At 38.3% G+C, this 288,358-nt stretch overlaps 15 protein-coding genes, 9 long non-coding RNA genes and 1 pseudogene across 46 annotated transcripts; 8 read left to right on the top strand and 17 right to left on the bottom strand.

The window, feature by feature from the left end:
* Positions 1-165: 165 nt before the first annotated feature.
* On the top strand, positions 166-8,988 carry LOC112185403. 9 transcript variants are annotated; one of them, XR_005805705.1, is made up of 12 exons: positions 166-230; positions 552-669; positions 761-923; positions 997-1,153; positions 2,968-3,078; positions 5,144-5,248; positions 5,502-5,725; positions 5,811-5,875; positions 6,701-7,043; positions 7,566-7,716; positions 8,222-8,346; positions 8,568-8,988. It is a non-coding gene; the product is annotated as an uncharacterized LOC112185403 (long non-coding RNA). The 9 variants fall into 9 exon arrangements; XR_005805708.1 differs by lacking the exon at positions 166-230 and adding an exon at positions 1,687-1,975 and having other exon boundaries at positions 340-669; XR_005805706.1 differs by lacking the exon at positions 166-230 and adding an exon at positions 345-551 and having other exon boundaries at positions 652-669.
* A 5,298-nt stretch (positions 8,989-14,286) lies between these two features.
* On the top strand, positions 14,287-18,187 carry LOC121051895. Its single transcript, XR_005807400.1, has 3 exons — positions 14,287-15,976; positions 16,139-16,244; positions 17,118-18,187. It is a non-coding gene; the product is annotated as an uncharacterized LOC121051895 (long non-coding RNA).
* A 2,720-nt stretch (positions 18,188-20,907) lies between these two features.
* On the top strand, positions 20,908-24,146 carry LOC112184503. Of its 4 annotated transcripts, none has more exons than XR_002930066.2 (6): positions 20,908-21,403; positions 21,536-21,615; positions 22,359-22,452; positions 22,631-22,728; positions 23,332-23,497; positions 23,757-24,146. It is a non-coding gene; the product is annotated as an uncharacterized LOC112184503 (long non-coding RNA). The 4 variants fall into 4 exon arrangements; XR_005805448.1 differs by having other exon boundaries at positions 20,909-21,403; positions 22,359-22,439; positions 23,329-23,497; XR_002930064.2 differs by having other exon boundaries at positions 20,909-21,403; positions 23,329-23,497.
* Positions 24,147-28,392: 4,246 nt separating this feature from the next.
* LOC112185271 (RNA exonuclease 4) lies at positions 28,393-46,642 on the top strand. 2 transcript variants are annotated; one of them, XR_005807488.1, is made up of 10 exons: positions 28,393-28,496; positions 28,597-28,748; positions 28,864-28,991; positions 29,101-29,324; positions 29,446-29,652; positions 29,765-29,845; positions 30,002-30,202; positions 45,253-45,297; positions 45,387-45,434; positions 46,611-46,642. XR_005807488.1 is itself a non-coding variant. In XM_024323517.2 (7 exons), exons 1-7 carry the CDS (start codon positions 28,459-28,461, stop codon positions 30,243-30,245), a joined length of 1,074 nt encoding a protein of 357 aa, XP_024179285.1. In that variant the 5' UTR covers positions 28,393-28,458; the 3' UTR covers positions 30,246-30,486. The 2 variants fall into 2 exon arrangements, 1 of the variants encoding a protein (XP_024179285.1); XM_024323517.2 differs by lacking the exons at positions 45,253-45,297; positions 45,387-45,434; positions 46,611-46,642 and having other exon boundaries at positions 30,002-30,486.
* Positions 46,643-60,822: 14,180 nt separating this feature from the next.
* Positions 60,823-63,203, bottom strand: LOC112186062 (2-methylene-furan-3-one reductase). Of its 2 annotated transcripts, none has more exons than XM_024324409.2 (4): positions 62,665-63,203; positions 61,805-62,182; positions 61,542-61,701; positions 60,823-61,268 (listed from the first exon to the last, which is right to left on the bottom strand). In XM_024324409.2, the coding sequence occupies exons 1-4, from the start codon at positions 62,887-62,889 to the stop codon at positions 61,000-61,002; spliced, it is 1,032 nt and encodes a 343-aa protein (XP_024180177.1). In that variant the 5' UTR covers positions 62,890-63,203; the 3' UTR covers positions 60,823-60,999. The 2 variants fall into 2 exon arrangements, with proteins under 2 accessions (XP_024180177.1, XP_040370316.1); XM_040514382.1 differs by lacking the exon at positions 62,665-63,203 and adding an exon at positions 62,303-62,512.
* Positions 63,204-63,524: 321 nt separating this feature from the next.
* LOC112186063 (2-methylene-furan-3-one reductase) lies at positions 63,525-65,743 on the bottom strand. Its single transcript, XM_024324410.2, has 4 exons — positions 65,402-65,743; positions 64,485-64,808; positions 64,217-64,376; positions 63,525-63,938 (listed from the first exon to the last, which is right to left on the bottom strand). Exons 1-4 carry the CDS (start codon positions 65,618-65,620, stop codon positions 63,673-63,675), a joined length of 969 nt encoding a protein of 322 aa, XP_024180178.1. The 5' UTR covers positions 65,621-65,743; the 3' UTR covers positions 63,525-63,672.
* A 5,392-nt stretch (positions 65,744-71,135) lies between these two features.
* Positions 71,136-73,708, bottom strand: LOC112186065 (2-methylene-furan-3-one reductase). Its single transcript, XM_024324411.2, has 4 exons — positions 73,439-73,708; positions 72,446-72,769; positions 71,829-71,988; positions 71,136-71,547 (listed from the first exon to the last, which is right to left on the bottom strand). Exons 1-4 carry the CDS (start codon positions 73,655-73,657, stop codon positions 71,282-71,284), a joined length of 969 nt encoding a protein of 322 aa, XP_024180179.1. The 5' UTR covers positions 73,658-73,708; the 3' UTR covers positions 71,136-71,281.
* A 2,667-nt stretch (positions 73,709-76,375) lies between these two features.
* Positions 76,376-79,030, bottom strand: LOC112186066 (CASP-like protein 4A1). The gene is made up of 3 exons (XM_024324412.2): positions 78,219-79,030; positions 77,393-77,528; positions 76,376-76,682 (listed from the first exon to the last, which is right to left on the bottom strand). Exons 1-3 carry the CDS (start codon positions 78,731-78,733, stop codon positions 76,488-76,490), a joined length of 846 nt encoding a protein of 281 aa, XP_024180180.1. The 5' UTR covers positions 78,734-79,030; the 3' UTR covers positions 76,376-76,487.
* Positions 79,031-79,595: 565 nt separating this feature from the next.
* On the bottom strand, positions 79,596-84,878 carry LOC112190127 (protein farnesyltransferase subunit beta). Of its 2 annotated transcripts, none has more exons than XM_024329546.2 (14): positions 84,571-84,878; positions 84,355-84,441; positions 84,130-84,238; positions 83,960-83,995; positions 83,666-83,748; positions 83,515-83,568; positions 83,303-83,354; positions 82,730-82,794; positions 82,250-82,306; positions 81,650-81,722; positions 81,380-81,466; positions 81,096-81,282; positions 80,817-80,941; positions 79,596-80,083 (listed from the first exon to the last, which is right to left on the bottom strand). In XM_024329546.2, the coding sequence occupies exons 1-14, from the start codon at positions 84,681-84,683 to the stop codon at positions 79,820-79,822; spliced, it is 1,392 nt and encodes a 463-aa protein (XP_024185314.1). In that variant the 5' UTR covers positions 84,684-84,878; the 3' UTR covers positions 79,596-79,819. The 2 variants fall into 2 exon arrangements, with proteins under 2 accessions (XP_024185314.1, XP_024185315.1); XM_024329547.2 differs by having other exon boundaries at positions 84,130-84,235; positions 84,571-84,857.
* Positions 84,879-87,422: 2,544 nt separating this feature from the next.
* LOC112186654 (formate dehydrogenase, mitochondrial) lies at positions 87,423-90,313 on the top strand. Its single transcript, XM_024325149.2, has 6 exons — positions 87,423-87,613; positions 87,723-87,894; positions 88,101-88,641; positions 89,064-89,188; positions 89,681-89,793; positions 89,895-90,313. Exons 1-6 carry the CDS (start codon positions 87,521-87,523, stop codon positions 90,006-90,008), a joined length of 1,158 nt encoding a protein of 385 aa, XP_024180917.1. The 5' UTR covers positions 87,423-87,520; the 3' UTR covers positions 90,009-90,313.
* A 144-nt stretch (positions 90,314-90,457) lies between these two features.
* On the top strand, positions 90,458-91,928 carry LOC112186656 (uncharacterized protein At4g28440). Of its 2 annotated transcripts, none has more exons than XM_040515476.1 (3): positions 90,458-90,864; positions 91,046-91,279; positions 91,447-91,928. In XM_040515476.1, the coding sequence occupies exons 2-3, from the start codon at positions 91,057-91,059 to the stop codon at positions 91,635-91,637; spliced, it is 414 nt and encodes a 137-aa protein (XP_040371410.1). In that variant the 5' UTR covers positions 90,458-90,864; positions 91,046-91,056; the 3' UTR covers positions 91,638-91,928. The 2 variants fall into 2 exon arrangements, with proteins under 2 accessions (XP_040371410.1, XP_024180919.1); XM_024325151.2 differs by having other exon boundaries at positions 90,458-90,765; positions 91,447-91,921.
* A 117-nt stretch (positions 91,929-92,045) lies between these two features.
* Positions 92,046-93,370, bottom strand: LOC112186655 (photosystem I assembly factor PSA3, chloroplastic). The gene is made up of 3 exons (XM_024325150.2): positions 92,933-93,370; positions 92,655-92,819; positions 92,046-92,509 (listed from the first exon to the last, which is right to left on the bottom strand). The coding sequence occupies exons 1-3, from the start codon at positions 93,353-93,355 to the stop codon at positions 92,186-92,188; spliced, it is 912 nt and encodes a 303-aa protein (XP_024180918.1). The 5' UTR covers positions 93,356-93,370; the 3' UTR covers positions 92,046-92,185.
* An 801-nt stretch (positions 93,371-94,171) lies between these two features.
* LOC112187735 (deoxynucleoside triphosphate triphosphohydrolase SAMHD1 homolog) lies at positions 94,172-98,752 on the top strand. Of its 2 annotated transcripts, XM_024326639.2 has the most exons (21): positions 94,172-94,444; positions 94,546-94,558; positions 94,650-94,774; positions 94,960-94,997; positions 95,125-95,147; positions 95,441-95,547; positions 95,646-95,697; positions 95,774-95,858; positions 96,059-96,149; positions 96,333-96,368; positions 96,474-96,541; positions 96,657-96,719; positions 96,867-96,922; positions 97,002-97,075; positions 97,223-97,315; positions 97,406-97,507; positions 97,591-97,671; positions 97,767-97,858; positions 97,957-97,972; positions 98,155-98,265; positions 98,353-98,752. In XM_024326639.2, exons 3-21 carry the CDS (start codon positions 94,652-94,654, stop codon positions 98,458-98,460), a joined length of 1,419 nt encoding a protein of 472 aa, XP_024182407.1. In that variant the 5' UTR covers positions 94,172-94,444; positions 94,546-94,558; positions 94,650-94,651; the 3' UTR covers positions 98,461-98,752. The 2 variants fall into 2 exon arrangements, with proteins under 2 accessions (XP_024182407.1, XP_040371405.1); XM_040515471.1 differs by having other exon boundaries at positions 94,176-94,558.
* Positions 98,753-100,292: 1,540 nt separating this feature from the next.
* On the top strand, positions 100,293-104,579 carry LOC112187839 (serine/threonine-protein kinase STY13). The gene is made up of 6 exons (XM_024326793.2): positions 100,293-101,062; positions 102,170-102,291; positions 102,616-102,812; positions 102,942-103,116; positions 103,767-103,901; positions 104,065-104,579. The coding sequence occupies exons 1-6, from the start codon at positions 100,750-100,752 to the stop codon at positions 104,269-104,271; spliced, it is 1,149 nt and encodes a 382-aa protein (XP_024182561.1). The 5' UTR covers positions 100,293-100,749; the 3' UTR covers positions 104,272-104,579.
* Positions 104,580-104,841: 262 nt separating this feature from the next.
* On the bottom strand, positions 104,842-108,201 carry LOC112187838 (peptidyl-prolyl cis-trans isomerase CYP38, chloroplastic). 2 transcript variants are annotated; one of them, XM_024326792.2, is made up of 7 exons: positions 107,926-108,197; positions 107,109-107,399; positions 106,820-107,019; positions 106,000-106,235; positions 105,746-105,888; positions 105,430-105,501; positions 104,844-105,342 (listed from the first exon to the last, which is right to left on the bottom strand). In XM_024326792.2, the coding sequence occupies exons 1-7, from the start codon at positions 108,058-108,060 to the stop codon at positions 105,115-105,117; spliced, it is 1,305 nt and encodes a 434-aa protein (XP_024182560.1). In that variant the 5' UTR covers positions 108,061-108,197; the 3' UTR covers positions 104,844-105,114. The 2 variants fall into 2 exon arrangements, with proteins under 2 accessions (XP_040371407.1, XP_024182560.1); XM_040515473.1 differs by lacking the exon at positions 105,430-105,501 and having other exon boundaries at positions 104,842-105,342; positions 107,926-108,201.
* Positions 108,202-109,900: 1,699 nt separating this feature from the next.
* LOC112185270 lies at positions 109,901-222,019 on the bottom strand (annotated as a pseudogene).
* Positions 120,382-126,652, bottom strand: LOC112187843. The gene is made up of 8 exons (XR_005807374.1): positions 126,580-126,652; positions 124,400-126,452; positions 123,949-124,030; positions 123,672-123,806; positions 123,335-123,589; positions 122,636-122,976; positions 120,613-120,911; positions 120,382-120,523 (listed from the first exon to the last, which is right to left on the bottom strand). It is a non-coding gene; the product is annotated as an uncharacterized LOC112187843 (long non-coding RNA).
* Positions 134,357-136,763, bottom strand: LOC121051885. Its single transcript, XR_005807371.1, has 4 exons — positions 136,368-136,763; positions 136,194-136,286; positions 135,458-135,530; positions 134,357-134,562 (listed from the first exon to the last, which is right to left on the bottom strand). It is a non-coding gene; the product is annotated as an uncharacterized LOC121051885 (long non-coding RNA).
* Positions 138,570-140,318, bottom strand: LOC112187840 (RING-H2 finger protein ATL13). Of its 2 annotated transcripts, none has more exons than XM_040515474.1 (2): positions 140,131-140,318; positions 138,570-139,574 (listed from the first exon to the last, which is right to left on the bottom strand). In XM_040515474.1, exon 2 carries the CDS (start codon positions 139,524-139,526, stop codon positions 138,741-138,743), a length of 786 nt encoding a protein of 261 aa, XP_040371408.1. In that variant the 5' UTR covers positions 139,527-139,574; positions 140,131-140,318; the 3' UTR covers positions 138,570-138,740. The 2 variants fall into 2 exon arrangements, with proteins under 2 accessions (XP_040371408.1, XP_024182562.1); XM_024326794.2 differs by having other exon boundaries at positions 138,570-139,536.
* On the bottom strand, positions 171,553-173,856 carry LOC112187841. Its single transcript, XR_002931237.2, has 3 exons — positions 173,302-173,856; positions 172,121-172,184; positions 171,553-172,039 (listed from the first exon to the last, which is right to left on the bottom strand). It is a non-coding gene; the product is annotated as an uncharacterized LOC112187841 (long non-coding RNA).
* Positions 179,791-183,635, bottom strand: LOC112187842. Of its 2 annotated transcripts, XR_005807372.1 has the most exons (5): positions 183,351-183,635; positions 183,091-183,136; positions 182,009-182,105; positions 180,170-180,274; positions 179,791-180,084 (listed from the first exon to the last, which is right to left on the bottom strand). It is a non-coding gene; the product is annotated as an uncharacterized LOC112187842 (long non-coding RNA). The 2 variants fall into 2 exon arrangements; XR_005807373.1 differs by lacking the exon at positions 183,091-183,136 and having other exon boundaries at positions 182,009-182,100.
* LOC121051886 lies at positions 200,587-201,995 on the bottom strand. The gene is made up of 3 exons (XR_005807375.1): positions 201,831-201,995; positions 201,470-201,735; positions 200,587-201,318 (listed from the first exon to the last, which is right to left on the bottom strand). It is a non-coding gene; the product is annotated as an uncharacterized LOC121051886 (long non-coding RNA).
* Positions 222,020-236,815: 14,796 nt separating the features above from the next.
* On the bottom strand, positions 236,816-238,558 carry LOC112188290 (RING-H2 finger protein ATL13). 2 transcript variants are annotated; one of them, XM_040515011.1, is made up of 2 exons: positions 238,394-238,558; positions 236,816-237,826 (listed from the first exon to the last, which is right to left on the bottom strand). In XM_040515011.1, the coding sequence occupies exon 2, from the start codon at positions 237,776-237,778 to the stop codon at positions 236,993-236,995; it is 786 nt and encodes a 261-aa protein (XP_040370945.1). In that variant the 5' UTR covers positions 237,779-237,826; positions 238,394-238,558; the 3' UTR covers positions 236,816-236,992. The 2 variants fall into 2 exon arrangements, with proteins under 2 accessions (XP_040370945.1, XP_024183153.1); XM_024327385.2 differs by having other exon boundaries at positions 236,816-237,788.
* A 39,021-nt stretch (positions 238,559-277,579) lies between these two features.
* Positions 277,580-278,834, bottom strand: LOC112190757. Of its 2 annotated transcripts, XR_005806510.1 has the most exons (4): positions 278,778-278,834; positions 278,541-278,706; positions 278,010-278,062; positions 277,580-277,925 (listed from the first exon to the last, which is right to left on the bottom strand). It is a non-coding gene; the product is annotated as an uncharacterized LOC112190757 (long non-coding RNA). The 2 variants fall into 2 exon arrangements; XR_005806509.1 differs by lacking the exon at positions 278,778-278,834 and having other exon boundaries at positions 278,541-278,769.
* A 3,392-nt stretch (positions 278,835-282,226) lies between these two features.
* LOC112189025 lies at positions 282,227-286,260 on the bottom strand. 2 transcript variants are annotated; one of them, XM_024328287.2, is made up of 3 exons: positions 286,121-286,260; positions 282,342-283,214; positions 282,227-282,242 (listed from the first exon to the last, which is right to left on the bottom strand). In XM_024328287.2, coding segments are annotated over exons 2-3 (864 nt in total). In that variant the 5' UTR covers positions 283,205-283,214; positions 286,121-286,260; the 3' UTR covers positions 282,227-282,241. The 2 variants fall into 2 exon arrangements, with proteins under 2 accessions (XP_024184055.1, XP_024184054.1); XM_024328286.2 differs by lacking the exon at positions 282,227-282,242 and having other exon boundaries at positions 282,275-283,214.
* Between the last annotated feature and the right edge of the window lie 2,098 nt (positions 286,261-288,358).

The following is a 288,358-nucleotide window of genomic DNA, read 5'->3' as shown; positions in this document are numbered from 1 at the left end:
AAAGACTGTGCTTGCCTTTTGTGAACCAAATTCTTAATCAGTTCCTGATTTATTGCTCCATATTTAGACATTGAACAAATTAATTGAATGGAGAGCTTTATGAGAGCAGAGACGTCTTATCTGTTGACTGCTATTTTCTTTTTCAGGAATATATACAGGATGGCATTGATTGTACAAGAGAGTTGAATTTGAAGGCAACCAGGAATAGGATTGCCTTGGTCTTTTTGAAGGTGTCAATATATGATCGGCTTAAGTATATGTATTTCATCGTTTTTACTGTACGCGTGTACAGTAACTTGTTAACTACGTGATTGTATAAAAGTTATATTTGGTACTTGATAATCGCTTGTGGTCCTACAAGTTTGACAATTTATGTGTTCATAGTTGTTCATGATATTTATAAGCTAGGTATTGCACTGGAAGGAAGTAATTGATCTACATGTTGAAAGATAACATACATAATAATCAAGATCTTCGCGCATGCATGGTTGAAGATTTGATAGTGCAGAAAGCTAGCTAGCTAGATTCCTAATAAATTCTCCATATGTAAGGTACTGTGAATATGCGTGCATATCCAATTTGCTAGTCAAGTACTTGTTGAAGCATAACCTGATGAGCATCGATCTCTTCTTATTTTGCTGGTTTGTGAAGCCTGTACGCGCGTTTATGGTTAGTTATTCCTCGTCGGTCTATGGTTGTCTCTCTTTTAACAATGAGGTCTCTAGCATTTCTCTGAACCTTGTAACAATATAAAATGCAGAGACCGGTGGGGATTACTCAGTAGTCAGTCCCTCTTAGATGAAAGAGTCCACTTTCTCCAAATGGTAGCGATTTTACCTTCGCCAGCTCTGAGATACAGGCGTGGCGAGGCCATCAAGCTGTCCGATAGAAGCGAAGCGTAGCATCAGACGCGAGTAGGAGAGGTTGGTTTTCTATGCTTACATATTTGCCAGATTTGAGATTTTCAATTTTCGATTTGATGTCATCGTTTCGTAGGTAGGTTGCTGGGGTGGGAGGGAATAGAAGATTGTGCTGGACTTCAGGGGGAGGGTTTTGGGTTTGTTTCCGGAGAGGTGGTTATTCAATTTCTGCTTTGAGTATAAAACTGTGCATCGATCGAGTTAGAATTGCGCTGCCTCTTCTTAATATCCAGGTAACCTTCAGATTCCATCAAACTTTTTCTGTATCACCCATTACTGTTTGAAATCTGCAAATGATTTGGTGGCTGGTATTGGAACAATGCTACTCCTTAGCTTTACTCATCTCAGGATTTGGTTGTCATCTCATTATTTCATTTCTGATCAAGCTGTTTTCTTTCCGAATCTTCCATTAGGCATTGAAATCGTGTGCTCTATGGTGTCATGTTCTGAAAAATTGCAGTCTTGGTCTTAAGCATAGAGTTTCAAACCAAATGCATATGGCTTAATGTTATGGAAGAAGCAGGAAGAGGAGTGTAAAGATTCCTCCTTTTGGTTGGTGTTGGCCTTGACCGAGAAGATCATAGTTACGTTGGGGTTGAAGAATAGGGGACTTGATCAGGGTCTATCTATGCTGGCATTTGTTCCAATTTTATGGAGTTTGTCTGTCTTTAATTCAGGGTTTAGTACTCTACATTCGTGATAGTATTACAAGTGATGACTAAAAGTTGGAATAGTGATTCTATATCTCTTTTGGTGTTTGAGGTAGAGGTGTGGATGTAGGAATCAAACTTCAAATATGGACCGGCCTTGCTCGCCTCTACGACAAAGGGGTCTCAGTAAACTCTACACCTTGAAAACCCTACTTCTCTTAACTGTGAATGAGGAGACATTCTGCTTATTCTTTGCTTTGGAGTTGGGGTAGGATAGAGTGAATGCAGAAAAGCATGTACAACAACTGTGGTTTCTGTTAATGCATGACCTGCTACTGCTGTCCAAAGATTGCAGCAGAATCCTTGGTACAGTGTCCATAGAAATAATTTGTCCTCCTTTTCTATGTAAGTATTGCGTTATTAGATACCTCCAAAATAAAGTGAAAACTTATTTGGTTTCGGAAAAAATCATTGGAGTAATATTAGTGACGCAGTCGGATTGATAACTAGGTTTACCAGCAATAAACCTAAGCAAAAGATTCTGGAGTCCACCAGAGATAAAAGAGAAAATCTCTATTTTATTGATTAAAAGATGAAAGATCCTTCTGCAGCCGCTTGCGGCTGCATAAATAAGAGAAAAGTACCCTAGGGCGACTAACAACGAAACCCTAAGGCCCATGGATAAAAACGAAAACAATCCAAAAATAACTAAGAAAACCAAAAACGGGTAAAATAGAAAAATGCCGTTTTGAGGCCCTAAACGATCCCGAAAGCCCGAAAAATGCTACAGCTCATGGCAAAGCCATGAGTCTTGTTTCTGGCGCAATTCCCTTTCCGGAAAGGTAAGGCACGTCCCAATCGGACACCGAGCTGTTTCCTGTCTACTAGTCACTTTTCGTTTTCCTCCTTTAGCACGGTCTAACTGTTGTTCAAATTGAGCCGCCATCCTCTCTGCATCAATTAGAATACAGGTTTATGTTTGAGATCGTGCTGCAGCAAATGTGTGTATATATATATATTCCACAGCGTGTTTTTTTCTCTTATTTTTTCATCTATTTGTGCAGCTTAGTGATGTGGTGAAACTTGTCTGAGCTGGCATCTCTCTTATTAGATATTGTTTGAATCAATTGATTGTTTATTAGTTGAGACAATGATAGAGGAAAACAGGACATAAATTATAATGCCCGCTTAAAGTCATTATGTGAACCCTATATTGTCAATCAAGGGTTCCGTGATAAGTTGTGAAAAGGATTCTGTGTGTGCACCGGAACATATAATATATATATATATATATATATATATATTATATAATTAAGAGATCCAGAAAATCATGTAAATAAAGTGGAAAAGGGGCCTAACTTATGTTACTTAATGCAATAAATATGTTCTTTTTTCAGACAACACTAGCATGGGCATGCAGACTTACTGGAAGGATATGCACTGAGCATCAAGGGAAGAGCATTAGAAAGGGGTAGGGTTGAAGGAGCTTTTGGTCTATTCTGCATCTGGTAACAACTCTCACTTTATAATCTTATGTTTTGGGACTGTTCTTCTTAAACTGTAGGTTGTGGTGATTAGATATGGGTTGTTTGGCTTTTTTCTTTCTGTCTGATTTCCCTTTAGTATAACATCTATCTTGATTTTTTTGTTTTGTGTGCACATTATCAAAATAAACTTAGCTCATCAAAACACAGTTTTCAAAAGGCTTCCTAAAACTGATGCATCTACCTTTTGAAGGTAAGTAAAACTCTGAAGACAATTACATTACATTCGTAGAAGTTAGCTGCACTCTCTTTAGATCAATCACTGTATTTGTTCCCGTATCATTTACTATTGGCTTCAGTGTTAACATTATTGTTCATTAGTGGATTGCTCTGTTTCAAATTTAGTGTGGCTGTGAATATGAGAAGGTCAAAGTATAAATAAATATGAAATTGGATTAACTGCTAAATCAGAATCCTATTGCACCAAGTTAGTTTCCAATATGAGAATCCTATTAGCAGCTAAATGAAAACCCTATTATCCTCAATTAATCCCCCAAAAAAAAAAAAAATCATTTAAACCTTCAGATGTAACCTTAACCTGAGACCTGTTTTTGCTGTATCTTTTGTTGTTTTCAAATTTTTCTGGTTAGGTGGCTCTTTATCAGTTATTTTGCTCTATGGAGGTTTATATTTCAATCTATTTCACTTTATGTCATGTTTTTGTTTCTGTCAATATCAATCAGCTTACAAATGAAAAAAAATTGAATAACAATTGATGTCAATTTGGAAAAAAAAAAAACTGGCATTAAAATTTGCTACAAGTGCTATATGATCTGAATTATATGATTTTCTTTCTAACAAAGCCTTTCTTTATCTACAGCTATACTGCATAATATCTTGCTGACTTGATACAGCTTAAAATATGTTTCTTGACTTTCTTCTGTTAATCGAAAACTATACTTCAAACTCTTAAATATTTGTTTGTATTTTGGACCACTGTATCCACTTCTCTTTATACTTTATAGCTTTTACACTGTTTTGTTTTCGTTTTCTCTTTTGGAAAACTACACCTCCTATATTTTGATTGTTAATCCACCAATAGTTTGTTCAAGTTGAATTTGATCTAATGTTCAACATTCTGTATCACTTTGGTTCAAATGCTCATGTTATTCTTTATAGCTTTCAACTGTAGTTGTGCGAGTGACCTTTAACCATGTTCATCAATTTTTTTGAATCTGTGAATTTTGGATTTTGTTTTCTTTAAAAACAAAACATATTAAAACTACGTATTGGTCTTAAAATCAACACAATTAGAAAACTACATGTAGCATCAATTAAAAAGTTTCTATAGTTCAATGAATCATCAAATTATTAAACCTTGGTTCTGCTATTTACATTTTTGTTCAATATCAGTTTTTTTTTTTTTTTTTTTTTTTCTCTGTCTCTCTGTAAACACTTTTGTTCAATATCAGTATTCAACATCAATATTTTGCATTTACATTAAAATAGTAGAGGTTAGTTCCACTGTTTTTGAATGCATTACTAATTTGATTCCAGAATAATGTATTCTTCACTTCAGTTTTTATATCACTATTAAATTATTAATTAGTGGATTGCTGAATTTCCACTTTTATGTGGTTATGGATATCAGAAGTCTAACATATATGTACATATAAGATTACATTAGGACTTCATTTCACAATCACTTATACTTGCTTTATTTTGCTTAAAAAGAAAAAGAAAAAGAAAAAAGAAAAAAGAAAAAAGGTTCTTTAGATCTAACCTTGATCTGAGATATGTTTTTCATGTACATATTGTTATTATTAAGTTTTTGTTTTGAATACTTGCCAATTAGTTTTTTTTCGCTTCATAAACTTTTTGAATCCATTTGACTTCATTTTTTCTTCATGTCTCTGTAAATGTGAATCAGCTTACAAATAAACAAAGAGCAAACAGCAATTAATATAAATGAGTTGCATTTGTTCTCTGATTGAAAAATTAAACTTCAAATGAGTGAAGTAATGACAAAAAGAGAGCAAATAAAGAAGGTCATGATGTTTGATTTGTATAATTGGTTTTTACCATGCAGGGAGCTCCAAGGGGAAGGACACTACAATCAGAGACCAAGTTTCAGTGCTATGAACCTGCAACCATGAAATACTTTGGATATTACCATGCATTGACACCTGATGAGGTTAGTTTGTTGTGTACATTTGGACTTGGGGTTGGGGATTGGTGTACTGAACGTGTAGTAAGCTATTATAGTCTTTGCTAACTTCTAAATGAATAGGTTCATTTGATGATGTTAAGGTGATGAAATTGATTTAGTTCTCATTTTGTGCCTGATTTGATATGTACTCTTAGAGTTTAGATGGTAGCTAGAAGAGATGGAACTCATTATATTATCCCAACTATTGGGAAATTCATGGTGTAAATCTTTATTTCAGGTCAAGGAGCCTGTAGCACTAGCAAGGAAGGCACAAAAAACATCGGCAAAGATCAAGCAAAGACGCATGTTTCTTCGGAATACTCTCTAAGTATATAATAGAACACCCATACCTTATATGTGAGTTCAGGTACGGTACATCTGAAAGAGAGAGAGAGAGGTTGTTTGCCTGGCAGAAAGAGAGACAGAGAGGTTGTTCCCTCAATAGACATTGATTTTGCTCAGGTACGGTACATCTGTTTTTCAGATAATTTCTTCAAACTCATTCTGAAGCTTTGCATGTCACTGATTTTGGGTTTGGGTGGTGCAGGCATTGCTGAGATTGATATTGATTTTGGGGCATTTGGATTTTCAATCAGGATGCGATTGTATGAGGTATGTTGATCCGGGTAGTTGTTTTTCATTTGCTGGGATTTGTTTGGGTGTATCAGTTGTGTTAAACTCTGGGTTAAAGAATTATTGGAGTATTGGAGGCTGTAAACTCCTTAATCTCTGTTTGTTTTCTGTTTCTCTTTTTTTGTTTAGTCTCTGTGTGGCTTGGTGCATGTATCGTATATATGTGGTTTGTGCGGAGAAATGTTGTGAATTGCTATAGAAATCATGCGATGATGCATGAAGTTTGTGCATGATTCCTAATAGTAACTTTTCAACCGTCTAAAAATCTCATATTGGTTTTGGATTTAGGAAAACTAAAGACTTCCCTGCTACCATGAAATTACAGTAGAGATTAGAAGTTATTGTGTTTACTTTGCAGCTGAAGGGATTGTTGAATACGTTTAAAGTAACCTCTTGCTTAAGGAACCATCTGCATGCAAGGCAGTTTATAAAACAAATGAAGTTCGGTTTATGAAATTCATAAACTATGACCCAGAATAGTTCAATTATAAATTCTGGGAGCCAGGAAAGAGTTCCATATATTTTTAGTGGCAGAACTCCATATAATTTCACATTGATTATAAAATATCATATATAAATACTGATATACTGGTATTCATTATCCAAAGTCCAAACACATAGCTCGATAGAAAAGTGCATAATTTGTTCAAGAGCAGAATGACAGTAAGCCAACCTCGACCTTTATTGTGTGTTTTTCTTTTCTGGTCTATTAATTTCCTCACTAATTACAACATCTATCATACTTTGGTCAAAAATATCAAACTTTGATTTGAGTACATACTAATTGGATTATGGATCATGCAGACGATAGAGATGAGAGTGCATATGGACTGCCCCGGATGCGAGAGCAAGGCTAGAAGTACACTTCAGAAGCTAAAAGATACGTCAATTCTGGTTATCTGATTAAGGAATATCACAACCTAGCTAATAATTAAGTTCGACTGACCCGATCAGAGTACGGAAAACATGATCATGCCTCCAATCCATTTGGTGAATTACAGATCGATTGTTTGTATGTTGTTTTGGTTTAGGTATCGACAACGTTGAGATAGACATGGCCCTGCAGAAGGTCACAGTGACCAGGTGGGCACGGGCAAGAGGGTTGTCTTTTTGAAGCAGCTTTCTTCTGGCTTGCTTTTGGTCACTGGTATGTTTTCTTTTTCGTAACTGAGTGAGAAATTGTTTTTGCTTTTGGTTACCAAAGTAGTGCCTTTTCTGTTCATGTCCCTGTGATCAATGTACATTTAGTTCGTTTTGTTTGTGTGTCATTGTGCTGCTGGTTAATTTTGTTTTGGGAACTATCAGAACCTGTGGTATTAAAGTGATTAGGAGAACTTGATATTAAGTTCAAGAGAACTATTCAGCTAATAACCTGCTCATATGTGTGTTTCGTACAAAGTTAATTGTTTAACATGTAGGATTAAAGTGATTAACTTTTGTTAGAGTGCTTGATATCAAGTTCTAGAGAACTGATTAGCTGTCGGTCAAAAATCTGCTCATGTCTTTTTTAAAAGCTAATTGGAGTAATATCTGTTGGTGTGCCTGACAACTTTTCATCAACATGTTCATGCCTTATCACTATTTTTTTTTCCAGTATTGTGTCTCAATATTTTACTTACTGTGTTTCTGCCCATCCAGGGCCATTTAAGATTAATGGTGTTCCTCTTAGACAGGTGAACCAATCTTATGTTATTGGAACTTCAACCAAGGTTGACAGCTCTGGTGTTAACATGGAGAAGTTTGATGACAAGTACTTTGCCAAGGAGGGTCAAAAGAAGAAAAAGAAGGGAGAAGGAAAGTTCTTTGAAGTGGAGAAGGAGGTGCTTTAATTCTTAAAACTTTAAAAGTGCCTTATTTACTGTTAGTATTCTTAATAATTCATACTCTACTATCTTCAATAGAACTGCATATCTAGGGTGCCAAAATGAAAACCAACTCTGACCCTTCACAAATTATTTGGAAACTGGCATGTCTTTCTTCTCGATCAATTTAGTACGTATAAAATTCAGGAAGCAAAGAAACCGCAGCATCGCGCAGGCCTTTTTGCTGGTTAGAACTGGAGTTGATGAACTGTACTAGTATTGGATGTGTTCTGATGTGTGCAAAATTTCTTTCTAAATAAGACCCACATTGAACTTTCCCTTGATTTTGATATTTCTCAGCATTTGTGTTCAATGAAGTGAAAGAAATCTGTAGATTGTAAGGACTGTTCATAATATATTGTTCAGTTAGTAACATTAGAAATTGTGCAGAAGTTGTTTGTACTATGTAGCTAAGACGCACACATTCGTGTAGTCTCATATATACCCTTGTCATTGACACCAGCTGAGCTCTTCCTGAGGAATTGGATTTCTGCAGTGTTGAAGAGGACATGGTGGAGGATTCCCTTATGAAGTTTGATGGAGATTCTTCTACTCCATTGTTGTTTGAATAAGCTCACTTGCACTTGGGTAGTGAAGTTATCTTCTCTGTGCTGATACTTTTCTTATCAACAAATTAATAGCTAATTAGAACAATTCTAAGATAATAGAGGTGCATGTAGATTTGTCTTGTATTCATACTGAAACAATCAAATGTACAGGTTAATGTGATTGTAACCTAATGATTTGCCGCGAATTGATGAATTGGACTAGAGATTGATATGATGTATTGTATTTGCAAAACAAAACAGGGCAGACTGACAAGACGGTGAAGGTGGTGAGGGAAGGTGGAAAGGTGGTCACAATAGTAGGTCCAGTAATGCCTCCGGCGTTCAGATTTGTGCTCACCCCTACAGGTTCTATCTTGGAGAAACTGAAGCCGTACTCGGGGAGCAGGAAGGTGAAGCCAGTGCTTGATCCCACAGGTCCATATCACTTTTATAAAGTTGTTGAAGCACTTGGTTACCTTGAGACTTCAAGAGCTACAGGAAAGGTTGTTGTGTACCCCATCCCATGAGATCGAGACTCGCTGTCTATAATCTAGGATTTCTATTACAGATTTAGTCGATTTTTACTGTATGTGTGCAGCAGTTACTTGGAAGACTTGTAGTACGGGGATGTAAGAGATGCTTGTTATATATCTAGAATCAGAGCTTCCTGTTTGCTTTGTTCCTACTTCCTACTCAACCGATAGTTATGTTTTTGGTATTTGCTGCATGATATTTGCTTGAGGATTCTCAGTCGGAAATTAAAATTGACCAGTTTTTGGAAGACATTGTTGGTACAGTAAATGAGAATATATTATAGTCCAAATAGTTTTTGGTACACTTGTCATTTAGCTATTGGGCACAAATAAGTAATTGAAAGGAAAGGAAATAAACTCGCAATAATTCATCATTCATTGATATATGCCTCTCTTTTTTTTTTTTCTTTTTTTGAGAAAAACCGAAATGAATCATACAATGGAGGGGACATAAACCACAACCCCACACAACCGCAGTTAGTAGTCAGTTACAGATACCATCAGGCCAAAGGGCCCAAACTCTAACCGCCAGACGCCCATTTTCAGGGCTACCTTAAAACATATGACCCCGAAAGTTCCAGTAAACCTTGTAATCAACCGCAAATAAGACAGCGTCCTCTTCAACACCGTGTCCACAGGTACCAGACCACGTGTAAAGAATCGCATGCCAGCGAATCGACAACAAAGGTAAACCAGAATAGAACCAAACCGTCCTTGTCCTCGGGAATGACACCATTTACATGGTATACCACCTAGACCTAATCCTAGCTCAAAAGAGTAGGAACTCAACCCTAACTCAGAGAAGTAGGGACTTATTAACACAACACAAACCATCAAAACAATAACTGAACAGAAATAACTAAATCCTGAAACAATGGAAACAAAACAGCACCAGCAAGGCCCAAAAGCAAAAGCCTGGCCCAACCGCCGCTTCCCCCAACAGAGAGCATGCGCAATCGACACCCATTCTCGCCGCCGGCGAGCTCCATCGACACAACTTCTCAACCTTGCCTCACCACGCCGCCTCGCCGCATCCCTAAATCGCCACTCAGCCTGGCCAAGTTGCAGACAGTCACAAAACCCAGTTGACATCCTCAGCCAGATCCAAACCCAGGACTGAACCAGATCCCAAAGGGGACACCTAGCTGTTGAGGAGGGAAGAAACCGTAGAAATGGATCTCACCAGAAATGGACTCGAACACTGAAAAATGATCTTATAGGAACCTTGAGTCTGGGCAAGCCTGGAGACCAAAGCAGCAGCCTTGACCTCTGTCTCGGGCTTCGAATTTTCCGGAACGATCACAGAGACGCCATCCACCATCTCTCCCAGGTGGTTCCGGACGATGGCCACCACTCCGGCACCTATTCTCATGAGACTTAATCACGTTCAAATAAGTTTTCATGTTTCAAAAGTTTAGAACACTATAAAAACTCATGTTTGCCCATGTTTATATCAACAAGGAGCATGTGAAGACAAATTATTAAACGACAAGTCATTTGTTTTGGGACTTCCTTATCAATTATTTGAACACTAATTGAATATCTTATTTAAGTTTTCTATGCAGTAACAATTCATATAAGAGGTGATTGTCGGGTTGTTTATAGGAGAAATGTATTTCGATGTGCTTTATAGAACAAATGAGTTCGAGGTATTAAGCCATTTCAAACTTCATTGTTCTTGAACAAAAAAAAAAAAAACTTCATCGTTCTTCATTATTTTTCCAATGACTCGTTCTAAACTATCCTACAACTTCAACTTCAGCTATGGACGGTACAAAGACAGACTTTGTTAACTGAGCTGAATTGTTGGCATAAGAGATAACTAGTTCCGCTCTATTGAGTTCTTTTGCTTCTCAAGTGAGTCTGGTCAGTTTATAATTTTCTATTTTTTTCAAGCATTGATATTAATTTTCATGTATCTCCGATGTTTTGGTTTTAGTCTATATATTTTTAGTTGATCATACAGTTTTTATCCAAAATTTCAGTATAATTTTCATCGATATCAGATATTTTCTCGATATTTCCATCAATTTTTCTTTCTTTCTTTCAAATTATCGATTTTTGCATGACTTTCGTTATTTTGGTCATTATTCTCAACTAAAATGCAAATTAGTACTCTTGGATGACAACTGAATCCAATTTTTCTCAAGAGTACTTTGATCACGGGGAGAAGATGAGATGAAAGTGAACTTTCATGTGATCTGGGATGGTCCGAGAAGAGGTGCCGGAGTGGCGGCCATTGTCCGGAACCACTGGGGAGAGATGATGGATGGCGTCTCTACGTTCGTTCAGACAAATTCGAAGCTCGAGGCAGAGGCCAAGGCTGCTGCCTTGGTCTCCAAGCTTGCCCAGACTCAAGGTTCCTACAAGATCATTTTTCAGTGTTCGAGTCTATTTCCACGGTTTCTTCCCTCCTCGACAGCTGGGTGTTCAAGGCAGATTTTCTTGAAGCGATCAACAATTGCAAAAATCTGGAGGGATTTAAGTGAAAGCTGGCCAATGTGGAAGACAACTATGTGGCCATCGAGATTGTGAAGACTTTGATTCGTCAATGACACAGTTGCAATGAGCTAGATTATTAAGCCGCCGGCTGAATGGGTGATAAATACACCTGAGAAACAAAAATCAATTACATTACTATACTCGATTACAGCCTTAAGAAATAAATTAGTAAATTTGAGAAAGAAACAAACCTCACTGTCCTCGCACCGTGATCCGAGCCTTGGGAAAGTTGCTCCACCATCAAAAATCACATATCTAAAATCAGCACTTCATCATCACAAGAAATCGCAAAGCATAAATCCAAGAAAGAAAACTAAATCGCAATTTTATATAAAACCCGAAATAGTTTACATAGCAAAACCGAAAACAAAAGATGGCGTCCATGGTTACACTTTTTGATCTTCAAGGATGCAAGAAGCTTCAAAAGGTGGTGGAATGGATGAGGATCACGGCAAGGGTGCTTGAATGGAGAGGATGGTGCTTCACGGCCTTGAACTTGGATTTCCTTGAGATTGCCGAAACTTGGAAGAGAAGGGGAAGTGTTTGTGACTTTTGATTCTGAATTTTGTGGTGTGTTTAAGAGCTTCACAAACCTCCTTTATATAGTGAACGGCAAGGGCTAGGGTTTCCTAGAGTTTCTCCTCTTGTGACATCATTCAACCAATAAGAAAATTCCTTGAGAAGTAGAGAACAAGTCACCTTTGTATTTGCCGAATTCTTCCATGTATTTAGACCATATTTCGGCCTCCTTGTATGTAGAGTAATAATTCAATACTTATTCCTCTATTTTCTCTCTAAAAATTCCCTAGAAATCCGAAAATATCCCATTTAGATAATTGCCGAAATCTTATAGTATTTTCCTTTATTTTTCACGGCATAAGCAAACCTAATGGGCCAAGAACTCCTCCAAGACGGCAAGAAGGATCTAGAGCATCATGTGCAAGTCACATGCTTCAAACTTTGGGCCAAACTCTCCCAAAATGGGCCAATTCGAAATCCATCTCATGTATTGCCGAAATTCCTTCATTTTTCTAGAACAATCTTGAACTATCTTGAGTCATCTTCAAGACACAGCATCTCCTAGTCTCACCAGGTCTCCTAGCAGCATCAGGACTCCTAGTCCAACTGGGACTCTGTCATTTCTTCATTTCCGAACATCATTTTTCTGAGCTCTTTCCTAGTTGCATTAGGATAATCCTACTTCAACTGGGATTCCTTTTCCTAATAGAACTGGGAAACTCCTTTTCTCCATCTCTTCTCATCTCTGCGCCAAATAACTCATTGTCTTCCATTTCCAGACTCAAAACTACCTGAAAACACAAAACAAGTTTGAAATGACAGTGTTAAGGAAATGACATTGTTAAAAAAAGAAAGAAAAATTGTTGGAAAAATTGTATACGGCTTTGGGTTTTATTTGATGAGTTTTTGAGGACTTTTGTATTTTTACATGATGGATTTGAAGTCTAGAATGAAGCAGAGGCCCGACAAGATGATATTAGGCCCTTTTATTCAACCTCTATGGGCTATGACGTTGATGATGCCTTGGTGACTACAAGAAGATGTTTTCAAGAGTTCTACTTTGTTTTTAGTATACTTTGAGATTTCCTTATCCCTTTCTTTCTTTTAACTTAAACCTTGGCCCCATTACAACCCTTTTATAAGACCTTTTTTATCCTTAAGATGGGGTAGCCTTTGATCTGTGGAGATGAGTTATAACTGTTGAACTTATGGCTTGGGTTCATTTGTGCATGTGATTGATATATTTCATGAGATCTTTTGAAAAAAAATTGATATATGTGCTTTTCCTTTGTGATATGTGAGCTACTTGTTTGGAAAAATATATATATCATCTCTCACATATACTTGAGTTAATAAAAAACTTTTAAGCATGAACCTTGAATTATGAGAGAAGAAAGAGTGTATATCCATTGTGAGGTGATTCATTACTTGTATATTATGCTAAGCTCCATCCACTCACCATTGTTGCTTTTAAGTCCTACATGTTTATATGTTGTGTATATCTTTTATTTAATTCTAAAAAAATACATGATTAATTCTTGGTTGAGTGTTATTCTTGGTGACTTGTAAGTAAGAGATTTATGAGACATTATGTTGAAGGGCACTAGAGGTGTTTTGAGTCTTTTGTACTTGTTAATTTCGTTGTTTTTTAATTCGTTGGTTTTAGGATTTTCATACATAGTTGTTTTTGTCAGTTTTTATGTCTTGTGATTTTCGTTTGTTTTTGTTGAGTCTTAGTTAGTCAATTTTTGTTTTGCTTTGTGTGATCTTTGCTAAGGGACTAACAAATGCTAAGTGTGGTCTGATTTCAGCCGCCTTGGGTTAAAATCAGATTTAAACGGTAACCAACACTGGGTTATTTTTAATCCCAAAATGAAAACCTGGAACTTCTTCAGATGTGAAGAACACTCCCTCAAAATGAAAAAAGACTGGATCTTTTTCAAACCATACCCAACACTGGGTTGTTTTTAATCCCAAAAAAGGAAAAGAAAAACGAATTGGAACATGAATTGAACACAGAAAAACAAGCCTGCCAGAGAAAAGGACTAGTTCCCACAATTGCCTCTTCAGAGCCTTCCTCCTCACAATGAATTCTGTGAGCAATGCTACACATTATTCTTGTTTTTCTTGTTCTGAATCTGAATACTACAACAAAGATTCAATCTTTGAAAGTCAGAGAAAGAGAGACTGAACCCCCAAATTAAGTAATGATTGGAGCAATATATATAAGGAATTTTGGAGATACCAAATTACCAAAACAGCCCCCAACTTTATATCATCCACCGTTCAAAGTGGCTCAGAATAACCATCCGATGTTTGACACGTCGCAACCTAAATCAGAATGACGAAAATAGATAGTTCCATACTTCCATATGTTCATATTTTATTTTTCTCGCTCGCTCTGGATTTTTCAGTTTCAGAAAACAGCCTCTGAAGAAAGAAAAGCTTCAACCTTTGGTCGAACAAAATTGAAAAAAGATCAAAGCTTCAATCTTTCGTCTGTAATTTGAAGACTCTGGCCGAGCATAGCATCTTGAATGCGGATTTTTATGGATTCTTTTAGGCTTCTTCAACTTCAACTCTGTAAGTTGAGAACATTTTTATTGTTCGATCTTGTATTGAATTGAATTGGATCGAATCGAAACGAGTAATGCCGGTCTTGATCTTAGTCAATTTATCTAGCATTTGACTCTCATGTTGGTTAAGGGCTCTGAACACTATTACATATTATACAGATTGTGCTAAAGCATCTATTGACTGTACAAATCACATGATAGTAGTAATGCATGTGTCCCGGCTAAGAAGCCCTTTACAGCAAGTTTTAAATTGATATCCCTCATTTTGTTCATTCAATAATGGTGCAAGCAACATGAATCAGATGTCCATTTATAGTCCTTAGAAGAGTATAAAAGGGTTTCAGACCAGATGATGGAATGGGGTCATTTGGTTGTCAAGGATCATCCTCTACCTACAGTTAATGGCTGGATTTTACTGATTTGGGGACTTTATCAGTTTGACTACATGAATGTTCAAGTGCATGCTGAGGATCAAACTTGAGGTTTTAGACGTCATGATATCTCAAATTCAGTTTTGTTAATGTCCCAAAACTGAACATCTTTGCTATACATCTTGGGATCACAAGGTTTTTTTAATCAGTGCCTTACAGCAATCTAAGTATGAAAAGAGTCAACAAAGAACAGCGGAAGTGGATGCACCATCAACGATTCACCCACTCTATTTATCGGTGCATCTTATATGCTTGTTTTTGATGGGAGCCTCAACAGTTGGTGTAAATGATGAATACACTAGTATGGATGATAAAGTAGCAACAATTCATGGTTCACTTAGGATCACTACTGTTTATGCCAGTCTTCAAGAATGGAGATACTGTGATCTGTCAAGCATATGGGACTGTTAAAGTAAGGGAAGAGGCCCTTCTTTGGCAATATTTGAATGCATAAAAAAAAACTGCTTGGTGTTCAGCATGATTTGCCACTTTTCCTTTATTTCTGAGGGTGATTTATTTTCTATTTAGTGAGCATTGCTATAATTCCATAGTGGACCCTAGAAGATGACAAGGTGTTGAGTCTTTATGTCATAGTGGTGAAAATGGGATCCGTCAGTAAAATTTCAGATCCCAAGCCATATGAGTGAGAATGACTTGGTTTATTAAAAGTAATGTTTGGAAAATCTGGAGGGAGGGCTAATGCTCATTCTCATGTAAATTTGTATCTTATGGTTATAAGTCATGGGAAAGAGTTTAAAGTGGGTCTGTGTCAATATTGGTAGTGACTAGTCTTCCAATTTCTGGAATTCTAAGGACCTTCCTCCACATTGTATTGCAACAAGGCTTTTACCTTTGTCTTCACGATCGCATAGCTAATGGGATATAAAGGAGCTAACATCTAATCCGTATTAAGATATCTTCCTTGCAAGAATGAAGTTGTGCAAAAGGATACTGTTTCGCCATGATGGAGACAGAATATAGACGGTAGAGCAACAAGTTTGTACTCAGGCAAAGTATGATGGGTAGAATTGAGATTGCTGCTTTTGTCAAAGTTGCTGGGGTGGCTCGTATGAGTAGTTAACATTTCATGGGATCAATCTTTGCTGTAGGTGGAGCTCTCTCTTCCAGAACTCTATCTTTATGCACTAAGTATCAATATTTTGCTTAAACTAATTGATATTGGTTCATCTAGAAAACTATTAATTTATATTGGTCCTTGATATGTTTCAAATATGAGTCTCAAGTTTTTCCTGTGGTTTTTCTTTGACTAGGAAACCCTTTTTATGAACCATATGATGCCGTCCTCTTTGATGTTGCAGCTAGCTATCCTGAAGCATAAACAACACAGGCTGTTGAAGTGAAACCAGCCATCTCAAGGTCTGGTTCATTCTCTATTATATCTTATTTTCTTTTCCGGAAAAGAAAAAAAATTTCGGGGACTAGCTGTGATTAGTGTTATTTTTGTTTGGCTTTTATATATTCTGTATAATCAACGTGCATTTATGTATAGGGAATTTAGATAACTGGAAGCATATACAGTTCTTATTTTATTATCGATCTGTTCATAATTCAAACCTAATTATGGCTCCTCCTTTTCTAATTTTTGTTTGTACACAATATGGTAGTATTCCCTCGAAATCGAACTGCTTCCTTCCATCCTGGTACAGCTTAACCCTTTTTAAACCCTGGAGGTGGTGGAAAATAATTAGTTGCTGTCTCCGGCCTTGTTTTCACTGGTGGATATAAAGTTTATATATCACATTATATCCACCGTGCTTATACTTATCCAGTTGCTTGTAATGTTTTGAGACGACAGTTTGGTGTTCTTTAATTAGTCTGCTTCTGCTAAAGAAATTCTCTTTTTCTAAAGCAAGAAAGTGTTTCCCAAATGGTAACTTATTATACTGACAATGTTAATGTTTTCAGAATATGCCTGTGTTATACCTCTTTGTTCATGTTCCTGTGAACTTTTGCCCAAACCTTTTGACTACACTGCCTTGATCTCATCTATTAGACTTTCTGAAGTTCCTTTGATGCAAGTCTTATGCTGCGTCTACATGTTAGACTTTTGTGATGTGTCATAGGGTACTTCTAGAATTGTCTTTTGATTCTTATGTGATAAATCCATCTGCAAATTGTGTGATACTATGATACTAGAATTTGATGGATAACTGGTTTATGAAATATCTAATGATTCAAGTGTTAATAACACGTTGTAAGAAAATGGTCCTTCTTTTCATTTGTCTGCAGAAATCTGTTGGAAATTAAGGTAAGAAACCTTCTCTTTTGCACTGTCTCTCAGCCCCCGTCCCCGTAAAATGCTGATTTACTGTTCTTTGCTTGGAATGGATGAATTTCAGTACTCCATCCGGGGCATCCTGAAGAACTTGTTTACTCACTTTTGTGCCACATTTCCAGTCACTCGTTTTATTTACTATCAGTACCTGCTTTTGCATGAATTGGAGAGGGTGAACACTAACCAAATGCCATCTTTGAATGGACAGAGTCAATAAGACTCGATTGGGAAAGCTAAAACCTCACACCATTGTTGTCCTAGTCATGTCATGAAATCTCACCATCTTCAGTCAAAGGGAATGATAGATCCTGTGAAGATGCATGTATTCAGCTCTCAATCAATGCTGAAAATGTATGCATTTCAAGAAATTCCAGTGGGTTGAAAGAGAAGTTTTCGCCATAGTAGCTGTTATCCTATGGAGGGTAAGATCAGTCAGAAGAGGAAAGGAAAATACAAAAGTAGGGATAACGTTAGTATATCATTCACGTATATCCCTGTTCTTTCCTGCTTCAGGACTTTCACATATTTTCTCACTGGTGTTGTTAAATCCTTTGAAAACCAAATACAGCTGAAGAAAAAGAGGCTGAGATGAAGCCATTTGCATGTCTGGATCCGGAAGGACACTAATTAGAAATGAAATGCATGGATCCTATATCAGGTTCAACTAGTGTTAGAGTCAGCATTAAGGGTATTAATAGATCTGGACCTATTGCTGCAGTCAATTAGAGATGTGGAGTTGATAGATGTGTTTGTGTTGAAAAGGCGGGGAAATTATGTTGTGCACAACTCAGAGGCTCCAAGTTCTGGATTTAACCTTGGTACTATTAATGTAAGAGATGTGATGGTATCAGCACAATCAAGTGGATCTCCTAGTCACATAACATGGACAACAGTAGAGTACTATAGTTACTAGAAAGTATGCCCGCGCTTTGCGGCGGGATTTAGCAGATTGTTGAAGAAGGTAATTGCTTGTGTAGACAATAATATTGCTGATTTTATAATATTACATAGCAGAATGTTGATGTAAACCAAGCAGCAAAAAACTGAACAGCAATGGTGTGAATAAGAGACAAAGTGATATGAATAAAAAGGACTTATTTCTCGATCAAAGTGATAAAATAAGAGAGAAGTTTTCTTCCTATAAAATTGTTTTGAGTTTACAAAGCAATGAAGATCAGTCATATATAATGCAGTGATCGATATTGGCATTTTGTTGATTACTCCTGCCTATAAAATTGTTTGAGTTTACAAAGCACTGCCAATCCGTCTACATTTTCATATCCAAAACTTACAAATCTTCTGGTTCTTCACCATTCAAATCCTAGAAAGTATGACACACTGAAAAACAAATGGGGAAATATATCATGACCTTCTACATAGTAGGGAAGCAGGGACCAATATATTGAAGAAGCCAAGGTATTCATAAAGACACTGCAGAAATTATGCAATTGCCAATAGCCAATGCAATTCGGCAACAGTATCAAGTCCCCTGCTTGTGATCAGGTTACCATCAATTACTACTTTGGTTTGGTTCACCAACTCATTGTAGGTTTGCTCGCAATGGAAGGATGGGCAGTGGCTTTCTTACCCTATATTTGACAAAGGAAGCATAATAAATTTATAAGCTAAGGAAAAAAAAAAAAGATCTCAATCCTTCCCTCAAAAAGAAAAAGAAAGCTAGAGAAAACATAATTTCATGTTACCTTCTTAAGCCCTGTTTAAGATAATATGGATAACCATAGCTGCAGCCTTTACTATTTCTGTGCTCGAGTTTATGTGCTAACTGATAAATACAAAACTGAGAATCAAATCCAATGAACACTTACTATACAAAGGAAATGAGATGATGAAACAACTTTTTGGCAATATAAAAAATTTCAAACTTACCTCAACAGCATCAGGACCACTTGTTCGATCAACTCCACCTGCATGTAATGCGGCGACCAACAAACGCCAGACCAAAGCCACCACTGCCCAGCTTACTTTCCACCTTATTTTGTGGTGATCGTGCTACTTGAACCTTCGAAAGTTGAACCAAGTTGATATATCAGTTATCATTATAAGCTAAAAGATAATCTCTTTCTCGTTATTATGATAAATACACATCAGTTCTAGTAACCCAAAGCATTCTATAAGTAACTATTGGCCTATTGCATTCAAAACCTGTATCCAAATATAATGTACAGCAATCAATAAAATTAAACAAAATCAAGATTTCGTACCAACATTCAAACCCACATCAAGGCAGATACAGTAAGTATACATAGAAGTTCTGAAACAGGAAGAACAAATAGATATCAGAACTAGCTATAACACTAATTATTGTAAGTGAATTTACACTTCTTTCCTCTGTTACTTAAGCTAAAGTTTGGTAGGGTAGTTACCATCTGATATATGATTTGGATGGCTCACCTAAATCAGAATGCAAGCTTGAACACAATGTACTAATCCCATGCATAATACCACTCGACATAAGTATGGCAATATGTGGCATCGTTACACAAAAGCTATCCAATGGGGCTGAATCACATGCCTTGCGTGATGTTGACTACCACGATACCCCTATCGGGCTATCGCTGATAGGCTTATATTGGAGTCCTTTGAATCTGAGATGGTCAAGTTTGTTCCCGCAACTAGATCAGCAATAGAGAGTTTGCACAAAGTGAGACTTGATAGTTTGGAAGAGGCTACTATCAAACAGAAACCAACATTACTACATGTAAGGATGAATTTGCCAAAGGCGGAGTTGATCAACTGATTATCCCTTTGCCTTGCATTGTTCAATGGCTGGAGATGAGTCACATGTGCCCTTTGTGTCGACACGTACCCCCGCCAACTTTGGAAAAGGGTGGCGAGCCTTCAAATTTTTTCCCGAGTTTGGAAGTCGCCGAGCCATCATATTCTTTGCCGAGTGTTGTAGAGGGTGAGCCATCATATCCTTAACGGCGGCGGTGAAAAAACAAACATATCTCTAGAGAGGCATATGTTCATCAAAATTGTTTATGTAATTGTTTCAATAATCTTTTCAGGCACTTGCATCATGCATGTTATGTTACTAAATGAATGTTTCGGCCCTTCTAATATTTAGTTTTTAGCAAAGAAAAAAGAGCCACGACGGTAGACGATTTCTAATAATGAACCGAATATGCATGCGGGCCTTCCCATTTGAAGCTTAGTAATTACACTACATATTAACCTACATGGTTAACTGGTTTATATATTGATGTTAGAAACTACACGCTATCAGAAACAAAATCTCTAAGGGCATGCAAAACAAGCTCACTAGCTTGGATTTCTGGCTGATGGGTCGGATTCAATTTTTCATAAGAACTCTTACTGCAAAACCCAAATCTATCTCCTCAGATTCCACCTACTCTGTAATATGCAAACGATCTTGAAAACCCACTTTAATTGAGCATGTCCACTACTACAAATTTCCCCATTAGCACCCTTTTTTTAGCCACCAAAAAGTCATCAGTCCCAAAATGAATAGTATAACACTGATATAAAACATCAGTGAATTTTTTTTCCCTCTCACTGATCATCAGTGTGTAATTGTGTACAGTACATACAAATAATTACTTGTTTAATCCATATGTCACTGTTAATGGTGTGATTTGCAATACTACTACGAAAATGGCCAAAAGAGCCCCTGATGAGAAGCAACTGTTTACCAACAAAGACAAGAAGTGGGCAACTGATTATCAAAGCCTTATCCTTTCTTTCTTTTTTTCTTTTTTTTATGAGAAAGAGGATAAGGCTTCCTCTTGGACGAGAGCAGCCACACAATTCGTCTCTCACTCCTCTCCTTTTTTCTTTTTTGGCAAGGCTCTCTTCTTCCCCTTTCAACAAAGATTCAAAGTGGGGTTTCACCCTCTCTGCCTTATGAAACCTCAAACAAGCATACCCACCATCTAGGTGCGATTTGCTCGTTTTGAGATCAAGACCTTATCTCTGATTCTCTTCCTTCTCCACCAACAGCTTTGAATTGGTGTCACCTCCCAAAACCATTTGTTCTGGATCCATCGATGATCAAGTCCTCTCTTCATGCTCTTCCCCTTCAATTTCCCTGTTCTTGGTTTGAAGAGATTTTTTTCGAATCGGACCGGCGGTCTATTGAGATCAAGGAGGCTTTGGTGGTCTATTAGTGGTGGAGTGGCGTATCTGGATTTGTTGTATCATTCTCCGATGCCGACGGTTGTTTGGATATACTTGGTGGTGCATGCAGATGTTAGTAAAGGTATATGACAACGAAGATACTGAGTAGCTATATGCCTATATCAGCATTTTCTGCAGTCTAGATACTAAGTTGTTTTTTTATCTTGTGGGTCTTGACAATATTGTAGCTGATATGTGTTCCCAAATTTCATAGATCTGCAGATCTGTAAAACCTTACTTGTGGGTCGAAAGCAAATCTGTCCAAGTCCTGCACGGGCTCTTCGTCTTCCACTGGTATGCAAATTAGTTAGGGTTTAGCTTCTGTTTCCACCAACTTGTTGATCTTGTCTCGATGTTTTTAAAGCTTCAGTCTTTAAGCTTGCATGTTGCAGATCTTGAATTTTTAACTCTGATGGAATTTTGTTTATGCGTTTTTGAGAAACCTGGGTGTTATATGATTTGGGATTAGCGTAAATTGAAGTTTTGATATACTTGATTTTGGAGGAGAAAGCAACATGGGCTCTTTTTATAGTATTGTTTTTCAGTCTTTAAGTATTGTTTTTCCAAACCAGTCATTGTTTATGGACCACTCGTGCTGCTAGTTTGGTCTTTTGAGAGAACTCTATTTGGTCTTAGGTTGCAGGTCATTAAGTTTAGTGTTGTGTTTGTACGTTGCTCATCCTTATTAATGGGTACAAAGGTGAAATATTGGTTCATTTGATTAATTGGATTGGTCTGCTAGTGCAAAGAATGCTTTTGTAGCTCGGGTGAATATCACCCTCCCATGTTGATCATGCCATTTAAGTTATATGGTTAAACATAATTAGAGATGATATTTTTCGTTAATTTTACTTCTTTTTGTTATAGTTGGAGTTTTGTTAGAAAAGACTAAAGAGGAGGACAAGGAAGACTGTTTTTTGAAATTCAGTTCTCTAGAAACCTCATTCAAGGGTTCCTGAAGGTTGTGTTTTGTAGGAACACTAACTCAGTTCCTGCTCTGTTATTTTCTTATTCCATTCCTATTTCATTCTTTTCAGGGCTACTAAAGCTAAATTGGGACAGGGTTATGTCTCTATTCATGGCCTATATTTGACTCAATAGTGGTACTAAGTGTTCGAGTCAGTAATAATGGTACAAGTCATTACATTTTTTTAACTCTGGTTATTATATAGTTTGATTTGATTTTAGCAATCCTTCAGCAAAGGGAATTCTAGATTAGTGTGCAATCTAATTGGTACTAAATAGTGCTTTTTTTTTCCCTTCCCTGTAAAGAGGTATAATGACTTTATTTTCAATTGGTTATGAGCAGATGGCACCATGTCTAGGCATTTCAAACACTAGAGCTGGAAATTTTGGGATTCACTTGCAATACTTGCATATTTTGTGAAACTCTTCGTCTGCTACACTGTAAGTGCAATGCTTATTGTATTTGCTATGCCATTCTAGCTCCATGTCATTCTCTATGATTACTATATGGTACCATACTTGTACTTATACGGTACTACCTGTTGAAATAATGTTTTATGTTCCTCCTTGCCATTCTATAGTTTTCACAATCATTTTGAAGTTTTTCTCCTAATAGTATTTGCTGTGCCTTTTTCCAGATAACTTCCAAAATGAATGAAATTCAAGTTTTGCAGGGGACTGCATTCTAGATGGTCCGGACCATGAGATTTGCCTTTACACTTATAATTCTTAATCCATTTAAACAGTACAGTCCACCTGATAAAATTTTACTTATTTATAAAATGGTTGATCTGATGGTGTGGTATAGTTTTGTTACGTTACTATCTGCTAGTGTCAATAATCCATATTTGATACTGCCATTTTCTTTTTAGATGATGGACTATTGTTATAAATGAATACTTGAAGAATGTCTTTCCATATTTACTTTTGACTTAATTGCTTTTCATGAAGTGTAATGTCAATAATGATATGATTTCATTATGTGTACTAATGCTTTCATTAAATTAAATGTATATCTTAATCTATTCTTTCTTATTTCAGCAGGTTCTACACTTCATCCCCCAAGTTCCCTGATGCCTTCTCTCTAGACGATTGTGTTCCTCCCATATTTCTCAATTATGACATCTCTACCTTCAGTGGCTGTCAGTGGCAATATCAAGTCTGACCAAGAATTCTAAAGCCACTCCACAAATTTTATTCTTCCAAAAAGGTATTATTAGTCTAGGCTTTATTTCATTTCACTTCTGTCAATTAATTCTGTCTTGTGTCAGTTTACATATCTTATTAAAGACAATATCTTCAGTTTTTTGCATCGAATTTAAGTATGGGTACTTCTTTAAGCTAAATCAATGCAATATTTGCTATTTTCAAATCTTGAAATTAGTATTTTACAGTGAAGTAGAAGAGATATTTCAATTTCAGTACTAACATCCAGGATATTAAACTAGAATCTAATTTTTGTATCTCAGGGTGGGATTGCAACATTCTCAGAAAAGTTACGAGATTGACAGAAACCATAGAAAACTTGCTGGAGGTAAGCAGAGATGCAGCCATGGAGAGTAACATGAAGATATTTAAGTGTTTTGATGTTGTATTTTATTTGAAATTGTATATGAATTGTACGATACATTTTTGAGATATGTGGTTGTAGCTAGATCAAATTGTTATTTTTTATATATATACTCCCAATTTTGCCACTGATATTGGTGGCATTGATAATACACTAATTCAGTAACAGTGGGAAAGAAAAATGTATCTTGCTGCATTGGGTTTTGGGATGCCACGGATGTTTTATCAGTATGGATTGTCCCAATAGCACCTGCAATAGAGGGGACTGTTAGCTCATTAGTGGCTGCATAGTGGGTAATGTCTTTAGCCACTGTTATCAGTGTGCTTTGTCCCAATAGGGACTAATTCAAATCAGTGTGCTTTGGAGAAATTTGTAGTAGGGGTCGCAATCCCAGAAGCTTTCCGCAAGCAATTCATTTTATCAAATGATTCATAATTTTAGACACAAAGTGTACGTGAAACAAGCGAAGAGTGATTAATCAATCTTTTATGATTTAAAATTGTAATATGGGTTTTGTTGAGGCTAGCTATGAAGATTTCCTTATTAGCTCACAACTCTCCAACAAAACAAATTAAAAAAATTAAAAATTAAAAGGAAAAATCAAAATGATATCGAAAATGTGTGAATAGAATTGTTCTGCATGCATTTTTACGTGTCCACGTGTGATGTGACAGAAAATAATTGGACAGAAAGCATGTATGTATATTCCTTCTTTGGTCAGAGGATTCAGAAGAAAAGCATTCAATCAATTCATCTTTAGCTTTACCAAAGCAAGCTTCATCGATCTCCTTTTGGCTGGCTTGGATCGGATCGGGTTTGACTATGTTCTGAAATAAAGTGGATGCATTAATTGCGTTATATATACTATATAGATACATGAATAAACAGCAAGTTGGTCGACCTCTATGTTATCAGTTATGGCCTAATATCATGCATGATCATATCTCTCTAGGTCTGTTTATGTATATAAATCCGCTCGCTCCTGTCTAGCTATGATCCTCATCCCACGAATGATCAAGTGAAACCAAATCAAATTGACGATTTCTTTCACGTATCATTTTCGCCAAAATTAGCTAGCCAAATCGTAAAAAATTAACGACTAAACGTTCATCATCATAAAAATATTTCAGTTTCATCCGACGTCATTTTCTCAGTTTGCTCTAGTTTTTGCATGAATAGAACCCTAATCAATGTAGTTGCTGGTTTTGAATAATTGAATAACTTTATTATGTCGTCATTTTCATAAAACCTGCAGAATGGATATACTTTGAAGCTTGTTGCTCGTATGCAACAATTACAATTTGGCAGTCACGGGTTTGTTTCAATGGTTTGACATTCGAATTAAAGATGGAGAGAGAAATGGGCAAGAGAGAATCGGGTCGTGGTGGGTATGGTGCTATTTTTCAGAGTTATAAAGGTCATGTTCTTAGTGCCTTGACGATGATCAAAGATTTATTGAAATACTTTGGGTTAGAGATTGGAAGCATGTTGGCCGTTGACTCCTCTTATTCTTGATTTTATTCAGTCTTCTACTTTAGTGCCTTGGCAATGACAACTCCGGGTTCAATGGAATAACTGATGCAGAACAGATGGCAGTCCAATTTGAAGAACAATTGGATCGTGCTAAAGGAGAAAAAAGAAAAGTGACTAGTGGACGTGAAATGGGCTTCCGGAGTCCGATGGGGACGCACCTTACCTTTCCGGAAAGGGAATCGCGCCAGAAACAAGAGTCGTAGCTTTGTCATGAGCTGTAGCATTTTTCGGGCTTTCGAGGTCGTTTAGGGCCTCAAAACTGCATTTTTCTATTTTATCCGTTTTTGGTTTTCCTAGTTATTTTTGGGTTGTTTTCGTTTTTATCCATGGGCTTTAGGGTTTCGATGTTAGTCGCTCTAGGGTATTTTTCTCTTATTTATGCGGCTGCATAACGCATCTTTTATCTTTTAATCAATAAAATAGAGATTTTCTCTTTTATTTCTGGTGGACTCCAAAATCTTTTGCTTAGGTTTATTGCTGGTAAACCTAGTTATCAATCGGACTGCGTCATATAAAGGTCATGTTCTTGTTGGAGAGGAAAGATCCCACATTGGAAAAGTGATAAATAAAATATAACTTATAAGTGGGTGGATCTCACCCAATTGTACCGAGGCCTTTTGTGATTAAAACCCAACACCTATTGGGTGGTTAAGTTGGGACAGTATCGGTACAATGGTGGGCCACGGGCCACGGGCCACGCTTGTCGCTGTTTAACATGGTATCAGAGCAGGTCTCTCTCCAATTGCTTCGTCATCATGGACCTGGATATGAGTTCATTCATTAATTGATTCACCAATCTTCTCTCCAATCATGGACCTAGTTTGGGTTCATTAAATTGGCCATCAGAAGTTTCCGATTGGATTATTGCCAAGTGTCCGATGTGGGCCTTGGATTGTTATGTGATTGGTCAAGTCTCAAATGTGGGACTTGTGACCCTATTTCCAATGTGGAATCGGGTTTGTCAATTAATTCCACGTGCATACCTAGAGCTAGGTTGCACGTGAGGGGGCGTGTTGGAGAGGAAAGATCCCACATTGGAAAAGTGATAAATAAAATATAACTTATAAGTGGGTGGATCTCACCAAATTGTACCAAGGCCTTTTGTGATTAAAACCCAACACTTATTGGGTGGTTAAGTTGGGACAGTATCGGTACAATGGTGGGACACGGGCCACGCTTGTCGCTGTTTAACAGTTCTTAGTGCCTTGACGATGATCAAAGATTTATTGAAATACTTTGGGTTAGAGATTGGAAGCATGTTGGCCGTTGACTCCTCTTATTCTTGATTTTATTCAGTCTTCTACTTTAGTGCCTTGGCAATGACAACTCCGGGTTCAATGGAATAATTGTTTGTTTCGTATTTCTCAAATACATTTCCGCTCCTCTCATTTCATGAAGGGAATCATGTTGCTGATGTGTTGGCTAACTATGGAACGTTGACTATTGGTTTCGTGCATGTGGTGGAAATAGCTCACTTTTTCATTGCTTCACTTTGTGATTAGGACCGTTTTGGTCTTCTGAAATTTCAATTTTTTCTTTCTAGTTTCTAGCTATTCTGTTTCTTTAGTTTTGTCAGGTCTTGGCTTACTTCCCCTGCCTTGTAATTTTCCTCTTTTTAAATAAATTTTGAGGTGCTAGGGAGTTCATCCCTCATCCCGTTTCAGCAAAACAAAGCCGTACGTTTCAGCAAAATAATAATAATAATAAATAAATAAATGGCGAGAGAGAGAGAGACGTAAGTGCCTGATCACCTGATGGTAGGTGATGGTCAAGGAATTCCATGCAAGCATTAATTAGAATGCTATCTGCATTTTGGATCGATCAGTGGACCAGATCGAATCTCTCCCAGATTTTAAATAGTGATGACATCTTTTAGTCTTTGGGGAATCTTCAAAGCACGAATGAAGAATCTAGTGGGGACTCTTTCCTGGTCAAAAGAGAGTCTTTTGCAGACATTCGCCCAGGTTCCTAATAAAGTCAATAACCTCTGCATGCACTAGCTAGTCTAGTACCATGAGAACAAAAATAAAGCACAAAAAAAAAAAACCTAAATTATAAACCACAAGTCTCTCGCCCTAGACTTTAAACCCTAAAATTTCTAGATGCTTTATTATGACTTGTAACTCAAACCTCTAAACTCCAAATTAAAGTATGCATGTATATACATAATAACATTGGGGTTGCTAGATTATTACACAACACCCAGCTGCACTACTGCAGGTCGAAAACCTTATCTGCAGCTACGGACGTTAATGAACCATTCTTTTGCCGAAAGTAAAAAAGATTAACCTTGTCTTATCAGGCCACTTCGCACTTTATATGACAGAAAAAGTTCCCACTGACGGACATTATCTATTTACCAATATCTCAACTTGTACGACCTCTCGATCAGTTCTAACAGATGCAAAGGAAACCCGACAAACATAACCTAGTTGACTGGAATATATATACGAAGAGATGAAATGTGAAAGGTTAATCTGATCTGATTGATGATGCTCGACCTTACTGCATAAATGAGGCATTTTTATCACTTTCCTGTAAATATTACCTCAATGGTTTCATGGGTGAAAACTTCATCACTACAAAAGGGTAAATATGCCTTGGGATTTATTTTTCCCATTGTACGCATTTCTAGTAGAATATTTTCTCCAAATGGTAGCGCCATTCTGAAAGCTCTGAGGTGAACCACAGGGGGAGCATGGTAGCAATTCTTTTTTTTTTTTTGTCAACTTGCATGGTAGCAATTCTAGCTGGAGAAATATTCTGGTTTGAATATGGCGGGCCCCAAGCTAGCTTTTGGATTACTACGAATGTACTTAAATCTTAAGGAAGGTAAAAAAAGCTAGAAAACTTAGTACTCTTCCAAAACAAAACAAGGCTACTACATTATATAATTACCTTTTACTGATTAAGGAATCATCCCTACACGTACTCAACTCGCGGAAGCTGTTCTCTTTTACGCCTATAAATACCTTCCAGGCTTCCACCTCCAGTCCTCACTCCTCACTACTCATAGCTAGCTTTCCTTTTGAGTAACACAAGAAGTTAATTACTACTGTCCAACCAACATGGACTATAGCAGACCTGAATCATCTGAAACTCTGAGGTTGATTCTCAATTATTAGTCTCTTTTCTAGAGTATGATCCGATCACTAATCGGATTCTAGAATCGCCATATGCTAAACTATGTTGCAATTGATTTTCAGGAACAAGTGTGCTGCATGCTTCAGGCAGTTCAACAAGATCGAGCACCTGGTGGAGCACATGAGAACCTCATACCACTCTTCTCATGAACCGTCGTGCGGAATCTGTAAGAAGCACTGCAGATCCTTTGAATCTCTCAGGGAACATGTCATAGGTATACAAAGTTTTCTCTAATTACAAACTTTATAGATAAACACTTGGTATTAACTGGACTGTGAGATTAATCAGTATATTAACTATTGGTTTTTTTATTTTATTTTTTAAACTAGGGCCATTGCCAAAACAAGAATGCAAGAACATATTTAGCAGCAGAGGGTGCAAATTCTGCTTATCTGTCTTTGATAGCCCTTATACTCTCAGGCTTCACCAGGACAGATGCCAGCTCTCCGGCGTCACTGTACGTGTTAATTAGTCCTCATCCCATCAACTTAGCTAGCTTAAGTGTGAGATACAATTTCTTTCTATTAATTAACAGTATAACAATTAAATTTGTTACATATATGCAGGGATTAATTGGTCGGTTTAGTAACTTGGGCATTCGTGACAATCTGGATCATGGTAACTACACAAGAGGCAGTAGTGGTCAAACTGTTGCCCTTGCTTGCAAGATGGTTGGTGGGGGAAGTGATGGCTCCCTAGATCTCTGCGGTAGGGTTTGTCTCACTGATGAATATGATAACATCATCTTCCACACTTATGTCAAGCCACCAATGCCAGTCACAAACTATAGGTATTCGTATGGAACAGATCATACTCACAACTTCTAATACATATACATGCCAGTATACCTAGCAAGAAATGCTCTCAACCATCCCTATTGATAGTTAATTTTGTTCTACTTAAAAATTCAGGTATGAAACAACTGGGATTCGTCCTGAATACTTGAGGGACGCAATGCCACAGAGGCAAGTGCAAAAGAAGCTACAAGACTTTTTGTGCAATGGGGAACCAATGTGGAAGATTCGACCTAGAGCCGGAAAAGCTAGAATTCTTGTGGGTCATGGTTTGGATCATGATCTCGACTCTCTGCAAATTGAATACCCAGCACTCATGATCAGGTAGGTATTTTAGGATAATTTCGTTTGAGGCTATCTAATGTAGAATAATTTCCAATAATATTTCAATGTGTTTTAATTAATTAATATTCCAATTTTATGTGACTATATATAGGGATACTGCAAAATATCCTCCACTGATGAAAACAAGCAAGCTCAGCAACTCACTCAAGTATCTAACACAAGCATATCTCGGGTACTAATGGAGTTTCAATTTTTTATTATTTTATTATTATTATTATTATTATTATTATTATTATTATTATTATTATTATTATTATTATTATTATTATTTTTTGTATGAGTAGTTAAGTAATGGAATTAATTTTTACATAATACATCATACATGTAGGTATGACATTCAAAGTGGGATTCAAGACCCTTTTGAGGATTGTGTTGCAACAATGAAGCTTTACATGCGAATGAGATCCCAAGTTCACAAGATAGAGCCCTATCCACTTGCTACTGATCCGCAAAACCGAAATAATTTTGCATCGTGGCGGCAAAACGAGCTTGAAAGGATGAGCCCTGAACAAATGTTGGACATTTCCAGGTCTGATTTCTACTGCTGGTGCTTGGACCGCCGGGATACATAATCCCCGTGCCTCAAATTAAGGGGCGGTGCATAATAAAATTAAGGATACTAGTACTGTACACACTATTTTGTTGCACCTATATAGCCACCTACTTCTCTGATGATTAATTACGGTAGATTTGAAATAACTTCCAAGATTGATGGACTTCGATCTCATCCTACTTTATGAGCTAGGCACATGGGGTTAATCATACTCTTGGACTATTTGTATGCATTAATGTATAATGCTTGATTAATCAGGGATTTCGACCCCCTCTACGTACATGTAAACCAAATTCCTCTATTATCATGAGGAACAAATAATTTCTATTATATATGAAATGAATTTAGAAACAGAAATTTGCACAAGGTGGGGATGTCACTTACCTCTATGCATGGCTACATATATTGTATAATGATACATATGTAGTCCATTGGATAATCTAAAACGATAGTGATTGTAATTAATCCAGTGGGAAACAATATTGTTGGAGATGACTTTCTGTAAGAATGACTAAATTCTCGAAAAGAAGCTGGTGTAATATATATATATATATATATATATATATATATATATATATAGTTCTGATTATTTAGGTAGAGTGGATTGCATATATGCACGCCAATTAAGGAGAGGAGGTTCTCACCTTTCCTAATTAAATTCAAATGATGTTCTCTTTAAAAGCTGTTCTACATATTAATTAGGGGCCGTGACCACTTACCCAATTTTAACCTAAAAATTGCCCACTTGCTCCACTAAGAGTTTTTTGACCCCATTTACCCAATCTAACTTCTACTGACATAATTACCCTCATTTTAATCTCTCTCTCTCTCTCTCCCCCTCACCGATTCTCTCTCTCTCTCTCTCTCTCCCCCTTCCCCCCCCCCAGCCGGACTGCCAGATGTTGAGCCACGACGCCTTCAGCACCATCTTCTCCGAGATCGGTGCCGGCAAGCATGTCCCAGGCGTAATCTTCGCCGAACTCGAGCCCACCGTCAAAGCCCACCATCTTCTTCTCCGAGATCGGTGCCGGCAAGCATATCCCAGGCGTAATCTTCGCCGACCTCGAGCCCACACTCAAAGCCCACCATCTTATTCTCCGAGATCGATGCCGGCAAGCATGTCCTAGGCGTAATCTTCGCCGACCTCAAGCCCATCGTCCCAGTCGCTGCTACTCGTGCTTGAAGCACCCGGAGGCGCTGGTCCCGATGTGGGAATTCGGGTCGGGTTTGTTTGATGGTCTACTGGGGGGCAGTAGACACATTATTGGCCCCCAGTAGACTTTGATACGAGGGACATGGATCACTATAGTGTGGTGTTTTGATAAGTTACATGTTGTTTTCTGTGTATTAAAGTCAAATTATCTGTGAATCCTACAAAAAGGTGCATTTTTGGTGGTCTATTGGGAGGCAGTAGAAACATTAGACTTTGTATTGGGGGGCAATAATATGATTACTGGGGGGCAGTAATATGATTATAAATTGATCAATTGTTCCTGTAGTGTATTCATTTTGGTTTTGGGAGTTCATACAATTCACTGGGCGTCAATAATATGATTTTTCGAAGGCAATAATATGATTACTGGGGGGCAGTAATATGATTACTGGGGGGCAATAATAGCCGGATTCTGGAATCCGGTCACCGGTCGTCGGAATCCGATCACCGTTCGTCGGAGTCCAGTCATCGTTGGCCTGAGTCCGGTCACCGGTTGCCGGAGTCTGGTCGCCGGCCACTAGTCACCGTAGCACAGCAAGGTGGAAGGTGAGTTCTCCCTCTAAGTGAGAAAGAAGGAGAGGGCAAAAAAGTCTCAAAAAAAAAAGAAAAAAGAATTAATTGGGTAAAGGGGAAATAATCTCTTAGAGTGTTTTGGGTAAATGGGGTTAAAAAACAGTTGGTGGAGCAAGTGGGCAATTTTTAGCCTAAAATCGGGTAAATGATCATTTTCCCTATTAATTAACAAAATATTGCATTAACGAAAAGGAAATGAGCAGCTAACATATTAAAAGTTGTGGTAAGTCTTGGCACGTACGAACTTGCAACCCCCCGCTTGCTTCAACTTTTATATATATAAATATAGAAGTAGAACTATTCAGTTTTATCTTTTTTTTTTTTTTATGGTAATAGGTCAGCCCTTTCATTAATATTCAGCAAGCAGTACAAAAACGAAACACCCCTATGGGGTCGACAGAAAGAATCGTTCCTTAGAACCTCATGCAGACACCGAAGAACTAGAGGGGGGCTGGGTTGAGCTGCAGCCCACCTCATGTTTGTGGAAAAAGTATTTTAAGTACATGTTTTATATAGAGTGTAGCCTTTATACTGTCAAAAATCTCCTCCCATCCTCTTATTTTAATTAGTCTCTGTCTCCATTTTTCAGTTTCTAATTTTTATCTAACTTCAATTAAGAAAATGGCTCTAAATTAAAAAACTTCGGTTTAAATTTTAATAGCAGTTTTCATGTAAAATTAACTTCAATTTGCAGCCCATACGGTTTTTCAATTCTAGTTCCGTCTCTGACCTCATGAACCATATTCTAGCAGAATAAAATCCCAGAAATCCCTAGTACACCCACCTTTTGGTAAATTCACGCACTTTTATTCTAACAAAAACCTAGATACACCTCGAAGCTTACATAAAATTCCAACTAAGGCACTGGTTTTTGCGACCCAAACAAAAATTAAACGGCACTATGGGCCATAGAGACCCACAACATCCAATCCCTAGCAGAAAGAGTCCAAGCCGGCAGGTGTAGGACCCAGCCCACCCACTTCCAGCCATACCACAAACCTTCCAAACAGCCCCAGGCCCAGCTGGCCCAATAGGGCGAAATTGCTAAGGGAACCCCAAGCACTCCGTCACAGCCGTCCAAGCCGCCGCCGCCGCCCCCATGGATCGCCACCCTATAGGGATCAGATTCCGAACAGAAACCATCGCCGCCTCCAGCCAAAGTATCACCTCCACCATCGAAGACCTGATACTCCGCCGTCTTGAAGCAAAGGCAGCCCACTGCTCCATTACCAACGTCGGAAGAGAACGAGAAACTGGAGCAGAAAATGAAGCCAGCAGCTCGCCTAGATTCCTCATTTGGATGTACACAGCCCTGCCACCAAGCCTTACCACCTCCAAACGAATCAAGTTGGTCGTCGCTTTGGACGCTACCACCACCATCAATCGACGGATCAAGACCAGATCCATCATCAGTGTCAACGGGACCATCGAACCAGATCTAATAGTGATCAAGGGTAGATACCTCATCACCACCAAACCAGATCTCCCCAACGTCACTCGGCCCCGATTGAGACAGCCGGTCGACTGACGCGCTCTTGGGAAGCGCATAATTTAACCCTGAAATATCGTTAGTAGTATAAGTAAGTAGGGATCGTTCTATCCGGGGATTGAGGGTACACTTGTAATTGTGAAACAAATAAAGAAAAGTATTATTTACAAAAATAAAATAAAGAATATAAATATATACAATTGTATAAACAAATAAAGAATTAAAATAATAAAGTATTATTTACAAAAATAAAATAAAGAATAGAAATATATACAAGTAACAAATAAAAAGGGAGGGGGGTTTGAGAATTATAGAATTGAAAATTAAGATAAATAAAATAAAGAAAATGTAAAAACATATATACAAGGGTGGATCGCAAGGAACAAAGATCAAAACCACATCCATATGCAAGAAATCCAATTACAATTCCTATAGTTGATTTTAAATGTCATGAGAGAGGAGTTGATCATGTGAAACATTCGAAAGCAAATGATTTCCCATATTTTACTTTTCAATGCTAATTAACCTAAGCGAAAGCACCTAGATTAATCCTATCAAACATGCAATCAAGCCCTAGAAAGCTAGTCAATCTTGACATGTTCAACGCATTAGACATAGAGAAAGGCTATCAACTCAAGTGTACAATTTAGTATGGAAAAGTCCACCTAATTGCAATCCTCTTTAATTAAATTCGGTCTTTGCACAAAACCTTTACTACTTTGATTCAAGTTTACACAAAACGAAAAGTCGATTTCATGTTCTTAAACCTAGCACCAATTATATCAAAACCCTAAGTGTTTGCAACCACATAAGATTAAAATACAAAAGTTTTCTATCATGCAAATTTAATTAAACAAACCCACATAAGCAACATAAAAATCAACATATAGAAATCACAACTTTATCTCAAAACATATAAACGGGCTTTAAACTTTGCCCTTAACATTATTTGTTAACTAGAATTCATAGTTCTACAAATCTAAACAAAGAAAACCAAAAGAAATTACAAGGAAAAAGATAGAATTACACCATGAAGGGAGTGGATGATGAAGAGCTTGAGACGTTGATCTTGAATCTTTAAAGCAAGACTTCACTATCACGGCACAAGGTGGATGATGACGGCTAGGAGGCTTCATGGCTTCTTCTTCTCTTCTTCTCTTTGCTTAAAAATGCAGAAACTTAAAACTAGAGTATGAAGAGAAAAATGGAAAGGAAATGGAGAGACAAAGAAGATGAGGTGGATGAAGGAAGATGTGTTAGAATGAGAGGAGAAGGTGTTTATATAGGGAAGAAAAAGAAGAGTGAAATGATGAGTGGAAGAAAAATAATGAAAGTGGAGTATGAAAGTGATTTGTAGAATATGGAAAAGAAAGAGAAATGATGATTACACCCTAAAACATGGAATGTTTTTGGGTGATGATGATGGTGGATTAGTGTGAGAAATGATGGAGAAAACATGATGATTACACCCTAAAACATGGAATGTTTTTGGGTGATGATGATGGTGGATTAGTGTGAGAAATGATGGAGAAAACATGATGATTACACCCTAAAACATGGAATATTTTTGGGTGATGATGATGATGGATTTCCTACTCATTTACTTCAATTTTATCTCCACCATTTGTAGGTAAGTGTGGACATAATGCTCATTTCACCATCATTTACTCCAATGTACCTAAGAAAATAGAAATTGAGTTAAAAATCGATTCGTTAAGGAATTAACTAAGCAAAATGTGAGGAATTAACTATTAAAATATCACATTAAAATGCTCCTATCAAATTCCCCCACACTTAGCTTTTGCTAGTCCCATAGCAAAACAAAACAAAAAAATCCAAAACAAAACAAAGACTTGACAAAAAGCAAGTAAATGACTCTATTGCTCCTAACTGTTGTCTCAGAGACTCCAAACTCATGGCTTTCACGTTAAACACTTAATCAAAATCACAAAGATAATTCCATGGTTAATAAACCTGTGACATTCATATGACTAAGCAAGATATGGAGAACTTAAGTTATACAGTGAATGATAGCATGTTTCGAACAAGTCCAATCCAAACTCACAGGGCATACTCTCGATTTTTCTCTCAGAAATGGCTATGCTTAAAAGCTTCACACTCAAGTATATGCAAGAGAACAAATTGTAAGGCAACAAACAGCTTGCATATTTCATCAATAAACACATTTTGTGAAGAATTTTTAAAGACCTCATGAAATGACTAAGTGCACAAATGGACCTAAACCATAAGCTCGACTGCGTAACTGACTCCACTAACCAAAGACTGCCCATCTCAAGGATCAATCAGCACTTAAAACAGGTTGTAATGGGGCTAAGCTAGGGTTTTCGAAATGAAGATTAAGGATACAAAAATCCTAAGGACCTAGCAGAGCATATATGGACCACCTTATGTCACCATTTTTATGGGCCAATTATCATTGTTTTGGGCCCAGTTTCACTCTAACAAACATGGGAATGGACAAAGGCTTAATTTTTCAACTTTGAGCCTTCTACAAATTTGAAAGTCCAAAACCACACTTCAACAATTTCCCAAGAGTTTTCATTTCAATTTTTCTTTTCTTTTGCCGCTTTTTCTTTTCAAGGCAAAATTTTTTTTTTTCTTGGATTTTTCCCACCCCATACTTGTCTTTCATCGTCACCCCTACATACTATGTCATGCTCTACTAAGTCCTTAAGACCAGGGTAGAGATATCCTGTACTAAGCTCATGGTAGGGTAGTGAGGGTGATGAAACAAAGGTTTTCAACGTAGGCTCAAAGGGGTTCATTCTAAGGAGTCCCACGACGGGCACAATTGGGGACACATGCTTGTTTGGCTTTGGTGGTTACCCTAATGCCTTCTATCCTATCCAGGATCAGTGCATATTATGGCATACAAGTTTTGACAGTCACAACAGCCGAGTTCTAGTACTCTCTAGTCCATTAAAATCTATGGCACATGATCATTGGATTTCCAAAGAATGATGAGGTTTTGCAAATACAGCCACGAAATTCTAGAATTATCAATAAGCACTCGAAAAGAAAGTATTTTAGCACAAAAACTCACTTTGGGTCAAATGAATCAGACTTAATCCTAGCATGCTTAATGAACCAAGTTACAATCCTATCTCAAATCTTCATACAAGCATCACAATGTCGATTAACCACAGAATTCAATTAAGTCCTATTTTGATTGTGAAAACCTTCAGCCATGAATTCGGAGACATGTTCATCCTAGACGTTAGGAGCATCCTAAGACTCAAACACACAAACAAAAACACTCTAAAACCAACAATTTTTTTTTTTTTTTTTTTTTTTTTACAATTTAATTTAATTTCAACACTTAGGTACGGGAACAGGGAGTCTCGATGTGCAATGGGACTAAAACAGCTACCCTTTTTCAAGACTATGTTTAATCCAATATACCTTAGTGTATCACAACATCAATTAAAAACACAAAAAACACAATCCAACATCAACTATTTTTCATTTTTTTTTTTTATATACTAACTACTAAAAACACAATAAAGCAATAACCCTTCCCCCATACTTAATTCATGCATTGTCCTCAATGTATAAACAAATATAAATCATGCAAAGCATAAATCAAGCATAGAAGAGAAAATGAATACAACGAAACCTAAAACAACTTAAAATTTAAGAAAATAAAATAGAAGGAAGAGTTCAAGAAAGCAAATCTGCGTTTGATGGCTCCTCCACAGATACGGTTGAAATGGGTTGCCTCCCATGCAGCGCTTAATGTTTAAAGTCTTTCAGCCTAGACTTGTACCTCCATTTACTCCTTTGGAGGAGCGGTATGCTGGCGAGTGACAGCCCTTTTGCTGGTTTCAGCCTCCTGAGGAGGGTTCTCATGGTGTGATGCAGTAGTGTCCTTGCGAGGAAACCCAGGAGGATAACTCTGCAAGTTATTGACTTCCTGAGCAAGCTTGTTTATTGCAGTGTGACAGCGGATCAAAGAGCAGTTCATCTCAGAGATGTAATCGATCATGCAATTGACTCTCCAATCTGTCACCATAATACCATCGCGGAGAGAGGAACGCAAATCATCAATCGAATCCGACAAGCTTTCCAGGGTGGCCATAGGCCGAGGAGCACGAGCAGCTGGTGAGGAAGAAGACTCTCCGGGATGCAGTCTGGGAGAGCGACGAGGCAGAGGAGGGGGACTGCGGGTACGCTCACGGATAGGACGATGGTCCCATGGACGAGTAAGCCCAGCTCTAGTGGCCGCTTGACGACCTTCTTCCTCCAAAGAGAGAACACAGCGTTGATTGACGCCCCTGCGAGGGGTAACCTTGGTTCGAGCCATGAGGAAGTAGAAGGAATTTGAAACTGCACGTTTAGACAAACCTTAGTAAAATCTGGAGGAGAAAAAAAAGGATGTATATATGAAGCACAAAATAGGGTAGAAATCTCAACAAGCACAGGGTTTTAACAAAGCTTCTCCGGGAAGGAGAAGAGTTATGACAGTTCACGGCCCAAGAAACACGTATGCACATGAAAAACTCCCCCACGCGTAAATATTCCTTTCTTTTCCGTGATTTACGGCAATTAGGTCTGCTTTCGGCTGTAGCTTGTCTGTCACAACTCCTCGAAAACCGTTTGGTTCCCCCACGCGTCCTTTCTTTTCCTTGATTCACGGCAATTAAACCTGCTTTCTGCTGTAGCTTGTCTGTCACAGCTCCTCGAGATTCGTTTGGTTCCCTCACGTGTCCTCCACGCGCCAACAGCTTTTCCGTGTTTTCGGGTGACTTTAATCCAACGCGTAGATTTAATCTCAGAGATCGTCCATCCAACGGTGGAGATCCGCTCACTCGTTCTATAAATAGGTGCATTATGAGGGAGCGACTATTCACTCCAAAAGAAAATTCTTCCGAGTTCCAGCCTTTCTCTCTCAACCCTTCAGCCTTTCTTTCGAAACTCAAATCCTTTCTTCATCAACATGGAACCACGAACTCTGCAACTAATGGAGCAACAGACCCAGCAACAAATCGAGGATGGAGGAAACAACCAAGCAGCCGGGACTAATAACCGGTGGGCTCCCACACCGCCTCAACTAAGAATCCTCAAGGGCCTTTACTATGATAAGGGTTTTAAGTACCCAACTCCAGAGCAGATTCAAGAGATCTGCCTTCATCTGAAACAGTATGGGCAGATCGAGGACAAAAACGTCTTCTTTTGGTTCCAGAACCTCAAGGCTCGTGAGAGGCAGAAGTTGAAGGAATTTCGGAACGTTCCGGTTGGTGGATCTCTCGATCTCAATTTTGGATCCACTGGTTCTACTAGTACTGACAGATCCATTGATCTAAACTTTGGGTCACGTGTCGGCTATGGTGCTGATGGATCGATCATGGAACAACGAGGAGAATATCACCAGGAGATTGAAACCCTTCCACTATTCCCCATGCATGGTGAGGACATCTTTGGCAACATGAAGACTACTTCCGAGGGAGGTAGCGGTTATGGCGGTGGCTCTCGCATTTCCCTTGAGCTCAGTCTCAACTCCTACAGAGATACAGACATGGCTTAGTATTATTATTATTATTATTATTATTATTATATATATATATATATATTTTTTTTTTTGTTTTTTTTTTTTTTTGTAAATAGCTGAATTTAATAAGACTGAATGAATGCAAATTTTTTTTTTTATATATTTTTTTTTATATAAAGGACTCAAAAATAAAAGACAAATATATATATAGGACTCAAAATGAAAGACAAAAATATAAATCCCTTCCCCCACACTTAAATATTGCATTATCCTCAATGTAATCAATTAAAAGCATGCAATGAAATAAGTAAGCATAGATAGAAGACATTTACGAAAACAAATCCTAAAATAAAAACTAAAGAGAAAAATTGAAAAAAATAAAAAGAAATAGGGAAAGAGAAAGCAAATCTGATTATATTCTGAATTGGGTTGCCTCCCAAGTAGCGCTTGTATTTTACGTCTTGCAGCCAGACGGTACCTACATTAAATAAAGTTAGTAACTATAATTAACAAACAAATACAAAATAAAAACAAGTATAACTATTAATTACAAACTACAAGTAAAATTAACAAGTATATTGTACATAAGACACAAGTTAAGTACTCAAGTGAGTATAAAACGTGAAAAGTATTTTTACAAGTTTAAAGTGTGAAACAACAAAATAATTTACACGTATAGAGTATTCACAAGTATTTCTTTTATTATAAACATTATTGATATCGAATCAAATTCCAAGCGGTAAATCAAGTGGACGTGCGGCCCAAGTATAGTCGCCTAGACACAAACTCCCTTTCAAATCGTTTGGGCAACCTTACTGAAATGGCCAGGTGGGGGAGGGCGAACACGAGAGGAAAAATCCATTTTGGCATGAGCTACTCCCACATTGTGGTTTATGCCCATTTGCAAGCACTTCTGGATTCAAAAACCCGTCATGAACATTGTCCCCTTCCTAGACACCATTTCACATAGGCTTTCTTACTAAGATGAAAAAGTTCATAAGTGTGAAGACAGTTCAACAAGTGTTAATAAAGGCCGCCCTCAACCTTAAGGGACCTGAGCTAGGTACCAATAAGGGGTTTAGGCCAATATTAACAAAAGAGACTTCACATATTCCTCTCAATTTACAACCTACAATTAAAATTCATGTTCAATAATATAAATAACATCCTAGCTAATTTAAACTAAGTTTCAAACAATTTTTAAACAACAAATATATACAATAAATGACACAATTTAGCAAGTGATTTTTCAATCCTCGGCAACGGCGCCAAAAATTGACGCGCTCTTGGGAAGCGCATAATTTAACCCTGAAATATCGTTAGTAGTATAAGTAAGTAGGGATCGTTCTATCCGGGGATTGAGGGTACACTTGTAATTGTGAAACAAATAAAGAAAAGTATTATTTACAAAAATAAAATAAAGAATATAAATATATACAATTGTATAAACAAATAAAGAATTAAAATAATAAAGTATTATTTACAAAAATAAAATAAAGAATAGAAATATATACAAGTAACAAAATAAAAAGGGAGGGGGGTTTGAGAATTATAGAATTGAAAATTAAGATAAATAAAATAAAGAAAATGTAAAAACATATATACAAGGGTGGATCGCAAGGAACAAAGATCAAAACCACATCCATATGCAAGAAATCCAATTACAATTCCTATAGTTGATTTTAAATGTCATGAGAGAGGAGTTGATCATGTGAAACATTCGAAAGCAAATGATTTCCCATATTTTACTTTTCAATGCTAATTAACCTAAGCGAAAGCACCTAGATTAATCCTATCAAACATGCAATCAAGCCCTAGAAAGCTAGTCAATCTTGACATGTTCAACGCATTAGACATAGAGAAAGGCTATCAACTCAAGTGTACAATTTAGTATGGAAAAGTCCACCTAATTGCAATCCTCTTTAATTAAATTCGGTCTTTGCACAAAACCTTTACTACTTTGATTCAAGTTTACACAAAACGAAAAGTCGATTTCATGTTCTTAAACCTAGCACCAATTATATCAAAACCCTAAGTGTTTGCAACCACATAAGATTAAAATACAAAAGTTTTCTATCATGCAAATTTAATTAAACAAACCCACATAAGCAACATAAAAATCAACATATAGAAATCACAACTTTATCTCAAAACATATAAACGGGCTTTAAACTTTGCCCTTAACATTATTTGTTAACTAGAATTCATAGTTCTACAAATCTAAACAAAGAAAACCAAAAGAAATTACAAGGAAAAAGATAGAATTACACCATGAAGGGAGTGGATGATGAAGAGCTTGAGACGTTGATCTTGAATCTTTAAAGCAAGACTTCACTATCACGGCACAAGGTGGATGATGACGGCTAGGAGGCTTCATGGCTTCTTCTTCTCTTCTTCTCTTTGCTTAAAAATGCAGAAACTTAAAACTAGAGTATGAAGAGAAAAATGGAAAGGAAATGGAGAGACAAAGAAGATGAGGTGGATGAAGGAAGATGTGTTAGAATGAGAGGAGAAGGTGTTTATATAGGGAAGAAAAAGAAGAGTGAAATGATGAGTGGAAGAAAAATAATGAAAGTGGAGTATGAAAGTGATTTGTAGAATATGGAAAAGAAAGAGAAATGATGATTACACCCTAAAACATGGAATGTTTTTGGGTGATGATGATGGTGGATTAGTGTGAGAAATGATGGAGAAAACATGATGATTACACCCTAAAACATGGAATGTTTTTGGGTGATGATGATGGTGGATTAGTGTGAGAAATGATGGAGAAAACATGATGATTACACCCTAAAACATGGAATATTTTTGGGTGATGATGATGATGGATTTCCTACTCATTTACTTCAATTTTATCTCCACCATTTGTAGGTAAGTGTGGACATAATGCTCATTTCACCATCATTTACTCCAATGTACCTAAGAAAATAGAAATTGAGTTAAAAATCGATTCGTTAAGGAATTAACTAAGCAAAATGTGAGGAATTAACTATTAAAATATCACATTAAAATGCTCCTATCATCGACCAACCAAGAAAAGTCAACAAGATCGACATCACCCTCGCCACCCAAACTCGAACCTACCACAGGAACATCGTCACCAAAAGCAACGAAGAAGAGAAGAATCAGCCAGAGAATGGCCATAGCCTCTATTGGCAAGCAATAAAGGAAAATCGGAGAAACCGCCGCCGTAAAGGAGAGGTTTCTCAACCCTAGCAGAGAGACGGCTAGGTCAATATGAGTCTATGCTTAATTGTCGTGGTTATAACTTCAAACCTTTAATTATGAAAGAATTCTTTATTCAATTTTATCTTAAATCCATTCTTGCATACTTAAATCCTACATTAGATTATAGGTTAATTCTTTTCCTTGAAAGAGCCAAAAATAATTTGATACCTTAAAGGGGAAATGATCATTTATCCAATTTCAGTTTAAAAATTGTCCACTTGCTCTACTAATAGTTTTTTAACCTCGTTTATCCAAAACACTCTAAGGGATTATTTCCCTAATACCCAATTAATTCTTTTTTTATTCTTTTTATTTATTTTTAGGACTTTTTTGCCCTCTCCTTCTTTCTCACTTAGAGAGAGAAGTCATCCTCCACCTTGTTGTGCTCCGGTGATCAGTGGCAGGCCCCGCCGCCGCGGTCTCCTGCGACCGATGACCGGAATCTGACAACCAGTCACCGGAATCCCTAATCCAACTGCTGGACTGGTGACCGGATTTCGGCGTCTGATTTTATTACCCCCCCCCCCCCCCAATAATCATATTATTGCCCTCCAATAATCATATTATGACCCCTTAATAAACCTAATTATTTTGGTTAATGAATCTAGTAGCATTTTGTTGAAATGACCTGTAATAAATGGACCACAGTTAAGACATTATTGCGGGGCAAAGGCAATAACTTGAAATGACCTGTCTATTGCCTCCCAATAGACCACCCCAAAAATCACAAGTTTCTATCATTGACAGATTATTGTACTTTAATAAACTCAAAACAACATAAGACTTATCAAAACTCTAATTTCAGTGATTAATTAACCACAGTTAAGAAATTATTGAGGGGCAATAATCTGTCTATTGCCCCCAATAGACCACAGTTTTGACGTCGTCTGAGACCTGCAAACGAAGCCTGGACCCGATTCAGGCGTGGAGAGTTTCCTGGACATCTGACGAACAAAACTGGCGAAGCCCAGAGGGGTTGAGATCGTGGAGTTGGATGGCGTCATCCTCTAGTGGTCTGACGATGGGACATAGCGGCGGCGGTGGAGGCCGTCATCGATGGTGGAGTGGTGGGCTTGGTGGCTTAGAGAGAGAGAGAGAGAGAGAGAGCCTGAGACGAGGTTAGAGAAAGAGAGAGATAGAGAGAGAGAAATCGATGAGGCGGAGGAGAGAGAGATATGAGTGTAATTTGTTAATTAAAATGAGGGCAATACTATCAAACACTGTTAGATTAGGTAAATGGGATTAAAAAACTCTTGGTGGAGTAAGTGGGCAATTTTTGGGCTAAAATTGGGTAAGTGGTCACGACCCCTATCTTAAATCCATTTGATTATCTTAAATCCCTTCTTGCTTACTACTTTGTACCAAGGTTCAAAAAATCGCTAGGCGCTAGTCGGGCGGTGGCTAGAGGACTAGCGCCCAGGCGCCTAGGCGGGTGTCTAGACGGTGCCTAGGCGGTTTTACTTTTTTTAATTTTTTAATTTATTTTTATAACATATGAAATATAAATAAGAGTTTATAACTTTATATAGAGTTAAAAAAATATATAAAGGCATGTTATAATTTTTAAATAAGAATATAAGAGCAAGCCCTAGCCCATGAATCCATCATCCAAAATAAATCAAGCCGTCCAACTTTCTTTCTCTCTAAACCCCCTAATTCATAAACTCAGCCGCTCTCTCCCCCTTTCTCTCTGCAACTCCGTAACTCTCTCTCATCTCTCTTGAGTAGTTTGCTTCTGATTTTGAAGAAAAAAGATCAATGTCTCGTACTATTCACAAGTTTACAGGAGGCAAGCCTCCAAGGAAGCAATTATTTGAGGCTGGCAGCAGATTTGTTGAAGACGAAGCTCTTGATTTTGGGATCAAAACGTCGGAGTCAAAGTGGTCAGATGCAGAAGATGAGGAGGAGGAGAGGGAAATTGAGTAGAGTTCAGATTGGGTAAGGAAGTAAAGGTCCGACGTTTGGGGAGAGCAGAGGCTGCGGGTTATTTTTCTAGTTTGGGGATCGAATGGGTTTAGGTTTGGCTGATGTCCGGCGAAAAAAAAAAGAGGCGAAAATCGCCTAGCCGCCTAGAGTGCTCAGACGGACGCCCAAGCCGCCTAAAACCCAGCAGCCTAAGGCCTCCGATTATACATTAATCTCCTCGGTCTGCTGCCGCCCAGCGCCTAGGCGTCCTGGGCGGCCGTTTTTTAGAACACTGCTATGTACTGTTAGGCTTTCATCAGTTCAGTCCCTTGGATTCTAATTTTTCAGAAAGGTCTCTGCACTCTCAATTCTCACTCAATACGTCGATATGTTTTGTCAAATTTTGGCGTTAACTCACCCAAAATAAGTCCGCTTGCCACATCAACAAGTTAACAACAAAATTTGACGGAGGATTGACGGAATTGACCTATTGGGTGAGAAATAAGAATGCAGGGACTTTTCTGATGAAATTAGAAGCCGAGATACTAAACTAATAAAACCCTAAAAGTAAAGGGTGGTAAGCAAAATTTAGTCATTTTGCTTTGCTTCTTTCCTTTTCTCAAGGCATTCGCTCTACTTAAATAGAACTGAACTTACATATGCAAGTTTTCTTTTTGGCCAATTCGAGCATTATCTTTTGACACCTTACAATTCTCGGTCCTACACTAATTACTTCAATTCGAAACGCTTGCAAATGCTTCTTCTTTCTATTAGGTCCATTTAAGCTAATTTTGATTATAGGGTTCAGTGCACGCCATGTGATATCCACATGCATCTATATGACTAGAAACAAAACCACTTATAGTGCGCGCTTATGCAAAAAAATACTTAATATTTCTAACAATTTAGCTGCGACAGTGTACAAATTAAATGGTCTTCAGGACTGTGCTCTTCCTCTTCTTCGCCACTATCTTAGTTACCACAAGGGTAACTCATATATTAGTTATTTTCATGTGTACACAAATGGACACGTACGTGCACTTTCTCTATATATAGTACTTTCACTTCATATATCCAGTAATATTTCGATGGCATCCTTGTCTCCGTAGGTTTCAGCTGATGAGTTTGAGAATGAAAAGGCCATGAAGCCGAAGGTACATTTTTATATATACGATCGTATATAACTTTTAATTAGAGCTGGTGATACTAAATGAGTTTTAAACATCTATGTGTGTGATTTCAGACTCCAATTCCCGGCGACTTACACACTCCACCACTTCCAGTAGACAAGGTAGCAACTACTACATTACCATATAAGACATGTATTCATGTACACATATATTCTAATCGATTTTTGCTAATGCCATTGTTTTATTGTTGTTGTTCTCATATTCTTATTATTATTAGTTTCAATTAATTCCATATATATATATAGACACACACACAATCCTTCTTGGCTAAGGATGTCCTTACCTTAGCTTAGGAACGGATTTCAAGTTTTTGACCACTTTTTGATTACATATTCACATCTTAACCATTCAGTTTTTAGGTTCTAATGTATAGATCATCTCTAAAAAATTTCAGCCAAATTGATGATCGTTAAGGCATTCAAAATTGCAATTTACAATAATAAACACAAACGGTTCTAGTTTGACAGATTCGATGTGTTCATTGGTTTAATCTAGTTCGATACCTTAACGATCATCAATTTGGCTGAAAATTTGCATAAGTGATTTATACATTAGGACCTAAAAAATGAATGGTTAAGATGTGAACATGTGATCGAAATGTGGTCAAAAACTGAAAATCCGTTCCTAAGGCTAAGGTAAGGATATCCTTACACACACACACACACACACACACACACACACACACACATATATATATATATATATATATATATATATCCATCAATTTCGTTGAAATTTTGCAGAGATGATCTATACATTAGTGCCTAAAAATTGAACGGTTGAGATGTAAATATGAGACGGAAAAGTGGCCCTAAACCCTAACCTCGCTCTGAAATTTCAAAGCGAGTCCTCACTCTGGATAGGATCTGTATATATATATATATACACACACACACACACACACACACTCTGGACATCCTGAACCAGTTTGTAGTTGGGTGGACTCGCCGGCTACCACTTTCCAGTCGACCTTGATTGGACTACCATTTTGCAATCAACCACTCTGCCCAGACCTCCGACCTCGATCTCTTGGTCTTCATCTTCACTGCAAACTGGTCTGGGATGCCCTTAGCCTCCGTCCTGTAAGAGGCGAGCCGCGGTTGGAGATTGATCGTGGAGAAATTCCGGACGTCCGCACTTTTTCTGGGTTGCTGACATCCTCTTTGGAACAGATGTTGAGTCACAAATTACTTATGCAATTGTGCCCCATAATTATGAAAATTGATTTGTCTTCCATGCTATTTTACCCTTTTTAATCCATTTCCTTTTATTTGTAGAAAACCTTTCATTAAGAATAAAATGACCATTTGAGGCTTGAAATGCGGAGATTTGAAGCTAGGGGAAGAAGACACAGAGATTGGAAGAAAATTGCAAATCGACTTTTTTGAAGATTTTTCAAGCAAACTTTTCTGGCGAGCTGCCACTCATGGAGGGTCTTTTCTCCAACAAAGGAGGACCATGGTTGTGAGAATCTCCTATCAGTTGAAATTCAAATATCTCCCTACACCTTGTCATTTTGTCACTTTGCCAATTTGGGACCATTTGGGGGACAATGGTGTAAGAGCACCTCTTGCACCAAAGAGGACACACATAGTTGATCAAAGAGAGGCCAAAGACTAATTCTTCAGCATTCTTGACTCCATTCAATCATCTTCATCCTATCCAAGATCCATTTTTCTCTCTAGAGAAGACACCACCATTTCCACTACTAAAACCACCATTTCCACTACTAAAACCACCATTTCCACCACTACAACCTCCATTTCCTCCACCACTCAACACCACAACTCACCTTAGAGATCTCAAATTTCACTATTCTTACCAATATCAAGAGCTTGGAGCAAGGAGAATGAGATCACTACCACCACATCATGTTCTTGGAGACCCATCTCCACCATCTCTTCCGGCATCATCAATAGTCACCCTTTACTCTCTATCTCTTTATGTATTTGATGTTTAGTAGAATGTTGAAGCTTGTGTATCTAGCTATGTGTGAGTAGTGAACTAGTTGGGGCTAGGGTTGAAAGCCCTAGCCAAACTTGCTTGTATTGATGCTTTTGTTTATAAATTGATGCAAATTCATGTTGTCATTCTCACATGCTAAGTCAATAGTTGAATGCATTACTTGGGCCTAATCAATTTGAGTTATGTGTTTGCCATGACATGAAGTTTTTCCTAGAGATTGATTACCTTTAGGGAAAAAGGGAGCATGAAAGCACACCATGTGTGCATGTGAGGGTAGTGAGCTAAAATCACCTAGAGATAGGATTGGTTTGCTTGCTTGGTTACCTAAACTCTAAGCTTTATGCATTTAAGGCAAAGGATTGAGACCTATCCGGTAATTGAATTTGTCTCTAGGTAGTTAGCTCTACACTTATCTGGTTAGAGTTAATAAAATGAAAGGGGTTTAAGCCTTGGTAGTCATATCCGGATGCTAAGAGGGTAGTTGGACAATTAGCTTTACATCATTCATATTCAATTGCTTTAATGCTTGCAAGGGAGGCAAAAGGTGAAACCCGATGCTCTAACTCCCATCCATTTGATAACAACTTTTTTAGTTTAGCTTAGTTTATATTACTTGCTTTCATTGTTTCAATTTGAGTAGAAACCAATCTCAAAATCAAAATCAAATCTCTACACAACATCTTGCACATACTCACCATGAACTTTGGTTCACTTGTAAGCCTTTGTTTGTGATTGTATATTTACATATTCTTCTAGTTTTTCCTTAGGTTTTCCCTAGCTAGGAAAGGATTTACTAATCCTCGTGGGTTCGACATCCTTACTTAATCCCCTATTCTATAACTTGTACCCACTACAACAATGATAGTCATTTCCAAGGGTGCGATTTGGTCGGAAAAGCCACTTTTCTCGTCAGAAAAAGCTATTTCTGACAGCTAGGTGCCCTCAGTGGTCCTCGGAAAAAATATCATCGAAAATAGTCCTTTTCCAATAACCCTCAGAAAAAGATATATTTCCGACAGCCAGATGTGGTCGTAAATAATTTTTCAGGCGGAACCTTCCAATTAGCATGATTGATCGATCAAGTCTTACATAAATTCAAAACACATACGTATTATGTATATATAACTATGAGACTTATAATATATATATATATATGTAATATGTATATGTATATGTGTATATATATATATATATATATATATATTATGAGATTTATCCGATCTTACTTTATAACCAATATATAATAAAATTGTTTTTTTTATATGCAGCAATTCTAATAAACTAATAATATACTCATCAATTAACCTATGGAAAAATGGTAAAGTTAATTTTGAAAGTTAGAGATCCTATGCTCAATTCTCTTCTTTGACATAATATTTTTATAAAAATAATACAATTTAGGGAAATATTTCCAAGGGCCACTAGCCGTCGGAAATACTTTGTTCATTACCGAGGGTACTTTGTTGCCCTTGAAATTAAGAAATCATTTATGACAAAGTCAACTGCCTCTCAGAAATAGGTCTATCATTACCGATAACACAAAATCTTGTCAAAAATAATACTGGCACCAAAAGGTCCCGCAATTTTTTTGTTTTTCCTACGAAATTGGAACTCTTTTCCTATAGCATATTGTCCCTCGGAAATAAAATATATTTTGACAAAACATTTATGACGACCATTTTTTATGGTTGAAAAAGGAGTTTTTTTTTGCGAGGGCAATTCTGTGCTGTCGGAAATCTTCGTCGGAAATGAGGACTTTTGTTGTAGTGACCTCTTGCACTTGAGGGTGGCTTCAATGCTAACAACGGCTCCATGTATGTATATATATATATGGCCCTTCCACTAAGGGATCCCTTGTGGGATCCACTTTTTGATTGTGTTTTGGTATCTCGACCGTTCAGTTTTTAGGTTTTAATGTGTAGATCATTATTTCTACAAATTTTCAGCCAAAGATGATCTTTAAGGTATTGAAATCAATGGACAAACTGAACCTATCCAACTTGAACGGTTCGTGTTCATAATTGTATATCGCAGTTATAAATGCCTTAATGATTATCAATTTGGCTAAAAATTTGCATAGATGATCTACTCATATATACCTAAAAACTGAACAGTTAAGATGTGAATATGTAATCAAAATGCGGGTCTAATGAGTGATCTCTTAAAATGACAAAAAAAAATGATCCCTCACTAGTGTGTGTGTGTGTGTGTATGAATATACTGTAAACCTACAAAGAAAACGATATCAATGAACCCCAAACTGATATATATATATATATATATATATATATATATAAGTTTGGGGTTGGTAGGGATGACAAAAATCCCCAGCGGGGCGGAGCTCCATTGGATATTAGCCCCTAATGGGGGGAGAATTCGGGGACAAATGGGGATGGGGCGGGGATGGTATTGTGATCCTCATCCCCAAACCCGCCCTAATAATATATACATATATTTAACTTATATATATATATATATATATTTTTTTTTTTTAATTTTTTTTTTATAATATAAATCACAAATATATACATTTACTACTTTACTTGAATGGCTACACAATTACTTTAATGGTGTTTTGACTTTTGCACTAACTGAATTATGATTTATGAATTTAATCATATTTTAAATTCATTTGTTGTAGATTTTGATTTTAAAAAAGGCAATCTGAGAAAAAATTTATTTTATTTATTAAATTCTTATTGGGGATTTGGGGCGGGTTTGGAGGTTTAGTCCCCAATGGGGATGGGGACGGGGAATATCCAATATATTTTTATTGGGGATTGGGGCGGGGATGGGGGTAGAAAATGACCCCGGGGATGGGGATGATATTGTGATCCCCATCCCCAACCCGCCCCATTGCCATCCCTAGGGGTAGGGGCATAGGGCTGCCACTTGGTTTGGTAATTACCAAACTAACCCAATACCAACTGATACTTTAGGTTTGGTAAACTGACTTTTTGGTAACCGAGACCGATAAAACAGAAATCGAAAATTACAGAAAAAGTTGGTTTGGTTTTGGTAAATACCGAATCTACCGATTATCTAAATATTAGCTTTATATACTATGATTTTCAATACACATACATGTATATTAAAAAATAAACATAAAAGTTTTCATAATACTACATTAATTAATAGTACATGTATTTTGAGTAACCTAGTCCAAGATGGTTAAATAACCTAGTTTTATTGAAAATGGCTAAAATTTGATGTCATATATACAAAAGAAAGCTATGATTAGTAGATGAATACAAAGTTTACGGTTATAAAATTGAAAAACCTAATTTTTTTATAACAAAGAATTATCTGTTCTAAAGTTGGTAATACCGAATTTGGTAGATATGATTAAAAACCGAAAATTTTGGTTGGTAATTGGTAGCTCAATTTTGAAAGCAAAAACTTTAGTTTTGAAGTTGGTAATACCTACAACCAATTCGAACCGACCGAGTGACAGCCCTAGTTTGGGGTTCATTGATATCGTTTTCTTTGTAGGTTTACAATGACCAGAAACAAGGCCTAGAGTATTTAGCCCGGTTGTTGGCGTTAATCGCCAAAAAAGAAGCCGGAGAAAAGGCTAAAGAGGCAGCCAAAGAAAAGGCTAAGAAGCGGGGGTACGGATTTAAACAGTATTAATTCTCTTTATCATAAAGATTGATAGTAACTGATATAATAATAAATCAGTTAAACACTTCTTTGGTCTATTGTTCTTTATTTTTTTTTCCCCTAATCAACTCTCAATAACGGCTTCTAACATTTGAATTGGGAAAAATGCACCAATAGTGTCCGGACACTGTCAGGACTGTCAAAATGATACCTGAACTTACAAAGTTATCAATGTGATACCTGGACTCATTTTTTCGTATCAACATCGTACCTACGACCAAATTCCGTTACGGAATCGTTAAATTTTGCACGTGCCACGCACGTGAGTTACTTAATGAAGACAAAAAGACCGATTTACCCTCAAAAGTTTTTTTTTCTCTTTCTTTATTTCATTCTTTCTTTCTTTCTTTATTTCTTTCTTTCTTCTTTCTTTCTTTCTTCTTTATTTATTTATTCCTTCTTTCTTTATTTCTTTCTTTCTTCTTCTTCTTTTTTGGTTTCTTCTTCGGAGTTCCTCCCCTGATTTGAATCATCAAGATTCAAATCATCTCAGTAGCGGGCCATTTCGACTATGTCATGGCCTTGAAGAACACCGGCGCCGCCGTAAGCAATTACGGCCACGGTGAATCACAGCAGGCACCTCCTCACCCTGCTCGTCCAAGTTCACCCCCGCCGCTGCCGACGGCTTAGCCACCACCACTCTTGTTCTCTCCTCCGACCCCCTTGTATACACCATTGATCAGAAACTCAGACCCCGCCAGCCCTCCACTCTCAAATCACAGCTCCAATCCCACCCCACCATTCTCTCCGTCACTCCCGACCTGCAACACCACCTCCATACCATCAACAACCACATGAACAACCTCTCCGTCATTCCCGACATCAACAACCACACATAAAGAAACTCAACAACCCCTCCATCAAATTATAAGATCCAATTCAAACTCTAATCACCCATAAAACTCATCAAACGAAACACAACACACAAAAGTGATCCATACCAATCTCAAACCCATTGGGCAAGCATATATTCAATAATTTCCAATCAATTTGAGTACCTTCTGGAGCTGATTGTAGTTGACGTCGTCGCAATGCTTGGACCAAAACCCATTGGGCGAAGAGAGTGTGTGAATGGGTGAAGCCCCATAACTGAATTGGTCGTCCCTCTGAGCTAAGCCGGGGATTTTGGGTTTAATCAGAGGCAATTGTAGGCCAGCGAATTGAGAGTGAAGTCAAAGGCCGACGATGTCGACGAAGGTCTGGAAAACGAGGATGCAGGGGGTTAGGTTGCCCGGCCCATTGCTGAAAAGGACAAGGGTGAAGAAGAATAGGACCATGAGGAAGAAGAAGGGTTTCGCTGGAGATCGAGAAAGGGAATGGGCTCGATGGGTGCGGCGGTGGTGTTGGTTGAACTGATCGACTGGTGTGGTCTGGTGTTGGCGAGGAGAGAAGGAGAGTGAGAGGAGAGAGAGAGGAAATAAAAAAATTTCTTATGTTTTTTTTTTTTAAATAAAAATTTGTAATAAGACAATTTTACCCTTAAATTTAACGATTCTGTGACGGAATTTGGTCGTAGGTATGATGTTGATACGAAAAAATGAGTCCAGGTATCACATTGATAACTTTGTAAGTTTAGGTATCATTTTGACAGTCCTCACAGTGTCTGGACACTGTTGGTGCATTTTTCCCTAAAGATTGATAGTAACTGATGCAGTAATAAATCAGTTAAACTCTTCTTTGGTCTATTGTTCTTTATTTTTTTTTTCCCCTAATCAACTCTCAATAACGGCTTCTAACATTTGAATTGGTGTATACAAAGACTAAATTAATTTTTCATGTTACAATTAAATTGGTGGAATTAAAAGTGGTTTAACATTTTATACTACATTCGGCTAGGTCATTCGGCTTTCAAAAAAAATGCAATTGAGAGCATCAGCGGTGATGACGATCACAGTACATAATTCCATCGCTTTAACCTAGTCTCCACAACTAATAAAAGTATCGTGACTCAAATAATAAGATTGAGAATAATTAAGTCATTATAAATTATTGTAGAAAATGTCATGTAACTTTAATATTTATGTCTGATTAGTATAGTAGATTTACATATGCATGCTTGCTTGTTTTTCTTTTAATAAATATATAATAATTTATATTTGGGTGTATCGTTTTGATACTGGTTCCAAGATACAATATTTGGCTGAGCTTTTTCGATCAATAAATAAATAAATATATAATTAAGATATACTAACTCGTATATGTTACAGGATAAAGTTATGACTTCCGAGATTCGTTATACCGGGTTTGAGACATCATTTTAATGTGAAATCTGTTTCAGAGAAACTGAAGAGTGAATTGGTGAGTCTTCTTCTCATATTGAGGGGGTTTATATAGGGTTACAAAGTAGTGTAAATTTGCCCTACATACATTAGTATATTTGCTACACAATTTCTCTACCTCTCAATGTGCAATCCATACAAACCACACATTCTCCACTTCTTAAGTGCATACTCCATGATATAGACATTTTACCTATTTACTACAACACTCCCCCTTGGATATATCATGTCAGTAGTATTGTCTTGGAGGTGCGCTTCTAATTTGCCTCGTTAAAAACCTTGCCAAGTAATAAAACCCTGTGGGAAAAACAACCTTGGTCGAAGGAGAAAAAGAGCACAACGCGCGTTGAGTGTGGAGTTTGTTTCTGGATAACATGGTGCTTCTCTTGTTGCCTCATTAAAAACCTTGCCGAGTAACAAAAACCCAGTGGGATAAAAATAACCTCGGTCGAAAGGGAAAAAGAGCACAACACACCCTTCACGCTTTTGAGACGAACATGTAGACATCTCCCCCTGATGTCTGTGCCTCCCCCTGATGACAACGATCATGGGAGTTCAGATAATTTCCGCAAGCCAATTCTTGCCACATGTTTCTCGAACGTGGATTTGGGCAATGACTTAGTGAACAAGTCTGCCACATTGTCCTCAGATCGAACCTGGTTCACCTTGATCTTGAGGAGCTTCTGTTGTTGCTGATTGTAGAAGAATTTGGGCGATATGTGCTTGGTGTTGTCGCCTTTGATGTAACCTTGCTTCATTTGTTCAATGCAAGCAGCATTATCTTCATAAATGCTCGTTGGCTCATCTGTGGTAGACTTCAAACCACAATTGCTTCGAACATGCGTAACTATGGATCGAAGCCATATACATTCACGAACTGCTTCGTGAAGAGCAATAATCTCTGCATGATTTGAAGAGGTAGCGACTAGGGTCTGCTTTGTAGACCTCCAAGATATCGCGGTTTTTCCCATGGTGAAAACATAACCAGTTTGGGAGCGACCTTTGTGTGGGTCAGAGAGGTACCCAGCATCAGCAAAACCTTCCAAAACACTTATATCGTTTTGGGATGGGGAGAGGGAACGCAATCCACCATGTGTGGCGTTCCTGACACTTGATGGGTCCGAATCCATCTTCTTTCTGTAGGGATAGAACAAGCCCATATCGATCGTACTACTTAGGTATCGAAAGATATCTTTAACACCAGTCCAATGGCGTCGTGTTGGCGCAGAGCTATATCTAGCTAGCAAGTTCACAGCGAATGAGATGTCTGGTCTCGTGCATTGTGCTAAGTACAATAATGCACCTATTGCACTTAGGTAGGGCACTTCTGCCTCTAGCACTTCTTCATCGTCATCTTTTGGACGAAATGGATCCTTCTTTGGATCAAGACTACGGACGACCATTGGGGTGCTTGAAGGCTTAATTTTGTCAGTGTTGAAACGCCTAAGCATCTTTTGGGTATAAGCTGATTGATGAATCAGGATACCATCTCTACGGTGCTCAAGTTCTAAACCGAGACAAAACCGTGTTTTCCCAAGATCTTTCATCTCAAACTCGGATTTCAAGTGTTCAGCGGTTTCCCTTAACTCTTTAAGGGTGCCAATTATGTTCATGTCATCGACATAAACCGCTACTATTGAAAATCCGGAACTTGTCCTTTTTATGAACACACATGGGCATAGTTCGTTATTGACATATCCCTTACCAATCAAGTAGTCACTTAGACGGTTATACCACATCCGTCCGGATTGTTTTAATCCATATAGTGAGCGTTTCAATCTAATTGCAAACGCGCTCCGTGGATTAGAGCCACTTGATTTGGGTAGTTGAATTCCATCTGGAATATTCATGTATATCTCTGTATCTAGATCCCCATATAGATATGCAGTAACCACATCCATAAGCTGCATGTTCAGTTTTTCGGAAACTACCAAACTGACAAGGTAGCGGAACGTAATAACGTCCATTACGGGAGAGTAGGTCTCCTCGTAGTCGATTCCAGGGCGTTGTGAGAAGCCTTGCGCCACGAGACGAGCTTTGTATCTTACAATCTCGTTTTTCTCATTACGCTTTCTAACGAATACCCATTTGTGACCAACTGGTTTGGTGTTGGGTGGTATTGGTACAATTTTGCCAAATACCTTTCTTTTCGTTAGAGAATCAAGTTCTGCCTGGATCGCATCTTTCCATTTTGGCCAATCAGCTCTACGTTGACATTCATCAACGGAGCGTGGTTCGATGTCATCGGTCTCAATAATCTCACGCGCCACTGAATACGCGAATACATCATCAATGATGATGGAGTTTCTTTCCCACGTCCCATGTACACTAGTGTAATTTACAGAGATCTCTATGTTCTCATGGATAGGTTCTGACACTGAGGCGTCCCCCAATGATGTCTCTTGGACATAACCATAATCCTGAACATTCTCATGGGACGGATTTTGAGTATCGATGATCAAAGGATTTATTTGTGCCTCATTCGCTCTTTTTCTAGGGCGAGTATCCTTCGAACCAATCGGTCTACCGCGCTTCCTTGCGGGACCTGCAGCCATAGATGCCACATTATTGCCATGTTGAGCAATGGTGCCATCTCCTAGCGTTATAGGAGTGGCGTTATGTCCATTATTCGGGACATCAATCCTTGCAGGCACGTTTGCAGCAGGTATGTGTGATCTCGTCACTTTAGCAATATCAGAAAACGCATCAGGCAGAGTGTCTGCTACGTTCTGGAGCTCGATTATTCTTCGCACTTCAAGTTCGGACTGTGCGGTATGGGGATCGAGATGAGACATAGTGGGGACAGACCACGACAATTCCTGTCGTTCCTGTTGAACATTTGTGTTCTTATCTCCCCCTAATGATGGGAAGACTGTCTCATCAAAGTGACAATCCGCAAATCTAGCGGTAAAGAGATCGCCTGTCAAGGGTTCAAGATAGCGGACGATAGTTGGAGATTCATATCCAACATAAATGCTTATTCGTCGTTGTGGACCCATCTTAGTACGCTGTGGCGGCGTAATAGGCACATAAATAGTACACCCAAAAATGCGTAAGTGCGAGATATTAGGCTCGTACCCAGTCACTAGCTGTAACGCAGAGTAAGATTGGGTTGCAGTGGGTCGTAGACGAATTAGCGTCGCTGCATGTAATATTGCATATCCCCAAGCAGAAACAGGGAGATTAGTGTGCATTACCAATGTCCGTGCTATCATTTGTAGTCGTTTGATAGCCGCTTCTGCGAGACCATTTTGGGTATGAACATGGGGAACTGGATGTTCTACATCAATCCCCAGTGACATGCAATAGTCATCGAATGTTTTCGATGTAAACTCCCCAGCATTATCAAGTCGAATTGACTTAATTGGATGGTCAGGGTAGTGAGCCCGTAGACGGATAATCTGGGCGAGGAGTTTAGCATAAGCAGCATTTCGAGTGGACAACAGCGCGACATGTGACCAGCGTGTCGACGCATCAACCAATACCATAAAGTATTTGAAAGGTCCGCATGATGGTTGAATTGGTCCACAGATATCCCCTTGGATTCTCTGTAAGAACGGAATGAGTATTTTAGGATCCTTTGCGTAGGATGGTCTCGGTCCTAATTTCCCGAAGGAACAGGCTTTGCAAAATGAGCGAGGGGCCTTAGAAGCAACCAATGAGGATTTTGGTTGGGCCTGAGCGTCTGTAGCGCTATTAGAAGCAAAATGTGTGACTACATCTCCTTCTATGGCATTGTAGCTATTTGGAGGAACAATCATGGCGTTATGCTCATGGTTGGTGTCATCACATGGGACTTGGCCAGCCTTATGGCGCCCCAAGACGGCTGCAGCACCAGATGCTGCAATTGTTGCGGTCTTGTTAAGTCCAGGAATCAATTCTCGATTCTTGCTTCTTCTCACTCTGAAGAATGGATGTCCGTGTGAAGTCTTTAGTATACGGAGCATCATATCACGACCAGGGTGCCCTAGTCGGTCATGCCAAAGCCAATATGTGTCAGAATCCAAGAGATCTTCTCTTATGACATTATTGGATTCAATTGGTCGAATTGTAGTGACATAAAGTCCACTAGATTGACACATAAGTTTCTCTAAGATGCGCTTTCGTCCGCAATCATTAGAAGTAATGCAAAGGAACTCTTTTCCGTTCTCAGTATGCGTTTCCGCATGGAATCCGTTGGCTCTTAAATCTTTAAAGCTCAATAAGGTTCGATTTGCCTTAGGAGCATAGAGAGCTTCAGCGACTTTAATCAAGGTGCCATTTGGCAATAGGAATTGGGCCATTCCATGTCCTTGAACTAAACCTGATGGCCCAGCCATCGTAGTCATAGTGGAATATGTAGGCAACATCTCCAAGAATAATTGCCTATGTCGTAGAATGGTGTGCGTAGTCGCACTATCTGCGAGACATTGTAGTTCATCCATTCCTTAAGAGAAAAGCTCGTAATTAAAAAGGAGTCATAAAGGAAAGAACTCAACTTTTATTAATAAGCCAAACGGAATTACATCATCATTTATTTCATCAAAGAAAGCGTAATCCAATAAACTTAGTTAATGCAAAGCAATGGTAGTCGTCTAACTTCTTTCGGTAATTCCAATGCAAAGGTGACCAGGTGAGTAGAGAGATGTTGGTGGAGCAAAGGCTCGCTTAAGTACCAATTATCTCAAAACCTTCCTAGACATCACAATTACATTGAGTACGCCTACTTTTGAAGAAAGATTAATCCCATTGGCATCTACTATAGGATAATGTGGCGATTGCCTACATCTCTTGGAAAATGAAAAGACTTAATCAAAATCGCCAGTTTCTGGGTTTTGATTTTTGTCGTCTTCCACCCTTAGATCGAGATTGCCATCTTGATCTTCTTGTTCCATGTAATTTGCCTCCCTTGCTTCACGATACATTTTGTACGCGTTTGCAACATTCTGGGATGCTTTACATGCCCTTGCCCAATGTCCAGGTAGTCCACATCGGAGACAAGCATCATTATGGTCAGGTTCCCTTGATCGAGGTGCTTTAGGAGCACTTTGAAAACGGTTGTTTCCATTGGTGGTGTTACCACCATAACCGGAGGCTTGGCCTCGCTCTCTCTTCACACGTTTACCTCCACGGTTCCGTGCACGCCTATCTTGGCGGTTTCCTTCCTCTTTAGGGCGAGAATATGGACCTGAACGTCCATAATTATCCCTTCTTTTAGGGTTTCGCTCCTTGCGTCCTCCCTTGGAGGTGCGACTATAATTAGACTCCGGAATTGACTTGGTTCCCACGGGTCTAGAGTTATAGTTCTTCACAAGTATGTTGTCGTGCTTTTCAGCTACGTTCATGACACCAATTAGCTCATGAAATCTTGTGATGCGTCTAGCATTGATATCAATTCGATAGTTTTTAGCTATCATTAATGCAGAGACAGGGAAGGTAGAGAGAGTTTTCTCGATCAACATCGTATCAGTGATTTGATGTCCACAGAATTCCATCATAGACTTGATACGAAGTGCTTCCGAATTGTAGTCAAGAACTGTCTTGAAATCACAGAAGCGGAGGCTTTGCCATCTCTCTTCTAAGTCGGGAAGCAGGGAATCACGGACGTTGCCAAAACGCTGCTCGAGTTCTACCCATAGCTTTCTTGGGTCTTCCTCATTGAGGTACTCATTTTGGAGCGCGTCATTCATGTGCCTTGTCATGAGAATGATGGCTTTTGCTTCATTAGCCTCTCTCTTTGCTCTATTTGCTTCAAAAGCAAGAGCTTGTTGAGGAGTAAGCACGTCCTGACTCGGCTCTTGGATCGTACTCAGGATCCCATCAGCCTTAAGATGCTGGCGCATATCACGGATCCACCTGTGGTATCCTGCGCCTGTTGTCCCTAGTGGGTTGAAGCTCAACTTGTTCAGGTTACTCATCCTGAAGAACAACAAGAAAATAGGGTTAGTTTCGGAGCGAAAAAGGCTACCACGAAAAACTATAAACTTTCTGAGCGTAATCGCTTTCAAGAAATTAGGGATTTTCTGAGCGTAGTCGCTTCCAAGAAAATCTTGATTCCAAGAGGGGTTTTGGATTAAATCGAAACAATGATGTATGTGGTCGATTGTTTTCTTCTCAACAAATTCTAAGTTTGGAGGACTCTACAAGCTCCAAGCTTGGAGTGAGCACGAACCCCCACAGTTCGGCATTTTTGGTCTCCCCTATGAAGAAGAAAGGGGGGTAGAATAAGGGATGTTGGAAGTCCCCGTGAAAAGAAGAGAAAAGTAATAAAAACTTCAAAAACGGGAACTTTTAGAAAAGTTTACCTTAAGAATTGACCGGAAAAAGTGTCCCGAAAGTCGCCGGAAAAGTGTCCGAAAGTCGCCGGAAAAGTGTTCCGAAAGTCGCCGGAAAAGTGTCCCGAAAGTCGCCGGAAAAGTGTCCGAAAAGTCGCCGGAAAAGTGTCCGGAAAGTCGCCGGAAAAGTGTCCGGAAAGTCGCCGGAAAAGTGTCCGGAAAGTCGCCGGAAAAGTCGCCGGAAAGTTGTCGGAAAGTCGCCGGAAAGTTGTCGGAAAGTCGCTCGACAGATGTGTCGACAGCTGCTCGGCAGCAGCTCGGCAGCTGCTGCGCAGGTGCTAGGCAGGCTGCTCGGCAGGTGCTCGGCAGGTGCTCGGCAGCTGCTGCGCAGGGCCTCGGCAGATGCTCGGCAGCTGCTGCGCAGGGGGTAGGCAGGGGGTAGGCAGGGGCTCGGCAGATACTCGGCAGCTGCTGCGCAGGGGGTCTGCAGGGGGTAGGCAGGGGCTGTCGGCAGCACTTCGGCAGGGGCTCGGCAGCACTTCGGCAGGGGCTCGGCAGCACTCGGCAGGGGCTCGGCAGCACACTGACAGCGGTTCAGAACTTCCGGCAGCCGGTTCGGCAGGTTTCCGGCCGGTTCTGGGGGTTCTGAAACCGGTTCTGAGCTTCTGGGATCAAGGGCTTTGATATGTGATAGGATTTGGGGGTTTCTTGTAAGGTTGGTAAAATGACCTAGTTCGGATCAAGAACTTTCACTACTCTAATCGATTTCGATTCTAATTCTAGAGCGATTTCGTGCTGATAACGTGTTTCAGAGAAACTGAAGAGTGAATTGGTGAGTCTTCTTCTCATATTGAGGGGGTTTATATAGGGTTACAAAGTAGTGTAAATTTGCCCTACATACATTAGTATATTTGCTACACAATTTCTCTACCTCTCAATGTGCAATCCATACAAACCACACATTCTCCACTTCTTAAGTGCATACTCCATGATATAGACATTTTACCTATTTACTACAACAAAATCATATTTTTTTCATGTGCTATAGCCTCACTTGCATCGATATGTCCATATTAGCCCCACTTGCATGGATAAGGTCCCTGGCCTGGCATATATATTTTGTTTAAGGTTTCAATTTTTTTGTTTTTAGGCCGAAGTGGTCCTACGTTTCGATTTTGAGTGTTTTGACAATGCATCTAGACACCTTAGCTCCTGAAGTTAAATCATTTAGTGTACCAACATGTCTTCCAAAAACTTATCAAATTTGATTTCCGACTGAGGATCCTCTAGCAAGTATCATACAGCAAATACAAAACAATAACTATAGGTTTAGTAGGAACAAAGCAAACAGCAAAGAAAGTAAAGAAGCTCTTATTCTACATATTAAACAAGCATCTCCTACATCCCCGTATTACAAGTCTTCAAGCAACTGCTGCATACACAGTAAAAATGGACTCAATCTTTAATAGAATCCTAGATTAATATAGACACAGCAAGTCTCAATCTCATGGGATAGGGTACACAACCACCTTTCCTGTAGCTCTAGAAGTCTCACGGTAACCAAGTGCTTCAACAACTTTAGAAAAGGGATATGGACCTGTGGGATCAAGTACTGGCTTCACCTTCCCGCTCTCCAAGTAAGGCTTCAGTTTCTCCAAGATAGACCCTGTAGGGGTGAGCACAAATCTGAACGCCGGAGGAGTTACTGGACCTATGACTATTGTCACTACCTTCCCACCTTCCTTCACCGCCTTCACTGCCTTGTCAGTCTGCCCTGTTTTGTTTTGCAAATACAATATATCATATCAGTCACCATAGTCCAATTCATTCATTCCGGGCAAATCATTAGGTGATAACCCCATTGACTAGTACATTTGATTGTTTCAGTATGAATACAAGATAAATCTACACCTCTATCATCTTAGAACTGTTCTAATCAGCTATTTGTTGACAATCAAATTATCAAAATATCAGCACAGAAAAGATGACTAAAATAGCTCCGTGCAAGCGAGCTTATTCAAACAACAATGGAGTAGAAGAATCTTACCAACTGCATCATAGACTACATCAAATTTCTCTGGCAGGTCTTCGATGTTTTCCTTGGTGTAATCAATAGCCAAATCCGCACCCAAGCTTCTTAACAAATCCAGTTTTTTAGTGCTTGCAGTAGCTGCTACTTTGGATGCCCCAAAAACATGTTTAGCTAGCTGTCTCACATAAAAGTATATATTCTCAATTACTCTGAAGCCAAAATTAGTATTGGACACTGAAACTGTAACAAAGTTCAAGCATCATGAAATCGGAATGTACCTGAATCACATGTGTTCCAACACCCCCAGAGCCTCCCAAAACAAGGACGGATTTACCAGCCGAAAGCTCCGTTCTTTCAAGCGCTCCATACGCAGTCTCAATAGCTAAGGGAAGGCCAGCAGCTTCAATAAAGCTCAGATTTTTGGGTTTGAGAGCCAACATGGTTTCTCCTGCAGCAGTGTACTCTGCCAAAGACCCCAGCCTGTTTGGTTTCACCAATGCTTTCTCATTGAGATCCCCATGGCTATTCTTAGCATGATATTGGGGAATCTCATTGCTATTACTCAAACAAGCATACACTTCATCCCCCACTTTAAACTTCTGCACTTGGCTTCCTACCTTCACCACCACACCAGCCACATCATACCCTGGAATTGTCTGCAAACCAAATTGAAAATGAACAAATAAACAAAGGTAACTTCTTCTGTTGTAGTAGAAAAATCTCAAGGTAAAAAAAAATCTCCCACAGAAAAAAAGTTTAATGAAATGTGATCATACCCTGGAATCATCTGCAAACCAATTGAGTGAAAATTTGACAAGCATACAAACAAAAGTAACTTCTTTTGATACACTAGAGAAAAGTCAAAGGTAACAGAAGTTCAATAACATGCCTAAAGTAATTTCTTTTCTACTTTCTGATGTCTTTTTTATTCATAGGTATAACAATGAGATATGATCTTTTATGAAAACAGACAACTACATAGAGACAACAACATCTCACCCTGCAAGAAAGAGAATGATACCATCTTCTGCTTTAATTTCCTAAATGATTAAAAATACGAAATTTTACCCCAAAAAGAAAAAAAAGAAAAGAAAAGTAAGCATTGGAAAATGAGAGGAGAAAGATTAGGGTGACTCACAGGTAAGGTAGTATCACCCTCTATGTCCTTGTAGAGACCAAGAGCCCTTCTGGAATCCAGTGGGTTAAGAGAAGCAGCAACCACCTTGATCAGCACCTGGTCCTCTTTAATTTCAGGAACAGCCACATTTGGATCAAATTTCAGAACATTTGCAGTTTTTCCATACTCTGAATAGACCCAAGCCCCATATACAGAGGGTATGTACTCACTTGGAGCTGCAGCCATTGATGATTGATGTAGGGCAAAAAGTAAAGCTTGCAGTGGCAGACGTTTCCAGAGTGCGCTTTATAGAACTAATAGGGTGAAAGTTAAGAAAAATGTGTAAGCTGCCATCTTATCATGGGAGGTATGCATCTAGATGGATCATTGTCCAAATTCAAAATTGTTGTATGAACGTAAGCAGTGACAATTGTGAAAAAACGAAATGAACGTAAGCCGTGACCATATCATCCAAGGTTTGAATGATCTGTCTTCGGTTTGATGTATGAATTTTCATGCCAATTGTGACTGTGCATTAAGAATTTTAGTCACACTATCTCTTGAAGTTAATTATAAAGAAGTACGAATTTCTAGGGTCCAATTATGTGTACCAAAAACTTTTTTTTTTTTTTTTTTTTTTTTTTTTTTGACTTTGTCAAGGGGAACCCAAAGGCTTCCTAGGCCCAAGATAAACCCCTTCGGCGCATGTGAAATGCTCCAACTGTGCATTGCAGCACAGTGCCTGGCCACTTTGACAGCTTCGGGATTCGAACCTAGGTTGGGGAGCACACCCAACTAGGCAAGAACCACTAGGCCACTTGCAGTGGTTATGTGTACCAAAAACTTAAATCACTGACTGAGAATCCTCTAGCAACTAGTCATGAAGCAAACGCTACAAAATGACAATTTATTGAGCACTCATTGTTACAAGTCTTCAAGATTAAAACATACTGCTGCAGACATACAAGGACGGAAATAGAGTCGATTTGCATTTAGAGTCATAGATCATCTACACATACAGTATCAACCTCATGGGATGGGATATACAACCACCTTTCCTGTAGCTCTGGAACTCTCAAGGTAACCAAATGCTTCCACAACTTTAGAAAAGGGATATGGACCTGTGGGATCAAGCACTGGCTTCACCTTCCCACCCTCCAAGTAAGGCTTCAGTTTCTCCAAGATAGACCCTCTAGAGGTAAGCACAAATATGATAGCTGGTGGCGTTGCTGGACCTACTATTGTTACTATCTTCCCGCCTTCTTTCACCGCCTTTACAGCCTTGTCAGTCTCCCCTGTTTTCGTTTTGCAATTACAATATATAACATCAGTCACTAAAGTGTTCTAATTCATTCATTGCTACTAAACCATATTAGATTATCTCCACATTTAAATGTTTGATCAATTTCAGTACTTGACAGGTGCCTGTTTATCCTTGATAAATCTTCGCTCTCTATCAACAGTTGTTATATTTAGGTTTCCATTGATATACGAAAGATCAGCACAGAAAAGATAACTATACTCGCAAAAAAAAAAAAAAATCTGAGACAACAAGGGAATAGAAGATTCTTACCAACTGCATCATACACTACATCAAATTTCTCTGGCAGGTCTTCAATGTTCACCTTGGTGTAATCGATAGGCAAATCAGCACCCAAGCTTCTCAACAAATCCAGTTTCCTAGTGCTTGCAGTAGCTGCCACTTTGGAAGCACCAAACACATGCTTTGCCAGCTGCATCACATAAAAGTATACATTCTTATTTATAATTGTTTGAATCCAAAATTATTATTACAAGCTGAAATTGTAACAAAGTCCGAACATGATGAAATCAGAATGTACCTGAATAATATGTGTTCCCACACCCCCAGCGCCTCCCAAAACAAGGATGGATTTACCAGCAGAAAGTTCGGCTCTTTCAAGCCCTTCATAGGCAGTCTCAATGGCTAAGGGAAGGCTAGCAGCTTCAATAAAGCTCAGGTTTTTGGGTTTGTGAGCCAATATTCTTTCTTCTGCAGCAGTGTACTGTGCCAAAGACCCAAACCTTTTTGGGTTCACCAATGCTGTCTCATTGAGATCCCCATATACTTCATCCCCCACCTTAAACTTCGTTACTTGGCTTCCTACCTTCACCACCACACCAGCCACATCATACCCTGGAACTGTCTGCAAACCAAATTAAAAATTAATAAATAAACAAACACACTTAACAAAGTTAGCTTCTTTGTTACAATAGAAAATGACAAGCTAAACAAATTTCCTATACAGAAAGAAAGGAAAAAAAAAAAAAAAAAAGACGAAATTTGATCATACCCCGGAACTGTCTGCAAATTGCAAACCAAATTAGACTAAACAGAAGCATACTAACTAACAGAAGTAGCTTCTTGCCCATACAGTAGAAAAATGCCTAAGGTCATAAAAGTTCCTTAAAAAAACATGCCTAAGGTAACTTCTTTCATACTTTCTGATGTCTTTGTTTCTTAAACAATGGAGGATATCATGGGTGATAGTGATATATCAGGCCTTGGGTTCCCATTCTACCAAAAGAAAAATAAACAATAAGATATGGTCATTTATAACAAAAAAGACCAACCATATTGAAAGATCAAACAGCACCAGACAATATTTCACACTGCCTGAAATAGAAAGATAACATCTTTGGATAGAAGTCCCAAAGGTTTGACAATATATATAAATCTTAATCCAAATAACAAAGCAAGGCAATTGAGGAAGATGAAAGGGGAAACAGGGTGACTCACAGGTAGGGGAGAGTCAGTGTCCTTGAAGTAACCAAGAGCCCTTTTGAAATCAACTGGGTTAAGAGAGGCAGCAACCACCTTGATCAGCACCTGATCCTCTTTAATTTCAGGAACAGCCACACTTGGATCAAACTTCAGAACATCAGAAGTTTTTCCATACTCTGAATAGACCCAAGCCCCCATTAGAGAGGGTATGGAGTCACTTGGAGCTGCAGCCATTGATGAATGGTGTAGTGCAAAACGTAAAGCTTCTAGGGGAAGAGGTTTCCAGAGAGGGACTAAATTAGTGAGTGCACTTTATAGAGTTGGGTGGTTGGTAATTGAGAAGCATGTGGTTGCTTGCCTATTTATGACAAACTTGAAAGTGCATCTAGATGGATTATTATCCAAACAAACTAGTGAAACTGCATTTGGATAGATTTTCAACTTTAGATTCATTGAAACAGTGCGTAGTACAGTATGCAAGATATGAAATTCTGGGCCTACCGTTCTGTGAGTTGAGTGAGCCATGTGAAGTTGTTAAGCTGAACAAGCCCATTGGGCCACTGGCAACTCATATCCAACATGCCTAGACCATACTTTTTTTTTCCCCTTTTTTTCCTCTTTCAGACCAAGATTGCTTCTGTTGAGACAGCCCACCACCTTTTTTTTTAGTACTCTTTCTCTATGAAGGTCTGGTCCGCAATTTTATCTTGGTTTAAGACTTTTTCCTGGATATATCTGCTTTCTTCTCTTACCCACTACAACATGATTTTGGTGCTCAATTGCAATTGCTTTGGTGGGAAATGATGGGAGCTGGCTTCTACTCTCTTTGGAATGCTAGAAATTCTATTCGTTTTGATGAGCGTCGTTTAACGGTTGATTATTTGATTCACTCTATCAAGCTGCAAATTCGAGAGGTTGACTCTTGGGGTTTTGGAATTATGCGTAACTCAGTAGATGAGCTTTGTATTTTTAGTGCTCTTGGAATCAGTGGTAGAGCCTTAAGAACACATCAAATTCATGAAGTAAATTGGCTTGCTCCTTGTGCTTTTCAATTAAAGGTTAATACTGATGGTGCTGCTCGTGGGACGCCAGGGCTTGCTGGCTATGGAGGTATTTTTCGTGATCACTTGGGCAATTGTATGGGTTGTTTTGCTGGTTCCATGGGTATTGCTACTGCCCTAGAAACAAAGCTTCAAGCTATTATTCATGCAGTTACAATAGCATCAAGAAAATGATGGAATTCTCTCTAGATTGACTGTGATTCAGCGGTAGCAATTCACTTTCTTGCCAATAATAATTGCTCAGTCCCTTGGCGTCTATCTGTTGATTGGGTCAATTGTTGTACCATTCTCTCCTCTATGCAGATATGTTTTTCACATATTTATCGAGAATGGAATCAAGTAGTTGACTGCTTAGCTAACTATGGGGTGGATCATGAGGGGCATTATTGGTGGGACTCTTGCCCTCCTTGTGCTTCGGCTGCCTTTGTTCACAATCTGCAAGGTTTACCGAATTTCCGTATTAGCTAATTTTGTGGTGCTTGATCGACTTCATGAAAAGGTGGGTTTGGGTTATGTGATTTCTGCTGCATGATTGCTGATGAATTATAAGTGTGTTCCATCTATGTGGTTGCTGTGTGGTCACATATATTTGCATGGTTACTGCATGTCCTTCTTTCCATCAGTTTGTAACTATTGCTTACTGCTCACTTTGAGTACTTTACTTCATTTTGTTCTCAGAGAGGTTTTGGTTCATGTCCTCCTCTCTCTTCTTGTATTTTCTTTTCTTTTATTAAAAACATAAAATAGAGGGATGGGCGGTGGGTTCCCGGTTGCGATGGCCCCCTTTCATTTGAGATTGTGGGTGGGTGCCAGTCACCCTAAATCGGCTATCGCAGAGGAACTAATATCGCCTAATCCTCTATTTAATTTAAAAAACAAAAAAAAGATTGCTTCTAGATTCATCAATCGAATGATTAATTTGGAACCTCTATGAATGAGGCACTACCTCTAACCAAACATTACAGAGGCATAACACAATTCGTGTTAAGATATGATATCATCTCTCTAAACATTAATAAGCGCCTAATTTTCATCATTACACTTGAGTGATCGAACAAGTCTTTCTGAATAGTTTCAACTAATTAAAGACATACTTCAATCCCAAAGCTTAATCCCTGCTTTAGTTTCAATGCCTAGGTTATGTACAAGGGGTTAAGTCTAAGAATTTGAGTGCTAAATAAACATTCAGGAAAGTCAGCCCTCTTACTGTTATCTCTCAAACACTTCAGTGTAAATCATCCATAAAATATGATCTAACATAAACGTACATAAGTTTGTATGATACGAAACAATTCTTAGAATAAAGTGAAATGATTCATAGTTCAACAAAATTGGAATATAAAATGATCGTACATTACAAAATTTATGAATACAGAGTTAAAGGTTAACCGTGGAATGTAGACATTGAACTACATAGATTTTAGTGTACAAAGGGTGTAACCAGAGATGAGAGAGCTAGAGGCAAATGCAAAGAATGCAAGGAAGGATAGTGCCACCGATGCTCGTGCCATATCAGGGAACTTGTCTTTGCCCCAATTCAACTCCCAATCTTCAACCCGAGTCGCTGCTGATGAAGATGTCGATATCACAAGGTAGGTCATTATCTGCCAAATTTTCATATATTACAAATGTAATCAGAATAGAGGATGCTAGTAGGCCTTCTCAAATAGCAACAAACCTTACTTCAAACTTTTGGGTATTGTCCTTTTGATGATCAAGATCAAGATTTTGGGAAAAATAATCATGTTCTACATGAAAAGAAGATTATTTCTTGAGTAAACTACTCAAAAATTGTTATTAATTATAAGAAGATCTTCGAATTTTGAAAAAAAAAAAGATCTTAAGGTCAAATTAAGAAAGCAATTACACTAAAGTTGTTATGTACATAGTAATTCCAAATGAGTCATTTTCTTCCAAAACGAATGGACACTAATTTCAAGAGAAGTATATTTGGGGGGGGGGGGGGGGGGGGAATATAAAATTAAAAACACATTACTCCATTGAATAGGGAGGAAAAGAAGTATATACTCAACCAATAAGCATTGATCAATTACACTGGTGAAGAACCTGCTTCATGATTGTGGACCCTTTGACAAGAGAATATATAGAGTAGAGATAAGGACTTGTGGTGTGTCCATGGCGCTAAGGTTAGGTGAGATGATTGATAATAGAATTAATATCGCATTAAGATAAGAGGTTGCCTTTTGTTAATTTACTCAGACAAAGATCAGTCGTGACTTGCCTGATCCATCAAGAAATTGCAGTAATATCGGAGATGGTGCTGCACTACATGTTTTCATGTGGTGAAGTAATAGACTAAATCATAGGTCTGAATCCCTGAATACACAAATCCTAGCACATTCACTGCCAAGCAGTACCTACGCGCGCAGCACAATTTGATTCACATCAGAATTACAAATCCCGGCCATCACAAATGCCAAATACAAAGAATCCACCTTGGTTATATATGGTGGTGAAGTGAAGGTAAGTGATTCACGTTGTTGTTTATATAGTAAACAAAGTTGTTGTTTATATAGTAAACAAAAACTCTTAGCAACACTCTTAGATTGATCATCCTTAGTTTAATTACTGTTGAAAATCAGAATAGGTCAATAATAGTTACATGAGTAAATTTCACTTTTTTTTGTTTTGAATAAACGGACGAGTAACTATAGGCATCTGGCTAAATTTATGTTGATATTTTAATTAGAGTAAATTTTACTTTTTAAGTGAATGACTCCATAACTTTTAATAAATAAAAAATTTGATAAAACTTGCATTAAAAGAAAATTTTCACACATGAAAGAAGTTTGACAAGAATTAGCCACACCTTCATCCCACTTGCATTCTTCAGAAATTGTAAACCACAAAAAAATCAATCATTTTGGTGATTTTTGGCCTTAGTAATTTGTTAATAACCACACAACATTTTATCCAAAAGTAATTTAAGAGTACTTTCTAGTGACATAGGATAAAGCTCTAACTTCCATGCAACCTGCAATGATTGATCACTGTAACCATTTACTTTTCTGGAAAAACAGACTCTGATCAAGTAACTGACAAACCTGAACTCCTTGTATTTAGAGAATGAATCTGAAGCCCAACCCTGCTTCTTATCGGCCGCCATAACCGAGAAAGAGATCAAATAAAACAAAAACAAAGTATATATTCTCAAATACTATTGTCTGAAGCCGAAATTAATATTGGACATTGAAGCTGTAACAAAGTTCAAGCATCATGAAATCGGAATGTACCTGAATCACATGTGTTCCAACACCCCCAGCGCCTCCCAAAACAAGGACGGATTTACCAGCCGAAAGCTCCGCTCTCTCAATAGCCAAGGGAAGGCTAGCATGCTTCAATAAAGCTCAGATTTTTGGGTTTGAGAGCCAACATGGTTTCTCCTGCAGCAGTGTACTCTGCCAAAGACCCCAGCCTGTTTGGTTTCACCAATGCTTTCTCATTGAGATCCCCATGGCTATTCTTAGCATGATATTGGGGAATCTCAATGCTATTACTCAAACAAGCATATACTTCATCCCCCACCTTAAACTTCTGCACTTGGCTTCCTACCTTCACCACCACACCAGCCACATCATACCTGGAATTGTCTGCAAACCAAATTGAAAATGAACAAATAAACAAAGGTAGCTTCTTCTGACGTAGTAGAAAAATCTAAAGGTAAAAAAAAGCTCCCACAGAAAAAAAGTTAATGAAATGTATCATCTGCAAACCAAATTGAGAAAAAATTTGACAAGCATACTAACAAAAGTAACTTCTTTTGATACACTAGAGAAAAGTAAAAGGTAACAAACATGCCTACAGTAATTTCTTTTCTACCTCCTGATGTCTTTTTTTTTTTCATAGGTAAAAATGAGATATGATCTTTTATGAAAATAGACAACTACATAGACCCTGCAAGAAAGAAAATGATACCTTTTGCTTTAATTTCCTAAATGATTAAAAATATGAAATTTTACCCCCAAAAAAAAAAAGCATTGGAAAATGAAAGGAGAAAGGTGACCCACAGGTAAGGGACTATCACCCTCTATGTCCTTGAAGAAACTAAGAGCTCTCATGAAATCAATTGGGTTAAGAGAAGCAGCAACTACCTTGATCAGCACCTGGGCCTCTTTAATTTCAGGAACAGCTACATTTGGATCAAATTTCAGAACATCTGCAGTTTTTCCATACTCTGAATAGACCCAAGCCCCATATACAGAGGGTATGGAATCACTTGGAGCTGCAGCCATTGATAATTGATGTAGAGCAAAAAGTAAAGCTTGCACTGGCAGACGTTTCCAGAGTGCACTTTATACAACTTACAAGGTGAAGGTTGAGAAAAATGTTGTATGAAAGTAAGCAGTGGCAATTGTGAAAAAATGAAATAAAACGTAAGCTGTGACCATATCAACCAAGGTTTGTATAAAAATTGTTGTATATGAACGTAAGCTGTGACAATTGTGAAAAAAGGAAATAAAATGTAAGCTGTGACCATATCATCTTAGATTTGAATAATCTGTCTTCGGTTAGATTTCGAGTCTGATGAATTTTCAAACCTACTTTGACTCTGCATCTAGACACATTATCTCTTTAATTCATTATAAAGAAGTACGAATTTCTAGGGTCCAATTATGTGTACCAAAAACTTGATCACTGACTTGAGAATCCTCTAGCAACTAGTCATGGAGCAGAAGCTACACAATTACAATTTATTGAGCAGTCATTATTACAAGTCTTCAAGATTAAAACATACTGATGCACACATACAAGGAGGGAAATGGAGTCGATCTGCATTTAGAGTTATAGATCATCTACACATACAGTCTCAACCTCATGGGATGGGATACACAACCACCTTTCCTGTAGCTCTGAAAGTCTCAAGGTAACCAAATGCTTCCACAACTTTAGAAAAGGGATATGGACCTGTGGGATCAAGCACTGGCTTCACCTTCCCACTTTCCAAGTAAGGCTTCAGTTTCTCCAAGATAGACCCTTTAGAGGTAAGCAAAAATAAGATAGCTGGTGGCGTTGCTGGACCTACTATTGTTACTACCTTCCCGCCTTCTTTCACCGCCTTCACAGCCTTGTCAGTCTCTCCTGTTTTCGTTTTTCAAATACAATATCTAATGTCAGCCACAACATTCTTCCAATGCATTCATTGCTACTAAACCATTAGATTATCTCCATATTTAAATGTTCGATCAATCTGAGTACTTGATAGGTGCTTGTATATACATGATAAATCTACGCTCTCTCCATTATCAGTTGTTCTATTTAGGTTTCCATTGACATACGAAAGATCAGCACAGAAAAGTAACTATACTCGCAAAAAAAAAAAAAAAACTGATTCAGACAACGAGGGAGTAGAAGATTCTTACCAACTGCATCATACACTACATCAAATTTCTCTGGCAGGTCTTCGATGTTCACCTTGGTGTAATCGATAGGCAAATCAGCACCCAAGCTTCTCAACAAATCCTGTTTCTTAGTGCTTGCAGTAGCTGCCACTTTGGAAGCACCAAAAACATGCTTTGCTAGCTGCATCACATTAAAGTACACATATTTGGAAAATTCTATATACATACCCATATATCATACACATATTTACAAATGTAACAACAAGTTTGTTGTCAAAGTGGTAACTTGAGTCATATTTTGTGTAATTTTAGTTCTATTAATGGTAATTACACCACCTACAACGTTGTTATAAGTTTTTGAACAAATTCATTGTTAATGTTGTAATTTTGTTTTAATTATATGTAAATAGTGTAAATGAATATGGTAACTTTGTTCTCAATGTTGTAATTTTGATTCATAAAAATTGTAATTTTTGTTCAAATAAATATAAAATGAGTGTATGATAGTTACACATCACAATGCCATAGCTTGTGAGCCTTGTCTCCATATATTTTATTACAATTGTTTGAAGCCAAAATTAGTATTCCACGCTGAAATTGTAACAAAGTCATCAGAACATGATGAAATCAGAATGTACCTGGATAACATGCGTTCCGACACCCCCAGCGCCTCCCAAAACAAGGATGGATTTACCAGCAGAAAGTTCGGCTGTTTCAAGCCCATCATAGGCAGTCTCAATGGCTAAGGGAAGGCTGGAAGCTTCAATAAAGCTCAGGTTTTTGGGTTTGTGAGCCAATACTCTTTCTTCTGCAGCAGTGTACTCTGCCAAAGACCCAAACCTTGTTGGGTTCACCACTGCTGTTTCATCGATATCCCCATATACTTCATCCCCCACCTTAAACTTTGTTACCTGGCTTCCTACCTTCACCACCACACCAGCCATATCATACCCTGGCACTGTCTGCAAACCAAATTGAAAATTAATAAATAATTAAACACACTAACAAAGTTAACTTCTTTGTTACAATAGAAAAATGCCAAGCTAAACAAAGTTCCTACAGAAAGAAAGGAAAGGAAAAAGAAAAAAAAAAAAAACATGAAATTTGATCATACCCTGGAACTGTCTGCAAATTGCAAACCCAATTATAGACTAAACAAATAAGCATACTAACTAACAGAAGTAGCTTCTTTCCATACAGTAGAAAAATGCCAAAGGTCGTAAAAGTTCCAAGAAAAAACATGCCCAAGGTAACTTCTTTCATACTTTCTGATGTCTTTGTTTATTAAACAATGGAGGATTTAATTAATAAACAATGGAGGATTTTATTAAACAATGTCTTTGTTTATTAAACAATGGAGTATATATATATCATATATACTGATATATGATCAGGCCTTGGGTCCCCATTCTACCAAAAGAAAAATAAACAATAAGATATGATCATTTATAATAAAAAAGACCAACTATATTGAAAGATCAAACAGTACCAAACAATATTTCACACTGCCTAAAGTAGCAAGATAACATATTTGGATAGAAGTCCCAAAGGTTTAACAATATATATAAATCTTAATCCAAATAGCCAAGAAAGGCCTTGGGGAAAATGAAAGGAGAAAGAGGGTGACTCACAGGTAGGGGAGAGTCAGTGTCCTTGAAGTAACCAAGAGCCCTTTTGAAATCAACTGGGTTAAGAGAAGCAGCAACCACCTTGATCAGCACCTGATCCTCTTTAGTTTCAGGAACAGCCACACTAGGATCAAACTTGAGAACGTCAGAAGTTTTTCCATACTCTGAATAGACCCAAGCCCCCATTAGAAAGGGTATGGAGTCACTTGGAGCTGCAGCCATTGATGAATGGTGTAGTGCAAAAAGTAAATCTTGCAGGGGAAGAGGTTTATAGAAAGGGTCCAAATTAATGAGTGACTCAATTAGTGAGTGCAATTTATAGAGTTGGGAGGCTGATGATTGAGAAGTATGTGGAAGCTTGCCTATTTATGAGTTATGGCAAACTTGGAAGTACATGTAGATGGATTATTATCCAAACAAACTAGTGAACTGCATTTGGCGGTTAGATATTCAACAGTTCATTGTAACCACTTCAGTGTGTATCTGAAACAGTATGACACTAATAAAAATCTTCGGTGGGTTATTTTTTGTTGTCCCTGTTAACAGTGGGCCAGTGGGGACTGAATTTTTACCTAAGAAAAGAAAAACAAACTGGGTAAAATAAATAATAGAATATTCATTTTTATTGCTTAAGACTCGGTTTACAGTGAGAACTCTATCTCATGTGTTCAAAATTCAAATGTATCTGCACTGTGTGGGTTCTGGTTCGATTTTGTCTTCCTTTTTTTTTTTTTTTACTGGTTAATTGAAGAGCAATGCTCTAGTTTCCTTACAATTTCAAACATTCTTTCTTTTGATGAAGCTGCAAGGTTACTACTTGGGGATGCACCCAATGCATTCATAATTACTTACTGTTTTTGATTTTTTTTTTTTTTGGAAGCTTGGTTTTTGATTATGGTATTCAAGATATTGCATCCATGAAGTGTCCAAGGTTTCATAAGTTTGTTTTACAAGTCTTAATTTACAATTATGTTCTTTTTTTTTTGTCTGTCGATTATTTGAAAATGTGGATGTTGCTTCTATTCACTAAATATGTGTTGTTTCTTCTCATGTATGACAAATGATGCTTAGTTCTTTCCTTAGGTGAATTGGTCCAAGCTACTACCAAGGTAAATACAAAATGGAAAGGACTGCTAAAGTATTACCTATCAGACATCGATGAAGATGTTTGGATTTTAGTCCTTTTAACTAATACTTGCATGCACTTATTTAACCAATATAATTCTTTTTTGCATCACTGAACTTGGTTAACTGTAAAATGTCCCTCCTTTCTCAGCTTTTTTTTAGAGGCACAGCTTTGCTTGGACATGCTTCATTTTTTTAATTTACTTTACAAACCTTTGAGAGAACTTGTAGTTTAAGAGATACATCAAGTGACAATTTAACCAAAGTCGATTCATTTTGCAAGCTTTAAGGACAGTCTCTCTGTGCAGTTATCTATCAGTGTTTTCATTTAACTTGTACCCGGAGTGTGCCAAATTTACTTTCCATCTCTGGTCTTTTCACTAGGTATTTATCCACATATGAATTAATGTTATATTGAGTGTTAATAGTTTTCTTGGTCTGGAGTTAGGATAGTCTTAAAGTTAGTATAATGCTGGAAACCTAGACCCAACTTTTTTCACGGTTGCTAATGTAATGCTTATTGTTGTTAATACTTTGTGATGATTTAATTTTTGTTACTTTACAGTTAGAAGTAATAATGAAATCTGAAGATATGTGTTTGGAGTATGCTAAGGAGTTCTCCCATGTGTTTGATAAGGTACGCTTGCCTACATAGTTTTGGATCATCGTAAATTATAATCCACGTTAGTATGAAAAGATCAGAGCGATGCAATCATTTAAAATTTCATCACTTTTTATCTCCCTGGATGAATGTGGATTTGCTTCTATTTAGTGCTTTGCCAGCCTTTGGTTCTTGAGCAATGAGTTAAAAGAGTTGCGCTTGTAGGTCAAGAAGCCGCAAAAGGACTGTCTAAGGAACCCTGTGAATCACTGACGAAGCTTACAAGAGTATCACTTCTAGTTATGGATGTATTTTTAACTTGTAAATTTATTATATAATACATTTAAAATACAATACAAGATCATATATGCACCAATTATTTGGTGTTTTTTTTTAATATAGCCTACCAATTTTGCCATTGTTATCAGTGTGACAACAAAGACCCACCAATTCCATAACAGTGTGAAGAGCTGCATTGGTTTCTGTGTTCACAATGTTTTTTTTTTTTATGGTGGCCTTTGTACCAATAGCACCTGCAATAAAGGGGACTGATCTCCAATTAGCCACCAAAACTAGTGTGTATTGGACCAAAAGCCACTTTTACAAATTGGTCCCCATTGGGGAAAATTCTAGTAGTGAACAGTGTGCAGTAGTACAGTATGAAAGATATGAAATGTTCTTTGAGTTGAGTGAGCCTTGTGAAGTTGTGAAGCTGAACAAGCTGTCAAGCTCATTGGGCCATTGGCAACTCATATCCAACATGCTTGGAGTATGCTTTTTTTTCTTTCTATTTTTTTTTTTTTTTTTTTTTGCTCTTTCAGACCAAGAATGCTTCTAGATTCATCAATCGGAATGATTAGTTTGGAACCTCTGTAAGAATGAGGCACTACCTTTAACCAAATATTATAGAGACTTATAACACAATTCATATTAAGTCACGATATGCTATCATCTCTTTGAATACTAATAAGTGCCCGCTTTTCATCATTATACTCGAGTGATCGAACAAGTCTTTCTCAATAGTTTCAGCTAAAAGACATCCTTCAAGTTTAGTTTCAATGCCTAGGGTTACGTACAAGGGGTTAAGTCTAAGAGTCTGAGTGCTGACTAAGACACAAGGAAAGCCCTCTGACTGTTATCTCTCAAACACTTCAGTGTAAATCATCCATAAAATATGATCTAACATAAACACAAGTTTGTATAATATGAAACAATTCTTAGAATCATTTCACTTTATTCATAAGTCATCAAAATTGAAAGAAAAAATGATGGTAGATTACAAAATTTATGAATACAAAGTTAAAGGTTAAGTATGTAGACAATGAACTACATAGATTTTAGAGTACATAGGGCGTAACCAGAGATGAGAGAGCTAGAGGCAAATGCAAAGAAGGCAAGGAAGGATAGTGCCACAGATGCTCGTGCCATATCAGGGAACTTGTCTTTGCCCCAATTCGACTCCCAATCTTCAACCCGAGTCGCTGCTGATGAAGATGCCGATATCACAAGGTAGGTCAAAATCTGCCAAATTTTCATACATCACAAACGTGATCAGAATAGATATTGTTTGTAGGCCTTTGCTATTAGCAATTTGGGGGCCCCCAAACCTTACTTTAAACTTTTGGGTATTGTCCTTTATAATCAAGATCAAGATTTTAGGAAAAATAATCATATTCTACATGAAAAGATGATTATTTCTTGAGTAGTGTACTCAAAAATTGTTATTAATTATCAGAAGATCTTTGAATTTTGGAATGAAAAAAAAAATGATCTTGATTACTAAAACATGATCACTCAAATGTAATGTAGACTTAATGTTGTATTAAGGTATAACTAAGTAAGCAATTACACTAAACTTGTTATGTAATAATTCCAAATGAGTCATTTTCTTCTGAAACGAATGGACACTAAAATTTCAAGAGAAGTATATTAGGGGGAAATCTATAAAATTAAAAACAGACATTAGTGTAAAAGAAGTATATTAGGGAGGAAAAGAAGTACTCAACCAATAAGCAATGACCAATTATAGTGGTGAAGATCCAGCTTCATAGATTGTGGACCCTTTGACAAGAGAATTTATAGAGTAGAGACAAGGACTTGAGGTGGGTCCATGGGGCTAAGGTTAGGTGAGATGATTGATAATATAATCAATACAGCATTAAGATAAGAGGTTGCCTGATCCATCAAGAAATCGAATCAATATACTCAGACAAAGACTAGTTGTGACTTGCCTGATCCATCAAGAAATCGAAGTAATATCGGAGATGGTGCTGCACTACATGTTTTCCGGTGGTGAAGTAATAGACTAAATCATAGGTCTGGATCCCTGAATACACAAACCCTAGCACATTCACTGCCAAGCAGTACCTACGCAACACAATTTGATTCACATTAGAAATGCCAAATGTAAACAATCCATCTTAGTTATATATGGTGGTGAAGTGAAGTTAAGTGATTCAAGTGGTTTATATAGTAAATGTACAAAAACTCTTAGCAACACTCTTAGATTGAGCATCATTAGTTTAATTGCAGTTGAAAATAAGAATAGGTCAATAAACGAGTTACACGAGTAAATTTTACATTTTTTTGTTGTTGTTTTGAATAAAAGGTAGAATAACCATAAGCATCTGACTAAATTTTCATATTTTAGCTGGAATATATTTTACTTTCTAAGTCGATGACTCGATGACTTTTAATGAAAAATAAATAATCATTCATAAAACTTGTATTAAAAGAAAATTTTCACAAATAGAAAGAAGTTTGACAAAAATTAGCCACACCTTCATCCCACTTGCATTCTTCAGAAGTTGTAAAGCTCTAACATTATGGTGCGTTTTGGCCCTAGTAATTTGTTAATAACCACACAACATTTTACCCAAAAGTGACTTGAGAGTACTTTCTAGTGACATAGGATAAAGCTCTAACTTCTATGCAACCTGCAATGATTGATCACTGAAACATAGGACAATACAACAGTAACCATTTACTTTTCTGAGAAGCAGAGACTCTAACTTCTATGCAACAGCAATGATTGAGCTAATTAAGTAACTGACATACCTGAACTCCTTGTAGTTAGAGAAAGAATCTGAAGCCCAACCCTGATTCTTGTCGGCCGCCATAACCGAGAAAGAGATCAAACAAAACAAAAACTCAGAAATCCTTAACCCCAACATAGCCCTCCTCACCACGCTTTGCCTTCTCGCCCTCTTCAATATAGACAAATAGGGTCTCATAGTTCTCCTATTCTCTCCTCCCTCTTGAGCCTCTCCTGGCGCAGCAAACCCTTCTTGGGCTTTGGTTTGGGCCTCCACGGGCGGTGGCGGCGCAGACTTAGAGTGGTGGGGGGTCTGATTCTCCGGTGGTGTGAGTCTGAACTCATTGGTGTGGTAGATTTCTTCAGCTGGAGAAGAATCATGTAGTGGTGATGGAGACGGAGATGGAGATGGGGACTTGTTATGGTTTTGGGGGAATATTAGAGGACTGAGAGGAGGTGAATATGACTTTTCTGAGATGCCTTGCTTTTCTTCTCCATCTTTGTCTTTTGATGATTCTTGTTGGGTTTCTCTTTTCATTTTCTAGCCGGTCTGGGTTTAAGGTCATGTGATGATGGAGAAGAAGTTGAAGAATGGGATGCTAGAGTTCGACTGTTTTTCATTTCTTAAGTAGTTCAACTTTGGAACCTCCATAGCAATGAGAATAAAGATTTCGCATAAGATAAAACCTACTTGTTGCGTCCGTCGTTGTCGTCCCAAACTTTGTTTTTGTCAAGGTCTTGAGGGTAGTAGAATAAGGCTCCAGGGCGGTGGCCAGTTGGCAAGAAAATGCAAGTTTAATTGAGAAATTAAGGGTCTAAATCATATTTATGCCTTTGTCATTTATGAGAAAACCAAAGTTGGTATTTGCTGAAGGTTCATTAATCCTAGTTTAGAGGCCTTAATTGGCCGGTTGGCATTCGTGCGTCAAAGTTCTGGACTAATTGGATCATCTGCTTGGATGAGTTCAATGGTGTGAGAGCAAAACAAGGGATTCGTACTGTGAACCGATAAATTTTGAATTGTAATACACGATTAGATTGTCCAATTCATATATCCAAGCAACAAAGTGTTTTTTCTTGAGCTTGTCTACACTTTGTGTCCGCTCGATCTTGTCAACACTTAGTGTTCGCTTCCCACGGGCCAAATCAGCGGAATTGACATTTGTCACGTGTTGCTAAAATTGCTGAATCCGAACGAGTTAAGCAAAATTGCTGCATTTTAATCGAGCCTGATGATTCTTACGCTCAGAGACTGGCTAATGATGGGCACGCCCAAGCAAGTGCCCAGACTCACGTCCATGCGAGGCTAACGATGCCCAAGGCAATGCCCTTACTTGGGGGGGGGGGGCGGGGGGCGCAATGGACTACTGGGTTTGGATTAGCTGAATGCTTGGTTTTAAGTTGTAAAAATTCAATATAATACGATGGAACACCACCACTGAAGATAAGGATCCTACCAACTTATACTACATATTTCACAGTACAGATTTGAAACTAAATAGATATTACAGGTACACTGGAACACCTATAATCGATCCAATTCCATGTACCAAAGGCCTGGAATTATTAACTGATACATTGCACACAACATGCATTTTTTTTTTTTTTTGAATAACACAACAAGTTAATGGAGAACCTCAGAGTTGAATGGTGCCCGGTGTGTAGTGAAGAATTCCCGCGCTTCATGATACTGATCTAAGACGACGTTGAAGAGGGGATGAATCGGTTCCAACAGATTGGAATAGGGGCCCGAAACTGCTCTGGGCAAAACTGGAGAGTCAGCATCTGAGCAGATATGTTGACATATAGAGAGACCACTTAGGCAATAACATGTGTGATAAAAATCTCTAGATTTGCCAGGTTTGTCTATCAGTCCACCATTCTCTGCCTGTATTCACCAAATCGATTTAGAATATTAATATCAAGGAAGTAACAAATCTATAAGATGATAGATGAAACTCCACATTAATTGTTAACAATGGAAAATATCACCACTGTTTTCAACTATTGAAGCAAATTATTAAGTTTAATGTTCAATCTGCCAAGCATCTACATGTGCAGATCACGGTGCATAAGAACCGATAATCCAATAATTTGAAATTCCAGTATCAGTTCATCAATCAAAAGTTTCTAAAACTTTAGAATTTGGTTTTAGTATAATTTTTTTCTGTAGATATGTACCATACAGATACAATGGAATACAGCTATATTACCTATATATAGCTGTAATTGTTCAGAAGTAGATTAGATATGAAGGACCGAGTCATGGAGGTATGCAGCGGTTGAGATGCTTGTCATTACAACTTAACATACAATATATATGATTGGAGATTTCAGAAATAAGTACTCCTTTAGACCTTATTCAGAAGTAATTAAGTTTTTAGGGTTCAAGTTCTAGGACCGAAGATTTGCTACAACCATTATGCTTGACACAGTCCTAATCCAAGTGGCAATACATGCCATCTAATCATGGCAAATGCCTGAACAACAATTTAAAAAAAGCTGGCTTCTCTCCCTATACAAAGTTAGTAGTACAGCAGAAAACCATAGAACTGAACAAATTAATCAGGCAAATGAGACTTCCATCAGTAATCAGTGGAAGTTCATATTCGTAAACTAACCTGTGTGCATAAAAGTATGTACCGCTGCAATGCAATGGCATGGAAAAGGGGCTTCATTTCTACACTTCTGTTGATAAAATCATATCCAATATCATTGTAATTCACTGGAAAGGGAACCTTCAACCCTGCATAAAATAAAAGGGAAAACTAATATTAAACCTCATAGCAGGTAAAACTAGAAACATATAAACAAACATGGCTATAAAAACCAATTTGTTACAGTATCAAACATATATAGGCACATAGCCAAACATCTAAAACTTGTCTAACTCAGCCTACCTTCCTGCCTAAAACCTCCGGTGTCATCAACCTGAGATGAAGTACCTTCAGAACTGTTGCCCACTTCAGATATACGAGATGTTGTAGAAGTGTGTGAGGTATCCAAAGTGCAGTGTCCCACATCCGGTAGCACAATTTGCTCCTCACTAACTGAAGGTATTCTTTGCAATAATGCAAATGCACCTCCCTGGTCACTTATCTTAGTTAACTCAACTATGATGCAGAAAATCCGTAGGTTCAAGAATAAAAAAGAAAAAAGAAAAGAAAATAATAAAGAAAATCACCTGCCAGAAAGAGTAGCAACCATCAACTAACTTATTAGTCCTCCCCTGAAATCCACATTCCTTCCCTTGTCGAAATACCAACCAATCCTAATACAAGAAAAAGTTATATTTAAGAAATTACCATGATCATAGAAACCATTACCAGAGGAATGCAACAGTGAAATTATACACAGCAGAGTAAAAGCAAATAAAAAAAACAGATTTTATATCTATATGTATATTATACAGTTAGTTATCATCCAAACCACACAAAGAAGAAAAAAATCTTACAATTAGTCTAGGCAAGTCCAAACAATTGACCTCATTGATCAGAATCATTGTTGCCAGCCCACAAAAGGTGTACCTGATGAAAATATTGTCAGATCTATGTAAATACATTGCTACAGGAATCCACAATGGGCACACATGACACATCCATCTTGACAGGTGAGCAGATGGGGGAAGGAAGCCAAAATACATTTCTCTCAAAGTCCACAAAGATAATTCATAATTGACCTTAGTAAGTTTGTCATTTCACATATAGAATCTTCTCAACTAATTTTCCAAAGACGTGAAAAAAGGCAGAAGACAATTTGACATGTGAGTGAATGGAAGACAGGAAGCCAACAAGACATAGATATTCAACTTTGTCAGAGGATACCACCCTAAGAGTTTACAAAGATAATTCTATTAGTAAGTGTTTATTCATGATAAGGTACATCTGATGTCGCATTATTACACAGGAACAATAATGCTCAAGGACTTTTAAACTCATGATCTCCACTTCAACTGAAGTCACCTAACTCATCAACATTATCAAACAGAGGCAAAGTGAACATTCATGCAAATCGTCATTTACAGTTTTTAAACAGATAGGAGTCTGAAACATACCCACCATGAGCTTCAGAACCAGGTTCCCCAGATATACCACCTTCATAAGTCTGACAACTGCAAAGAAGAACAAATTTCAGTCAGCAACTCGATGATGTCAAATACAATAAGAAGAAAGTTACTAATACAGACCAACAAAAACTGGAAAATATGAGGACTGAGAACCAGGGACATTTAAAAAGCCATCAGCAATACGGCAGCAGCAACAGAATGCAAGAGTAATTCAAGTATGTCTATATATCTCAACCTAGGATGAACTAACTACACCAAGTGTATGGCAGTATAAAACAGAAGGGAAAAAAAAATGTCAACTCAGTAAACTCTGGTGCCAGTAAAGATTCATGACTCGGAAGGCAACCTTAAGATGTAACTACCAACACTAACTACACCAAGTGTATGACAGTATAAAACTGAAGAGAAAAAAAAATGTCAACTCAGTAAACTCTCGTGCCAGTGAAGATTCATGACTCAGAAGCCAACCTTAAGATGTAACTTCCAACATTATCAACCAGTTCGTGATCCAAAATGTTCAAAACACTTGCTACCTGCAAAAATGAGTTAAGTGCGCATGTAAATAACTTATAAATATGTTAGTAAATAAAGAATATAATAGTGATAATACAAGCATACGTTCAGAAGGAACTCCAATTTCAGAACTACTTCTAAGGATGGTACTAGCTAAAGGCTTAGACAGTCCCATAAGATTTTGGGAATAGATAGAGGAAGTCTTTGGTCGTACAGTCGGACCTTGTGAGTGAACGTGAGGTCGAAAAGTCTAACAACAGATGAACATGCACTTGAGAAAGATGCTATTACCAAAGTCAAAAAATTTGCCTAGTAGTCTTTAGAACTATGCTCAGAAACAGAACTCTTATAAATTATGCAGAATATAGAGCATCCAATCCAAAACCAATTGGCGATGCCCGACATTCTATATTGTTAAGCAATGCTTTATTTTCCAAATGCAAGTTTCACTCTTAGGCCTTAAAAAAATGGGTATGGAGTTATGAACACTGTGTTGAGAGGGGAAGAGAAAGAGAAAGAGAGACTAACAGAAATGGCAGTGTAGCAAGCCCGAACATCAATTTCTCCAGCATCATGCATCCTGAGGAAAAGTAATAAACGAAAATGCTGAGAATCACATTGTACAAATATATGTCCTCAACTCCCCATTGAATAAATAAGCACCAGTACGTTGTTTGCTAAACTCGCAGGGTATACATAAAAAATGCAGAGAGAGAGAGAGAGAGAGAGAGATATTTCACCTGAAGCCCCCGCTTGGTTGTTTCATTCGCCGCAGAAAGGTGTACAGTTCACGTCTGAGTAAAACCAATCATGTTAAAGCACTTCCCATAGGTTTTAAATTGCAGTACAGTTAAACTGTAAGTTTATTTTAAAGCAGCATCAACTAACCACCTATTAATTGATGAAAGAGCTTTATGACCACCCAGAGTAATCAGTGAATTGACTGCAGCATAAGTTGTTGCAAGATGTGGCATCTGATCAAACAGTGAACATAACAACTGTAAGTAAAAGAGATAACTAACAGACACTCCAAGTAATGGTATCTCAAATCTAGTGTTCAATCGAATCAATTTCAAGGTGGGATAAAAGCTGGTCTATTAAAGCAAATAAAAAATAACACCATTAGAGGCTCAACAAAGATCAAACATCAACTAAGCGACTCAGGCAAATAGCAGGACTAGTTACCTGTCCAGGTCCGCCACCATATCCACCATTTGGGTCCTGCAAGGAGAGACAACTCCATGTGAGAATTAACTTCAAACATATCATTCTAACGACGATACCAAAAACTAGTTTTAGCTTTAAGCACCGTCCTTTGATTATGTTCAATTTAAGTAATGTGGGTTTCTGATTACCTGACACCGGCTAAGGAAGTCAATGGTGTTATTTTCCAGTTCATCGTCAACCAACTCTCCCAGTAAAGCCAATGAGTGCAAAATCCAGTAACACATCCATGGTCGACTGCTAAATCAAGAAACCCAATTCAACAAGTCATAAAAATTAAAACTTTGATCCAATTTTATGAATAACCGACTCGATTTCAGCTCCGAATCATCAAATCTAGAGAGAGAGTTACTTACTTGGCATCCAAAACTGAAAACGAAGCAGGCAGACCTCTCAGACCTCTCATCAAGTACTCTATGTGCTCATCCCGCCGAAGTTCCAGCCTTACAAATCAAATACCCAACGAAAAAAAAAATTCAATCAAATCCATGAAAGTGAAAAAATTGATTGAAATTGAGGAACCCTAGAATTGATTTTAGGGTTTTGAATTGGGGGTTTTTGATTTTACTTACATTAGGGTTTGGGCGTGGTGGGGGAGGTCCTCGAAGAGATTGTATTTCCGGAAGACCAGATTCTCGACCGTCCATTGCTCGTGTTGAGTCTTCGTTGCGACTGGGAACTCCATCTTCGTCTACCTCTGAGCTTCTACCAAAACGCACCGTTTTGCAGGGTGGAGTGAACTTGTTGCTCGTATAAGAAAAGCGGCGCCAATTGCAGTTGGAAATTGGTGCATAAATAGTGAAATTCATGTGGTTTGGGCCCCTTTTTTATGTGTCCAATAGTCCAATTGGTGAGGTTTGTACTCAACTATTAGGCCCAAATTGTTTACTTGCTTTGTGTATCCCATTTTCTTCGAATTTCAAATTATGAAACTTTGTTTTTTGGTTACAAAGAGGGCTAAAAAGTCTGAAAATCTAACAAAGCAAGAACATGTATCGGTCTCAGTAAACCCTCTCTCTTAATACAATCAGGCGGTTTCTCAAAAAAGTGTTGTCCCAATGAATGGGGTTGTAGGATGATTAAGATAGTGCGACCTACTTAGACCAAATGTACTGGGACTTTTTTTTTTTTTTTTAAAAACAAATTTATTTAAAAAAATAACTAATATTTAAATTAGGAGTTGTTTTTAGGGAACTTTGGAAATTATGCACAAACCATACTCAACACTATAAGGGGCCATAAATATTGTTTTCTTCTAAAGTCAATCTTCATATGGAAAAAAATCTTAATACATTAGAAGCCTTTATGAGTGGTAGTATCTCTTCATATTTAAGCGCTCCTAGTGATTTTCTTATTTTAGGAGTATGTTGGAGCTTTATTTTTATTTTTTTAGTTTCTTCTTAAATTTTGTCTAAGAAGCCCAAATAAAGAATTTATTGCGGATGTTCTTATAAAATATTGACAGTTGAGTAATAGAAAGCTTTTACTTTAAAAAAAAAATTATTCATATGACACTTTTTCGCAAGTTAAATGTACAACTCTATGATCAAACAGACCGATTAATGACCTTCTTAATAAGTGATTTTTGATATTTTAGTCATTTGCTCCACTAATCATGGAGAATACTCCTCTTAACACAAGATTGTCATGATAAAAGAACAATAACAAAAATGGCGCCGGCACCTCCCCGAGATAAAGAGTTCACTGGCATGAGGTGTTATAGTGGTGATGAACTATTTGGAATTTGCTTTAATAATTCAAATTCAAGTTGAAATGAAATAGTTAGTGTATAAATAGGACCAGGTCACCCACTTGGGATGTACGTGTCGGGTAAAGCGGCTTGTTTCTTGACCTAATCCAAAATGTATTAACAAAGAGCCTTCATCAAGGTAGTTGGGGTCCCCACCACGGGTCAGGCGGCTCAATGCACTCAAAAACAGAATCATGATCAACAAATCCAATTTGGCTAAGGATAGCCCACCAAAAAAATCACAAAATCAATTTTTTTATGGGCTAAATACAAGTTATTACCCAATGATTTAGATTCAAAATCAATTCAGTCCCTAAACTTTTAATTTCATCAAAAACACCTCTGCACTTTCAATTTTGATCTAATAGGTCCAATTCGTTAAAATTCTGTTATGAGTTCACGTTATAGTTAGATTATTTGTTAAAAAAACTATTTATTTTGTAGTAGGACTATGCAGGCCACCTCGACACCGCATCATAAAACATATGTCATATATGAGCCACGTTAACAAGTTAAATAACTTCAATTATTGAAAAACTAACAAATTGGACCTATTATATCAAAATTGAAAGTGCAGGGGTGTTTTTGATGAAATTAGAAGTTCAGGGACTGAATTGATTTTGGACCCAAACTACAGGGTAGTATTCAGTATTGATTTTACACTAATTTTTCAAAATAATAGATATGAAAGAAATGAATATTCATATATTCAGGTGACTTTATTAAGCCACTATCAAGAAAATACATGCATCAAGATCAATTTCCTGCAATAATAAACTGCTATATCTACTCGGCCTAAACAAAGTACAGAGTCCTACTAAGTAAATTTTATTAAAGAATTTATTGCACACTAATTCAAAGTGACTACTACGAAAACTTAAAACTAAAGATCTTGAACTAATTGATATTACATGACCCAATCAATAAACTAGTACATCTAAGATCGCATTTGGAGTACATCAATACTAGTTACCGGACTGAGCCTATTACACATATATCATCAAAAAGTCCAAAAAAGGTACCAAAGAAAGAAACAAAACAAAAATGAATTATAACATGAAACCAAGAGCCTAAAATCCAAACTCATTCTCTCTATCACTTAATTTTGGACCAAACAAGAGAAAACAGGTCCAATGGATACTAATTGGATCAACCCACAATCTCTATTATCATTACACTAATTAGATCTTTATAAAAAGTTAAAGGCAAGAGGTGTTTCTGTTCATAATAAAAATATAAACCTTGGTTGTTATGATGTATAATCATACAGTAACACATTAGTGCTTCCAAAAGGAAATTTCTTTAACCATGCTTATAATAAGAAAAAACTTTACATTACATCTCATATGAACTATTTTTATATCCCTTTCAAAAAAACCATAAAAAAAAAAAAGAACTATTTTTATATCCAAGATATATGTACTTACATGTCTTATTCATGTGTAATAATGGCAGAAAGTTTTTCTGGAAGTTGCCAAAAGAGGAAGAAGCTTTTCACACTGCACACTCTACACTCTACACGTGCTTACCATGCACAGAGAAAAAAAGCCATCAATCGCGACAAAAAGGACCAGAAGGGAAGAACTTGGTTGAGGAGGACCTTTTCGTCAATTCTCAGAGTTCTTACTTCTTTAGACTAACAGACTGAGCTAAATTGTGGCCTATAAAAAGCCGAGGACTTTGATTCATACACAACACAGAGCCTTCTTAGTTCTTATCTCTCTGGTTTCACTTTCACACTAGTATTCCTAAATCCCTGGTCTGTTACAAATATGGCGACGAAGGGTGCGATTGTCTCTGCTGCTAAGGCTCTTGCCTCACCACGCAGCTCTTCCGCTTCCACTTTTTTCTCCAGGCAGCTCCACGTAATTAGAGCTTTTTCAAATTTTTTTTTTTTCTTACTTATATATAGTTGGTGATTTATGAGATCGTTTTTGTTTTTGTGTTGTATATGGTTTTGCCACTATGACACAGGCAACTCCGGGGAGCAAGAAGATTGTTGGGGTGTTTTATAAGGCTAATGAGTATGCCAAACTCAACCCCAATTTTTTGGGTTGTGAGGAAAACGCTTTGGGTATAAGGGAGTGGCTTGAATCACAGGGACACAAGTATATTGTTACTGATGACAAGGAGGGACCAAATTGTGGTTAGTGTCTGTAAATTCAGTACCTTTGTATAATGTGATCAGATTTTCTAATTGCATTTAGACTCATAATTCTGTTTATGACAATGAATTTGTCTAATTGCTAACTTCAAGCTTGTTAATTTAACCGATTTAGTTGTCCCAATTGCTTAGGATGAGGTTTGCTTCAACTAAATTTGTGATTGTTTGTTGTAATGTTGTTAATACAGAGCTTGAGAAACACATTGAGGATATGCATGTTCTGATCACAACCCCTTTCCACCCTGCCTATGTCACGGCGGAGAGGATTAAAAAGGCCAAGAATTTGCAGCTTCTTTTGACTGCCGGAATTGGCTCTGATCACATTGACCTCAAGGCTGCCGCGGCGGCTGGACTGACGGTTGCTGAGGTCACCGGAAGCAATACTGTTTCGGTTGCGGAAGATGAGCTGATGAGGATCCTCATTCTTGTGAGGAACTTTGTTCCGGGGTATCAGCAGGTTGTTAATGGGGAGTGGAAGGTTGCAGCCATTTCCCACAGGGCTTATGATTTGGAAGGAAAGACAGTTGGTACTGTTGGAGCTGGAAGAATTGGCAAGCTTTTGATGCAAAGATTGAGGCCTTTCAACTGTAATATCCTCTATCATGACAGAATTAAGGCTGATGACGAATTTGAAAAAGAGACGGGGGCTAAGTTTGAGGAGGATCTTGATAAGATGCTTCCGAAATGTGATGTTGTTGTTGTCAACACCCCACTAACAGAAAAGACAAGGTACTAATGTCCTGGCTAATCTTAATTATGAGTTTTGAATATGATTGAGTGTCTAGAGAGATTTTTAATCAGTTCTTTAGTAGGTTCTCTTTTATGTGCAAGTAGTTATCTACTGTTTAATATTTTATTTGTCTTGGATAGATATCAAGCTTATCTTGATATCCTACTGTTGACATGTGTTCAACGTTTTGGATTATTAATATTGTGACTCAGAGGCATGTTGGTCAACGTTTTGGATTATTAATATTGTGACTCAGAGGCATGTTGGATAAGATGAGGTTGGACTGTGATAATGAGTGTAAACTTGATAAAAGACTGATGTTTTGACCCAGAGGCATGTGTGACGATGCAAAATTATAATAATCTTGATCAGCATGTATTTGATTCAAACTTAATTAATACTGTCTTTAATTTTGACTCAGGGGGATGTTTGATAAAGAGAGAATTTCCAAGCTCAAGAAGGGAGTCCTGATCGTGAACAATGCCCGTGGGGCAATCATGGACACGCAAGCAGTTGTCGATGCTTGCAACAGTGGACACATAGCAGGTATTACAGAATTTAATGAATTTCAAGAATGGAGAAACCTGCTGGTGATACAGAATTTAAAGTTCTTTTTAACATAGCATCTTTCTGGTGGATCTATTGTCTTTTTTTAACAAAAATTTTGGTATCTGAATAACTTGAGATGATGATGTGGAAGAAATTAATCTTCTAATGTATATGATGATTCTAAAGTTTTAAGAATTCTTCTTCTCTGTTCTCAGTATCAATTAATTATATTTAAAAAAAAACAATTTGTCATGAGGTGCATAGCTTAGATATCCTTACTGTTAAGGGAAGAGAACTCTGTCAATTCTCTCTTTTTTGGATTTTAGCTAGTGGTTTCAGTTTCGTTCTAAAATGTTGTGATGAGTTGCATAAGAAGAATGCATGGGTATAAATGTATAATGTTACTGAATGGAAGATAAAAGTCTTTACAGAATGCCTTCTTTTTTTATCTTTGGCTCATGGTTTTATGTTGATTATGTAATTCTCCAGGATACAGTGGTGATGTTTGGAACCCCCAACCAGCTCCCAAAGACCATCCATGGCGTTACATGCCAAACCATGCCATGACCCCTCATACATCTGGCACCACAATTGATGGACAGGTACATAAAAATGATCCTTACAAAATGTTTATCTCCTGTATATGCTTCTGATATCACTTCATCCGTTCCTACAACTCACACTGTAAATGAAATCTGTGCAGTTGCGTTATGCTGCTGGTACCAAGGACATGCTCGACAGGTACTTCAAAGGCGAAGACTTTCCTGCTGAAAACTACATTGTCAAGGAGGGCAAGCTAGCAAGCCAGTACCAGTGACGAGAGTAGGTTCTTCAGAATAATGTTGTGAAAAGCTTTCTTGAGGAATAACAATGTTACTAATGTAATGATCTTGGCCTTTCTTGAGGAAAAATAATGTTACTAATGTAATGATCTTAGCCTCCTGAGGGTCTGTGCACCCAGTGTTTTCCTTTCTCTCTTTCTTTTTCTTCTTTTGATTAAGGCACCCGGTTTGATCCAAGCAGGCTGTACTGTCTGTATGTGAGTCTTGTAACTTGTAAGTGTAGTGCTGCCTGGTAAACCTTCCCTGTCAATAATAAGAATGGTTACCTCTTTTGCATCAAGCCAAAGCGTTTTGAGATTGGATTAAGTTTATGCATATTATGGAGTCTTTCAGTCGAACTTGGAGGTCCTCACTTGCAAAGAAGAGACTACGTCACAGTCGTCACTAAACAAAATGGCCGTGAGCACCTAAATTTCAAGTTAAAAATGAATAAAAGCTGGAGGATAAATTTCAAGTCATGACTTTTAATATACTTGATAGAAAACGCAAATCCGGACCGGACGTCCACTTGTTTTGGGGAGGTGTAGGGATGAGATTTGTTCATAAAATGTGGAAGATCAACGGCCGTTCGTCCATTAAATTTTCGTTTCAAAAGGCGAGTTCGTCGGTCACCAAATTCTCATCACATTCCACCAGTGTTAGTGTAAAACAAACAAAGGCCACAACCAAAAATTAGCATCCATTTCTCTCTGAATTTGCAATAACAATTTCTCATCTCTCTCTCGGTAAAATGTAAGTCCGAAGCTGTATCCTATCTAGTTTACCTTATTCTGTAAATTTTGGTTCCAAGAAGTATTCTAAGCTCTTTTTTGAAGGATCAGATAATAGAATGTACGTAAGAACAAGTTTCTGAAAAAGAAATGGTCTTGGCTTTGCTTGTTTAGCTTCTACTTTTTTTTCTTTGATTTGTTCATCATCATTCGTCACCATCAACGTTCTAAATGAGACCATGTCAAGGGTGATCTGATATTGCATTTGTTTACGTGTTTGTATTTTGTTGTGTATGTAACAGCTTTGTTAGAAATGGAGGACACAAAACCAGCAAAGAGGAAACCTGTGTTCAAAAAGGTTATTGAGCTTCAGCCGGACACCAAGGGACACACTCTGATTGTAAAAGTGGTTAGTTCGAAGATGGTATTGCAGAAGGGCCGTCCTGATGGGATCCAAGTTCGTCAGATGAAGATTGCTGAATGCTTGGTTGGAGACGAAACCGGAACCATCATTTTCACCGCTAGAAATGAACAAGGTAGCTTCATTTTTTTTTTTTTGCATTGATCATGGATATATAAATTGCTAGAGAAATTGTTGATGCTATTTGGTTTCTTAAATCCCAAGCAACCTTTTGAGGTTAGAATGCATAGATCTTTTGGATGAGTTTTGTTCTTACTATGTCATGAACTTTGTTATGGACAGTGGACTTGATGAAACCTGGTGCTACTCTGATTCTGAGGAATGCTAAAATTGACATGTTCAAGGGATCTATGAGGCTTGCTGTCGACAAATGGGGTCGAGTAGAAGTGACTGAACCAGCTAGCTTCACTGTCAGGGAAGATAACAACATGTCGCTGGTCGAATATGAACTGGTTAGTGTTGTTGAAAAGTAGCAACGTTTAGATCAAGGTGCCTTCGCATATCTTGCAAGTTGCAATTCTTGGAAAAGATTTGAAAACATTAAAGATACAATTTTCTGGATTGGTAAAATGATGCCTAAGAACATGTATTGCTTAGCAGAAATGTTGAAGCTATTTTTAGGGGAATCTAATTTACAAAGAAGCTAGGCTGCTTATGCTGCTGGCTTGGTTGTTTTAACTCCGGCGTGCTGCTCAGCTAGTATGCCAGTCACGTAATGTAAGAGGAACTTGCTTGGTTATTTGACTTGTATTAGAATTCCCATTGTAATGAGATAATCTAATGCTTACAGCTTATATGCAAGTGAGTTTCTGCTCTTTTCTTATTGCTTATTATCTAGCTTTGCATCACTTTGGTTCAAATATACAAACAAAACAGGCAAATCCATAATCAAGAGCACTCTTTGTTTCGTTCCAACATGGATAATACAATTTCTGGAGACCAGTTTCGTTCTATTTTAGTGACATTCTGTAGCGAAAATGCTGCAGTTTCTCATTCTTGAATTCGCTTACAAGAACTCCATTCAGTTATTGTCTCTATTTTGTTGGAGGAACTCGAGGTCCTTCATTTGCATCTTAACTGCTTCTTTCGATAAGGGCTTTGGCTCCGGGGATCTGCCATCATCACCACCATCAGCTACCTTCTGTGCCTTTTCCCTGATAATCCGCTGTATCTCGGACTTCTCAACAGATGGAAACACAGCCCTAAGCATCACATTTAGAAGATTCTCATCTTGTTCTTCTACCGGATCCCTCCCAAAGCAACATATGTAAATCGCTTCAAGCGCCTTCTCAACCCGACTCTCCATTGGAATGACTTGTGTATCAGCCTTTATCTTTGCCCTTCTCTACATACATTACACATCAAATTCAGTAACAACAACTAAACCTTTTAGCCCTATTAGCCAACGTGATAACAAGCACCTCATCTCATGCAGCTATACTCAATACAAATGCATTATGCATATACAAAGAAAATTTGAGGCAACTAACCTCTTTTGCCTCATTCATCAAGGCAATGAAATTCTGCTCTTCAAACTCAATGTCATTCGAAACCCTCAGCCTCGCGGCCCCTTCTAAAATCTCTTCAGACTTAAGAAGACCAGCACCAACCGCAGCTACATAGCAGCACATTAGCACATACAGAGGATCCCCTGCCTGAGCAGAACACAATTCAAACTCAAAGTTTAGTCCAAACTTCACATTTTCATTTTCATTTTCATTTTCATACAATATAAGTATAACAAAGCATACGAACTCTTCATCCTTACCCGGCCTCGTCGTTCTTGGAACTCATAAAAGGCTCGGGAATCAGTAATAGTACATTTCTTCCCCACCCTTCTCCGAAACTCAGCGAAATCGATAATCTCACCACCAACGCCTCCCTCATCGCTCAGAATGCGAGCTATTAATCCCACGACGGGGAGAGAACCGATGACTTTGCTGGCGAAGCTGGAGATGGAGTTTGGGTTGTCTACGTAAGCTTTGACGGAGAAGAACCCAGTTGAGTTTGGGAGTTTGGACCTGTTGGGTTTACTAGTGTCGCCATAGATTTGGCCAATGTAAAGCAGAGAAGGTGAGGTGGGTTTGCCGGTGGTGTTGCAGAGATGGCTTTTGGTGACGAAGATTTGGGGAGTGGGATTGGGTTTGAGTTTGAGAGATGAAGAAGGGAGAGTGGATGCCACAACCTCCATGGTTGTGCTGCTAAAAGTGGAAGGTAATCTCGTTGATCATTGATTGGCCTATCGTTTATATACGTTATCTTATCCAGCTTGGGGATGGCCCAATGGAAATATGGGCCGATCCCTTTGTAAAGGCCGGTCCTTTTGCCCTTTGAGCCCGAAAGGAAAATTCGTGCAAAGGCCCATCCTTTTGTATGACACAATACGTCATACGTGTATGATTACAGAGGTTAAAATGACACAAGCTCGATTGAACGCAACATAACATGAGCACGAGCAATGATATGATACTGATTGGCCATATTTCTTGCATGAGCAAGAGCATAAAAACAATACAGGCTTGAACTGAGGACTGTTAATTCAATGGTTCGAGGTTGTGCCTCCTTGGCTCATGAGGGTTGTTTCTCACAACCTAACTCTAACCAATGTTATTAATAGGGATATGCGTGGGCCAATTCATTACTCGCTCCATAATTGAGGATGTTGCTACATCAAGTCACACCCGTACTCTCTTCTTCTAAGTAAATAAATAAAAAGATTGCTACTTATTAAAAAAAAAAAAAAACTGTGTCGAAAATATCCAAACTAGACACAACACAAGCACAATAGGATATTGTTTGGCCATATTACTAGCATGAGCACAAGCATAACATAACATAAACACGACATAAACTAAACATATATGAACATGTCAAGAATTATATAAAATGCCGGCTTAAATTGAGTCGAAAAGATCCAAACCAAACATAATTTTTCTGTTTACCCAAAAATGGTTGTATGACAGAAGAATCTTGTGTGTAACGTCAGATACATCAATCACATATTCAATGAATTTTCTGCTAAATCGTAGCGAAAAGAAAATTAATAAAATCAATGTAACAATTTAGGGGTTTTGAATCTAGAATTTGTTCGCTTGTTCTCTTATGATAAAGATACGTCACGATCTCATCAAACACTCAAAGTGCACGACACGATGATAGTACACAGCAAATAAAAACCCACATTACCCCTTTGACTCTCCATCTCTCTCTGTCTCTCAATCTCTCCTGCTTCACTGGAACAACTGGTGTCAAAGGAGAAACGAGCCCCAGAGGACCATTGGTAATAAATTTAATATATCAAATAAAAATTGTTATTATTCCCTCTCATCAATTTGACAACCTCCCTCTGCTTTTGGCGGCACAACTCTTCTGTCTTTCCAGTTTCTTGGAACCGGTGAGTTCTCTCTGCCAATCTTAATCGCTGTCTTCCCATTATAACTACTGTCTCTGTTCATCTCTGACCTTATTCTCTGTTCGCCCACCAGCAATGGGGGCTTACAGCAACGACGGCGTTTTGTTGTCTCCGATATACAGTTTGAGTTCCGGCCAAGACCTCCGTTCCTCCAAGCACGTCTACGACAATGTCCACGGCAACATTTACCTCGATCCGGTACTCTTTCTACTGACCCCATTTTGAGATTTTTCAACAAAGTTTATGGCTTTTGTTAATTAGGATATGGTTCTTTTTATATGCTATGGTTTTTGACTAAGTAGGTCAGGAAAAGATTGAAAATTTGGAATTTTTAATGTTTGACAATAGTCAATGTTAAGTACTTTTCTTTTTTGTGGGTGCAGCTTTCTTTGAAGTTTATTGATACTGAGGAGTTTCAGAGGTAAGTTGAGTTTTTGTATCAATAAAGATGGGTTCTTTTTGGATTGGTTGAATGACATTGTTTTGGTGGTGTTTTGCCCTTAGCTAATGGTTTCAATTTTCTGTTCGTTTTGTGTTCGATTTTGCAGGCTTAGAGACCTGAAACAACTCGGTCAGTTTGTGCCCTTTCCTTGGTCCATTATCATACATGTCTTGTTTCTATGTGTTTTGGATGAATTGTGAATGCTTTTAGTAGTTAATGTCTGCAAGTTTTGTTCACTGGCGTTCTTGTTGTTGTTCCAAGTCTGCCCAATATGCACGATTGTGATGTGAATGTGGCTTTGGGAGTTCTAGATTAGGATTGTTACCGAATATAGTGTGTTCGCTTTATGTGATTATTGAAGTTTTCTGTGCCATTGCATTGAACTTGCTATATGCTTACGTGTATGTTTTGACGTGTCTCAGGAGTGACAAACTCAGTTTTTCCTGGGGCTGTGCATTCCAGGTTTGAGCATTCGCTTGGTGTCTATTGGCTTGCTGGTGAAGCTGTTCAGAGGCTCAAAAATTATCAGGTGTGAAGCTGTAGTCTATGTTACTTGGGTACTGAGAAGTGAGAATTAGAAAATGCCAGAACTTTTTGATGGTCTTATATACGATTGCATGTTTACAGGGTCTCGAACTTGATATTGACCGCTTTGATCTCCAGACAGTAAAAATTGCAGGTGAATATATTTGTTTTTCAAATGTTGCCTCCTCGGTATTTAGTCATCTGATAACTCTTGTTCAATGAAATTATAGGTCTATTGCATGATGTTGGCCATGGGCCTTTCAGTCACTTGTTTGAACGGGAGTTTCTTCCACGGGTTGAGAGTGGTTCCCATTGGTATGTTATACATTTTCATCCTTAAATATAGCACAGTTTTCTTTATATGGGAAATGTCTATTGTGCTGTTTCTCATCATAAAAGGACAGGAGGTTAAATACCCTGTCGTTGGAACGCGCTTTAGCATTTTATGTCTTTGTGATTTTTTGAAACAAATTTGTATATGTTTAATGTCATACATGTACTTTCTGTCGTTCTAGGTCTCATGAGGATATGTCAGTTAAGATGATTGACCACATTGTTAATCAGCATCATATTGATATTGACCCTGAGATGATTAAAAGAGTTAAGGTAAGTAATTGAATGCCCCGAGACTGAGGAATCATTAATGATTAAATATATTATTGGAGATTTTTTATGAGTTTAGAATCTGTTACACCAAATATGTTTTATTGATAGTCTGCTAATGACTCTATAACAAGGAAACTTAGATTTACTTTTCCAGAATCAATGATTTTTGTTTTCCCTCTGCAGGAGATGATACTTGCTTCTGAAAATGCCAATGCAAAAGTAAGATGCGTTGAAATGAGCATTAGTGTAATTTTGTTCATTTGATGCAACTTTTTGTCATCATATCTGTAACATTTGTTTTTATTTATTTAATTGTTTATGTAGAGCTCCAGGGAGAAGCCTTTTCTGTATGAAATTGTGGCAAATGGCCGTAATGGTATTGATGTGGACAAGTAAGTAACTTTTGAAGGTTTCATCATTTGTATCGCTCATCTGAACTCTATTTTATGTCTATTTATGTGCCTTTCTTCACATACTCTAATGCTATGGATATATTAATGATCACAGGTTTGATTATATTGTCCGTGACAGCCGAGCTTGTGGGCTGGGATGTAATTTTGAGTTTCGAAGGTTGTATGAACTAAAGTTAAATTTATCTATTATTGGTTCATTGTAGCTAAAGTTAAATGTAATATTATTGAGTTGGTGTATTATCAACTGAATGAAAATAAATAAGGACAATCTTCTGTGGCTTCATATACTTTTCTGCTCTTGCAGATTAATGGAAACAATGCGGGTTTTGGATGATGAGATCTGCTACCGTGCTAAAGACTGTTAGTATTTTGCCTAATTAATCACATTTCTATTTGATTTCTCTTTTTGTGCTTCTGATGGTTGCCTAATATTATATAGATCTCACCGTCCACAAATTATTTGTCACTCGGGCGGATTTGTATCGAACAGTTTATACACATCCAAAAGTAAAGGTATAAAACAGAGCTGTTCACTCATACCTTTCTCTTTAGCATCACATACATACATCTCCCTTTTTTGTTTGTGCAGTCTTTGTCTTTCATTGTCCCAGCTTGATGTCAGTAGGATTTCAAAATTTTCTGACATTTTACCATTTGTAGGCCATAGAGCTTATGGTGGTGGATGCCCTGGTGAAAGCAAATGATTATCTACAAATATCATCTCACATTGAGGATCCAGCTGAATATTGGAAGGTTTCAAGAGTTCTATACTAAGTTTTATTTCACATATAGTTTAGTGCTTTCATTCATAGTGAGTTCTATCTTGGAATTGTTCAAATGCAGTTAGATGACTCAATAATCAGAACTATTGAGACAGCTCCGAATGAAGAGCTAAAGGAGGCTAGGGACTTAATCCTGCGCATTAGGAGGAGAAATCTCTATCAGGTAAGCTGATTAAGATTCTCTGCCTGTACACTGAGAAATCATAGGGTCTTAACTTACTGTGGTTTGACATTTTTTTGTGGCAGTTCTGCAATGAGTATGCTGTACCCAAGGAGCAAGTGGAACATTTCAAAAACGTCACTGCTCAAGATATTGTTTGTTCTCAGGTCCCAACTTAAGCTTGCTTGAATACGACTGGTCACTATTGTTTCGTTGCTGTATGATCCTTTATTTCCTCTTACTCCTCTTACTTCTGTAACAGACAAATGGAGGTGTTATATTGAAAGAGGAGGATGTTGCTGTTACCAACATCAGGATTGATTTGACTCGCGGAAGTCAAAATCCCCTTCAAAGGTAACCTGAGTATGTTCTTTTAACAGGCTATTTCTTCTGCATTTTTGATGTTCATCATTTAATTCTTCTTCCCTCCTGTTTCTGCATGTATCTTCCAGCATCAACTTTTTCCAGGTACCCCACTTAACTTCTGAGTTTTATTTTTTTGTACTAAAGAATGTGTTTTACCTTTACTGAGTCAAGAATAACTACTACCGAGTGTTGTGAAACTAATAGCTGTAGGATGCAAATAGGTGGTAATTTGAGTAAGTTGTATGTTTCTTTGCATCATCAAATCAAGTTTGATTTCTGTTCAGGACTATGAGAGTAAGGAGAAATTCCCAATACGTGATGATCGCATTAGTCACTTGCTGCCTACATCGTATCAAGATTTGATAGTGAGGGTCTATTCAAAAAAGCCTGAGCTGGTCTGTCAATTTATATGTTGCCCCAATTTGATCAATTTCTCTTCGTTATCGTTTCTTTCCAGTAACAAATCTCAATATAATGTACAGGTTGGGCCAATCTCTGAGGCTTTCGAAAATTTCCAGGTAAAAACATATGGGGTCAAGGCACAAGTACATCCCACACCAGAGAAAAAGAAACGCCCTCGTGGTTTCTAACCATAGACGCATCGTCAGTAGGATGGTATTTCTGTTCTTACAACTTATCAAGTCGGAATCATGACAAACATTTCTCGACCAGATTAGATATATATATCTATATTTTGTATAGGTGATGACCAGTCCCCAACTTGGAATATGGGATTATACCCCAAAGGCGCAGGTGTTTTTTGGTTACAAGGCGCAATTTTGTAAACTTATTTGTGTGCCACAATATAGTAGTGAAACTTGTTTATATGCCACAGTATAGTAATGAAACGGCTTTTGGTCCCTGTTATTGGGGATTTGGATCCCTCTATTTCCTGGACAAACATTTTCATGTCGGCATGAAATGTGGTCCGAAAATGGTTGTAACTCACAGTGGCCATAGGGTAAAGATGAATTTGGACCTGGAATCACGGGTCATTCAATCTCTAATCCCTATTTTGCCTCCTCGTGACTATATTACCAGTGACCTCTCCTTTTGATGCTGAATTAAGTCAAAAAGTGCAGGGCGTCACATGCATGGTGGTGTTATGTTCAACAAAAACAACCAGCTACTGATCCATTGGAAAGCTAACACTGAACTGTATTACAGTTACCGAAAGAAAGATATTTTGTTACAAGGAAAATTCCAAACTTCCTTGTTCATACTTTGAAAGTGCTTCATTTCGTTAAACCTGACCAAGTATTGCGGTTTATCAAGCGCATTGTCGATGTTCAGTTCAAGATATTGAAATATTGAAAGATGCTACTCGAACGCAATTACGGATCAAATCCAACTCAGGACGAACTAAATCAAGCATTGTGAATTGTCTTGATGCCCATTGTATGTAGCTTTACTAACTTCTGGGGCCAATCACACAGATTGGTCTACAGCAAAGAAGCTAAAACCTAGAGGGTACATGTTTTCTTTGTTAGATTGAAAGTACCACACCCAAAACTGGAACCTTTCGTATATAAGCCACGTATGTTGCTCAATAATGAAACCGAACATACCCAAATTGGCATAGACAAGCCTTGACCACTCGACCCAGGTTCTCTTTTCTTCCACACCAACGATAGTTTCCACTTTTAATCATAAAAATATCTGCCAACCGTAACTGATTTACCAGTTGGGACTTGGGAGGTGATATTTTAATTTTGGAAATGGGGATTCCACACTTTTATTGTCTAAGCTTTTTGTATAAAAATGGAGAAGCAGATTAAGTAGTTGCAGTTTCTGAAAAAATGTCAGTGTGGCATTACATCCACCATGTGACTTGTATGTTGAGAAAAAAAGGGTAAAAAAATGTAGTCTATTATTCAGACGTGTATACTTCATCATTTATTATAATTGAGAAAACAAAATAAAATATTAACATTCAGGTGAAAGAACATAAAAATAGCACATGTCAGTTCAACTGAGAATACCATCATATCGATAGAAGCAGCAACAATTTTTGGCGAAGCCTTTCCCTAACAAACTAAACTCATCTTCTATCAAAATATTGTGCTCTTTCACCAAAATAACCGATTTTTGCTTTATAATTTTTTTTTAGAGAAATGATCTTTAAACATTTTTTGAATGGGGAAGAGTGACTTGTTATCTTGGTTACGTTATCGAGTTAGTACTATATCCACTCACTCAGTTATTAATCACTTAGTATTCAGACTAGATCTATAAGAATATTCTAATAAAACCAAACTAATCTCCTGTTACAGGCACATAAATTTGAATGTCTCTCAAAATTGCTGGCCAAAAAATAAGTGAGAGTTTAGACTCAAATACAAAAATATGAGAGTTTCATGATAGACCGCTCGACTAACTTTATTAATTTAGAATTTAATCTTTAAACAATTTTGATCATATAGGTAGAAAATGAGAGAAATCCTTAAATCCGTTTCTATGTATGAATAATAACAGAAAAAATAAATAAAGAAAGCAAGGGCATGTTGACTGTGAAAATAATAATCATGAGAGAGAGAGAAAGAGAAAGAGAGGACTCGGAGGAGAGAGTGAGGTGGGTCAGAAACACACGTCGTCTTCAGGCAAAATCCATGTGCCCACATGGATGATAGCGAGAGAAACAGAGCAGCAGAGTGGTAGTATTAGTACTTCTTCTACTAGTCCTGCTTCCTTTGTCTGGGTGACACCATTAATAGAGAGAGTCAGAGAGCACAAGCACGACACGAGCACACAGAGACACCTCTCTGTCTATAGTTTCCACACACAGACATAAGCAAAACAACCCAAAACAGAAACCCTTTAACCCTCCTTGCCTGCCCTGTTCTGGGTCTCTCTGTACTTGAATATTAATAGCCTGAAAAATGAAGGAGAAGAACGACACCGGCGGCGGCGGTGCGTATGTGAGGGCGGACCAGATAGATCTGAAGAGCTTGGACGAGCAGCTTCAGAAGCATCTGAGCAGGGCATGGACTATGGAGAAGAACAAGAACAGAGACCAGCAGGAGCAACAAGAAGCGGAAGCGGAAGCGGAAGCAGCAGCAGCTAGGGTGGTGGGGCCCACCAGGAGGCAAGAGTGGGAGATTGATCCTTCCAAGCTCATAGTCAAGGGTGCTATTGCCAGAGGAACCTTCGGCACCGTCCACCGTGGCATTTACGACGGCATAGACGTCGCCGGTAATTTTGACTATCTTCCACTCGTTTGCTCTGTTTCGTTGCACAAGGCTCTCATTATTTGGAGGGTAAAGCAGAAACTGTTGCTACCCATTTTCTCAAAAATTCGATCTTTCTTGCAAAAGATGGCTGGTCTTGGATAGTTAATGATTTACATGCATATATCAGACTGGTTTCTAGAGGTGTAATTGTGATCAAGTTCTAAGCTTTCTAGATGACTGACCGAAATTTCTTGTTTTGTCTAATAACTTGTTTTCTCTAGTTGTGGAAGGAATTAGGAAGTTTATTGTTTTTAGGGTGGCAAATGACGTAAAAGTCCTCCTAAATTGGGTCTTTTTAGTCTCTTTCTTGATTGTTGACGCTGGCTAAGGGCTATTATTTGGTAATTATATAAGCTTCAAGGTTCGTTGGTGAAGGATTGGAGTACTTTTACTTACTGCTAGTTCCTCAAATTTTCTGTCCATTATCTCCATTGTTCCTGATGTGTGAAGTCAAGTTTTGAACACTTGAAAAGATTCTTTCTTCCTTTTTTTCTTCATATGTCTGACTTTAATTGTCTATAACTAAAAGGGAAAATGTTCTTTTTGAACTCTTCTTATGTGCTTTTGTTCTCATCAGAGTGGCTGGCTTGTGATAGACCCTTTGCCTCACCAGGTCCGTGATTCACGGATTGGGAGCAGTGGGCAGTTGGCTGTAATAATTGCACTGTGAAAAAGAAAGAAAGAAACCATTTGTACGTCTAATTAGTGATAGATGTGCACCTGGTATACACCACTCTCTGTGGAGACAAAAAGTTGGAGAATTTAACCAGTTCATATAGAAAATTTTGACTTACCCTAGTGTCTCTTACTCAACTGTCAAATCATTTTCACCTTTACAACTCAGGAAACTTTTGTTTCAAGTGATTCTACCCAAAAACACCAGTTAATAGTCCAGGTCTACTGGGAAAGCTATATTATAACTATGTTTGCATGAATGGTTGATTTTATATGGTAAATGTCACATCAGCTTCAGCGTTATGCACCATATTTTATTTATTGCTTGTTGAAATGCTGCTGTTTTAGAAACTGAGCTGTGCTGTTGTTGAAATTCTGTATTCCAAAATCTCAGTTAAACTTCTAGATTGGGGAGAAGAGGGCCATAGAACTGACGCTGAAATAGCTTCTTTAAGAGCAGCTTTTACTCAAGAAGTTGCTGTGTGGCATAAGCTTGACCATCCTAATGTAACCAAGGTAATGTTTCCCTGTCTTCACTCTCGGACAGTGCATGCTCTCATGCTACACTCAATTGAAAAAACATAATTGAAACATTTTCATTAGTTATTGTTGTTCACACTTAGTTAGGCCTCTGTATCAATAAATTTTATTTTCCTGTTGGAGTTCTACATAAATATAAGATGGCTAATGGTGTGTTGAAACAAAATGAACTTTAAATGTGGATCTCAGTTCTCAAAATGGGGTCCAGCACCTACAAACTTGCGGGAATTGGATTCTTATTATACAAATTGGGATGCTTATGCTGACATTGCTAGTGTATTCATGCCCAATCATTTGCAGTTTATAGGGGCGACAATGGGAACATCAGAGCTGAACATACAAACAGATAATGGCCAGGTTGGCATGCCAAGTAATGTTTGTTGCGTTGTTGTCGAGTATTGTCCTGGTGGTGCACTGAAATCTTACCTCATAAAGAACCGCAGAAAGAAGCTGGCTTTCAAAGTAGTTGTCCAATTGGCACTAGATCTTGCACGAGGGTATATTCGCCCACTCTATCTTTATTTTATATTTTTCTTTCTCTGACTTTTGGTGTACTTAGAACATTGACTGCTGCATATTAATTACCATTATATATACTAATTCGGCCATTCTTTCTATTTCTGCAGTTTATGCTATCTCCATTCACAGAAGATTGTTCACAGAGATGTTAAAACAGAAAACATGCTTCTGGACAAGACACGTACTGTAAAAATAGCTGACTTTGGGGTTGCTCGTGTGGAGGCCTCAAATCCTCATGACATGACAGGGGAGACTGGAACCCTTGGTTACATGGCTCCAGAGGTATATACTTTAGATTAACGTTAATTTGAAATCTTCCATGAACCTGATCACTCTCTCATGCATCTCATGTGCATACATGCTAAATTGTGTGGGGAGTATGCTCCACTTAAATTACGTCTCCTGGTTTATACTAGAAGGGTGTCTATCTTACTTACCTTACTGCATTGTCTTTGAACCACCATCTGTAATATAATATAATATATATATATATATATATATTTAAAAAAAATCTGATAAAAGTGGACTGTTTCTCTCTGTAACTTTGATATTGTGCCCACATATGGACTGTATTTGACATTTTGCTTATGCTCTGGGCTTCCTAACAAATTAGTTGGTGATAAAAACTCCACCTGCTGATTGACTATTTAATTGATGAAAGTAGACTCTCAAAATGTTCCAAATATCATGATTTTTGCAAATCCATAGTTATGGATAGCATGTGACAAAGCATTTGGCAATTGGCTTGCTGCAACTTTTCAGGTTCTTGGCTCTTCATTCCAAAAATCATAGTTGCTTGTTTCAGTGCTTGAACATTAATTTATTGATCAACAAGCTCATTTGCAGATAATAGGTCATATTAGAAAAAGAGTCCTTCCATTTCCTCAGTACTTCTGTTTCTGATTTGTGGTCAATGACTTGGGTTGGGACAGGTTCTCAACGGCAATCCATATAACAGGAAATGTGATGTGTACAGTTTTGGCATATGCTTGTGGGAAATATACTGCTGTGACATGCCGTATCCCGATCTTAGTTTCTCAGAGGTGACATCAGCTGTTGTCCGTCAGGTAGATACTTTATACTTGTTGAATTAACTGATGCATGGAAACTTTGACCACCTTACATTAAATGATTATCTACTCAATGCTGCTTATAGTAACATCATTTATATCACTCATCATCATAAGTTTAAAGCTAAAAGAGATATCAAACTTCTATATGGAACTACAGAATCTGAGGCCCGAGATACCTCGTTGTTGCCCAAGTTCTCTTGCAAATGTTATGAAGCGGTGTTGGGATGCTAACCCCGATAAGCGGCCTGAGATGGATGAGGTGGTGGCCATGTTGGAGGCTGTCGACACAACTAAAGGCGGAGGTATGCTCCCTCATGATCATCCTCAGGGTTGTCTCTGCTTCCGTAGGTATCGAGGACCTTGAAAGATCTCCTTCATTTGATGCAAAAGAGGTTGTGAGGAATGGAATTATTCTGCATATTATTGAATTGGATAGATCTGAGTATTAAGAAGAGTGGAGTGAACACAAATTTGTGGAGGCTGTAGGCTTAGAGGAGCTCTGCACTATCTGTTACTTTGTTGGACTAGATTTGTAAAGCTTTTCTTTCTTTTTGTTAAGTTATCTCCTATCTATGAAAATCCATGTAATTTCACAACCTGGTTACTTAGAGTAAATGGACCGAATATCAGAGCTTTCATACATGAATTAATATGATCATTAGGATGTTCTTCCGATAATGACCAAGAGGTTTACATGTCTGGCACTTGCGCAACGCACCAATCCCCACCTGTGGAGTTTTATCTCATTTGAAGGATGACTTCCTCTTCTTAATAATTCTAGTTATGTGGGCCTAATTAGATGGATAACACTAAAGATGAACTTTGAACCAGAGGCTAACAGATACATAATTCAGTCACTAAATTGCATTGGAAGTGACCGCACGTGAGATCCCTTTCGGTAGGGCATTGTGTGAGGGAAAACAGAGAGGATGGGTGTAATCAATGAAAATTATTTCTGCTGATAAAATGTTTTAGGTAATGATACAATGCTGTTAAATATAGGCATAACCTGGACTTGAATTCGGTCGATGAATACATTCTCTAAATGATACAATTCTCTAGAAATGAAAGACTTACAAATGGTTGCCGTGTATTAACTCACACTTAAAATGGAAGACATGAACAGAAGGAGCCTCGAAGAAATTCGTTGAAAATGGCCTTATAAACACGTATAAGGGGTATCACCAAAGTAGACAAAGGTTTTTGTCTAGCCAGCAATCTTGTAGCTTGGATTCGCTAGATTTTCCAGGCCAGAAACAACTTGGATAGACTCGATAACATCACCAACCTTGACATCTGCCAAAAAGTCCTCATTTTCTGTAATGTATCCGAACACTGCATACCGACCATCCAATATATTGGCGTTACTGGGAGTTAGTTCACTTTCCTTTAGTAACCAAAATATCTGGCTTGAAGCAGAATTGTTCTCAAATTCCTGTCAACAGAATCAATGGGAATCTCTCGGTTAGCCATCAAATTGATCCAAGAAAAAATACACTTGAAGAAGAGAAATGTTTCTCACATCTCGGGCCATTGCCATTGTTCCAAATGCGTTAAATGGAAGCTTTGTCTGAGCCTTGTATAGCCCCAGTTCCTGGCCAAACACATCAATGTCAAAGCCACTATGAGATCATTTCCAGTTATACTGCTTAATACAGTCACAGACTCACAGACAATTAGGTGATGTCTTCTCTTTTTACTTTTAGGTCTTTTATATTAGGTTTAGGTCTTATTGTTTTAGCCTTCATCCATCACATATGCAACTAATCAACAGAAACACACACACATCATTTACATACAAAGGGAGAGAGGGAGTGACAAGGGAGGAGGAATCTTACTTCCAAAGTTGCTCCATAAAAGGGTGCTTTCTCTCCAACTACAGAGATTTCTAAAGGTATTGTCCTGGTCTTCTCAGTACTTGGATCAATGAAACCCTCTGCAGGTCCTTCAGGATCACCAGTTTGTACAACAAATCCGTCCGCTGCAATATAAACCATGAGAATCTATAAGTCTTGTTGAGTCTCATGAACCAGTAAATACTAAGAAAAGACACTCAAACTGATATCATATAAATTCTTGCTGTGAAATTTACCTCTTTGGATTTCCATGCCATCATAAAAGTGTCTTTCCACCAAGTCCACAAAGTTTCCAGAAGTTACAGGAGCATTGTAACCATCGAGGACAATACGAAAGACACAGTCAGTAAGGTTAGGATTATCCTTAACCTTGACCTTCATATCCACAGTTGCTCTCCCCTTCAATAGAGGCATGCTTTGGTATTCTTCGGGCACTTCATAAGGGAATCCATCCACCATGTCCTCTTCAACACTGCAGAAATCCAATTCCCCAGGAAGAGCTCAGCTGCAGTCAATGACAAGGGTATATATGAGACTACACATGTTATAACTACAATCTCATGCACTTCAACATCTTTTGAGCTAATCATCATCGGGGCTTATGTGGTGCTTCTCCTAATAGTTAACAAAACCAACTTCTAAGCCTGAGTATCACTAATCTTTTTATATCACTCATATTACTAACATTTACTCATAAGCAGTAAAGTCTTGTGGTAACACTACCAGACCTACAGACTAGTTTGTGACGTAAACTTTTTTGAACTCAAGACATCTGATATAAGAAATGGTAGGTGCTTAATATTTTGACAGTGAATGCACAATTTGGAAATTCTCTCTATGACGTGTATGCAAGTGAGATAGTGAAATATGCTAACACCCCACAATCAATTACATAGTTTGAACCAGACATGCATAAAGTTTGCAAGTTCTTTTCACATAGATTGAGCTTCTTTGGAGATCATTTATTTATCTTTCTTTAGCTTATTAGGTTCACCTAATGAAATAAGAAAGTAAACCTTCACCGTGCCAAAAGTAATGCTTCTACCATATACTCACCCTCCAACATAGAGTAGTAGTTCTTTCTGTTTCTTAGCAATGCCATCTCTATTTTTATCCTCCACAATCTGTTGGAGCTCATCCATTCCTACTTCCAGCTTGCCAAGCAATTCAGCACCATGATCCTTCTTCGACTCAGCTAATCCAGATACAATTAAAGGCTTCCCCTGCTTCAGTGCTCGAGACGCCTGCCTCAAATTCTACATACAAAGTAAAGTCTTGGTTATCATTTAATTCCTTCAACAAAACCAAAAACAAACACAAAGACAGATCAAGTTTGATGTATTACCCTCTCAGTAGAATCTAGTGCCTTGACTCCAGCTATCTTGAGACTCTCTGTGATATCTTCAAGCGGCTTTTGTACCTCCCTGATAGCCTTGTTATCAATAGGCAGAGCATATCTCAACAATGCCCCAGGGTCCTTTATTGGCGGTCCAGAGATTAGTACAGACAGATCAGGCAGTACTGGGGTAGCTGCATAAGCATTGTTGGACAATTCCAATGCAGGAACTCCTGTTATTAGCCCCACCGTCAAAGCTATTGAAATGGCACACTCCTTTACTGAAAAAGAACTCCCTTTCTGCTGAAACAAGTGCAAATGATTAATGTGTGTGTCTTAGCTACATAGTACATACAACTTCTGCACAATTTAGAACACACCCAATACAAGTAAAGACAACAGTTCATGAACTCATCCATTTTTCTAATGTTACTAATTGAACAATATGTTATGAACAGTCCATACATTCTACAAATTTCTTTCATTTCATTGAAAACAACTGCTGAATATACATCAAAATCAAGGGAAAGTTCAATGTGGATTTTATCTACAAACAAATTTTGCACAAATTAGAACACACCCCAAGCTACTAAACACTACAGTTAATGAACTCCACTCCTAATTTTGTGAGCTGAACATTACATTATATTATGAACAAGTCCACACATTCTACAGATTTCTTAAATTCCCAGAATTTGATTGGACAAAATGCAGAGCATACATCAACATTAAAATCAAAATCAAGGATATCCAAATCACATATACATTTCAAGATTGCCAATAAAAAGATTAGAACTTGAAGAAGAGCAGAACCCAAAATTAGCACCTGTTTGTTGTTCTGGATCCGACATTGAATAGAAGTTGGGGAAGAATGGTTGCGGGAAACTGGGAAGCGAGTGCCAACATTAAAGGGTATGCTGGGTCCTAAGAATTTGGAGTGGCAGGAGATAATGGCTGCCATTGGAGTCCTTACGCTACTGAAACAAGAGGGTCTGTTTTTGTGTATAGAAGGAGGATAAGGAAATGAGAAGTAGGATAGCACACAGATAAGGTGAAGAATAGTCAGTCAGTTGGGGTTGGTCACTTGTTACAAAATAGTGGCAGCCTGGCACATGGGTCATCATCACCTCAGTCCTCTTGATCTGGATAAGATTTTAGACTATTGGTGCAACTCTTACTCGTGTTCTACCACCCTCTTTCTGTGTTTTTTTTTTTAGAATAGACTATTGGTGCAACTCTCTCGTGTTCTACCACTCTCTTTATATATATATTAGTTTTCCTCTGCACATACAGGTGTTTCTTAAAAAGTTTTTTTTTTTTCAGAAAGAAAAAAAGATAATTGATTAAAACAGTTATGGTAGAGAGACGTTAGTGGGAGACAAAAGTGGGTTGTGAGATTTTTTTTGTTTATTTTTTTAATAAAAATATAATTTGTAATTATCATAATTGCCCTTGTGATTTAATTAATTCTCAAAGTTTTTTAATGTTTCAGGGTCATTTCTGTCAAATTTTTTAGTTTTGGCTAACAAAGCCTCTTCTCTTAATAATATTATATATATAGGGCTTCCACTAAGGGATCCATTTTTTTGATCTTTTATAGAGATAGGCATTAGACCAATTTTTAGATCATATTTTCACATCTTAACCATTCAGTTTTTAGGTCCTAGTGTATAGATCACTTCTGCAAATTTTCAGCTAAATTGGTGATCGTTAAGGCATCCAAAACTGCAATTTACACGAACGGACCGAATCTGTTGAACCGGAACCGTTCGTGTTTATAATGGTAAATTGCAGTTTTGGATGCCTTAACGATCATCAAATTAGCTGAAAATTTGCATAAGTGATCTATACATTAGGACCTAAAAACTGAACGGTTAAGATGTGAAAATATGATCGAAAAGTTGGTATAATGCCTATCCCTATAAAAGACAAAAAAAATGGATCCCTCACTAGAAGGGTCCTGTATATATATATAGTCCGGTTCCGAAAAGGAAGTGTGGACGTCGACGCAGCTGAGGCGTTCCAGGCGGCGACGACGGCGTGAGGCTTGTAGGAGGGAGGCCGGAGGCATCCCAGACGGTTCTGGGCAGCGTTCGAGGTCGGAGGAGGTCGGGGTCGCAGGTTCTGGGCAGCAACCCGACCTGCAACTGTAGTTTTTTTGCAGCATGCTGCAACCCCGTCGTTGGCGACTCCACCGACTGCAGACCGCTCCATCTGCCCCCTACCGTCCATTCGCTAAGCTCCGCCGCTCCGTCGAACCCCGAGCAAAGCTGCAACGACGACGTTCACACTTTAGCAACAGTGCGAACGTCCTCTTCAGAACATTTTCGTGTGTATATATATATATATATATATTTTTTTTTGTACATGAACGCTCATTTACTTTTTGGAATACACTTCTATTAAAACCGGTTCAAATTTGTCAATAACTTAATATTGTATCAAGATCAAGGTTTCAAATTTCAGTTTCGATTTCGATTTCGATACTTCAAATTTAAGGAAATTTAGGAGAGTTTCGATTTCGGTGGAAATTTCAGTACTTCAAACATTTTTTTTTGTGACAATTGGAAAGACGAAAACGCCCAGCATGTGAGGTCAAGTTAACTAAGAAATTGGATGGAATAGCTAGAGAGCCATTAATCTTGTGCATATTCATGACCAAAAAAGGAGTAAGCACATTAATACAAGAAGACAAATGCCAGCAGCAAGGCCAAGCTTCAGTCAACCAGATGCTAGTCAAATACCAAAAGACAAACAAGAAATGATTAATGAGTAGAGGAAATACGATTTACTACGCCTACTCACACATCACATACGGAAACAGCCTTCATATCTTCCTTCAAAATCTCTTCAAGATCAACCATCCACTGCCTTCCTTCAACAAATTCGCTTTCACACAACAGGGATGAAAAGTAGGAGGCCACTACATTGCCCTTCTTCACACAATGGGACCAGGAATTACCAGCAGTGAGCTCTCCTAAACTAAGCTTTATATCATCCACTAACCTTCTTGCAGTCCACTTTGAATCCAGAAGCGTTCTTCCAACAACTTGGTTAGTCAATAATTCACTTCCACCTTCGAACTCGATCTTCAAACTCTTATAATCCAAGGCAACAGAACAACCAAGCTTCGCAGCCTTCACTTCTGCATCGAATGGAAATCCTGCTACCACCTTGGTAGCCAAACCATCCATAAGCTCTCCATGATCATTCCGAACCAGAGAACAGAGTCCACCAATTCCTACACCACTTCTTTTAGAAAATGCAGAGTGAAAATTGATCTTGATAGATCCTTTAGCAAGGGGTTGCTAAAGGATAAAAAATGAACAAGAAAACCACAATCAATATTTATAAACAAATAAAAATTAAACAAAGCGGAGAAAATACAAGAAGTGTTTTACTCACCTCAATTCGGAAGAAACAGCAGCATAAAGTACAACAGTACTAGAATCAACATCAACATCCTGGTCTGATATACTACAAGTCTGATATACTAAGAAAGAACTTCATTCTCAATCATTCATAGATAATAGTAAGCCTATTTTTCCAATTTTCATCCAATTTCTCCTCACAGGCAAGCAGGGCAATCCTTGAAGCAGTTCGATTCTCAAACCTTTCGCACTTACTCCATTGAATATTCTCCTGGTGGTACCGGGTGATTAACGTAGCCACCGACGGTGCCAAGGATGCGCCAAAATCTTCGAACGTCGTGAAGGGCATTCGGAAAAAACGAGACTCAAGCACAAAGATTTGAAAACGTCTATCAAAGATTTTTATTATTTTATTATTATTATTATTTTGTTTTTTTATAAATATATCAAAGTTTTCTCTATGCCCAAAGAGGTTGGTTATCTATCATCTCTCTTTCTTATTTCTTCTCATCTTTCATGATATCAATATTTTTTGATACCCAACATTTTCATTGTAGTTGTTGAATGTGAATTTTTTTTTTGTTCAATTGTGATACTTGAAACCCTATAATAGGAGTAATAGCAACAAAAAATGATTTATGAAACCCTAAGACCCAAATATTGCGGTCTACCCCTAAAACCTTGAATAGTGTTGCTATGAAATATTGGCTTTTGTCTTATTAATTATTCTCATCGATTTGAATTTATAGATCAATATTTCGATTTAAACTTGAACAATTGAATTTCGATTGATTGATTATAGATCAATATTTTTATGATATATGTTAATAGGTGAATACAAATTTGATGAGAAAAATTAACCATAAACATCAAGTGATCTATATTGTATCTTTAAGTTGATTAGGAGATTAGAAATGAGAACAAACAAACAAACAAGCTAGACAGAGTAATAATCATTCATTTGAGTCAAGTTCTACTAGAAGATACTTGACAATTGAAGAGGCAACAAGTTATTATCTTGCTTTGCTTTGCATTTGGACTGCATTGGTTGTGTTTTTATTTATTTATTTTTATTTATTTACTAGAAAATCTATAGAAGTCATTCATAATAAAGTATATAGATTTTCAAGAATCAATAAAAAGTCTGTTGCTAAAACCAATGGTTTTAAGAAATCAATAGCAGTCTATTAACTTTTTAAATAGTCTATGACTTTCCAAAAAGTCTGTCATTTAAAAAAAGTCTACATAAATCCAAATACAATACACCCCCCTTATGTGTATTTCCACTTGCATATTTGTTTAGTTTAGAAACCAAATGTGTATTACAGAAACACAAATGTACTCTTTAACAAAATTTACAGGTCGTTTGCACCTCTCCAAATTTTATTTGTTTTCACAACTTTTCCCTATCCAAATTTTATTTGATTCCAACCTATCCATACCCTCTCTTACATTATTTATGATGTGATGGTTTTCAAATCCTCCTACCTCTCCATAGATTTGCTAAGAGCCTCATTTGTTGACATATATTTGGTTTAGTTTAGAAACCAAATGTGTATCACAAAAACACAAAAGTACCCTCTCTTTCAACAGTCGGACGACTGAATCAATGATCTCTTGCAATCGAATCAATGATATCCTGATAGTCAACATTACTCACTTATCTCACACTCACTGATGAGTGATGACTAATCGATCTCGATCTAATAACCAACTCGTCATTTTTTTCATCATACAACCACACAATAGGTTTCTGGATGATCAGACGTTCATATAAGGAGCGAGTTTGCCTGGAAGCTCCTGTATTGGTAGTTGATACAGCCCTACAGGCTACAGGTCGTCTTGTTAACCCTTATTGCTCAGAAATTTGTCCCTATTTATTTATTTAATTAATTTTTTAAGATAGTTGCAAAACTTGAGGAGAGCGAGAAACATGTGAATGCCAGGGTGATCATAAAATAGCATTTAATTGGAAAAAGAATGAAATGAACATCGCCAAAAAAGCATGAAATTCTCAATATCAATACGTGTAGCTCAATTACTTGACTGCATAAAGCAAATTCATATTTACACATACTTTCAAAACCAGAAAAATTGATCCCAAAAAGATAAAGAAAAGCTAAATAGTACTTGTTTAATATGAAAACTAAACAAAAGCAAAAACTTTCAAAGCAATTAGATGGATCGGCAATAATTAGACATTAGTAGAAAGTTGCACTGCATTAGTAGGCTTGCTAGAAAGGTCTTCTTTTGGTGTAGTTCTATAGTATATTGCATACACGATCAATTAAATTGGACCAGTAATTGCACCGAGACCTTTGCTAATCTACATTATTAATTAAATAAACATATCTTAAATAATAAAGTTAATCAGAATGTCAAAAGTGATCATTGAGTGAAACAATTACCAAAATGTAGTCCCGTTTCCAATAAGTGCGTATGCAGTCCAGCAACAACCGTTCAGAGAATTGGCCAATGAGAGAAGGAATGGCATGTATTTCACACACTTAGTTTTGATGACTTTTCTCTGTTAAAAGTTAAAATCAAGACGGTAAGTTAATAAAGTGTGAGTAACTATATAATAGTGTTGTAGAGAAACTGAATTTGGGAGAAAATTTCTATGTATTCTCATTGATAATAGGGGCTCTTTATATAGAGGATTACAATGCATAGAATCTCAATCATACAAGGACAGTAATTCTACATTGATTAGGATTCTAGATCATTCTAATTAAATCCTATTACCACTAGGTCAAGTAACCTAGAGTTTGGGCTAAACACAAATTAGGTTTTCCTTCAACACTCCCCCTTGTGTTGCCCAAACGCGGTGCTTCTCTCGTTGCCTCGTTAAAAACCTTGCCGAGTAACAAAAATCCAATGGGACAAAAATAACCTCGGTCGAAGGGGAAAAAGAGCACAACACACCCTTCATGATTCGAGACGAACATGTAGACATCTCCCCCTGATGTCTGCACCTCCCCCTGATGACTACGATCATGGGAGTTCAGATAATTTCCGCAAGCCAATTCTTGCCACATGTTTCTCGAACGTGGTATTGGGCAATGACTTGGTAAACAAGTCTGCCTCACTATCCTCAGATCGAACCTAGTTCACTTTGATCTCGAGGAGTGTCTGTTGTTGCTGATTATGCTTGGTGTTGTTGCTGTTGATGTAGTCTTGCCTCATTTGTTCAAAACAAGTAGCATTATCCTAAATGCTCGTAGGCTCATCTGTGGTAGACTTCAAACCACAATTGTTCGAACATGCGTAATTATGGATCCAATCCATATACATTCACGAACCACTTCGTGAAGAGCAATGATCTCTGCATTGTTCGAAGATATAGCGACTAGGGTCTAATATGTAGACCTCCAAGATGTCACGGTCTTTTCCCATGGTGAACACTTAACCGGATTGGGAATGACCATTGTGTGGGTCAGATAGATACCCAACATCAGCAAAACCTCCCAAAACACACGTCGTTTTGGAATGGGGATAGAGAACGCAGGCCAGTGTTGGCGGCGTACCTGGTGTGTGATGGGTCCGAATCCATCATCTCTTTGTAGGGATAGAACAAACCCATATCAATCGTACATCTCAAATATCGAAAGATATCTTTTACACCAATCCAATGGCGTCGCGTTGGTGCAGAGCTATATCTAGCTAACAAGTTTACAACATATGAGATGTCCGGTCTTGTGCATTGAGATAAGTACAATAATGCGCCTATTGTACTAAGTAAGGCACTTTTGCCTCTAGCACATCTTCGTCATCATCCTTTCGACGAAGAGGATCCTTTTCAGGATCAAGACTACGAATGATCATGGGGGTGCTTGAAGGCTTGACCTTGTCAAAATGCCTAAGCATCTATCGACACGATGCTCAAGTTCCAAACTGAGACATAATCGTGTTCTCCCAAAATCCTTCATCTCAAATTCAGATTTCAAGTGTTCAGCGGTTTCCCTTAACTCTTTAAGGGCTTCTAATGAAGATCATGTCCAACATGAACCGCGATGGAATCCGAAACTTGTTATAGAAACGCATGGGCATATCCCTTCCCAATCAAGTAGTCACTTTAGTGAGCGTTTCAACCTTATTGTAAACGCGCTCCATGGTCTAGAGCTACTTGACTTGGGTAAATGAAGTTCGCCATAAACCTTCATGTATATTCCGTATCTAGATCCCTATAGAGATACGTAGTGACCATATTTGTAAGCTGCATGTTCAGTTATTCGGAAACTACCAAACTGACAGGGTAGTGGACTGCAATGACATCCATTACGAGAGAATATGTCTCATCGTAGTCGATTCCAGGGCGTTTTGTGAGAAGCCTTGCGCCATAAGGCGAGATTACCATCTCTTTTTCTCATCACGCTTTCTAACGAAGACCCATTAGTCAACAGGTTTTATGTTAGGAGGTGTTGACATCTCTAGCTCGAAAACCTTCCTCTTCGTTAGAGAATCCATCTTAACCTGAATCGCATCTTTCCATTTAGGCCAAAAACTCTCTACGTTGGCATTCATTCATCAACGGAGCGTGGTTCGACGTCATCGGACTCAGCAAACTCATGCGCAAAAAAATGCGTAACTGCATCATCAATTATGATGGAGTTTCTATCCCACATCTCATGTACACTAGTGTAAGTTTCATAGAGCTCTATATTCTCAGGAATAGGGTTTGACGTTGAGGCGTCCCCCAACGATAACCATAACCCGGAAGATACTCATGAGACGGATTTTGAGTCTTGATGATTAAAGGATTGGAATGTGCCAAAGTATCCTTCGAACCCACGGGCCTCCCACGCATCCTAGCTGGGGCCATGGCCTGTAACGCCAGAGTGCCACTCTCTTTGGCATTGGCGCCATGCCTACCTCCGTGTATGGTGGCGCTACGTCTTCTCGTAGGGACGTCCTTCCTTGCAGGCATGTTTGCAGCATATTTGTGTGATCTCGTCACTTTAATAGGGATCAAGATGAGACATAGTGGGGACAGACCACGACAATTCCTGTCATTCCTGTTGAACATTCGTGTTCTTATCTCCCCCTAACGACGGGAAGACTGTCTCATCAAAGTGACATCCGCAAATCTAGCGGTAAGGAGATCGCCTAGCAAGGGCATTTAAGTGTCGGACGATTGTTGGAAGCTCAAATCCAACGTAGTTGCCCATTCGTCTTGTAAGGACCCATCATAGAGCGCTGTGGCTGCGCAATTGGCACGTAAATGACTCACTCAAATGTGCGTAAGTACAAAAGACGTGTACCCAGTCACTAGCTGTAACGCAGAGGTACATTGAGTGGTGATAGGTCGTAGACGAATTAGCACAGCTGCATGCAATATTGCATCACCCCAAGCGGATGTAAGAAGATTGGTGCGCATTTCCAATGTTCGGACTACCATTGTAGTCGTTTCCGCGAGACCAATTGGGTGTGTACATGGGAATGTGATGTCCAACATCAAAACCCATTGCAATATCCATCGAAAGTCTTTCGATGTAAACTCTCTAGCATAGTCAAATCCAATTGACTGAATAGGATGATTCGGGGAGTGAGCCCGTTGTCACATGATATGTGCTAGGAGTGTAGCATAAGTAGCATTTATAGGTGGACAATGGCACAACACGTGACCGGCGTGTTTGCGTGTCAACCAACATCATGAAATATTTAAGCGTCCGCAAGTTGGTTGAATCAATCCACAAAATCCCTACGGATTCTTTGTAAGAACAGAATGAGTATTGTCATATCCTTTGCATAGGACGGTCTCAGTCCTAATTTCCCTAAGGAATGGGCTTTGTAAAACGAGCGAGAGGCCATAGAAGCAACCAATGAGGGTTTTGGTTAGGCCTAAGCGTCTGAAACGCTATTTTGAAGCAAGCGTTGGTGATTGCAGACTTAGTCTAAGAATCAATTATTGATTCATGCTTCATTTCGCTCGAGAGAAAAGATGTCCGTGTGAAGTCTTTTTGTAGACGGATCATCATATCATGACTAGGATGATCTAACCTGTAGTGACAAAGCCAATATGTGTCTAAATCCAAGAGATCTTCTCTCATAACTTTATTGGATTTAATAGCTCGAATAGTGACATAAAGTCCACTAGAGAGACACATAAACTTCTCTAAGATGCGTCATTGTTCGCAATCATTAGAGGTAATGCAAATGAACTCATTTCCGTTCTCTACATGCATTTTCGCATGGAATTCGTTGGCTATTCATAGGGTACTATTTGCCCTAAGAGCGTAGAGAGTTTATGTGACAACTGTAATCAAGGTGCCATTTGGCAAGTGGAACTTTGGCTATTCCATGTCCTTAAATTAATATTGATGGTCTAGCCATCGTAGTCACAAAGTCATATGCTTAGAATCAAAATTGAGTCATAATGAAAAGAACTCGAAATTTTATTCATAAGCCAACGAAATACATCATTGTTTCTATGATTAAAGAAAATCTAATCCAATAAAAAGTAATATGGCAATTGCCTACATCACTTGGAAAATAAAGACTTAAACATAATTGGCGATCTATGGATCCCAGCCAGATTTGTAGTCTTCAACCCTTCACTCTAAATCATCTTCTTGATCTTCTTGTTCCACATAGTGAGCTTCTCTTGCTTCACAATATGCTTTGTAGGCGGTGACAAGTTCTTCACGAGCTCTACAAATGTGTGCCCAATGCTCAGACACTCCACATCGAGAACAGACATCTCTTTGCTCAAACTCCATTGATTGAGGTGCTTTGAAAGCGTCATTTAGATGGCTCTTAGTGTTGGTGGCGCCACCAACATGGCCAGAGGCATTGCCTCCCTCTCTCTTTCCACGTTCACCTCTTCGGTTCCGTGTTCGCCTATTTTGGCCGTTACCTTCCCAAGTAGAGCGATTATATGGATCAGAATGTCCAGAAGTATACCTAAGATTAGGGTTTCGCTCTTGGCGCCCTCTCTTAGAGGTGCGACTATAATTGGATTCCGGAATATGCTCTGTTTCCACGGATCTCGAATTATAGTTCTTCACAAGGATATTGTCATGTTTTTCAGTGACATTCATAGCTCCAATGAGCTCATGAAACCTTGTGATCCATCTTGCATTTACATCTATTCGATAGTTCTTAGCGAGCATCAATGCAGAGACGGGGAAGGTAGAGAGAGTCTTCTCAATCAACATCGCATCTGTGATCTCTTTACCACAGAATTCCATTAAGGATTTAATGCGAAGTGCTTCCGAGTTATAGTCAAGAACTGACTTAAAATCACAGAAGTGGAGGCTATGCCATCTCACTTCTAGGTCAGGAAGCAAGGAGTCATGGACGTTGCCAAATCTTTCTTCGAGTGAGACCCACAGCCTTCTGGGGTCTTCTTCATTCATATACTCGTACTGGAGCGAATTATCCATATGACGAGTCATTAGGATGATGGCTTTCGCCTTATTTGCCTCTAAGGCTGCTCTATTTGCTTCCAAAGCTTGAGCTTGCTCAACAGTTAGCACGTCCTGGCTAGGCTCGAGAATCATATCCAGGATTCTATCAGCCTTGAGATGCTGGCGGATATCACGAACCCACCTGTGATATCCAGAGCCAGTTGTTCCCAATGGAGCAAAGTCCAAGTTGTTCAGGTTACTCATCCTGAAAGAGAACAAGAAATTAGGGTTAGTTTAGAAGCGAAATAGGCTACCACGAAAACATATGAAATTTCTGAGCGTAATCGCTTCCAAGAAATTAGGAATTTCCTAGCGTAGTCGCTTCCAAGAAATTCGATTCCAAGAGATATTGGATTAGATCGAAACAATAATGTAAGTGGTCGATCATAACTTCTCAACAAACTGTAAGTTTGGAGGACTCTACAAGCTCTAAGCTTGGAGTGAGCACGAACCTCCACAGTTCGGCTTTTGGTCTCCCATATGAAGAAGAAAGGGGGGTAGAAGAAGAGATTTTGGAAGTCCCCGAGAAAAGAAGAAGAAATTGAAGGAAAAAACTTCAAAAACGGGAACTTTTAGAAAAGTTTACCTTAAAAGATGGCCGGGGAAAAATGTCACCGAAAAGCACTGTAGCAATTTACTGTATCTGCGGAAAGTTACTGTAGCTGACCGAAAAGTTGTCCAGAAAAGTCGCCGGAAGTCGTCCGGAAAGGGTTCGAAAAAGTTGCCGGTACTGTAGCAAATACTGTAGCGACGGGAGCACTGTAGCAATTTACTGTAGCTGCGGAGGTTTCTGGGATTTGAGGGCTACGATTATAGGGTTTCAGGGTTAGGGCTCGTGCTGATAACGTGTTGTAGAGAAACTGAATTTGGGAGAAAATTTCTATGTATTCTCATTGATAATAGGGGCTCTTTATATAGAGGATTACAATGCATAGAATCTCAATCATACAAGGACAGTAATTCTACATTGATTAGGATTCTAGATCATTCTAATTAAATCCTATTACCACTAGGTCAAGTAACCTAGAGTTTGGGCTAAACACAAATTAGGTTTTCCTTCAACAAATAGCAAAATAAATTTACAAAAAGAAGTATTACATACCACAATGAACAGAGGAGAGCTATACATGATAACATTGAAAATATCACAGATAATACCGCTGAGGTCGATTCATCACCATCCAATATATTGGCGTTACTGGGAGTTAGTTCACTTTCCTTTAGTAACCAAAATATCTGGCTCGAAGCAGAATTGTTCTCAAATTCCTGTCAACAGAATCAATGGGAATCTCTCGGTTAGCCATCAAATTGATCCAAGAAAAAATATACAGTTGAAGAAGAGAAATGTTTCTCACATCTCGGGCCATTGCCATTGTTCCAAATGCGTTAAATGGAAGCTTTGCCTGAGCCTTGTATAGCCCCAGTTCCTGGCCAAACACATCAACGTCAAAACCACTATGAGATCATTTCCAGTTATACTGCTTAATACAGTCACAGAGACACAGACAATTAGGTGATGTCTTCTCTTTTTACTTTTAGGTCTTTTATTAGGTTTAGGTCTTATTGTTTTCAGCCTTCATCCATCACATATGCAACTAATCAACAGAAACACACACACACATCATATACATACAAAGGGAGAGATGGAGTGACAAGGGAGGAGGTATCTTACTTCCAAAGTTGCTCCATAAAAGGGTGCTTTCTCTCCAACTACAGAGATTTCTAAAGGTATTGTCCTGGTTTTCTCGGTACTTGGATCAATGAAACCCTCTGCAGGTCTTTCAGGATCACCAGTTTGTACAAAAAATCCGTCCGCTGCAATATAAACCATGAGAATCTATAAGTCTTGTTGAGTCAGATGAGTCAGTAGATACTAAGAAAAGACGCTCAAACTGATATCATATAAATTCGTGCTGTGAAATTTACCTCTTTGGATTTCCATGCCATCATAAAATTTACCTCTTTGAGCTAATCATCATCAGGGCATGGTGGTGCTTCTCCTAATAGTTAACAATACCAGCTCCTAAGCCTGAGTATCACTGATCTTTTTATATCACTCATATTACTAACATTTACTCATCAGCAGTAAAGTCTTGTCGTAACAGTATCAAACTTACAAAATCGTTTGTGACGTAAACATTTTGGAACTCAAGACATCTGATATAAGAAATGGTAGGTGCTTAATATTTTGACAGTGAATGCACAATTTGGAAATTCTCTCTATGACATTTATGTAAGTGAGATAGTGAAATATGCTAAAACCCCACAATCAATTACATAGTTGGAACCGGACATGCAGAAAGTTTGCAAGTTCTTCTTTTCACATAGATTGAGCTTCTTTGGAGGTCATTTATTTATCTTTCTTTAGCCTATTAGGTTCACCTAATGAAATAAGAAAGTAAACCTTCACCGTGCCAAAAGTAATGCTTCTACCATATACTCAACCTCCAACATAGAGTAGTAGTTCTTTCTGTTTCTTAGCAATTTCATCTCTATTTTTATCCTCCACAATCTGTTGGAGCTCATCCATTCCTACTTCCAGCTTGCCAAGCATTTCAGCACCATGATCCTTCTTCGATTCAGCTAATCCAGTCACAATTAAAGACTTCCCCTGCTTCAGTGCTCGAGACGCCTGCCTCAAATTCTGCATACAAAGTAGAGTCTCTGTTATCATCTAATTCCTTCAACAAAACCAAAAACAAACACAAAGAAAGATCTAGTTTGATGTATTACCCTCTCAGTTGAATCTAGTGCCTTGACTCCAGCTATCTTGAGACTCTCTGTGATATCTTCAAGTGGCTTTTGTACCTCCCTGATAGCCTTGTTAGAATGTTATCAATAGGCAGAGCATATCTCAACAATGCCCCAGGGTCCTTTATTGGCGATCTGGAGATCAGTACAGCCAGATCAGGCAGCACTCGGGTAGCTGCATACGCATTGTTGGACAATTCCAATGCAGGAACTCCTGTTATTAGCCCCACCGTCAAAGCTATTGAAATCGTACACTCCTTTATCGAAAAAGAACTCCCTTTCTGCTGAAACAAGTGAAAATGATCAATGTGTGTGTCTTAGCTACATAGTACAAACAACTTCTGCACAATTTAGAACACACCCAATACAAGTAAAGACAGTTCATGAACTCATCCATTTTTCTCATGTTACTAATTGAACAATATATTATGAACATTCCATACATTCTACAAATTTCTTTCATTTCATTGAAAACAAATGCTGAATATACATCAAAATCAAGGGAAAGTTCAATGTGGGTCTTATCTACAAACAAATTTTGCACAAATTAGAACACACCCCAAGCTACTAAACACTACAGTTCATGAACTCCACTCCTAATTTTGTGAGCTGAACATTACATTATATTATGAACAAGTCCACACATTCTACAGATTTCTTAAATTCCCAGAATTTGATTGGACAAAATGCAGAGCATATATCAACATTAAAATCAAAATCAAGGATATCCAAATCACATATACATTTCAAGATTGCCAATAAAAAGATTAGAACTTGAAGAAGAGCAGAACCCAAAATTAGCACCTGTTTGTTGTTCTGGATCCGACATTAAAGGGTATGCTGGGTCCTAAGAATTTGGAGTGGCAGGAGATAATGGCTGCCATTGGAGTCCTTGCACTACTGAAACAAGAGGGTCTGTTTTTGTGTATAGAAGGAGGATAAGGAAATGAGAAGTAGGATGGCGCACAAATAAGGTGAAGAATAGTCAGTCAGTTGGGGTTGGTCACTTGTTGGAATACACTTCCATCAAAACTGGTTTGGACACAATTCCGTTCGTACTATTATATTTGCCAATCACGTAATGTTGTATCATATCTCAAATTTAATATGTTATGATAATTTCACATTATTTAATAACAATGCCAGATTTGCAAACATGGTGATCCACAATTAAGCACATTTGTGTGTGCATATTGAGATTTACCAAACCTCGAAAGCATCTATAGAAGCAGGGGTTGGGAAATTGTTAGCTACATAATGTGGAATGAAATGTCACTTATAGGGTAGATGTTTATCATTGTCTGTATGAGGCTGACACTGGAGGTTGCACTCTAGCCTGCACATATCACAAAGGAAAGTGTGCAATATTTGATTCATGGAATATTAGAAGTTGAATACTCTCTTGTCTTGGTGTCAAATAAACACTAGAATGAAATATGATGACATGATACAAGATATATTCCAATTAACCCTAATCTCTGTTGGTTTGTAGCTTTGGTAAATCTTGGTACAAAACAATAGTAGTATTATATACTATCTTTTTTTTTTTTTTTTTTTTTTTTTTTTTTTTTTTTTTTTTAAAAAAAAAAACCCCACCCCATCCCCACCCTTGATGGGGCTCGAACTCCTGACCTCTTATATATGAGACCAAAGCCTTACCACCCCACCAAACACACACACAGTAGTATTATATACTATACTATCAACTTTCCACAGAATTTTATGAAGTTCTTCCAAGTCACTCAGGAGCACTTATCACGACACCTCAATGCATGTTACTATCAACTTTCCACAGAATTTTATGAAGTTCTTCCAAGTCACTCAGGAGCACTTATCACGACACCTCAATGCATGTTATCATAATTGTAACACCATGTCACCCAACATTTTCACTTCTTGACATCTCTAAAAGAGTATTATATGAAGAAGTCAATTCTCTATTTTCTTTTTCTGTCCAAAAACATAAAACTTACGAACATTAACCAGAACCAGAACAAAATCAGACCTGGATACACTTTCACAGGCAGGTCATATATCCACTAAACTCATTGATACTTGTTGTGCTTCCTTCTTTACTTTTCACCCCTATATCCATCACCAGAAACTAAAAGGATCATCCTCATAAGACAAGATTGTGGTTTTTCTTTTTGAGGATAGTTCATAGTCTCCAGAATTCCATCATGCAAGTTTCCACCTTCCTCATTAGTTCGAGTCAGAAGCTGCTTGAGAATTTCCCATTTGAGGTGATATATAGTTAATGTTTAGAATACCGATAATGCCTGATTTCCTTTTACCTGAGTGGGTAGCCTCTTTCGTGATTCCTTGATCTCATGTTCTTGGAATCACCTGGACATATAAGCAGACAAGAAGTTTCAGCCATAAATTAGGAATCAAGACATGCAACCTTACTATATAAGAACTAATCGGCAAAGAAGATAAGCCATGCAAGGGTATGATCGGGGCCTTTCTCAAACTCAAAAACATCAAATTCTTCTTAAATATCCAGAGAGAATAATGGAGCAGGGTACTGGGACTTTTCACCAATTTTTTTTTTTTTTTTCGGTAACTGCAAGGTGATCAATCGAACTATTTAACACAACAGAGAATAATAGAGAAGTGTTCCATCATGACGATTCTTGAGAACAGTAACTATACTAGGTACGTCACAAATCTGTAGGACACATCTTACAAACTGAAGTCTTACCTGCAGTAACACTCGTTCCTTTTCCATTATTTTCCGGCAACACATTTTGTTTCTGTCATACCTCAAAAGCAATATGCCAGATGCATTCATGGCAGAGAAGTCTGGTAGGTTATACATTGCTTCAGCCACTACAATTTCAAGCCATGGCTAGTTTCATGCTTTCATTTCCGTGGTTCCTTGTATCTTCATGTAGCATTGATAAGTTTAACATTATCATACCCCACTAGTGACTTGAAGCAAAATATTTTCCATATCCTGATAGATTACATCTCGACTTATACAGAAAACAGAAAAAAAGTAGAAGTTAATAATGACCATAAAAGGAAATTTTACTTACATCAAGCATGAAGCCCAAAGTATTCAGCAAATGATATTAATTGTTGCAATTGTCAATGTCAAAATCCACAAGCAAAAGCCTTGCTCTTTCTGCAGCACAGTTTTGTGTGTCTCCAGGACTTTTTGAAACTAAACTCTACAATAACATGTGATATGCGAAACAATACGCATTAGCATCACAATAATGTCATTTATATATTGAGAGAAATTATGCCAAAAGTTGGGTCAGAGCAATATCGAATAAAAACAAGTGACATGGCAATAGACATGGCGCATACTTTGAATTCTAAAGTGTACACCTGTTCAACTTCCAACTTCCAAGGCCTCTCATTCTCTCAAGTGCTCACAAAGTGAACAAATCTACAAGGGAGCTCCTTGTATTAGTACAGAATATCAGTTTCCTAGGGAGAGAATTATCATTGTAACACAATATATTGAACAGTAAAGCTCTCTACACAGTCACAACTTTGTATAACAAAGTGTTTAGCCTATGAAATCATATGCACACTTTTCTCACATTAAAAAGAAGACGAGTATAGGGTTGAGTTTTGTGTTTAAAGTTTAAACTCAGGAACTGATTCCAAATTACAATTCATACATGTTAGTGTCAGGTGTGTCTAAGCTAAGCATCAAACTTATGCACTCTTCAGACTTGTGGAAAATACTTTATCTATATATATATATATATAGAGAGAGAGAGAGAGAGATGCATTCAATTCCATTACTGACCTTTCAACTGTTGTCTCTGTAGAGAGAGATTCAACAAAACAGAAGTTATTTACTCCGTCTTCCCATTTGCAGATATAACGAGGTCACACCGGTCAAGACAGATGGGAAATCAAATAAAAATGAGGAAACTGGTATGATTGATACTTTTACAGTTATATACTTTACCATAATAAAGTCCACAGTAACACAAGAAATTAACAAATTCTGCTTGCCATACAATTCAAGAAGAAATGATCAAACACTCGTACACCACCTATATAACCCCAAAAGATCCAATATCAAAGTATAAATGACACTCTGATCACTTAAGGAACAATACCAAAGATCGATGGATATGTTGCAGATATAGAATCGAAAGTTAAATCCTGACCTGAAATTAGACTTTAGATATAAAGAGAAACTATATAACAACATGAAAGCCGTGACCAAACTCACTGATAATGTGTTAACCTATTCCTTCTCCTCATAAGCCTTGTAATGTCCAACTGAATAGCCCAAATTTCATGTGAAAGATATTATCATTGAACAAGAGATAGAGAGGAATTGAGAGAAAATCACATGAATGTAATCATATAAGGTGTCCAGTAGCACTTGAATCACGAAAATAGCCTGATTTTGTTCAAGTTTCAAACCATCTCCTACACTATTGGAGTATAGGAGGGTGCAGTTCTTGTAATGTTTCTTGTTCTCCAGATCACAAGGGGATAAGAACCTCAATCAGTGCGTCGAAAAAGATACTTCAATAATCACTCCCTCTCTGCACCATTGTTGTAGACCCTTAAGACCTAAGAGAATGCTCATCCCACATAATTTAGCAAGTATTACTTTAGAATAACAGAAACTTGCAACTATAGAAACTCAAAAAGAATTGCATCATAGACAGTATAATCATAAATAGCTGGATACTGGCCTTAAGATGGAAGCTCAAATTTAATGACCAATCCAGCAGAACTAAATCAAATTGCCGAGAAATTGTTCTTAAGGACAACTTAAGGCATTACTACAGGTACTCAAAATTCCAAAAAAAATTAATAACCTCACATCTACGTACAGCATAATCAGACACTAAAGCTAGCAGTGGTACTGAATGAACAGCATGACAAAAGTTCCAAATGACATACTGTATGTAATCACATCCACATTTGGCACACCCATAGATAGATTATATATGTTATGTAATTGAAAACAGCAAACATCGCCATAACAATGCATATGACTCCAACAATATCTCTTTGCCAATTAATAGCATATTAGTAGGAAAGATAAAGTAAAAACAAAACAAAAAATGACCTCATTCAATAGCAAACCACGACAACATCTCAACTGTCTGCTAAGTTGAAGATACACTCCATACCATCTGTCATGGATCCATCTCTTCCAACTGCTTCTCAGCACTAACATCCTTCTCAATTTCAGTGGCAGGCTCTACCTCAAATTTTACAAAAATAGTTATCGTGTCACATCCTCAGCCCCAAACCTTTGAAAAAAGATTTTTAGCAGAATCTTGTGAAGTCTGCTGTTTCAGCAGCTACTTGTCTGTGGACTGTTTCTCTTTCATTTGAACAAAGAGCCCTTGCAATACACCTAGAATCTCCTATGACCAATGCACTTTTGTATCGTATGAGTAAACTTTACATAATGATCTATTCAGACATCGTCTAGGATTGCTTATAATTGTTAAAAATTCAGGCCTTATCTACAAAATGTGGATAACACATATTTTTCCCCATGTATATATATTAGATTACAGCAATGTAAAGAAAGCAGACTGATTTGAATTTCACAAAGGACATGAAGAAACTATGCATAATTGATCCACATATGATCGGTTAGATCTCTAATGGCTGCAGGGAGGGGAAAAAAAGAAAATTGAGAAAACTTTGGCATCAACTAACCTTTTCAAAGCTAAAGCCTTGAGTTCCACGTGGAGAGTTTAGTAACAAACCAGCCCTGATGATGGTGTAAGGGATTCCTGAGGCCATCAGTATTGACTCATCTTCTTCGGCTAATTTTCTTTCATTGCTTTTCACGAGAGCTTGAATGCCACCGGCACCTTTGTAAACAGACAACTGCTACCTTATTAATCACAGTAAAAAAAACATTTCCTTTCTTACAGTGGTGATGTTTCTAACACACACACAGAGAGAGAGAGAGAGAGAGAGAGAGAGAGAGAGAGGTACTTGAGATAAGAGAATGACATGGCTTACACCTCTTTCAAGCTCCCAACAGCAGATAAGAAACCTTCCTGACAAAAGAAAAAACATTCAAATGACATTTTTAAGGTTCCAGTTTCAAAAGAGGTATGTGATGTTAAAAAGATTGCCACAACTAAGAAACTAAATGGCTTTGCAACGATAGATATAGATTACAATATCACGCTCATAGCAAAATTACAATCTAAGAATATGAAAGGCAGAGTGATATAAAGTTGGCGAAATGGGATCTATGTATAATTTATAGAGCATGCTTTACATGTTAATATAGGAGGACAAGATTAAGTCGGTAAGTTCCAGGTGTAGACATTGCATACATTTGGGCATATTACTGTGGAAAATTGTCACGCCCCGAATTTCGAAAACACGTATTCCAAATTCGAAACATGAAATTATTACAAATACAAATACCAGTCTATTTTTTTTTCTTTCAGAGTAACACACAGTGACACCACACTCCACTCAATATTACAAAACCCAACTCCGCAATTCTTAATACAACACGCTCTCACAAAAACCAAATTACAAGGCACAAATGAGCTTAACTCACCTCACTATTACAATTGCTGTAAAATTATAACAAAAACTCTAACCCGCACGATCACCGTCCTGATTCTCCTGACCTACAGGATTACCCGCTACACAATATAAATCGTGTACCGGGAATGCAACAACACCAAACCCGGTAAGCCATGACAGCCCGTATGAGTAAACAAGAAGGAACTGTTGATTTATTAAATTATAATTCTTACAAGTCAAGTAAAAATCCAACAGTAATACGTCTGCAAAGAGACATCAAACCACTCATGGAAAGCCACAAGGAATACATTTTCACAATCCTCAAATCACAATACACTACACTGGTCCTACAACACCCAACTCCCATACCACCACTTCGGTCCATCTTGACCATACGTTAGAGCTCTAACTATATCGCTACCTGTCACCTTGGCCTAGGCTTAAGTAATGCGATGTACTGCCGTTAATAATAAACCGTCGCTCTTCGGAAACCCCAGTCCTCAGAACACAAACACTCAGGTTAATAAATAACCGTTGCTCTTCGGACATCCCCGTCCTCAGAACCCTACATTCTCCACTCTATACTTCCTCCAATATAAATCATGAATATCAACAAGAACTCATCAATCAAGTTCATCAAATATAAATATGGTACGTCACATCTCAATTTCACATTCTTCAATGTCACACCAATTTCGTATATAATCAAGTAAATATATATATACGTAATCACCCACTCAGAAGTGACTACTAATACCAACTATAGTTCACACAAGAAAATCGGGGAAATTCATTTTGTATAAATAAATCATTTTACTTACCTATGGACCGTAGGTGATCAAGTCCATATGCTTTAAAACAAATATTTATTCCATAAATATTTTCACACAATTACCACAGAAAATAAATTAATTGAAGGTACTCGAATCATAATAAGATCCACGTGAGGTTTACTCACCTCTTATCCCGCTGCGTCTTCACTTTCACAATCACACCAAAACTCGCTCGCCCAAGTAAAAACCGTTAATCACCTAATCATAAGTGACTTGAGTTTAGCCAACAACTCACAAAATAAAACAAATGACAATCCAACGGTCGGATTGAATTTATACGATGATCCAACGGTCAGATCCTCACGGATCGCCCTTTGGATCATCCTCCCGAAATTATCTCGAAGATCCAACGGTCGGATCTTCCTGAATCGCCTTTACTAACATCTCCTCAGATTTATAAGAAAATCCGACGGTCGGATTCTCACGAATCAACTTCCAAAACACCATTTCACCATTATACGAAGATCCAACGGTCGGATCTTCGCCCGTGACCATACAAAGTCATCAGGACAATCATACGATCAATATATTTAAATTTCAAGTCCATCAAACGGTCTGATCTTCACAGATCATAAATCGAACGATCGAAATCGATCGAAATCGTAAAATTCATAACTAAATCGTACGATATCGAAAAATTGCGTATAATATCTCAAAATGATCGTATCGAAGTATAGAATCTAAAAATGTACAGAAACTATCCTTGTGACCCCCGGAAATGGCCGCCGGAGTTAGTGGCAGAGCCGCCGCCGACCACCACCAATGGTGTCGGGGCCACGCTGCTCTGCTTCGTCTCATCAATCCAAATGACTTTCCTAACTAGCATGTAAGCTGAAAATGACCGGAAGGGATAGAAAATACCTCAAACCAGTCGGTTTGGCCGAAAAAAAAAACCAGAAACCGGCGAGCTCCAAGTTCGACGTAAAAACTGCAACCTCAGGCCTCGATTCCTTCTGGAAAGTTGTTAAGAACATCAAGGTGAACTCACTGGTTCAAGAATTAATCAAAACCAAGCTCTACAACTCGAGATATACCTAATCGAAGTTTTCGGTGTAACCGGGTTCGAGTTCCAGCCGCTTCTAGAGGCAGCGCCGCCGTGCAAGGGAGGTTCTGGGAGCTTCAGTAGGTCAAGGCGAACCTGTGGGTGAAGTTTGGGAAGGTTTCGTGGCCGGTAGCTCGAGTTATCAAGCTTGGAACAAAAACGGGTTTTTTCGGCCTCCGCCGTCGTCTCCGGTGGTTCTGTGGCGCAAGGCCGCCTCCTGCAGCTGCGTACGATCGACTTGAAGGTGTGAGAGGTGATGGGATGCTGCCTGGTGGCCGGTGAAACGAGAGAGAAGAGGGAGAGCCGATGCTCTGTTTTTCGGTTGCAACGGAGGAAGTGAGAGAGTGAGACGTAGAGCATGCTAATCATGCTTGAAACAGGAGCAACCAACCCGTGTTTTAATCCCTAAAAACCGAAAGTTATGTCTGCCACAATGATTGAAAAGACAGAATCCAATACCAACAGTAATTCCATTATGAAGAAAAGGAACGGTTATTACAATCTACCCCCCTAAAAAGAATTTCGTCCCGAAATTCAGGCACCAAAATTTTCAAAAAGCTGCGGATACTTCACTCTCATATCTGACTCCAATTCCCATGATGCATTGCCCTCGTCATGATGGCTCCACTGCACCTTCACAAGATCTACCTCCTTCCTACGAAGTTTCTTTGTAGACCTATCTATGATACGAACAGGTTCAACCACAAAGGTTACATCCGTGTTTACCTCAATCGTACCATGATCAATTACATGGGACTCATCTCGGATGTACTTCCTGAGCATAGACACATGAAAGACATTGTGTACACCAGACATGCTAACAGGTAAGGCGAGGCGATATGCCAAGTTCCCCACCCTTTCCAGAATCTCAAAGGGTCCAACAAATCTCGGTGCGAGTTTTCCCTTCTTACCAAATCTCACCACACCTTTCATAGGTGAAACCTTCAAGAACACTTGATCCCCTACATCAAACTCAACTGGCCTTCTCTTCAAGTCGGCATAACTCTTCTGTCTACTTTGTGCGGTCCGGATCCTGTCTCGAATAGTAGTGATCTTCCCAGTGGTTTCCAGAACAATTGCAGGACCCAAGAGTCCCTTCTCTCCTACTTCTACCCAACATACAGGTGTCCTACATGGCCTACCATAAAGAGCCTCATATGGGGCCATACCGATACTGGAGTGATAACTGTTGTTGTAGGCAAACTCTACCAGTGGCAGATGATCCGCCCAACTTCCTTTAAGATCCAGAACACAAGCTCTAAGCATATCCTCCATCACCTGATTCACTCTCTCAGTCTGCCCATCTGTTTGTGGATGAAATGCAGTGCTCATAGCTAATGATGTGCCAAAAGCTTTATGGAATCTGCGCCAGAACTCCGATGTAAAACGAGTATCCCGATCAGAAACAATCTTAACAGGCACACCATGAAGCCTCACTATCTCCTTCACGTACAACTTACACAATGCATCACCTGAGTAAGTTTTCGCCACAGGAAGAAAGTGTGCAGACTTAGTCAATCGGTCCACAATCACCCAAATCGAGTCATAACCTTGCCTGGACCTAGGCAATCCAGTCACAAAATCCATAGAGATATCTTCCCATTTCCATACAGGAATCGGTAACGGTTTCAGCATCCCTGCGGGCCTCTGATGTTCAGCCTTCACTTGCTGACACGTAAGGCACTTCGACACATGCTCTGCCACATACCGCTTCATTCCATACCACCAAAACTGTCTTCGCAGATCCATATACATTTTGGTACTCCCCGGATGTATAGTGTACCGAGACCTATGTGCTTCCCGCATGACTTCCTCTTTGAGGTTATCAACACTTGGGACATACAATCTCCCACGAAATCTCAATCCTCCGTTTATCCCAATGGCCCACTCAGAAGGACCCTCCACATTCGGATCCGCTGACATCTCAGCAATCCTTGCCTGAGCAAACTCATCAATTGTCTGACCCTGAATGATCCTAGAGTTCAAGGTAGACAGTAAGGTCATACTACCAAGAAAGATTTCATGTCCACCTCTCATGGGTATAAGATCAAATTCCGATGCAGCTTCCAACATGAGCCACTCCTGCACCATAAGCGATGCCATGATTACCCGGGGTTTCCTACTCAAAGCATCTGCCACCACGTTGCCCTTTCCAGGATGATACTCCAAAGTGAAATCATAGTCCTTGATGAGCTCCATCCATCTCCTCTGCCTCATGTTCAACTCTTTCTGGGAGAATAGGTACTTCAAACTCTTATGATCAGAAAAGAGTTCAAATTTCTCACCATACAGATAGTGTCTCCAAATCTTCAAGGCGAATACTACTGCAGCTAGCTCTAGATCATGAGTGGGGTAGTTCCGCTCATGAATTTTCAATTGTCTAGAACCATAAGCGACAACTCTACCATTTTGCATCAACACACACCCCAAACCCTGATGAGATGCATCGCTGTAGATAACTAAACCACCACCACTAGTAGGGATAGTTAACACTGGAGCTGTAGTCAATCTTGTTTTCAGTTTGTTGAAAGCCTTCTCACACTCATCCGTCCATACAAACTGAGTGTCCTTCCTTGTCAACTTGGTCAAAGCCGAAGCAATTCTAGAAAACCCCTCAATGAATCGCCTGTAATACCCTGCCAATCCGAGGAAGCTTCGGATTTCAGTAACAGTGGTAGGGCGACTCCAACTCATCACTGCATCAACCTTCGAAGGATCCACCGAAACTCCATCCTTCGAAACTACATGGCCAAGGAACTTGACCTCCTTTTGCCAAAATTCGCATTTCTCGAGTTTGGCGTACAACTCCTTCTCTTTTAATGTTTGCAGAACAATCCGCAAATGCTTCTCATGTTCATCAGACGACTTTGAATAAATCAAGATGTCATCGACGAACACCACCACAAACTGATCTAAATAAGGACTGAATGTACGGTTCATCAAGTCCATGAATGCCGCAGGTGCATTAGTTAAACCAAAAGGCATGACAAGGAACTCAAAATGTCCATACCTGGTCCTGAATGCCGTTTTTGGAATATCCTCATCCTTCACTCTTAACTGGTGATATCCAGATCTCAAATCAATCTTTGAGAAAACAGTAGCCTCTCTAAGTTGATCGAACAAGTCATCAATCCTAGGTAAAGGGTACCTGTTCTTGATGGTCACCTTATTCAGCTGCCGATAATCCACGCATAAACGAAGTGAATTATCCTTCTTCTTCACAAACAGAACTGGTGCACCCCAAGGAGATACACTAGCCTGTATGAATCCTTGGGCAAGTAATCCATCAATCTGAACCTTCAACTCCTGAAGTTCAGCTGGAGCCATCCGATAGGGTGCTTTCGATACAGGGGCAGTACCTGGTATTATGTCAATGGAGAAGTCCATTACCCTTTTTGGAGGTAACCCTGGTATCTCCTGAAACACATCCGCATACTCCGAAACTACAGGAATCCCTGAAATCTCTGAGGTACTATTCCCTGACTCAATATGAGCCAAAATCCCTGCCCTCATGGCCATATCGGATCTCAGACAACGGTAATGAAACACTGGTTGTCCAGGAATACAGAAGGACACAATCATCCTAAAGCAGTCAATCAATGCATGGTTCGGGCTCAACCAATCCATACCCAAAATCACATCATATGTGTAATCTGGTATCACAATCAATGATGCAGAGAACTCTCTGCCACCAATCCCAATAGGGCAATCATTGCAAAACATATCCAGTTCAAGAGATACACCGAGAGGCGATGTAACACATAATGATCTAGTAAGAGGCAAGGAAATCAAACCCAACACATCCACAACTGAACTAGATATAAAAGAGTGGGAGGCTCCCGTATCAAACAATACTCTAGCAAGGTAGTTATAAACAGATAAGGTACCTTCCACCCCAGTGCCTCTCTGACCGATTGCGAAGACTCTAGCTGGTACTGGAGGTAAGAGCCTTTGCTGGTTACCCTGTCCTTCAACCCGAGGTTGAGCACAATCCCTGGCAAGGTGTCCAGTCTGTCCGCATCGGAAACATCCCTTAGCCCTGGGTTTAGTGCAAGCCCTAGAAAGATGCCCCAACTCGTTGCAGTTATAACATCTTACTGGTGCTGCAGGTGCAGCTCGTCTGACAGGTACGGCCCGAATAGGAGGAAGAGGAACTGCCGCTGCTCTAGCTGGGGCCTGATGGTGGAACTGAGTCTTTTGTCTCTTCCAGTATCCACCACAAAAGTCTCTGGATCCACTGTTACCAACCACTGCCTTTCCCTTTCCCCGAAAATCCCTCTCAGCTGTTTCCTTCTCCTTATGAATCAGGTTCTGCTGCTCAATGATCAAAGCCTTAGCTAGAATTTCCTTCATAACCTTCAGTTCCAAAATGGCCACATCACGCTCGATGGATGCGTTCAACCCCCGCTGAAACTTCTTGGCCAAATCCTCAGCATCCATTGGTTTCACAAACCTATAAAGCCTGGAGAACTCTGTCTCATATTCCGTCACCGTCAACTTCCCCTGAGTTAGTGAGAGGAACTCTCGTTCCAATCTTTCTCTCACTGAAGCTGGAAAGTACTTCTCTCGGAATAGTCTCACAAAACCATCCCAAGTCAGGGTGGTCACATCGACAGTCTTTTGTGTACAATTCCACCACACCCTAGCCTCACCCTTTAGCATGAAAGTAGCTAGCTTCCTCTTTTCGATCTCATTGCAGTCCATCATCTCAAAATAATTCTCCATATCCTCAACCCATTGGTCAGCCACCATGTAATCCATGCTTCCATGAAACTTGGCTGCACCCAAACGATTAATGTCTCTAGCCAATTTCAACAGACGACCAGGGTCAACCATTTCACCTATGGGCGGAGTAGGTTGTACACCAATGGAAGATTCTACCTCATCATCATAAAGCTCCTCCAAAGGACGGAACCTGTCCCTACCACCAGTTCTGCCTTCTCTTCCGCCCCCACGATGAAATCTAGGCCCACCCCTCGGAACCTCCATTACCTAAGTAGCATCGAACGCTGGGTTAATACATGTATAACACTCAACATAGTAGAGGTCAATTACAAGTCCATATTAACCCAATTAATACTACAAGGAAGGTATTCACGTTCCTAAATGACTTAGTGGCCTAACAACTCCCAACACTCACACATACCCAATGACTTAGCCAATACCGAAGAGCACACGATGGGGATCCGCTGCAGACGGGCCATCACTCGGAAGGTATTGACACATCACCGAATATGCACCTTACGCTCTGATACCAAACTGTCACGCCCCGAATTTCGAAAACACGTATTCCAAATTCGAAACATGAAATTATTACAAATACAAATACCAGTCTATTTTTTTTTCTTTCAGAGTAACACACAGTGACACCACACTCCACTCAATATTACAAAACCCAACTCCGCAATTCTTAATACAACACGCTCTCACAAAAACCAAATTACAAGGCACAAATGAGCTTAACTCACCTCACTATTACAATTGCTGTAAAATTATAACAAAAACTCTAACCCGCACGATCACCGTCCTGATTCTCCTGACCTACAGGATTACCCGCTACACAATATAAATCGTGTACCGGGAATGCAACAACACCAAACCCGGTAAGCCATGACAGCCCGTATGAGTAAACAAGAAGGAACTGTTGATTTATTAAATTATAATTCTTACAAGTCAAGTAAAAATCCAACAGTAATACGTCTGCAAAGAGACATCAAACCACTCATGGAAAGCCACAAGGAATACATTTTCACAATCCTCAAATCACAATACACTACACTGGTCCTACAACACCCAACTCCCATACCACCACTTCGGTCCATCTTGACCATACGTTAGAGCTCTAACTATATCGCTACCTGTCACCTTGGCCTAGGCTTAAGTAATGCGATGTACTGCGGTTAATAATAAACCGTCGCTCTTCGGAAACCCCAGTCCTCAGAACCAAATACTGCGGTTAATAATAAACCGTCGCTCTTCGGAAACCCCAGTCCTCAGAACACAAACACTCAGGTTAATAAATAACCGTTGCTCTTTGGACATCCCCGTCCTCAGAACCCTACATTCTCCACTCTATACTTCCTCCAATATAAATCATGAATATCAACAAGAACTCATCAATCAAGTTCATCAAATATAAATATGGTACGTCACATCTCAATTTCACATTCTTCAATGTCACACCAATTTCGTATATAATCAAGTAAATATATATATACGTAATCACCCACTCAGAAGTGACTACTAATACCAACTATAGTTCACACAAGAAAATCGGGGAAATTCATTTTGTATAAATAAATCATTTTACTTACCTATGGACCGTAGGTGATCAAGTCCATATGCTTTAAAACAAATATTTATTCCATAAATATTTTCACACAATTACCACAGAAAATAAATTAATTGAAGGTACTCGAATCATAATAAGATCCACGTGAGGTTTACTCACCTCTTATCCCGCTGCGTCTTCACTTTCACAATCACACCAAAACTCGCTCGCCCAAGTAAAAACCGTTAATCACCTAATCATAAGTGACTTGAGTTTAGCCAACAACTCACAAAATAAAACAAATGACAATCCAACGGTCGGATTGAATTTATACGATGATCCAACGGTCAGATCCTCACGGATCGCCCTTTGGATCATCCTCCCGAAATTATCTCGAAGATCCAACGGTCGGATCTTCCTGAATCGCCTTTACTAACATCTCCTCAGATTTATAAGAAAATCCGACGGTCGGATTCTCACGAATCAACTTCCAAAACACCATTTCACCATTATACGAAGATCCAACGGTCGGATCTTCGCCCGTGACCATACAAAGTCATCAGGACAATCATACGATCAATATATTTAAATTTCAAGTCCATCTAACGGTCTGATCTTCACAGATCATAAATCGAACGATCGAAATCGATCGAAATCGTAAAATTCATAACTAAATCGTACGATATCGAAAAATTGCGTATAATATCTCAAAATGATCGTATCGAAGTATAGAATCTAAAAATGTACAGAAACTATCCTTGTGACCCCCGGAAATGGCCGCCGGAGTTAGTGGCAGAGCCGCCGCCGACCACCACCAAAGGTGTCGGGGCCACGCTGCTCTGCTTCGTCTCATCAATCCAAATGACTTTCCTAACTAGCATGTAAGCTGAAAATGACCGGAAGGGATAGAAAATACCTCAAACCAGTCGGTTTGGCCGGAAAAAAAAAACCAGAAACCGGCGAGCTCCAAGTTCGACGTAAAAACTGCAACCTCAGGCCTCGATTCCTTCTGGAAAGTTGTTAAGAACATCAAGGTGAACTCACTGGTTCAAGAATTAATCAAAACCAAGCTCTACAACTCGAGATATACCTAATCGAAGTTTTCGGTGTAACCGGGTTCGAGTTCCAGCCGCTTCTAGAGGCAGCGCCGCCGTGCAAGGGAGGTTCTGGGAGCTTCAACAGGTCAAGGCGAACCTGTGGGTGAAGTTTGGGAAGGTTTCGTGGCCGGTAGCTCGAGTTATCAAGCTTGGAACAAAAACGGGTTTTTTCGGCCTCCGCCGTCGTCTCCGGTGGTTCTGTGGCACAAGGCCGCCTCCTGCAGCTGCGTACGATCGACTTGAAGGTGTGAGAGGTGATGGGATGCTGCCTGGTGGCCGGTGAAACGAGAGAGAAGAGGGAGAGCCGATGCTCTGTTTTTCGGTTGCAACGGAGGAAGTGAGAGAGTGAGACGTAGAGCATGCTAATCATGCTTGAAACAGGAGCAACCAACCCGTGTTTTAATCCCTAAAAACCGAAATTTATGTCTGCCACAATGATTGAAAAGACAAAATCCAATACCAACAGTAATTCCATTATGAAGAAAAGGAACGGTTATTACAAAAATCCTCTCAGAGCTCTCCTTAGGAATGGCTTGTCCCTTCAATCTCCAATCAATGACTTCGTAAACAAAAACCACAACCATGTAATGAGTGTATAAAGTACAATGACAAAGAAATATGAATAAAGCAACCAGAAAGACTAACAGAATATCCTTATTTCCCTCTCAGAAGAGGTAAATTTATAGCAACTAGTTCCCACCTACACAACCTTATTGGTGATACAAAGCCCCATTTACCACAGTCAATGAAAGTAAAGTATTAAACTTTCAATTTACTTCTCCTTTCGGGAAAAAAAAAAAAAGAGTATCAAACATTCATATAGCATCAAAGACAAAATCCTGAGATTGTGAGAAACTGATATTGCCAGCAATAGCAAACCTGAGGAGCTGATGTTGCCAAGAATTGTCAGATGCAGGTAGCCAATAAATCCAAACAGCCATGAATATCATTATTTTGTTTTCAGAGAAAAAAAGGAAGGAGAAGAAGTGCAAAGATCGGCGACGTGCAAATCCTAATTTCATCTGCGGAGGTACTCTTCTCTCTTCATGCATCATGCAGACGAGGGAAACAAACGTCCTTTTTCAGAACCACCCGGCGCACGACGCTGGTAACACCTGTCTCCGGGGCAACCGCGCAAAATATCAGAACAAATGCAGGGTAAAACCGTCAGTTCACTATTCATTTCGCTAAAAGACAAGCTAAATGAACAGTGATTTTGAGGTTAGGTTTAGTATACGTATAATTTTCTGTTAAATTTTCACTGTAGCTCGTGGAGGAGGAGAAGAAATGCTGCTCCTCTCTGGTAGTGTTCGCTCGGTTTGGCCATGTCTGTCTGTCTGATCGTGCCATTTCCAAAGCTGCTATCAAGTAATTCATTCTGAATTTTACTATTACCTCTGTTTACCATTTACTTGAGGTAATTTCTGGTACACAGAGGTAATAGTAAAAGTCAGAATGAATTACTTGATATTATAGGCCCATGTGGGGCTGGGTTCATATGGAGCTCAAGGATAACAAAGGGATTAAGAACAGGTTCATGAATTGGTATATAATTCAATTTCTCTAACTCTTCTCCCGTCAAAATTAATGTGTGTTTGGTGGTAATCTGTTGCTCGATTTTTTTTTTTTGTTAGTATGATTTATCACTGCGAAAGGACGTAAACTATCCTATGGAGATTTAACTCCAGATAAAGTTCACTGCTTGTAGCTCACAACATCAGCACAACTAATGTCATATATGAATTGGGGCTCTAGGTGTTAGTTGTATCCGGATTGCCTGAACCTAAGTAGCAGCAAGGAGTTGAATTGCTTGGCAAGCTAGTAAATGGTAGTTACAGAACAAATGAAGTTTATATATTTGGACATCTTCAGTGTCTAAGCTCAACGGAGACCATAACAAAATCAAGTCCCATGGAACTATAGCTTGCATCTATTGAAATACCTTCCCTTGGGATGAGATATATTTCGAATGGTTTTCCAATCTCCCACTTCAGCGGAGACCATATCAAAATCAAGTCCCATGGAACTATAGTTTGCTTCTATTGAAATACCTTTCCTCTGGGATGAGATAAATTTTGAATGGTTTTCCAATCTCCCACTTCATATTGCACCTCCGGAAATTAAATTGTTGAAGACTTTGTAAGATGAAAAAATAGTTTAGAAACCAAATGCGCATCAACACACACTCCTTTTTCTTTCAGCAAATCAGAAGGATTTTATTCCAAACAAGAACCCAAAATTAGGGACTGCTGCTACGCAAATCTTATTTGATAAAAAGAAAAACAAACAAGTACGAAATTATATTACTATAAAATACATTCGGAAGGATCAGCTCTCCCATCATACTTGAGATTCCGACAGCCCTGTTAGGGATTTGATGGCTCGACTGCGTCCCCGTCCCCGTCCCAGTCCATACTCGCAGGTGGCATTTGGTATCGGCACAAGGGACAAGTGTGATCTCTCTTCAGCCACTGGACAATGCAATCTACATGATAGTGGTGGGCGCAGGGTAAACTAGTAATCAGTTCATCAACACATTCTACAAAGTCTTTGATACAAATGGCACATGTTGGAGTCTCTCGGATAACATCTTCTTCCAAAGTATCAAATCTCACTTTCTTCAAACCTTCAATCGAGGATCTAGATGTAGGAATAGTAAGAAGTGACATATATGTTCCTAGCACGGACACTGTAGGAGCATGTGCAGTAGGAGTGATAGGAGTAGGGGAAGCACGTACATTAACATTGATCGGTTCTCTTGCAACCAAATCAATGATATCCTGATAGTCAACACTACCTAAAGAGCAAACACGGGTGTGTACTATTACCACAAAAATAGGCAGCTCGGGGACAGCCACTTGAGCAAACTGAATTATTTTCTCAAGAATAGGTGGCTGTTCTTCTAGTGGGACACCTCCCGCAAAAAGTATCCAGCGCATGTCTCTTCCGGTTAAGAACTCGGGAGTGATCCAATCTGCTCTTCGACGTACCAAGCTATGTCTATCATGAGTGAAGTTTGCAAGATCATCATGCCAGACGCGGCTTTGCCTGAAGAGACATAGGTTGATCTGAATTTGACCCTCCGGGATTGGTCGCGGTGGTCTATCTGATTGAAATATTTTGCTCCTATATATATTCCTCTCTTCGGACATGGTTGAAGAACTGATATTAGATGAAAAAATGGCGATTTAATCAGTAACCTGTAGTAGTAGGAGCAGTAGAAATCCTCCTTTAATCAATCTGTCAGGTTAAAGGAGTATCTTGAAGAATTGATGTTAATGGTGAATAAATCGATGGATGAGTATGTTCTACTAGTTAAAGATGAAGAGGAATATATATAGCTAGCTATCCCTAAATCAAAGAGGAGTAAAACCCTATTTTCGACCAGGATTAGGAAAAGCTGCCTCCCTAAATCACCAAGGAGTAAAAAGAAGAATTTGTTTTAAACAGATAAACACGTTCACGACGCAAATTGAAATATTGTATCCAAAGTCAGTCTTTAGTTACTTTGGGAAGCGTCTGTCGGGGCCCAAATTTAACAATAAAAATAAAATAATATTTAAGTTCATCCTCTGCAATACTGATAAAAAGAGTAAAAACTAAACACACAGATACAAAGAAAACATATAGCGAACCGGAGCCAACTTCCAGTTAGCCTGAATTCCTGAACCAGACCGAAGATGGTGATTGACCGCCGATCAAAATACCAAAAACATGGAATTCGGAAAACCAACAAACCCAACTATCAAATCTTACCTATTTCGAATTCAACGGCGAGGCAGATATTCTACTCCCAAAGATCTGCACTCAAAACATTAAAAGTTAAGTGGAAAATAAACAAAATACATGGATGAAGAACTCTGCACCTTGTAAGATCGAGCGACCTATCGCCGGCAGTTGATGGAGTTCCCCACGTGCCAGTCCTTAAATCCAGGTGTTATGCGGGTCCAATAGTGACTTGCCGGCCATTAAATAAAGGTTTTAAACGGGCCCGACAGTCAGGCCCATTACACTAGCCCCTTTCTCACTTTCCCCAAATCCCTGCGCCACAACAACCATGTCAGCTGGTACATAGTGGTCTCGAACCCTGCGATGTTTAATTCGGGTTGTGAATTGTGACGCCACACAACCTTTCCAATAACCGCTACTATCTTTCCAGTAGATAGTATCGAGCCCTTATTATGCATCATTGATCGGAAAGACGTTACCATGACCCGCAACCAAGTCCCAAGTTTCTGATCGGCTGATTGCTATCATCAGTACCAGTAGTAGTAGATGTTAGAGTTTGAATAGAAATCGGTTTCTATTGAGGAGGATTAGATTTGTCTCAAAGAGATCTCTCTAAGATTTTCTTCCTCACTCGGATCCATCTCAAGGGGATATTACCTCTCTAAGATTGTCTTCCTCACTCGGATCCATCTCAAGGGGATTTTCACCTCACTTGGATCTTCCTCAATGAGATTTCCAAACGGTGGTGGAATAGAATTCAGTTTTTGAACGGTTGAATTCAAAAGTACAAGTCTGATCAACTTACCTTTTGAATTTGAACTAAAGAGGTTATTGAAAGGCAACTTACCTCTTCAATTTAAACTGAAGTGGTGTCTCAAACATTATATAAACCCACCAGGTCTTCCTCTCCAAAATACACAGATATATTTTTCCTTCCTTTCCTTCAGAGAGAAAAACACTTAGTACGTTCGCTAGAATCCAAGGTCTGGTGCTAGGCTCTTGGATTATCGATAGTTGTATCCTGGTGGACAGAAGCCTAACGAACTACAAGCACTGCGTAGGGGTGAAATTCTGTCTAAAGGACATTGCCAATCTGCAAGCCTCTATCGAATCACAAGTCAGTTTCTCTTGCAATTACAATTCATTTATCTCAGATACATATTGAGTATTGTAATCCATATATTATTGTATAAATTATTGCTGTAATTACTTATATATTGTAGAAGCATATTTTCAATTCATTGATACAAATCCAACAATCTTTAGACAGAATTCATGGATCAAGTATCAGTGAATGGTGTGAAAACTCATGTTGAGAAACCAGAAAAATTCAAGGGCGTGGACTTTAAACGCTGGCAACAAAAAATGTTGTTTTATCTAACAACATTGAACCTTGCTCATGTCGTGAAGGAAGAAGTTCCAAAGGCAGAAGGAGATGATGTGACTGCAGAACAATTGAATGCAATTGATGCCTGGAAACATTGTGAGTTTCTCTGCAGGAACTATATTCTCAATGGTCTGGATGATACTTTGTATGATGTATATAGGTCATACACCACTGCAAAGGAACTCTGGAATTCTTTGGAGAAAAAATACAAAGTTGATGACGCAGGTTCAAAGAAGTTCATTATTGGAAAATTTTTGAACTATAAGATGGTGGATAGCAAGACTGTTGTTAGTCAAGTTGATGAACTCCAGGTGATTATTCATGAACTTCATGCTGAAGGTATGGTGATTAATGAAAGCTTTCAAGTTGGTTCTGTTATAGAAAAATTACCACCTTCTTGGAAGGATTTCAAAGTGCATTTGAAGCACAAGAAGAGTGAAATGACCATGGAGGATCTGGTTTTGAAACTACGAGTTCAAGAAGACCACCTGAAAAGTGAGAAGCAACCCGATGGATTTGTCATCGAAGCCAAAGCAAATATGGTTGAGGGAGAAACTTCCAAACCAAAATTCAAAGGTCAGAAATTCAAAGGCAATAAACATGATGTCAAATATGCAACAAAGACCAAGAATTTCAAGAAAATTAAAGGTAGTTGCTGGGTGTGTGGAAAGCCTGGACACAAGGCACAAGAATGTCGCCACAAGAAAGATGCACCTGTTGCCTTTAGGAACAACAACAACAATAACAACCAAGCAAATGTGGCTGTGGCTATGGAGGATTTTGTGGCTGTTGTTTCTGAAGTTAACTTGGTGAATGACAATAAGGACTGGTGGATTGATACTGGTGCGACAAGGCACATTTGTGGAGATAGAAATCTGTTTACCACCTATCAACCACTTAATGGTGAGGAGCAATTGTTCATGGGAAATGCATCTGCATCAAGTGTTGCTGGAAAGGGTAATGTGGTTTTGACATTCACTTCTGGGAAAAAACTCACTCTAACTGAGGTGCTACATGTTCCTGAAATTAGGAAGAATCTTGTGTCTGGTCCTTTGTTGAGCAACAAAGGATTTAAACTTGTTTTTGAATCTGACAAGTTCGTTCTCACTAAGGGAGGAACTTTTGTAGGAAAGGGTTACCTGGCAGAGGGGCTCTTCAAACTCAATCTGTATGTATATGATGTTGCTAATAATAATATAGATAATGCTTCTACTTACTTGCTTGAGTCTTCTAATTTATGGCATGCTAGATTGGGACATGTCAACTTTCGTTCTTTACAAAGAATGATTAATCTTGGTTTGCTACCAAAATGCACTATAGATGCTGCACATAAATGTGAAACTTGCACAGAATCAAAATTTGCAAGGCAAACTTTTAGATCAATTTTTGGTAGATCAAATGAGGTGTTGGGATTGATTCATAGTGACTTATGTGACTTTAAATCCACACCAACTCGTGGGGGAAAGAACTATTATGTTACTTTCATAGACGATTGCAGTAAGTACTGCTATGTGTATCTAATACATAGCAAAGATGAAACTTTGAATATGTTTAAGACATATAAGGCTGAAGTTGAGAATCAACTTGATAAGAAAATTAAAATCCTAAAGTCAGATAGAGGAGGTGAATATGAATCTAATGCATTTGCAGAATTTTGCTCTTTACATGGCATCATTCATCAAACTACTGCACCATATTCCCCACAACAAAATGGAGTTGCTGAAAGAAAGAACAGAACATTTAAAGATATGATAAACTCCATGTTAAATAGCTCTGGACTTCCTCACAATTTGTGGGGTGAAGCATTACTTACTGCTAATGCAATCTTGAATAAAATTCCACACAAGGGAACTAACAAGTCTCCATATGAAATACGGAAAGGAAGAATGCCTTCGTATAAAACATTAAAAGTGTGGGGGTGCCTTGCTAAGGTTCAAATTCCTTTACCAAAGAGGAGCAAATTAGGACCAAAAACAATTGACTGTGTGTTTATTGGATTTGCCAATAATAGTGCAGCATATAGATTCTTAGTATTTAAATCAGAAGTGATTGATATACATGTAAATACTATTATAGAATCTGTGGATGCAGAATTTTTTGAAGATATATTTCCATACAAAACTAGAGTATCTTCAAATAAAAGGAAATATGATTCAAGTCATATTGATGATGCTACATCATCTGGTGTACAAGGAAATGATATGGAACCAAATACTATCAATAATGACGATCAAGAATCAGACTTGGAACCAAGAAGGAGTAAGAGAAATAAAATTGCCAAGGACTTTGGACCCGAATTTCTTACTTATATAGTTGAGTCAGAACCACAAACATACAAAGATGCAATGACATCTCCAGATGCTCCTTTTTGGAAGGAAGCAATCAATAGTGAAGTTGAATCCATTTTGCAAAACCACACTTGGAAATTGGTTGACTTACCTCCTGGTAATAAACCAATTGGATATAAATGGATTTTCAAAAAGAAATTGAAACCAGATGGTACCATAGATAAGTATAAAGCTCGTCTAGTTGCAAAAGGATATCGTCAAAAAGAAGGGTTGGATTTCTTTGACACTTATTCACCGGTCACAAGAATTACATCTATAAGGATGCTAATTGCAATTGCATCGGTGTATAATCTGGAAATTCACCAAATGGATGTGAAGACTGCATTTTTAAATGGTGAATTAGATGAAGAAATATATATGGAACAACCGGAAGGGTTTGTGGTAAAAGGTCAAGAAAAGAAGGTTTGTAGACTTGTTAAATCCTTGTATGGACTTAAACAAGCTCCCAAATAATGGCATGAAAAGTTTGATCACACAATGACCACACATGGTTTTAAGATCAATGAATGTGACAAATGTGTTTACATAAAGAATTTTAAAAATTCTTGTGTCATTATATGTTTATATGTAGATGACATGCTTATCTTCGGATCCAACTTAGATGTCATAAACTCCACAAAGAAAATGTTGAACTCTAAGTTTGATATGAAAGATATGGGAAGAGCTGATGTGATTCTTGGCATTCGCATTCAAAGGAGTGCAAATGGATATGGTTTAACTCAATCCCACTATGTGGAAAAAGTACTCAAGAAATTTGGTCACATTGATAGCAATCCTGCCGTAACTCCTTTTGATGCCAACAGCAAGTTAAAGAAAAATGTTGGTGAAGGTGTATCACAATTGGAGTACTCTCAGGTAATCGGATGTTTAATGTACATTATGAATAGTACTAGGCCGGATATAGCTTATTCCATAAGTAGACTTAGTAGATACACCAACAATCCTGGAAAAGATCATTGGGAGGCTTTAATAAGAGTACTAAGGTACTTAAAGTATACCATTGATTATGGATTGCACTACACAAGATACCCTTCTGTACTGGAAGGCTATACTGATGCTAATTGGATTTCAGATTGCAATGAATCTAAATCCACAAGTGGATATGTCTTCACTCTTGGAGGTACAGCAGTATCTTGGAAATCATCAAAGCAAACGTGTATAGCGCGATCAACAATGGAATCTGAATTTATAGCCTTAGATAAAGCTGGAGAAGAAGCAGAATGGCTTCGCAATTTCTTAGATGACATTCCATTGTGGCCTAAGCCTCTTACAGCTATTTGCATACATTGTGACTGCATGTCAGCAATAGCTAGAGCAAAAAGCCATATATATAATGGGAAATCGAGGCACATAAGACGTAGGCATAATACAATCAAGGAAATGCTCAAAAATGGAACTATTTCCATTGACTATGTTAAATCAAAAGAGAATATTGCAGATCCTCTTACAAAAGGTATACCTAGAGAGCAAGTAAAGTATACATCGAGGGGAATGGGTTTAAAGCCAATTCAATGAATCAAACTTGGCGGAAACCTAACCTAGTTGATTGGAGATCCCATGGTCTAGGTTCAATAGGCAAACTAGTTGAGTAAGATTCAAAACTTTGAACACACTACATAACTCATTCCTAAGATGGGAAAAGTGTGTTACCTGTGACGAAGTGAAAGGTTGAATTCAATATTCTTAATGACACTAATCTCTTACATTTCAAGAGGAATATAGCAGGATATTCATAAATTAGGTGTCACCTATACGAGAGTAAATGTGGGGTCGCATTTATGAGAATTACATGGCTAAGTTCTCTAAAGCTCTCATGAATCCGGGATTTGTTCAGGACCAAAATGAACACAAACGTATGAACTGAAAAGTGTCGGAAGTGATACGTGTGATGCTTGTTGTCTTGGCCTACTACAACGGTGAACAGTTCAAGATTTTATATCCACTGCGTCACCAAGTACGTCCGATAAGTATTCACTAAGGTAGGTTCAAGTCCAAAAGACACCTCTCCTGATGCGTATCAATTCCAAATTTCTCTCGAAATGTTTCATCATTAGTACAATTCTGCCATAGTTCCTTATATTCATCTTTCTATTCAAATGTGGGGGACTGTTAGAGTTTGAATAGAAATCGGTTTCTATTGAGGAGGATTAGATTTGTCTCAAAGAGATCTCTCTAAGATTTTCTTCCTCACTCGGATCCATCTCAAGGGGATATTACCTCTCTAAGATTGTCTTCCTCACTCGGATCCATCTCAAGGGGATTTTCACCTCACTTGGATCTTCCTCAATGAGATTTCCAAACGGTGGTGGAATAGAATTCAGTTTTTGAACGGTTGAATTCAAAAGTACAAGTCTGATCAACTTACCTTTTGAATTTGAACTAAAGAGGTTATTGAAAGGCAACTTACCTCTTCAATTTAAACTGAAGTGGTGTCTCAAACATTATATAAACCCACCAGGTCTTCCTCTCCAAAATACACAGATTTATTTTTCCTTCCTTTCCTTCAGAGAGAAAAACACTTAGTACGTTCGCTAGAATCCAAGGTCTGGTGCTAGGCTCTTGGATTATCGATAGTTGTATCCTGGTGGACAGAAGCCTAACGAACTACAAGCACTGAGTAGGGGTGAAATTCTGTCTAAAGGACATTGCCAATCTGCAAGCCTCTATCGAATCACAAGTCAGTTTCTCTTGCAATTACAATTCCTTTATCTCAGATACATATTGAGTATTGTAATCCATATATTATTGTATAAATTATTGCTGTAATTACTTATATATTGTAGAAGCATATTTTCAATTCATTGATACAAATCCAACAGTAGATGGAGTTTTTTTGTGAATCCCTCTCACAGTAGAACTATTACAAAACCCGCGGCCAGAATCTAATTAAAAGTGGAGTGTTACTTCCACCAGAACTGTACTGAAAAAAGAAAGTTTCAACTGAGACAATTTGATTAACAGTAAGCTTCTTTTCATTGTACTGTCTGCAATTTTCTATCTCCAGATGCTCTGACAAAGGTCGGACTGATCCTTTTCAATAAGAGCATTCTGTAATTGTTACCAATTAAACCCAACAGAAAATGTTTTTGATAGTTAAGATTGTATTTAGTTCAGAATAGGCATCTTGCCACGTGCATGCAAAAACTCCTTTAGTGAACAATTTTGAGACGAATCCATTGGCTGAAAAAAAAAAAAGGACAAAATACTGTTTACTCCCTATACTTATAGGGTCTCGACGTTTTAGTCCCTGACGTTTTAATTTCACCTAAAAAGTCCATGAACTTTCCAATTTCATCTAAAAAGTCTCTGCCGTCAATTTTCCGTTAAAAAGTCTGTTATCTTGCTGACGTGGCACTATTTCAATAGTAAAATGACTATTTTACCCTTACTGACAAAAACAAATTTACTCTCTTTTCTCTTTATTAACTCTTTTTTCTCTATTTTTTTATTTTGTTCTTTTTTATTCCTACTTTTTTTTTAACTCTTTTTTCTCTATTTTTAAAATTTATTCTTTTTTATTCCTACTTTTTTTTTTACCCTTTTTTCTCTATTTTTAATTTGTTCTTTTTTTTTCCCTACTCTTTTTTCTCTATTTTTTTAATTGGTTCTTTTTTATTCCTACTTTTTTTAAACTCTTTTTTCTCTATTTTTTTAATTTGTTCTCTCTTTTTTATTCCTACTTTTTTTAAACTCTTTTTTCTCTATTTTTTTTCCTCCTCTCTGCTCTTCGGCCTTATTTTCCTCCTCCCTGATCGCAGCTCCAGTTTTCAGCCACGCTTGGAAGCCGAAATGGTTGGGTTCTCTTCCCTTCAGATTCCAGCCTCTTCGTGGTGTCGGAGCTATATCAGAAGCTTTCTCTCGACGTCAATAACGTTTCTTTGGTGTTGGTTTGCTGAGATGATGAGCCAATAGAGATTCGAAGAGGATAAGATATTTGAGTTTTCCTGCGAGTTTCCATATTTTGGTCTATTTGGCTATTTCTGATCGTAACTTTAGAGAGAAATGTTTGAACTATTTTGGCACCGAAGAAAGGGAGGTGGAACGTGAATTGATTTGATTTGGGTGTGCTCCGATTTGGTTTGGAACCGCTATATGGAGAGTGGTGATTAGGAGAGGTGGTGATGCTTGCTGGCATGACGGGGATGGTGGATGGATGGTGGAATGGCCAGCACTTGCTTGGAGCGGCGGGCACGCCAACGGTGATTAGGAGAGGTGGTGATGCTCGCCGAAAACTGGAGCTGCGATCAGGGAGGAGGAAAAGAAGGCCAAAGAGCAGAGAGGAGGAAGAGGAAGAAGAGGTAAACAGAAAAGAGAAAGAAATAAAAAACAAAAACAAAAGAGAGAGAGAACAAATAAAAAAAAAGAGGAAATTTTTTTTTTAAAAAAAAGAGAAAAAAGAGTAGGAAAAAAAGAGAGAAAAGTGGGTTAAAAAAAGAGAGAGAACAAATAAATAAATAAATAAAAAGAGAAAAGAGAGTTAAAAAAAAAAGAGAAAAAAGAGTAAAAAAATAGAGTAGGAAAACAAAAAAGATAACAAATTAAAAAAATAGAGAAAAAAGAGTTAAAAAAAAAAAGTAGGAATGAAAAAGAATAAATTCAAAAAATAGAGAAAAAAGAGTTAAAAAAAAGTAGGAATAAAAAAGAACAAATTAAAAAAATAGAGAAAAAAGAGTAATTTTTTTTTTGGGGTCAATAAGGGTAAAATAGTCATTTTACTGTTGAAATAGTGCCACGTCAGCAAAATAACAGATTTTTTAACGGAAAATTGACGGCATGGACTTTTTAGATGAAATTGGAAAGTTTAGGGACTTTTTAGGTGAAATTGAAACGTCAGGGACTGAAACATCGAGACCCTATAAGTATAGGGAGTAAACAGTATTTTGTCCAAAAAAAAATGAAATGCTGATTTCCTTGAGTCTCATTTGTAGAATATTTTGTAAATATTTACTTACTGTTAAAGTAAAATGCCAATTGGAATTGGTCTACTCATTTCATTTCATAACCCCTTTATATAGGGAGAGAATTACAATGGAAAAAACAATTACAATGATGACATTAACTACTGATTGGTTCGTAATCCATGCTGACTGATGTTAATCGGTAATTGCTTGATTCCCTCTCCGTCAATCACTTTGACGAAGGCACACAATATGTTTTTCCTTTAACACTCCCCCTTGTGCCAAGTCAAAGACGAAATGGTGCATGAGTTGTTGCCTCACTAAAAACTTTTCCAAGTAATAATAAAAACCCTGTGGGACAAAAATAAAACTTGGTCGAAGGAAAAGAGCACAACGCACCTTCTACATTTGAGAATGACATGTGTGTGTTAGACTCCCCCTGACGTCTACATCTCCCCCTGATCATTACATTAATCAAGTGAGCTTGAAAAGTCTTCGCATTCCTATGCTTTTCACATGTTTCTCAAGTGTGGCCTTAGGCAGTGATTTGGTGAACAAATCTGCCACATTCTCCTCAGACCTTACTTGATTCACTTGAATCTTGAGGAGGGTCTGTTGTTGCTGATTGTAGAACAACTTTGGCGATATGTGTTTTGTGTTATCACCCTTAATACAACCTAGCTTCATCTATTCGATGCAAGCTGCATTGTGTTCATAATGCAAGTAGACTCTTTAGTGGTAGAACTCAAATCACTAATCCTTCGAATATGTGCAATGATAGTTCTTAACCATACACACTCACGAACCGCCTCATGTACAACAATGATCTCTGAGTGGTTCGAGGAGGTAGCCACAAGGGTTTGCTTGGTTGATCTCCAAGATATCGCCGTGTTCCCATTGGTAAATACATAACCAGTTTGGGAACGACGTTTATGTGGGTCAGAGAGATACCCTGCATCAGCAAAACCAACCAAAACATCATTTGGCGTTTCGGTGTAGTGAGTGGCACCTTCGCCATCAATATTTTCTTCAGAGATTGCAGTTCCATCTGCGGTCCCTCTTGTCTCGCTGTAGGGAAAGAACAGTCTCAAGTCAATGGTTCCTTTTAGGTATCGAAGATGTTCTTGATACCATTCCAGTGACGCTGCGTTGGCGCTGAGCTAAATCTAGCTAACAAGTTCACTGAGAATGCAATGTTTGGTCGAGTAAATTGGGCTAAGTACAATAATGCGCCTATTGCACTTAGATAGGGAATTTCAACTCCCAACACTTGTTCGTCATCTTCCTTTGGACGAAATGGATCTTTCCTTGCATCCAAACTTCGACCGATCATGGGAGTGCTAGCAGGATGTGCTTTGTCCATGTTATATTGCCTGACGTTTGAACATATGCAGACTGGTGGATTAATATTTCACAAACTCGGTGTTCTAGTTCAAGGCCTAGATAGAATTGAGTTTTCCCAAAATCCTTCATCTCAAATTCGGATTTCAAGTAGCTCGCGGTTTCTCTTATTTCATCAAGAGTACCAGTTATGACATATACTACTACAATTGCAAATCCGGAACTTGTTTTCTTTATGAATACGCAGGGCATAATTCATCGTTCTTATATCCCTTCCCAATCAAGTAGTCACTTAGACGAGTATACCACATCCGTTTGGATTGTTTCAATCCGTAAAGTGAGCATTTCAACTTAATTGCAAACGTACTCTGTGGTTTAGAGTCACTTGACTTGGGTAATGTAAGGCCATTAGGCACTTTTCATATATATCTCTGAATCTAGATCCCCATAGAGATATGCAGTAACCACATCCATGAGCTGCATTTCCAGTCATTCGGAAATTACTAAGCTAACTAAGTAGCGGAACGTTATAACGTCCATTACGGGAGAGTATGTCTCCTCGTAGTCAATTCCAGGGCGTTGTGAGAAACCTTGCGCCACAAGGCAAACCTTGTACCTCAGGACTTCATTCTTCTCATTACGCTTTCTGACAAAGACTAATTTATGTCCTACAAGCTTTACACTTGGTGGGGTTAGCACTACCTGACAAAATACCTGTCTTTTTGTCAGAGAATCTAATTCTACCTAGATTGATTCTTTCCATTTAGGCCAATCTGCTCTTTGTTGACATTTTTCAACAGAGCGTGGTTCGATATCATGGTGCTCTATGATTCCTTGAGCAACAGTATATATCATCAATGTGTATGGAAGATATTTCTATCAACTCATACGCACTCTCGTAATCCTTTGAGATTTCTTTGTTCTCTGGAATCATTTCAAACATCGAAGCGTCCTTCAGTAGTGATTCATGGACATAACTATAATCAGAGATAATCTCATGAGAGGGATTCTATACATTGATGATTGGTTTGTGCCTTACTCGCCCTCTTCTTCCTTGGGTGAGTGTCAATCGAACTAAGTGACCTCCCCCTCTTCCTTGGGGAGCCACGGCCTTAACCACACCTCCACTAAGTGAGGTTACAGTGCCTCTATCTGCGGCACCGTGCCCCTTGTTGGGGACTTCTAACCTTGCAGGCACATTTGCAGCTGGTATATGTGATCTTGTCACTTTTGCGATATTAGTAAAAGCATCAGGCATCGAATCTGCTACGTTCTGAAGATCGATTATTCTTTTCACTTCACTTTCACATTGTGAAGTGCGGGGATCAAAATGAGACAGAGTGGGAACAAACCACAACAATTCCTGTCGTTCCCTTGGAAAATCCTTTTTTCTATCTCCCCCTAACGACGGGAAGACTGTCTCATCAAAGTGACAATCCGCAAATCTAGCGGTAGAGAGATCGCCTGTCAAGGGTTCCAAATAGCGGATAATTGTTGGGGATTCGTATTCAACATTAATACTTAATCGTCTCTGAGGACCCATTTTGGTGCGCTGTGGGGTCGCAATAGGCACATATACTGCTCAACCAAATATGCGTAAGTGTGAAGTGTTAGGCTCATATCCAGTTACCAACTAGTACGTAGAAAATGGTTGGCTAGCTGTGGGTCTTAAACGAATAAGTAAAGCTGCGTGCAATATTGCATAACCCCATGCAGATATAGGCAAGTTGGTGCGCATAACCGATGCCCTAGCCACAATCTGTAGCCTTTTGATGGTGGCTTCTGCGAGACCATTTTGTGTATGAACATGGGGTACAGGATGCTCTACATCGATCCAAATAGATATGCAATAATCATCAAATGCTTTTGATGTAAACTCTCCAGCATTATCAAGCCTTTATAGACTTGATAGGGTGATCAGGGTGGTGAGCCCTTAAACTTATAATCTGTGCTAGGACTATTGCAGTATTTCTGGTGGACAATAAAATGACATGTGACCATATTGTCGAAGCATCCACCAGAACCATAAAGTACTTGAATGGTCCACAGATATTTCTTTGTATCCTTTGTAAGAATGGAATGTTTTGTTTTGTATCTTTAGCATAGGAAGGTCTCGATCCTGTTTTTGCTAAAGAGCAGGCTTTGCAAAACGAGTGATGTGCCTTTGAAATAGTCAATGAGGCATAATGGGAGGGAGGTAGAGTGATGTGCCTTTGAAATAGTCAATGAGGCATAATGGGAGGGAGGTAGTGCTTCTGGTACTTCAGAAGGCAATGATTGCATTTGAGCAATACTAGAACCGACCCATTGCAGTGTGGCGGATTTTTCTCCTATTTTTCACTCGAAAGAAGAGATGTCCGTGTGAGTTCTCTAAAAATACGGATCATCATGTCATGACCTCGGTGCCAAAGGCGGTCATGCAAAAGCCTGTATGAGTCAGTGTCCCACATTTCATTGTTGGTGACAATATAGAATTCAATGATCCGAATCGTAGTGAGGTACATTCCACTAAATTGACTCATAAGTTTCTCTAAGATGTCTTTCCTTCCACAGTCATTAGATGTAATATCAAGGTATTCATTTCCATTCTCACAGTGTGTTTTTTCATGATAATCGTTGGCACAAATTTTTTTGAAACATTAACAAGGTTCGATTAGCTCTTGGTGCGTATAGAGCGTCTGTGACTTGAAATGTTGCGCCACTAGGCAGCAAAAATTTGGCAGTTCCTCGCCATTTTGTAAGTTTTGATAATCCAATCATCGTAGTCACAGAGGAATTTATAGGCTATTAGTTCAATGAATAATTGCCTATTTCTTAATATTGTGTGGGTAGTCCCACTATCATCTAAGCACTCATGTTCTCCTCTATTCATTCCTACAAATAAATGGGAGGTATTTAGAAAATATAACTCATATTCTTTAGAGTATTTCAATTTGCGTAGAATGGTATTCTTTTCATTCTAATAATTTTTCTTTTTTCTAGATGTATTTCTTTACATCTTTATAGTGCTATTTCGAACCATGTAAATATGTGTATAGAAATAAATTTGAATAAATTCACTGCTTCAGAATAAAATTCAAAATTTATTAATAAGCCAACGATAAGCAAATCAAAGGTCTTTGTTCAGAAATATAATTCATCTTTGGAAATTAGGCATTATGCCTTCACAACTATCTTTGGAAAATAAAATGAATAAAGCAGATCAGTCAAGATTGAGAGCATCCATTGACTTAGCAAGTTCCTCTTTGCCATTGAAGTCTGCAATTGTAAGGTTGACGTCTAGGTCATGACCTCCTTCTTCCATATAGTGAGCCTCTTGTTCTTTAGACTCTCTATACCTCTTGTAATTGGCTACTACTCTGTTGTTTGCTTGGCAGTTCTTGTACCAATGCCCAATGAATCCACACCTATAGCATGGTTCATTGTCAACTCTTTCCTTTTTCATCTTGTTTCCATGATCCTCATGTCCCTTTCCACGTGGTGTATGGTTGTCACGTGGGTAGGGATCAGCACGTCTAAATCCCCTTGCATTGGAGTTATTTCCACCTTTCATTTTTCCATAATTAGCCTCAGGAATTTTCTTTGTCTCAGTAGGCCTGGCATTGTTATTCAAGAGAATCTTATTTTGTCTCTCAGCCACTTGCAGTAGGCTTATCAACTTATTGAAGGTTGTGATTCTTTTGTTGTCATAATCCAACTGATACTGGTTCGCTAGTATAAAAGTTGAATTGGGAAAGGTGGTAAGAGTCTTGTAGATCATATCATCTTCTGTGATTTCCCTTCCACAGAAATTGAGACGTGCCTTTAAGCGCAACATGTCCTTGTTGAAGTCATTGACCTTTTTATAGTCAAGCAAGCGGATTCCATTCCACGGAACAGCCAGTCCTGGGAGCAAAGTATCATGAATGTTCCCAAAACGTCCTTTAAGGGCATCCCACAGTGCTTTGGGTGTCTTCAACTGAAGGTACTCCCAGCGTAGGCTAGGATCAATATGCCGCTTCAGAAAAATTAAGGCATCTGCTTTCACCTTATTAGATAGTTCATCATCTTCGGGATCAGTAATGGTGGCAGTGTAGTCTTTTGCCACAAAGGCAGTTTCCATATCGGAAACCCAACGATGGTACTCAAGTCATTCTGAGTTCAAGATGTCAAACTCAGGTCGAGTTGGAACAGCCATCTACATGAAACAAGAGAGAAGATACAAATTACGCAGTCATAAAGACATCCACGTAAATTATTTTCCAAAAATATGAATTAGATTTCAAGACCAAGATTCGTAATGGTCACATTTTTTTTTTCCTGATACTATGTGAAAATACTTTATCACAGTAAGTGAATGTATAATGCGCATGAATTTTCATTATCATGGCCAAACGGTACTGATATGTTGCATTCAAAATAATCATAGTACATTTAAATATATAGATCATATAAAAATAAGCTACATTGCATGCTCAAATTTCACAAATATACAACAAATTATATACTACACATAATAATAGCAATAATATATCATGCGTATAATAAAAGATAAATAATAGCATAATATAAAGACATGCGTATGAATAATTATATAAGAGTAAATAAAATTCATAAAACATGCTCACAATTGCATAAATAATATATAACAAGATATATATGGCATGTTCAAAAATAAAGTATAAACTATAGCATAATTAAAACATGCTTAAACATAATTATGTAAAACATAAATAACACAACATGCTTAAAAAGATCAAAATTATCTAAATAAACATGCTCAAAAGTTCTAATTATAAATAATGAAAATTTGTCATAGTATGAAAATAAATAAAAGAGAACATACTTGGTCGTGATAAAATAAAACAATCCTGGCGCACGCGCGTGTTGATGCAGGCGTGCGTAGCGATGTTTTTTTTTGCATGAGAAAAACTTGGCTGCTTCCTTTTTTTTCAGTAGTGGGCCTTGTTTTTTTTTTTTCTGGGCTGCAAGCGTTTTTTCTTTTTTTTCTCTGGGCCGCTAAGCCGGTTTTTTTTTTTTGTGGGCTGCAGGGCCTACTTAATTTGCTTTTTTTTTTCTTTTTCTTTTGGGCCGGGTCTTTTCTTTGGGCCCGGTTAACACTTTTTTTTCTTTTTTGTTTCTTTTCTTTTCTCTTTTCTTCCTTTGTTTTCTCTTCTTTTCTGCGTCTTCTGGGTTACAGATGTGATTTAGCAGGTGGAGGCTGCGCGGGCCAGCAGGAAGGCGGAGGTCATTGCAGGCGAGCTGCTGGAGGCGGGGCTAGGCCCGTATGGGCTGATGCAGGCGCGGGCGCTGGGCAGGATCTGCTGTAAGCCTGTGAAGGGCAGGTGCGGATGTCGGGGCTACGCCGCGTTGGGATGGGGAGCAACAACAATGGGGTCGAGGGCCCTGACCGAGGCTGGAGGCGTGCGGGCTGTGCTGGCAGCTTGTTGCAGGAGGCTTGCGTGTTGTGCGCAGGGGAGGAGGCCTGTGAGGTGAGGCCGGTGGTGTGTTGCAGGCTGCAGAAGGAAGAGGCCGGGAAGGGAGCTAAGGCCGGTATGAGATTAGGTGGAGATCTGAAGATGCAGGTCGGTGAAGGGGAGAGGACCGGTGAAGGCTGGCGGCTCGAGTTCGATCTGGACTGAATTTTTTATTTTATTTTAGGGTGGCGGCAGAAAAAGAAAATTTCTAGGGTTTGTTTTTTTTTCGATAGAAAGAAAACTAGAAAATTAGGATTTTTTCTATTAGCTATTTGCTCTGAGTGTGCTGATAACGTGTTAAAGTAAAATGCCAATTGGAATTGGTCTACTCATTTCATTTCATTTCATAACCCCTTTATATAGGGAGAGAATTACAATGGAAAGAAAAATTACAATGATGGCATTAATTACTGATTGGTTACTAATCCATGCTGATTGATGTTAATCGGTAATTGCTTAATTCCCTCTCCGTCAATCACATTGACGAAGGCACACAATATGTTTTTCCTTTAACACTTACCTTGTATGTATAGATTATGTATTTTATATAATTGTAGGAGATGCTTTCCTATTAGGATTACTCTTGTATCTCTTTATAAGTTATAACCCTCCTATTTGGAGATGAATAATATTGAAACATAGAGGTGGCAAACGGGCCACAAAGCAAGAGCACGGCACGGGCCCGGCACACTTAAAAGCGGCCCGGCACGGGCCAAGCCCGTTAGTGGCTTGGCACTACCCGAGCACGTTAGAATAACGGGTCGGGCTGGGCCTAAGAATATTGGCCCATTGGCCCGGCACGGTCCGAGCACGACATATTGTGGGTCGGCCCGTTACAAACACAAAATTTCATTTTAAAAAAAAAAATTATGAAAAAACTATAATGATGAGATTTGAATATGAGACATTTTTATTTAAAAGCTCATGACAATTCCACCAATACTTTCTTTTATATTGTCCAAATAATGAAACAAAACATTATATCCTTGTTTTGACATAAGTATTTTTTTCTAATATTTATTAATAAAGACTAATCTCATAATAATACAATTATAGAATGAAGGAAAGAATAATAGATACTAAATCTTCATTATATTAATAAAGATTAATCTCACAATAATATACTAAAAACAATATATTTTGAGTTTTTTTTTCTTCTTTCTTTCTTATAGTGAAATATAAAAAATTATTAGAAATCTAATCTTAAAAAGCTAAGATTAAGAAAAACGTTGTAGAACTTAATTTATTTTAATTTTCTAAATAGTTAAATAAAATTAATTTCTATTTGTTTAAATTAAGATTTTAAAATCGTGCTTTATAGTGGGTAGGCACGAGTACGGCCCGTTATTGACCCGGCACGAGCACGGCCAGGCACGATATGGGCTCGGGCCATGGGCGGGGCCGAGCTTAATGTTTAAGTAAATGGGCCGGCACGAGCCCGGCACTATAATAAATGGGCCGGCCCAAGCACGGCACGAAGCACGACTAGGCCCGCTTAAAATAGGTCGGGCCGGTCCGTTTGCCACCTCTATTGAAACATTCCAAACATATAGAAATCTTAGTTTCTACTAGGTATCAGAACAGGTTCTATCGTTGTACTGTATTCCTTTGAAACCCCAATCTCGAAGAACCTAGAGAACCACATAAACTTGACCAATTTAGATTTGTTTTTTCCACATACTACCCATCACTGCAAGTCCATCTTGAAGAAATTATTTTTTACATTGAAAGCTGCAGCATAGCAGCATCACGTGGACCACATCACAACATACCTTTATTAAAGTCAAACCGACAAGCCTCTTGTAGGAAAAGAAATAACAGCCTCCTGCACCCTTGTTTGGTTACGTGCAGATTGTCACTTTCTGCTCAATGGACGACCCTGCAACCCTTGCACTCCACAACATGCCTCCAATGATCAACCATTATCATACCACTGCTCAAGATAACTCAGCATTTCCAACCAGTGTTGCCTTGAATGAATCCAATTACACCATATGGGCACCTCTTATGAAGATGAGGATTGGAGCACGAGGAAAAGTCGACTACCTCATCGGAGCAAGAGCTGCACCAGATGAGAACTCTCCTGAAGTTGAAGTTTGAGCCACAGACAACGAAAAAGTGAAGAGTTGGCTAATCTATTCCATGGAGCCATCACTCATGAATCAGTATATCCGACTCCCAACAGCTAAATATGTTTGGGAAGCTATTGATAAGACATTTTATAATGATTCTGATGAAGCCAGAATTTTTGAATTGAACAAGAAATGATTTTGGAGCGAAACAGAATGGTCGAACTCATCCTACCTACTACAATGAATTGGTGGGAATGTTTTAGGAGATTGAATAGCGTGTGGCCTCTCAAAATAACACAGTGGTTGCAGTTGTTCAAGAGACTACTGCCATGGAACGAATGCGAGTTCATATGTTTCTTAGTGGACTCTATTCAGAGTATGATCACGTCCGTGGTGAGATTCTGCGCAAAGACCCGAAATTCGACTTGGAGTAAAGCTATGCCTATGTTCGAAATGTGCATTCTAATAGGCAGGTGATGGGACACGCCTTTGAGTACTCTGTCATGGTTGTCCAACGCAAGCAGGGTCCTCCCCCAGGCTTCTCAACTCCTCTACCACGTTGCCCTCAGAGTAAAACAAATCCATATGCAAATACAAAGTGTCCAGTCTGTGGAGATGTGGGTCATAGCAAGCAACGGTGCTATGAAGTAATTGGTTATCCTGATTGGTGGGATTTCACCAAGAATTCATGAAGAACCTTGGTAAAGCTGTCGTGGCTACTACAGAGGAAAAGCAACCATCTAAGGCCTCCGCTAATGTAGCACAGTCAGGTATGAAGGGTAAGGTATCTAGGAATAGTTTGTGGATAATTGATACAGGTGCATCTGACCATATGACTAATTATCCCAGCCTCTTGAAAAAGCGGAAACCCTCCTCTCAAAATATTGTTTCTACTGCCGATGGTACCCCAACTCCGGCTACCGGAGAAGGCTCTGTTGTTCTATCTGTCATATTAACTCTTGACTCTGCATTGGTTGTCTCTTCATTAGCATATAATCTTCTATCTGTTGGTCAGACTATTCTAGCACTAGCATGTATTGTGACTTTTTATCCCTCTTTTTGTGTGTTTTAGGACATTCTGACTCGGCTGGTTCTTGGTTATGGTGTTAGAAGGGGGAAAATCTACTACTTCAATCTGACAGAAAGTAGAGAGCAACCGCTGTTAGGACAAGTGAATCAGGTCAATGGAGTAGAGAATTCTAAGGAAATAGTATGGCTATGGCACAGTCGTTTTGGTCATCTGTCTTTTAGTTATCTTAAGAAACTGCAACCACAGTAGTTAGTGATTCAGATTTTCGTTATGATGTATGTGAACTGGCTAAAAGTCATCGGACTTCATATTCACCTAGTCTTAATGAAAGCCCATTCCATTTATGAAAATTCATTCTGATGTTTGGGGCCCTGCCAAGATCCCTTCTCTTTCTAGATCTCGATATTATATGACTTTTATTAATGATTGAACCCATATGACTTGGGTGACTTTATTGAAGAGCAAGAGCGATTTGTGTTCTAGGCCGGTTCAAAGAGTTTCACAAAATGGTGCCTACACAATATCAACAGACTATTCGAGTTTTCCAATATGACAATAGCGGAGAATATGTTAATGGCCTTATGCAGCAGTTTATGCAATCTCATGGAATTCGACATCAGACGTCGAATTCGTATACTCCTCAACAGAATGGTTTGGCTGAAAGAAAGAATCGACAGTTGCTTGAAGTTGTCCGTGCCTCCTTGTTTGGCATGCATGTACCTCGTTAATATTGGGGAGAAGCAGTGAAATCTACCGCCTACCTTATTAATTGTACTCCTTCTTGAGTGATTGAATTTCAAAACCCTCGACAGCTGCTTCAGCAACTTCTTTCACTTCCATCGTTACCTAACCTAGAGCCCCGTGTGTTTGGGTGCATCGCCTATGTTCATATTCCTAAGCCTCAACGCAGCAAGCTTGATCGTCGTGCCCATAATTGTATATTTGTTGGTTATAGTGAATTCTAGAAGGGGTATCGATGTTATGATCCTCTTACTGACACTATACAAGTCTCTCTTGATACTGTTTTTCGTGACTTCGAGCCTTATTATTCATGGGGAGTTTTGGAGTCTTCCCTTCAGGGGGAGAGAAATTGTTAAGGAAATCCTCGAGATCCTCGAGATTCATCTACATTTGAAGAATTTGAGGCCTCAGAATCAAGATTTGGGGTTGGAAATTCATTTACACTATTTGAAAACGAAACTGGGGCAATAGTACACAGAAAAGAAACAGACATTGAACTAATTGAAACGGAGAAGAAACAGAAATTGGGATAATTGGCGATGCACCAGTGGTCGTGAGGTCCCCATCCAGCCAACACCATGACAGAAACGAAAAAGAAACTGAATCTGGGATGTTTGGTGAAAAAATAAAAGCTAAGATGATTGGTGCTGGACCCGTGACCTTTGGGTCCCCACCTAGCCAACAACATGACCGGTTGAACAAGAAAGATGCATCCCAATGTGGCCTTGTCCCATCCAACCGAAATCATGACAAGTCAAATATGACAGATGCATCCCAAAGTGATCTGGACAAGTCAAACAGGGAAGACACTGCTTCAATACGTCCTGGAATATTTGACGCACCCAATAAAGAGGATATAATTCAAAGTTCTCATTTATCAGAGTTTTTACCCCTCTCTACATCATCAACTGAAGAATCCGTTGCGAATGTCCCTCCTCAGATACCTTTAATTCTAAATGAATCATCAGTGGTAGATAATATAAAGTCTAGGAAATCACAAAGGGTTACTAAGGATATTACTAAGAAAGAATATGAACCAGACATCAAAGCCAAAACTAAATATCTTATAGCTAATTACATATCTAACCACAGATTATCTAGGTCACATGCACTTGTTGTTAATCAATTATCTACTGTATCTATTCTTAGTAGTGTGCAGGATGCACTAGGGGATCCTAAGTGGACTCAAGCGATGAATGAAGAAGTAGAGGCTGTTCAGAAAAACTTGACTTGGAATATTGTGACTATGCTTGCTGGAAAGAAGACTTTTGGATGTCGTTGGGCATTTACAATAAAACTTAAAGCTTATGGGAGCATTGACAAGTTCAAAGCCAGATTAGTTGCCAAATGATACACCCAGCCCTCTGGAATTGATTAGGAAGAGACGTTTGCCCCTGTGGCAAAGATCAACACTGTTCGAATCTTAATTTCACTTGCAACAGCTAAAGATTGGCCTCTACATCAGTTTGATGTGAAGAATGTTTTCCTCAATGGAAACATAGAGGAAGCAGTGTATATGGATATGCCACCAGGAGTCAAAAATATGCCTTGTGATACTGACAAGGTTTGTAAATTGAAGAAGTCTTTCTATGGTTTGAAGCAGTCTCCTAGAGCCTGGTTTGGAAGGTTCTCTAAGTCTATGAGGATGTTTGGTTATAGACAGAGCAACTCTAATCACACATTGTTCATCAAGCGTAGCCAAGGTAAGATTATCGCACTGATAGTATATGTTGATGATATGATTGTCACAGTGGATAATCTAAAAAAGATGGAGGCTCTACAGAAGTATCTTTCTAAGGAGTTTGAGATGAAGGATCTTGGGCAATTGAAGTACTTTCTTGGAATTGAAGTTGCAAGGTCTAAGAAGAGGATTTCTTTATCCCAACGTAAGTACGTACTTGGCTTGTTAGCTGAGACCGCAATGCTTAACTGTGGACCTATTGAGACACCGATTGAGATGAACCACAATCTCGCCATCTATCTAGATCAGGTTGCAATTGATAAAGGAAGGTACCAACATCTAGTGGGGAGGCTTATTTATCTTTCTCATACTATACTTGATATTGCTTATGCTGTGATTGTGGTTAGTCAATTTATGCATTGTCCTAGTGAAGTGCATATAGATGCAGTGTATTATATTCTAAGGTATCTTAAAACGGCACCTGGAAGAGGTTTGTTGTTCAAAATGAATGATGAATTGGAAGTTGTTGGGTATGCAAATGCAGACTAGGGTGATGATAAGACAGACAGACGGTCTACATCTGGGTATTTTACATTTGTTGGAGGAAACCTTGTGACTTGGAACGACAAGAAACAGAAGGTTGTTGCTAGATCTAGTGCTGAGCTAAGCTTCGATGTTGTGGATTCATAATGAGCTGAAAGATTTGAGTTTTAAACTTAAGAAACCTATGGACTTGCATTGTGATAGCACGTCTGCTATTGAGATTGCTCATAATCTTGTTCAGCATGATCGGATTATGCATGTGGAGGTATATCGACACTTTATTAAGGAAAACCTGGACAGAAAGATTATTCGTTTATCCTTCGTGCATACAAAATATCAATTAGCAGATATTCTTACGAAATGAGTGTCAAGGAAAGTGTTTGACAACTCAATTGGCAAGTTGGGCATGATCGACATTTATGCACCAACTTGCAGGGGAGTATAGAATATTTTATAAATATTTACTTTTTTTGTATGTATAAATTATGTGTTCTGTATAATTGTAGGAGATGCTTCCTTATTAGGGTTACTTTTGTATCTCTTTAACACCCTCATATTTGGAGATGAATAATATTGAAGCATTCCAAACATATTGAATTCTTAGTTTCTACTTCCTTTATATGGAAAGATGTGAAAGTGGGAATTGAATATGAGTTTCCAGTGTAAGTACCTTATATACTGTATGATTTCATTAGGAAACAAAATTATTTCTCAAGTTCAATAAAGCGGAATGCTTAGAAAATCAATTCCAAATCTCCTTTGAAATCCGTCCACATGAACCTATTATTATTTTATTGTTAAAGGAAAAACATATTGTGTGCCTTCGTCAAAGCAACTGACGGAGAGGGAATCAAGAAATCAGTGATTACCATCAATCAGCATTCAATGTATTTAATGTAATTAATATTTCCGTTGTAACTCTATCCCTATATAAAGGGACTATGAAATGAAATGAGTAGACAAATTTCAATTGTCATTTTACTTTAACACGTTATCAGCACGCTCAGAGCAAATAAGCAAAGAGAAGAAAATTTTAGCTTCGAAAAAAAACCCAAAACCCTAGAGAAATTTGTTTTTTTTTTCTCTTCTGCCTCCACCAATAATAAAAAATAAAAATAAAAAAAATCCCTAGGCCGGTCTCCAGCCTAGCGGCCCAGTCACAACAGCATCTCCACCGGCGATGCCGCACTGGTCCTCTACCCTTCACCAGCCTTCATCTACTGCCAGCAACCCTTCGCCTCAGACCGGCCTCCTGCATCTGCATTCAGACCGATGAACCTTCAACGCCGCATCCCAGGGACCCCGACATCATTATCTCAGACCCGACGTCTTCTCCCAGATTGAATCGCCGGCAGATCCAAAGGCTTCAAGCCAGATTCAACCTGCCCAGATTTGCCAGAATTTCAGCCCACTCGTCCCCCATCCCCACCAGCCCACACGGGCTTCACCCCGTCTGCAGCAGTCTGTGCATCTGAGAGCAGCAGTCCCGCGCGCTGCAGCACTTCCGGTCTCACGCCCAGCAGCCCCTTGCAGCAGCACACACTACCCCAGTCCTTCACCGGCCGCAGATCCCGGCACGCACCTAGCCTAGCCGCTGCACATCTGTAAACCAGAAACAAGAACGCAGCAGAAAACCAGAAGGAGAAGACGCGAGGAAGAAAAAAAAAAAAAAAAAAACAGGCCTTGTGGCCCAGCAAAAAGAGGAACATAAAAAGAAAACAAGGCCCCTGCGGCCCAGGAAAAAAAAAAGAACAAACAGGCCCTGTGACCCAGAAAAGAAGACAAAAAAAAAGGGCCCAAAGAGACCCGGCCTACAAAAAAAAAAAAACAAAACAAACGAAAAAAATAAGGCCCACTGCTGAAAAGATAAAGGAAGCGGCCCAGTTTTTTTCTCAAAGCACAAAAACATCGCACGCACGCCTGCATCAACACGCGCGTGCGCTAGGATTGTTTTATCGAAATCAAGTATGTTTTCTTTATTTTATTTTTTTATTTTAACAAAGCATGCTTTATACTTTATTGTTTATGCTTTTATTATATTTTGTTATTATGCATGTTTTGTTCGATAATATTAATCCTCTTACAGCATGCCTTGTTATTTATGTTTTAAATAATTATGTTTAAGCATTCTTTATATTTTGTTGTTTATGGTTTATTATGAAATTTTAAGCATGTTTTTATTTTTATTTACGCTTATATAAATTATGCCTACGCATGCTTTGTATTATGCTATTGTTTATATTTTATTTTACGCATGCTATATTATTGCTATTATTATGTGTAGTATGTAATTTGTTGTATATTTGTGAAATTTGAGCATGCCATGTAGTTTATTTTTATATGCTATATTTAAATGTGCTATGATTATTCTTAATGCAACATATCAATACCGTTTGGCATGATAATGAAAATTCATGCGGATTATACACATATTTACTCTGATAAAGTATTTTCATATAGCAACGGAAAAAAATGTGACCATTACGAATCTTGGTCTTGAAATCAAATTCATACGTTTGGAAAATAATTTACGTGGTTGTCTTTATGACTGCGTAATTTATATCTTCTCTCTTGTTTTATGTAGATGGCTGTTCCAACTCGACCTGAGTTTGACATTTTGGACTCAGAAGGACTTGAGTACCATCGTTGGGTTTCTGATATGGAAATTGCATTTGTGGCAAAAGATTACACTGCCACCATTACTGACCCCAAAGATGATAAACTATCTAATAAGGTGAAATCAGATGCCTTAATTTTTCTAAGGCGACATATTGATCCTAGCCTACGCTGGGAGTACCTTCAGTTGAAGACACCCAAAACACTGTGGGATGCCCTTAAAAAAAAGTTTTGGGAACATTCACTATACTTTGCTCCCAGAACTGGCTGTTCAGTGGAATGGAATCCGCTTGCTTGACTATAAAAAGGTCAATGACTTCAACAAGGAAATGTTGCGCTTAAAGGCACGTCTCAATTTCTGTGGAAGGGAAATCACAGAAGATGATATGATCTACAAGACTCTTACCACCTTTCCTAATTCAGCTTTTATATTAGCGAACCAGTATCAGTTGGATTATGACAACAAAAGAATCACAAACTTCAATAAATTGATAAGCCTACTGTAAGTGGCTGAGAGACAAAATGAGATTCTCTTGAATAACAATGTCAGGCCCACTGGGACAAAGAAAATTCCCGAGGCTAATTATGGCAAAATGAAAGGTAGAAATAACTCCAATGCAAGGGGGTTTAGACGTGCTGATCCCTACCCACAAGGCAACAATGCACCAAGTGGAAAGGGACATGGGGATCGTGGAAACAAGATTCAAAAGGAAAGAGTTGACAATGAACCATGCTATAGGTGTGGATTCATTGGGCATTGGTACAAGAACTGCCAAGTAAACAACAGAGTAGCAGCAAATTACAAGTGGTATAGAGAGTCTAAAGAACAAGAGGCTCACTATATGGAATAAGGAGGTCATGACCTAGACGTCAACCTTATAATTGCAGACTTCAATGGCAAAGAGGAATTTGCTAAGTCAATGGATGCTCTCAATCTTGACTGATCTATTTTTATTTTCCAAAGACAGTTGTGAAAGCATAATGCCTCACTTTTAATTAGACTATTGTTTGGCCTTAAAGTTTATTTTCAATCATGGATTGATGAATAAGATTTCTGAACAAGACTTTGATTTGACTATCGTTGGCTTATTAATAAATTTTGAATTTTATTCTGAAGTACTGAATTTATTCAAATTTATTTACTATACACATATTTACATGGTTCGACATAGCACTATAAAGATGTAAAGAAATACATCTAGAGAAAAATTATTAGAATGAAAAGAATATCATTCTACGCAAATAGAAATACTCTAACGAATATGAGTTATATTTTCTAAATACCTCCCATTTATTTGTAGGAATGAATGGAGGAGAACTTGAGTGCTTAGATGATAGTGGGACTACCCACACAATATTATCTCAGTGCTCCGTATTTTTAATGAACTTACACGGACATCCCTTCTTTCGAGTTAAAAATGGGAGAAAAATCCGCCACACTGCAAGGTGTCGGTTCTAGTATTGCTCAAATGCAGTCATTGCCTTCTGAAGTACCAGAAGCACTACCTCCCTCCCATTATGCCTCATTGACTATTTCAAAGGCACATAACTCGTTTTGCAAAGCCTGCTCTTTAGCAAAAACAGGATCGAGACCTTCCTATGCTAAAGATACAAAACAAAACATTCCATTCTTACAAAGGATACAAAGAGATATCTGTGGACCTATCCATCCAGAATGCGGACCATTCAAGTACTTTATGGTTATGGTGGATGCTTCGACAATCTGGTTACATGTTGTTTTATTGTCCACAAGAAATGTTGCAATACTCCTAGCACAGATTATACGTATAATGGCTCACCACCCTGATCACCCTATCAAGTCTATAAGGCTTGATAATACTGGAGAGTTTACATCAAAAGCATTTGATGATTACTGCATATCTATTTGGATTGATGTAGAGCATCCTATACCCCATGTGCATACACAAAATGGTCTCGTAGAAGCCACCATCGAAAGGCTACAGATGGTGCCTAGGGCATTGGTTATGCGCACCAACCTCCCTATATCTGCCTGGGGTTATGCAATATTGCACACAACTTTACTTATTCATTTTAGACCCACTGCTAGCCAACCATTTTCTGCGTACCTGCTGGTAACGGGTTATGAGCCTGACATTTCACACTTACGGATACTTGACTGCGCAGTATATGTGCCTATTGCGCCCCCACAGGGCACTAAAATGGGTCCTCAAAGACGATTAAGTATTTATGTTGGATACGAATCTCTAACAATTACCCGCTTTTTGGAACCCTTGACAGGCTATCTCTTTACCGCTAGATTTGCGGATTGTCACTTTGATGAGACAGTCCTCCCGTCGTTAGGGGGAGATAGGAAAAAGAATTTCCAAGGGAACGACAGGAATTGTCGTGGGTTTTCCCCACTCTGTCTCATTTTGATCCCCGCACTTCACAAAGTGAAAGTGAAAAGAATAATCGATCTTCAGAACGTAGCAGATTCGATGCCTGATGCGTTTACTGATATCGCAAAAGTGAAGAGATCACATATACGAGCTGCGAATGTGCCTGTAGGGTTAGAAGTCCCCAACAAGGGGCACGGTGCCGCAGATAGAGGCACTGCAATCACACTTAGTGGAGGTGTGGTTGTGGCCGTGGCTCCCCAAAGGAAGAAGGGGAGGCCACTTGGTTTGATTGACATTCACCCAAGGACAAAGAGCGTGAGTAAGGCACAAATCAATCATCAATGTATAGAATCCCTCTCATGAGATTGTCTCTGATTATAGTTATGTCCATGAATCAATACTAGAGGACGCTCCGATGTTAAAAATGATTCCAGAGAACAATGAAATCTCAGACGATTATGAGAGTGTGTATGAGTTGATAGAAAGATCTTCCATACACATTGATGATATATACTGTTGCTCAAGGAATCATAGAGCACCATGATATCGAACCACGCTCTGTTGAAAAATGTCAAGAAAGAGCAGATTGGCCTAAATGGAAAGAATCAATCCAGGTAGAATTAGATTCTCTGACAAAGAGACAGGTATTTGGTCAGGTAGTGCTAACCCCAACAAGTGTAAATCCTGTAGGACATAAATGAGTCTTTGTCAGAAAGCGTAATGAGAAGAATGAAGTCCTGAGGTACAAGGCTCACCTTGTGGAGCAAGGTTTCTCACAACTCCCTGGAATTGACTACGAGGAGACATACTCTCCCATAATGGACGTTATAACATTCCGCTACTTAGTCAGCTTAGTAATTTCCGAAGGACTGGAAATGCAGCTCATGGATGTGGTTACTACATATTTCTATGGGGATCTAGATTCAGAGATATATATGAAAAGTGCCTGATGGCCTTGCATTACCCAAGTCAAGTGACTCTAAACCGCAGAGTGCGTTTGCAATTAAGTTGAAACGCTCACTTTACGGATTGAAACAATCCAGGCGGATGTGGTAAACCCGTCTAAGTGACTACTTGATTAGAAAGGGATATAAGAACAATGAAGTATGCCCCTGCGTATTCATAAAGAAAACAAGTTCCGGATTTGCTATTGTAGCTGTATATGTCAATGATATGAACATAATAGGTACTCTTGATGAAATAAGAGAAACCGTGAGCTACTTGAAATCCGAATTTGAGATGAAAGATCTTGCGAAAACTCGATTCTCTCTCGACCTTGAACTAGAACAACGAGTTTGTGGAATACTAATCCACCAGTCTGCGTATGTCCAAAAGTCAGGTGAAATAACATGGACAAAGCGCATCCTGCTAGCACTCCCATAATCGGTCGAAGTTTAGATGCAAGGAAAGATCCATTTCGTCCAAAGGAAGATGACGAAAAGGTGTTGGGAGCTGAAATTCCATATCTAAGTGCAATAAGCGCATTATTGTACTTAGCCCAATTTACTCGGCCAGACATTGCATTCTCAGTGAATTTGTTAGCTAGATTTAGCTCAGCGCCAACGCAACGTCACTAGAATGGTATCAAGTACATCTTTGATACCTAAAAGGGGCCATTGACTTGGGACTGTTCTTTCCCTACAGAGAGACAAGATGGACCGCATATGGAACTGCAATCCCTAAAGGAAATGTTGATAGCCCCACTCACTACACTGAAACACCAAATGACGTTTTGGTTGGTTTTACTGATCCTGGGTACCTCTATGACCCACATAAAGGTCGTTCCCAAAATGGTTATGTACTCACTATTGGGAACACGGCGATATCTTGGAGATCAACCAAGCAAGCCCTTGTGGCTACCTCCTCGAACCACTCAGAGATCATTGCTCTACTTGAGATGGTTCGTGAGTGTATATGGTTAAGAGCTATCCTTACACATATTTGAGGGACTAGTAGTTTGAGTTCTACCACTGAAGAGCCTACTTGCATTTATGAAGATAATGCAGCTTGCATCGAACAGATGAAGCTAAGATATATCAAGGGGATAATACAAAACACATATCGCCAAAATTTTCCTACAATCAGCAACAACAGACCCTCCTCAAAATTCAAGTGAATCAAGTAAGGTCTGAGGAGAATGTGGCAGATTTGTTCACCAAATCACTGCCTAAGGCCACAGTTGAGAAACATGTGAAAAGCATAGGAATGCGAATACTTTCCAAGCTCACTTGATTAATGTAAAGATCAGGGGGAGGTGCAGACGTCAGGGGGAGTCTAACACACACATGTCATTCTCAAATGTGGAAGGTGTGTTGTGCTCTTTTTCTTCGACCAAGGTGTATTTTTGTCCCACAGGGTTTTTATTACTACTTGGCAAGGTTTTTAGTGAGGCAACAACTCATGGACCATTTCGTCTTTGACTTGGCACAAGGGGGAGTCTTAAAGGAAAAACATATTATGTGTCTTCGTCAAAGCAACTGACGGAGAGGAAATCAAGGAATCAGTGATTACCATCAATCAGCACAATTATAGATCAATCAGCATTCAATATAATTAATATTTCCGTTGTAACTATATCCCTATATAAAGGGACTATGAAATGAAATGAGTAGACCAATTCCAATTGTCATTTTACTTTAACATTTATTCAATTATTGTTGTCTGCGTGGTTATCTTTCTATCAAAAAGAATTCATTGATAAATAAATGAAGAACAATAGCAGCTCCTTCTTCCTACCCTCTTACGCTCACTCACACACATAGAGACAAGCAGAGCGTGAGAGACAGAGAAAGTCAGTGTTTTTTTTTTATATAACAAAATAAAAGTTACAAACCAAAACCACGACACACTCTCCCTCCCAGCGGATCCAAATGGAATGCTGGAGACACACAATGGGGAATACAAGAAAACCAAACTTTAAGACGATCATTATTATCTTCCTATCCCTCTCACGCTCACTCACACACACAGAGACAAGCAGAGCGTGAGAGACTGAGAAAGTCAGTGTTTTTTTTTTATATAACAAAATAAAAGTTACAAACCAAAACCACGACACACTCCCCCTCCCAGCGGATCCAAATGGAATGCTGGTGACACAAAAAGGGGAATACAAGAAAACCAAACTTTAAGACGATCATTATTACAAGCAAGAGAAGCTCGGTGATCAGCAACAAAGGTTGCCTCGTGATAGATGTGTCTAAAGATAATATCATGGAAGTTTGAAGTCAAGCATCTGATATCCTTAAGCAACACTTGAAGTCTCCAAGGAACAATACAGTGACTAAGAAGCTTTGAATGTCCTTTAACAATAATATGTGTAATCTTTTGAAGAAAAGCTGTATGCAAACCTTCACGAAGCGTTGTAGCCCTTGCAACTAAAACATTAGTACAACCAATTTGCCTACCAGCTGCAATGAAAGTGTTACCTTGAGAATCTCTAATAATAAACCCGAGCGTTGTAAGATTATCCTTAACTGATCCGTCAAAGTTTAATTTATAAAATCGGTTTTGAGGAGGCTGCCATTTAATTTGAAAGTATTTAGAGATTTTTGACGAAGGGATCTTACCATTTGCAATAGCAACGTTGTTGGCAGCAAAAACAGTATTAGAAGGAGAATAGCCCAGAGAAGAATAAGAATATTAGATATTGTATCTTTTGAGTTTCGGAGATTAGAAATCGCTGCTAACCAAGAAAATAACGAGCGAGGACGATTTATAGGCTGAGGAAGGTTAGATAAGGACCAAACCTGCTTTGTAAATGAATAGTTGATAAACAAATGCAGAGTATCAAGATGAGCGCTACAAACAGAACAAGATGCAAGAATGGAAGAATTAAAAGCTGAAAGTTTATCCCTAGTTTTTAACTTATTTCTTACCAAAAGATAGGGCTGGGCGTTTAAACTGATCCGGAAACCTGAGAACCCGACCATTCGGGTCGGGCTTTGCTGCTTATTTTTAAGGTTCGGGCTGAGACCGAACCGAAAACCTTGTTAATGGGCCGTTCTCGATTTCTAATATATCTAAGTTCGGGTAACCCAAACCGGCCCGATACTTATACCATGTCTACGTGTCAGCCTTTCATTGGCCTTTAAACCCTCGAGTCAAACACGAGTACACGACTTGTCGACCTCGGCCTTCAGTCCTTCACATTGTGCCGTTTTTGCATTTTGCCTCATTCAGTCAAACACGAACCCTAGCATCCAAATTTCTTCCTCAATGTCTCAATCAGTCGATTAGTGAATCGAGTCGATCAATCACTCAATCCCCTGTCCCGAATTCTTCCCTCAATCAATCATTCGAGTCGATCAATCACTCAATCCCCTGTCCCGAATTCTTCCCTCAATCAATCATTCGAGTCGATCAATCACTCAATCCTTTCCCAGTCTCGGACTCACTCTCCCAATTTCTTAGCTCGCTACAAAGCATGGCGTCAACTGATACAAGCATGGCTTCGGGAGGCGCCGGAAATGATATAATTTCGGCAACTGAAACAATAGAAACACCAGCAAGCTCAACAGCTCTACCCCCTGTTGACCCAAATACGAAGGGGAAGAGGAAGAAGGGTGAGAAGGGCGGAAAGTTTCGATCCGAGCTTTGGTTGCACTATGAGAGGATCGAGAAGCTTGATGCAGCAGGTTCGAACTAGGACTTCTCAATTCCTCCTATTCATCTTAAATTGCCCATTTGCTCGTCATCTTCACTTGGACAATTTGTTCATTTTGTTCAATTTTTTTAAGTTCAAACTATGACTAATTTGCCAAACCAATTGTGAGTTAAGTTGTGGGCTTGTGGATACTATGCACTTGATCTATTCTGGAATCAATGCATATTATGCATTGTATTTGATTATTTATGGAATTTGACCATTTTCTAATGCTTGATAGTTGATTCATTGTAATGTGGTCATTCTCTTCATTCTATGAGTTATGATTTATGTTGTATGATCATTGTGTTGCATTTTCATACGAAAAAGCAAGTGTAAGCTGAAATTCTGGAAAATTTGTGTTTTAGGACCAATAGCCGGAAAAAGCAAGTGTAAGCTGAAATTCTGGAAAATTTGTGTTCTAGGACCAATAGCCGGAAAACCCGGACCAAATGTTTCGGAACATTGTGTTCTAGGACCAATGTGGCACGGGATACTGATCGATCTGTGGTTTTTACCCAGCCACTGAAGGTACCAGGGAAGTGCCAAAACCTTCAAATGTCGAGAAGGGCAAACGGAAAAAGTCGGACTCGAGCACATACGGACGGCCAGCAAGACGTTCTGCGCCCAGACGCAAACCCATTAGGCACGCTTTTGCCGCCGCATCAGTTGCCGATGTGGCCACCCCAACTTCAGACTCAGTAAAAACCACAGATCGATCAGTATCCCGTGCCACAACACCAAGTCCAACCCTACAACGGGCCTTCACCCAAAAGGAACTGCAATTCACCTTGACACGGACCGGATGGGGTCACCAGAATCTAAACACATATGCAAAGGCATGTCAGTCCAATTGATAAGTACACGAGAAAAAAAAAACAAATTATAAAAATAGTTAATACCTATCATTGACAACAAGTGCTTCATCCCCCTCCACCGACGACTTCAGCATCCAACTCAAAGATCCTACCAGATATTAAAACACAAATATCAAATACTGAAAAACACGATTTTATAGATCAAACAGTCAAAACGACATATCCATGATCCCAAAGAGCTCCAGCTTATATTCCACAGATTACAAGCAAATGCAAGAAGATGGTCACCATGACAAACATAACAATCTGAGTTAAAAAGCTCAAAGTCCAACAAATTTCAAGTGACAAACAACAGAACCAGCGTCAAAATCTCAGAGTCCAACAAATCTAACATAATGAGACAAACTGATCACTTTCGGGTAGAACATAGAAAATGATCAACAAAGATATGGATCAGTGTTAGCTCACGTTCCAACAAGCTTCAATCAAATAAAAGAAAACAAATAAAAGATATGGATCAGACACCGAACAAATTTCTAATACATCAGATAAATGATCACGAACGCTAACAAGCAATAGCTAAGATTCCAAGCAATTGAATGAAAATGAACACTTCAAAAAATATTTAAAGCAGTGCAAATCTCAGATTCGAACCAATTTCCAGTAAATGAGAGATCACGAACGCTAACAATGATTTGAACTCAGTATTTATGGTTCAGATTCAAACAAGTTTAACATAAATGAGAGAAAATGCAAATACCTCAGCCATTCCCGGTTAAGGAATGGAGAAGGAAGTGATTAGAAAAAACTGACGACAAAACACTAGAAAATAATGTGAAGCTGCATGATTTGCCGTTTGCGGCTGTATCTCTATGAGAATCTTTATATAGACCTAGGGTTTACACAAGTTGATTTTAATGAAAAAAAAATTTGTAAACACAAGTGCCCAAAATTTTGTGCAAATATTGGCAAGCCCTACGGCCCAAATTTTTGGGTAGATATTGACATATTGTCAAGTCTAACGGACAAAATTTAGAACAGAATTTTTAAAGTCCTAAAGCTAAAATTTGAAGGCCATCTACATTTCAAAAATGCTGAAATTCTACACTTCTGTGAAAGGCCCAAAAGCCCAAAATATCGGATGTTTTGAAACGGCTTAAAAATTCTAATATTAAGCAGATTTGGAAAACTAAGAAGCCCAATCTTTTCGACAAAAGAATGACAATAAACAAAAAAGAAAGGAAAAATAAATAAAAGCATATTACCTACTGTGTAACCCGACGAGAGAAGATAGCGAAAATATCAACGATGAACCGGAATCATTGAATCACCGCCACCGTCTCTAGGGCCCAGCAAAAGCTAGGACAGATCTGAATAAGCGAACATGTTTTGTAGATCGAGATGGACTGAAGAGGTCATAGGAAAGAGGAGAGTATATGAAGCTCTTCATCTTTGTTTACAAAATTAGAGGAAAGAAGGGAGAATAAAATAGACGCACAGATTGAGCATCTGTAAAACGAGGTCTGAAGAAAAGGGTTTGAAGAATTGCTCAAAAGCGAGAGCGAGAGAGCAACTGTTTTCCAGATCGATGTCTGTAGAATAGGGTTTGAAGAATAGCTCAAAAACAAGAGACAGAGCGCATCTGATTTGCAGATCAAGGGGGTCTGAAGAAGAAAATAGTTGAGTAGAGAGTTTCTGAGGCTCTGCATCTCTGGTTATAGTATATAGAGCGTGAGGAAATCAGAGAGGCGCTTGTAGCGTCTGTGGAACAAGGGGTCGCTGATGGATACAAACGCGAGCGAGCGAGAGAGAGAAAGAGAATAAGGTAGGCGCTCAGGTTTATACCAGTTATAAAGAGACTAGGCTATAGGGCTTTCAATTCCAAAAATACCCCTATACTCTGACAGAAAAATCTATCCCTCTAAACTTGATTGAAACGTGTTTGACTGTTTACTAGGCAATTAATTTTTTTTATTCATGATATTGCGTGTAGATATAGGAACCCTTATTCTATTCGAATTTATATTTATTATTTACTACCGGAAACTATTTGGTTCCAAATTAATTTTTTTCGTATTGCAAATTCAATTTTTTACCAAAAACTCCTGCATTTAAAAGTTAAATATATATTTCAAACTGCACATTTAATGACATATTGATTATTTTTGCTAACAGCAAATGAAGCGCAATGGCATATTTCAGTGTATCACATATTCATATTCATCGGTGTATTATTTATTACCTAAAAGAAAAATTAAAACGTTTAGGAAACGTCGCCACGTGATTTACGGGCTTTGCGAGTAATTAAAGGTTAATAAATGGGTAGAGCTCGAGGAGTTCTGATTTTAAAATATATCTCTAATTTTTTATTTCAAATTGAAAAATATATACTCTGAAGTCCTGTGTGCTGTCCCTTCAACAGGGTATGCCTACCATTTGTAGAGGACTGTTAACACAGTCGTGTAAAAAATGGTATACGGTTACTGTACATCATTTCGAAAGGTGACTGCGAGATGAGCCGATTATTGGAAATTTTGCCGACGCATTATAGGATCGATCAACGAATCGACGGTGGAGAGGGCACCACACATGTGAGATGGTCTCGTAATTAAGGCACAAGGACATGGGAAGTGACAAGGCTAAAGACAAAGTAATCAAAAAGAACATATTTTAAACAAAAAATTCGGCGACTGACTGGTGTAAAAACAAAAACATAACACGGGGGTACAAATTTATGACCCTGCTATATTTTTCATCGTTTAATTGACAATTTTAGTTTTTAATTACGCTGTGTCGTCAAGAAATGGGGACCGTTCAATTCACGTTCACTGAGCACATTTAATTCTGTTAAAGAAAATTCTTTGGTTCCCAAATTAATTTTATATCTCGTAATGCATATTTAATGCCATTTTTTTTTACTTTTCTAATAAAACATCAAAACGGAACGAACTGTATTCGTGTATCCCCTAAGAAAAAGTAAAACGGAACCGGAACGTTACCATGTTGTTCGCCGGTGATTTTGCAGTTGTTGATGGTGTAGAGCTCGGGGGGTTTTAAAAATATACTTCTAATTTATTATTTTGATGGTTTTTTAAATTTTATCACAAAAAAATATATCATATAATATATAATGAAACGCGCTTTGTACGGTGGAGAATTCAGTAGTGTAGACTGCTGTCCCTTCGATGGGGCATGCCTGCCATTTGTAGGGCATAGCAGCACATGCTTCAACATTATGCTGTTCTCCAAAAAAAAAAAAAAAAGGAGAATTCTTGACGCTTAATCTTTTTTTCCATTCGACCGTCTTTGCTAGTCTGCATGGCTTCGATGAATGATTCAATTCATCCTTTGTGTCTAACTGTCTACAAGTTATATGAATCATGCACTTTTCCTTTACGCACGGTAGTGATTTTAGTCTTGGGCTAAACCCATGCTCATCTCCATAGCTACTGATGTATTTCTTCCTTCCCATGACTCTACATTGACATGCAAATGGGGTGATGATAATTTCCCTTTTCATTTCCTCTCCAACTATGCTGGTCCAATGTGGGTGGATCGGTCACATTTACTAGTTACTAGTCGTTGGCCTCTATTAAAAAAAAATTCTTGTGAGTTGTGACACAAAGACATGTGTAGTAATTAAAGTTGTTCAAGTGGTAAAACTTTTTTCTTGTTAAAGTTGGGAAATGATGTCACGATTAGCTAATGTTTTTAGGTTCATTAGAAGGTGGCTTTATTTCAACAACAAAAAAAAAAAAAAAAAAAGTGGGTGGCTCTATGGTTATCTTTCTATTTCTTCCAATGACCCTACCTTATTGTTTTTTCTTGTGAAGTCTTGTTACTGTCGTCTTGCCCCTCAAAAAAAAAAAAAAAACTTCACAATTATTAAAAAATCTTTTCAATTGGCTCCTACTAAGTCCAAATGTGTTGTATCAAAAAACGTACTGGGAGGAATGTGGCTACTCATCTTTTCGAAATGATGACTATGAGCACTCTTTATTTTAGCAACGTGGGATGTAGAAGAATACAATATTCTCGAACTGTATTTGAAGTGTATCTCGCTATTCTTTGTATACTGAAAAAGAAAAAGAAAATCAATAATTGTCATATTCATAGAATATCAATTATTAAAGAATTTTCAGTGTTGGTATTTTGAAAAGTCAAATGCTATTTGAGGCTGGAATCACGCTTTTGCTGCTTTTTATTTTTATTTTTTTTCTTTTCTTTTTCTTTCGATTGATACTCTTTTGCTCTGAAAAAATTAATTAAAACGTTACAATGTTATGGAAACTAGGCACCATACATGTGATGGTCTATCACTAGACACGGACACGGGAAGTGACAAGACATGGCACATTGGATCCCCTTTCCCACTTGTCCATTTGAGATCAAGTAAGGCAACAAAGGACAATGGAGAAACATACTTTTTAAAAATAAAATATAAAAAAAATTAACCATTTAGATAATTCGGAAAATAATGTGGTAATTGCGGAATTCCGTTTCGATATAAGCTGGGTATAAGAAACAGAAAATTGTTTTGACAATTTAAAAGGTTATTGCCATGTATTTTGAAAAAAAAAAATTTCCAAAAATAAAATATTGCCATGAAAAATCCTTCTAACTTATTTAGTGCTTTAATTAGTTGGGGACTTGTTTTCTCGGGTTTTACGGCGGTTATTACGGGAAGTAATTGCTGCAATACTGTTCTGATGGGACTAGACGTTTATGGGATATTGTAATTTATACCATTTACTTATAAAAAAGATTCGCTGAAATCTTTTATGTATTTAAATCAAATCACTTTTATTTTATTTTTAATATGTATCGGAACAGCTGTGACGGGGTAGGCATCACACTTTCTTAAACAAATGTCAAAACGTAAACGGGATTGCTCTTAACGAAAAAGGGACGTGCACGGCACTCAATTTGTTGATTATTTTATGCATTGATTAGGCAGGCATTAGGTTTGGTATTAGGTCCGGCCAATAAGGGCGGTTTGATTTGAATCACGTACTTTTCATTAAATATGGACATGGTTTGATAATGGGAAAGTTGCCAATATAATTCCCATGGGAAAGATGAGCTGTGACTCGTGACAGAAGAACATGTGTGTTAGAGTAAAGTTTGTTAATTTTGATACTTCAAAAATTTGGTAAAAAATCTTATATTTCGGTTTAATCTTGATCTTATAAATATTAGTTTTAATATTTTAGATATCACTCAAATATAAAAGTTTTTCTAAGTGACAGCAAATTAAAAGGGTCTATGGATAAACATCATTTCCAAAGGGGAACCCAAGCCCCAAGGGTTAAAGCATGGTTATTATTAAAAGCGGAAATAGGGAGGTTGTGGGAGACAATTGTGATTTTAAAGTCTTAGCCTAAGCCGTATCTAATCACCATAGGCTCCATAGCTATTAATCTATTTCTTTCTTACCATGACCCCCTTGACAGGCATATATGGGGTGATGATAATTTCCATTCTCTCCAGAGCTATGCTGGTCCAATGTGAGTGGGCACGGCCCATTTACTGGTTGCTATAATTTCACCCAAAAACATGTGAAGTCATTAAAATTTTTCACTTTGGTAGATTTTGTGACACATTTTATGAGTGATAGGGAGAGAGAGAGAGAGATAATAAAAGAGAGTGGTAGACAATTAATATAAATGGCTACTGATTGTCATAAAAAAAATTTTTATTTCAATTAACTTTTTTACCGTTTGAAAATAGTGATTATGGACTAGTGTCAGGCCTAAACTCTGGGGGTTGTTGGGGTCATCTATTTTAATTTCGTGTCCTGAGTGCTGTCCCGTCAATAGGGCATGCCTGCCATCTGTAGGGCAGTGTAGCACATGCTTGCACGTTATGTTGAGACATCCAAGGTTCTCAAAAAAAAAAAAAAAAAAAAAAAGTTAACTGAGAGAAATTTTAACGCTTTCTTATCATTCAGTTCGACCTTCTGGCACTTTGCCTTTACACATTATTGTGCTTTGTGAACCCAAGGGTTGGACTGTCGGGGAGAGTGGGTTAAAGCATAATAATTACTTTTAAAAGAGGAGATGGAGGGATGTAGTGGGAGGCACTTGTGATTTCGAAGTCTTAGCTAAGCCCAATCTAATCACCGTAGGCTGCCGCTCCATAGCTATTAATTTTTTTTTATAAGAAAAGTACAAAGGATAAGTGGGTGGGTAGATCATAATTTCATTTTCTCTCCAACTATGCTGGTCGCCTGGTCCAACGTGGGTGGGTGGGTCGCATTTGCTAGTTGCTAAGTCTAGTATTTGGAATGAAATTTCAGAAGGAAAAAAAAAAGTAAAAGAATAATGACTTTGAATTGTGACACAACAATAATATCTGTTAGTAATTGAAGTTATTCAAGTGGTAGATTTGGGGGAGGAGGGATTATGGCCACACATCTTTTCCAAATGGTGACTGTGACTGCTTTTTTACTTTAACAACATCTGAAAGAAAGAATGTTTGCACTAGCCAATGAATGATGACAGCAAAATATAGTAAAATGTCACCGTTAAAACTGAACAAATACTTTAACATGCGATATGAATTTTACCGACGGTGTGAATCTAAAATTCTTATAGCTTGGAGCCACCTTCTTTAGCTCAAGTATTATACGAGTGAAAAACGAAGAAGATAAAGTCTGGAATAAAAAGATGGAGGAGGGTAGGATCGGACTCCGGTCCCTTGTGATGAGTTCGAAGGCTCGAAGCACACCTTCACAAAACGGACTAATCAGATGGTTTTGGCATCATCGCCAATTCGCCATTATAAAGTTCCATATTCAAATCTGCATATCATCACTTCATCACATAGTACGAGTGATGATGTCATAATTACTTAATATTTTTAGGTTCCAAAGAATGTGGCTCCAGGCTATCACACTTTTGCTACAAAAATAATATAAAGAAAACCTTTTTTTTTTCTTTGGTCTATGGTGGTGGGTCTGTGGTCCGGACTACTGTCCCTTCAGTATGGCGTGCCTGCCATTTGTAGGGCACAGCAGCACATGCTTGCTAGACTGGGAAATTTAACGTTTTTTTCGTTTCAATTCCAAAACTACACTACTGGTTCAAATGTGGGAACTGCGAAGGTCACTCTTACCAGACTTGACAACGGCAACAACGAAAAAGACAATGCATTCTTCATGGGTTCATGAGTAGGAACGTGAGCGAGTTCATGACAAAAGCTTGGCCAATATCGAGGGACGGAAGAAAAGTTGTTAAAGTGAATAAAGTCAATAAACAGAGGGACGGAAGGGCTAGTGTAAAAAAATTAGGGAGTTATGGCTACACACTGCTTTTTAGTTTTAGCAACATAGACAGTATGTTTCACTAGCGTCTAGAGACATGTATAATGACTAGTTCACCAGACGGACTAACCGGATGGTTTTGTGGCCATCCACTTGTTTTTGTAAATTCCTTATTCAAATCTTCATCATCATCACTTCATCACATAATATGAGTGATCATGTCATAATTACCTAATATTTTTAGGTTCTAAACAAGGTGGCTCCAGGCTATCTGTTTTTTCTTCAATGATATACATAAAGAAATACCAACTCTTCCAAATTCCTATAGCGAATGACTCTACTTTCTTGTTTTTACTGTTTACTACACAATTATTGTTTTGAAATAGGGTATATACTAGCATGGATGCCCGCGCGTTGCTGCGAGTTTTAGAATGAAAATCTTAAGTTTAGGAGGATAGAGTATCTCGTTAAAAACTAACATACACCATGTTTTACTGAAATTCAGTGTTAAAAAACGGATTACAGTTGCTGTTGAAACAGCTTGCCAAAAATAAGTTGTTCTACTTATTGGCTAACACTTAGTTATAACAAACACCTAATCTGGTTGCCAAAAATAAGCGATGATGTCCATTAGCACATATGCATGCTGAGATGATGTTAGCCTAGTGATGACCAGTAGTGGAGGTTGTCCAAAAAGTTGCTTCATGTGACACTTCAGTCCAGTTTTTCTTTGCTGATGATTTCTGTTGATGATGTTGCTGATTCAATACTAGCTTATCTATCACTGTGAAAGTAGCTTCTCTATTAAACGAAAGCTGCCGATTCTATTTTAATTAGAGCAGAAAGGTAGTCAAGCGAACACCAATTACCTCTAGATCTTCTTTTTTTGTCAATGTCACTCCCCGTACAGTCAATCAGCGGTTGGTAAGGTTGTTGGCTTGGATGAATTTCTCTTTGATTGCAGGAGACAGTGACTACAGTAACATTGATGGAAAAAAAAAAGTGAAGGAAAAGAAGTGTTCACACGAAAAAAAAAACCTAGTGTTCGTGAAGACACCAAATAAAAAACTGCTCACAGAACACACCTCAAATGTAGATTTTTATCTTCTGATTCAATAGAGAAATGTGACCCAAACAGTTTTGAACAGAATTTTATATCAGAAAACAAAAGACTTCAATAAAAAAAATTGCTTGAAGCATCATATTAACAGCATGTATAGTAGCATTTTAAGCAAAATAATTGGCCACAGAATTTTGTCTTATACCTAAAAGTAATATGATGATTAATCCTTAATTACTTTCCTTAATCTATTGCAAAGGGGGAAGAATCTATATAATCATTGTTTGCTGGTAGCTACAAATAATCCACGAGTTTTTCTATTGGAACCTCCAAATTTACTCACTTGACCTCCTATCAAATTTTCAAATACTAAATTTACTTACTAAACCTTACTTAAGTTCCTGAAATAACCTCACCCATATAATTTGCAAACAAACTATTAATTACATATTCATTCCTTAACCAGATTACATAAATCTCTTATCTAATAAAAAAGAAACTCAAACACAAGGTATTGGGCTTTAAAAATTAATTTCTACTAAAAAAGAATTTTTTTTTTTTTACTTTTTTTTTTCTCTTGTAGATGTACAAAAAAAAAATGAAGAGTAATTTTTCTTAACGTTTAATTATTTTCTCTATTTTAGGTACCTCATGATTAATTATTTAATAATTTTTTAGATTTTTTTTTACTACTAGCTCTTTTTTTTTGTTTTGTAAATATAATGAATAGACTGGGATTTAGATCATAAAATGATTTCTTTTGTTATCCCTCACCAATATGCGTTCAACATATATGATGATAGGAATTTTTATGTCACATGATCTTGATTATAGTTTTAATTCTTATTAAATATATATAAATGCTTTAATGAGTATGTAGTGAAATTGAAAAATGAAATTATATAAGGAAAATAATAAAGAATGCAATATAATATTATTGAATTAGAAAATCTAGAGAAATTAAATATAATATTTTTTGGGGTATAATTATTGTCCTTAATAGTCACTTTATAAGAGGTTATATATGTCATTTAATAATTCATAATAGAGTGAGGTCAACTGAGTAGATTTGGAGGGTCCCAATAAAAACACTCATAATCCACATTAGATCTGCCAGATTGGCCATGCATACAACTTATCTTTTTTCTTTTTTAATGTAAACTACGCAATATCTGAAAACTACTTGATTGACCTCTTACATAGTTATCCATAACTATAGGTATAAAAAGATGAAAATCAGGTTTTACATGTACTTTTATTTTCTGCCCAGTATTCCCTTTCGCCCTCCTATATAAGCAAGCATTTCAAACTTCAAAACCATTATATATTCCAACACTCCTCAGTGCCCTATTTTCAACATGTTGCTCTCGACCATGAACGTTTAGGGTTTAGGCATGCAAGATGAAGTCATGCATCAACACATCAGACTATTATTGTATGATTTTTTATTTACTGGTAGCTACATCAATGTGGCCGCCACATATGCTATAGCCAAAGCCTACTACTTCAATATCAATGAAAGCATAAAACTGAATTCAACACATACACATTAAAGCATATACTAATAGCTAATACCATTTATGAACTCCACAAAAGATGTATACATTCGAACAGTTCTACCAAAGAAAAGCATAAAGAAAGAGATTACCAGGTTTCCCTCAATTCCGAATTGGAGGAACCAAATGTTTTGACGTGGAATGAATCTAAATTCTCTCTGGACAGGGATGAGGACAAAAATATCTGTTCTGATCACACAACCAATACTCATTAAGGCACATAAATACAAACTCATTCATCTTCTATTTAGTTGATCAAGAAAACTTCTTTATACTAAGAAAAGACGATTCTTTCCTTAAAACTCTTTTTAGCAACTATATATGAGACACATTAAAACATTTGTCCTCAACAAAATTAACATACATTCATCAAATGATTCATAAGCCAACTGTCCTTTATATCAGATATTTCTTAAAGAAAACCAGATGGGCAAATATTGTTCGGATTCGTTCCAATAGTGGTTGATCTCTTTGAGTTGGTATATTGATGTAGCAGAATATATGTGGTTGCTATTTAACAAAATGCTGCATCTGTTTTCTATTTCTTTGATCTACTCATCTATTGTACCATTATCTTTAAAGCTGAATGTATTACCTATAATGCAATTACCTTAGGTAGATAATAGTAGCCAAGTAAAAAACAATACCAACTCCAGATCTCCCTTCTTCCTATGCCCCAATTTCCATGCAAAGGAGTGAAATGATTAGATATCTCAAGTGAGCTAATCTTCCTCTACAAATTAACACTTCTGTTTGAGTATACAGCCAAGGGATTCCACTTTTATACACTTTAGTAAATTGAAAAGATATACTCAGGTGACCTGATCTTCCTTTACAAATTAACATTTCTGTTTCAATATACAACCAACGGATTCCACTTTTATGCACCATACTAAATTGAAAAAATATATTAATATCAAAAAGACATCAGTATGATTACTCCAATGCTTTTAACTTTACATGAAACAAATATTTATGTGGTTTGAATTTGATAACAAATGAAGATAAAGAAAAGAAAAGCAATGTTTTTTTAGTAAGCATAAAACTGAAATGTTTTTAGCAAAAACTGAAAGTACACACTGATGTTTACTAATGAAATAGAAATATTGTAAAATATTAATGATTTCAATACCATGAAATAAAGACATTAAATTGCTCTAATTTTGATATGTACCTCTTTCAAAAGAAACACAAACTGATTCACCCTCCTCTCTTTCTCACTACAAAAGGGAACCCCTTAAAGTAGTTACACCAGGCACAACTCATCAGATAGATTAAAAAAAAGACCTTCGAAATTCCAGTCATTCTTAACCATGCAAACTACTTGCTTATTGTTTACAAAGCTTATATACTCAGTTAAAACAAAAGATGCAAAGCTTATCAAACACCCAACTCAAACAAAAAGTAAAGAAGAAAATGATCCATGAAACTTACCCTTAAGCACCCATTCTCCCTCTTGTTGTTGCAAATACATTCACAAATCAATCCAAAACAAACACAAAATGAAAAACAAAAATCAATTCCACAATTAATTCAAATGGAGATTCTCACCACCTCCAAACTCGAAAAAAAGAATACAACAATAGATAACTCACCAATAAGCAAAATATGGGTTTTAAGCAAAAGAGAAAAGAATAGTGTATAAGCAAAATGTATCTAGATTAAATCCCCCCACACTCCTGTTTTTTACATTTGAATAGGTATAGAGAATTTAGCGATGATCAACTTGTTAAAGTTAGTTGCTTGTTTTTAGGGTTATTCTGTTTCGGTTTGAATAAAGTCCTAGTCTCTAGAGTTGTAGTTAGGATTTGTTTTTGACTTGTTCCAGTTGCATTTACCACAAGCATTTAATCATGCTGATCGTGGGCTGTAATTTCTCTTTTCTGTTAGGGTTGTTGAATGGCTATTTAAAGGCCGTCTCTTGTTTCAATAAGAGATAGATCATTCATCCAATTTTGTTTAGAGTTCATTGATTGTTATTGTTGATCAATCAGCTCTTTACAAAATCTGGTATCAGAGCCCCCACTGGGCCTGAGATAAAGGGAGCAGCAGTCTTCGAGTGATCTACAAACACCAAAAAAAAGGAGAAATGAGTGAAGGACCCTTCGTCCAACCTGCCATACCACGTTTCGATGGTCATTACGACCATTGGAGCATGCTTATGGAAAACTTCTTGAGATCCAAGGAGTTTTGGAGCTTGGTTGGAGACCGGCTATACTGAATCAGAGGCAAGAGCAGTGGTGTCCGAGATGCAGCAAAAAAGGTTAGAGGATTTGAAGCTTAAAGATCTCAAGGTTAAAAATTACATGTTTCAAGCAATAGACAGGACAATTTTGGAGACAATCTTGGAGAAGAACACTTCGAAGCAAATCTGGGATTCAATGAAAAGGAAGTATGAGGGCAATGCCAGAGTAAAGCGGTCCATTCTTCAAGCCTTGAGGAAAGATTTTGAGACACTAGAGATGAAGATAGGTGAAGGCATCACCGAGTATTTTGCGAGGGTCATGACCGTGGCTAACAAGATGAGGGCACAAGGAGAGGTGATGCGAGATGTTACCATTGTTGAAAAAATCCTCAGATCCTTGACGGACAAATTTAACTATATTGTTTGTTCCATCGAGGAGTCTAAGGATACAAATGTACTATCCATTGATGAACTTTAGAGTTCATTAATAGTACATGAGCAGAAGTTTCAGAAGAGCAGTGGAGAGGAGCATGCCCTAAAGGTGAGTTCGGAGGAAAAGCTTGGAACAAGAGGAAGAGGCAGGAGTAATTTCAGAGGAAGAGGAAGAGGGAGAGGAAGACAAAGCTTCAACCGAGCCACAGTCGAGTGTTTTAAATGTCATAAGCTCGGCCATTACCAGTATGAGTGTCCATCTTGGGACAAGGAGGCAAATTATGCAGAACTCGATGAGGAAGAAGAACTATTGCTGATGTCCTATGTAGAGATGCACAATGCTAAGCGAGAAGAGGCTTGGTTTTTGGATTCAGGATGCTCAAACCACATGTGCGGAGATAAGTCAGTATTCAGTGAGATGGATGAAGCTTTCAGGCAATTAGTGAAACTCGGCAACAACACCAAAATGAACGTGCTCGGGAAAGGGAGTGTGAAACTGAATGTGAATGGGGTCAATCATGTTATCACCGAAGTTTTCTATGTTCCTGAACTCAAGAACAATCTCTTGAGTATAGGTCAACTACAGGAGAAGGGTTTGGCTATTCTGATTCAATCCGGAATGTGTCGGATATATCATCCTCAGAAAGGCTTGATTATTTGGACTAATATGACTGCAAACCGGATGTTCGTATTGTTTGCTCAGTCTCAAGTGAAGAAGGAGTCATGTTTCCATACCACTGCACAAGACCTATCCCACTTATGGCATTGCAGGTATGCTCACCTCAGCCACAAAGGTTTGAGGACATTGCAATTCAAAAGGATGGTCCGAGGTCTACCACAATTACCAGCTTCCACAGTAGTGTGCACTGATTGTGTGAAGGGCAAGCAGCACCGAGATCCAATTCCCAAGAAAAGCCAATGGAGGGCAACTCAGAGATTGCAGTTGGTCCATGCAGATATATGTGGTCCTATTACTCCAGCATCTAGTAGTCATAAGAGGTACACTTTATGCTTCATAGATGATTACTCTAGAAAAGCATGGATATATTTTTTGCTAGAGAAGTCAGAAGCATTCTATTACTTTAAGTGTTTCAAGATGCTTGTGGAAAAAGAAACTGGTCTGCCTATTAAATGCCTACGTACAGATAGATGAGGAGAGTTCAATTCTGTGGACTTTAATGAGTTTTGCAAGCAGAATGGGATAAAAAGGCAGCTGACTACGGCTTACACTCCACAACAAAATGGAGTAGCCGAACGCAAGAATAGGACGGTGATGAATCTTGTTAGATCAATGTTATCAGAAAAGAAGGTCCCTAAAACCTTCTGGCCTGAGGCAGTGAATTGGACTATGTATGTCTTGAATCGGTCTCCTACGTTGGCTGTTAAAGAGATGACTCCAGAGGAGGCTTGGAGTGGTGTAAAACCATCAGTGGAGCACTTTAGGGTGTTCGGATGTGTGGGGCATGTTCATATTCCAGATGCTAGGAGAACCAAACTCGAGAACAAGAGCTTTAGCTGTGTGCTTCTTGGTGTAAGTGGTGAGTCTAAAGGCTACAGACTATATGATCCCATTGCTAGGAGGATTGTAGTGAGCCGAGATGTAATCTTTGAAGAAGAAAGTCAGTGGAACTGGGATGCAAGCTATAAAGAAGAGTTACTGATGAATTTGGAGTGGGGAGACAGTGAAAATGATGTTAATGATGAGGAAGAAAGTGAAGCTAACAGAGAAGGGGAAGAAGAAGGAGAAGAAGAAGCTGAAGAAGCTGGCAATGCTTCTTCAAGTACTACGGATGAAGAAGATGTGAATGCTAGGGAGGGCAGAAATAGGCACCTTCATTCGTGGATGGAGGACTATACTTCAGGTGAAGGATTATCAGAAGAAGAAGATGCTGTCAATATGGCATTGATTGATTCCACAGATCCAGTGAGCTTTGAAGAAGCGGTAAAATGTTTAAAATGGAGACAAGCAATGGAGGCCGAGATCAAAGTCATTGAAAAGAATCAGACTTGGGAATTGACTGAGCTACCAGATGGTGCAAAGAGAATAGGGGTTAAGTGGATCTATAAAACGAAGTTGAATGAGCTCGGTGAAGTAGATAAATACAAGGCACGACTAGTGGCTAAGGGTTATTCTCAAGAGTATGGAGTAGACTATACTGAGGTCTTCGCACCGGTAGCTAGGATGGACACTGTGAGAATGGTGATAGCACTTGCTGCACAACGAGGTTGGAGAATATTTCAGCTAGACGTCAAATCTGCCTTCTTGCATGGTACTTTGAGTGAGGATGTGTATGTGGAGCAGCCCAAGGGCTATGAGAAGAAAGGGAGTGAGCATATGGTTTACAAACTCCACAAGGCCTTATACGGTCTAAAACAAGCTCCCCGAGCTTGGTTTAGCCGTATTGAGTCCTATTTTGTTAATGAAGGCTTTCAGAAGAGTCAGAGTGAGCAAACTTTGTTCTTTAAATGGAGTAAGGAAGGTAAAGTTCTCATTGTCAGTGTTTATGTAGATGATCTCATTTATACTGGTAATGATGAACTTATAATGAGTGATTTTAAGAATTCAATGCAAAAAGAGTTCGATATGACAGATTTAGGGAAGATGAGGTTCTTCCTGGGAATTGAGGTGTTGCAAGGCTCTGATGGGATTTACATATGTCAAAGGAAATATGCTGTGGAGATTTTGAGGCGGTTTGGCATGGAAGGTAGCAATTCTGTCCACAATCCTATTGTGCCGGGATATAAAATGTGCAGGGATGAAGGAGGAGTCAAGGTGGATGAGACATATTTCAAGCAAATGGTGGGCAACTTGATGTACATCACAGTTACACGACCAGATTTGATGTTCGTGGTGAGTCTCATTAGCCGATTTATGTCAAAGCCAACTGAGTTACATTTTCAGGCTGCTAAAAGAGTTCTTAGGTACTTGAGAGGAACTACTAATTATGGCATTCTGTACAAGAAAGGTGGAGCTGAAAAACTGATGGCCTTTACGGACAGCGATTACGCCGGTGATGTGGAAAACCGAAAGAGCACCTCTGGATATGTTTTTTTGATGAATGGTGGAGCTGTTGCTTGGTCTTCGAGAAAGCAGCCTATTGTCGCTCTTTCCACTACAGAAGCTGAGTTCGTAGCAGCAGCTGCTTGTGCTTGCCAAGCAGTTTGGATGAGGAGGATCTTGAAAGAGATGGGGTATTCACAAGAAAGTTGTACAACGATAATGTGTGATAATAGCTCTGCTATCAAGCTATCTAAAAATCCAGTCATGCACGGACGGAGTAAGCACATCGATGTGCGGTTTCACTTCCTGAGAGATCTTACTAAAAAAGGAGTCATTGAAATGGTTCACTGTGGAACACGTGATCAGGTTGCAGATGTGTTGACTAAGCCGTTGAAATTGGAGGTCTTTCAAAGACTTCGTATGCAACTTGGAGTATGTGAAGTGCCTGATGTAAACTAATTGCATGACTGCAGTTAGTTTAAGGGAGGGATTGTTAAAGTTAGTTGCTTGTTTTTAGGGTTATTCTGTTTCGGTTTGAATAAAGTCCTAGTCTCTAGAGTTGTAGTTAGGATTTGTTTTTGACTTGTTCCAGTTGCATTTACCACAAGCATTTAATCATGCTGATCGTGGGCTGTAATTTCTCTTTTCTGTTAGGGTTGTTGAATGGCTATTTAAAGGCCGTCTCTTGTTTCAATAAGAGATAGATCATTCATCCAATTTTGTTTAGAGTTCATTGATTGTTATTGTTGATCAATCAGTTCTTTACACAACTCTATTGGTATCCAGCATCTAGAAACAGAAAGCAATAGCAACAGAGAGCAAAATCAAAGCCAAACCTTGATCAGGTAGAAACATGTAGATCTAAAAAATTGCATCAGAAATCATTAATCATCTAGATGACAAATCAGAAACACCTACATCAACTTCCCTAATCTGATTCTCTTGAATCTTAAAGATCTACCAAGACTTGTGGCAATCAGGCAAGAAAAAAAAATTATAATTGAAGAACATGCAACAATCAAAGCATAAACCCATCACCTGATTGATCTAACACGCTTATCTTCTAAACCCTGGTACGATTGATTTACTTGTAGCAGATCACCAACTGAAGACACAATTATCCTGAAGTCAAACACAATGCAAAATTACTATAGCAAAAGAGAAACCCAACCACTAATGAAGACAAACCCATGCACAAATCTCAATCAGAACACAAAACCCCTCACCGATTGGTCTAGCACGATTATTCAAAACCCAGCGACACCGAAACCTGATCAAGCCCCTTCTAAATCGAATAGAAATAGACAGAACAACGACATGTAGAACCCATCACCCAACAACTACATACCTTCAGATGTGCAGAGCCGAGCTAAGAACGAAGAGAGAAAGAGAGAGGAAACAGATCGCGTCTATCACCCTCAACACCTTTTATACCTAGGTCAAACAGAATACCGTAATTAAGCAAAGAATGGAGGGCAAAACGGTCATTTCACAGTACCGGCTCGGCTCGAGCCGACACTGTTACTAAGTCAATGAACAATTAACTGAGAATTAGTATATAGTAAATTTCCTCGAAGAAATGAACATCCTTCCAATTGGCTCCAACCAACTCCAAATGTTGTGGTGGAGGTAGGATGAAAGATTATGGGAATATGGCTACTCATCATTTCGAAATGGTAGGACTACTCTTTATTCTAACAACGTGGGATGTACACGATCACCCATGAAGTGTATTGATGCTGCTACATTGGAAAGAATTCGATACTCTAGTTATATTATATTAAATACATTCTTAGGTTATTAATAAAAATATTAATTATAAATATCAAGGGTTGAGATCATCTTATAAGTGTTGGGTCATTTGCACCGTCGGTGCATAGAATAATTTCAATTCAATATACATCTTTTAGTTTTTCAACCTTTTATACGTACACCAATCATATTAATATGGTCTCTGGTAAACATTTGTTCGACTAGCTAGATCTGCATTCTTGAAAGGATAAAACGCTCTTACCTAAAATACAATTATGAATATAGATAATTTTGAAAATCTGAAATAACTTTGTAGTAATGGTTTTATATATTTTGTCTATCCCTCAAACTGTTGAGATTCGGTTTTTGATAGAATAATGGAGATTAAGATAAAGTGACAAATGGATGGCAATGACTTTTTTTTTTTTTTTTGTGAGGAGCAAAACAAAAATTACAACCGGAAGCCACAAGGGCAACCGAAACTAAAAGAATCAAAGTTGAAAGCAGAAAGGGCTGAAAGGGGGAGTTTCCCTTTCCAAGTAGCAGGAGTCTTCAAATGGTGACCTTGGTTCGCCATCGCATCAGCCACGAAGTTAGCCTCCCGGGGGATGGCAATGACTTGCAAACTATCTCTTACCACAATCTTTGTATTTAGTCATCGTAATCAACTATGACTCATTCGACACTTTGGTCACTGAAGTTTCAAATATATCACTTTGGCTACTCAACTATTACATTGTCACTTTGTTAATTTTTTTCATTAAATTTTTTTTGTTGCCACAATATTAATGATATTTTCATCTAACCAATTGTGAAAAATTGATAAATATGTATTAGAATGATTGAGAGAAGTGATTAAAGTGAGAAAAAATACTCCTTGGATGACTAAAGTGATTGACAGTGTAATAGTTGAGTGACCAAAGTGATATATTTGAAACTTGAGTGACTATTTGTGGAATTCTCCCATAAAAATAAGATACACGAAGGCAGTAATCTGGAGACTGACGTCCACTAGCAGATATCTGTTGCCTATTAGGGAATCACACTTTTGCTTCAAAAATAATAAAAAGGGCGTGCGCAGTGCCTGCCATTTCTAGGGCACAGCAGCACATACTTGCATAAGACTAGAAAATTTAACGTTTTTTTCATTTCAATTCCAAAACTACACTACTGGTCCAAGTGTGAGATGGTCACTCTTACCTGACTTACCTCTAGCTGGTTGGTTGGCAATGGCTACAATGAATAAAACAATGCATTCATCATGAGTTCATGAGCAGAAAACGTGAGTTCATGACAGAAGCTTGGCCAACCTCAAACGACATAAAAAAAAGTTGTTGAAGTGAAAAAATAGAGAGACGGAATAGCTGGTGTAAAAAGATTAGGGAGGTATAGCTTGAAAATTCTTATATACACAGCGATGTAAGTCCACATATAACGAATATGTAATCTTAGCCGTTTATATGTGGGCTCCGTTATTTAGAGTAAATGTACCCATAAACTATGGGCAATTGCTGATTTGCTAACTAAATTGATACTGCTAATTTACTATTCATCTAAAATTGGCAATTGCCTCCGGTTTACACAATACAACAATAGAAGGCAATTTGCATGCCAATCCAATATTAATTAATTAATTTATGAACGAATTTAAGCTTACAATTTGATTTATTAGTTATTTTTAAATGATAATAATGCTACACGTATGTATTAATTAATTTAATAATGAAAAAATGATAATTTGAATGGTAACATTTGACAAAATAATTAATAATATTCAATAAGAATCGAAAAGTTGGCGTAAATAAATAAATTGTTGTTAACAAAAGGATTAGTTTGAGTATCTATCTCAGTGGTTTGAAGGAATTATTCTCAAATTGATTGAGGGGTAGAGGGTATGACTCTCCTCTCAAGTAATTTTCTTTTTTTAAATGAAAGCCCATTTCTGGAGAAAGAAGACAGTGGACCCACCATATGTCTTTGGGCCCTATCAATTACCCAACTTAGAGAGTGATCGAGAATTAGTCACCCAATTGCCCGACGATGTGGGCCCCTTCAATTGGTCGACCAATACATGACTGATGCATTGATCAATTTAGGCTTTGTGAGCAATTAGTCGCTTAATTGCTCTTCTGATGTAGTTGCCCTTATCACTCAAAACCGTCCAATCTTAACAGTGCGTGTATCGTCACGCTGTGTACTGAAGACTCTCCCAGTATGGCTACACACCTTTTGGAAATGGGAAGTATGTCACACTAATTTTTAGTTTTAGCAACATAGGAAGTATGTTACACTTGCGAGATGTACGATGACTTGTTCTCATTCCTAATTAAAAAAAAATTAAAATTAAATAAAAAACATGAAAAATGTGTTTTGACTTATGAACTGCAATTCGTTTTTTTTTTTTTTTTTTTGAAGAAGAAGTTGATGTCACTAGATCAATGGCAAAAAGGCTGCTATCTACCAAAACTTACATAAGAAATCCGACAAAAAAATCCAGAATAACCTACTTAAGCTAAAACACACTATTAAGGATCATTGAGACGCTCATATTTAAAAGAGTCTATACAAGAATGAAAAAAACTTTGTCTCATATGGAAAGAAATCATTCAACTAGCCATCACTTGCCAATCACGCAATTGTGGTACAAGCAAAAACTAAAAACGTTATAGAAGACTCATAGAAGTTTATCTAACCTCACACATGCTCAATACCTTAATACATTAGGGCCCAGCTTGCCTCGACTTGAGCCTAAGCCAAGATGCCCAAGCCCAAATCAAGTCGTGGCTAACTGAAAAGCTTTCCAGCCTCATCAGTCCAAGGTTGAGCCTACACCCATAAATTTGAGCCCAGCAGCCCAAGTTTGAGCCCAGGCCAGAAAACCCAAGCCCAAACCCAGCTTAACAAGGCAGAAACCTTAGGCTTCAGCTGCCAGATTGCCTCCACCTCTGTGTCCGGCGGCCGGCTTGTGCACCACTGCATCACAGGGTCGATCAAGCTTGCCTGTGCCTAGGCCTCGGCGTCTCATCCACCACGTCTCCGGTAATGAACTGCCAATCTATTCAAACCCAGACGATGCTCTCCGACCTCGTGACTATTCTCCTCGGCCGTGTGAACCGCCGATCTGGTATGCTGTCTATAATAAGACAAAAACCGCAGCCCCAAACCTGCTCTGATTCAAAACTGATCTGGCCCTGTGTTGTCCACAACTGCGAACTTCCAAAAGCCAAAAGCGTTGCCTACTCTGCTTAAGGTGGAGAGAGACTGCTGCCATCCCAAATTTGTCGTCGCTGCTAGTCTTGGAATCCCAAAATAACATTTTTTACCTTTTTCATCTCAAGTCTGGTTTAATTTAAATACTAAATATTGAAATGACTACTATCAGAATTGGATCAATCATATAGCTTCTAATACTTCTCACAGTGACGTTGCCTCTTTTTTCTCATGTTTTGTTCATTTGTAACAATACATGGCATGCTAGAAACCAAATGATCTTTAAGAATATTAGAAAATAACTTGTCCAAATTGCTTATGCTGCTGTAAATATGTTTCTGCTAAATTTTGATGGTTCATTTTAATGATTTTATGATGATAAACAAGGAGCGGCACCTTTTCATTTATAAGAGATAATCAAGGATTACTTATTCTTGCTTCTACGGAGAAGATTGGTTACTCTAAAAGCAACTCCAACAATAGGGTTAAAAACCAGATTTTGTTGAATTATATGACTTTTCATCTCCAACAATGTTTTTTAGGGAGAGTTGGTCCTAAAATTATAAGACTTGGATTCATCCCAAGTCTCATATTTGAGACTTTTCTAAGACCAAGACTCGGATACTGTTCATGGAGCCCAGCAAATGGGTTATTATTTGCTTTTACTCAAATTGACTCCATTTAATCTGACGGCTCAGATTTGAGAAAAAAAAATGTGATCAATGACTCTTATTAAATCAAGGGTTATTATTTCTATTTTGTTCTAAAAAAATTACGAAAAATTGAGGGAAAAAAAATATACTCGTTGGAACAGTAAATTGTGGAAAATTATATAAATATCAACCATCATTTTCTATTTCCTCACACCAAATATCCTCCATCTCCTTTACAATTTTTCATTCACTCACCCATCTCCCTCCATTCATTTAATAAAAAAATTAATTAAATGAAAAGAATAAATTTTAAATATTATGATAAAATTAAAATTAATTTTTTACCATATTTAACTATAGTAACATATTTTTAATATAATATTCATCAATATTATACTCATATTATATTTTAATCAAGAATAGTGAAATAACACCCCCATATAACACCTCATTGTTGGAGATGAGAATTAAGTCATATATGAATAGTGCAATAAGGGGGTGCTAAAATGAGAATAGCACCCCCAAATAGAACCTATTGTTAGAGTTGCCCTAATGTTTTGATTACTGGAACCTTAGCCTTAAGAGCCAGACACTGAGTTGCACTCATTCATGGTTACTCCAAGATTAAAGTAGAAGGAGATTTAAAGATCTGAATGGACAATATCAACGATCTGTTGGCGCAGCAAATTACATGTCCAGGACATCAACTATACGGCAAGTCAATTTTAAGACATTGAGTTCAAAGTTCAGACTCATATGGAGAGAAGACGCACGGGCAAATTTAGGACACACGGGCGGAATAATGCCTTTCTTTTATGGTTTGGAAGGACTATTTTCCCCCTTATTCTCTCTTCCTTCAAGAAATGATTTCATTTTCTTTTGCATCCTAAACGCAGGAAAGGAACAAGTTTCATTTCCCGATACTTACTTTCTGCGAACCAAACGTGGCCTAAATGCTTTTACTATCAATTTTGATCTCCACGGTATAGGTTGTTTTAGGGATTTTTTTTCTGGTAAACTTTTTCTTAATTGGAAAAAAAATAATAGATATATAGACACACAAAGAATTGTATTTTTCAATGAAGCTAAAATTGTTAGAGGATCCGTTTACTTGTTTTCCATCAACAAAAAAAAAAAAAAACAGAAAAGGCAAAACATTGAGATGCCATCACTTTTAAAATTTTGCTCTTGAATTTACTTGTGCACCAACTTTTTCTCTCGGATATGCTTTGGGTTTTATAGAGCTTTGACTCTATAAAATGGGATGCCAAAAACAAAAAGGCTTAATGGCCAAAATGCCCCATGACATTTCCTTATATTGTCAATTTGCACACTAACTTATTAATTTTACTCAATAACACACTAACTTTTTCAAAGTTTGTCAATTTCCACATTTCCGTTAAGTTCCACCATTAAATGCCATCATGTGCGAAACACGTGAGGGTATTTTGGTCATTTATTTTATTTTTAAAAATCTTTTTTCTTTTTGGGATCAAAATCCCACTATCCTTTTTGATAAAATAAAATAAAAAAATCCCCTATCCATGAATCTTTATTTTCTTATGGGAAAAAATGATTTATACATGAATGATTCAATTTGATAAGCTCATATATTCATCATATGTCGAATAATTATTGAAAAAGCATACCAAAATGCTAAAAAAGAAACCTAGATATTAAGAAAACTAGTCTACACACGTTTAGCTGATCATATATATATATTAACTTCCATTTCATTCCATATATTCATCATATTAATGTTGTTGGATATGAGAAGAAATTTTGTTGCAAACGGTGAGAAGGTCTTTTCTTCTTCCACGTAAAAGATTAACAAGAATTAGGTTAGATAAACAAAAACAAAAAAATATAAAGAAAAAGTAAAATGACCAAAATACCCTCACATGTTTCGCAAGCACTTATCGGTGGAACTTGATGGAAGTTAACGGAAATGTGGAAATCGGTAAACTTTAGAAACGTTAGTGTGTTATTGAGTAAAATTTATAAGTCAGTGTGCAAATTGACAGTAAAAGAAAATGTCATGGGATATTTCGGTCATTAAGCCAAAAAAAAAAGGTATAGAGATAAAAAGAGCAAGAACATTAGACCAATGGTGAGTGTTGCCCCAAGTTGAAAAGTACAGGAGGGTAGGATCAAAACATCGAACCCAGGACACTAGCGATGCCTCCAAATATCACCTTAACCTAATTAGTTCGGAAGTTTTTTTTTTTTTGGTAGTCAATTGGTTCGGAAGTTTGGCCACTTTTTTGTTAATACAGTAGGGTATTGCTTAATTGGGTTTTACTTCATAATTATTGTTTTAAATTAGGGTATTGCTTTGCAGAAATGAAAATCAAAATCCCTTTTATTGGCTTTTGGCTTACTGGTTGGCAACGAGTTCGTTATCCATCGTGACAGAAGAACATGTACAAAGTGTTCTAAGTTAGATGGGAATATGGCTACGGTTTAGTCTTTGTTTTAGCAACACGTTACATGTATGTATGGAAAGTATATACTATAACTCAGGTCAATCAGTTCATATTCCCGTAACATGAATGCAGGTTCTACTGGTCCAATGTGGTGGGCGGGTCCATACCTTGTCTTTTTTTTTTTTCCTTGTAAGAAGGCAGGTCCATATCTATGGGGGATGTGGCTATATATGATTGAAGTGGAGCGAGCTAGCTAGGTGAGCCAGTGACTTATCAAATCAAAGGTCTGCGACTACGACTAGTCGTAGGGCTCGAAGCTATATAACACTATAGCTTAGGAGCGATGGCAGAGCCTAACCTATGATATTGCCAGTCACCGAGGGAGACTAAATAGCCGGAGTTATGCACCTATGACCCATTTCTTTATCGTCACGCCAAAGTCCCTGACCAATGCCATAGCGTAACCTATTGTCCGCATTCATGCTATTACATTAAATCTTGTAATTGTTTATATTTTTATAAAACTTTTGGCGACGACCTCTTAGTCGCCAAATGTACAAGACTTTTATCGATTTTACATAATGGACCAGATTCCAGATAAAACTTCAGACTACAATTAGAGACTAGAGATGGCCTGAAAAATAGTTTAATTTTATCAATAATCTTAAGCAATGCATTAATAAGGGTACCAAAGTTGTAATGCTGGATACTCACGAGTGGGCCGCTCCAACTAAGAAAGTACAAACAAAGCCCAAGAAGGCCAGAACAGATACAAAGTCCAAAGAGGGCAAAACAAAGACTAAAACACTCTGGCCCAAAACTAGAAACCCGAAGAAACCGCCAAGGCCCAACAGACACTGCCCAAAGTAACCAAGTAGTTGATATTTAGGTCCATGTGGGGCTGGGTTAATATGGAGATCAAGGATAACAAAGGGAATAAAAACGAGTTCAGGTATTGGTATATAATTCATCTTCTCTGACTCTTCTCGGGTCGAAATTAATTTGTGTTTGGTGATAATTAATCTGTCACTCGATAATTTTTTTCCGTTAGGATGATTTATTTGAGTTGATGCTAATCGAGTGTTTGATGCTTAATTGTAATTGATTTAGTGCTGGGGAATGTTTGAAGGAAGATTATAACACAGTGGTTCAACAAGTTCCAGAGGGAAGGAGGGAGATTCGCTACATGGCTACTTGTTGTCCCCCTTGTTCCTGCCTGTGATCCCTACCCTTGATCATGCAACATTGGAAAAATTGAGACCTCCACGTCTAACCGTCTTTGTTTGGAATGGTAATGGTAAAAGAATGTAACCAAAAGAAAGTGACAGTAGAAAAATTGTAACCAAAAGAAAAGGTGAAAAGGAAAATCAAATGAAAGTTTTAGATTCTGCGAAGTGTTTCCTCCTCTTAAATTTTGGTACTATGTTCAGCAAAGTGATCATGGACGCTAGGAGGTTTTAGGTATGAAGTGAAAGGGGGTGGATATTTGGGCTTTGGTCTCTACACCTTTATGACTATGATATCACTGCGAAAGGGCATAAACAGTCCTTTGGAGATTTAACTCCAGATAAAGTTCACAGCTTGTAGCTCACAACATCAGCAAAACTAGTGTCAAATATGATTTAGCTTGTGTATAAATTTATGGCGCTAGGTTTTAGTTGTATCTGGATTGCCTGAACCCAAGTAGCAGCAAGGAGTTGAATTGCTTGAATTGGCAAGCTTGAAGCCGGAATGGGATTGGTTGTAGTTGCTAATTAAGAAACACATGAGCTACTCCAGTATGTGATAGAAAAATTACTTGGGGCATGATGAAGGTTCACGTTTACGTTTTGATATACAAAAGGCTGAAGAAACAGAGACAACAACAATGAGGATGGGGGCTAGTTCTTGTAATGTTTCTTGTATTCTTGTTTGTAATCTGGTGTGTCCCGAAGGCCAAGTTTGGAGAGAACAAGGCAGTAAGAAACCCAATCACTCCGCCAAAGATACTTCAATAATCTCTTCCGCCTCGCACCATTGCTTGAAAACCCTTTCAGAGAGTACTTATCCTACAGAGTTTTTCTCTTCCGCCTCTTCCGCCAAAGTACTTCAGCTTCACACCGTAAGTTATCACACACTCGCTTGTTTTCCTTATATTCATCAGCAACACTCATACATCCCCTGATTCTTTTTTGCTGGTTAATTATTTGTATGATTGCTGATTGTTATTTTATTTGCCAATTCAGGGACTGCAAGGATATTGAACCAGAAGAACAATACTGTCCAACTGCATCAGCTGGAAGTAAAAGTGAAAGTGCATTGACTTCAGAAGAAAAAGGAAATAAAGATCATTGTAGGTGGGATGTTGCAACTGGAAAACAAGAGGACTTCTTCTCCATTCCAACCAAACCGCTTATTCCAAGCTAGATTTGAAGGCATTCTGCTGCATTACATCAAATTCGCCTGCTGATTTCTTTTTATATTTGATTGGGAGATAATCAATTTATCCAACTTTCGTTGGTTTGTAGCTTTGGTAAATCAAAACAATAGTAGTTATTATATACTATCAACTTTTCACAGAATTTTATGAAGGTTCTTCCAAGTCACTCAGGAGCACTTATCACGACACCTCAATGCATGTTATCATAATTGTAACACCATGTCACCCAACATTTTCACTTCTTGACATCTCTAAAAGAGTATTATATGAAGAAATCAATTCTCTATTTTCTTTTCCTGTCCAAAAACATAAAACTTACTAACATTAACTAGAGCTAGATCAAAATCAGACCTGGATACACTTTCACAGGCAGGTCATATATCCACTAAAGTCATTGATACTCGTTGTGCTTCCTTCTCTACTTTTCACCCCTATATCAATCACCAAAAACTAAAAGGATCATCCTCATAAGACAAGATTGTGGTTTTCTTTTTGAGGATAGTTCATAGTCTCCAGAATTCCATCATGCAAGTTTCCACCTTCCTCATCAGTTTGAGAGTCAGAAGCTGCTTGAGAATTTCCCATTTGAGGTGATATACAGTTGATGTTTAGAATACCGACAATGCCTGATTTCCTTTTACCTGACCGGGTAGCCTCTTTCGTGATTCCTTGATCTCATGTTCTTGGAATCACCTGGACAGATAAGCAGACAAGAAATTTCAGCTATAAACTAGGAATCAAGACATGCAACCTTACTATATAAGAACTAATCGGCAAAGAAGATAAGCCATGTAAGGGTATGATCGGGGCCTTTCTCACAGTCAAAACATCAAATTCTTCTTATATATCCAGAGAGAGTAATGGAGCAGGGTACTGGGACCTTTCACTTATTTCTTTTTTTCTGTAACTGCAAGGTGATCAATCGAACTATTTATCATAAATCTGTAGGACACATCTTACAAACCGAAGTCTTATCTGCAGTAACAATTGTTCCTTTTCCATTATTTTCTGGCAACACATTTTGTTTCTGTCATACCTCAAAAGCAATATGCCAGATGCATTCATGGCAGAGAAGTCTGGTAGGTTATACATTGCTTCAGCCACTTCAATTTCAAGCCATGGCTAGTTTCATGCTTTCATTTCCGTGGTTCCTTGTATCTTCATGTAGCACACTAGCACTGATAAGTTTAACATTACCATACCCCACTAGTGATTTGAAGCAAAATATTTTCCACATCCTGATAGATTACATCTTGACTTATACAGAAAACAGAAAAAAAAGTGAAGTTAATAATGACCATAAAAGGAAATTCTACTTACATCAAGCATGAAACCCAAAGCATTCAGCAAATGATATTAATTATTGCAATTGTCAATGTCAAAATCCACAAGCAAAAGCCTTGCTCTTTCTGCAGCACAGTTTTGTGTGTCTATAGGACTTTTTGAAACTGAACTCTACAATAACATTTGATATGAGAAACAATACGAAATTAGCATCACAACAAATGTCATTTATATATTGAGAGAAATTATGCCAAAAGTTAGATCAGAGCAATATCGAATAAAAACAAGTGACATGACAATAGAAATGGTGCATACTTTGAATTCTAAAGTGTACACCTGTTCCAACTTCCAACTTCCAAGGCCTCTCATTCTCTCAAGTGCTCACAAAGTGATCAAATCTACAAGGAAGCTCCTTGTATTAGTACAGTTTTCCTAGGGAGAGAATTATCATTGTAACACAAGATATTGAACAGCAAAGCTCTCTACACAGTCACAACTTTGTATAACAAAGTGTTTAGCCTATGAAAGCATATGCGCACGTTTCTCACATTAAAAAGAATATGAGTATAGGGTTGAGTTTTGTGTTTAAAGTTTAAACAGAGGAACTGATTCCAAATTACAATTCATACATGTTAGTGTCAGGTGTGTCTAAGCTAAGCATCAAACTTATGCACTCTTCAGACTTGTGGAAAATACTATATCTATATATATATATAGAGAGAGATGCATTCAATTCCATTACTGACCTTTCAACTGTTGTCTCTGTAGAGAGAGATTCAACAAAACAGAAGTTATTTACTCCGTCTTCCCATTTGCAGATATAACGAGGTCACACCTATCACAACAGATGGAAAACAAATAAAAATGAGGACACTGGTATGATTGCTACTTGAGCCTGAAATCCTGACCTGAAATTAGACTTTAGATATAAAGAGAAAATATATAGCATGAAAGCCATGGCCAAAATCACTGATAATTTGTTAACTTATTCCTTCTCCTCATAAGCCTTGAAATGTCCAACTGAATAGCACAAATTTCATGTGAAAGATAATATCATTGAACAAGAGATAGAGAGGAATTGACAGAAAATCACATGACAGTCAATGTAATCATATAAGGTGTCCAGTAACACCTGAATCACGAAAATAGCCTGATTTTGTTCAAGTTTCAAACCATCTCCTACACTATGGAGTATAGGAGGGTGCAGTTGTAATGTTTCTTGTTCTCCAGATCACAAGGCAATATATAAGAACCTCAATCAGTGCGTTGAAAAAATACTTCAATAATCACTCCCTCTCTGCACCATTGTTGTAGACCCTTAAGACCTAAGAGAATGCTCATCCCACATAATTTAGCAAGTATTACTTTAGAATAACAGAAACTTGGGACTACAGAAACTAAAAGAGAATTGCATCATAGACAGTGTAATCATAAATAGCTGGATACCGGCCTTAAGATGGAAGCTCAAATTTAATGACCAATCCAGCAGAACTAAATCAAATTGCCGAGAAACTCTTCTTAAGGAAAACTTAAGGCATTACTACAGGTGCTCAAAATTCCAATAAAAATTAATAACCTCACATCTACAGCATAATCAGACACTAAAGCTAGCAGTGGTACTGAATGAACAGCATCACAAAAGTTCCAAATGACATACACATTCTATATGTAATCACATCCACATTTGGAACACCCATAGATAGATTATATATGTTATGTAATTGAAAACAGCAAACAGCACCATAACAATGTCTCTTTGCCAATTAATAGCATATTAGAAGGAAAGATAAAGTAAAAACAAAACAAAAAATGACCTCATTCAATAGCAAACCACGACAACATCTCAACTGTCTGCTACGTTGAAGATATACTCCATACCATCTGTCATAGATCCATCAACAGCCTATGCATCCTCAAACTTAGTATTGATCCATTCCACTTGTATCAGAACCCACAAATGGAATTGTCACTGGGTGCAAATGTAGCATGTTGCAGACATATAGAGCTCCTTATATTGAAAAAACGAAATTTAGCCTGTGCCTGTAGAATTGATACAGGAGAAAAGCGATCCTTACATGTATGATTATATATCCTAGTATAATATCAGACATATATTATACAAACATATACAGGAGAAGGATACAGAAACTGATAAGATAAATTATGATGAAATATATGATTGTAGCCTTACATGTCGGAAAGGAAGAGATATGCAGAAAGCAGTAAATCATGCTGTTGCAGTGCAATTTTTTTCCCAACCATTGCTAGAACTGCGAGTTCCTCATTTGTTGCAATATATGATCCTGTGGCAATATTGCACCAGTTAATAATCTATAATGTAAGAAAATCTTTCCCTCTTTACATCGCAATGGTGGATCACGATATTTAGCAGAGTTATGTCCATTCTCCATACAGCAAACAGTTCTTGAGCCATTTGAATACTCTTGGAGGATCTTCCTGTAAAAGTGATGTTTCAGATATCTGAATTCTGAAATACACTTAAGAAAGGCCAGGAAAGTCACGAATGTAATGGTCCACGTAGCTTTCCTTACCCAGAAACTTAGCGATGTATGGTTTAAGCAAAGCACAAATAAAAAATTATGTGTTTTTGAGGCTAGCACATAACATGTTATTGCAGTTTATTTAACATGAAACAGGTAATTATCAATAGCTGTTCGTATCTAATGCGACCCTCACCCTCTAATGCCTTATCCTAGTGATCAAAATCTTGAGGACCCTTTTTGTAGGAGAGTGTATTGACAGTTTTACATGAAGCAATAAAACTACATTAACAACAATATCAAAACTGATGCACAAGTCAGCACAACATTATAGCCATATTATTAGCTATTCAATGGAGAAGATTGAGTGTCTTTAACACTTTTATTGCTTAAGACATTTAGCATGGCTGGCATTCCACATATACTATATCAACTTTTCACAAAATTTAGCGTTTTGACAAGATCTCTGAGCACGGATTAGTCTCTGGACCTAGGAAGCATTTGAGGACACTGTGTGATTTACAAATAAAAATAAATAAATAAAACTTTTCACAAAATTTTTATGAAGGTTCTTCCAAGTCACTCAGAGCACTAATCACGGCACCTCAATGCATGCTATATCATAATTGTAACACACCATGTCAATCCACATTCACTTGTCAAGCAACAGAGATCCCTAAAAGAGTATTCTTTTTATGTGATAACTCAATACTAGAAAATTAGATTCAAGGGAGGACAGAAAGGATCGAAATAGTTGAAATAAAAATATACCGAGGCGAAGACAAGAAGATTACAAAAGACAATGCACCGCTTGCAAACCAAATTCAAGCGGAGTATTGTTCAAAGGAACTAAGCAATCTCTTGTCCAATGCCCTTTCTTTCCAAACTTTTTTTTTTTGAGGAGAAGATGTCAAAGTATATATTGAAGTAGTCAATCAATTTGTACACAAAGTAGTCAAATAAGACAGTACTGAGAGAATGAATTTTCTTGTATCTAATTACACCCATTCTGTGGTGTATATAAAGGGTTACAATTGTACTACAACGTACTATAACTATTGTGTACTCCTGTACTACAACACATACAAGGTAAGTAATTACAAATATATTCCCTTGTAGTCTATTCCTAATAGGGAAAGATGACTCACACTAACACTCCCCCTCAAGTTGGCGCATATACATCAACCATGCCCAACTTGCTTAGTGAGTCATAAAACGCCTTTCTGGAAACTCCTTTGGTAAGTACATCTGCAAGTTGCTCTTCAGTTGGAACAAAAGGAAAGCTAATGATTTTGGCATCTAGCTTCTCCTTTATAAAGTGACGATCAACCTCCACATGCTTAGTACGATCATGCTGTACTGGATTCTGTGATATGTCAATAGCTGCCTTGTTGTCACAATACAACTGCATGGAATTTTTGAGTATGAAACCCAGATCACGTAACAGATTTCTCAGCCACAACAATTCACACACTCCGTGAGCCATACCTCTATACTCGGCCTCAGCACTAGAACGTGCCACAACTTTCTGTTTCTTACTCTTCCATGTAACCAAATTACCTCCCACAAATGTAAAGTAACCTGATGTCGACCTCCTGTCCGTGATATTTCCAGCCCAATCTGCATCTGTGAAGCCACAAACCTCAAGAATGTTGTTGTGTTTAGAAAATAGTACTCCCCTACCTGGAGCTGACTTCAAGTACTTCAGAATTCGCGTAACAGCATCCATGTGACTCTCACTTGGATTATGCATGAACTGACTCACCACACTTACTGCATACGCAACGTCTGGTCTGGTATGAGCCAAATAAATCAAGCGCCCAACTAACCTCTGATAGCGAGCTCGATCAGTAGGTACCTGATCTGGATACTCAGCTAAACCATGGTTCTGCTCAATAGGAGTGTCAAGAGGTTTGCAATCTAATAAACCTGTCTCTGTTAGCAAGTCAAGAACATACTTCCTCTGGCACAGATAGATTCCTTCTCTTCCCCTGGCTACCTCAATTCCTAAGAAGTACTTAAGCTCACCCAAGTCCTTCATCTCAAACTCAGAAGCTAGCTGTCTCTGCAGTCTATCCAACTCAACAGTGTCATTACCAGTGATTACCATATCATCCACATAGATAATTAGAGCTGTTACCTTCCCCTGTTGATGCTTGAGAAACAAGGTATGGTCTGAGTTGCTATGTCTGTAACCAACCTTCCGCATGAACTGTGAAAATCTTCCAAACCAAGCACGAGGTGACTGTTTAAGACCATACAGAGATTTTCTCAATTTGCATACAAACTCACCAGGAGAAGCAACTACATACCCTGGTGGGAGACTCATATATACTTCCTCGGCTAACTCTCCATGAAGAAATGCATTTTTGACATCAAACTGTCGGAGTGGCCAATTTAAACTAGCAGCAAACGAGAGCAGAACCCGAATAGTATTCATCTTGGCAACAGGAGCAAAAGTTTCATCATAGTCTATACCATACGTCTGAGTAAATCCTTTTGCTACAAGACGTGCTTTGTACCGATTCACTGATCCATCTGCATTATGCTTCACGGTAAAAACCCACCGACAGCCTACAGCCTTCTTGCCTTGCGGTGGAGGGACAAGTTGCCAAGTACTGTTCTTCTGCAACGCCTCCATCTCTTCATCCATAGCCTTCCTCCACTTTGGATCCACCAACGCATCCTGCACTTTGTTAGGTACTGATACAGCAGATATTTGATTCACAAATGATTCATATGACTTAGACAACCTCCTAGTGGACATATAGTTGGCTACTGGATATGTTGATTTGGCAGTAAGAGTAGGTTCATATCTTTTGGCTGATTGACCTCTAGTGGACCTAGGTGGTAACACATATGGCTCAACATTAGAATCACTACTACTAGTATCAGTGGATGGACATACCTCAAATGGGTGATCTTCAGTACCAGGAAGTTGTGGGTCAGGGGTAGAAGCGATGGCAGGAGGGGCAGTTGTGTCTTCAACCTCATTTTGAGTGATGGGAACTGGTGCTTCTACTGCTGGAGGCAGGCTAATAGTTTCAACCGGATCCGTCAAAATACCTCCTGACTGTGTGGCTTCTCCTTCGCCCTCTGATTCCTCCCCCTCTCCATGATATAGCTCTTCAAAATATGAATTCTCCCCCTGAAGAGCTGTATCTGAAGAGGAGAAATAACTCATGTCTTCAAAGAAAGTAACATCCATAGTGACATAATACTTTCTGGTGGGTGGATGATAGCACTTGTACCCCTTCTGATGACCACCGTAGCCAACAAACACACACTTAAGGGCCCTAGCATCCAACTTAGACCTATGATTTTTGGGTACATGGACAAAGGCAACACAACCAAAAACACGAGCTGGAAGATTGTGAAAGGATGGTAAGGAGACATGAGAGGCGAGAATCTCAAATGGAATTTTGCCCTGAAGGACACTGGATGAAAGACGATTGATAAGATGAGAGGAAGCATGTATAGCATCGCCCCAAAGATACTTAGGCATATGAGCACTAAAAAGAAGGGCACGAGCCATATCAAGTAAATGACGGTTTTTCCGTTCGGACACTCCATTCTGTTCTGGTGTTTGTGGGCACGTGGTTTGGTGAACAATCCCATGGATTTGAAAAAACTCTTGGAACACATGATTAACATACTCCCCCCATTGTCAGAACGAAGGACTTTAATGGTGCTATGATATTGTGTCTGAACAAGATTACGAAAGGTTTGAAAAGCAGGAAAGACTTCATCTTTGGTTTTAAGAAGAGCAACCCATGACAATCTTGTACAATCATCAATAAACAACACAAAATAACGCATACCCGATACAATAGGCTCTCTAGAAGGTCCCCAAACATCAGAATGAATCAACTCAAAAGGAATAACACTTTTATTAGAAAGACTAGGAGAATAAGTAGCACGATGACTCTTGGACAAAACACATGTTTCACAATGTAAAACTGACTCATCCACACCAATAAACAGAGTAGGCATGGTTTTCTTCATGAGACTAAAAGAGGGATGCCCTAAACGGCGATGCCACAACCAAATCTCACTTAGCTTATCAGAAGTCGAAGTCAAAGCGGCTCGGGATTGTGCTCCTGGTTTCTCTCCTGCGTATGTCTGATCCAAATGGAACAACCGGCCCCTCAGATACCCCCGACCGACTATCTCCCTGGTGAGAAGATCCTGAAAAATCACATACATAGGATAAAAGGTTACAGAGCATTTAGACTCAGTGTTCAATTGTGGGACAGATATCAAGTGATGAGATAAGTCAGGCACATATAACACATTATGAAGTTCTAAAGTGGGAGTAAGACGCACTGACCCTGACCCTAACACAGGAAAAGCCTCACCATTGGCATTGGTTACATAGGACACGGATGGGGAAGACAATTCAGTAAAATATGATTTGTCATAAGTCATATGATCTGAGGCACCAGAATCAATAATCCATGTATCAGAACTAACAAAGTTAGAAATCTGTAAAGCCATACCAATTTTACCTCGACCAGCTATAGAGGCTGTAGGAGTAGCTCCACCTGCTGTATGATGATCTTGGCCAGCCACTCCATAGAAATCCGGTTCTTGGACCAAGTGAACTGCAGCCGCTTTCCCCTTAAGGCGATAACCTTGCTTTTTAGGTTTAAGGTGTGGATTCAACTTCCAACAAGTCTCTCGAACATGTCCAAGATCGTTGCAATAAGAGCATTGAGGACGAGGACGGTTGGTGAAGCCTTGCAGGAAACCTTGCTGATGAAGTGGGGCTGAACTCTGTTGCTGAAGAAACGGTGCAGGTGACTTAGCCTGAATGGCTAGGCTAGAGACTTCAACCTGTGCATGTTTGACACTTTCCTGCTGAGACTCATCCTTGCGGATGTATGTAAAAGCTGTGTTCAAACTAGGAGGGTCTGTCATTCTGAGCAATTCTCCCTTGGCACTGCTATGCTTCTCATCAAGCCCCCTTAGGAAGACGTGAACCCTTTCTAGCTCTTTCTCCTTCTGGTACCACACAAGATCTTCCTGATTCTTGATCTTGCAAGGACGCTTCTGATCAATTTCAGCCCATACATTCTTCAGCTTGGTAAAAAATACTGACACTGGTTGCCCATTCTGTTGCATTCCTGCAGCTTTGCACATTAGTTCATGAACCTGTATAAAATCAGACTCATTTGTATAGAGATCTCCCAACGTCGTCCATATTGCCTCAGCAGTTTCACATTCCTCTACCATCTGTAGCACATCATCAGTCATGGCTCTAAATAAAATAGACATTACCAACCCATCATCATCTTCCCACTTAGCATAGGCCTCTATGTCATCTTCACGAGGAACCTTGATTGTTCCTGTCACATGTCACATCTTGTGTATCCCACGAAGAAAAACGGACATAATCTTCTTCCATGTTCGAAAATTGTTACCAGTGAGTTTGGTACCTCCAAAAGAACCACCTTCGGAGCTCTTAAAAGAAACCTCAACTTTCTGAACCTCATTGGCCTTAGAACCTTGACCTTCACTGTCATCACCACCCATTGCAATGATACAAATAGGAACAATACACAAAGCCCAAAGTACGCAGCGGAAATAAGAGTAGATGTCTTCAAAAAAAAAAAAAACAAACAGATAGTTTTTTTTTTTTTTTTTTTTTTTGAACCTATTTGAGGTTGACCGAGTTGAGTGAGTTGACTCACTGGCCGAGTTCGATCTGGCCGAGTTTGATCTGGAATCGTCCGGCTTTTTGGTGAGGATCGGAGGGACTGGAATCGATCATTTTCTGGGCTGGAATCGGAGGGCTGGAATCAGAGGGCTGGAATCGATCGTTTTTTCTGGGCTGGAACCGATCATACGCGGCTGTGCGGCTTGCGGACGCTGAGCGAGGATGCTAAGCAAGGATCGTGGGCGATTGGAGACCGACCACTGGACGACGCACGATGGTTGATGGCGCACGGCGGTTCTGACGCAGGCGGATTCTATCTGAGCAGACCGGAATTAACTTGAAATCTGCCGGTCTTGGTGATGAACGATTGCAGGTGAAGATTTGGTCTAAACCGACCTGTGACAAGACGAAGACCAGTCTTGGAAGAGATGAAGATGAAGATCAGTCTTGGAAGAGACGAAGATCGGTCTTGACCTAAACAAAGAATTAAGGAGACAAAGCCCTTTCGGATCTTTGCTCTGATACCAAGTCAAATAAGACAGTACTGAGAGAATGAATTTTCTTGTATCTAATTACACCCATTCTGTGGTGTATATAAAGGGTTACAATTGTACTACAACGTACTATAACTATTGTGTACTCCTGTACTACAACACATACAAGGTAAGTAATTACAAATATATTCCCTTATAGTCTATTCCTAATAGGGAACGATGACTCACACTAACAAAAGTGGCTATGAAGCCACTGATTTCTGTGGGGACAGACCCACTCCAATACAGATCAAAATTAGAACCTAATGCAAACCTAGCCAGCATAGTGGCGACCTTATTTGCATTCCGACTAATATAGCTGAAATAAGAGCCATGAAGGCTCCCCAACATAGTGGAGATATCGTCATAAACTCTACCCAGCAAAGAAGTATTCACCCCTTGTGAGTTGATGGTAGTCACAACGTGCTGGCAAGCAGACTCAAAGGCAACTGGAGCAAGGCCAGACCTATCCACCAAATTGCATGCCGCTCGGCAAGCCAAAGCTTCAACAGTTTGCAGATTTGACAGTTTGACACCCATCTCACCTTAACACCACCCACTATTGAGCCAGAACTATCTCTAATCACAACCCCAATACCACCTGAAAGGCTTGAAGCATCATATATCCCAACACAATTAGCCTTAAGCCAACCCGGGGAAGGTGGAGTCCACTGTGAATTCCTTCTCCCCACAACATGGCGTGAAGGAGCTTGAACTGACATATGAAGATGATAAAAAGAAGTAACCTAGAAAGCTAACTGATCAAGAGATGCCTTTCTTTCCAAACTTGAAGCAGGAAGAAAAACCAGCCTCACTCGATCCGCTAGTCACCCCAACATTAAACACCAGCAGCCGCCAGAGTATACTCAATGAACCACTTGAAGAACCCTCAAGAGTCAAGAGCTTCCCCAGACCGACCAAACAAGTGATTTATCTTTTAATATTTCCAGTTCCATTCCAAAAACAGACTCCAAATATATACATGACAGATTACACTACATTTACCAAATACTTTTATCCATTTACCAAATACTTTTATCTGCTAGTACCAAAACTAATGAATTAAGAACAACAAGTTGCAAGGGAAACTTGGCATAAGAATCCAATTGATTATGATATGATGACAACCATGTTGTTAAAAGAAGCAAAGACTTTACCAAAACTCTTGGCATATAAGTTAGATTTAACTACAATTCCAATGCAGGCATATCCTACCACATTTATATAAATAAATAAATGCATGTGGCATGCTAAGCATCATACATTCATATGTACGTGTAAGCTTGCTTTTAAGATTGTACAGAATATTCAGACTCAAAATCTGCAACAGATAACTATTCAAGGAACAAATACATAATTTTAGATAGTAGAAGTTGAAGCCTAATTTTGAAAAATGACCTTTTTTGAGTATTGAAATTGATTTATAACCTTTTTTTTTTTTTTTCTTTCTAACATGTTGAAAAATAACCATTTAAAAGGATAAAAAGTCGCAATTATCCTTATTAAATTTTGCTTAAATTTCCACAGTGTTGAAGGAAAACATAATTTGTGTTTAGCCCAAACTCTAAGTTACTTGACCTAGTGGTAATAGGATTTAATTAGAAGGATCTAGAATCCTAATCAATGTAGAATTACTTTCCTTGTATGATTGAGATTCTATGCATTGTAATCCTCTATATAAAGAGGCCCCTATTATCAATGAGAATACACAGAAAATTCCTCTCAAATTTAGTTTCTCTACAACACGTTATCAGCACGAGCCCTAACCCTGAAACCCTATAATCGTAGCCTTCAAATCCCAGAAACCTCCGCAGCTACAGTAACGTGCTACAGTACCACCGCTGCTACAGTGCCTTTGCTACAGTCGGCTGCTACAGTACTTTCGGCGGCTTTTCCGACCGACTTCCGGCGACTTTTCTGGACAACTTTTCTGTCTGCTACATTAACTTCCGGCTGCTACAGTACCTCTGCTACAGTACCGCTGCTACAGTGCTTTCGGGCGACTTTTCTGTCCGGCTTCCGGCGACTTTTCTGGACAACTTTTCTGTCTGCTACAGTACTCCGTGCTACAGTATGCTGCTACAGTACTTCCGGCGATTTTTCGGTGACATTTTCCCCCGGCCATCTTTTAAGGTAAACTTTTCTAAAAGTTCCTGTTTTTGAAGTTTTTCCTTCAATTTCATCTTCTTTTCTCGGGGACTTCCAACATCCCTTCTTCTACCCCCCTTTCTTCTTCATAGGGGAGACCAAAAGCCGAACTGTGGGGGTTCGCGCTCACTCCAAGCTTGGAGCTTGTAGGGTCCTCCAAACTTAGAGTTTGTTGAGAAGAAAACGATTGACCATATACATCGTCGTTTCGATCTAATCCAAAACCCCTCTTGGAATTGGATTTTCTTGGAAGCGACTACGCTCAGAAAATTCCTAATTTCTTGGAAGCGACTACGCTCAGAAATTTAATAGTTTTTCGTGATAGCCTTTTTCGCTCCGAAACTAACCCTAATCTTGTGTTGTTTTTCAGGATGAGTTACCTGAACAAGTTGAGCTTTGTCCCACTCGAGACAACTGGCGCAGGATACCATAGGTGGGTCCGAGATGTGCGCCAACATCTTAAGGCTGATGGAATTCTGGAAACCATCCAAGAGCCTGGTCAGAACGTGCTCTCAATTGAGCAAGCTACTGCTTTTGAAGCAAAACAAGCTAAAGCCATAATTCTCATGACAAGGCACATGAATGACGCGCTCCAAAATGAATACCTCAATGAGGAAGACCCAAGAAAGCTATGGGTAGAACTAGAGCAGCGATTTGGCAACGTTCGTGACTCCCTGCTTCCTGATTTAGAAGTGCGATGGCATAGCCTCCGCTTTTGTGATTTCAAGTCTGTGCTTGATTATAACTCGGAAGCTCTTCGTATCAAGTCTCTGATGGAGTATTGTGGCCAAGCCATAACTGATACGATGTTGATCGAGAAGACTCTCTCTACCTTCCCCGTCTCTGCATTGATGATTTCAAAGAATTATCGGATTGATGTAAATGCAGGACGTATCACAAGGTTTCATGAGCTCATTGGCGCCATGAACGTAGCTGAAAAGCACGATAATATCCTTGTGAAGAACTATAATGCTAGACCCGTGGGAACTAAGCATATTCCGGAGTCTAACTATAGTCGCGCCCCCAATGGAGGACGCAAGGAGCGAAACCCTAAGGATAGGGACTATTCTGGACGTTCTGGTCCATATATTCGCCCTAAAGAGGAAGGAAATCGCCAAGAGAGGCGTGCACGGAACCGTAGAGGTCAACGTGTGAAGAGAGAGAGAGGCGGAGCCTCCGACCATGGTGGTAACGACACCAAGAGGATAGGTCGTTCAAATCGCGCCCCAATGGCGCCTCGATCAAGGGAGCCTGACCATGATGATGTTTGTTTTCGATGTGGATCAACTGAACATTGGGCCAAAACATGTACCGCACCCCAGAATGTTGCAAACGCATACAAGACGTATCGTGAAGCAAGGGAAGCAAATTACATGGCACAAGATGATCAAGATGGTGATCTAGATCTAAGGGTGGAAGACTACAAGGATCAAGACCCAGAAATTGGCGATTTTGATTAAGTCTTTTTATTTTCCAAGAGATGTAGGCGATTGCCATATTCCTTTTTATTGGATTAGATTTTCTTTGATCATAGAAACAATGATGTATTTCGTTGGCTTATGAATAAAATTTCGAGTTCTTTTCATTATGACTCAATTTTGATTCTGAGCATATGACTTTGTGACTACGATGGCTAGACCATCCGTATTAATTTAAGGACATGGAATAGCCCAAGTTCCACTTGCCAAATGGCACCTTGATTACAGTTGTCACAGAAACTCTCTACGCTCTTAGGGCAAATAGTACCCTACGAATAGCCAACGAATTCCATGCGAAAATGCATGTAGAGAACGGAAATGAGTTCCTTTGCATTACCCCTAATGATTGCGAACAAAGACGCATCTTAGAGACGTTTATGTGTCTCTCTAGTGGACTTTATGTCACTATTCGAGCTATTAAATCCAATAAACTTATGAGAGAAGATCTCTTGGATTTAGACACATATTGGCTTTGTCACGATAGGATAGATCATCCTAGTCATGATATGATGATCCGTCTACAAAAGACTTCACATGGACATCATCTTTTGAGCAACATGAAGCAAGATACTGCCATAAATGGCACCAACCATGGGCATAACGCCATGATTGTTCCTCCTTGTGGCCATGCGCCATATATGCTAATTTCCATGGCTCCCACGCCATGATGGGAGATGTAGTCACACATTTTGCTTCTAATAGCGCTACAGACGCTTAGGCCTAACCAAAACCCTCATTGGTTGCTTCTATGGCCCCTCGCTCATTTTACAAAGCCCATTCCTTAGGGAAATTAGGACTGAGACCGTCATATGCAAAGGATATGACAATACTCATTCTGTTCTTACAAAGAATCCGTAGGGATTTTGTGGATTGATTCAACCAACTTGCGGACGCTTAAATATTTTATGATGTTGGTTGACACGCAAACACGCTGGTCACGTGTTGTGCCATTGTCCACCTATAAATGCTGCTTACGCTACACTCCTAGCACATATCATGTGACAACGGGCTCACTCCCCGAATCATCCTATTCAGTCAATTGGATTTGACTATGCTAGAGAGTTTACATCGAAGACTTTCGATGGTTATTGCATTTGGGACTGATGTTGGACATCATATTCCCATGAGCACACCCAAATGGTCTCGCGAAAACGACTACGATGGTAGTCCGAACATTGGTAATGCGCACCAATCTTCTTACATCCGCTTGGGGTGATGCGATATCGCATGCAGCCTTGCTAATTCGTCTACGACCTCACGCCACTCAATGTACCTATGCGTTACAGCTAGTGACTGGGTACACGTATTTTGTACTTACGCACATTTGAGTGAGCCATTTATGTGCCACTTGCGCCGCCACAGCGCTCTATGATGGGTCCTTACAGACGAATGGGCAACTACGTTGGATTTGCGCTTCCAACAATCGTCCGCCACTTAAATGCCCTTGCTAGGCGATCTCCTTACCGCTAGATTTGCGGATGTCAATTTGATGAGACAGTCTTCCCGTCGTTAGGGGGAGATAAGAACACGAATGTTCAACAGGAACGACAGGAATTGTCGTGGTCTGTCCCCACTATGTCTCATCTTGATCCCTATTAAAGTGACGAGATCACACAATTATGCTGCAAACATGCCTGCAAGGAAGGACGTCCCTACGAGAGGACGTAGCGCCACCCTACACGGAGGTAGGCATGGCGCCAATGCCAAAGAGAGTGGCACTCTGGCGTTACAGGCCATGGCCCCAGCTAGGATGCGTGGGAGGCCCGTGGGTTCGAAGGATACTTTGGCACATTCCAATCCTTTAATCATCATGACTCAAAATCCGTCTCATGAGTATCTTCCGGGTTATGGTTATCGTTGGGGGACGCCTCAACGTCAAACCTTATTCCTGAGAATATAGAGCTCTATGAAACTTACACTAGTGTACATGAGACGTGGGATAGAAACTCCATCATAATTGATGATGTAGTTACGCATGAGTTTGCTGAGTCCGATGATATCGAACCACGCTCCGTTGATGAATGAATGTCAACGTAGAGAGTTTTTGGCCTAAATGGAAAGATGCGATCCAGGTTAAGATGGATTCTCTAACGAAGAGGAAGGTTTTCGAGCTAGAGATGCCAACACCTCCTAACATAAAACCTGTTGACTAATGGGTCTTCGTTAGAAAGCGTAGTGAGAAAAAGAGATGGTAATCTCGCCTTATGGCGCAAGGTTTCTCACAAAACGCCCTGGAATCGACTACGATGAGACATATTCTCTCGTAATGGATGTCATTGCACTCCACTACCCTGTCAGTTTGGTAGTTTCCGAATAACTGAACATGCAGCTTACAAATATGGTCACTACGTATCTCTATAGGGATCTAGATACGGAACATACATGAAGGTTCATGGCGAACTTCATTTACCCAAGTCAAGAGGTTCTAGACCATGGAGCGCGTTTACAAAGAGGTTGAAACGTTCACTAAAGTGACTACTTGATTGGGAAGGGATATGCCCACGCGTTTCTATGACAAGTTTCGGATTCTATCGCGGTTCATGTTGGACATGATCTTCATTAGAAGCCCTTAAAGAGTTAAGGGAAACCGCTGAACACTTGAAATCTGAGTTTGAGATGAAGGATTTTGGGAGAACACGATTATGTCTCGGTTTGGAACTTGAGCATCGTGACGATAGATGCTTAGGCATTTTGACAAGGTCAAGCCTCCAAGCACCCCCATGATCGTCTGTAGTCTTGATCCTGAAAAGGATCCTCTTCGTTCGAAGGATGATGACGAAGATGCGCTAGGGGCAAAAATGCCCTAGTTAAGTACAATAGGCGCATTATTGTACTTAGCTCAATGCACAAGACCGGACATCTCATTTACCATGAACTTGTTAGCTAGATATAGCTCTGCGCCAACGCGACGCCATTGGATTGGTGTAAAAGATATCTTTCGATATTTGAGATGTATGATTGATATGGGCTTGTTCTATCCCTACAAAGAGATGATGGATTCGGACCCATCACACACCAGGTACGCCGCCAACACTGGCCTGCGTTCTCTATCCCCATTCCAAAACGACATGTGTTTTGGGAGGTTTTGCTGATGTTGGGTATCTATATGACCCACACAATGGTCATTCCCAATCCGGTTAAGTGTTCACCATGGGAAAAGACCGTGACATCTTGGAGGTCTACATATTAGACCCTAGTCGCTATATCTTCGAACAATGCAGAGATCATTGCTCTTCACAAAGTGGTTCGTGAATGTATATGGATTGGATCCATAATTATGCATGTTCGGACAATTGTGGTTTGAAGTCTACCACAGATGAGCCTACGAGCATTTAGGATAATGCTACTTGTTTTGAACAAATGAGGCAAGGCTACATCAAAAGCGATAACACCAAGCATAATCAGCAACAACAGTCACTCCTCGAGATCAAAGTGAACTAGGTTCGATCTGAGGATAGTGAGGCAGACTTGTTTACTAAGTCATTGCCCAATACCACGTTCGAGAAACATGTGGCAAGAATTGGCTTGCAGAAATTATCTGAACTCCCATGATCGCAGACATCAGGGGGAGGCGCAGACATCAGGGGGAGATGTCTACATGTTTGTCTCGAATCGTGAAGGGTGTGTTGTGCTCTTTTTCCCCTTCGACCGAGGTTATTTTTGTCCCACTGGGTTTTTGTTACTCGGCAAGGTTTTTAATGAGGCAACGAGAGAAGCACCGCGTTTGGGCAACACAAGGGGGAGTGTTGAAGGAAAACCTAATTTGTGTTTAGCCCAAACTCTAAGTTACTTGACCTAGTGGTAATAGGATTTAATTAGAAGGATCTAGAATCCTAATCAATGTAGAATTACTTTCCTTGTATGATTGAGATTCTATGCATTGTAATCCTCTATATAAAGAGGCCCCTATTATCAATGAGAATACACAGAAAATTCCTCTCAAATTCAGTTTCTCTACAACACACAGTTCCATATTTTCTCATTCTTCCCACTCACAATAGACTCCCTCAAAGCTTTTCTCACACCGTTGTTCTTCTTATTCTCTTCAACAAATGAAAACGTTTACTGCAATTACAATGACAAAGACTTCCTCAACACAATTTAAGAATACATTCGAATCAAAATTATGCTAATTATTATGGTCTAGGGTTTCCTTTTCAATAAAAAAAGAATTATGGTCTAGGATTTCTGTTGTTTTTGTGTCAAAGATTTTGATTTGGGTTGCTTCTACTATAATTTTCTGATTTTATTGAGTAGAAAAGGATTAGTATCGCGGTTCTTTTGCAATGAAAGTTCTCGTTAATGTGGTGCATAGCATATGAATAACTATACAATAAATAAAATAATTTAGAAATTTTCTTAGGAATGGGTTGGATATGTGTTGTTACTTAAACTCCAAAATATTGTATATTAATTGATTTAAGTAATAGAGAGAAACACAATAGTCTATGGGGAAAAGAGATCGAAGAGAAGAGAGAGATTAGTCAAAGATTGGTTTTGAACATATGGAAGAGAAAAGAGAGAGGTGAGGGATATTTAATCAAGAATACAAAAACCAATACGTATAAGAACATTAGAAGTGAGTGAATGTCAGGTAGGAGTGTAAAATTCAACCCCAAAAATAGAAGAAGACGAGGACAAGTGTTAGAATGTTTCTTGCATAAAAAAAAATAAAAGACGTAGAATAGTGTACTGGAGAAGATGAAGAAACCACTGCAAGTGGTTAGTGGTTCTTGCCTAGTTGGTTGTGTTCCCCAACCTAGGTTCACCTCAAAACTGTAAAAGTGGCTAGGCACTGTGCTGCAATGCACAGTTGGAGCATTTCACATGCGCCGAAGGAGTTTATCTTGGGCCGAGGAAGCCTTTGGGTTCCCCTCGACAAAGTCAAAAAAAAACTGGAGAAGATGAAGAAGAATTCATCAAGAAAAAAAGAAGAGTAGGGATGTGAGATAATTGAGCTTTGATTAAGGGTAGCTATGACTTTTTAACTCTGGAAATGGTCATTTTTGAACAGTTTTAGAAAACAAGGTTATAAGTCCATTTGATAGCCTAAAAGAGGTTGTTTTTCAAAATTTCTTGACTTTTATCTACTGAAACAAAATTTGAAACCAATAACAATACCTTCAATTGAATTGGCAGTCCAGAGAGGAATCTATAATCAGAGAAAGTCTTCATCTTGCAAGAAGGCGTTTTGTTGTACTTTTATTTAGGTCTGGGGTACGTGGCAAACATTGACTGGTAGAGAAAAACCGCTGGTAGAGAAAACTTTAAACAGCAGCCGTAGTCTATAAATATCTGTGTCAACGAGTAAACACATATGCATACGAAATTGCGCACAATACAAACAACTTATAACAAATTTCAACAAAATGAGATGAAATGACAACTTTGAATAAGTGTCAGTAACCCAAAACATTTCATAAAGATGGAAAACTTTGAACCAATACCGGTCTATAACTATAAGTGTCAACGAGGACACACACATATGAACACTAAACTCCACAAAATACATACAGTTTTTAACAATACAAACAACTTATAACAAATTTCAACAAAATGAGATGAAATGACAATTTTGAATAAGTGCCAGTAACCCAAAACATTTCATAAAGATGGAAAACTTTGAACCAATACTGTAGTCTATCAGTGTCAACAACGAAACACACATATGAACACTAAACTCCGCACAATACAAATAGCGTTTAACAAATTTCAACAAAATGAGATGAAATGACAAATGTGAAGATATATCAGTAACCCAAAAAATTTCATAAAGATGGAAAACTTTGAACTAAACTGTAATCTAGAAATATCAGTGTCAACGAGTAAACAAACATATAAATACTAAATTTAGCACAATACAAACAAATTATAACAAATTTCGACAAAATGATGAAATGACAACTTCAAAAAAGCATCAGTAACCAAATAGATTTCATCAAGATGGAAAACTTTGAACTAAAACCGTAAACTATAACTATTAGTGTCAACTAGTAAACACACATATGACTACTAAATTCAGCACAATAAGAACAGCTTCTAACAAATTTCAGCAAAATGAGATGAAATTATAATTTTGAGTAAAGTATCAGCAACCCAACATATCTATAACTAATATGAACACATACAAACAATAAATTCCAAACAATATGAAAAGCTGATAACAAATTTCAACAAAATGAGATGAAATGATCACTTTGTTAAAACAAGTATCATACAAAGATTTGAATCAGTGTTAATACTAAGAAAAGACGCTCAAACTGATATCATATAAATTTGTGCTGTGAAATTTACCTCTTTGGATTTCTATGCCATCATAAAAGTGTCTTTCCACCAAGTCCACAAAGTTCCCAGAAGTTACAGGAGCATTGTAACCATCGAGGACAATACGAAAGACATAGTCAGTAAGGTTAGGGTTATCCTTAACCTTGACCTTCATATCCACAGTTGCTCTCCCCTTCAATAGAGGCATGCTTTAGTATTCTTCGGGAACTTCATAAGGGAATCCATCCACCATGTCCTCTTCAACACTGCAGAAATCCAATTCCACAGGAAGAGCTCAGCTGCAGTCAATGACAAAGGTATATATGAGACTACACATGTTATAAATACAATCTCATGCACTTCAACATCTTTTGAGTTAATCATCATCGGGGGATGGGTGGTGCTTTTCGTAATAGTTAACAATACCAGCTCCTAAGACTGAGAATCACTAATCTTTTTATATCACTCATATTACTAACATTTACTCATCAGCAGTAAAGTCTTGTGGTAACAGTATCAGACTTACAGACTCGTTTGTGACGTAAACATTTTGGAACTCAAGACATCTGATATAAGAAATGGTAGGTGCTTAATATTTTGACAGTGAATGCACAATTTGGAAATTCTCTCCATGACATATTGACATGTATGTAAGTGAGATAGTGAAATATGCTAAAACCCCACAATCAATTACATAGTTGGAACCGGACATGCAGAAAGTTTGTAAGTTCTTATTTTCACATAGATTGAGCTTCTTTGGAGGTCATTTATTTATCTTTCTTTAGCCTATTAGGTTCACCTAATGAAATAAGAAAGTAAACCTTCACTGTGCCAAAAGTAATGCTTCTACCATATACTCAACCTCCAACATAGAGTAGTAGTTCTTTCTGTTTCTTAGCAATTCATCTCTATTTTTATCCTCCACAATCTGTTGGAGCTCATCCATTCCTATTTCCAGCTTGCCAAGCAATTCAGCACCATGATCATTCTTCGATTAAGCTAATCCAGTCACAATTAAAGACTTCCCTTGCTTCAGTGCTCGAGACGCCTGCCTCAAATTCTACATACAAAGCAGAGTCTCGGTTATCATCTAATTCCTTCAACAAAACCAAAAATAAACACAAAGAAAGATCTAGTTTGATGTATTACCCTCTCATTTGAATCTAGTGCCTTGACTCCAGCTATCTTGAGACTCTCTGTGATATCTTCAAGTGGCTTTTGTACCTCCCTGATAGCCTTGTTATCAATAGGCAGAGCATATCTCAACAATGCCCCAGGGTCCTTTATTGGCGGTCCAGAGATCAGTACAGCCAGATCAGGCAGCACTCGGGTAGCTGCATACGCATTGTTGGGCAATTCCAATGCAGGAACTCCTATTATTAGTCCCACCGTCAAAGCTATTGAAATCACACACTCCTTTATCGAAAAAGAACTCTATTTCTGCTGAAACAAGTGAAAATGATTAATGTGTGTGTCTTAGCTACAAACAACTTTTGCACAATTTAGAAAACACCCAATACGAGTAAACACATATGAATACGAAATTGCTCACATATGTGTCAACGAGTAAACACCCAGCCGTAGTCTATAAATATCTGTGTCAATGAGTAAACACATATGAATACGAAATTGCGCACAATACAAACAACTTATAACAAATTTCAACAAAATGAGATGAAATGACAACTTTGAATAAGTGTCAGTAACCCAAAACATTTCATAAAGATGGAAAACTTTGAACCAATACCGGTCTATAACTATAAGTGTCAACGAGGACACACACATATGAACACTAAACTCCACAAAATACAGACAGTTTTTAACAATACAAACAACTTATAACAAATTTCAACAAAATGAGATGAAATGACAATTTTGAATAAGTGCCAGTAACCCAAAACATTTCATAAAGATGGAAAACTTTGAACCAATACCGTAGTCTATCAGTGTCAACAACGAAACACACATATGAACACTAAACTCCGCACAATACAAATAGCTTTTAACAAATTTCAACAAAATGAGATGAAATGACAAATGTGAAGATATATCAGTAACCCAAAAAATTTCATAAAGATGGAAAACTTTGAACCAAACTGTAATCTAGAAATATCAGTGTCAACGAGTAAACAAACATATAAATACTAAATTTAGCACAATACAAACATCTTATAACAAATTTCGACAAAATGATGAAATGACAACTTCAAAAAAGCATCAATAACCAAACAGATTTCATCAAGATGGAAAACTTTGAACTAAAACCGTAAACTGTAACTATTAGTGTCAACTAGTAAACACACATATGACTACTAAATTCAGCACAATAAGAACAGCTTCTAACAAATTTCAGCAAAATGAGATGAAATGATAATTTTGAGTAAAGTATCAGTAACCCAACATATCTATAACTAATATGAACACATACGAACAATAAATTCCAAACAATATGAAAAGCTGATAACAAATTTCAACAAAATGAGATGAAATGATCACTTTGTTAAAACAAGTATTCGACAAAGATTTGAACCAGTGTTAATACCTCAGCCATGGGGAGTGAAGGAAATGATGAAGAGAAGTCCAAATGTTGTGGTGGAGCTAGGATAAAAGATTATGGGACAATCACAGCATGATGAGCTCAACAATCTCAAAACATTTGCTCATATAAGGAATCTTTCTCCATTTTGAATTGGCACACAATTTGGTACTTTATAGCGATTACAAGTTAATGGCCCTATTTTGGAACTGATTACGCATGAAACATGAACATCAAGGAACGGCACAAACTCATTACAAATTAAGTTGAAGGTCACCCCATAGCTAAGAGATATACCAATCTTGGGTTGTTGTGCATATTCACAAAGTAATAGAACAAAGAAGAAAAGCAAGCGCATTAATATTCAAAGACAATAAATAACTTAAAGACAAATTTGAACAATCAAATAAATGCATGGATGAACGGAAAGTTAAAAAACAAATATATTTTGTATGGAAATTATTCTATGCACCGACGGTGTAAGTGATCCAAATAATCTCAACCCTTGATATTTATTATCAACTTTATTTTTAATAAACAAAAAGTGTATTTAATGCAACCCAATAAATTTCAACAAGATGAAAATCTCATAACCAAGACTATAATAAATAACTATAAGTGGCAACGAGCAAACTCATACAAACACTAAATTCCTCACAATATAAACTACTTAAGACAAATTTGAACAATCAAATAAATGCATGGATGAACGGAAAGTTAAAAAACAAATATATTCTGTAAGCCAATAAATTTCAACAAGATGGAAATCTAAGAACCAAGACCGTAGTAAATAACTATCAGTGGCAACGAGCCAACTTTTACAAACACTAAATTCCTCAAAATATAAACAATTTAAGACAAATTTCAACAATCAAATAAATGCATGGATTGAAAGGAAAGTTAAAAAATAAATATATTTTGTAACCCAATAAATTTCAACAAGATGGAAATCTCAGAACCAAGGCCGTAATAAATAACTATCAGTAGCAACGAGCAAACTTATACAAACACTAAATTCCTCAAAATATAAACAATTTTGACTGGATGCCTGGTATTCCATCAATCCCTAATTATATACGAGGTGAGGAGTTCGAGCAGGAGAAGAGGGAGACCCCTTCCACGATCTCCCTCTTCTCCTGCTCGAACTCCTCTTGGCCTGTTTTGGAATACCAGAGATGTAATCTTCCTTACGGGCGCCAGTATAGGTAGTCGGAGCATCAGGATTCTGTAGAAGAAGAAAGAAGAAAAATCAGAACGTATAAGAAGAAGAAAATTGAAAAATCAGAATTGAAACCTTCGCCATTCCATCGATCACCTGCAGCTCCCCCTCCTTGAACTCCCTCTTCTTCAGCTCCTCCCTAAAATAAAATATAATTTTGTTAAATTTGATTACAGTAACAAATTTGAAGTAAAATAAAATGCTACCTCTTGGACACAACTTTCTCAGCAACTTCCTTTTCTTTCCACTGCTCTTGGACGAGAGTTGGAATACCAGAGATGTGATCTTTCTTACTGGCGCCAGTATCGGCAGTGGGAGCATCAGGATTCTGGAGGGGAAGAAAGAAGAAAAAACCAGAACGTATAGGAAGAAGAACCACAACCATGAGGGCTAAAATGGTCATTTAGACAAAAAAAACTCATATGTGTTCTTAGAAGGCTTCAAAGTGGGTTAGATCGTCAGAATTAACGTCCAATTTGGACGGAATCTGAGAAATTGGACATGACTGACTAAACTTGGAAAGTTTGGGGGGTAAAAATTCAAAATTGAGAGTTGAGGGGGAAGAATGGTTGCGGGAAACTGGGAAGCGGGTGCCAACATTAAAGGGTATGCTGGGTCCTGAGAATTTGGAGTGACAGGAGATGATGGCTGCCATTGGAGTCCTTGCACTACTGAAACAAGAGGGTCTGTTTTTGTGTATAGAAGGAGGATAAGGAAATGAGAAGTAGGATGGCGCACAAATAAGGTGAAGAATAGTCAGTCAGTTGGGGTTGGTCACTTGTTGGAATACACTTCCATCAAAACCGGTTTGGACACAATTCCGTTCGTACTATTATATTTGCCAATCACGTAATGTTGTATCATATCTCAAATTTAATATGTTATGATAATTTCACATTATTTAATAACAATGCCAGATTTGCAAACATGGTGATCCACAATTAAGCACATTTGTGTGTGCATATTGAGATTTACCATACCTCGAAAGCATCTATAGAAGTAGGGGTTCTACATAATGTGGAATGAAATGTCACTTATGGGGTAGATGTTTATCATTGTCTGTATGAGGCTGACACTGGAGGTTGTGTAGTAGATATTTTGAACACTCTAGCCTGCACATATCACAAAGGAAAGTGTGCAATATTTGATTCATGGAATATTAGAAGTTGAATACTCTCTTGTCTTGATGTCAAATAAACACTAGAATGAAATATGATGACATGATACAAGATATATTACAATTAACCCTAATCTCTGTTGGTTTGTAGCTTTGGTAAATCTTGGTACAAAACAATAGTAGTATTATATACTATCAACTTTCCACAGAATTTTATGAAGTTCTTCCAAGTCACTCAGGAGCACTTATCACGACACCTCAATGCATGTTATCATAATTGTAACACCATGTCACCCAACATTTTCACTTCTTGACATCTCTAAAAGAGTATTATGTGAAGAAGTCAATTCTCTATTTTCTTTTTCTGTCCAAAAACATAAAACTTACGAACATTAACCAGAACCAGAACAAAATCAGACCTGGATACACTTTCACAGGCAGGTCATATATCCACTAAAGTCATTGATACTTGTTGTGCTTCCTTCTTCACTTTTCACCCCTATATCCATCACCAGAAACTAAAAGGATCATCCTCATAAGACAAGATTGTGGTTTTTCTTTTTGAGGATAGTTCATAGTCTCCAGAATTCCATCATGCAAGTTTCCACCTTCCTCATTAGTTCGAGAGTCAGAAGCTGCTTGAGAATTTCCCATTTGAGGTGATATATAGTTAATGTTTAGAATACCGACAATGCCTGATTTCCTTTTACCTGAGTGGGTAGCCTCTTTCGTGATTCCTTGATCTCATGTTCTTGGAATCACCTGGACATATAAGCAGACAAGAAGTTTCAGCCATAAATTAGGAATCAAGACATGCAACCCTACTATATAAGAACTAATCGGCAAAGAAGATAAGCCATGCAAGGGTATGATCGGGGCCTTTCTCAAACTCAAAAACATCAAATTCTTCTTAAATATCCAGAGAGAATAATGGAGCAGGGTACTGGGACTTTTCACCTATTTTTTTTTTTTTTTCGGTAACTGCAAGGTGATCAATCGAACTATTTAACACAACAGAGAATAATAGAGAAGCGTTCCCCATCATGACGATTCTTGAGAACAGTAACTATACTAGGTACGTCACAAATCTGTAGGACACATCTTACAAACTGAAGTCTTACCTGCAGTAACACTAGTTCCTTTTCCATTATTTTCCGGCAACACATTTTGTTTCTGTCATACCTCAAAAGCAATATGCCAGATGCATTCATGCCAGAGAAGTCTGGTAGGTTATACATTGCTTCATCCTTTTCCATATCCTGATCAGTGGCGGATCCAGGATCCGAGAGTTGTCTAGGCTAATTAGAAGTACACTAATTTTTTTTTTTTTTTTTAAGGTTTGGAACCTAGTGGGAGACTCATCCTCACGCCTTTATTATTTTCAATCAAAACATACAACGGAGGGGACATAAGACCAAACTCCGTAAATTAAAAACTATAAGCTAAAGAATATAAAGTTAGTAACACTAACAAGAATCTCTGCAAATCTGCAAATCGAACAAGATACCCAGTGAATGGAATATACCCAGTGAACCCACATTAAGAAAATCGAACAAGATACGAAATTGGCGTAAAAGAGACTAGGAGAGTCAGGAGAGTGAGAAAAACCTTGGGCAGTTGGGTATTAGATCGGGCAATGGAAGGGAGAGGTGGAGATTGGAGAAGAAAATGCAGAGCCGCCTACCGCGGAGGGTCTGATACTCTGATATTTCTGATGAGTGAAAAATAGGCGAGGACTGAGGAGGCTAAGAGAGGAGAGAACTCGAAACTGGAAGCAGTCGACGTCTCGAAGTTGTGGCTAGGGGAGAACGCGGCTTTACCTTCCTATTCTTTTTTTTCTTTGGGTATGGGCTGAAATTAGATAGATATATATATATATATATATATATATATACTTGGTCGTTTTGCCCAAAAAACTGTCTAGGCTTGAGCCCATATAGCCCACCATGTAGATCCGCCCCTGATCCTGATAGATTACATCTCGACTTATACAGAAAACATGAAAAAAAGTAGAATTTAATAATGACCATAAAAGGAAATTCTACTTACATCAAGCATGAAGCCCAAAGTATTCAGCAAATGATATTAATTATTGCAATTGTCAATGTCAAAATCCACAAGCAAAAGCCTTGCTCTTTCTGCAGCACAGTTTTGTGTGTCTCCAGGACTTTTTGAAACTAAACTCTACAATAACATTTGATATGAGAAACAATACGCATTAGCATCACAATAATGTCATTTATATATTGAGAGAAATTATGCCAAAAGTTGGGTCAGAGCAATACCGAATAAAAACAAGTGACATTGCAATAGACATGGTGCATACTTTGAATTCTAAAGTGTACACCTGTTCAACTTCCAACTTCCAAGGCCTCTCATTCTCTCAAGTGCTCACAAAGTGAACAAATCTACAAGGGAGCTCCTTGTATTAGTACAGAATATCAGTTTCCTAGGGAGAGAATTATCATTGTAACACAATATATTGAACAGCAAAGCTCTCTACACAGTCACAACTTTGTATAACAAAGTGTTTAGCCTATGAAAGCATATGCACACTTTTCTCACATTAAAAAGAAGACGAGTATAGGGTTGAGTTTTGTGTTTAAAGTTTAAACTCAGGAACTGATTCCAAATTACAATTCATACATGTTAGTGTCAGGTGTGTCTAAGCTAAGCATCAAACTTATGCACTTTTCAGACTTGTGGCAAATACCATATCTACATATATAGAGAGAGATGCATTCAATTCCATTACTGACCTTTCAACTGTTGTTTCTGTAGAGAGAGATTCAACAAAACAGAAGTTATTTACTCCGTCTTCCCATTTGCAGATATAACGAGGTCACACCGATCAAGACAGATGGGAAATCAAATAAAAATGAGGAAACTGGTATGATTGATACTTTTACAGTTATATACTTTACCATAATAAAGTCCACAGTAACACAAGAAATTAACAAATTCTGCTTGCCATACAATTCAAGAAGACATGATCAAAAACTCGTACACCACCTATATAACCCCAAAAGATCCAATATCAAAGTATAAATGACACTCTGATCACTTAAGGAACAATACCAAAGATCGATGGATATGTTGCAGATATAGAATCAAAAGTTAAATCCTGACCTGAAATTAGACTTTAGATATAAAGAGAAAATATATAACAACATGAAAGCCGTGACCAAAATCACTGATAACGTGTTAACCTATTCCTTCTCCTCATAAGCCTTGTAATGTCCAACTGAATAGCCCAAATTTCATGTGAAAGATATTATCATTGAACAAGAGATAGAGAGGAATTGAGAGAAAATCACATGAATGTAATCATATAGGGTGCAGTTCTTGTAATGTTTCTTGTTCTCCAGATCACAAGGCAATAAGAACCTCAATCAGTGCGTCGAAAAAGATACTTCAATAATCACTCCCTCTCTGCACCATTGTTGTAGACCCTTAAGACCTAAGAGAATGCTCATCCCACATAATTTAGCAAGTATTACTTTAGAATAACAGAAACTTGCAACTATAGAAACTCAAAAAGAATTGCATCATAGACAGTATAATCATAAATAGCTGGATACCGGCCTTAAGATGGAAGCTCAAATTTAATGACCAATCCAGCATAACTAAATCAAATTGCCGAGAAACTGTTCTTAAGGACAACTTAAGGCATTACTACTGGTACTCAAAATTCCAATAAAAATTAATAACCTCACATCTACGTACAGCATAATCAGACACTAAAGGTAGCAGTGGTACTGAATGAACAGCATGACAAAAGTTCCAAATGACATACTGTATGTAATCACATCCACATTTGGCACACCCATAGATAGATTATATATGTTATGTAATTGAAAACAGCAAACATCACCATAACAATGCATATGACTCCAACAATATCTCTTTGCCAATTAATAGCATATTAGAAGGAAAGATAAAGTAAAAACAAAACAAAAAATGACCTCATTCAATAGCAAACCACGACAACATCTCAACTGTCTGCTAAGTTGAAGATACACTCCATACCATCTGTCATGGATCCATCTCTTCCAACTGCTTCTCAGCACTAACATCCTTCTCAATTTCAGTGGCAGGCTCTACCTCAAATTTTACAAAAATAGTTATCGTGTCACATCCTCAGCCCCAAACCTTTGAAAAAAGATTTTTAGCAGAATCTTGTGAAGTCTGCTGTTTCAGCAGCTACTTGTCTGTGGACTGTTTCTCTTTCATTTGAACAAAGAGCCCTTGCAATACACCTAGAATGTCCTATGACCAATGCACTTTTGTATCGTATGAGTAAACTTTACATAATGATCTATTCAGACATCGTCTAGGATTGCTTATAATTGCTAAAAATTCAGGCCTTATCTACAAAATGTGGATAACACATATTTTTCCCCATGTATATTAGATTACAGCAATGTAAAGAAAGCAGACTGATTTGAATTTCACAAAGGACATGAAGAAACTATGCATAATTGATCCACATATGATCAGTTAGATCTCTAATGGCTACAGGGAGGGGAAAAAAAGAAAAGGAGAAAACTTTGGCATCAACTAACCTTTTCAAAGCTAAAGCCTTGAGTTCCACGTGGAGAGTTTTGTAACAAACCAGCCCTGATGATGGTGTAAGGGATTCCTGAGGCCATCAGTATTGACTCATCTTCTTCGGCTAATTTTCTTTCATTGCTTTTCACGAGAGCTTGAATGCCACCGGCACCTTTGTAAACAGACAACTGCTGTTGGGAAAATTAATAGAATGGAAATAACAACTCCAACCACAAAAGGATAATATGCAAAGAAATAAAACGAGTAAAGGAAAGTGAACACCAGATATAACGTGGTTCAGCAAAATGCCTACGTCCACGGGGCAGCAACAACAAGAACTTCCACTATGATAATGTGGGTACAAGAGATACACAACTTCAAGAACAACTACTTGAAGGAAACTCTCTTTCACACTTGTTTTGCTACCTAACCACAACTACACTCTCAACATGTAGTAAAACACTCTTCACTCTCTACTTGGATGAAGATGTTTTTCTCACAGTTTGTAGGTTGGGCTCTCGGCCTCTTTTTGTTTCTGCACTCTCCTCTTCCTTTCTTATTCTTGTGCTTCTTCGACTGCCGATATGGGATTATATATATCCCACACTCTCTCTCCAGCTCTCTCTCCAAAGCCGGCTGCAGGTTTTTCTCTTTTCCCTATCTTCTGCTACTTTTCCTTTTCCCTGTTTTCTGCTACTTTTCCTTTTCCCTGTTTTCTGCCACTTTTCTTTGTCTTGCTTTCTTTCTTTGCCTCCCACGTTCTTCTTCCTCCAATTAAGGAGGGATGGCCCAACAATCTCCCCCTCCCGACTTAGATGGAGGGATGCGTCAGTCCTGACGCGCTTCTGCAAAACTCAAACTTTTGCTGTTGAACAACTTTGGTCAACATATCTGAAATGTTCTTGTTGGTGTGGATTTTCCTCAACTGGAAAAGCTTCTTTGACACTGCATCTTGGATCCAATGATACCGATGATCAATGTGCTTAGTGCGAGGGTGATACATTGAATTTTTGCTCAAGTGAATAGCACTCTGACTATCACAATGTACCACATAATTTCCTTGCTTCACACCCAACTCTTGAACGAACCTTTGCAGCCATATCATTTCCTTGCCAGCTTCATTTGCTGCTAAGTACTCTGATTCTGTGGTGGATAATGCAACACACTTCTGTAACTTGGACTGCCATGACACAGCTCCCCCAGAAAATGTAAATAAGTATGCAGAAGTGGACTTTCGATTATCAAGGTCTCCTGCCAAATCTGCATCTGTAAAACCTTCCAAGATTGGTTCTGATCCACCAAAACATAAACACAACTTTGAGGTGCCCCTCAAATATTTGAGTATCCACTTGACAGCTTCCCAATGCTCTCTGCCAGGATTAGAAAGATATCTACTAACAACACCAACTGCATGTGCAATATCAGGGCGAGTGCATACCATGGCATACATAAGACTACCAACAGCTGACGAGTAAGGGATACCTGCCATCTTGTCTTTCTCCACTTGTGTAGTTGGACATGATAATCTGCTTAACTTGAAATGATTACCTAGAGGTGAGCTTACTGACTTAGCTTCTTTCATGTTGAACCTTTCAAGCACTCGTTCAACATACCTCTCCTGTGACAGCCATAATTTCTTCGCCTGCCTGTCACGAGTAATCTCCATGCCCAAAATCTGCTTAGCTGGCCCTAAGTCTTTCATATCAAATGACTTTGATAAATCTGCTTTCAACTTGTGAATCATAGAAACATCTTTGCCCACTATTAACATATCATCAACATAGAGCAACAAAATAATGAAGTTACCTCCAGTAAACCGCTGGAGATACACACATGGATCTGCATCAGTTCTCTTGTACCCATGACCCACCATGAATGAGTCAAATTTCTTGTACCATTGCCTTGGCGCTTGCTTAAGCCCGTATAGACTTTTCTTCAACTTGCATACCATGTGCTGCTTTCCCTTGACTTCGAAACCTTCTGGTTGCTCCATGTATATTTCTTCTTCCAAATCACCATGAAGAAATGCAGTTTTCACATCTAACTGCTCCACCTCAAGATCCATGCTAGCTGCCATGCCCAAAATGATTCTGATAGAAGTCATCTTGACAACTGGTGAGAAGATCTCATCAAAATCTATTCCTTCCTTCTGCCCAAAACCTTTCACTACCAAGCGAGCCTTGAACTTTGTCAATTGTTCATTCTCGTCTCTCTTCAACTTGAACACCCATTTATTTTTGAGTGCTTTTCTGCCTTTAGGAAGCTCCACCAATTCATAGGTGTCATTCTTCAATAAGGACTCCATTTCAGACTTCATCGCCAACATCCACTTATCACAGTCTGCATGAGTCTTTGCCTCCTCAAAGCATTCAGGCTCTCCATCATTGGTCAACAGAATGTATCTGGAATATGGATCATCTCCATCACTAGTCACCAATATATATTGTGAAGAATGATACTTGGTATTTGGCTTTGGCTCTCTGTTGGATCTTCGAACTGGTACTTGAGCATTTTCTAGCTGCTCCCCCTGATTTGGCTCCCCCTGATCATTATCTTCAGGTTCTGCTGCTTCTGCTTCCGCCATATCAGGAACATCTTCATTTACCATATCTTGAGCTTTGTCACTAGGTTCTTCTTGAAGCGGTGATGAATCGTATGTGAGCTGGTCTGCATGTTCTACTTCATTTTTGTCAAAATCCGCAATGGTTTGACCTTCATGAAACACCACATCTCTGCTTCTGAATAATTTCTTGGTCTTTGGATTCCACAATCGGTAGCCCATCTCTTCATTGCCATATCCAAGAAAGATACACGGCATGGCCTTGTCATCCAGCTTTGATCTTTGCTCCTTTGGCACATGTGCAAATGCTTTGCACCCAAACACCCTCAAGTGGGAATATGAAGCACTTCTACCGGTCCAAACTCCTTCGGGAGTCTCCAAGCCCAACGGTACACATGGTGTTCGGTTAATAAGGTAACATGCAGTTGTCATTGCTTCGCCCCAAAACTTCTTTGTCAGGTTGGCCGTCTTCAGCATGCTTCTCACTTTTTCTAGAATGGTGCGGTTCATCCTCTCTGCTACACCATTATGTTGTGGGGTGCCAGGAATTGTCTTCACGTGTTTGATGCCATGCTTCGAACAATAATCTTTGAATTCGTTCGAAGTATATTCTCCTCCATTGTCACTACGGATACATTTGAGGGATCTTCCTGTCTCCCTTTCCACCATGGCATGAAATTCCTTAAAGGTTTGAAACACCTGGTCTTTTGTTTTCAACAAATAAACCCAAACCTTTCGTGAAGCATCATCAATATAAGTGACAAAATATTTATTATGACCTACTGATTCAACTTCCATGGGGCCACATACATCTGAGTGTACTAGGTCTAATACATTTTCTTTTCTTGTAAATGTTCTTGTGAAACTAACTTTATGTTGTTTACCAAATAAACAATAATCACAAGAGTCAAGTGAGGTACCTTTGGCAAAGGGAATTAGAGACTTCTTTGCCAAAACTTGCAATCCCTTCTCACTCATATGACCTAGTCGCTTGTGCCATAGACTTGGAGAAGAGTCGTCGGCAACATTCAATTCTCCTTTGCATATTTTTCCATATGTCTTATAGAGGGTGCAACACATCTTCCCTCTAGCAATCACCAACGATCCCTTGGTAAGCCTCCACTTTTGATCACCTCCATGATGATGAAACCCTTGTCGGTCAAGCACACCGGTTGACATCAAATTGAGACGTAGACCAGGAACATATCTAACATCTTTTAACATAAGCTTGTTGCCCAAATCGGTTTCAAAACAAATATCTCCAATTCCTGAAATCTTGGAGTAACCATCGTTGCCCATCTTCACCCTCCCAAAGTCACCGCCTTGGTATGTAGTGAAGTACTCCAAGTGTGGAGTAGCATGGAAAGAGGCTCCAGAATCAACGACCCATGCAACACCAGGACAATCATCAACATGTAAGCATTCACCTTCAAGACAAAGGAACTCACATTCATCATGAGACACGTAAGCTGCAGTGTTTCTCATGTCATCGTTCGGTTGATGAGTATTGCCATCTCGACCCTCCTTCGGATCCTTCTTCAACTTGTTACAATTCTTCTTCATGTGGCCAAAAATACCACAATGATGGCATTTTCCATTGAATCTTGTTCTGGATCTGCTCACACTCCTTCCATAGCCTTTGGGTCCTCTGCTTTTGCTCCTTCCTCTATACTCCGTCACAAAGACTTGGCTATTGTCCGAGCTTGAAGATTTTCTTCTAGTTTCTTCATTCAACATGTTATTTTTAACATTATCCATAGACAATACACCATCTGGAGCAGAATTACTTACAGTTACAACAAAGGTCTCCCAATTGTCCGGCAATGATCCCAATAGCAACAAGGCTTGCAACTCGTCATCAATCTTCATGTCCATCGTGGCCAATTGATTGATTGTACTTTGGAAGTTGTTGAGGTGCTCGGTCACTCTAACACTATCTTTGTACTTCATGTTTACGAGCTCCTTGATTAGAAATGCTTTCTTGGCAGCAGTCTTCTTCTCGAACAAGGACGTCAACTTCAGCCATAATTCATGTGCATTGGTTTCATTAGACACATGGTGGAATACACTGTCATCCACCCATTCGCGGATATGAGCGATGGCTTTGCGGTTCATCTTCGTCCAAGTCGGAACTGAAGTTCCTTCCGGCTTGGCCGCCTCTCCTACGATTGGCTCATGCAAATCTTTGCAATAGAGAATATCCTCCATTCTCGGCTTCCATGTAATCCAATTAGAGTGGTTGAGTCGGATCATGGTACTCCGTGAACTTTCCATTCTAACACCTTACGAACCAAGTGCTCTGATACCACTGTTGGGAAAATTAATAGAATGGAAATAACAACTCCAACCACAAAAGGATAATATGCAAAGAAATAAAACGAGTAAAGGAAAGTGAACACCAGATATAACGTGGTTCAGCAAAATGCCTACGTCCACGGGGCAGCAACAACAAGAACTTCCACTATGATAATGTGGGTACAAGAGATACACAACTTCAAGAACAACTACTTGAAGGAAACTCTCTTTCACACTTGTTTTGCTACCTAACCACAACTACACTCTCAACATGTAGTAAAACACTCTTCACTCTCTACTTGGATGAAGATGTTTTTCTCACAGTTTGTAGGTTGGGCTCTCGGCCTCTTTTTGTTTCTGCACTCTCCTCTTCCTTTCTTGTTCTTGTGCTTCTTCGACTGCCGATATGGGATTATATATATCCCACACTCTCTCTCCAGCTCTCTCTCCAAAGCCGGCTGCAGGTTTTTCTCTTTTCCCTATCTTCTGCTACTTTTCCTTTTCCCTGTTTTCTGCTACTTTTCCTTTTCCCTATTTTCTGCCACTTTTCTTTGTCTTGCTTTCTTTCTTTGCCTCCCACGTTCTTCTTCCTCCAATTAAGGAGGGATGGCCCAACAACTGCTACCTTATTAATCACGGTAAAAAAAACATTTCCTTTCTTACAGTGGTGATGTTTCTAACACACAGAGAGAGAGAGAGAGAGAGAGAGAGAGAGAGAGAGAGAGAGGTACTTGAGATAAGAGAATGACATGGCTTACACCTCTTTCAAGCTCCCAACAGCAGATAAGAAACCTTCCTGACAAAAGAAAAAACATTCAAATGACATTTTTAAGGTTCCAGTTTCAAAAGAGGTATGTGATGTTAAAAAGATTGCCACAACTAAGAAACTAAATGGCTTTGCAACGGTAGATATAGATTGCAATATCACGCTCATAGCAAAATTACAATCTAAGAATATGAAAGGCAGAGTGATATAAAGTTGGCGAAATGGGATCTATGTATAATTTATAGAGCATGCTTTACATGATAATATAGGAGGACAAAATTAAGTCGGTAAGTTCCAGGTGTAGACATTGCATACATTTGGGCATATTACTGTGGAAAATCCTCTCAGAGCTCTCCTTAGGAATGGCTTGTCCCTTGAATCTCCAATCAATGACTTCGTAAACAAAAACCACAACCATGTAATGAGTGTATAAAGTACAATGACAAAGAAATATGAATAAAGCAACCAGAAAGACTAACAGAATATCCTTATTTCCCTCTCAGAAGAGGTAAATTTATAGCAACTAGTTCCCACCTACACAACCTTATTGGTGATACAAAGCCCCATTTACCACAGTCAATGAAAGTAAAGTATTAAACTTTCAATGTACTTCTCCTTTCGGGAAAAAAGAAAAAAAGAAAAAAAAAAAGAGTATCAAACTTTCATATAGCATCAAAGACAAAATCCTGAGATTGTGAGAAACTGATATTGCCAGCAATAGCCAACCTGAGGAGCTGATGTTGCCAAGAATTGTCAGATGCAGGTAGCCAATAAATCCAAACAGCCATGAATATCATTATTTTGTTTTCAAAGAAAAAAAGGAAGGAGAAGAAGTGCAAAGATCGGCGACGTGCAAATCCTAATTTCATCTGCGGAGGTACTCTTCTCTCTTCATGCCATCATGCAGACGAGGGAAACAAATGTCCTTTTTCAGAACCACCCGGCGCACGACGCTGGTAACACCTGTCTCGGGGGCAACCACGCAAAATATCAGAACAAATGCAGGGTAAAACCGTCAGTTCACTATTCATTTCGCTAAAAGACAAGCTAAATGAACAGTGATTTTGAGGTTAGGTTTAGTATATACGTATAATTTTCTGTTAAATTTTCACTGTAGCTCCGAGGAGGAGGAGAAGAAGAAATGCTGCTCCTCTCTGGTAGTGTTCGCTCGATTTGGCCATGTCTGTCTCACTGGTGGATCTAGGTAGAGGGTGGGGCGGGCTCAAGCCCGTCCGAGATAGTTTTAGATGGGGCAGACTTACATTCTTGAGGGAGTTTTAGATGTTAGTGTACCTCCAATCCCACAGCTCCTTCAGCGCCTTACATAAAGTATAGTGGAAGTCATCGACTTCCAGGAGACTACTTCCTGTTCAGATTCGTGGTCTCATGATATCTCCAATGTGCATGCACAACAAAGCAGGTAACTACTAATAGCAATCAATGTCTCATCCTCATTTTTCTCAAGCGACATGATGGGAGTAATGTTTGTGTAAATTGCACCAATAGGTTCTACTTCCTCATGCAAGGCCGGTCCCGAGATTGTAGAGGCCTGAGGCAAAAAAAAAATTTGTGGCCTCACTTGAGTTTCACATTTTAGCAATCAAACAATTTTTAGGTCTCAATGTGTAAGACGTGGTATCTAGAAAAAATGGAATTAAAAAAAGTAGAAGAGAGGAGAGGGATTTTTTTTTTTAAAGAATAGAAGAAGTAAAAAGATAAAATAAAGAAAACTAAACAACCCAGGGATTTGAACCCATGAAGGCTTTGGTCATTTATATGTCAAGGCTTTTCCACTCTGCCACTCTAGTACATGTGTATAATTTTTGCTAATAAATTGCATATATACTAATAACTGAGACAATTATATCAATAGGAGGCCTCCGGCAACCGGTGGCCTGAGGTAGCTGCCTCACTAGGCAACCCTCAGGGTCGGCCTTGTCCTCATGTATGGGGTTATTCAATATAATTTGGTTACTTCTTTTTTCTTTCTTCTTAATATTACATATGACTGGAAACTGGAGGCCTTGCCAGTTAAAGTTTTTTTTTTTTTTTTTTTTTTTTCTGGTTCAGAAGTTCTAGCTCACCCGAACTTTCATTCCAGAATCCGCCAGTGGTCTGTCTTATCGTGCCATTTCCAAAGCTGCTATCAAGTAATTCATTCTGACTTTTACTATTACCTCCGTTTACCATTTACTTGAGGTAATTTCTGGTACACAGAGGTAATAGTAAAAGTCAGAATGAATTACTTGATATTATAGGCCCATGTGGGGCTGGGTTCATATCGAGATCAAGGATAACAAAGGGATTAAGAACAGGTTCATGAATTGGTATATAATTCAACTTCTCTAACTCTTCTCCCGTCAAAATTAATGTGTGTTTGGTGGTACTCTGTTGCTCGATTTTTTTTTTGTTAGTATGATTTATCACTGCGAAAGGACGTAAACTATCCTATGGAGATTTAACTCCAGATAAAGTTCACTGCTTGTAGCTCACAACATCAGCACAACTAATGTCATATATGATTTGGGGCTCTAGGTGTTAGTTGTATCCGGATTGCCTGAACCTAAGTAGCAGCAAGGAGTTGAATTGCTTGGCAAGCTAGTAAATGGTAGTTACAGAACAAATGAAGTTCATATATTTGGACATCCTCAGTGTTTAAGCTCAACGGAGACCATAACAAAATCAAGTCCCATGGAACTATAGTTTGCATCTATTGAAATACCTTCCCTTGGGATGAGATAAATTTCGAATGGTTTTCCAATCTCCCACTTCAGCGGAGACCATAACAAAATCAAGTCCCATGGAACTATAGTTTGCTTCTATTGAAATACCTTTCCTCTATTCTCTTCTCAATTAGCTAATGTTTGGTTAGCAACGGGTCTTTTTACTCTAATGCAGATTTGGAAGGTGCGGAACAAGCTGGTCTTTGATAATAAGCAGCCCTCTCTCTGGCGTGTTCTTTGTTCTATTAAATCTTGGGTTCGTTTTGCGGCACCCTACTTTCCAGGTAGTTCGAAAGGATTACTGGATGTAAATATTCTTAAGGAATTTGGAGTTCAGCCCATTATTCAACAGGTGCGCATCCCTCGTATGGTTAGGTGGCTTTCTCCGACTCATTCCTGGATTAAGCTCAACACTGATGGCCTTGCTAAAGGGAATCCTGGGGCGGCGGCATGTGGTGGCATATTTAGAATTTCTGGTGGGCATTATATTGGAGGCTACTGTCAGAACTTGGGTTTCCAGAATGCTTTTTATTCGGAGTTAATGGCAGTGATTATTGGAGTGGAGTTTGCTTATCAGTTTGGTTGGCATACTCTCTGGTTAGAGTGTGATTCTATGGGTGTGATTGAAGGGTTGAGGTCTTCTACCTACAAGCCCCCTTGGCCTCTGCGTGTTCATTGGCACAATTGCTTAGCTCGCCTTAATTCGATGCAATTTTATTGCAGTCATATTCATAGGGAAGGCAATTCAGTGGCAGATTGCTTGGCGAATTTGGGATTGGCCTTTCCTTCTCTTTGCTGGCTCCCTACGCCTCCAATGGAGATTTTTTCTAAGCTTCGTAATGATGCCTTAGGAGTCCTCCATTATCGTTGATTTGGTTGGATTTTTCTCTTTGTTTTCTTTTTGTGGGAGAGGTTTTGGTCTAGTCCCCCTTTCCCCTTTTGTAATTTTTCTCTTTTTCTTTAATTAAATCCGGGCGTGGGGCTGAGCCTCCCAGTTAGGCTGGGTTCCAAACCCCTTCATCAAAAAAAAAAAAAAAAAAAAAAAAAAAAAAAAAAATACCTTTCCTCTGGGATGAGATAAATTTTGAATGGTTTTCCAATCTCCCACTTCATATAATTAAATTGTTGAAGACTTTGTAAGATGAAAAAATAGTTTAGAAACCAAATGCGCATCAACACACTCTCCTTTTTCTTTCAGCAAATCAGAAGGATTTTATTCCAAACAAGAAACCAAAATTAGGGACTGCTGCTACGCAAATCTTATTTGATAAAAAGAAAAACAAACAAGTACGAAATTAAATTACTATGAAATACATTCGGAAGGATCAGCTCTCCCATCATACTTGAGATTCCGACAGCCTCTGTTAGGGATTTGATGGCTCGACTGCGTCCCCGTCCCCGTCCCAGTCCATACTCGCAGGTGGCATTTGGTATCGGCACAAGGGACAAGTGTGATCTCTCTTCAGCCACTGGACAATGCAATCTACATGATAGTGGTGGGCGCAGGGTAAACTAGTAATCAGTTCATCAACACATTCTACAAAGTCTTTGATACAAATGGCACATGTTGGAGTCTCTCGGATAACATCTTCTTCCAAACTATCAAATCTCACTTTCTTCAAACCTTCAATCGAGGATCTAGATGCAGGAATAGTGAGAAGTGACATATATGTTCCTAGCAGGGACACCGTAGAAGCATGTGCAGTAGGAGTGATAGGAGTAGGGGAAGCACGTACATTAACATCGATCGGTTCTCTTGCAACCAAATCAATGATATCCTGATAGTCAACACTACCTAAAGAGCAAACACGGGTGTGTACTATTACCACAAAAATAGGCAGCTCGGGGACAGCCACTTGAGCAAACTGAATTATTTTCTCAAGAATAGGTGGCTGTTCTTCTAGTGGGACACCTCCCGCAAAAAGTACCCAGCGCATGTTTGTTCCGGTTAAGTACTCGGGAGTGATCCAATCTGCTCTTCGACGTACCAAGCTATGTCGATCATGCGTGAAGTTTGCAAGATCATCATGCCAGACGCGGCTTTGCCTGAAGAGACATAGGTTGATCAGAATTTGACCCTCCGGGATTGGTTGCGATGGTCTATCTGATTGAAATACTTTGCTCCTATATATATTCCTCTCTTCGGACATGGTTGAAGAACTGATATTAGAAGAAAAAATGGCGATTTAATCAGTAACCTGTAGTAGTAGGAGCAGTAGAAATCCTCCTTTAATCAATCTGTCAGGGTAAAGGAGTATCTTGAAGAATTGATGTTAATGGTGAATAAATCGATGGATGAGTATGTTCTACTAGTTAAAGGATGAAGAGGAATATATATAGCTAGCTATCCCTAAATCAAAGAGGAGTAAAACCCTATTTTCGACCAGGATTAGGAAAAGCTGCCTCCCTAAATCACCAAGGAGTAAAAAGAAGAATTTGTTTTAAACAGATAAACATGTCTTAACGAGTTAACGACGCAAATTGAAATATTGTATCCAAAGTCAGTCTTTAGTTACTTTGGGAAGCGTCTGTCGGGGCCCAAATTTAACAATAAAAATAAAATAATATTTAAGTTCATCCTCTGCAATACTGATAAAAAGAGTAAAAACTAAACACACAGATACAAAGAAAACATATAGCGAACCGGAGCCAACTTCCAGTTAGCCTGAATTCCTGAACCAGACCGAAGATGGTGATTGACCGCCGATCAAAATACCAAAAACATGGAATTCGGAAAACCAACAAACCCAACTATCCAATCTTACCTATTTCGAATTCAACGGCGAGGCAGATATTCTACTCCCAAAGATCTGCACTCAAAACATTAAAAGTTAAGCGGAAAATAAACAAAATACATGGATGAAGAACTCTGCACCTTGTAAGATCGAGCGCCCTATCGCCGGCAGTTGATGGAGTTCCCCACGTGCCAGTCCTTAAATCCAGGTGTTATGCGGGCCCAATAGTGACTTGCCGGTCCTTAAATAAAGGTTTTAAACGGGCCCGACGGTCAGGCCCATTACACTAGTCCCTTTCTCACTTTCCCCAAATCCCTGCGCCACAACAACCATGTCAGCTGGTACATAGTGGTCTCGAACCCTGCGATGTTTAATTCGGGTTGTGAATTGTGACGCCCCACAGCCTTTCCAATAACCGCTACTATCTTTCCAGTAGATAGTATCGAGCCCTTATTATGCATCATTGATCGGAAAGACGTTACCATGACCCGCAACCAAGTCCCATGTTTCTGATCGGCTGATTGCTATCATCAGTACCAGTAGTAGTAGATGGAGTTTTTTTGTGAATCCCTCTCACAGTAGAACTATTACAAAACCCGCGGCCAGAATCTAATTAAAAATGGAGTGTTACTTCCACCAGAACTGTACTGAAAAAAGAAAGTTTCAACTGAGACAATTTGATTAACAGTAAGCTTCTTTTCATTGTACTGTCTGCAATTTTCTATCTCCAGATGCTCTGACAAAGGTCGGACTGATCCTTTTCAATAAGAGCATTCTGTAATTGTTACCAATTAAACCCAACAGAAAATGTTTTTGATAGTTAAGATTGTATTTAGTTCAGAATAGGCATCTTGCCACGTGCATGCAAAAACTCCTTTAGTGAACAATTTTGAGACGAATCCATTGGCTGAAAAAAAAAATGAAATGCTGATTTTCTTGAGTCTCATTTGTAGAATATTTTGTAAATATTTTACTTACTATTAAAGTAAAATGCCAATTGGAATTGGTCTACTCATTTCATTTCATAACCCCTTTATATAGGGAGAGAATTACAATGGAAAAAACAATTACAATGATGACATTAACTACTGATTGGTTCGTAATCCATGCTGATTGATGTTAATCGGTAATTGCTTGATTCCCTCTCCGTCAATCACTTTGACGAAGGCACACAATATGTTTTTCCTTTAACACTTCCCCTTGTGTCAAGTCAAAGACGAAATGGTGCATGAGTTGTTGCCTCACTAAAAACTTTTCCAAGTAACAATAAAAACCTTGTGGGACAAAAATAAAACTTGGTCGAAGGAAAAGAACACAACGCACCTTCTACATTTGAGAATGACATGTGTGTGTTAGACTCCCCCTGACGTCTACATCTCCCCCTGATCATTACATTAATCAAGTGAGCTTGGAAACTCTTCGCATTCCTATGCTTTTCACATGTTTCTCAAATGTGGCCTTAGGCAGTGATTTGGTGAACAAATCTGCCACATTCTTCTCAGACCTTACTTGATTCACTTGAATCTTGAGGAGGGTCTGTTGTTGTTGATTGTAGAACAACTTTGGCGATATGTGTTTTGTGTTATCACCCTTAATATAACCTAGCTTCATCTGTTCGATGCAAGCTGCATTGTGTTCGTAAATGCAAGTAGACTCTTTAGTGGTATAACTCAAACCACTAATCCTTCGAATATGTGCAATGATAGTTCTTAACCATACACACTCACGAACCGCCTTATGTACAACAATGATCTCTGAGTGGCTCGAGGAGGTAGCCACAAGGGTTTGCTTGGTTGATCTCAAAGATATCGCCGTGTTCCTATTGGTAAATACATAACCAGTTTGGGAACAACGTTTATGTGGGTCAGAGAGATACCCAGCATCAGCAAAACCAACCAAAACATCATTTGGCGTTTCGGTGTAGTGAGTGGCACTTTCGCCATCAATATTTTCTTCAGGGATTGCAGTTCCATCTGCGGTCCCTCTTGTCTCTATGTAGGGAAAGAACAGTCTCAAGTCAATGGTTCCTTTTAGGTATCAAAGATGTTCTTGATACCATTCCAGTGACGTTGCGTTGGCGCTGAGCTAAATCTAGCTAACAAGTTCACTGAGAATGCAATGTTTGGTCGAGTAAATTGGGCTAAGTACAATAATGCGCCTATTGCACTTAGATAGGGAATTTCAGCTCCCAACACTTGTTCGTCATATTCCTTCGGACGAAATGGATTTTTCCTTGCATCCAAACTTCGACCGATCATGGGAGTGCTAGCAGGATGTGCTTTGACCATGTTATATCGCCTGACTTTTGGACATATGCAGGCTGGAGGATTAATATTCCACAAACTCGGTGTTCTAGTTCAAGGCCTGAATAGAATCGAGTTTTCCCAAGATCCTTCATCTAAAATTCGGATTTCAAGTAGCTCGCAGTTTCTCTTATTTTATCAAGACTACTAGTTATGACATAACTACTACAATTGCAAATCCGGAACTTGTTTTCTTTATGAATACGCAGGGGCATAATTCATCGTTCTTATATCCCTTCCCAATCAAGTAGTCACTTAGACGGGCATACCACATCCGTCTGGATTGTTTCAATCCGTACAGTGATCATTTCAACTTAATTGCAAACGTACTCTGTGGTTTAGAGTCACTTGACTTGCCTAATGTAAGGCCATTAGACACTTTTCATATAGATTATATATGTTATGTAATTGAAAACAGCAAACATCACCATAACAATGCATATGTACACTAGAGCAACCACTCCAACAATATCTCTTTGCAAATGAATAGCATATTAGAAGGAAAGATAAAGTAAAAACAAAACAAAAAATGACCTCATTCAATAGCAAAACCACGACAACATCTCAACTGTCTGCTAAGTTGAAGATATACTCCATACCATCTGTCATAGATCCATCTCTTCCAACTGCTTCTCAGCACTAACATCCTTCTCAATTTCAGTGGCAGGCTATACCACCATAAATTTTACAAAAATAGTTATCGTGTCACATCCTCAGCCCCAAACCTTTGAAAAAAGATTTTTAGCAGAATCTTGTGAAGTCTGCTGTTTCAGCAGCTACTTGTCTGTGGACTGTTTCTCTTTCATTTGAACCCCTTGCAATACACCTAGAATGTCCTATGACCAATGCACTTTTGCATCGCATGAGTAAACTTTACATAATGATCTATTCAGACATCGTCTGGGATTGCTTATAATTGGTCAAAAATTCAGGCCTTATCTACAAAATGTGGATAACACATATTTTTCCCCATGTATATTACATTATAGCAATGTAAAGAAAGCAGATTGATTTGAATTTCACAAAGGACATGAAGAAACTATGCATAATTGATCCACATATGTTCGGTTAGATCTCTAATGGCTGCAGGGAGGGGAAAAAAAGAAAAGGAGAAAACTTTGGCATCAACTAACCTTTTCAAAGCTAAAGCCTAGCTTGAGTTCCACGTGGAGAGTTTTGTAACAAACCAGCCCTGATGATGGTGTAAGGGATTCCTGAGGCCATCAGTATTGACTCATCTTCTTCGGCTAATTTTCTTTCATCAGTATTGACTCATCTTCTTCGGCACCTTTGTAAACAAACAACTGCTACCTTATTAATCACAGTAAAAAAAACATTTCCTTTCTTACAGTGGTGATGTTTCTAACACACAGAGAGAGAGAGAGAGAGAGGTACTTGAGATAAGAGAATGACATGGCTTACCTCTTTCAAGCTCCCAACAGCAGATAAGAAACCTTCCTGACAAAAGAAAAAACATTCAAATGACATTTTTAAGGTTCCAGTTTCAAAAGAGGTATGTGATGTTAAAAAGACTGCCACAACTAAGAAACTAAATGGCTTTGCAACGGTAGATATAGATTACAATATCATGCTCATAGCAAAATTACAATCTAAGAATATGAAAGGCAGAGTGATATAAAGTTGGCGAAATGGGATCTATGTATAATGTATAGAGCATGCTTTACATGATAATATAGGAGGACAAAATTAAGTCGGTAAGTTCCAGGTGTAGACATTGCATACATTTGGGCATATTACTTTGGAAAATCCTCTCAGATCTCTCCTTAGGAATGGCTTGTCCCTTGAATCTCCAATCAATGACTTTGTAAAAAAAACCACAACCATGTAATGAGTGTATAAAGTACAATGACAAAGAAATATGAATAAAGAAACCAGAAAGACTAACAGAATATCCTTATTTCCCTCTCAGAAGAGGTAAATTTATAGCAACTAGTTCCCACCTACACAACCTTATTGGTGATACAAAGCCCCATTTACCACAGTCAATGAAAGTAAAGTATTAAACTTTCAATTTACTTCTCCTTTTGGGAAAAAAAAAAGAGTATCAAACATTCATATAGCATCAAAGACAAAATCCTGAGATTGTGAGAAACTGATATTGCCAGCAATAGCAAACCTGAGGAGCTGATGTTGCCAAGAATTGTCAGATGCAGGTAGCCAATAAATCCAAACAGCCATGAATATCATTATTTTGTTTTCAGAGAAAAAAAGGAAGGAGAAGAAGTGCAAAGATCGGCGACGTGCAAATCCTAATTTCATCTGCGGAGGTACTCTTCTCTCTTCATGCATCATGCAGACGAGGGAAACAAATGTCCTTTTTCAGAACCACCCGGCGCACGACGCTGGTATTCTGGTAACACCTGTCTCCGGGGCAACCACGCAAAATATCAGAACAAATGCAGGGTAAAACCATCAGGTCACTATTCATTTCGCTAAAAGACAAGCTAAATGAACAGTGATTTTGAGGTTAGGTTTAGTATACGTATAATTTTCTGTTAAATTTTCACTGTAGCTCCGAGGAGGAGGAGAACAAGAAATGCTGCTCCTCTCTGGTAGTGTTCGCTCCGTTTGGCCATGTCTGTCTGTCTGATCGTGCCATTTCCAAAGCTGCTATCAAGTAATTCATTCTGAATTTTACTATTACCTCTGTTTACCATTTACTTGAGGTAATTTCTGGTACACAGAGGTAATAGTAAAAGTCAGAATGAATTCATTGATATTATAGGCCCATGTGGGGCTGGGTTCATATGGAGATCAAGGATAACAAATGGATTAAGAACAGGTTCATGAATTGGTATATAATTCAACTTCTCTAACTCTTCTCCCATCAAAATTAATGTGTGTTTGGTGGTAATCAGTTGCTCGAATTTTTTTTTTGTTAGTATGATTTATCACTGCGAAAGGACGTAAACTATCCTATGGAGATGTAAGTCCAGATAAAGTTCACTGCTTGTAGCTCACAACATCAGCACAACTAATGTCATATATGAATTGGGGCTCTAGGTGTTAGTTGTATCCGGATTGCCTGAACCTAAGTAGCAGCAAGGAGTTGAATTGCTTGGCAAGCTAGTAAATGGTAGTTACAGAACAAATGAAGTTCATATATTTGGACATCCTCAGTTTCTAAGCTCAACGGAGACCATAACAAAATCAAGTCCCATGGAACTATAGTTTGCATCTATTGAAATACCTTCCCTTGGGATGAGATAAATTTCGAATGGTTTTCCAATCTCCCACTTCAGCGGAGACCATAACAAAATCAAGTCCCATGGAACTATAGTTTGCTTCTATTGAAATACCTTTCCTCTGGGATGAGATAAATTTTGAATGGTTTTCCAATCTCCCACTTCATATTGCACCTCCGGAAATTAAATTGTTGAAGACTTTGTAAGATGAAAAAATAGTTTAGAAACCAAATGCGCATCAACACACACCCCTTTTTCTTTCAGCAATTCAGAAGGATTTTATTCCAAACAAGAAACCAAAATTAGGGACTGCTGCTACGCAAATCTTATTTGATGAAAAGAAAAACAAACAAGTACGAAATTAAATTACTATAAAATACATTCGGAAGGATCAGCTCTCCCATCATACTTGAGATTCCGACAGCCTCTGTTAGGGATTTGATGGCTAGACTGCGTCCCCGTCCCCGTCCCAGTCCATACTCGCAGGTGGCATTTGGTATCGGCACAAGGGACAAGTGTGATCTCTCTTCAGCCACTGGACAATGCAATCTACATGATAGTGGTGGGCGCAGGGTAAACTAGTAATCAGTTCATCAACACATTCTACAAAGTCTTTGATACAAATGGCACATGTTGGAGTCTCTCGGATAACATCTTCTTCCAAACTATCAAATCTCACTTTCTTCAAACCTTCAGTCGAGGATCTAGATGCAGGAATAGTAAGAAGTGACATATATGTTCCTAGCAGGGACACCGTAGAAGCATGCGCAGTAGGAGTGATAGGGGTAGGGGAAGCACGTAAATTAACAACGATCGGCTCTCTTGCAACCAAATCAATGATATCCTGATAGTCAACACTACCTAAAGAGCAAACACGGGTGTGTATTATTACCACAAAAATAGGCAGCTCGGGGACTTGAGCAAACTGAATTATTTTCTCAAGAATAGGCGGCTGTTCTTCCAGTGGGAGACCTCCCGCAAAAAGTAGCCAGCGCATGTCTCTTCCGGTTAAGAATTCGGGAGTGATCCAATTGCCTCTTTGACGTACCAAGCTACGTTGATCATGCGTGAAGTTTGCAAGATCATCATGCCAGACGCGGCTTTGCCTGTAGAGACAGAGGTTGATCTGAATATGACCCTCCGGGATTGGTTGCCGTGGTCTATGTGACTGCATTACTTTGCTCCTATATATATTCCTCCCTTCGGACATGCTTGAAGAACTGATATTAGAAGAAAAAATGGCGATTTAATCAGTAACCTGTAGTAGTAGGAGTAGTAGTAATCCTCCTTTAATCAATCTGTGAGGGTAAAGGAGTATCTTGAAGAGTTGATGTTAATGGTGAATAAATCGATGGATGAGTATGTTCTACTAGTTAAAGTAGAAAAGAATACTTCAATTCAGGGTTAATTCAATTAATCTATTCATCCCACAATGGGGATATATATATACAAATACAAAGGAGTAGTCTAACTCTAATAGGAAACAATCTTTCCATGATTACAGGATATTCTAATTAAATAAAATCCTAATTACATACAGATTTACAGCGATTCTACACTCCCCCTCAAGTTGGTGCATAGATGTCAATCATGCCCAACTTGTCAACCGAGCTGTCAAATACCTTTCTGGACACTCCTTTAGTAAGAACATCAGCTAATTGCTCCTCTGAGTTTACAAATGGAAAGCGAATAACCTTTCTGTCAAGATTTTCTTTAATAAAATGACGGTCAACCTCCACATGCTTTGTTCTATCATGCTGAACTGGATTATGTGCAATCTCAATGGCAGCTGTATTATCACAATGCAAATCCATAGGCTTTTTAAGCTTGTAACCCAGGTCCTTCAAGACATTACGAATCCACAATATTTCACATACTCCATGTGCCATACCTCGGAACTCAGCTTCTGCACTTGATCTGGCAACGACTTTTTGCTTTTTGCTACGCCAAGTGACAAGGTTCCCTCCAACAAAAGTGAAGTACCCAGATGTAGAACGTCTGTCCGTTTTATCACCAGCCCAATCTGCATCTGTGTACCCAACAACTTCCAATTTATCTTTTTTTTGAAACAGTAACCCTTTACCTGGCGCCCTCTTCAAGTACCTCAAAATACGAAAAATTGCATCCATATGCTCTTCACTAGGACAATGCATAAATTGACTAACAACACTCACAGCATAAGCAATATCAGGTCTAGTATGTGAAAGATAAATCAACCTTCCTACAAGACGTTGATACCTCCCTTTATCAGTTGGCACTTGATCAGGATAGATAGCAAGTCCGTGATTCATCTCAATGGGTGTCTCGATGGGTCGGCAGTCCAGCATCCCCGTTTCAGCAAGTAAATCAAGAACATATTTTCTCTGTGAAAGTGAAATCCCCTTCTTAGACCTTGCAACTTCAATACCCAAAAAATACTTTAGTTGTCCCAGATCCTTCATTTCAAACTCCTTTGACAAATACTTTTGCAATTCATTTATCTCCTTCAGATCATCTCCTGTAACAATCATGTCATCAACATACACAATAAGAGCTGTAATCTTACCATTCTTGCGCTTGATGAACAAGGTATGGTCAGAATTGCTCTGTCTATATCCAAAGGCTTTCATGGACTTTGAAAATCTTCCAAACCAAGCTCTTGGAGACTGTTTTAGGCCATACAAAGACTTCTTCAATTTACACACCTTGCCAACATCACTTGGGTAATTCTTAACACCTGGGGGCATATCCATGTACACTTCTTCCTCCAAATTTCCATTAAGAAACGCATTCTTCACATCAAACTGGTGCAAGGGCCAATCTTTGTTTGCTGCAAGTGAGATTAGAATCCGGACAGTATTAATCTTTGCCACAGGTGCAAAAGTCTCCTCATAATCAATCCCATAGCGTTGTGTATAGCCTTTGGCAACCAACCTCGCTTTGTATCTATTAATAGTTCCATCTGCATTAAGCTTCACAGTAAATACCCAACGACATCCTACAGTCTTCTTTCCAACTGGCATAGGTACTAGCTCCCATGTTGCATTTTTCTGAAGAGCTTCCAATTCTTCATTCATCGCCTTGGTCCATTTTGGATTCGTCAATGCATCCTGCACGTTACTAGGAATAGATACAGTAGATAATTGATCAACAACAAGTGCATGTGACCCAGAAATCCTATGGTTAGACATAAAATTAGCTATAGGGTATTTAGCTTTGGCTTTGATATCTGGTTCATATTGTTTCTTAGGAATTCCCTTGGTAACCCTTTGTGATTTCCTAGGTTCGACACTTTCTAACCCAGAAGACTCATTAAAGTTTAGGGGTACCTGAGGTGGATCATTCTGACTGGGATCTTCAGTTGGTGAGGCAGAAGGGGGAATATCTTGTGTGTGAGCTTCAGATACGTCTTGATTTTGTTTCAAATTATCAAGAAAGGTCGTCTCTTCTGTCTCAGAATTCACAACGCTCTGTTCGGCAGTTTCAGCAGTTGCATTCTCTGTTTCGGAATTCACAACACTCTGTTCGGCAGTCGCATTCCTTGTTTCGGAATTTACAACACTCTGTTCGGCAGTTGCATTCCTCTGTTCGGCAGTTGCATTCCTCTGTTCGGCAGTCGCATTTTCTGTTTCTGAATTTCTACCTTCAAATCGTTCCTCCAAATCTTCCAAGTCTTCAAAGACATCAGAATCAATAATAGAACAAGGATTCCCTTCATAACCTCTCTCCCCCTGAAGGGAAGACTGAGAAGTTCCTCCTGAGAAATATGGCTCTGATTCACGGAATGAGACATCAAGAGATATATGTATAGTGCCAGTAAGAGGATCATAACATCGATAACCCTTCTGGAAGTCAGCATAACCAACAAATATACACTTACGGGCACGAGGATCAAGCTTGCTACGTTGAGGCTTGGGAATATGAACATAAGTTGTGCACCCAAACACCCGGGGCTCCAAATTAGGCATAGAAGGGATGGTCAAAAGTGTATGAAGCTTTTGATGAGGATTCTGAAACTCAATCACCCGGGAAGGAGTACGGTTGATAAGATATGCTGCTGATTTCACTGCTTCGCCCCAATAGGACCGAGGTACATTCATGCCAAACAAGGAAGCACGAACAACTTCCATCAACTGCCTGTTCTTCCGTTCTGCTAAACCATTCTGTTGAGGAGTATAAGAATTGGAGGTTTGATGACGAATTCCATGTGACCGGCAAAACTCAATCATAGGGCCATTCACAAACTCTCCACCATTGTCAGACTGAAACACTCTGATGGATTGTTGATACTGAGTTGCCACCATTTTGTGAAATTCGGTAAACATTCCAAATACATCACTCTTATTCTTCAGTAATGACACCCATGTCATGCGAGTGCAATCATCAATAAATGTTACAAAATACCGAGCTCCAGAAAGAGAAGGAATTTTCGCAGGACCCCAGACATCGGAGTGAATCTTCATAAAAGGAACAGGACTTTTATTAAGACTTGGTGAATATGAAATACGGTGACTCTTGGCCAGTTCACAGATGTCACAGTGGAAATCCAAATCACTAACAAGTGAAAACAATTGAGGTTGCAGCTTCTTAAGATAACGAAAGGATAGGTGACCTAAACGGCGATGCCATAACCATACAGCTTCCTTCGCATTCTCTACCCCGTTGATCTGATTAGCTTGTCCCAAAAGATGCTTCTGTTTCTTTCCAGTCTCTGTCAGATCCAGATAGTATAATTTCCCCCTTCTAACACCATAACCAAGAATCCGTCGAGTCAGAATGTCCTGAAACACACAGAAAGACGGATAGAAGGTCACAATACATGCAAGAGCTAAAATAACTTGACCAACAGACAGGAGATTATAGGCTAGTGATGGAACAACTAAGACAGATTCAAGGGTTAAGGTATCAGATAAAGCAATAGAACCTTCTCCGGTGACCGGAGTTGGAGTACCATCAGCAGTAGAGACAATATTTTGAGAAGAACGTCTAAGGTTTTTCACAAGACTAGGGTCATTGGTCATATGATCAGATGCACCTGTATCAATTATCCATGTATTATTCAAAGTAGCCTTACCCTTCATACCTGACTGCGCTACATTAGCGGAGGCATTGTCGAGATGCTCTTCCTCTGTAGTAGCAATAGCCGCCTTACCCGGATTCTTTCGCGGTTTCCTGGTGAAGTCCCACCAATCAGGGTAGCCAATCACTTCATAGCACCGCTCCTTGGTATGACCTACTTCCCCACAGACAACACATTTTTTGTTTGCGTATGGGTTTGGTTTGTCATGAGGACGGCGTGGAGAAGGACCTGAGAAGCCTGGAGGAGGACCTGGTCGGCGTTGAACGGCCATTGAGGAATTCGGGGTTTGTTTTTTTTCAGGTTTGGTTTTTCTAGGGTTTCAAAAATTCAGGGACGGCTTGATTTTAATGGTGGTGGTACGCAGCGGTTTGTGGTGTGGTTTGGGATTCAGGATTCAGGATTCAGGATTTAGGATTCAAAGGATGCAGACAAGTTGTGCTTTGGGATTCAGGATTCAGGATTCAGGATTTAGGATTCAAAGGATGCAGGCAAGTTCAAAGGATTGAACCTGCTCTGATACCAAGTAGAAAAGAATACTTCAATTCAGGGTTAATTCAATTAATCTATTCATCCCACAATGGGGATATATATATACAAATACAAAGGAGTAGTCTAACTCTAATAGGAAACAATCTTTCCATGATTACAGGATATTCTAATTAAATAAAATCCTAATTACATACAGATTTACAGCGATTCTACAGTTAAAGATGAAGAGGACTATATATAGCTAGCTATCCCTAAATCAAAGAGGAGTAAAACCCCATTTTCTACTAGGATTAGGAAAAGCTGCCTCCCTAAATCACCAAGGAGTAAAAAGAAGAATTTGTTTTAAACAGATAAACATGTCTTAACGAGTTAACGACGCAAATTGAAAATAAACATAGATCAGGAACTCTGCACCTTACAAGATCGAGCGCTCCATCGCCGGCATGAGATGGGGTTCCACGCTTGCCACTCCTTAAATACAGGTGTCAACGGGCCCAATAGTCACTCGTGACTTGCCAGTCCCTAAATAGCCGTGTTAAACGGGCCCCATAGTCAGGCCCATTACACCGACGGCCTAGCCCCTTTCTCAGTTCTCCCAAATCTCTGTGCCACAACCACCATGGAACGCAAAGACTGTCCAGCTATTACATAGCGGTCTCGAACCCTGCTACGTTTAATTCGGGTTGTGAGTTGTCACGCCACACTACCTTTTCAATAACCACCAGTGTCTTCCACCACCTTTCCGATCGACCCCTTTTGCATCATTGATCGAAAAGATAGTATCATGATCCGCTATCAAGTCCCAAGTTTCTGATCTGCTCATTGTTATCACTTGAGCATCGTGAAAAGCCATCATCATTTCACGAATTTGACACCATTAGTGTCATTCTTATTTATTTAGATTTTGCATCTCCAACTCTCTTTAATCAAAAACTATAGTCATTTTAACATTTTCAAAAAAAAAAAAAAACTATAGTCATTTCAAAATTTTAATCATTTTAGACAATCATGTAACTACAATATGAATTTATATTTCATACATAAATATTTTATAGGTGCGGCTATTATCACGCTATCATTTTCTTTGTTCACCCTACTTGCTCATTAGTATTACACTCTATATTTTAATTTTAATAATTAAATTTACTCATCTACCTCATTTCTTCTCATTTCAGAAATATCCTTAATTATAACATATCCAATTAAAAAAAAATTAACGAAAATCTCTCCTTTAATTTATACCAATTAAATACATTAAAGTTTCCAAATAAAATCATAAACTGCCTTACTTCCATTTTTTTTTTCTTTTAGTTTCAATGTTTGTCTATTTAATCCATGTCAAAAGATTAGTAAGTTAACAACTAGACCTGTAAATGGACCGGATTTTGATCCGGATCCGCTCCAGATCCGTAGCTATTAAACAGGTTTGGATCGAACATTTTGATCCGTTGATCCGTTAATGATCCGAATCCGTTAACCCGTTTAATAAACGAATCGGATTTGGATTTAAGTCGATCCGATCCGTTAATGATCCGACCCGTTTTAGTAATAAAAAAATATTATTTTTTATTAATATATTATTATTTTTTTAAAATATAAAATATTAAAGATTTCTAATATTACTTTTTTGCAGAAATCTAAGAGGCAGTCTTCGTAATTTTATTTTTGATAATGTAATTTTATTTTTGGTGATACTCTTCATGTAGATCATGTTATTTTAATATTTTATTAATATTTTATGAGATATTATGATATAAATTTAATATTACTATTTAAAATTTAAAAATATTTGAAATTATAAAATGATCGGATTAGCGGATCGGGTATCCGTTAATCCGACGGATACGGATTTGGATCGAGGTATCAATGATCCGCCGGGTTAACGGAGCGGGTTTGGATAGAATTTTTTTTTTAGTAAACGAATTTGGATTTAGGTCGATCCGATCCGAACCCGGTCCATTTACAGGCCTATTAACAACTATGAATAATGAAGAAGAGAATGATTTTTGTTTCCTGTTTTAAATTTTTACTTTCAGTGTTCATAAAGGGTATTGCAAAGATTTTGATGAAGTTAACATTAATGGTTTTGTGAATTCAATAACGAAAACTGAGGAGGCATAAAAAAGACAAAAATAGAGTAATAAATTTAAATTGGGTGGAGAAATGAAGATTAATGTTATCCAATGAGTAATTAGTAGTCTTTGCATTTAATTAATAGAAAATTACTCATAAGTGTCATTTTGAAACTTTAATTAGCCATAAGGCCACCTAAATTTTGTTGTACAAATAAGGCCACCTGCATCCCAAAATTATTTCATTTTTGACAATTTTACCATTCCTACCTAACAGACCCAATTCCATCGATCTGTGATCACTCTCTTTCTCCACGGTCACAGTTTCTCTCACTCTCTCTCTGCTCCCCCTCTCTCCCTCGTCGATCACAGATCTTCACGTCTTGGTCTCCGCCTCCGATTCCGGCGAACCTCCTGCACGATGCTCTCTCTCTCTCTCCTCGATCACAGATCTTCACATCTCGGACACCGCCTCCAATTCCAGATACCACTAACACAGTGCTCTCTTTCTCTCTGCAATCACATATAGATCTTCAAGACGCCGACCTGATGGTGCTAGTTCACCCTAATTCCACCACCTTATGTCGGTTGATGATCGAGAGGATCCAACTCCAGCGACCGGAATTGGATTGGGGAATATGAACAATTCGGCCGAAATGACCCCGCTCCACCGTTTTTGTTCAATCTGATGCTCTTCGATCTACATCAAGTTCAAATCTACGAGATTTTGTGCAAATTTTTTATTTAAATTCCCCTGAATTTCAATCGTGTAGAAGATGACGGCGACGAAGAAGCTCCCATTGGAGCTACCTTACTAGAGGCGAACTCAGATCTCTCTGATTCCCTACTCTGAAGATCGGAACGTTGCAAGAGGTCTTTTCACTCAATTTCAGCGTGTAATTTTGCCCGGAAGAAGCGAGTGTCGGAAAAGGAGATTGACAGTGAAAGACTACGGTAACAAAGCACCAATTTCAGAATTACGATTTCAGTAGACGTTTGATATGTGCATTTGATCTCTTAATATGTCTAGAATTACTAGTTAAGTTTTTGATTTTGATTCATTGGTGGAACAGAGCAATTGAGAGTTTGCAATATGATGCTACTTGATTAATCCGCAAGTACAATACCAATTCAAATCATGTTGAGCAATCGAGAGTTTGTAATATGATGCTAGGCTAAACTTAATTTAGAATTTTGTCGGACTTCTTAAATGTTATGAATGAAATTGGATCTTAATTTTATGCCTCATTGTTCAATTTTGATGCTATGGTATTTGCGTTTGTGTAAACTTGTCAGTTTGATATTTGGATTCAAATTTTGAGCCCAAGACATGGCGTAATCAAAGAATACACTTTGAACCTATGATATTGTTACTTTCTTAGTTAGTAGGTGTTGTGGAGTGTGGCATGTGAATATATATTGACTAGTTGTTCTTGGTCTCGGAACATTTGGCAAAATGTGTGCCTAATTGGAGTTTTGTTTGGTTGAAATCGGACCGTTGTGATTCAAGCATTTGACATTGTAAATTGTTTTGATGTTTTGGAGTAGCTTTTTTGTTGGAAGATAATAGTTTTTCAGACATTGGGAGTAACTTTGTTAGTCTATGGTAATAGTTTTCTTAGTCTTTGGGAGCAATTTTTACTTTATTTGATAGTACCTTTTGGTGCTGGTGAATGTAGTTTTTGGCGTTGATTATAGTAGCTTTTGTTGTTAGTGACAGCAGCAATGTGGTGTTGGTAACCGTAGCTTTTCTTGTTTGTTACAGTAGCTTTTGGTATTGATAATAGTAACTTTTGGTGTTGTTAAGAATAGCTTTTGTTGTTAATGATCATAGTTTTTGTTATTGGTGTCACTAGTTTTTGAAACTTCGTCGAAGACCTCACCGGAGTAAATTTTATTGTTAATGAGAGTAACTTTTAGTATTAGTGACAGTAGCTTTTGTTACCTCATCAGAGTAGTTTTTGTTGTTGGTGATAGTAACTTTTGGTGTTGGTGACCGTAGCTTTTGTTAGCTCACTGGAGATCTCATCGGAGTAACTTTTGATACTTGTCACAGTTACTATTGTTGGTGGGGATAATAGCTTTTGTTGGTGGGAATTGTAGCATTTGGTTATAGGGAGCGTAGCTTTTGTTGCTGACAATACATTTTTTTACTGGTAACAATTGCTTTTGTTATTTGTGACGGTAGCTTTAGTGACCGAGCCGAAGGTCGCGGAAATCTCATCAAAATAGGTTTTGTTGCTAGTGCTAATAGCTTTTAGTGTTAGTGACAATGACTTTTGGTGATAGTAATTTTTGTTGGTGGGAATAATGGTTTGGTTTTGAGGAGCATAGCTTTTGTTGCTGGTGAGAGTAGTTTTTTTGTGACCTCACAAGAGGTTGCCGAAAATCTCATAAGAGTAGCTTTTATTGCTAGTGACAATAGTTTTTGTTGGTAACAATAGCTTTTGTTGTTGGTGACAGTAGCTTTTGTGACCTCACCGGAGGTTACCGGAAATCTCATCAGAGTAGCTTTTGTTGCTAGCGACAAAAACTTTTGTTGCTAGTGATAATAACTTTTGTTGCTAGTGACAATAACTTTTGCTGTTTGTACATACAGAACACTTGCCGGCCATAATCAGCACTGATACTTAACCATGTCACATTTTCGGAATGACTTCAACGATGTAACCCCTAGAAACACAGCCGGCAAGCCAACTCCAAGCCGAAATATGCCTTGACGCGCCACCCAAATTTCTCTTTGCAAAAAGGACCAAAACTCGGCAAAATGAAGTGTATCAGTCCCACATCGAAAACAAGAGTGATGTAACTCACTATGTCACCTATAAAATGTTCACTTCTCTCTCTTCATTTATTACTCATTCAATAGCTATTTACTACTACATTTGTTAATATAAGTACATCGTTTAACTTTAGCATCGGAGGAGCAAAGACCGCCAACCGCGGTCTCTCCTCTTGACGCAGTTGTATTTCTCTTGACAGATTAGCAGGATTTCGTGAACTCTATACATATCGGAAGATTGGACATTCATCCACTTTATCGGAAGCCGACATCATATGGCGGTATTCTGAGCATTAACAGTGTTAATGATAGTAATTTTTGTGGTCGCCGAAGTTTGCCGGAAGTTGTCAGGAGGTCAACTGAAGTCCCGCTGGAAGTTGGCTGGAGACCCGTCGGAGTTGGCCAGGGTTGATCGGAAACCTCGCAGGAGAGGAGAGAGAGAGAATGGTTGTTGAGTTTTTACTCTAGTGACATTTATGTAAATATCCAAAATATAACACCATTTTTAATCTAGTGGCCTTATGAGTGAAAAAATTAGTTTGTGGCCTTATGGCTAAAAAAAATTCAAAGATACACTTATATGTAATTAACTCTTTAATTAATTAGTTATGTATTTAGTCTTTTGTACTTGGGTAAGATACTAAGATAGTGGTCTTTTAATAATTCAAATGTTTGAAGGATGAACTAAGAAAATATTAGAATGGCAATAGTCGCACCCTTATTTTACATACATATAGGTTACATATTTTCCATAGGGGAAATGATCATTTACCCAATTTTGGGGTTAATTAACCCCACTTATCCAAACACTCTAAGATATTGCCCACTTACACAATATTTTATATATATTTTGCCTTAATACCCATTACCCAATTAAGTTTTTATTTTATTTTATTTATTTTTAAGACAATCTTTCTTTGTCACTTAGAGAGAGAAGTCATTGGAGATCTTGCCAGACTCCAGTGACGGGTGGCCGACCGCAGACTCCAGTGACGGGCGGCCGACCGCAGACTCCTGTGACGGGAATCTCGACAACTGGTGACCGGAATCCGGCCATCGGATCAGTAGTCGGATTCCAACGTCCGATTTTATTGCCCCTAGTAATATCAAGTAATCATATTATTGCCCCTCAATACTGTTTTATTGCCTCCCATTAATCATATTATTGCCCCTGATAATCATCTTATTACCCTCCAATAATTAGGCCTCATCAAAAAGCTCGCAGATCAAGTGGGCCGATAGAGGCCCGCTGGCCCTGAGGGCCAAAAGCCCAGCCCGGCCCGGCAAAAAGCCCGCAAAAGCCAGCCTCAGTGGGTAGTGGGCCGGCTAGCAAAAAGCCCGCAAAAACCCTGCCCGGCCCTCCAAAAGCTCGCTAGGCCCGGCCTGTAAAAGCTCGTAAACTATTATATATGTATGTGTTATATATATATATATATATATTTATAAACACACATATATCTATATAAGTATATATATTTATAAACACACACACATATATATAAACACACACATATTCTTATATATATATATGTGTGTGTGTGTGTATATAAACACATATTCTATATAAAAGTATGAGAACTTCCACAAATATATAAACACACACACAAACACATATTCTTTTATATATATCTATAAGAATATGTGTGTGTGTGTGTGTGTGTGTGTTTATATATGTTTGTGGAAGTTCTCATACTTCTATATAGAATATGTGCATATATATTCTACATATCATGACGACGTTTGACCAATTCGATCGGATTCGAAAATATGGTGAAATTGGCTAAATTTTTTATCACACATAATTTATTTTAATAATCTCATCCAACTGTCGGTTTTTCCATTTTTATTGAATTGATAAGGGTTGCTCTTTGGAGCGTATAATATATAAATATAGATTTATAAAAGTAACTATGTTTGACCTCGTTGATTGAATTAGAAACGAGAACCAAATTAGCTGAATTTTTTAGAACCACCATAAAACATTACAATCTCTCCATCGAGTGGTTGGTTTCTCTAAATTCATTTTCTACTTCATGGTTGCTTTAGAATGAACCTCAACAATTTAAATACAATGTACAAGTCATACAACTTTAGGAGGCAAATTGATATAGGCCAACGTCTTTGTAATTAAAATTGAAATTTTTATCTTATGTACACGCACATCCATTGATAGAATATTTACAGACGTGATGTGAAAAAATAAGCACGTTTCGCGGTCATCAAGTCATCGGTCAACCAAGAAAACATACAAGTGACGACGGTTGACCAATTCGATCGGATTCGAAAATATGGTGAAATTGGCTAAATTTTTTTTCCACACTCATAATTTATTGTAATAATATCATCCAAAGGTCGGTTTTTCCATTTTCTTTGAATTGATAGGAGTTGCTCTTTGGAATGCATGATATATAAATATATGTTTATAAGAGTAACTAAGTTTGACCTGGTTGATTGAATTCGAAACGAAAACCAAATAGGCTAGATTTTTTACAACCACAATAAAACATCACAATCTCTTTATCAAGCGGTTGGTTTCTTTAAATTCATTTTACACTTCATGGTTGCTTTAGAGTGAACCTGAACAATTTAAATGCAACATATAAGTCATACAACTTTATGAGCCAAATTGGTATACGTCAACATCTTTGTAATTAAAATTGAAATTTTTATCTTATGTCCATGCATATGCATCGATGAAATATATATAGACGTGATGTAGAAAAATAAGCACATTCACGGTTGTTACACCATCGATCAACAAGAAGACATAGAAGTGACGACGGTTGATCAATTCGATCGGATTCAAAAATATGGTGAAATTGGCTAAATTTTTTGCCACACTCATAATTTATTGTAATGATCACATCCAACGGATAATTTTTTTATTTTCTTTGAATTGATAGACGTTGGTCTTTGGAGTGTATGATATAAAAATATAAATTTATAAAAAAAATTAGACTCTTTAAAGATTTATTTGTAAATAAAGCCCGCAAGGCCAGACCCAAAAAAGCCCGAAAAAGCCCACAAGGCCCAATTTATATGGACGGGCCTGGATCTTTCGATTTACAATAAAGCCGAGCCCGCCCCGGCCGCTACTATTTAAATATATAGTAAGGCCCGGCTCGGCCCAAGCCCGCTATGAATGGGCCGGGCCGAGTCGTTGATGAGGCCTACCAATAATCATATTATTGTCTTCCAGTTAATTACATAAACTCCCAAAACGAAAATGAATGCACTACAGACACAATTGATCAATTTATATGTTCACTTCTTTTTTTCCCTCCCTATCCTACGAGCTCACAATTTACCAAAAATAAAAAATAAATAAAATTGGCCACCGAGAAAATGCTATGGGTACCAAATCCGAGCAAACTTCAGCCATCGACCCCCCCCCCCCCCGGCCAAGACTTCCTCTCTACCAATCCTTCCAACTGACATCTCCTCTTCGTCGCCGGCGACTGCCAGGGCTGCATCGCCATTCTCGACCTCCGCCACCAGTCCCCGTCCTCTGGTTCGACACCGACACCACCCACAACTCCTTCCTCGCCGTCCAGGCCAAACTCGAATCCTTCTTCCTCGCATATGATGACAAAGCCCACAGACGGCGACGACAGGGACGAAGCCGCATATGATGATGAAGCCCGCAGACGTTGCCGAATTCGGTCTCCGGTGAGGGGGGAGGAGAGAAATAAGAGCTCGAAAAAGGGAGGGGAGAGAGAGAGTCTGAGAGGAGTTAGAGGGCGATGGCATTGCTGGATTCAGTCTCCAGTGAGAGAAGAAATCAGTGAGGGGGAGGAGAGAGAGAATAGATCAAAGAGGGGAGGGGAGAGAAAAAAAGTGTCTGAGAGAGAGAGATGAGTGTAATTTATTAATTAAAAAGAGGTCAAAACTGTCTATAAATGTTAGATTGGACAAATGGGAGTAAAAAACTCTTAGATTGGATTAGTAGTCACAGCCCCTAAAATATTCATTGAAATTTTTATTTAACTTTTTCAGATTTTTTTTTTTGAAAAATCATTTACTTTATTATTTGCTATTGAATTTAATCCATCGCCCCTAAAATATTCATTGAAATTGAATCGAGGCCATCAATTAGAAATTAGAATCAATCTGAACCCTTAGATTTCAGACAATTGCATTACCTCCAAAGGCTTTAGATGTGGAGTAGACTTGTGCTCATCACAAGAGCGTGCAGATTAATCAGAACTCTTTTTCGGTCATTTACCGCAAGTCTGATGTGTGGCCATTTTTGGTTCGTATTTTGACTCCCCATTTTCTGGGTGGGAGATAATCAACCTGGGTTTGAGCCTTTGGGGGTGTCATTTCGGGTACGCTCAAAATTGTTTTTATTGTATGATCATAATTCCTACCATTTATGCCCGCAGAGCTGGGCTTCATACAGTTTTAACTGTTCACTGATGAATGCATCCATCAGCCCACAGAAAATTGGTGTATATAAATTTTCAACTGTCTGCTCTCTCCCCCATGTACACAAATAGGCAATCCAACTGCCCGTCTAAGCATATACAATAGAGGAGACATCATTCACTAAAAAACTTAAGAGAACTCAACTAATAAACTATTCTCTGCTGAAAACTCGAAACAACAAAGTACGAGGTAGTAGCATCATTGACTGTATAGGCATAAAACATCAGTTCAAACATAAACCCAAACTAGCTAATCAATAGCTAATCAAACTTGGTAGTCTCTCCCACCGGTTAATCACCATAGCTAATCAACAGCTGCTGCCTCCATCTTCGATCCAACTTTTCAGCCAAAGCACGCCACCCAATTTCTAGAGCAGCCCTATTCTACCGCCTCTCGCATTTGCTCCACTCCACGTTCAGCTGCTGATACTGGGAGATCAACAAAGCAACATATGGAGGGAGCAATGCCCCAAAAGCCTTAAACGTGGAGAATCCAGCATGAAAAAAGTCGGACTCTATCACAAAAGGGACCCGGAGACGTTCAGCAGCCAGACGCAATGCAAGGAGGCAAGCCTTAGCTTCTCCATCAGGGACTGAAGTGGCCACTCCAATCTCACACTCAGCAAAAAGAACCTTACGATCAGGAGCAGGAGCGATGACACACAAAGCCACCTTGCAGCTTGGCTTGTACCAGACTGAGCCACAGTTCAATTTCACATGAACTGCATGCAGCTGCCAAAACCTATACAAATGAATAATCAAATTAAAATCTATTTAAGTTGTAAAGAGAAATAAGAAAATCGAATACATACATATATATATATATATATACCTATCATTGACAACCGACACAGATCCATCAACAAATTCAGCTTCCTGCTCAATAACCTATAAAATATACAAAAACAAACATTACATAAATTATACTAGATCTAAACTTTAGGGCAGTCATAATGAAGGCAACCTAGATTTGAAGAAAATAGGAACTAAATCATTGCAGAAAACAAACAATTCAAACCGTATTGTAAATCATCAAAAGATGACAAAAATATAAGGTTGTATTCTAACAAAGATATTCCACAACATACTGATGTCTAGAAATCAACAGGAATGAAAAATGAACAACTTCAAAAATTTTAAAATAAAACAGTGAAATACTATTTGTAACCCAACATATCTAAAACAACATTTGCTTGATTTCAAAACCCAACAGATCTAAATCAACATTTGTTGATTTCAAAAAAAAAAAAAATTAACAAACTACACAAATAGATCTTCAAATTAGAATTAAAAAAAATTCAGCATCAACCTCAAAAACCTATAAAATACGCAAAAAACAAACATTACATAAAATATACTAGATCTAAAGTTTACGGCACTCATAATGAAGGCAACTTAGATTTGAAGAAAATAGGAACTAAATCATTGCAGAAAAAAACAATTCAAACCGTACTGTAAATCATCAAAAGATAACAAAAATATAAGGTTGTATTGCAACAAAGATATTCCACAACATACTGCTGTCTAAAAATCAACAAGAATAAAAACTGAACAACTTCAAAAATTTTAAAATAAAACAGTGAAATACTATTTGTAACCCAACATATCTAAAACAACATTTGCTTGATTTCAAAACCCAACATATCTAAATCAACATTTGTTGATTTCAAAAAAAAAAAATTAACAAATTACACAAATAGATCTTCAAATTAGAATGTAAACAATTTCAGCATCATCCACAAAAACCTATAAAATATTCAAAAAAACAAATATTACATAAAATATACTAGATATAAAGTTTAGGGCACTCATAATGAAGGCAACTTAGATTTGAAGAAAGTAGGAATTAAATCATTGCAGAAAACAAACAATTGAAACCGTATTGTAAATCATCAAAAGATAACAATATAAGGTTGTATTCCAACACAGATATTCCACAACACACAAATAGACCTTCAAATTAGAATGTAAACAATCTACACTTCGTTTCAGTTATCTTAAGAAAATGAACCAACTCACACCGTATGGTAAATAATCAAAAAAAAAAAACTCTATCTGTATTCCACAAAAATAAACCACAACAGACTAAAGTGGTAAATCAACCAAAGCAAAATTGAAATATTATGCAGTGAAAAACTATGAGAAAAACCGACTGATCCGAAACAATATTTGTAGAAAACAAACAATTCAAACCGTATTGTAAATCATCAAAAGATGACAAAAATATAAGGTTGTATTCCAACAAAGATATTCCACAACATACTGATGTCTAAAAATCAACAGGAATGAAAAATGAACAACTTCAAAAATTTTAAAATAAAACAGTGAAATACTATTTGTAACCCAACGATCTAAAACAACATTTGCTTGATTTCAAAACCCAACAGATCTAAATCAACATTTGTTGATTTCAAAAAATATATATTAACAAACTACACAAATAGATCTTCAAATTAGAATGAAAACAATTTCATCATCAACCTCAAAAACCTATAAAATATGCAAAAAACAAACATTACATAAAACATACTAGATCTAAAGTTTACGGCACTCATAATGAAGACAACTTAGATTTGAAGAAAATAGGAACTAAATCATTGCAGAAAAAAAAAACAATTCAAACCGTACTGTAAATCATCATAAGATAACAAAAATATAAGGTTGTATTGCAACAAAGATATTCCACAACATACTGCTGTCTAAAAATCAACAGGAATGAAAACTGAACAACTTCAAAAATTTTAAAATAAAACAGTGAAATACTATTTGTAACCAACATATCTAAAACAACATTTGCTTGATTTCAAAACCCAACAGATCTAAATCAACATTTGTTGATTTAAAAAAAAAATAGTAACAAACTACACAAATAGATTTTCAAATTAGAATGTAAAAAATTTCAGCATCATTCACAAAAACCTATAAAATATTCAAAAAAATAAACATTACATAAAATATACTAGATATAAAGTTTAGGGCACTCATAATGAAGGCAACTTAGATTTGAAGAAAGTAGCAACTAAATCATTGCAGAAAACAAACAATTGAAACCGTATTGTAAATCATCAAAAGATAACAATATAAGGTTGTATTCCAACAAAGATATTCCACAACACACAAATAGACCTTCAAATTAGAATGTAAACAATCTACACACTTCGTTTTAGTTATCTTAATAAAATGAACCAACTCACACCGTATGGTAAATAATAAAAAAAAAAAACTCTATCTGTATTCCATAAATGATCATCAACTATGACTCATTCGACACTTTGGTCACTGAAGTTTCAAATTTATCACTTTGGTCACTCAACTATTACACTGTCAATCCCTTTAGTCACTTTGTTAATTTTTTTCATTAAAAAAATTATTTGCCACAATATTAATGATATTTTCATCTAACCAATTGTGAAAAATTAAGAAATATGTATTAGAATGATTGGGAGAAGTGATTAAAGTGAGAAAAAAATACTCCTTGGGTGACTAAAGTGATTGACAGTGTAATAGTTGAGTAACCAAAGTGATATATTTGAAATTTGAGTGACCAAAATGTCAAATGAGTCATAGTTGAGTGACTATTTATCGAATTCTCCCATAAAAATAAGATACATGAAGGTTGTAATTTGGAGACTGACGTCCACGACAAGATATCTGTTGCCGGTTGGGGAATCACACTTTTGATTCAAAAAACATAAAAAGGAAACTGATTTTTTTCTTTGGCTTATGGTGGACTGGTGGTGGGTTTGTAGTCCCCGACAACTGTCCCTTCAACAGGGCGTGCGCCATGCCTGCCATTTCTAGGGCACAGTAGCACATGCTTGCATAAGACTAGAAAATTTAACTTTTTTTCATTTCAATTCGAAAACTACACTACTGGTCCAAGTGTGAGAAGGTCACTCTTACCTGACTTACCTCTAGCTGGTTGGTTAGCAATGGCTACAATGAATAAGACAATGCATTCATAATGAGTTCATGAGCAGAAAACGTGAGTTCATGACAGAAGCTTGGCCAACCTCAAACGACATAAAAAAAAAGTTGTTGAAGTGAAAAAATAGAGAGACGGAAGAGCTGGTGTAAAAAGATTAAGGATGTTTAGCTCGAAAATTCCTATATACACAACGATGTAAGTCCACATATAATGAATATGTAATCTCAGTCGTTTATATGTGGGCTCTGTTATTTAGAGTAAATGTACCCATGAACTAAGGACAATTGCTGATTTGCTAACTAAACTAGTACTGCTAATCCACTATTCATCTGAAATTGGCAATTGCCTCCAGTTTACACAATACACCAATAAAAGGCAATTTGCCTACCAATCCAATATTAATTAATTAATTAATTTATAAACGAATTTAAGCTTACAATTTGATTTATTAGTTATTTTTAAATGATAATAATGCTACAAATATGTATTAATTAATTTAATAATGAAAAAATGATAATTTGAATGGTAACATTTGACAAAATAATTAATAATATTTAATAAGAATCGAAAAGTTGGTGTAAATAAATAAATTGTTGTTGACAAAAGGATTAGTTTGAGTGTCTGTCTCAGTTGTTTGAAGGAATTATTCTCAAATTGATTGAGGGGTAGAGGGTTTGACTCTCTCAAGTAATTTTTTTTTCAAAATGAAAGCCCATTTCTGGAAAAAGACCCGCCATATGTCTTTGGGCCCTATCAATTACCCGACTTAGAGTGTGACCGAGAATTGGTCACCCAATTGCCCGACTATGTGGGTCCCTTCAATTGGTCGACCAATACTTGACTCATGCATTGATCAATTTTGGCTTTGTGAGCAATTCGTCGCTTAATTGCTCTTCCGGTGTAGTTGCTCTTATCACTTAAAACCGTCTAATATTAGCAGTGCGTGTATCTTCATGCTGTGTCCTGAAGACTCTCCCGGTATGGCTACACATCTTTTGGAAATGGGAAGTATGTCACACTACTTTTTAGTTTTAGCAAGGGAAATTTTTAAGAACAGTACCCAACATATAAGTGACTCCGAACTTCGGTACATTAAGTTTCAAAACAATCATTTCGGTACATGAACTTGAAATCTCAACCCAAAATATATACACGCCGTTACATTCTCCGTTAGTCAATATGATTTCCGTCAAACTTGAAGGGGTAAATCAGACACTTCTTAATTTAGTATTAATTGATTATCAATATTAATAATTAATTAAGAGAGAGATATTTAAATAAAACAAAAATATATAAAAAAGAGTATTGTTCTCTCTCTCTCTTCCCCCCTCCCCATTCAATCACAGCAACAGCAAACCTGGCCATGGTGGACGCATGGCTAGCACGCTCCGAGCCGCCGCTAGGGCCGGAGGTGGTGCAATACATGTTGGATGCTGACTCACACACGTGGAGCATGAGGAAGAGCAAAGCGAATTGGTTTCAGATCGTGGCGATGTTGGCGTGGTTGGTCGGGTTAGCGAAGTGGTTGGATGATATACGGATGTGGAGGAACTCGGTCACGACTATTTTGGTGCACATGTTGCATTTGGCTCTGGTTTGGTACCCGGATTTCATAATCCCGACTGGGATTCTGTATGTGTTTCTGATTGGGGTTTGGTACTACCGATTCAGGCCCAAGATACCGACTGGAATGGACCTCTAGCTCTCCCAAGCTGATACAATCGACCCGGATAAACTTGATGAGGAGTTGACACTTTCTCGAAGCTGCTGTAGGAATTTTTTTTTTTTTTTAAGAGAATGGGTTTTAGATCGGAGAGGGACCGGATCATCCTCGGGTCTGGGTAGGAACATGTCGCCGTTAGGGGGAGAAGAGACGAGATTAATAGATCAATTGGTTGGTGGTTGGCGACAATTTGGCGTGTGGCTTGAGGTCTGGTGCGACCATGGTGGATTTGTGGGTAGAGTGTTGAGACCGATGGTGTGGGAGAAGGGGGGCATTTGGGATGAAGTGCACTATGGATCGGGACCTAGGCAGGGCGGAGCAGCAGCGATGCTGCTTGGTGCCTACGGCCAATGGGTCGATGCTAGCTAGGTTAGGAGGATGAAAAGTGCTAGGCTGCTAGCTAGTTTGTTTCAGCGAGAGAGAGAGAGAGGCAAATACAGAATTACCCTTTGAAAAATGAATAATTACATAAGACTAACGGAGAATGTAACGGCATGTATATATTTTGGGTCGAGATTTCAAGTTCATGTACCGAAATGATTGTTTTGAAACTTAATGTACCGAAGTTCGGAGTCACCTATATGTCGTGTATTGTTCTTAAAAATTTTCCTTTTAGCAACATAGGAAGTATGTTACACTTGCGAGATGTACGATGATTTATTCTCCTTCCTAATAAAAAACATGAAAAATGTGTTTTGACTTATGAACTGCAATTCTTTGTTTTTTTTTTTAGAAGAAGAACTTGATGTCACTAGATCAATAGCAAAAAGGCTGCTATCTACCAAAACTTACATAAGAAATCCGACAAAAAAATCCAGAATAACCTACCAAAGCTAAAACACACCATTAAGGATCTCTGAGACGCTTATATTTAAACGAGTCTATACAAGAATGAAAAAATCTTTGTCTCATACGGAAAGAAATCATTCAACTAGCCATCACATGCCAATCATGCAATTGTGGTACAAGCAAAAACTAAAAACGTTATAGAAGACTCATAGAAGTTTATCTAACCTCACACATGCTCAATACCTTAATACATTAGGGCCCAGCTTGCCTCTACTTAAGCCTAAGCCAAGAGGCCCAAGCCCAAATCAAGTCGTGCCTAACAGAAAGGCTTTCCAGCCTCATCAGTCCAAGGTTGAGCCTAGGCCACAAATTTGAGCCCAGCAGCCCAAGTTTGAGCCCAGGCTCGAGAACCCAAGCCCAAACCCAGCTCAACAAGGCAGAAACCTTAGGTTTCAGCTGTTTGAACGAAAAATGAGCAGAATTATGGAAGATTATGCGAGCTGCAAGAAAATGAAATGATGGAAGCATGGAAATGAAAAGTCAATTTTAGCACATTATCCTACTTCGGTAGAAGAAACCGAGCTAAATAAAGAAGGAAGAGCGGTAGACTAACCAAACTAAATCTAAATAAGCTAAAACTCTCCATATTAATTCTAGACATCCCAGGAATCATTTCTTATGAAGAGTTCCAGAGCTAGTTTTGAGTGGAATGCCTTCAAACAATTAGTCCAATTTTCTGCATAAGCAAAACTGGAAAACTGGACCTGTAAGGAGTCCAGCAGTATTTCCGGCCCAACCATATGGAATAAAGCTCTGAAAATTTTCCACAATGATCTACACTCATTGTGGATCATTTGATATGAAGAAGTCAAAGGCCTATTTTGAGTTCTTGGTAGAGATATAGCTACAAAAATATTGGAGCAGTAAGTGCTTAAACCTAACATTCCATTAGTGTTTTAAGTGCCCAAACCTAACCCATCAGGATTTGTTTAAGGCCAACCACTATGGTTTGGTAGCCTATATATAGAGGCTACAACAAGTAACAAAAAACAACACAATTCAACAACAATCTCTAAGATTATCCAAGCCTCTCTAGAGCAACTCCTTTCTTTCTCTTATCAGTGATCACACTCCAGTCCTAGTTTTCTCAGGAGCCGACTGTCAGTGCCACCAAACCCTCTGTCAAAGTGCTTCGGTCCTCGTCTCCCCGGGAGCCGACTGTAGTACTGCGACCACAACGGTTATGGAACCAGCCAAGCAAGGGTAACGCCCTTGCACAAAACAACACAATTCATCAAACAATCTCTAAGATTATCCAAGCCTCTCTAGAGCAACCCCTCTCTTTCTCTTACCGATGATTACACTCTAGTCCTAGTTTTCTTAGGAGCCGACTGTAACTGCCACCAAACCCTCTATCAAAGTGCTTCGGTCCTAGTCTCCTCGGGAGCCGACTGTAGTACCGAGACCACAACGGTTATGAAACCAGCCAAGCAAGGGTAACGCCCTCGCACCGCAACATAATTCAACAACAATCTCTACGATTATCCAAACCTCTTTAGAGCAACCCCTCTCTAAGAGCAACTCCTCTCCTTCTCTTACCGGTGATCACACTCCAGTCCTAGTCTTCTCAAGAGCCGAATGTGAGTGCCACCAAACCCTCTGTCAATGTGCTTCGGTCCTAGTCTCCTCGGGAGTCGACTGTAGTACCGCGACCACAACGGTTACGGAACCAGTTAAGCAAGGGTAACGCCCTCGCAAACCAGCTAAGCTAAAGTCACGCTTAAGCAAGTTTTCTCTACTTCCCGGTGATTTCGCTCTGCTCAACCTACATCGTTGAGTATCGACTTGGTGATACAAGACAAAGTCCTCACCACGAGGCACATAAGACCCCCACGAAGAGGTTGGTGCTCTCCTCGTCTACAGTCGCTCAAAAGAAGTCAGGTCAAGGGACACCCCCGACGATAGCACCAGAACGGTGCTGGCACGCTCGCTCTAAAAAGAGACTGTTGGCCAGCTGCAACAAAACTAGAGCCAAACATCAGCTGCCAGATTGCCTCCACCTCTGTGTCCTGCGGTCGGCTTGTGCACCACTGCATCACAGGGTCGATCAAGCTTGCCTGTGCCTCGGCCTCGGCGTCTCCTCCACCACTTCTCCGTAATGAACCGCCAATCTATTCAAAACCAAACGATGCTCTCCGACCCCGCGACTATTCTCCTCGTCCATGTGAACCGCCGATCGGGTATGTTGTCGATAATAAGACAAAAACCGCAGCCCCAAACCTGCTCTGATTCAAAACTGATCTGGCCTTGTGTTGTCCACAACTGCTAACTTCCAAAAGCCAAAAGCATTGCCTACTTTGCAAGGTGGAGAGAGACTGCCAGGGTCCCAAATTTGCCGTCGTCGCTAGTCTTGAATTCTAGGGTGCTGCACGTTTTCGGCAATAGTCTCATTTTTATGAACTGCAATTCTATTGATGCTTACTATATGAGAATAATAAGACTCAAGACACTGTTTATTTAATAAACAAAACCTAGAAAAATAGCACCAAGCTATTTACATGCCCGGCTCGGAACAACCAAGCCTAAAATTGGTCAAGAAAACCACAAGTGAATGCGAAAACTCACAACCAAATGGTATGGACAATGAAAGTGGTTTGTGAAATTTGATTTTTTTTTTAATTTTGAAAAATTAAAATTGACAATTGAAAATTAAAATTGCGAGTTAAGAAAAAGATAATATAAACTAATCAAGAAATGGAAATTAGGTCACTAGGGTATCCTCCTAGCTAAATTTAATGTACAAATATATTCCGACGTCAATTACATGGAGCCCAAAAAGAAAGAGCCAGCCCAAGGTTCTTTGACGTAATGTGATCAATTCCTAACCCTGAGAGAGAGAGAGATTAGAAAATGGAGAATACCAACTCTGTAGATGTAGTTTTCGCAAGGGGAGAGATTAGAAAACGGACAAAGCAGATGGCAGTTGGAGAGATTACCAACTCACATCAACCACATGTGATTATACAAGATGGCAGTTGGTAATTAAAACAAAGCATTGCGATGGTCCCTGCAGATATTAACGCAATCTGATTTCTGCCCAGTGCTCTGAATGTCAAAGTGAAGAAATTCAACCAAGCGCGGGTAAACGGCGGGAGTAACTATGACTCTCTTAAGGTAGCCAAATGCCTCGTCATCTAATTAGTGACGCGCATGAATGGATTAACGAGATTAAATTATTGTCTTCAATTCAATAAAAATGGAAAAACCGACCGTTGAATGAGATTATTATAATAAATTATGTGTGGTAAAAAATTTAGCCAATTTCACCATATTTTATAATCGGATTGAATTGGTCAACCGTCGTCATGATATGTAGAATATATATACACATATTTTATATAGAAGTATGAGAACTTCCACAAACATATATAAACACACAAACACATACACACACACACACACACACACACACACATATTCTTATAGATATATATAAAAGAATATGTGTGTGTGTGTGTTTATATATGTGTGGAAGTTCTCATACTTTTATATAGAATATGTGTTTATATATATATATATATATAAGAATATGTGTGTGTATTAAAAAGGGCTAATTACTGTTTAGTACCCTGTGGTTTTAGTCCAACATCAATTCAGTCCCTTGACTTTCAATTTCATCAAAAACACCCCTGCAATATCATTTTCTTGTCCAATAGATCCCTCAGTCGGGATTCCGTTAATTTCAGCCGTTAACTGCTGACGTGGCAGTCCAAATCAGCAAAAGTGTGACCCACATGAAAGTCAAATACCGAAAATGACCCTGGCCAACCAAATATGGAATAATCCAAAATAATCCCCAAATTTTGAGGTTAGGGAGAATCGAACCCATACCACAATGCATGCAAAGCAAAGCCCCAGCCACCATGCCACTTGCACGACATTGATATATGTCAAAAAACATAATATATATATGTGAAATGCTCCAGCTGTGCATTGCAGCACAGTGTCTGGCCACTTTGACAGCTTCAGGGTTCGAACCTAGGTTGAGGAGCACACCCAACTAGGCAAGAACCACTAACCCACTTGTACTGGTTATATTTGAGACTTTTCCAATGCCAAGACTCGGATACTGTTCATGGGCCCAGCAAATGGGTTATTATTTGCTTTTACTCAAATTGGCCATATTTAGTCTGACGGCTCAGATTTGAGGAAAAAAATGTGATCAATGGCTCTTATTAAATCAAGGGTTATTTTTCTATTTTGTTCCTAAAAAAATTAAACAATTACCAGAAAATTGAGGGAAAAAAAATATACTCGTTGGAACAATAAATTGTGAGAAATTCTATAAATACCAACCCATTCTTTTCTATTTTCTCACACCAAATATCCTCTATCTCCTTTACAATTTTTCATTCATTCACCCATCTCCTTCACACCAAATACCCTCCATTCATTTAATAAAAAAATTAATTAAAAGAAAATAATAATTTTTAAATATTATGATAAAATTAAAATTAATTTTTTACCATATTTAACTATATTTACATACTTTTAATATAATATTCATCAACATTATACTCATATTATATTTTAATTAAGAATAGTGAAATAACACCTCATTGTTGGAGATGAGAATTAAGTCATACATGAATAGTGCAATAAATGGGTGCTAAAATGAGAATAGCACCCCCAAATAGAACCTATTGTTGGAGTTGCCCTAATGTTTTGATTACTGGAACCTTAGCCTTAAGAGCTAGACACTGAGTTGCACTCATTCATGGTTACTCCAAGATTAAAGTAGAAGGAGATTTAAAGATCTGAATGGACAACATCAACACCTGTTGGCGCACCAAATTACATGTCCAGGACATCAACTATACGACAAGTCGATTTTAAGACATTGAGTTCAAAGTTCAGACACATATGGAGAGAAGATGTTCGGGCAAATTTACGAAAAACGAGCGGAATAATGCCTTTCTTTTAGGGTTTGGAAGGAACTACTTTCCTCCTTATTCTCCCTTCATTCAGAAAATGATTTCCTTTCCTTTGCATCCCAAACGCAGGAAAGGAACAAATTTCTTTCCTGATGCTTACTTTCCGCGAACCAAACGTGGCCTAAATGCTTTTACTATCAATTTTGATCTCCATGGTATAGGTTGTTTTAGGGATTTTTTTTTCTGGTAAACTTTTTCTTAATTGGAAAAAAATTATATATATATATATAGACAGACAAAGAATTGTATTTTTCAATGAAGCTAAAATTGTTAGAGGATCTGTTTACTTATTTTCCATCAACACAAAAAAAAAAGGCAAAAAATTGAGATGCCATCACTTTTAAGATTTTGCTCTTGAATTTACTTGTGCACCTACTTTTTCTCTCGGATATGCTTTGGGTTTTATAGAGCTTTGACTCTATAAAATGGGATGCCTTTAAAAAAAAGGCTTAATGGCCAAAATCCCCCATGACATTTCCTTATAATGTCAATTTGCACAGTAACTTATTAATTTTACTCAATAACACACTAATTTTTTCAAAGTTTGCCAATTTCCACATTTCCATTAAGTTCCACCATTAAATGCCATCATGTGCGAAACACGCGAGGGTATTTTGGTCATTTATTTTATTTTTTAAAATCTTTTTTCTTATCTGTTTTTCTTTTTGGGATCAAAATCCCACTATCCTTTTGGATAAATAAATAAATAAATTCCCCTAGCCATGAATATTTATTTTCTTATGGGAAAAAAATGATTTATACATGAATGATTCAATTTGATAAGCCCATATATTCATCATATGTCGAATAATTATTGAAAAAAAATACCAAAATGCTAAAAAAGAAACCTAGATATTAAGAAAACTAGTCTACACACGTTAAGCTAATCATATATATATATATATATATATATATATATATATATAGGGATTCTTGGGTGAGGACGTCCGTACCTAAGCAAAAGGTACGGATTTCCATTTTCCCCCCCTTTTCGATCACATATTTAGATCTTAACCGTTTAGTTTTTAGGTCCTAATGTATAGATCATCTCTGCAAAATTTCAGCCAAATTGGAGATCGTTAAGGCATTCAAAACTGCAATTTACAACAATCAATACGAACGGTTTCGGTTCCGGTTCAACAATGTTACATCCAACCTTTTGAATCATTATTAACTTCCATTTCATTCCATATAGGGTAATTCTAGTTGGACCTCCAAATTTGATATTTGGACCTCCAATTTTTTTAAATTATTAATAGACTTTATCAAGTCATATGAAAAGCCAAATAAGGACAAAGAGAAAAAAATGAAAAAAAAAAAATACTCTTCTTACCTCCCCCAAATATAACATTCAATTAAATTTTTTTTTTCCATAATTTCCTTATATTACCTATATAGTTTTATAATTTACAAATATTTCCAAAAGAACAATTCTTAGGTTCACCCCTAGGGTGAATGAGCTTATTCACCCTCTATTGCGATTAACGTATAATAACTTTATAATTTTCTAATCCAACCATTCATGTTGTATAACGTAATATAAAGATTACCTCTATAAAAAATCAATCAAATTGAAGACCTTTTAGTTATTCATTTCTATGAAATACATGGACGGTTCATCATAGTAGTAGTAAGTGTTGTTAGAACCATCCATTTGTTTGATTCAATTAGATAATTAAATGATTTCCGATTCGATTGATTTTTTACTGAGATAATCTTTAAAGGATAATTTAAGATATTGACCGTTGGATTATAAATTTATTAAGCAAAAATATGTTAATCGATAACGGGGGTGAATATGTTCATTCACCCTGGGGGTGAACCTAAAAATTGTTATTTCCAAAAGTAATAGTTTTATAACATTCAAGTAGAGTAACAGATTGTTGTATTCATGTTCATGGGTGTTTTGGTAAAAATATGGAGATCTACTTAGTTTTTCAAGTATTCTAAAAAGTAAATTAGAGATATACTAAGTATGGGAGGTCCAAATAGCAAATTTGGAGGTCCAACTAGAACCACCCCTCCATATATTCATCATATTAACGTCTTTGGATATGAGAAGAAATTTTGTTGCAAACGGTGAGAAGGTCTTTTCTTCTTCCACGTAAAAGATTAACAAGAATTAGGTTAGATAATCAAAAACAAAAAAATAGAAAGAAAAGTAAAATGACCAAAATACCCTCACATGTTTCGCAGGCACTGATCGGTGGAACTTGATGGAAGTTGACGGAAATGTGGAAATCAGCTAACTTTAGAAACGTTAGTGTGTTATTGAGTAAAATTAATAAGTCAGTGTGCAAATTGACAATAGAAGAAAATGTCATGGGGTATTTCGGCCATTAAGCCAAAAAAAAAAAAAGGTATAGAGATAAAAAGAGCAAGAACATTAGACCAATGGTGAGTGTTGCCCCAAGTTGAAAAGTACAGGAGGGCGGGATCAAAACATCGAACCCAAGACACTAGCGATTAGGGGTGGGTTCGTTTCCGAGCCTAAACGGAAAACCGAATCAAAATTAGAATTGGTGCGGTTTTTCCATTTTGAGAAGTTGGCATCGAAAACCGAACCGAACCAAAAGGTTCAGGTTGGTTCGGCTCAGTTTCGTTTTTTTTTTTTTTTTTGGAACATATTTTTACCAAATATACTTCTTTGATATTGTAACTTGAGAAGTTTTTGTTTCTTCAAACCTATAATAATAATCTATAACAAGAAGTTTACAAGTTTACTAATGCATGATATGTATTTCACTAGACAATAATATATTATTTGATACTCCATAGTCCAATATAATTCAATTGATATAGTTCATCAAATTTAGCATCAACATATGAAATGATCAAAAAATATAGAGTCCAAAGTTTATAAAAGTCCATCATTACATCAACACTAACCTCACAAATTAAAAATGTATAAGTTCACTAAAAGATTAAACATCACAAAAATAATGAACCAACAGCAACATATGAATGAGGGCAATGGCATGATCTCAAGCTCGGAAAGATGAAGTCTTCGAATTTGGAGGTAACATTCCGCTCCGACTACTCCCCACTGTAGCTCCACATGACATCTTAAGCATCTTTACATTAGTATAAGAGAATAATAAAAAGAACAACGTTAGAAAAGAAATACATACAATGATACAATTGTATATAACAAAAATATTACAACTTCATTAACCCAAAAAACTTTAACTAAGAAAATAGAAACAATTACCTCTTTCCGCTTCTTCACACAACTCCATCTCCTCAATAGTAGACGTATGATGTAGATATACATTATCACTCGTAAGCCAATTTTGTGTACATATCAAGGCCACCACCATTCTAGGACTTAGGGAGCTACGGTATGGATCAATAATCCTCCCACTCGTGCTAAAGGAAGATTCCGAAGCTATGGTTGACACCGGAATAGCTAGAACATCCCTTGCAATGCGGGCCAATATATGATATTTACAAACTCCATTCACCCTCCACCAATTCAACAAGTCAAAGCCTTCACCATCTCATTGAATAGGATCTCCAAGATATCTATCCACATCGTTGTTTATGATCCCGGCTTTCATTGCTCTTCTCCTTTGCTCCTTATCTTTCAATCTCTTTTCTAACTCCGTTAGACCCTTACTTGAACTAGATATCCCCTCACTTGATACTTGAGAACCCACAACCTCACCAACACCACTTTCCCTTCCCTCTTCCTCATACACCTTGTAAAGGTCATACAAGAGGTCCTTCATAGTCTTTGTGTTAGCTTCCACATTTTTATTCATATCCCTATCATCAAGAATCTCAAAATAGTCAACAACTTTCTCAAGTTTATGACGTGGATCAAGAACAATAGCAATGAATAGATAGTGATTCAACTTATCAAATCTACCCCAATACTTGAGAAACTTGTCTTGCATAGGTGATGCAATCTCAGACAAATATGGGTTCTTTTGTTCTTGCAAGAGACCATAAATAGAGAATATATCACCAAAAGTACTATGAACTGTAGGAGAATTAGAACAACATACCTTCAAAGTGATTTCATAAAATGGTCTCAAGAAATCCATAAATTGCTCCCCTCCAACTTCAAGAATGCGGAATTCCACCTAGTAGGGACATCTAAAATCACAAGCCCTTTGCACTATAGTTTTACCCTTTCAACACATTCCTTAAAAAAATCAAGCCTTTGTGAGGAGGATCTAACATACCTCACCGCATTCCAAATGGCACCAATAAAGACATCACACTCAACCCATCATTGATAATCAAGTTCAAAATATGGGCTACACACCTCATTTGCAAATTCTTCCCTTTATGAAAAACTGCATTAGGGACACCCCAATCACCTATCCTCCTACTCAACTCCTTCAATGCAACATCATTTGACGAAGCATTATCAACAGTGACCGTGAGAATCTTCTCTATGCCCCATTCCAACAAACAATCCTCCAATAGCTCAGCTATAGCCTCTCCCTTATGACTAGGAATCACACAAAAATTTAAAATTCTCTTATGCAACACCCAATTATCATCAATAAAATGTGCAGTGAAGACCATATAATTAATGTTTTGAATAGTAGTCCAAGTATCGGTTGTAAGAGACAACCTATATCTACTCAATTGATCCATCAATTTTTCCTTTTCCCCCAAATAAAGCTTAAGGACATCCTTTGCTATTGTCTTACGGGAATGAATTCTCCAATAAGAAAGAGCTCTACCCATAAAATGCCTAAACCCCTCTCCCTCAACATGAGAAAATGGTAGCACATCTAATATAATGTACTCCACACATAACATAAATAGCTCTTCTTGAGTGCATTCTACAGTACACAACTCAGTAGTTGGTTTTTTAAAAGAGAAAATCTTTTGCCTTTTAGCTTTCATCAGCTCAATATTAGGGGGATACTTTAGACACTTGTCCATATTATTATTAAGGGAGGTTGTACCATTCTTCCTAGGATCGACATAGTAAATTTTTCCACAACAATTACATTGACCCTTAATTCTACCATCCACCATATCCCTCTCAAAATGATTCCAAATATCTGACCTTTCTTTCTGTTTCAACGCCTCAAGGATGCTTTCCACACTTCCATCATCTTCAAGCTCGGTTGCTTGAGTTCCTTGAACTTCCAGAGTTGTAGTAGAAGTTCCTTCATGGGGAGTTATTGGTGTTGTAGATTCACCAACACTAGTGTTGATCTGCAAAACAGAACAGAAACTGCAATAAGAAACAAAAAACAGAAACTGAAATAACAAATTCCTTAAAATACCCCAAAACTGGAATAATCAACAAAAAACAGAAACTGCAGTTTTTAAGTGCAAAACAGAATCTGCAATAAGAAACAAAAAACAGAAACCAAAAGCATAATGCAGAAACTGCTTGCATATTGCAGAAACTATTTACACAACGCAAAAACAATTCACACAATGCAGAAACAATTCACATAACGTAGAAACAATTCGCATATTGCAGAAACAATTTACATAACACATAAACAATTCACACAATGCAGAAACAATTCACATAATGCAGAAACTGCTTGCATATTGTAGAAACAGATTATTCCGGCAACAAGACAACAAATCATTCAGCACATATATACTAGATTAGTAGATTACCAACAGCCCTTTAGGATAGAAGTACATACCTGAGATGATGAAGTCGATTTCGGATGAGTACCCGAACGAGTAGCAGCTGATTTAGATTGTCTCTTCATTTTCTAGCTATGCAAATTACTCCTATTCAAATCAGTAAACAGAAACGTGATTATAGAGGAAGAAAAGAAAAACAAACCAGTCCAAAACATTCAAAATATCATTCCAAAACAACAAACATATTCAAATATCATTCTGGGCAGCAACCAGCAAGTTCGTTCATAACAGTTATCAAATTCCACAATAGTAAACATTCAAAACTGACTCGATAGTAATCATCCTAGGATTTGTATCAAAATCACACAATGTTTTAAGTTAATAAATTTGGCTAAACTTTGCAATTCTTTCTGTAAATGATAATGGAATTGACAAAAACAGTAATCAGTGGTCAACCTACCTATAACCCACTATTACACTTAACTTGAATTGATTCTACAACTAACTAATTATAGAAGTCCATTATTTGCTTTAACTTGCTTCAGTTGCTTGGCAAATAAAAAGAAAAACATCAAAACTACATAGAAAAGCAACTCAGAATGACAGAAACTCCCAACCCTCTTACCCTCATTCTTCATGAAACGAAAAAAAGGAATTACCTGAGAATGAACTTGATTTAGTCTTCAGACCAGCTGCACCACTTACGGAACTTGACTTCGATTTGAGAGGTTTTGCTGAAGGAGAAAATCAATTAGGGACTGAAGAAGCATCTTTAGTTTCGAAATTGTGATCTCATAATACCTGCTTACCGGCAAGAGCAGAAGAATGCCGGAGAAGTGCGAGGGAGATGACGAGATCGTCCAGATATGTTGATTTGATTACCAGGCTGTTAAGCTCAGATCGAGAGAAAGGTCAGAGCTTTGCTTCGAAATCGATTGGCGGCAGATGGTTGGAGCTCCAGCAGCTACACACACACAAAGATTTTTGACATCAGCTCAGATCGTTGTAAATCAAATTGTAGACGGAGCTGGAACCTAGAACTCTGTATCCGATCTTACCTTTCAGAGACTGAAAGAAGGAGAGAGAGGCTTTGCGTACGTGATGCTTCGCGTCTTCGAAACTGAGTAGCGACAGAGAGATCAGAGATGAGAGAGGGAGGGAGAGGGAGGGGGTCGGGGCTGAGTTCGAAACGCGTTCGGGACAGAGAGATGAGAGAGGGAGGGGTCGATAGTATCGAGAGAGTGAGAGAGGCGGATTGAGGGCTTGAGGCATTTAGGTTTTTAGGGTTTCCGCAAAATACTTAATACATATACAAAACGAAGTCGTTTAGGGATTATCGGTTTTCGGTTTGGTTCGGTTTCGGTTGGGCTGAAACCGCAAACCAAACCGACCAGATTCGGTGCGGTGCGGTTTTTCGCTTTTCGGTGCGGTTTTTTCCTGCTTCTGTTCCTGTATCGGTGCGGTTTTTTTTTGGTTTTCGGTCTCGCTATCCCACCCTTACTAGCGATGCCTCCAAATATCACCTTTGGTTCGAAAGTTTGGCCACTTTTTTCTTAATATAGTAGGGTATTGCTTAATTGGGTTTTACTTCATAAGTATTGTTTTAAATTAGGGTAATGCTTTGCAGAAATGAAAATCAAAATCCCTTCTATTGGCTTTTGGCTTACTAGTTGGCTACGAGTTCACAATCCATCGTTACAGAAGAACATGTACAAAGTGTTCTAAGTTAGATGGAGGGAGTTGGTCGAGCGGGTGACTAGAATAAAAGCTTATAGGAATATGGCTATGGTTTAGTCTTTGTTTTAGCAACACGTTACATCACTTACATGTATGTATGGAAAGTATATACTATAACTCAGGTCAATCAGTTCATACTAGAAAATTTGCCCACGCTTTGCTGCGGGACTTGGTAATATTACAAATGAAAAAGCTTGCATAGACAAAAATAACTGCATTTAGGGATGCATAACAGTAATCAATTTCTGTTGTTCTAAGTGAACTAACAACTACCCATAATCAAATGAAGTTTTCAGTTTGAAACAAATTTTTCACATGTTCATTTAACACTATGTACAATAACCACGAAGCTCATTCATGTACTGATTTGAAAGGTTGTCAGCTTCATGCTTTGTAGAGTATAATAGTTGAAATTTTGTCCATCTAGCCATGGAGTATGCAAGATTTGAAGAATGCTTGAAGCTGCAATGTGTGACCTGTGAAAATGAATTGAATTAATTTCAAAAAAACATTGGCCTGCAATAATCAATTGGATTTTGTGAGGAACTTGTTGAGTATACCTTGTGAAGCAAATATCTACTTCCCTTCACTTGAATTATGAGATCACCTTAAACTTAAAAAGAAATCGGCAGCGGAAAAAAAAAAAAGAAAAAAAAAAGTCATTTAGTAACAATCTTCTATTCATTAATGTTGCAGCATATCTTAAAAATACTTTCATATTTAATCAGGTGTGCTTTTACCTGATAGTGTGAGAAGTTATCAGTAGTATCAAGTTTCATAAAATAATTGATAAAAGTTTTTAAGTTACCAAAATTGATAAAATCATTTCATTGAAAATTGCTCATATCTGCAATCCCTACTATCCAAACCAAACTCAGATGTATAACAATCATTTATTCTTTGAATTAGTTTCACTCCAGATATATACGATTACTATAGTTACAATTGACTATCTGTCTGATATATATAAAACCAAACTCAGATGTATAACAATCATTTATTCTTTGAATTAGTTTCACTCCAGATATATACGATCACTATAGTTACAATTGACTATCTGTCTGATATATATAACACGAAGAAAGAATCACCTCCACTGTAAATCCCTCAGCCTGGATCGTGGGGATTCCAATAAACCACAAATGTTAGATTAATCTAGTGTTTGCATTGATCAGGGATTTTTGTCCTCCTCTACAGCCCCAGAAGACAATTTCGACTACTTTGGTTTGGAGGCCGATTCTTGATTCCAATTGGTTTCTGCTATCAAAACAACAAAGCTCAGACTATTGCTTTTCAGAAGAAAGAAACAAATTCATAACTTTTCCTACCAAGAAATTCAAGGACGTCTCTGGTTTTTTATGTTTGTCTCGCGATCTTTAGTAAAAACTTGTCCATCTTTAGTAAAAGTTGAAAATAGGTCTTTTATGTCTAGCTCATCCATTGAACTTCACTTTCCTAAAATTTTGTGGACTACCTTTTTTCAACATTTATTGAAACAGAAATTTTTTTTCTAGTAATATTCGTTGTCATGTTCACGAACATTTGGTAAAGAAATATATTTCATTGGTAATAACTTTATTAAACTAACTTTTCTCGACAAAACTTTCACCGGTAAAGATGATTATCATACTATCACTTTCTTTAGAATGCATATCCTACCATTCTGCCTAGGTTCATCCTTTATCTTGCAAACCAACAAAGGGCAGGAAATCCTCTGTCCCCAAATGAGATGGGGATAGGTGTCCCTCTTCATTGATTGGTTGATATAGATTAAAAAATTATTATCTTAAACTTTTGTTTAATTTTTTAATCTTTATATTCATTTTTTAATCCTTGTTAACCAATCAGAATGAAGGGACAGGGTTGGGATAGGGAAATGGAGACAGAAGATTTCGGTCCCCAACAAAGCAGCCACAAATTTAATCACTAAAAGTATATTTCATATGTATGTCGAACTAACAACTCAAATGAAAAAGTCTATAGTTAGATGCCTTAAAAATTTGACATCAACAATTCACATATCAAACAAACAAACACCGTTATCACCCAAGCCATAAACAACGAAGCAAAAACCAAACCCTTATTCTCAAATTCCACAATCAAAAATCAAACAAACCAAACCCAAAACCTAATTTCACCAAAAACCCAGAAATCCAAAACCCCCAATTTCCATCCAAACACCACAATAACCAAGCCCAGAAGAATGGAAGATGATGACTAAATCTAGATCGATCACTCTTTTTTTCCTCTCACAGTCTCTCTCTCTCTATCGATCACCAACGAAGGTTGAAGTTGGTGGAAGCCCGAGCAACTAAAAACATATATTCGTACAAAGATGACAGCGCAGTAAGTTGAAGGAAAACAGAGGGCAAAACCGTCATTTCTCACCCCTAAGATGAACAGTAAAATGAATAGTGCAGGCCGTTTAGTATATAGTAAATTCCCGTAACATAAATGCTGGTTCTGCTGGTCCAATGTGGTGGGCGGGTCCATACCTTGTTTTTATTTTTTCCTTGTCAGAAGGTAGGTCCATTCCTATGGGGGATGTGGCTATATATGATTGAAGTGGAGCGAGGTACCTAGGTGAGCCAGTGACTTATCAAATCAAAGGTCTGCAACTACGACTAGTCGTAGGGCTCGAAGCTAGCAGAGCCTTGCCTATGATATTGCCAGTCACCGAGGGAGACTAAATAGCCGGAGTTATGCACCTATGACCCATTTCTTTATCTTCACGCCAAAGTCCCTGACCAATGCCATAGCCTAACCTATTGACCGCATTCATGCTATTACATTAAATCTTGTAATTGTTTGTATTTCTATAGAACTTTTGGCGACGACCTCTTACTCTCCAAATGTACTAGACTTTTACCGACTTTACATAATGGACTAGATTTCAGATAAAACTTCAGACTAGAGATTAGAGATGACCTGAAAAATAGTTTATTGACGCAATGCATTAATAAGGGTACCAAAGTCCAGCATTACAATACTCATGAGTGGGCCGCTCCGACAAAGACAGAACAACCAATGCCCAAGAAGGCCAGAAAAGATACCAAGTCCAAAGAGGGCAAAACAAGGACTAAAACACTCTGGCCCAAAACTAGAAACCCGAAGAAACCGCCAAGCCCAACAGACACTGCCCAAAGTAACCAAGTGGTTGATATTTAGGTCCATGTGGGGCTGGGTTAATATGGAGATCAAGGATTGGTAAAAATTTGTGGTATTGGTGTATAATTCATCTTCTCTGACTCTTCTCGGGTCGAAATTAATTTGTGTTTGGTGGTAATTAATCTGCCACTCGAATTTTTTTCTTCCGTTAGGATGATTTATTTGAGTTTATGCTAATCGAGTGTTTGATGCTTAATTGTACTTGATTTAGTGCTGGGGAATGTTTGAAGGAAGATTATAACACAGTGGTTCAACAAGTTCCAGAGGGAAGGAGGGAGATTCGCTACATGGCTACTTGTTGTCCCCCTTGTTCCTGCCTGTGATCCCTACCCTTGATCATGCAACATTGGAAAAATTGAGACCTCCACGTCTAACCGTCTTTGTTTGGAATGGTAATGGTAAAAGAATGTAACCAAAAGAAAGTGACAGTAGAAAAATTGTAATCGAAAGAAAAGGTGGAAAGGAAAATCAAATGGAAGTTTTAGATTTGCGAAGTGTTTCCTCTTCTCTTAAATTTTGGTACTATGTTCAGCAAAGTGATCATGGACGCTAGGAGGTTTTAGGTATGAAGTGAAAGGGGATGGAGATTTGAGCATTGGTCTCTACACCTTTATGACTATGATCTCACTGCAAAAGGGCGTAAACAGTCCTTTGGAGATTTAAATCCAGATAAAGTTCATAGCCTGTAGCTCACAACATCAGCACAACTAGAGTCAAATATGATTTAGCTTGTGTATAATTTGTGGCGCTAGGTTTTAGTTGTATCTGGATTGCCTGAACCCAAGTAGCAGCAAGGAGTTGAATTGCTTGGCAAGCTTGAAGCCGGAATGGGATTGGTTGTAGTTGCTAAGAAACACATGAGCAACTCCAGTATGTGATACAAACATTACTTGGGGCATGATGAAGGTTTACATTTACGTTTTGATATACAAAAGGCTGAAGAAACAGAGACAACAACAATAAGGATGGGGGCTAGTTCTTGTAATGTTTCTTGTATTCTTGTTTGTAATCTGGTGTGTCCCGAAGGCCAAGTTTGGAGAGAACAAGGCAGTAAGAAACACCCAAACACTCCGCCAAAGATACTTCAATAATCTCTTCCGCCTCTCACCATTGCTTGAAAACCCTTTAAGAGAGTGCTTATCCTACAGAGTTTTTAAAACAAGTTGTTACTTCAGAATAACACAAACTCGTCAGTAATTTAAAATGATTACCATAGAGGGGGTGGTTCCATACTCACCTTTTTGTGTAAAACCGAAGACAAATGCTTGATCTTAGTTGTGAGTTGTGCCACTGCAGGACAATCAGGAAAAGAAAAGGTTAATAGACCTCCGTAAACCAGCATCACCATTCGTAGATAGTAGTTACAGAATAAATGAAGTCCAGTTTATTGGACATCCTCAGAGTCTAAGCTCAACGACAAAATCAAGTCCCATGGAACTATAGTTTGCTTCTATTGAAATACCTTTCCTCTGGGATGAGATAAATTTCGAATGGTTTTCCAATCTCCCACTTTATATTGCACCTCCGTTAATTAAATTGTTGAAGACTTTGTAAGATGAAAAAATAGTTTAGAAACCAAATGAGCATCAATGCAAACTCCTTTCCTTTCAGCAAATCAGAAGGATCTTATTCCAAACAAAAAGAAACCCAAAATACAAATCAGGGACTGCTGCTACTTCTGAATGGTGCAAATCTTATTTGATAAACTAAAAATAAACAAGTACCAAAATAAATTACTATAAATACATTCGGAAGGATCAACTCTCCCTTCACACTTGAGATTCCGACAGCCTCCGTTAGGGATTTGATGGCTCAACTGCGTCCCTGTCCCCGTCCCGTCCCTATCCTCGTCCATGCGTGCAGGTGGCATTCGGTATCGGCACAAGGGACAAGTGTGATCTCTCTTCAGCCACTGGACAATGCAATCTACATGATACTGGTGAGCGCAGGGTAAACTAGTAATCAGTTCATCAACACATTCTACAAAGTCCTTGATACATATAGCACATGTTGGAGTCTCTCGGATAACATCTTCTTCCAAACTATCGAATCTCACTTTCTTCAAACCTTCAATCGAGGATCTAGATGCAGGAATAGTAAGAAGTGACATATATGTTCTTAGCAAGGACACCGTAGAAGCAGGCACAGGAGTGTCATAAATAGGGGAAGCATGTAAATTAACATTGATCGGTTCTCTTGCAACAAAATCAATGATATCCTGATAGTCGACACTACCTAATGAGCGAACACTGATGTGCAGTATTACCACAGTAATAGACAGCTGGGGGACAGCCATTCGAGCAAATTGAGTTATTATTTCCTCAAGAATCGGTGCCTGTTCTTCTAATGGAAGACCTACAGTAAGAAGTAACCAGCGCATGTTCATACTTGTTAAGAAATCGTGAGTGACAAAAACTGCTCTGCGACCTTGCAAGATACATTCATCATGAGTATAGTTTGCCGGATCATCATGCCAAAAGCGGCTTTGCGTGTAGAAAAATATTTTAAGCTCCTTATCCCGTCCTGGGGGCAATGTTGTTTGATATTGCCTTACTTGGCTCCTATATATATCCCTCCCTTGGGACATGCTTGAAGAACTGATATTAGAAGAAGAAAAACAGAGTTTAAATAACTTGTAGGAGTAGGTAAAGGAGTATCTTGAAGAACTGATGTTAAGGAGTATCAATCAATCAGTGGTATGTTGTACTAGCTGAAGATGAAGAGGACTATATATATAGCTAGCAAGCCCTAAATCGAAGAGGAGTACGTAAAGCCTATTTTCTATCAGGATTAGGAAAAGCTGCCTCCCTAAATCAGTAAGGAGTCCCAAACACCTAAAAAATAATAATAATAATAATAAAAGTTTGATGATTGTTAATTTCACACTAAGCCATAATAAAATAAAAAGAAAACTGATTTTGAATCTGATCCTTAGCTATAATGATTTCTAATACTGATGCCAGAGCCAGACTCCCAGTTAGGCTATGTTTGGTATGGCTGTTCTTTGAGAAAAAGCTGGCTTCTGCTTATTTCTGAGAATAAGTAGCTGAAAAGCAAAGTAGCTGAGTGTTTGGTAAACTGGCTTTTTATAAGTGCTGTCAGTGGCAAAAGCAGTGACAAAGTGTTTGGTAAACTCAAACTGGCTTGTGCTTTTTATTTGTAAAATGACCAAATTAGACATGAGAGATTATTTTGTCTTGATTATTTTTTTTTTAGAAGAGCCTTGATTATCTGGTAATACAATGTTGTTCAAATGCTTTTGTTATTATTTTTAATTTTTATTATGTCCTTATTAATTTTTGTTCAATTTTTATTACTCATGATGATCATATAATTAATATTGGATAATTTTAAAAATAACTTATACAAATATATTAGTAATATTAATAACAATTGGTTCTTGTCTCATTATCTAATTGCTTTCAAGAGTTCTGTAATATTTGGTTATGTCATATGCTTTGAGTAATGGCGAAGTAATCATTAACTTTCTAAATTCTGATTGTTCCCCTGAGATGCTACTTGAACCAGTCTTCGACTCATCTTTGTCTGCAGTACCAATTATCAGTAACCACATACTTACCATAGCCAATCCTTAACAACCAAATACACAGTTAACTCGCAATTGCAACCAAAGGAGATTCCAGGTCAATCTTCCCTGACCCAATCTCATAGAAATCACAGTGTGCTCAATGCTCAATAGTTCCTTAATTCACTGAAGCATTCATTCAAGGTCATGAAGCTGAAATGATTACGCAGGTCTAAAATGACCAAAATGACTTATTATTCAAATCCAAAACCTTTCCAAAGGATTCAGCATAAAAAATATCCAAAATACCTTAGATCACAATAAGAAAATCCTTGTTCTCTTATCATATTCTGTACATAAATGACACCAAGTTTTCCATCAGGTGAGTTCTTATTAAATAGAAGGCACTGTATGTTTCATCTCTGAATAACTTCAGCTTCCTTACAGCATCAAAACTTTGGCCTGACATATCCGACCTACGGAAAATCTACTGGTCATGTAAAACATCATCTAAGCTTCCATACTTCATGTACTCGTAAACTAAAAGCCGTTCTTCTCCTACTTTGCAGTATCCAAGGAGGGGAACAAGGTTTCGGTGCTTGATCTTCCCGATAGTTTCCATTTCAGCAGTGAATTCACGATCACCTTGTCCACTGATATGTATCAACTTCTTGATGGCAACAATGCTGCCATCCTTCAATTGGGCCTTGTATACATCACCAAAACCACCAGAGCCTATAAGACTGTCATTGTGGAAACCATTGGTAGCATCAAGAAGATCTGCAAAAGTGAGCTTTTGAAGTGGCTTCTCAAATGTGGAGAGGTTAATGCTTAATGCCTCTCGGGCACCCGTTAGCTTCCAGGCAGTACCGGAGTGGGAACGACTGTCCACATAAATGTCCAGACCTGAATCCTTCTTTTTTCGCCTTTTCTTGGTTTCAATTGCAACAATAAGCAAACCAAAGATGCAGAAAAGGGAAAACAGTAGCCCCATTGCCACACTGCCTGCCAGGGACGCTGGTCGATGAGATTTCTGGTGCCCATTTCCATTTGCCCCAGAAGCAGCTCCACAGGAATTTAGAGGGTAGCCACAAAGGCCTGAATTGTTCATAAATCTGTAAGCAGGGAATGTCTCAAACTGGCCTGAATCTGGAATCATTCCAGATAGATGATTGTTTGACAAATCGATCTCCATCAGCATGGAAAGGCTGACCAAAGACTGAGGAATACTTCCATCAAGGCTGTGGCTAGAGAGATCAAGAATGTTAAGGTCCTTCAATTTCCCAAGCTCTAGTGGGATTGCTCCAGATATATTATTATGGCCCAGATTCATAATATAGAGATAGTACATACTCCCAATCTCTTGCGTCGGAGATCGATCTGTGACGAGGGACACACGGATGTGTAGATCGACGTCGGGGCTGCGGTCTCTGATGACGGACGGAGATGGGGAGCGGTGACGGGGAGCTGCGAGGATGCGGCGGTGCGGGTGTGATGAGGGAGGGAGATGGGGGAGCAGGGGAGCTTCTGATGTTGCGGGTGTGATGAGGGAGAGAGATGGGGAACAGTGACGAGGAAGATATGAGCGTAGGGTTCAGCTGAAATTGTTTCAGCTTGGAAGGGTAAATTTCGGCATTTAGGATTTTTCATTAATCTACAGTAACTACCGCTACAGTGTTTCCGTGGCTTCTGGCTTCCGGAAGCTGCATTCTTCAGCTTCTGCTTATCTAAGGAAGCCACAGCAGCTTCTGAAAAAAGCTGCCAATAAGCTGTGTTACCAAACACCAATTTGAACCTGGCTTATAAGCACAGGAGCTGAAAAGCTCTACCAAACACAGCCTTAGTCTGCATTTCCAGACCCAGACCGAAGATGGCAATCGATAACCGACGACATACCAAAAACATGGAATTTGGAAAACCAATAAACCCAACATTCAAATTGAATATTCAGCAAAGCAATAATAATGAAAAATTCACCTATTTTGAATTCACGGTCAAGGCAGATCTTCAACTTCTATATATCTGCATTCAAAACATTAAAAGTTAAAAGAGACAAAAGAACATAGAGAAGAAGCCTGCACCTTTTGAGTTCGAGCGCTCCGGTCGATAGGGTTTCTTCCACGCTTGGTAATTCTTAAATATAGATGTTAAGCGGGCAAGAAAGTCAGGCCCATTCGAGTTCCAAGTCGGCCCGCACCTACTATCAGGCCCAACCAGGTTTAACGTAGACTTGTAACGTCTCCGCCTGCCCACTACGCCCACCAGTCTTTCTATCACCAATTACACTCCATAAGTCCATAGTAAGACCCCATTTAGTGCAGGAATATCCGAATAGAAAAAGGGTGCGGTTGTTGCAATCCGACTGTCTACTCAAATCGCCTTATACAATAACTTAAGATTAAATATTTCAATATTGACCCTATAATTAAAATTTCAGTAAAAAATAAAGAATTAATATCTTGTTCAAGTAAATCCAGAATTTACCTATGGGGTTTGGTCCAGTGGTAGCAAGCTGGTCCTGCATGTTGGGCGAACGCTACAGTGATACTCCTGGTAGTAAGGAGGTCACTGGTTCGATCATCCGCATGTGAAAAACACTCTATGGGGAGGGGTCTTACTCATGTTGCTCTCGGCCCCGGAGTGGTAGTCCCACCCGACCACCATTTTTGTAACAAAAAAAAAATCCAGAATTTGTATCCGGCCCAAACTCTAGGTTGGTTGTGCAAGTTGTAATAAGGTTTATCTTAGAGACAATCTCGAAGAATCTTATAGATATTCATTCATTGTACGACTACGTTTTCATGTACAACTTTAATTCTATGCTTTGTAATCCTCTATATAAAGAGACCCTTATTATCAATACAAGCACAACAAATTCTCTCTCAAATATCGATTCCCTAAAACACGTTATCAGCACGAAGCCCTAACCCTGAAAATCTCATTTTGTAGCCCTCAAATCCGAGCAACCACTGCTGCACACCTTGAAGCACACAATCCTAGAGGCCCAGAACTTGCGGCGGAGTCACTCCAACCGGCTGGAAAAGTACTGAACCGGCTCCCACAAGAGAAAAAAGATCCTTCCCTAGTTCGCAACCTTCCAGACTATCTTCTATCGTCAAAATTGCACACAAATGGCAGCTTAACTCCAGAATTCGGGAACCGAAAACATAACTCCCAGAATCGGTCGTAAAGTTGCCGGACCGGCCTACAGAAGCGCTGCACATTCTTGAACTGGTCAGACTTCCAGAAGCTGCATCTGCATGTCGCCTAGAACTTCTTTAGCCCAACCCAGTGCAAGCATCAGCCCTACTAGGCCCACACGTTAGCCAAAGACAAAGAAAAAGAAAAAAAAAAGAAAAAAAGGAAGCCTTGGCCCACTGCCTAGCAGAAGAAGAGAAGAAAAAGAAGGAGGAAGCCCACGTGCTAGCAGAAGAATAAGAAGAAAAAACAAAGAGAGAGAAAAAAAGGAGGAAGCAGCCCACCCATACTTTCAATCAAGGTCAAAGAAAAAAAGAAATGGATTCCGGAGAACTGCAATGTCTTATGGATTGTGTGACTACGCAATGTATACCCAACATTGGGGAACAAGAAGTTGAATTAGGAACAAGAAGTTGCAAGGAGTACCAAAACTAATGAATTAGGAACAAGAAGTTGCAAGGAAGCTAAAACTGGGTAGAAGAATCCAATTGATTATGAGATGTTTACAACCATGTTGTTAAAGGAGCAAAGACTTTACCAAAACACTCGACAGATGAGTTAGATTTAATTATAATTCATACGGTTTTACCGTATCTTTTAGTTTTGAAATAAACACACGTCCGTGTAGAAAGCTAAAGAAGAGACACATACATGTATCAATTGTTTTACGCATCTTTTAATACGTACAACTGTTTATCACACGGATACTAGTAGGAGAATGTAATTACACGAAAAACTGTATGAGCTAGTTTGAAAAGATTTTGCAACACAGTCCAATCAAACTTATCTCACAGGGATTTCTCTGTTTTGCACAAGTCAAACTGATTTTTGTGTGTATTAGTATGGTTAAATATTGTTATGGGACCCAATAAGCTATTTCACACTGAGTTCAGTGTAAATCTTAATTTACATGGTTTCTCAATGTAAATAGACAGTTGACACAAATCATCTGAGTTATTAGCCCTTCATACGGAGATTATAAAATCAATGTCATCATAATCCGTATGAAATACTTGT

This window comes from Rosa chinensis, chromosome 2, assembly GCF_002994745.2.
Source record: "Rosa chinensis cultivar Old Blush chromosome 2, RchiOBHm-V2, whole genome shotgun sequence".
NCBI classification, from domain to species: domain Eukaryota; kingdom Viridiplantae; phylum Streptophyta; class Magnoliopsida; order Rosales; family Rosaceae; genus Rosa; species Rosa chinensis.
The sequence above is the reverse complement of the archived record's forward strand: the minus strand, read 5'-3'. Positions and strand labels throughout refer to the sequence as shown.

Excerpts from the sequence above, each read along its gene's own strand:
- LOC112187735 (XM_024326639.2), top strand. The coding sequence starts at position 94,652 with ATGGGGGCTTACAGCAACGACGGCGTTTTGTTGTCTCCGATATACAGT. Across the intron at positions 95,698-95,773 it reads CCAGACAGTAAAAATTGCAG|GTCTATTGCATGATGTTGGC; the intron begins GTGAATATATTT and ends ATGAAATTATAG. Across the intron at positions 97,672-97,766 it reads AAGATATTGTTTGTTCTCAG|ACAAATGGAGGTGTTATATT; the intron begins GTCCCAACTTAA and ends CTTCTGTAACAG.
- LOC112185271 (XM_024323517.2), top strand. The coding sequence starts at position 28,459 with ATGGACTATAGCAGACCTGAATCATCTGAAACTCTGAG. Across the intron at positions 28,497-28,596 it reads GAATCATCTGAAACTCTGAG|GAACAAGTGTGCTGCATGCT; the intron begins GTTGATTCTCAA and ends ATTGATTTTCAG. Across the intron at positions 28,992-29,100 it reads GCCAGCTCTCCGGCGTCACT|GGATTAATTGGTCGGTTTAG; the intron begins GTACGTGTTAAT and ends ACATATATGCAG.
- LOC112186063 (XM_024324410.2), bottom strand. The coding sequence starts at position 65,620 with ATGGCTGCAGCTCCAAGTGACTCCATACCCTCTCTAATGGGGGCTTGG. Across the intron at positions 64,809-65,401 it reads ACACTGACTCTCCCCTACCT|ACAGTTCCAGGGTATGATGT; the intron begins GTGAGTCACCCT and ends TTTGGTTTGCAG. Across the intron at positions 63,939-64,216 it reads TGTAGTGTATGATGCAGTTG|GGGAGACTGACAAGGCTGTA; the intron begins GTAAGAATCTTC and ends AAACGAAAACAG.
- LOC112187838 (XM_024326792.2), bottom strand. The coding sequence starts at position 108,060 with ATGGCAGCCATTATCTCCTGCCACTCCAAATTCTTAGGACCCAGCATA. Across the intron at positions 107,400-107,925 it reads GGATCCAGAACAACAAACAG|AAAGGGAGTTCTTTTTCAGT; the intron begins GTGCTAATTTTG and ends TTGTTTCAGCAG. Across the intron at positions 106,236-106,819 it reads CTACTACTCTATGTTGGAGG|TGTTGAAGAGGACATGGTGG; the intron begins GTGAGTATATGG and ends GGATTTCTGCAG.
- LOC112188290 (XM_040515011.1), bottom strand. The coding sequence starts at position 237,778 with ATGTCCGAAGAGAGGAATATATATAGGAGCAAAGTATTTCAATCAGAT.
- LOC112186654 (XM_024325149.2), top strand. The coding sequence starts at position 87,521 with ATGGCGACGAAGGGTGCGATTGTCTCTGCTGCTAAGGCTCTTGCCTCA. Across the intron at positions 87,614-87,722 it reads TTTTCTCCAGGCAGCTCCAC|GCAACTCCGGGGAGCAAGAA; the intron begins GTAATTAGAGCT and ends ACTATGACACAG. Across the intron at positions 89,794-89,894 it reads GCACCACAATTGATGGACAG|TTGCGTTATGCTGCTGGTAC; the intron begins GTACATAAAAAT and ends AAATCTGTGCAG.
- LOC112186656 (XM_040515476.1), top strand. The coding sequence starts at position 91,057 with ATGGAGGACACAAAACCAGCAAAGAGGAAACCTGTGTTCAAAAAGGTT. Across the intron at positions 91,280-91,446 it reads CACCGCTAGAAATGAACAAG|TGGACTTGATGAAACCTGGT; the intron begins GTAGCTTCATTT and ends TGTTATGGACAG.
- LOC112186062 (XM_024324409.2), bottom strand. The coding sequence starts at position 62,889 with ATGGCTGCAGCTCCAAGTGAGTACATACCCTCTGTATATGGGGCTTGG. Across the intron at positions 62,183-62,664 it reads AGGGTGATACTACCTTACCT|ACAATTCCAGGGTATGATGT; the intron begins GTGAGTCACCCT and ends TTTGGTTTGCAG. Across the intron at positions 61,702-61,804 it reads TTGGAACACATGTGATTCAG|CTAGCTAAACATGTTTTTGG; the intron begins GTACATTCCGAT and ends TATGTGAGACAG.
- LOC112186065 (XM_024324411.2), bottom strand. The coding sequence starts at position 73,657 with ATGGCTGCAGCTCCAAGTGACTCCATACCCTTTCTAATGGGGGCTTGG. Across the intron at positions 72,770-73,438 it reads ACACTGACTCTCCCCTACCT|ACAGTGCCAGGGTATGATAT; the intron begins GTGAGTCACCCT and ends TTTGGTTTGCAG. Across the intron at positions 71,548-71,828 it reads TGTAGTGTATGATGCAGTTG|GAGAGACTGACAAGGCTGTG; the intron begins GTAAGAATCTTC and ends AAACGAAAACAG.
- LOC112187839 (XM_024326793.2), top strand. The coding sequence starts at position 100,750 with ATGAAGGAGAAGAACGACACCGGCGGCGGCGGTGCGTATGTGAGGGCG. Across the intron at positions 101,063-102,169 it reads CGACGGCATAGACGTCGCCG|TTAAACTTCTAGATTGGGGA; the intron begins GTAATTTTGACT and ends CCAAAATCTCAG. Across the intron at positions 103,117-103,766 it reads TTGGTTACATGGCTCCAGAG|GTTCTCAACGGCAATCCATA; the intron begins GTATATACTTTA and ends GGGTTGGGACAG.
- LOC112186066 (XM_024324412.2), bottom strand. The coding sequence starts at position 78,733 with ATGAAAAGAGAAACCCAACAAGAATCATCAAAAGACAAAGATGGAGAA. Across the intron at positions 77,529-78,218 it reads TCTAACTACAAGGAGTTCAG|GTACTGCTTGGCAGTGAATG; the intron begins GTATGTCAGTTA and ends TGTGTTGCGTAG. Across the intron at positions 76,683-77,392 it reads TCGATTTCTTGATGGATCAG|ATTTTGACCTACCTTGTGAT; the intron begins GCAAGTCACAAC and ends AAAATTTGGCAG.
- LOC112187840 (XM_040515474.1), bottom strand. The coding sequence starts at position 139,526 with ATGTCCGAAGAGAGGAATATATATAGGAGCAAAATATTTCAATCAGAT.
- LOC112190127 (XM_024329546.2), bottom strand. The coding sequence starts at position 84,683 with ATGGAGTTCCCAGTCGCAACGAAGACTCAACACGAGCAATGGACGGTC. Across the intron at positions 84,239-84,354 it reads TTTTCAGTTTTGGATGCCAA|CAGTCGACCATGGATGTGTT; the intron begins GTAAGTAACTCT and ends TTCTTGATTTAG. Across the intron at positions 82,795-83,302 it reads CTTGCTACACTGCCATTTCT|GTAGCAAGTGTTTTGAACAT; the intron begins GTTAGTCTCTCT and ends TCATTTTTGCAG.
- LOC112186655 (XM_024325150.2), bottom strand. The coding sequence starts at position 93,355 with ATGGAGGTTGTGGCATCCACTCTCCCTTCTTCATCTCTCAAACTCAAA. Across the intron at positions 92,820-92,932 it reads TCCAAGAACGACGAGGCCGG|GCAGGGGATCCTCTGTATGT; the intron begins GTAAGGATGAAG and ends TGTTCTGCTCAG. Across the intron at positions 92,510-92,654 it reads TGATGAATGAGGCAAAAGAG|AGAAGGGCAAAGATAAAGGC; the intron begins GTTAGTTGCCTC and ends TAATGTATGTAG.
- LOC112189025 (XM_024328286.2), bottom strand. The coding sequence starts at position 283,204 with ATGTCCCAAGGGAGGGATATATATAGGAGCCAAGTAAGGCAATATCAA.